This window comes from Chelon labrosus (genome assembly GCF_963514085.1).
Source record: "Chelon labrosus genome assembly, chromosome: 15".
In the NCBI taxonomy this organism is placed as follows: Eukaryota; Metazoa; Chordata; class Actinopteri; order Mugiliformes; family Mugilidae; genus Chelon; species Chelon labrosus.
In genome coordinates, this window is record NC_140348.1 from 10,208,723 (window position 1) to 10,497,080 (window position 288,358).

Below are 288,358 nucleotides of genomic sequence, written 5' to 3' on the forward strand. Positions count from 1 at the left end.
GCTGGACCCGAGTTTTTTAATGATTGTTTTAGGTGCCTCTGCTGATTGTTCACCAGCCGATTGATCAATCTTCTGATTGATCACCTGTCCCTGAAAGCTGTATGGGTCACCCTAAGTGCCTCTTTAACCGAGTCTTGCTTTCGTGTCCTTTTTCGGAAATCGTTGTGGGGTGCGGTTAGTATCAATACTGGAAAGAGAGCAGGGCTGTCTCGTTGTTTATTTAGGTTAAAAATGTAATGTAGTGACAATGTTATGTTGTCAACTTGTAGACTAATACACTGTTTGCTCAAGCTCTCCAGAAGGACACAAAGACATATTTTTTCTCTAGTATTTATCTGTTCTTTCATAAACTGAAACTTATCAGTGTTGAAAAATAGATGTTGATGTGTTAAAGTGTTAAGTTTTGTTGAGCCATCAATCCACCCTGCTCTTCCTAAGATCTCTTTTTACACAAGCCAGCTTTGTCAGTCCTGATAACCAAAACTGAATCAACTGAAAAGCTGGATAGATGCAGAGAGGGCTTTTTATTTTAGCTTTCAGTATCAGTGAACTCTTCACAGAGTTACATCAGTCAGCCACAAAATTGAAACCACTTACAGTAGATATAAGTAGATGACATTGACCATCTTGTGACAATACAATGTTCTGCTGGGAAACCTTTGGACCTGGCACTCATGTGGATGTTACTTAGACATTTACCACAAACTCTATCCTTGTTGAATCATGCACCGAGAAAATATATAGTGTTCAAAGTGTACTACATGGAAGCATAGTGAGAGAGCTTTCTAAAATGAAACAAGCTGTTGGTCTTTTGTTACTTCAGGCCTTTTCTAAACAGTGAGTACACACTCAGGGTGTGAAGAAGTGCTATACCTCAGTCGCAGCCATTGACAACCTGTGCGCATGCAATATTTACAGCAGTGCCAGCAGCATCTAACAGTTTCCATGTATAGAAATGAGTTAAAGTAAAAAAAAATAATAATAAGGTTAATGCTTTTACTTTTGGCTTACCGTAGCTACAGCACTCTCAGAGGCTTCCATACACATGCGTGATAAGTAAAAAATCATCTTACCATTTTCACATCTACACATGCTTTATGGTTTGGAAGATGAATTATTCCATGTCAGAGTTTTGCAATCAAGAGTTGTAATGGGTTCTGTAAAGCATTTTATTACATCAAGTGTCTTAGGGACCATAAAATAGTTGGTGATTAATGATGTACCTTACAAATCATTTTTATATACACTTCAAATTAAACTCTCAATCCTTGACAAGAGTCAAGAGCTATAATCAGCTTAGATTCACCCTGTTCAATCCCACAAAAAACCCTTAAAAAAAGATTTTAAAACACTTTCACCAGTGTCCATGTACACTTGGTATTTTAATAAGGTATGTAAATGTGCAGCTTGCATTACATCATAATTTAGCCATCCATCAATCTATTTGCATCCACTTACCTGAGGTTGGGTTGCGGAGGCAACAGGCTAGAAGTGGTATTCCAGACATACGTCTTCCTAGCAATGCTCTCTCGTATTTCATGAGAAACAGCAAGGCATTCCCAGGCCACTTGAGATATTTAAATCCCTTCAGCAAATTCTGGGTTTCCCCTGGGACTCCTCTCTACTTGATATGGAGCCCAAAGGGCATCCTCACCAGATGCTCAGAAGCACCAGCTCTAGTCCAGCGTCCCTCCGGGTGTCCAAGATCCTCACCCTATCTCTGAGACTTACTCCAGCCACCCCTCATCTTGTTCACATGTGTCTGTTATCCTTTCTGTCGCTATCCAAAGTTCATGACCATTTGTAAGGGTTGTAATGTAGAGCAAATGTTTCAACTCAAAGCTTTGCCTTGCTCCCTGCTTGGCTCCCTCTTCACTGCGATGGTTTGATACAGCGCCCACATTACTGCTGCTAACTGAGCCAATAGACATTTGTGAAATACCCAGCTATACACTTTTCACACACAAGATTGTACTAAAGGCTACAAGCATTGAACTGGTAAAGGATCATTTGGCATGATGATACTGTACTACAATCATGCAAACTCCTTTGTATGCATTGGACCCTTTTACTTAATGTCCACATTGTTGTTAGCGTTATTAGTTAGGCCATTACAAGGTCTCATGCTGCCTAACATGAGTTTTGAACATCAGGGCAATGAAGAGTAGAATCTTTATTGAATCAGTTTTTACATCTCAGATATTTGCACTCGGCATCGAAGTCAAACATTCATATACACAGTACAAAGCACGCTTGGAGTAGTGAGCTGCCCTTTAGCCATGGATGTCAAGGCGAAGGTGCTTTGGGCCTCATGGATTGGACATCTCTTAAATCTCCCATTAAATTGTCCATTGTCACTTTATGTGTGAGAGAGTAGGGAATACGAGGTAGACAAAGCAGCACATATCCAGCTAGGTAACGCGAGCTCCCTGCAGCTTTCCAAAATACATGATTTTTACATGAATCATTTTGTTTTTGAACTGGAATAATAGTAAAAAAAAATTCCAGGAGAATAAATTCAGTTGAGAATATCTGGTCAGCTATAGCTCCCTGGTCACGAACTATTACATTCTAAATGCTGAGCATGCATCTGTTACACACAAACAATAAAACACAAAACATTCCACTGAAAAAAAAAAAAAAGTGGCCACTCATCAAAAACAAGGCATGAATATACAGGTAGCCAAAACAAGAATTATGTTACCTGCATATTCATCCGTACATGTCGGTGTGTTCACATAACACAGCAAATTGAAATAAACTCCACTTAGCTGAATCAGCCAAGAAAACTGTATTAACATATTGAAATAAATTTCGATATAGAATGACAGTTGTACTCCTAACGTATTGTATATTCGAAACACATTCAATAAAACACAGACAAATCTCAGCATCCCATCACTGCTCACCACAGGAAGACATGCCCAGCAGTCAGACACGTACACAGTCACACCCTGTGCACCCTCATCCATCATGTTCCTCACAGCCCACATGGACAATGTTACCCGTTGAGCCAGAGGCAGACAGATGTCTGTTCACACGAGAAGCCTCTGTTTCTGCAACCAGGACTTAATGGTTTATCTTTACCCCGCAGTTGCCCATGAATCATACGCAAGGCGGCAAACACGCTAGCCAGCTAATGATGAATAGTGTTTAGGTTGCTAGGTTGTAACAAAAGCCATAAAAGTATCCGGTGTCAGTTCCAAACGTTTGACCAAGGGTGTGTGTGGGTTTCCTTTTGACATTTGCTGGAATATGGCCACATGACTGTTGATTCACTCTAAACTTGTTCCCAATCCAGGCTCACTGGTAATTACAGTACAGCTTTAAGTATCTGTCATATTGTTAGTCTATACATTGAGTCCGTTTGTCATATCAAACACCAAACGTGACATGTTAAATGTGAAGACAATGAGCAGTGCATTAGCACTGAACTACAGGAAATCCAGTCATTTCAACATAAATAATGGAAAAAATTTCAATTTTAGTCTTTCATATTTTTCTACCACTAAAAATTAATTGCCACCTCTATTTTCCCATTCATTGATTCTATATGCTATTACTGTACCATTTACTAAATTAAACTAAACTGAGGTTGTTTTTACATGTAAAGCTTAACTTTATGTGAAGAGACAACGGTAATATTTACTGGCTGATGTTGAACCCATCAGAAAGCATCAGCTAATGAGAATGAATAGAAACAGATTAACACAGAAATACTCAAAACGAAACCTTCAAAACAGCAGCACCGACTGCTTTCTAGCAATTTTCAGCCTGAAAGAAATAAAAGCTTTCTCTCATCACTGCCTCATTACGTTATCCATTTTCCAAACGGATGCGTTAAAGTCAAGGAATGTGTTATACGTTCCCATTGTGTCATTATTTTCACGTCTCCTACAAGATTCTCCTCTGCCCAGTCACAGCTGTTGCCATGGTGCGAAGCAACCCTCACATGTCAAAACACAAGGCTATCACCAAATTAGCATTCATGAACGTTTGCACCGTTTTCAAGGACTGGGGACATGCTGGGAGGGCAGAATGTGTTTCCCCACGTCTTTTCGTCCTACTCGTATTCACGTCCATGATTGAGCCACACAGATGTTATTGGAAGCCAGAAATTGTGCACACAGCACCTGAAACAGTGAGCTGTGCCAGTGGAGGGCATGTTGTTCAAACACATGTGGGATTAAGTCTATTGACTGCAGTTCAATTGTGAGAGTGTGTCCGCTCATAAACTAACACACACAACATTTATTTTCATCCATGCTTCACGGCTTGTCAAGCTTTTCCCCTTCCTTTTCCACGTGTGTTGTGTGGGTTGCCATGACACGTGGACAAACACCACAGACACATTGCAAAAGTGTTGCTGGGGAAGTCTCCTCAAAATCATTAGAGTGTCAAACAGGAAAAAGAAATCAAATTCACATGAATAATAGATGTTTTCTACAGTTACAGCTTTAGCAACAAATGAGGCTCATTAAGGAGTGAGGCCAGTGGTTGCTCTAATTTTCTTTTTAATAATTTATCAATTTACAGTAATAACAATTAATTATGACCTAGGATCTTCAGTCACAGTAGAAGTAAAAATCTAGATACGTTATTGCGATGAGCTTTTTCCCATAAAAAGGCCACATTAAGCTCTGTAGAATTAGTGTTTATTAAAACAACCAATTCTCGACTGTCACCCTTTGAAGAGCCTTTTCATGGAAGATTATTCAAACAAGGAAAATTAACACGGTTTTACTGACACGGTCAAATATCTACATATTTGTCAAATGATCTGAAAAATGAACCCTGTACAACAGCATGTTTCTCTCTCTCTCTCTCTCTCCCTCTTTATGACTTCAAGCAGGTGTGATGAGTCAGAATTGACTCGGATAATTTGCCGCCATTATAAAATCTTTTTTTCCCCATTTAAGGAGAAGTAAAGATAGACAAGAAACAGAAAGAGCGAGAAAGCGTCTCACCCCTCCAGGAGGGAATAACAGCTATTGGACTGATGAAAAGCTATGAATTATACATTATTCTGTGAACAGGCTACTTTGGATGGTTTTAAGCTCCATTAGTGCTGGTCTGTCTGCTGCCTCTGTAGTTTAGTGGTTGAAAACGATACCATGGTAGTTAAGAGTTAGATGGAACAATTTGTTGTTGCCGATTACTGTTTATTCACAGATGCGGTGTGATGATGGTTTACTATTTGCAGGTGATTACTTCTGTCCAGGTTCACCGTGGCTCCACAGTCACTTTCTCTTCCTGTTAACAAAAGGCATTTTTTTTTTTTTACTGAAAACATTTCTATTTGTTTGTGGTCTGGCTGACATACTGAGATAATGTTCTTATCTTGTTTAAATTTTCTGAGAAACCTTCTCCGGGAAGAAAACTAAACTTTAAAAAGTAATTTGATTTCCTACATTACCAGTAATTATAACACTGAAGTCATTCATACAATGGTGATATCCTAGGAAACATCATCTCTGCCTTTCTGTAATGAAGAATGAAAAATATGCGAGTGATGAGCCTGGGATCTGATCTGGAAAGGATGGACGTCTCCCATTGGTGTGTAGACTACCATTCTGAAGCCTTGAGTATGGCGTTTGACCGTCGCCAACTTGATTTGTTTGTTAGATTTTATGGTCAGAAGGGACCATAAGATGAAAGCAAGGATCTGGGGGAGGAGCGAGGGGTTGATCTAACTTGGAACCATAGGACGATCATGCCCATAAACGTACCTGGGTGTTTGAGGCCTATCACCTCAATGTGGAATTATTTTCAAAAGGCCTACCAAAACAAGTGCATTTAGCTAATGACAATACATGACAATATATATGACTTTAAATTTAACTTATTGATTTAGTATTTCACGACAGGAAGTGATGATTTTTAAATGTCTATTGGAGCTAGACGTTTTTTAGAGACCTGGGACTGTTAGTGGTGTGCCACTCGAAACCACTTCCACGTTGGCTCCACTTTTCGGAACCGTAGTAAGTCTAACTTTGATATACTGCTTATGATGACAATGCGACAGCATGTGTGTCAAGATCTGAGACAAACATTGACTAACAGGATCAGTAGGATGTATAATGCCAACGCTGAGGGCACTATTGCCATGGAAGGCTCAAAAAAGCTGGAGGACTTATCTCCACCAGGCACCGAGTCCATGAAGGTCCAGATAGGACAGAAGATGTCAAGGAAATGAACAAAGCAAACATTAGCTTAGGTGATAATGCAGTAATAGGTGTGGTCAGTAGATCAAAATAAAATACATACTCAATTTTATTAAATTAAATATTAAACTCAAGCTCCTTAAACTAGCAAAACATCACATTCAGTTCATTTTAATGGACTTTTAAAAGGGCATTGTGTTGGTGTTAGCTAATGACTGTCATTATGCTTTCAGTGGGAGACAATATCGACCTGTGTTCTGCTTTTTTGGTCATTGGAATAAAAATACCTTTGTTTTTTGTCACAATTTATTTTAATAATATATCTAAGTGACATACATTTATTGCACTCTTGCAGTTAGTTATGCAATACTGTAAACAATTGTTGACAATAAATGGGTGATCAGTGTGACAAACCTCAAAGGCAAGAAATAAATTAGAGCTGAAACCTAATTAATAAAACTTCTCTTTCCGTTAATGCAGCTGTGATGAGGCCATTCAACCCCCAACACCATATAACCTCAGACATACAACACACAGGAGAAACATGAGCTAGCCTCAGCCGCCGTGTTCACTAGAGCCTCAGAGTCAATAAGGCGAAGTTGGAAATTACGCAAAGCTCCAGCACACTACTCAATGTAGGATGACGGCTTTTACAGCATCACGAGGTGTCCCAGCGCAAATAAAGTCTGGAATAACAAACACACTGAGCTGTCAGTGTTAAAGTTAATCAGAATTTAATGAACTAACTGTCATCTCTGGTTGTTAAGAGGATTTGGGATTATTGAGAAGAGTGCTACAACAAAACAGATGTAAATTACCTCGGCAGTGGAGCGACAGTTGGGATTTAATAAGAGAAGGCCTTCGGGTATTCAGATTAATTCAATAACGTCTCAGCAGGGATGTATCTAAGTAGTCTTTACATGAAGTTGTGCAGCAACAGTGCACTCCCTGTTGTGCTTTGGATATTATGTTAAAGGAATAGCTGGACATTTTTTTGTGGCATGCTTAGGCCACAGTTGTACTCCATTGAGGGTCATCTACAGAGCTCACAGATATGTAGTTGACCTTATTATACTACTTTTTTACTTTCTAGTCCATTTAAAAGGACACGTGTGTACTTCAATTGTAGAAAACAGGACGATCCATGTGGAGTAAACAAACTGGACTAGTATGAAGCACCACATAGTAATAGATACAGATAGTATTACACTAACTTTAGGTATTACATTTAGAATCCAAGGGAGATGTTGCTTCACGTTGTCTGTGTCAAAAAGTTGAACACATTGCACAAACTACAGCCAATGACCAGCTGGCACATACATGCTGTGCCTGGGTGAATGGAAATACCTCTTCATACCAGCAGGTGGTCATAGTCTGTATTTGGCATTTAAAAAGGAAACCCAGAATAGCTCCTTTTAAGTGGGGTGCTAGGAAGCTAGGATGAGCTACAAACAGTTGTGTAGAGCTGGCCTCTGAATCATGCTTATCAGCTGGTTTATTCATCTGTTTATTCATTCTGGATGATCATATTATTCACATGAAGCTGAAAAGCATTTGTTATTTATAGGGGTGGGACTTTAACGCGCTAATTCCGATTAATTAATTACAAAAATATTAACGCATTTAACCGCAGTTTGCATCCCAAACAACGCGGAACATGCATGATTTCCTGGTACACTGATTACACTGATGCACACATCGGAGCTCGGCTAATGGCTACCAAAATGGAGGAATCGGATGAAAGCACGTTGCTAGGACTGATGGAAGGCAAATTTTATTTTAAAAAACTACCTGATGGAAGCCTTGATAAAAGCGGGGTTTCACTTCAACCCTACGGCACCATCTTTTTAATCGAGTCCCACCCCTAGTTATTTACTATCGTCACTTCTGTTCTTCCTCCTTGTCCACCGGTTCCTTAAGCTAAAAGACAATCAGAGTGACTTATCACCGACTCTGTTTGTCGTCAGTGCAGCATGCCGAATCCGATGAAAAGACGCCAGTAGTTGGCAGGAGTTGGACCTGTGGCAATGGTGCTGGGCACACCACAAAAACTAGGGCCACAGATGCTCATCCTCAGCGAAATCACCAGCAAATGGCTGACCGTTGGAGCCACCACAGACCACAGACTGTCCTTGAGCAAAACACCCCAAATTGCTCCCAGTGCTTGGCACTGGTGTGTTGGCACGCTTGAGTTAAGACCATAAGACCATATAAGACCACATGTCGTGGTCTTAATGCAGCTGTTCAGAGCCAAGAAACACCATCCATCCCACTACTGTATAGCAAGTCTATAACCCTGTCTCCCTCTCTCCATCTCCCTCGCCTTCCTCTTACGTATAAATTGCCCTTCATTGAGATTAAATAGTGCGAAATAACACTCAAATGAAACTAAATGTGTGCTGATGGTATCAGGCAGTTTAAAACAGACAGGCCATCTGCTCCCTGTTTTCTGTCAGACTAAGTCACCCAGATGTTTGTTTAGCTAATGTGAATACTAGTAAACTTTATTTATATAGCGTCTTTCACGTCAATGTCACAGAGAAGAACAGTCAAAATAATAATAATAATAATAATAATTCTAGTGCCATTAAAAAAGGATCCATCATAAGTATCATCTAAATGGAAAAGATTAAAATGTTAATAGCTAAATTGATCGGTGAGAAGAGAATTAAAGTGCATTACAGAGCCAGAATCTTCTTCTTTCCTGATAGCTTCATTATAGCTTCATTATTTGGGTTGATTAGCTCTTTACTGCTTAATGCCACTCTGTGGAGCTCTGTATTTGCTCGCAGGCACATGGACCTCACCAGGGAACCCAGCAGTAGAAATCCCAGGGCAGGGCAAGGCTGAACGTTTCACACTGTGTTCATCCACAAATGTATATTTTATCAATTTTAACTTATATGTTTTGTTTTTTTTCCTATGAACAATGAATGTCTCCTGGAAAAGTTTTCATCATAAGTATGACAGTTGTTTTTTTCAATATTTCAGTTGGGTGTTGTACGTGCAGGATGTGAAGTACAAGATAAATGTTTTTTCTTTGTTTTTGATGGTATCCAGCTTCACCCTTTCCTTATTTCAAGGACAGCAAAGGCTAAACATAGTATATGTCTTTGCTGACGAGAGCTCTAAACAGTCGAGCCATTTCAGTTATCTGCGTTCCATCCTCTTCTCTCCGCGCTAATGGATCCATGCGCTTTCCTCTGTTTTCTATAAACACTCCACTTTCCTCCATTCTCTTTCAACTGGCTCTCTCCTCTTCCAATTTTCCACCGTATACATTTAAGGGACCTTTTTGTGAAATGCTGTAAAAGAGACTGTCCTCGAAGTGCTTTGATCACTCTTCATTCAGAAGACAAAAAGAAGTCGTAGAATGAGGAACGTGCTACCTTTAGCGTCTTCGTCCTTGTCCTCTCTGTCAGCATAAGTGGATTTGACCTTTATTTACCCTTTTAATTTAGTCTTGTTAGTAACCCTCAAAAAATATCTTGTATGGTTACTATTACTTTTTCAGAAGCGTTGCCAGGTATATGATAATTTCTAATAATATAAATAATATAAAATACACAAAACCTCAATTTATTGTGTATTCAAGGAATTTCTGAAATGGTTTGCATGTCTTCAAACACTTGAAAATAAGTGCAAATAAATGTTACAGACAATCCCCTGTAAACAGTCTGAGGGAAGCAATTTCTTTGTGATATCTCTTCATACCCTTAAGGAATGTGGCTGAGCCATTAAAACTGATTAAACAAGAATTCACTATTGCAGAATGAGGTTGAAGCTCACGCTGGGGAACTGAATTATTTACATAACATTACAGGATATTCTGCCCAGATCATACAGTACCTTCCTCCTGCTGCGATTGCATCCTACCTGGAGTCACAATGAAGCACTTGTTTACATGGACACCAGTATTCCTCTGATAATCTTAATAACATCTCAGTCAGAACAAAAATACCTGATGTAACCACTTCAATCAAAACAGAAAGTTGGAAGGAGTTCTCAAATGGATTGAATAGGAACATATTAGAGCCTAATGAGCGTGAAAAAGTACTCTTTTTAATCAGAGTATAGCAGCAAGTCAGTTAAACTTCTGGGATATCGATCTGCTCAGTTAAGGAGCAGAGGGTTAATCAGTTTAAGCTGCTTTGGTGTTAGTGAAATTAACATCAGATGATATTTTCTCCTCATCTTTTTGATTGTTTTTCACTAGTTTTGCATTTAACTAGGGTCAGTGTCACTACTGGTAGCATGGGGTGATACCTGGGCCCTGCAGAAGTTGCACAGGCTGTCCAACTCCTCCAGGATGGCACATCAATATGCGCTATTGCCAGAAGGTGTCTCCCAGCAGTCTCAAGATCATGGAGGAGAGTCCATCTAGGAGAACTGGACAGGGCCCGAAAAGTTTCTCAACCCATCAGCAGGACGGGTATCTAACCTTTGTGCAAGGAGGAACAGGATAAGGCAGAGCCCAATAAAATGAGGCAGCAAGCCAGTGGTGTGAATGTCTCCGACCAAACAATCAGAAACAGACTTTATGAGGTTGGTGATGGTCTGGGGAGGGATATTCATGGAGGGATGCACAGACCTCTACAGGCTAGACAACGGCACCCTGACTGCCATTAGGTATTGGGATGAAATCCTTGGATCCACTATCAGACCCTACGCTGGTGCGGTGGATCCTGGGTTTGTCCTGGTGCACGACAATGCTGTGCCTCATGTGGTGAATGGAGTATGCAGGCAATTCCTAGAGGATGAAGGAATTGATACCATTGACTGACCCCTATGCTCGCCTGACCTAAATACAATAGAACACCTCTGGGTAATTATGTTTCAGTCCATTCGACGCCCCCAGGTTGCACCTCAGACTGTCCAGGAACTCCAGATCAGTTTTCAGGCATGCATACAAGTACATGGCAGCCATACAAACTACTGAATACCATTTTGAGCTTCTGCAGTGACGTTCCAGCAAGAGATTCAGCAGGTCCTACACGAAGCCTGTTGTCTTATAGTCAGTCTGTGCTCTATGTGCAGGTACACTAAAATGAAGACGGCCACCAACATCTACATCTTCAACCTCGCTCTGGCCGACTCCTTGGTCACCAGCACGCTACCGTTCCAGAGCGTCAACTACCTGATGGGGACCTGGCCGTTCGGGGACATGCTGTGCAAGATGGTGATGTCCATCGACTACTACAACATGTTCACCTCTATCTTCACGCTCACCACCATGAGCATCGACCGCTACGTTGCTGTGTGCCACCCCGTCAAAGCGCTGGACTTCAGGACGCCTCGCAACGCCAAGATCGTCAATGTCTGCAACTGGATTCTCTCCTCGGCCATTGGGCTGCCTGTCATGTTCATGGCCTCCACCACCGTCACTCGTAAGCAAGAGCACACAAACACACCATTAATCCTTCGCTTCTGAATGTAACACTCCAGTGATTTATCTTTAAATAGAGATGTGCTTATTTAGAGTAGTGCAGTTGACCGATGACCTCTATACACGCCATTTTCGATGTACTTACACATACTGGCGACCACAAAACACAGACAAATTGAGCTCGCCTGGATATATCCTTGATGGCCCTTTTATTTTGAGGTGTGTCAACATTCAGCAGAATAAAAACCTTAGAAAGCCCCACTTAGCCCTCGAGTCACAGCCATGCACAGAAAACACAAGGTTTCCTCCTTAGCCCTTGAAGAGTTCAACAATGGCCTCAGAAAAAAACATTCAGATCGTTCTCTTCATTCAAGCATGTAAGCACTCCAACAGGTTCCAAAGGAGGAGACATGTCAGGAGATGTTTTTTTTTTTTTCCAGTGTAACTACACATAGTACTTAAACACTTTAATACAATACTTTTTATCACATACTGATATAAAGGTCAAATACCTACATGGAAAAAGTGGAGCTGCAATTCTGAAAAGACATTGACACAGTTACATATTTTTAACAAGGATGTACACCGATCAGGCATAACATTATGACCTTCCTAATATTGTGTAGGTCTCCCTGGTGCCTCCAAAACAGTTGTGACTCATCAGAGAATTGACCTGGGCCTTCTGAGGGTGTCCTGTGGTGTCTGGCAACAGAATATTGTTAGTTTGGGGTCTTTGGGTCCTATGGGTTGAGGGGAGGGGCCTCTGTGGATCAGACTTGTTCTAGTTTCTAGTTTTTTAGTTGTGACTGCATTATACTGATGTCATTGTTATGGGGTGGGAGTGCCTGGTCTGGTCTAGGTGGGTGGTACATGTAACATCCACAGGAATGCCAGGTCTAAAAGTTTCCCAGCAGAACTGAATTGTCACAAAATGGTTCTAACATTATTTATTTCTCCTGTCAGTGGTTTTAATGTCGCGGCTGATCGGTGCTTAAACCTGCCTTGTGCTGCTTGGCGATAAAGCGGTGAATTCATGAATTAATTATGAGTTTTTTACTTGATACTCATTACATTTGCACAGCAAGGCCTCATGAATGGCAAATGATATTCACAAATATTTCAAGTGATAGAGTTCAAATAGACGCCACTGTGAATTAGGTAAACATAATACAAGAGACCTTTGGTTGCTCCGTATCTGTATCTGCTGTTTGTATTGAAAAAAAAATGTGATTTTAGTTTGTCAGACTTTAAAAACTGAATAATTATTGTGCACTGTGTACATCTGAACAAGCATCTCACAGATGTCACTGAATAAATATATAATGAATCTGAAGAAACTAGATAAAACCAGATCTGCATTTGCCAGTGTGCATGTGAAGAATGTTTATTTGCACATGTGAACCCGCAGCATATGTATAACGTGTGCATGTGTGTCTCCTCACCCTGCACAGCCTCCAGCATTGTCGACTGCAAGCTGATTTTCCCCCACCCCTCCTGGTACTGGGACACCCTGCTGAAGATCTGCGTGTTCATCTTTGCCTTCATCATGCCCGTCCTCATCATCACTGTCTGCTACGGACTCATGATCCTGCGGCTCAAGAGCGTGCGCATGCTGTCAGGCTCCCAGGTTGAGATCATTTCTTGTTCTTTTACACAAACGCGATGGAATAAATGCATACTGTGAGACATTAATACATCCGTGCCAAAGGCTTTGTTTAGATGCAAATGGAGCATTCTGTACAAAACAAAAAGGAAAAAAAAAAAAAGAGCTTTCTCATTGCTTTTACTGTTTACCAAATAACTAATTGGTTTAATATTTCAGAATAATGGAGTGTAATGGAAGTTTGCCCAGAGCATGCTTGCAAATACGTTGTGATCATTTATTTCAAGACAATGCAATTAGGGAAAATCAACTTAAGCCTGAGGTGGTGCTACAGTTTTAATTAAACATGTTTTCCTTTACTGACCTCTATAATGTTGCCTGTGACCTGTGATGCTGACATGTGACTTATTGGAGGTGAGTATGCCGCAAATTACCTGCCCTCGCTGGGATCAATAAACTGAATCTGAAACAGTTACTGGACTGAATATAGGCCGTGAAAATTCTGCTGCTGTACTTCAGATGCCATCGGTCCATTATGAATCAGACTCTCCTCCTTGCGTCGTTATTATCTTCCCTGTCCCGCCTTCTCTTTGTTTTCTCATCTGGTGCTCAATACTCAATCACCTGCCTCTCTCACACACACACAGGAGAAGGACAGGAACCTGCGTCGAATCACCCGCATGGTCCTGGTGGTGGTTGCCGTCTTCATCGTCTGCTGGACCCCAATCCACATCTTTGTCATCATCACAGCTCTGATCAACATCCCTAGCTCCACGCTGCAAACGATCACCTGGCATTTCTGCATCGCCCTGGGCTACACCAACAGGTACACACCCAGCGTAGAGAAGTTTACTGTAGTAAATTGTATATTGATCCTATAAATTCTGGTAATTAATAATATTAATAATATTAATGTTTTTTTTTTTCTTTGACTGATTAAATGAAGGCAACAGGATATCATAAAAGAAACGTGTGTCATTTACAGATAAGAACATGTAGATTTCTAGCTTTTACACTTTGCTTAACAGTGTCAACAATGTTGGTGAGTCAAGCTGATTTATAGCTGTTCCTGTGTTAAACTGTGCCGTTGTTTTTTCCCCCTGCAGTAGTCTGAACCCAGTTCTTTACGGCTACCTGGATGAGAACTTCAAGCGCTGTTTCCGTGAATTTTGCACCCCGAGCCCCTCGGTGCTGGAGATACAGAACTCGTCGAGGACTGGTGCCACTATCCGCAAGGTCCCACAGCGTGAAACCCACAGTGCAAACACAGGAGAAAGGTCTAATCAACAGGTAGTTGGTATCATTGTGTGCCCAAATGATAAAGTGTGTTAAAGTAATAGCTGGATACGTGGGGAAATGCATGCCCCGAACGTCATTGGCTTTTGTCCAACAGTTTCATGAGAAGATCAATAAACCCCTGTCCACATATAAAGGGATTCACTCGTCGCCCATTGCTTTGTTTCTGATGGATGGTTGCTAGTGGACGTTTCAGGCCATGGTTCACTAGGTAACCCTCACGTATGCTTCCCACCCCAAAGGTTTCAGGGTGAAAGAAGCAGAACATAAAAAATATTGCCAGAGTATGGATGGAGCAAGCTCTTCTTGCCATCACGACTCACTTTCTGTGTTTGCATTATGTGGCCATTAACTGTTTCAGCTGCACTCAATGGCTGCCGCCTCAATCATGTCCCTCAATTAGAACAAATTTGATCACTACAACTTGATGAATTTTATGATTTTGTCGCCACATTGCTACCAGTCTCTTTCTGAGTTTACACAGTTGTGGAAAATGCCGTAAGATATAGTGTGACAGGTCAAAAGGTACTTGAACTGTGCTTTTATAACCAAAAAAAGGTTTAAAAAAAGATCCTTCACAGACATGTGCTTTTATAACATGTTTAACCTACATCATTATGAGAATGTGTGAAACTTTAGAAATAACGTTTTTTAAAAAAAAGAATATAATCTGAAATCTCCTTGACATACTGAGGCTGGAGGATTCATACAAATGTTGCAGTGGAGTTCATGGTCACTACTGGTCCTTATCTGAGTAATTTCTATCCATCAACACTCAAATACCTGTGGAGTAAATGCGTAGCTCCAATCAAGAGCTGGTTTGCTTTGCTTAGCAACAGTCGGCCATGTAGCTACGAGCCTGATCTAAAAAAAATCTGTCACAATGCCTCCCAACATAACCAAACCAACATACCTTCTCCACTTTCTGCAGGTATGACTAGCCTTGGAGGGGTCGTCGGTGGACTCTCGCTGTGGCGGCGCGGCCAGCGACGATCTCAACTCAGAGGTCACGCAGGTCACCACAGGGCTCTGACTAAACACACAAAGCACACATAAACACAACAGATACAACAGCACAGACCCCTTTGAGAACGCATTGAAAGGCTTAACTGCAGTGCTCTGTCAAGTTGTACTAGCGCAGCTCACTGCAAGGCTGTTTTTTCTTTACTCTCAGTTAAATGGAAACAGAAACGAGACAAGTTAAACAGAAAGTCAAGCTTCGTTTTGTAACTATGGCATCCTAAATAAGGAGGAAAAAGTTGTGACTAGTCTCATTATTAACACAATCTAGACAAAACAGACTGGATTTGTATAGTGAACGCAGAAAGATGTATAGACAGATCTATAAATTCCCCTTTCTTTCGGCTTTGTACAGAGCTGCCTCGCTGATCTTAACCCTCATCTTAACACTTGTTTTTTGTGTTGTAAAAACACATCAGTAAATAGTGATTGTTTGAGTCTATATGAGTTCACGTCAGTCTGTCACTTTTCCTCCAGATGAATTTGGAATTGTACACTTGTTGTTGGAAGCAGGTGTAAATACAGATTTATAGGGGTTACTGCACAGCATAGAATCTGAACCAAGCTTGTCACTGGATTCTCAAAGGCTTCTTGGCCATCTAACAGCAGGAAGGTATCACTGGACTTTTACAGCACCAACTGTGTCTCTGCTTCTCATTCTTCTCCCGTATGAATGCAGCAGGTGTTGCCCACTGTCAGTCCTCACACCTTGTTATCGCCATTCACTATTCACTATTCTATACAGCACCACGCTGCCCTGCGCCACTTCAGCATTATGGACAGTGTCGCAGTGCGGATGGACTCTTTTCAGCACTGATCCTTTCCGTTTCCTTGTAAAGACATGTAGTATAGCGTCTCTCTCTGCAAAGTCTCACTAAACACCTGAATGTACAGAAGGAAAAACCACGTGTGTTCATCACAGTGAATCATTGGGCAAAATGGTGAATGCTCCATAACCAGCAAAGACGATGCATTTTTCCTGTTTGCGCAGCGCACACGGCGTTCTGTTGCAGCCTACAGTGTAAACATACGGCTGTAACTGCAGCTCAACAGCCATTACATGACGCTCGGGCTAAAATGGAGTCACCTTTCTCCAGAAAAAGTTGCTAAGCAGGATTGTACATCAGCTGTAATCTTTAAAATTGCTTGTGCTTGTGTGTTGTGGTGTATGCTACACGTTTCTCCGTAGCTCTTCACGATATTCCGCGTACCAGTATTTTTTTCTAAGGATCTGTAAAGATGAATGATTGTATTGATCTCCTGTGTAAAATGTTGTAGAGTAATTTGATGTTTTGTGGGTTTTTTTTGTTTTTTTTTATAAATGCTATAAGTGCTCCTAAACATGCAGTTTGTCATCGGGTATTTGCCTCACGCATTGAAGATGTGTGTGTCAGAAAACAATATGAATTCAAACATGCACACAGACTGCAGAATTCATCAGGCACTTCTGCATAAATTGACAGTAGACTATTGTTCTTTTCTTTTCTTTACCGCCAGCTTCAAATAAATGCCTTCAGAAATAGGAGAAAAACAGATGAGTGTACATCATGAGCTGTCACATGTTGAATTTCATGCACAATGTGTGGGTGTTTTTTTTTTTTTTTTTTGCAGCAAAGTATAGTGTGTTTCATGTCACAAACCACACAGCATGTCAGCAAATAATTGATGGAGAGCCAAATGTCCCCTTTCATGTTGCAGGATGTATTAAAGGCCAAATTGAAAAGAGAAGGAATGAAACGCTGCAGCACCATAAAGTGTCTCCTCACGAGAGAAAGAGGCTGGATTTGAATGAGATGTGCCAGTTTAAGTAATCAGACGCTTGGACGTGCCCTCAGCTGTGTAGGAAGGTGTTGTTGTCTATAATAACAACTGATCGCTCCCAGGAAACAGATTTAGCCACACACTGAAGCCGTGCTGATTGCCTCTGTGCTAAGATTTTTGTGGTGTGGTGTCTAATTTGAATTCTTTTAAAAACTCACGAGTAAAAGAAGAAAGCTTTGTTTGCATGTCTGGCTACTATAGGGGAAGTTTGAATTCCAGCAACACCAGCCTTTCATGTTACATGAAATAGCCTTGCAATCAGTCCTCATCTTAAAGACCTTTTCAGTTTTAGGTTTGACACTATAAGAAAGTCTCTATACCTGAAGTAGTAATTAGCGTTAGAAAGAAATAAGAGTCAGATCCCAGCGGGGAAATAATGCTAGTAGCTAATCAGTCTGCGAAACCATCATTTTTTGTCTGATGATCTAAGCTTGGTTTATACTTTAAGACTTAGTGAGCATCTACACTTGTGCGCTGATTTGTCGGCATCGTTCTCAGCTATGTTGAGTTTCTCTTCTCTTCAAACAATGGTGTTTGCAATTGAGCTGTCATTTTTACTGAAATCACCGCTATACACACTAGAGAAAGAAGACATGAGTAGGTGGTGTGTAGGAGAAAGAGGGGGCTGGAAGTTCTGTGCTTGCTTGGTTGTAGTCTGTGTTGCCAGGACACGTAGTTACATTTCAGGGGCGGTGCACTTCAGGCTACGACCTAAGGTCCGGAGCGACGCTGTACCTAGAGCATACCTAAGGTGTAGGTCTGATGCAGACATTTGGGTTCTAGCTGAAGCCAGATTATGGATGTCCAGGCCAAAACTGGTCCATGCTCTGGTCATCTTTTATGTGAAAATGGGGGTTGAACTTTAGGGACAATGTCCATGACCATACAGTTTTCATTTAATTTTAAATACATTATACCACTACAGTGACTTTGTTTAAGGTATTTGCTCATCAAACATGACGCTTTAGGTTACAACAGGAAACTGCCCCTGCCCATACATCATCCGTCAGTGAAAACCTGAAAGCCCTTGCCGATGGACCTCATGCACAGTCATGTGCAAATATCTGTTTATAGACGTTAGGGGTTAATTAGTCTTGGAACAATGAACAATGTTCCAAGACTAATTGGAACAATTATGTTTTCCATGGATTGCGCCTGGGGGGGATGCTGATTTTGTTCCAAGGAGATGTGAAGCTTTAGCCTCAGTCTATGAACATGAGCAAGTTCACAAGATTCTCATTTCAAAAAAACAAACCAGCTGGAAACAAAAGGTCACCCCTGCTTTTGGGCTGACAAGATTAGCGTAATTTGCAAGCTGCATTTAAGATCTGCCAGACCCAGCTGTGGTTTCAGCCTACAAAACTGTAAATTTGTCACCTTTAGCATTATATGCTGCTTAATATGTGTAATTACCGAGAGCTTCACAGGCATAGCAACAAAACCTAATGGAAGGGGGGACTTAGAGGATCATTTTGGTAATAAAATGTCATTTAAGCTTATTTAGAATGTAAATGATCTGTAAATTAACTCTGATTAATGTCAGAATCAATCAATTGCTTGTTTACATTACTTGTGACTTAAACCATGTGTTTTAGTCTTGAAGTAGCTTTTATTGTAATCTGTTGTACACTAATTTCTCATTTTTGTCTGACGTGTTGTAACACAGTTTATCTAATATTACAGTTAATCAGTGCATTGTCTATGGAATAAAATGTAATTCTAATCTCACTGAATGCCTTTTCCCTTGCATCTGAATAAAGTGTCTGCATTGTGGCCTGTCTTTTATTTAAATGTTAATGTTTTCCCATTCTCAGACTTGCAGCTTTTTTCTCTGCCCACTCACAGATTATATGTACGAATAAGGAACAAGTATGAGGAGAAGTGTACTCTAAAATTTATGGTGTAAGTTCGAGGAGGGCACACTTCGACACTCCGGCACGCATCAGTCAGTCACTCGTTACCTCCTGGAATTATCTCTTATCAGATATGATGTAAAGACTTACTGCTCTGACATTTGGTGAGCTCCGTATTTCAGCTGTGAGTTGCTGCATCAGCACAATGCGTGTGTGTGGATTACGATGCCTCAGCAGATATTTTCACTTGTCACTGCGACCTCAGCACAGGCGTAACAAATAACTTTAATGATGACTCTGTTTCAGTGGACACCTACACCAGAGGCTGTCTGTCATGGGTGCTTAGACAAGGGCTTGTTGAGTTATTTTCTTGGTATTTTCTTTCATGGGAAATCCCAGGAAATATGGTCTGAAAACTTGAGTGGACCGTAAGGTTGACAGTTATTATCCCAAGTTTCAGTTATCACTATTTTCTTTTCAATGAGAATAATAAGCTGTCTCTCAGTTGCATTCTTTTGAACCCTTTCACTCAGCATGGAGCCACTTACTTGAAGTATCACCAAGTGTGAAGCAGTGATAGAGGGGATTGAAAACTAGCTGAAACCTGTTCATTTCATTTTTACACCCTGTGGTCGCAACTGCCTTAATTGCTGTGAAAGTAAGGGAGAGCAGGGGAAGTTAACCCACCCCCTGTATCTAGGCAAGTGTGTTGTCACTTGAGCCTAACTTCTTCAATCATCATTATTTCTCTTTGGCTGTGAAGGAGGGAAGTTTGTGGAGCTGTGATATGTATGTTGTTGTTTTTTTCCCCACAAAAACATGATTTTTGCTTGTCAAAGTATTTTTTTTTTTACATATCAACTATAAAAGCTGTTTTGTCATAGTAATTTTATCCAGGTCTAAGAACATGTATCACACAAGTTGATGAGTTATTAATTTATAAAACCATGCAAATCATTAAGCTAAAGATTAGCTTGAATTGCTAAAATAATATTTTTTTTCCAAGATGGTGGTTGTGGTTGAAAGTGAGCCAAATACCTTGGGACAAAGTGAGCCAGGGGAACAACTTACCCCCACACCTAGGCATACATTAATTTAAACAAATCTAAAATTGTTTTAAATATATTATTTCGTTGCATTCTAAACATCATGGGACAGCTATCATTCCGAGAAAGTACAGCAGAAAGACAGACTGGGGCTCAATACCTCTGGAGGAGATGGAGAGATAAAGACTGACAGGTCAACCCTGTGTAGATTCACGAAAGAGAAAGAGGAAATGGAAGTAAAAACGGTTTGGTACAGCGGGACAGCACAGGAAAAGAGATGGAGATGGAGCAAGAGCTTGTAGACCACGTCAGAAAACTCGCCGATCAGTTCCATGTCCGTACACTAAAAAAAAAATGCAGTAAACTGGTATTCCAGTTGCCCTTACATCCCATGTGATGAAGGTAATGGAGAGGTTGGTGTTGGCCCACCTAAAGCCACAGGTGAGATCTTCTTTAGACCCCCTACAGTTTGCCTACCAGCCGTGTCTGGGGGTGGATGACGCTGTCATCTATCTTCTGCAGCGAGCTCACTCACACCTGGATGGTGGTGGAGGCTCAGTGAGAATCACATTCTTTGATTTCTCCAGTGCCTTCAACACCATCCAGCCTTTGTTGCTGGGTGAGAAGCTGCGGTCGATGGGTGTTGGTGCGTCCACTGTCTCCTGGATCACTGACTACCTGACAGACAGGCCACAGTTCGTGCGTCTGGGTCATGTCCTGTCTGATGTGGTGGTGAGTGGTGTGGGAGCCCCACAGGGCACTGTGCTTTCTCCCTTCCTGTTCACCTTATACACCACTGACTTCCAGCACAACTCAGAGTCATGTCATGTACAGAAATTTTCTGATGACTCTGCAGTTGTAGGGTGTGTAAGCGGTGGACGGGATGAGGAGGAGTATAGAAGGTTGGTGGACGGATTTGTGGGGTGGGCTGGAAGGAATCACCTGCTGCTTAAAGTGGACAAGACCAAAGAGATGGTGATCGACTTCAGGTGGGTAGGGGTAGGGATGTGGAGATGGTGGAGGATTACAAATACCTGGGAGTGACCATCAATAACAGACTGAACTGGAGGACCAACAGTACAGCTGTGTACAAGAAGGGTTGCAGCAGATTGGAGATTTTCTACCAGTCTGTTGTGGCCAGCACACTTTTCTCTGCTGTGGTCTGCTGGGGGAACAGCATTACAGCCAGTGACGCCAACAGACTGAACAAACTGATCAGGAAGGCTGGATCTATCATTGGCTGCAGACAGGACACTTTTGAATCAGTGGTGGAGAAGAGGACTCCGAACAAACTGTTATCAATCATAGATAACCCTGACCACCCTCTCCACCACACAATAGACAGACAACGGAGCACCTTCTCCAGAAGGCTCAGACAACTTGGTTGCCCCAAGCCATCAGTTTGTACAACTCGTCATCTGTGTGTGACAGATGGCACTCTGGAATTTTTTTTTTTGTTTTTTTTCTTGCACATTTGCACATGGTTGTTTGGTATTGGTTGTAAATTTTTAATCTTACCTAATTCAGTACACCTCATTGCATTCTAATTTAACTTTTTTTAATATTCACTTATTCACTTATTCACTTATCTTATAATTTTTGTAAATATTGTGTATACTTTTTGTTCTTTTTTTAGTTCTCTATACTTTTTATTGTCAATTTTTTTAGCTTTTGTTATATTTATGTATGGTTGAATGCCCGTACACTGCTGCTGCAACAGAGAAATTTCCCAGTTTGGGATTAATAAAGAAACTATCTATCTATCTATCTATCTATCTATCTATCTATCTATCTATCTATCTATCTGTTTGAATTTGCCAAAAGAAACAACATCCATGTTCCTGTTGCTCTTGATGGGTGGTTGAGATCTAACCCTGGTCAAACAGCCACCATATACCACATCACTGGATGTGTGAGTGAAGCTTTTCTCTCTGCAATGACACCACGGAATGTCATTTCAGGTTTAAACTGGAAAAAGTGCACAGGTCAGTTTACCCCCAGGTGTCTCCATTTGTCCACTGCATTGGATCAATTTACACCTAAGCCAGGGCAAACTGAGGCATTACACCATTTTTTTTTCAAGAAGTCATATCTACCTTTCTCATAGATGCATTCTTATGATTTCCATCAAGAAGAGACGCCCTAAAATACAGGAAGATGTTTTCATTATACTTCTATATAATTTTTCCTTCCCTAGAGGACAGCACGAGTAAAAAACGGCTCAGTTTACCCCCTTTTCCCCTAAGCCTTGAGCCTTCCACTAAAGTGCTTTGCAGAAAAGGAATATATCAACCTGGATTTCATTCAGTGTGTCTACACACTGAATCTGTGTCTGTGTGCGCAAACGTCACCGGCGTGGTTTATGTCTGCACACATTCCTGCAGCTTTATCTTGTCATGCACGAGGCTGCCGAGGAGCCAGGCGTCATCTTATTGGAGTTGGCAGCGTGATTAGTCCTGTCACAGTGATTATGATCAAGTGCCATTGACTGTCTCCTCTCACTGCAGAGACGGAGCTCTCACAGAGACCTGATTTTGTGAAGATGCTCTCCAATCCAAAGCTAATTCAACAAATGTAAGTTTAATGAGTTCATATTTTCAGTAAAGGTTAAGTCTTGAGAGGAAAAATTAAGATCTGTGTGAGAAAATTATACAGAGATGCAGTGGCATTGCCCATTTCTTTCTCCTGTGCGGAAACTGTAATAAATAATAATATGAGCTAATAACAAATCTGCACTTTACGTTAATGTTTCCTACAAAGTGGTCATATTAAACAAAATGATGGTTTGATGATGTAAATACATTTACAACAGCCTGTACAGGTTCATATATTTTTGGATTTTTTTTATCATTTTATCTGTTTACCAAAACATATTCAACTTTTATAGTAGTTTTATAATGAAAATGGGCTTAAAGGTTTTCCATTCTTGTGGATTATGAAAGGCTTGCACCTCGTGATGACCCCTCTCTCTTATTTTTATGGTAGACTTGAATAATCATATGCTGAGTGTTCTTTAACATGGAAATTATCCTATTCTTCTGTGAATGTCCCGGCCTTTCTATGTAGTCGCTAGGGCATTCTTTTATTCAGAACATACCAAACTGATCTGGCCACTTAAAATGTTCTCCTGATGTACTTGTTCTCTCTAAGGATGGCCTGCTTCACGGCATTAAGACCTCCTTTCAATGTGCAGAATGGTTTGGCTTCACAGCAACAGTTTCTAAATGCAAATAGCACACTTGGACCCAACTCTGGATGTGTTACCACCTAATTTGTAAAAGAAATAATGAAGGGACCTCCTACACCACACCTGTCCATAAAACACATTTGAATCAAGTGTCCAATTACATTGCATATTAAATGGCATCAATTCCTTACTGCAAGTTGAATGTGAATGACTTCAAATTTAACCTGCCTTTCCTGTATGTGTATTTATATTTGAATGACAAAAATTGCGTCCGCATCCTAAAAATATATAGACCTAGCTGTATTTATGGTGTCACTTTGTATTTATGGGAAACACTATGTACATCCAGGAATCATGTTTAAAATGTTTGAGCAATGAATCATTTGTAAAACATTGTAAATATCGCAACCATCATTCATTCATTCATTCATCTTCTGTAACTGCGTGTCCTGTGAAGGGTTGCAGGGGGGTGCTGGAGCCTATCCCAGCTGTCATTGGGCGAGAGGCGGATTGCAACTATCATGCCCTAAATAATGGGATTCAGCTCTTTAGCTGTAAACTTAGGCAATATGGCTCCAGTTTATTTGAGGGAACCCTGCAGTTGCTTCTTATCTGCTTCATACTGTGCATTGCTGCTTTGCTCTGAGGACTCAAGGGAGAAAACCAAAAGCCAGAGCCTGAGTTTATCTGAGCCACTGCTACAAGTGGCTTGGCTCAGGTCATAACCAAAGCCTCACGTAATGAGCTCTGAACTGATCGAAGCGTGTAAGAAATGGAAAAAATAATGATTTTTTTTTTTTTTTTTTTTTTTTTTTTTTTCAGCAAATCAACCCTTTTACTAGACCCCAAACAGCAGGGTTCAAGTAGATTGTGTTTCAGAGCTGAGCCAAATCCGATTTAAGTCCTCTGAGGCTCGATGCCCCAGCCACTCAGTTCTGTCACTGAGCTGTAGTTTCCTAGGGCTATTTCACACTTAGATGAATGGCCAGCAGCCGGCTCTCATCATCTATCCGAAACGAACATTGCATTTTGCTGGCGTGGTTTACAGCTCATCGCGGCTCAGAAGTGGATGCACAATCTCAGGTGTGGAGGGAAAATGAAAGCAGTGCTGTCCTGAGAAAGGAGAAACCATCCATCTGCTCTAGCTTATGTATCGGTAAGTAAATGGCTGGGACGAACCACTGAGCCCTGCAAAACTGCCCACCCCCTAATTAGTTCGACTGTCAATGACCCAGCCATAGCGCAAAAGCCGGCTGTTTGTCAGCTGCCCAATAAGCTGCATCGTTTTGTCAGTCGGCCAAGCAGCCATTGGTGTAACAACCCAACAGGGTGTAGTTAGTTTTTTTACTTCTTCTCTCCATCTACCTAGAGTGCCTGGTGGTTTCGGAAAGGGCTTCGTGTTCGGCACTTGGTTTAAATCAAGGGAAATATTGCTGAGTCCATTTTTTACTAGGCTATCATTCAGTAAGACTGTGGGGCAAAGAAGCCATCCAGTCAGGTAATACTCCCATCCATCCACCTGATTTCATTACCCTGGCCTCCCGCTAGTGCTGTGCTTTGCAGTTCCTCAGGTCTGCTCGCTAAAAGATAAGCTATCAAAGTTTGATTATCATGCCTCTGTGACCGTTATATTACCATAGATTTAACTCTGCAAAGTGAGATCAAACTGCAACTGTTTTGTCTCTGGAAACAACAAAACACTAGAGAAAAGTTATGAATGGTGAATCTACTCTCTTTCTCTGTTTTTCACATAATAATGCACATATAATACAAAGACATTCTGTTAAGACCTGAGGGACCATTCAGTGCACAACACAAACCCATAACATCCACAGATTCTGAGGCTGTTATATAAGCAAGGACCAAAGTGAAGTCTCCTCATAAGGTGTTATTGTAGATGAAGAAACCCTTCACAATACTCTGTTTGGCTTTACAGGCTTTCTGATGTCCAGATTTTTGTTTGGTGTACTGAAACATTCTTTGAGTGGAACTACACTCATACACATTGTGGTTGTATCCATAAAGAGAAATAATTTCTGCAATAGAATTCTACAGAAAGGCAGAAAGCCTTAGATGTTAAATGCTGACCAAATGTACATATAGATAGATGCTCTGGTTTCCAAGACCAGGTGTTTGATATCTTGATAGTTGTATTATAAACTGATTAAAATAGTTTAAAACCTGAGAAAGGAAAGCTCAAAAAGCAAATTAATGCACCGTGTTTTGGGGCTTCAATTTGGAGTTGACTTGTTAACTACTGTGGAAAAATAATGCTTTGAAATGCATTCATCTGCCTGTATCTGCAATTTCCTGGAAATGTCCTTAAATATTCATGAACACTTCAAAACTTGTGGCTTGGATTTTATGCTTGAATGCAAGTTTCACATTTTCCACTATAATCTGACTTGCACAACACTCACTAAACCATAATGAATATGAATAATATGAACCAAACTCCTTCTCCATTGTCCAAATAATAATAAGCATCCCATGACATTAGCTGGAATTGTGGCATGAATTTAGTTCATCACTCTTCTGTTTTAGAAAATGACACTAAAGGTCCCATTAAATTTTTGACCTTGCACGTCACTGCACGTCAGCTTCTTAAAATGCAATGCCTGCTACCCAAACAGGCAATGGTCGTGGTATGGAGTATTGCACATTCAAATCTGTAATGGAAATTCTACTCCTTTAATAGTAGTCGTGATCAAAATCAAAAGCTGTAGCAGCATATAACAATCTGCATTATCAGCAGCTATTATTTCATCCCCTCTTTCGTCTCATTTCTCAGTCCACGAGTGGACAATGGCATAATTGTATCTTTTTTCTCATTCTGATGCAAATGCAAGATCTCTTCAACTGCCTGCTTCCCTTCATTCAGCTCATTTCAAGGGACGAGAGACACAATGCAGTTTTGTCCTTCAAACTACACAAAACTCTGCTTTACCGAGGCACAAGTAAAGGAAACTAATGAAGGCTCATGCAGTCCGCTGAGAGCTCTCGCTTCGTTCCCTTCATTGAAATAAGAACAACGTCCCATCTCCAGCACGGTTTGACCTCACTGCTTGCGGTTTCTGCCGGGACGTGCTATCATGAATATAATCTCTATCCCTGTTGTTCGCAGTGGTGCAGGTGGATAAATTGACTTTCTGGTTTTAATACTGTTTTCTTCCACCCCAAATTATCAGACATTTTTCCACAGAGAGTGAGCTATACAAGCAACGAATTGTCTTGAACAGCTGTCCTCATAGGACCTAACTGGGACGGGTATGCTGTCTGCTGTAGTTTAATCACACACAAGATAAGATAAGATAAGATAAGAAAAACCTTTATTTGTCCCACAATGGGGAAATTGCAGTTTGCAACAGCATGCAGAAATGACAGAGATATAATAAATAATAAATAATAGATATATTGCACATATTAGGAGTGCTCGTAAAGTGCACAACGGTATTCCACTATACTTCCAAACATGACAGTATGGCTATGGTAAATGCAAACCGAACATTACAGCTTTAAAATCAGGCTGTCTTCCATGTGGATTTGTCGCTACATACATTTATGCAGATCATAAAAGACCTGGACATCAATGGGTTTTTAGACGCTTGCAAAGATCGCAACACCAAACTTTCCAGAGGTTATGGAGGATTTTTTTTATCATTGTATAAAACTTCTTTGTAGTTAATTTGGTTTATCACAGAAACATTATCATCTTCATCTATAGACAATTCAGCTTCTTTCCCACATGTACCATAACGTACAAATGCGGCAGCAATTTAATTATCTCCTTGTGTGTCTTGTGGGAACAGCCCATGTTAATTTTTAGTACTTTGTGCAACTTACCAGAGCAGGATCTTGAAAAAAAAACCCAAAATAGCTGTATATTTCCCGCCACGGCTCTGTTGGGAACAAAAAAGGCTACATTATTCTGAGAAGTTTATGTTGCCACCCAGATGACCACAGCAGTGGTTCTGATGGGAAACGACATTAATACAGAAATGCATCAACCTTTGAAATATAACAGATAATTATCCAAAGTGCAAAGTGTTCCAACTAATGTCACGCTTGCCCTGCTTCCATTCTCGCCATCCTTCCTGTTCCTGCTCCATCTGTAGCTGGCACACCTTAGGTTCATCGGCCCCTGCGGTAAACCGTGGTTTCTCCATCATTCTGCTCCGCCTGCCTGCCCCCTCATCATTGCTATACCAGATTCAGCTCACAGCTTCTGCACCAAACTGATTCTCATGCTTTCTGTAAACTGTGCAGCAATACTTCTTTTTATTACCCTGATCTTGCGTCTGTGAAAAGGGCGTCCTCAGTCTGAAGCCCAGCTCAACAATAAAGGGACTGGAGAAAATTTATATGTCACACATGGGACTCAGCAAGATTTCAGGTTTTTCTTCGGATGAGCTAAATAAAATGGTTACACCTCACTTCTTAGAGATGAACACACTCTCTAAGTTAGATGAACAAAACCAAACATTTAAAGGAGGCATTTAAACATCAGTTTTCCACAGATCATTTTGTAATTTTCATCAAGACATTCATGGTGTCTTTAAACAGTCGTCATTAGGTCAAATTAATTTATTCGATGAGCAAACGTGAACATGAGCCTCAGCTGTACAGCAAGTGTTTAGTGTTAACTAGCAAACACTAACATACTAGCACAGTATACATACTTAAATTGTCAGCCTGCAAGTGTTTAGTGTTGAAATACTGCCACTAGCATGACTGTGCACTCATTCTGAACTTGCTCAAACTCCTCACCACACTCAGCCAAAAGACTTATAGGCCCATAAAAAATGTTCAACTAATGAAATACACCCATCAGGCATAACCTTGTGACCACCTTCCAAATATTGTGTAGGTCTCCTTTGTGCCTCTAAAACAGCTGTGACTCATCAGAGAATGGACATGGGTCTTCTGAGGGTGTCCTGTGGTGTCTGGTAACACAATGTTTTTAGTGGAGGGCCTTTGGGGATAGGTGCCTCTGTAGATCAGGCTTGTTCCAGTTCATCCCACAGATGTCATGTTTTTAGTGTTTTCTGTGACCCTGTTTGGTTTCCTTGTGTTTCCTGTTTTCATAATGTAAAGTTCTTCCTTGGCGTTTCTTGTCTTGTTTTAATTCATGTGTTTTCCCCACTTTGTTGGATTGGTTTCTCCTTGTGTGCTCCGGCCTCATTCATTTCACCTGTGTCTTGTTACCCCCTCTGCCCACGTGTGTGTATACAGTATATAGCCCTGCCTTTCCCTTTGTTCACTCTCAAGTCTTTTGAGATGTTCTCCTGTCGAGCTTTTCTACTACCCTGTTTAGTCCTTTGTGATGTTACCCCTGTTCTGCTACCCCTGTCAAGTTGTTGTTGGATTTTCTTCTGTGCTGTTTTACCCTGTGCTGTGAATTCACCCTAGGCTGTGTTCCTGTTCAGTTCCTTGTGTTCTTGCTTTTTGGATTTCATTCAATTTTACTTTGACTTCCAACTCCTGCCTCTCTTTACTGTGTGTCTTACATTTTAGAACTACTTCACTTGTTACTAGTCTGTGCTCCAGGGAATTTGGAGGCCTGGTCAATACGAATAACGGCATCCAAAATCAAGTCCTTGAGCAACTCTTCACAAACGACTCAACAATGTGACTGTGTTGGTTGATGTGCGAATTCATCATAAGACAAGACGTGTTAATGGATAACTTTTTCAGCTTTTAACAGAAAAAAAAAAATCTGATTTAATGACCAGTAACAGAAATGAGTGCTAAAGGAAATGGTCCAGTCAAAGCCATTTAAACAGCAGATAAATCCAGCTTCTGGACACATTTCTGAGACAGTGGTAGAAGCTGTCAGTTAAACTGTCACTGCTGTTGTCAGTCATGGTTGCCAGTAGCAACAGTGCGTTTGACTGAAACCAACGACTGATGCCAGAATAATGAGACTCGGCTCCTCTGACAGCACGTAGTCTCGGCAGTGCTCTCACAATATGGACCAACCAAATTAGCAAAAAGAGGGGAAAACAAAAACATGCACTGCAAGACATCTGCTATGAATCTCTAATAAATGCTGCTTTAGATTGAAGAGACAACATTATCTGGGCACTATGGGCAACCTGCAAGACATTGATACTGAGTGTCATATGACAGATGAGACTGGTGGACACAATGTGTATTATTAGGAAACATGGCATAAACTTGCATTGCTATGCAGATGACACCAAACTATATTTATCCATGAAACCAGATGAAACAAATCAGCTGGTTAAGCTCCAAGCATGCATTAAAGACACAAAGGCTTGGCTGACCTGTAATTTTCTACTTCTAACCTCAGACAAAACAGAAGTCATTGTATTTGGCCCTAAACATCTCAGAGGTTCATTATCTAATCACCTGGTTTCTTTGGATGATGCTACCCTGGCCTCCAGTACTACTGTGAAAAACATTGGTGTTATATTTAAATCACCTGCTGAAAAACTAGGTCATGTATTGTGTGATATGTGTCTTCCAGGCTGGATTACTGTAATTCATTACTGTCTGGCTATCCAAATAGCTCTTTAAAAAGCCTCCAATTGATTCAAAATGCAGCAGCAAGAGCACTGACAGGAATTAGCAGGAGATCCTCACATCCCCCTCTTTACATACAAGGCCCTTAAAGGCCTAGCTCCATCATATCTTAAAGACCTAATTTTATCCCAACAGATCGCTTCAATCTCAATGTGCAGTGGTTCCTAGAATTTCAAAAAGTTGAATGGGAGGTAAGAGCCTTCAGCTATCATGCTCCTCTCCTGTGGAACCAGCTCCCAATTTGGGTTCGGGAGGCAGACACCCTCTCTACTTTCGAGGTCAGGCTTAAGACTTTCCTTTTTGATCAATAGTTGGGGCTGGCCTGAACCATCCCTTAGTTATGCTGCAATAGGCCTAGGCTGCTGGGGGACGATGCACTGAGCACATGTCCTCTACTCCCTTCTCTCTCGCACCAAGCTCCTATCCTCTAATTTATTTTCTCTGGCACTAAGCTCCTGTCCCTTATTTTCTTATCTAATTTCTTCTCTGTCACTAGTTATGCAATTCTTTGCAACTACTGTATAGCATGTTAACTGCTCTGTCTCTATCCGGCTGGCCATGGGCAGATGGGTCCCTCCATATGAGCTGGATTCTGCTTAAGGTTTCTTCCTGTTAAAAGGGAGTTTTTCCTTGCCTCTGTTGCTTCAGGTTTACTTTGGGGGTTTCAGACCAGATTTTGTAAAGCTTCTTGAGACAATTTGTGTTATTATTGATGCTATATAAATAAAATCTAATTGAACTGAATTGAAAGAGACAAAAAACAGAAGACGGGCTATTGGCAAAAAACAGTAAATATACATATACACGAGTAGACTGGAAATAGATTCAGTCTGCCTGTTTTGCTTATTAAAGTGAAAGCCCGCCTCAGTACCATGAGGAGCAGAGCCTTCAGTTGCTCTGCTCCCCAACTCTGGAACTCACTCCCACCGGACATCCGAAACATTGACTCTTTCCCTCTCTTTAAATCCAGACTCAAAACCCACCTGTTCCAGAAAGCTTATCCACCGTAATTGCACTGTTCCATTTGTTTATTCTGTCTTGTTTTGTGTCTTTATGTTTTTGTACAGTGTCCTTGTGAGTCTTGAAATGCGCTTATAAATAAAATGTATTATTATTATTATTAAAGATTTGAAACATGATCAGATAGACTTTCTTGTGTGTCGAGTGCACTCCGTCAAATTTGGACTCCTCTTCTGTTATTTGTGTTATTTGTTTTACAGTAACTTTGTTCTCCTCTCAAACAATGTTTTCATTATAGCAATAGCATAGCGATGACTGAGAATAGAAACTGTTTATACTATTTATTAAAGCGATTCTACCACACTATAATCATGACTATAGACAGTCTATGGTTAATGAAGCCGATTGAAAGCGTGAACCATACCTTCCAGGCTTTGTTTCCACCCGCTCCCTTTTAGAGGGGGGACACACCGGAAGCGACCGCTCTATCGTGTTGCGTCGAAGTCTGAGCAATCTCTTTTGTGTTTACAACTTCGAGCCTCATTTTTGAACTATTTGCTCTTTGTGTGAGTATGTTGTGTTTTCAAAAATCTATATTATTACTGGGACATAGACATTTAGCTTAAACAACCGCGTTTATGTTTCATTTCAAGGCTTGTAGGCATTAGGCTAACACCGGCTAGCTAACCTACTGTAAGCAACGTTAGCATGCAGGCAACGAAATCGCTCCGAGGAGCCGCTTAAGTTGACTTTTAAGTCATAGTGAATATGTTACCGATTCAAATGCGGAGAATGTGGCTTCGCAATAACTTACATGTGGATTTGTTTAGATTAGATAGCAATATGGTCACTTCCATAACGTAAGGTCGGATCATTTGGTCATCCATCTTCTTTCATGTCTCCAGCTGCTCTCTGTATTTATATGATGTTCTGACTATTTTATTCCTCTTTCTGTAGCCTTGGGGGCTCATCTCCGCAAGAATGACGGATCGATACAATATCCACAGTCAACTGGAGCATCTTCAGTCTAAATACATCGGCACGGGACACGCTGACACCAGCAAATGGGAATGGCTGGTCAACCAGCACCGAGACTCTTACTGCTCCTACATGGGGCACTTTGACCTGCTCAACTACTTCTCTGTAGCCGAGAACGAGAGCAAAGCGCGTGTCCGCTTCAACCTGATGGAGAAGATGCTTCAACCATGTGGACCACCAGCAGACAAACCTGAGGATGCCTAGATTGCTCTGGATTGAGCTGTGGGTGTTTCTTCACAGATGAGTTTTTGTTTTTTTCCTACAAGAAGTAAAGTCCACCAGTGAACCTGCCAACACTGACTGCATTATCCACGTACACAATATGCTGAAAGCACAGACCAGTACAGCATTCAGAGAAATTACCTTCAAACCTCTGAGAAAGCCGGACATTCGACCAAAAAGAGAATAGAAACTTGTACTAAGTGGTGCACTATCATCTGTTTTTTATTAACTCATGGAGATTTATGATTCAAAGTTCTGTCATGTTTTAAATAAAATTTGCTTTTTCTATTTTGACCCGAGTACGTCGTGACTGTATTTATAGGCTTTTAAATGTAATGACATACTGACCAGAGACTTGCTGCTTAGTCATTCACGTGCTTCTGTTTAAAATATAACTTGTCAAGGTATATTTTGTAGCCAGACCACAAGCAGGATGGTGACAAATGGAAGTCAAAGAAAGGTCATAGGGCCTTTGATACCACAGGAGGAGTGGTCAACATTTGGTGGAGAGCACAGTCAGTTGCGGATTTCCAGTGGGTGTTCAGTTGGTTTGAAATGTCAAAGTCGAATCTAATGCATATCTATCAAATCAGGCATTGATGTTAAATGGAAGTATTTGAAATGGGTTTCAGTTAAGAATTTATTAGTGTGCCAAAACAGAAGACTGCTAGAAAAATTCTGCAGTATGCGTGCACAGATCTGTAATATAACTTAATAATAAAATTGGATCTATAATGGGGATGTTATGAGAATTTTCAAATTAAATGTATAGACACTTTTACTTCAGTCTGAGTAAAAAAAGAAATGATGCATAATAAAAAACCCAGAAAATATTAGAAACAGCATGCATGGGCACCACAGTGTCAACACAAGTGAGCTTGTGACTAAATGTTAAAACTATTGAAAGAAGAAATGTTTGGTTACTGTCAAAACTAGAAGAAGGTACAGTGTATCAAATGCACTTACTATATGCAATGAAAAATGAATCATTGAACCCACCGGTAACACACAGTTGAATTGGGTTTATCCAACTTACATCAACCCTTCCATTTTAAGTCAGATGTAATTAAACTGATTTCTTTCAAATTAACTATTGCGTTGCTGCAACTCAATTTTTAAGGATGTTAAACTTAAATTCTCCAGTTTTTCCAACTTAACTATTTGCTTTACCCGTAAGTAAAATACTAGTTACTTACAAAATAAAATCACAATTTTAAAGAGAGTAATTAATGATCCAAATGAAATGTGTCATTATAGTTTGTAAAATATTTTTGAAAATACTTTAATGATGATTAGAAACTTTAAGACACAATCTAACTTTTTTTTTACACTTTAATAATAATAATAATAATAATGCATACATTTAAATATTACATTGATTGACAGTAAGTCAAATCTGAATCATGAATTAATTTTATCATTTAAAAACAATCAACTCCTGTACAGGATGCATGCACATGTATTGTTGTAAATTGGGGCATTTTCTGGCTTTACTTACTAAATTTCGTTTACATCAATTGTCTTATTCAAGCAATAGCTCAATATTACTAATAGTATCAACCTTTTATTATCTCGGCCAATCTGAGTCCTGATCCAATCTTAAATAAATTTCCTCCCCTCATGGTTCATAAAGGCTTTTCTCCTGTTACTTGTACTTCAGATCACGTGTGCACTGGGCAAGTATGTATTGTATTACGTATTTAGTCTAATGAACAGGCCTGTCAGACTTAATGTAATATTAATATCAATTAACGCCTCAAAGAATCCTGAACACAAGAGAGGATATATTAAAGCTAATCAAATGTAAATCATTATCACATTTTTATTAAGCGCATTATATTTGAAATATAATATCAGACACGGCCTTAGCGCCAAATCTCAGCTTTGTGTGGGTTTGTTTTAATGTTGAATAAACTGAGACAGTTGTTTAAGGGCTTTGGACACTTGGCTGCTGCATGTTTCTCAGGTGGCTGTGTGTCTTTCCAGCACAGCGTGAAGAATTTAGAGTTGCCATTTAGACTGAGGGGGAGTCGTCTGTCAGTACGAAAAATAAAGAGACCACTGTGCAAATGAAGAAGATAATGTGTCTCAAAGGAAAGCAAAGACACACCAGAGTCAAATGAGATGTCAAATGTCGTTTGTTACTCAAAACAGTTGGGTACAAGATTACAAATGGACAAGGTGGAATATTTATGGCTTGAATGTGGAGGGTAGGTTTCAGGTGAATGCATATAAGAGGCCTCTGTGTCCTCAGTGTCAGCCAAATGAATCAGAGCTAATTGCTTTGCATTTCATCGTTCAGCAGAGCAACGGTCCCAAACATCCGCCAAAGCAACCAGAGGGTGTTCCAGGTTGAAGAGGCAGGCAGACTTTACGACAAGTCAGATCAATACAACTAAAACCAAGGAGATGGTAGTGGATTTCTGGAGGTCCAGGCCCCATCTGCAGCCTGCAACCATCAATGTGGAGTGTGTAGAGGTGGTTCAGACTTTTAAGTACCTGGGTCTACATCAGGATCACAAACTGAACTGGTCGGCTAGCATAGACTCAGTACACAAAAAAGGTCAGAAATGTAAAAAGCACGAAAAATGGACAAGGGCCAAACTGTGATGTCTAGACAACTGGGTCAGAGCATCTATTACACTGCAGCTGTTCCTGCTCTGCAGTGGTCAGTACTTATCAAAAGTGGTCTAAAGAAGGAAAAGCTGTGAACTGGCAACAGACTCACTGATGCAGGTGGGGAGAAGAGGATTTCCTGTGTCGTCCGATCCAACAAGACAAGCTACTGTCAGTCAGATCGATGAAAGAATGAATGCTGGTTCTGACAGAGAGGTGTTAGATCACACCGTGCATCACAGTTTGTTTTGTGTGGGGATGTACAGCTGTGGACCAGTCAGGGTGTCCATGCTGATTCCCGACCACTGCTGTATGTATGTACTGAACAAAGGACATGTGAGCATCAGAACTGGATCTGAGAGATTTGGAAGAATTTGGCCTTGTCTGATGAATCACATTAGAGCGTGTGCGTCACTTATCTGGGGAACATATGGCTCCCGGATGCAAGGAACACCTCCTTGCCGTTGTCCTGTGGGTGCGCTTGTTTGGCAACAATGTTCAGGTGGGGGTAGGTATCAAAGCAACATCCGCATAAATGCCAGGATGCAGTAGTGAGATCATCAGTGTGATTCACTTCACATTTTGGTGGCTCATTAGTATTTGGCAAATGTAATCTGCCTGCTTAGGTATCAACAGCCTCCAGGATCTATTGTTTGCATGTGTTTTCTGCACACACTGTATTTCAGCATTTGTTTGGCCTTGCAGATTAAACAAATTGTCGTCCACCTACACAGTCTTGCACACATGCATCAAGCACGCACTTGTACTCAATTGTCCGCCCACGCGCGTTTGAGTACGCCGAGATCTGCACGTCTTGGCCTTCATTTGCTGTGTCTGATTTTGAAGAGATGCCATGTTTTTTGTGCCCGAAAACCATGTAACAGGAATTGAATTTCAGAGTGCAAATTAACTTCAGCTGCGGTGTCGCATGTTTCAAGACTGACATGGAGCGCGCAGCTTACGGTAGACATTTAATAAGTCTCTAACCACAAGCTGATATTTTTATAAATCAAATTTCCTCGGGCTGGTTAAAGTCAAGCAGACGCCGAGATAAAAGGCTCTTGTGTGGAATGAAAGGGGCAGCAGGCACGGTGACACTGAGAAAGAGCAGCGGGCGATGCGCTTTGACTTGCTGACTTAAGGTGATTTATCAAAAGCATACTGCCGCCGAAATTCACACACAAACACAGACACTCGGTGGGACGTGATGCTGCCGGTGACTCATCGTTGGGCTGAGAGGCGAGTCGGTGGGTGCCAAGGAAGTTCTTGCGTTGTGCAGCATGGACTGTCGCGTGTGTGCGTGTGTGCGTGCGTGCGCGTCAGAGGCTTTCTTGGTGGGGTAAGTCCTCGCCATCTGTCCTCACTGCGAGGGAGACGGCGCTGCCAAGTCAGGCGTGAAAGCAGCACGAGGCCTGTCATTCTGCCGTCACACATGCACACAAACACATAAAGCGCTCGTGTAAAATGCTTGACTCGTTCGCTCTGAGACACAAGTCCATAAATAGACGTCTGCTCGTCAGAGGAGACTGACCCACCTTTTTCTAATGTCAATGAGGCCTGTTGTTGGTAGTTACATGATTATGGGCTCTCGATAACAACCGGTGAAGCACTTGGAGAGTAACCTCTTCTGCACAGGGTTTTTCCTTTTCCGTGATAATATTGAAACCTCGAGTGAATGAGAAATGCCAGGACATCTCTTCTCTCCCGCTTCTTCACCTTGAGGAGGTTTTGATAATAACAAGGCATATTCTCAGCTGAAAGAAATATTGTTAGCTTTTCCACGAATAGGTAAAGCTGCAAATACGGTTCTGTGTAAGAGTTTGGGTTTTTATGTATATTTTTAAAGCACAAATGATGAAGATTGTTCATACTGCGGAGAGGAAAGAGCTTGTTCCGTGCTGTTTATTCCTTCTAGTCTCCTTCACAATACCTATAAAAATGGTGGCCTTCCTGCCAACGGACAAATACACACTATAAAGACTGCTCTACTGCAGGGCCATAAAAACAGCATTACACACTCGTGTTATACGCCCTGTTTTTGCAGTAAAACTGTTTTTAATAAGCGCTGGAAATGAATGATCACATATAAAAATGAGGTAAATAAAGATACTGAATAAAACCCCAAACCCTTGGCTAAAGGTTGGAGCCTAATATTTCCGGAATAAAATGTCTTCGGTCTTTTATAGATGTATAAAACGCGTTTCGTTGTGTAGGTGTCGATGCTTTAGGCGAAAATATAGAGCAGGAAAAAAGGAAATTCTGAAATACAATTTGGTTCAACTATCAAAAATACTTTGTGCTTTTGGTGTAGTAAACCAAACACAGACTTGAGTTTGATAATGAATCCCCTTCTGCACACGTTTTTTTTTTTTTTTTTTTTTCATTTAAATGTGTGCATGGCATCAATTCAGACTTACATGTGGTAGCAAATAGTGAAGGACTTGCTATAACATCCTGTTAAGGTATTCATTGTCCCCAGAAGATGAATCCTAGCGATTCTGATTGTGCTCCTAGTTTTCATTCAGCATGACGTCCACATTCTGATTGGATGGGTTGTTATAAAGTTGTTACTTTGGTTTATCACTAAACAAACTATATTCACTTAATTTCAAAAAGGTTATTTGTCTGATAGTCTGATCTGTCTAAGACACTAAACAAAGAAAGATAGCATACTTTATATATACTCAACATCCACATGAAATTGTATTATAATGTGGAGACTCTGGTTGTTTACAGTTTGTGCTGCCCGATAAGGATAAAGATAAAGATAAAGATATCTATATTGATTTCCCAAGGGAAAATTAAAAAAACCTGACACAGCAGCACAAGGGAGTAAAAACAAGAAAGAATCGTAGAGTACAAAGTAAGACAAACTTGGAACAACAGAAATACAATATGCAGACTAGATCGATAGAAAAAAGCAAAAAAACAAATCTGTGGACGCGCTACCATATAATCTGAGCAACAGCTGCAGCATTTGCATACAATATAAATGAAGGTATAACTTACGTTCAGAAAACAGACCACACCTCATGTTATTCTATTTCCTGTGCATATCTATAAAGGTGTGTCTATCCTCAGACCCCTGTTCTCTGCTTCCTCTTGACTCTTTCATGTAAAAAAAAAACAACAAAATTAACATCCTGAACATTTTGACATCTGAAGATCGCCTTCCATTTCACTCATCCATTCACTTCAATCTTTCTCATCCCTCTATGAATTTCCCTTGGGCTCTGTTAGGTGTGGTCTTCGTTGGTGAAATGCAATTCTGTGCAAAATCTGTGATAAGACAAGTGGGCCGTGTAACCGTCCATGCTGACTTTTAGCTTCCCCTCAAACTTTTCTCCTTGAACTGCTAAATATTGTGCAGGGTGATGCAGTCAGCTTGTTGTTCTAATTAGGAAACAAGGCACACAACGGCTTTTGTTTGCTCCATTTACAAGATGTGAGGTTTCGAGAAAAATCAGACTCGGATATGCGGAACAGTTTCAGAGATTCACACTGAAAGCAGTGGAGGTACTGTCATATATATTTACATATATATTGCTCACAACCTCTGTCTGTGAGCAGGCGTTTCAGCAGTCTTAAAAGTTAAAGCAGTTTCTTTCTCTGCCGCTGTCAGATGTAATGTCAGTACCGATCGATGACCAGTCCTCACCTCCAGTTTTCACCTGGAGCGGCTTCCTTCTATTCAGCTCTGCAATAGTCGTGTCCACACCGTCACATATACAGTACCTGTCCAGGTCCTGCTCTACCTCCACAGTGTCTAAAACCCAAAGACCTCTGACGTTTCTCTGCAACCATTCCTCAGTGCGCACCGTGTCAAATCACTCAGTTCAGCTCAATTTGATGCCCTGTGAACTCTCTCTTGATGGTCAGTAGCCATGTCTCCGCTCTCACTGAGTCAATCTAACCTAACGCGACCATTCAGGCTCCTGCGACGTCTTGATAGTTGAGTCAATTAACTCTGTGTCTTTGTGCGACACAGACTGTAATTAAACTGCTTTGGCAGCGGCGTGTGTTTGCATTTATAACTGGCACCACTTGGCCTTTCTGTGTTCATGCTGATGTGAGCTCTTCGTTTGGCCGCTGGTCCACATCTCTGCTCTGATTACGCAGGAGCTCAGCCAAACGGCGCAAAGGTCCTGGAAGCACATTCACCCATGTCAAATGTAAAAGCCAGATTCAATTATCTTAGCTCACGGCCACCAGTTTCATCCGTCTGCTCATCTCCTCCATTGTTCCACTCCACTAAATTCTGCACTATCCTTTTCTTCTCACACCCCTCACCACCTCCTCTTTTTTTCTGCTCCTTCTCTCCTCCTCCATCTCTGCTGCGCTGATAAACTATCAGCAAAGTGGGAATATCAGCAATAAAACCCAACACACAACGACTCTGAGAAAAATGCAGGAGTCTTCGCAGGGGAATAGAGGCACTCTGAAGATGAAAGCGCACAAATGCTGGGCCTTGTTCGTCTAAACGGTTTCATGATCTGTTTTATGCAATAAAATGTCCCTCTTTGTTAATAAAAATGCATTTTAACAGGATGGGAAACCAAACAATTACCGTTTAACAAAACATCTGTGCACGACATTGAAAGCTGACTTGGTTTTGGAATTTTTCTTCTTTCTTGCATTGTTAATATTTTATAACCTTACATTCTTTTTCCAATAGAGTCTAAATAATTTGAGAAGTGGAATGACTATAATTTGAAAAGCACGACAAGGTAGGAAAAAACCTCTAATCACACTTTTTGTAGCCTGAGGGAAAGGTTAGACTGATGATTGATATCCGCCCTTTTCCAACTGAGCAGAAGAGGGCCTGAAATACAAGTGAGATCTCCGGGCAGTGTGCCAGGGGCAAAACTGCCTTCCTATCCTGCCTGGGAAACTTCATTAAATCAGAAGTGTATGCGCCTGTGTGTTTTACAGCTGGCACGATGGAAAAGTGGAAACTTTTTTAACACTTCAGATTTATGTATCAGGTTTAAAGTTCAAGCTGGAAACATACGGCCGCAGTGAATGGTGAAGGAAAGTTCAAGATAAAGGTGAGGATTTAAGGGAGGAGTGTTGGTTCTTACGAGTGAAAGAATTGTATGTGTGTGGGGTTTATGATCACTGTGCTCCAGAGGGGCAAACTTCGAATATGAGCACCAGCTGCCAGAGTCAAATTGCTGTCCTCCCTCGCTCTGTAAAATCGATGATCGTCTCACCTCTGACAGGGGTCATAATGGCGACCTGTCGCCAAGGCCAGGCTGTAGCACCGAATGTTGTCACCACATCAGTCTCAAAGCCAGCAAGTAAGAACATCTATTTCCATCCCTTCTCTCTTTCACTTTAGTTCGCATTTCCTTGTCCTCTTCTTCACAGACAACTCCATCATTCTCTTTCGAATCTTTAGAGCTCTGAATAGGACTGAAACTTGTCTTCAGTGGTCATTCACATAGAAAACTAGGATCGTGCTATGGACATCAGCATCAGTAAAGAACCCCTGACTGTATATTGTATAAAGCGAAGGAACCCTCTGTGAGGTCACCTATAGGCAGAGCCGGCTCTAGCCATTTTGGTGCCTTGGGCGAAATTATGGTTTGGCTTGTTGACATCTGTCAATAAGAAAAGTGGCAGCGGACTATCTAAGATGCACTCCAATAGGTCGCCCCACCCCCCTCTTCCACAGTGCACGGTGTAGTACAGGTTCAGCATCAGGTCGTTGTTGTCTATTTTTTTGTTTTATTTTTAAGACAGAGAACAAAGAAAGGGCACCAGTCAGACTGCAAATTATTACTATTATTAATTTTTATGTTATTTCTGTTTGAGTTTATTTTATATTATTTATTTATTTATTTTTCGAGAGCTTGCAGCAGTGAACCCCCATAGCAGGTTGCGCCCTAGGCCCTATGCCTAGAGCCGGCCCTGCCTATAGGATATCTGAAGAGTGGTTTTGTAGCTCAGTGAGCGTTTGTCCGACGCCATCTTGCCTGTGCCTGAGTCCGACCAGGTAACTGAAAAACAAGCAAAGAGTTAGAATGATACTGAAGGTGTGACGCAGTAGCTGGCGGTTATTAACCTGAAAAAAGTACTGACATGCCACTCAAAGCCACCACAGAAATAAGCTTTAGTGACCAAAATGTTTTTGTGCCAAGCTGTAAAAGTTCAACTTTCAACTTTTTTTCCCAAGACTTTTCTGTCAAGCCCCCTTTGATGATATAGAATATTGCTGTCCTCCCTCACCATATAAAATCAATGACTGTCTTACCTCTGACGGTGATGATAATAGCAACCTGTCACCAAGGCCAGGCTGTAGCTTGATTCGCTTTCTCCGAATCAGCCTCAAAGCCGACAAGTTAGAACAGACCTGTGAGTTGGAAACCTAATTGGTTTACGTCTCATTTCCCATCATGTTTCTCAGCAGTCTATTTCTAGCTCTCTTCAACCCTTGTCTCTTTCACATTAGTTCACATTTCCTTATCCTCTTCTTCCCAGACAACTTCATCAGACCCACATTCTCTTTTAAATCTTTAAAGCTATGAATAGTACTGAAATTAGGATCAGTCGCAGGAGCAGGCAAGCAGGATCCTGCTATGGCTATCAGGATCAGTAAAGAACCCCTGACTGTGTATAAAGCAAAGGAACCGTCTGTGGTCTGGTCACACATAGGATAACTGAAGAGTGGTTTTGAAGCTCAGTGGCGCCTTTGGCCGTCGCAATCTTAGCTGTGCCTGACTCCTCTGATCGCTTCCTACCTATCTCTTATCCTTTTCTCTTTCTCTCTCTGTGGGGACTAACTCGCCACTTGAAGCCTGAAGCCTGAAGTGGCCATTTGAGGAACTGCAGTTTTTGGCTCCATCATGCTGGGCTGTCGTAGAGAATCTCCTCTGACTGTGTTCTTTTGATACCCTCTTTATGACGAAGCTCTCTGCTTAAATAAATCCTCCTGGGATGGCTCTGGATGTCAACATATTTTCAGCCTATTGATCAGAATATTAGATTCAGTGCCTTTGTTGCATCAATATGTATTCAGAAGGACTATTATTCTGAAGGACTTCTGTATGTCTTTTTTCTAATATCGTTAAATTTCTTAATGTCCACTAATTGCTATTCTTTTGAGTTTCCAGATAGGCCGTAAAAAAAATGTTGGCACAGTTAAAAACATTAAAATTAGCTCCTAACTTTTTGCTCTTTTTCTTTTGCCTCTGAAAAGTAAAGTGTAGGAAACAGAGACCTCAAGATCAGTTATTGTTTTTCCTGTATGCCAGTTGGTAATTAAATCCATTATAAAAAGGAAAAGAAAAAAAAAAACAAGCGACCAAACATGATTTTCCATAGTTCTTTATGTACAAAAAAAAAAAACATTATACACAGTTTGGACATAACAGTAGCTCTTTTTTTGGGATATATAAGATCATCATATAGATTTAAGATGAATTCCTCATGTCAGACATACAGTAAAGACGTTTGGAGTCCATAAAATATCCAGTCCCGGGGACTGTCACCTCCAACGAAGTGACAGTGGAGGCCTCAAGCAGATGTTCTCAAAAGTAAACATTTTCATGAACTGGTGGAAGTTGACAGCATTATAAATGAGTATTTGCAGCAGAATAAGTATGGCGTGTGTGTTTTACTCTGACTCAAGTCATGGTGATTAATACTGCCAGGTTTAGGACTAAACACCATTATATTTTATCAAGGACCAAAATAATGACTCACTTGTCCGTGCCTTCAGTATAAATATGGTTATAGTTCAGACCAGGACTCAGATGGAAGTAGTTTCAGTATTAGGGAGTCATCTGTTTTTAAAGCAACATTATGGAACTAATTTACCTAAAAAAAACTGCTTTTAAATCTTTCTGATGGAACACGGATGTGAAATAGAGTGAATGGCTCCTCTTCCACATCACCCACCACTAAGTACAGGTTTGGCTGATTTAACACCTGTTGTTGTTGAATCAGAATCAGAATCAGCTTTAATGACCAAGTATGTGCACATACAGGGAATTGAATCCACAGCCTCCACTAGTGATTGAAACCTAACATGGTAATGGCGACGGCAACTGCGGTCCGACTACCTCCTGCAGCTGATGTGTTGTTTTTGCCGTGCCGTTCTCCTAAGTCAGTAAGCCTCGTCTCCACTGCAGTGAAAAGACAGCGGCAGGGGAACTTGAAATCTGACACGCTGAGTAGGGGAAAGAAGGAGATGCAGGGGCAGAAATTGAAGCCTCTGCTAACTGCTAAGCCAGGAGTCAGGTGCTTAGAGCAAGAGTCTGGTAAAATGTAAATTAGCTGAGAAAAATGGCAAATTTAGACTTCCACAAAAGTGAATATCACTACACGTTGCTTTGGAGAGTTTGTATTGAGATGATAATTTAGTGTTTGTTGCGAGAGGAAATGAGAGGTTGTGTTCCTGCACCCTTCAGCCCTGAGACTTAAAGCTAAGCAGAATTTAGAAACATGTAACAGCTCAACAGAAGTTATATAGTGTTGCTTTAAAAGAGATGGCGCTTCAGCCAAGAAACAAGATTAACTAAAGCTTTAGGTAACACTTAATTTCACCCTTTCAATTTAGCACTGATATGCACTATATAAAAACTCCAGAAACAGCTTTAAACAAATCTAAATACATTTTGATTGTTTATTAATTCGTCACCAATTACAACTTCTCCTTTGACGCATTAACAACCGCTTTCTATTAAATGACTGCAAACAGAACAAGTGCAGCCAGAATGTGATATTTATTATCAAAATCAAAGGGTAGAATTTGTTTATAACTTGTGCAACATAAAACTATGCATTATGTCACACAGCATTCACAACTAAAGCAGTTGTGGATGCACTTAATATGTTTTTTTGGCTGCTCTGCTTACTGCATAATTTATTTATTGACTGTATTTACAATACCCTGCTAATACACTGAGTTAAAGTGTTACCAGTTAGGCTTCCTCTGGATTATATTACTGTCCTATTAAAAGTGTACCACCAGGTAAGGCGTATCAATTTGTAAATGTAGGCTTTCTGGTCTTTTATTAGAATTTGCTGCTGGAGTCTGTGCACCATATTCCCTTGTACAGGAGCTAGGAAATCTGCAGGCGATGATGCGTCGTATTATCTAGTTTGTGCAGAGTGAACTATGGTTATCTGAGAAAATGAATCAAATACATTTGCTAAAGTTGGGGTCCAGACACGATTATGAATTTATTTTCAAAAATGACCAGAGAAAGTTATCACTACCTACGGTATGTGATGTTTTGTTCACGGGCTGCTTTGGAAACAGTGCTGGATATGCTGCCTAGAAACAACACTTACACTGAATGTGAACTGCACTGTCTTATTTCTTTATGTGGGGGTGAATAAAAAAAAAAAAGACAACTATAGTTCGAGCTTAAAACATTCACATCAAAGTTGTATTGTATCATATTGGTAGTAAAACTGATTTCAACGTATGCACATGCTTGATATACATTCTGTACAAAATAATCAATATATAACAACATAGACATCGACATGAATGAATACTGTTGGTTCTCTTCCACCGCTGTACATTATTTTGTTTTACAACCCCTGCACGCTCGGAAAGGAGAAAGGAAGGGGGGGAAAAAACAACGACTGTACTTTACGGCTACTATTTGTAACAGTGAAGAGTGTTTGTGGAGGCTGAGGCTCTATTATGAGATTGGAGGCTTTTTGAGGTCAGCAAGGTCTATCTGTCAATAGCTTTTCAGTTAACATCTCGCGTTGGGATGGAAATATGTTCTAAAGGTCAGCTGGCTTTTACAGAGACAGGAAATTCATTTCTTTGTTTGCGCATCTCAGAGATTTGCAGTATATCTTGACACAGAAAACTGGCAGCAATATATGAATAGACCAAAGATGAATAGTGACCGAACCACTGCATCTGCGCATTTAAATATGAAAACCAAAAAAGAGCAATGTAAAATTGTTTTTTGGTTGCTAAAAACTGATCCAAGGTGCATGTCAGGGCAAGGTGTAAAAGGGAGGACTACTCACAGACTGACAGCTCAAAGCACTTTGGTCAACACTTGTTTTTAAATGTGCCCTAAATAAACTGACTCGACTAAATGCAAAAAAAAAACATTGTCCTAGGAAATGGAAACTGAAGTACTTCTCCAATTATTCAAGAGGCCAGTTGATTGCCTCGGTGGCGTCTGTTCTCTATTCATAAAACCTTCATATTAAATCCAGCCAACAAAATCAGACCTGTGAGCTCTCAGCGAAGCTCTTTCTTTGGTCACTTTCTTTGTGAGAAGAGCCCCAACCACAGGCCTGAAAGAACAAACTGTAGTTTAAAAAAAATAATAATGTTATCCTTTGGGATCAAAGGTTTACACTTAATAACTCATATATGAGGATATATGATGGTACACGATCATCATGTATAATTAGAGGAGTGTGCTGAGGGATTAGAATTGGCTAGAATGGGGGGTTGCAGTTCACTAATAAAGCCTCAGGTGTCCGTCGTCGCCTCGGGGTCAGCGCTTATAAATATAACACTGGCAGGTTATTCTTCATCTGCATACACCTCATCATCCCCCTCGATAACTCTTATGATATAATGCCCTCTTGTGGCAATATGCTTTAGGTATGTCTGAAAATGAACTGCAGTATTTCTGATTCAACACCGAGAGGCACATCGGAGCAGAACAAACCGCCTCTCCTCCCCTCTTATCCGTGACATCACCAGTGACATCAGCAGGAAGCCATCCAATCAAATCCATTTCCTGTTCTGGGAGGATGCCCATATATGGCCATTTGTCAGTTTATGACAAGGCATACCTTGGCAAGTACACAATCTCTACATTGTACACATTCACTGTTACAGGGGTAATCATATATTTCCTCCCTGTAAACTCTCAATAGGCCTGAAGCTAACTTTGATAAAAAATAAAAAAAATGAACAAAAACATCTATACCAGCTCATTCTGATAGTCTATAATAAATAACTGGTTCTAATCAGAGAGCTATAAACACCACTGTTCTGACTATAGATATGTGCAAATGTTTCATTGGTGCCTTAGGATGGCCAAGGCCTTAAGACACACATGTAGCTGTCCTTATAGATATAATAAGTAAATAAATCAGGGGCAATAGATGAAATTAATCCTTCAGGTTGGACAACAGAACAATGGCTCAGTCCATTCTGTGACAGCGAGCCAGCATGCACTATACCAAGGTCCTAGAACTGGCTCACCAGAAGGGATTGCAGCCGTGTTTGATGTTATCAATTACACCTGCACATTTCCTGCTATGACAAACACCAAAAATGGTGGACTGGAATCCAAAGCAAAGTGGCCAGAGGGTCTGGAGGGCCGGGAGATGACATCCAAGATGGCACTTAGGGCCGATGGAATCTGCAAACACAAGTTTAAAAAAGAAATAAAAATTACATACCAGATATAAGAGAAAATCATTTTTTAGATCATGACAAATTTCTTGAGACGAATTTCTACATGTGGTATGTTACTAAAACATTTTAAAGTTACTGTCACTGTCACATTTGGGCTGCCAAATTTTATTTTGGAATTCAAACTAGAGGAAAAAGAAAAAGAATTAATTAGAAATGACCAAATTCAAAACTCTAATAGGACATGTCTTCTATTCCAGCTAAAGTGCTTTGACCATCTGACCAGTTGACCCCTTGCTGGTGTTTTGATTGGTCTGCTGACCACCAAACAGAGAATTCCTACCCTTTGTCAAATCTACACTGCCTTGAAACATTTGTGATTATTCAAAAATATATCAAATGTAGAGTGTAGCTACAGCAGAGAAAATAAGCGTACAAAAAGACCTGTAATTGTTCCATTGTCTCCCAACTCCTAACATTAGTACAGATGCTAATGTTAACTGTCTCGCTTTGAATTACCTTTAGATTGCATTATTACAGGGTTTCAATATTTTTCTATGGAAATAGACCCCAACATGGATATTGTTTATCTAACCACAGTAACATAGGAAGTTGGGACTTGACAAAGGCTGGGAGTCCTCTGGTTGGTGGTCAGCAGACCAATCAGAGGGTTGAATGTGGAATCATAAATCAAGAATCTGAGACAAAATTAAAAAAAAGATGGTTATTTGCTGACCTTTACAAGGCAGTTGCCTCGTAGCGTTATCGTTTCACATGATGAGGAAAAATTAATCAAATCCTCTTTGATCACATGATACAAGCCACAGGGGTTGCATTAAGGTGCTGTTGGAGCTGAATGCAACCCCTGTTGTTTTGAGCATCAGCTGCTGCTACTTTTTGATCTCACAGCAACTCGACCACTTTGAGCTGCATTGGCTTTAGAGAAGGAAAATGGTGCTGGTACAATAATTGTCTAAATGCTGGAGCGACCGATAAAGGTGCTATTAGATACTTTTGTCAAAATTACAACACTTATACACACACGCAGCCGGCCCGCAAATTAAATAATTTGTGCCCTTTTGAAATGAAAAGAAAGAAATAAAAGCTTTGTAGCGAACAGAAATGAAAGGATGAGCCTTCCATAGCTCCTCTTAAGTGCCACTTCTTAATATATGGAGTCCATTTAAGACAGTGGAAATTACCAACTGGAAGCACTTGGATATCTTTTTATAGGCTTCCTCTCTTTGTAGGTATCCATCACTTATATTCAGATCCTGTGTCAGGTGCTTAGAGGAGCCCATGGTTGTTTGACTTAAGTCTGATTTATTACAACTATTTTGACATTAATGATAAAGATAAATCCAACTTTTTGCTGATATCGGTGAACCATCATGTAGCTGTTTTGAAATATATTTATAATAACTGTATTACATGAGGTAATAACAGCGAGCCTGCGCTTTATTGGCAACCAGTGGCTGAGGCTAATGAACTGCAGTTCACCCAGGAGTATGTCATGACTTTAATGTGGAGAGTGGAACAGCTTCAGGGGACCAGAATAATATAAATATTGATCAATGTGAGTTAATAAACAGCATTTACTGTGATAAATTACTAATGAGAGTCAGGTTAAATGGTGGAGGCCATCGACCGCTTGAGTACCTGGTGAAATGTTTGCTGTCTTCATGAACCTCCATCTCTCGGCTCTTAAACTCATTCAGCTCCTTACGGATAGCAGCCTGGTGGGGGGATTGGGGGGGGCAGAGAACACACACAAATTGTTAATAACATCTCAAAACCTGGATGTATGAGGCAACCTGTGCCCTCTGAACACACACAGAGCATAGCTAGGACTCAGCTGGGTTTTACTCTCTAATCACATCCAGTCTGCAGGCCAAGTGACCGTGTCCACCATGCTGGTTTCCCAATAAGATTAAAGGGTCTCCAGGCTATTCCTTTGTGAAATCTAAAGGCGTCTGAGGGCTCCTATCTGGACATTTGGAGCTGTCTGTGAATAACATCCACGCTGCTGACTTCGTTTCAGGGAACCAGCCACAGCCGCCACACATGCAGAATTTAATATATTAAGAGCAGCGCAGGGTACACATCAGTATCAGTGTAACTTATTATTTTTGATTAGATCAGATTTGATTTGATGTGCTATCAAACAACATTATTAATGCTTTACTGAATTATTGTAATGCTAGCAACATACTGTGATTAAACTATCTAGGAAAAAAAACAGTCCAGTCGCCTTTGAAATAAGATGAGTGGACTTCATAGACCTAGAAAAGATATTCTTAAGTCTTTGAGGCTTCGGTGCTCAGGTTTTAAAGGAGAAACTGTGACTAAAGTCTGTGATTTCTATGTTGTGTTGTTAAAGAACAGCACGGGGCAGGCTCGACGTAGAAACTGCCCTAAAGCACATCCCTGGGGATTTTTCCTCTTTTACGAGGAGGTTTTATTAAGAAACAGGCAACATTTACAGTTTTCACTGTTTCAGCATGGCAGCCTGCGCGCAGCCCTGACCTCAATCTTAACCAACACCTTTGGGATGAACTGGAACGCTGACTGTGAGCCAGGCTACACTGGTAAAGCTCTTATTGCTCAATGGGGTCAAATTCATGCGGTCAGGTTCCAAAATATTTCGTTAAGCCTTCCCACAGGAAAATAGAGGCAGTTATACGAGCTGTTTGTTACCATTGTTGCGGAATTAAATATTCAGCAGCCACATATGAATACACTGTTAATTTTCCGTTTGCTTTCCTTGGGTGTCCACATACATTTGGCAGCACGCCGCTTCAGTGTCTTTTGCCTTACTGCTCACTTTCAAATCCTCACAGAATGCGCAATAGTGACTGGAAAAAGGGTGGAAGGTAACAAAGGAGGAAATTAGATGAAACTAATAAGAGTTTACACTGCATTAAGAGCAGTACCTTGTCAGCAGGGGTAAGCCGTGTCCAGGGTTTGTCTGCCCGTCGGTCATAATCCTTGGCATCTGTTACCTCCACATACTCATTAAAACGCAGGATCCTCCGAGCGACGAGCTCTGCCACTGTAGGCCTCACGCTCAGCTACCGCACACAAAGAGAAAAGGGAAGAGACACTCATTCAATGTAAAAGTTTCAAGTAAAAACAACATCCAACTCCTCTGCAGAAGTCTCACTTCCTGCTGCGTCCACTAGATGGGCTGATCTCTCTGCAAAAGCATCTTTTCTGCCTCCCGCCATGACTCATAAGGTGGAGCAAAACATATTAGCAGCTAAATATAGATTCGCCGTGTCCTGTCTGCTCTCTCATCTCCCTGTGTACGTGTGTGGTCGGTGTTTACTGTACCTTTCTAGAGAGCCTCCTTTTAATCTCTTGCTTGGCTTCTTGCTCCTCGGCTTCGTCCTTTCCTGCGTGTGGAAAGGCAGAAAAGTCATTTCACACCCACCGTTTAAGCGTCTTCTTCTAATTAGGACTGCAAGATGAGATTTGTCAAAACCGAAGTGGGTCCAATGGATATGAATCAGAGTGATGGATTTTACACAGAACCAAAGGGGAAAAACGAATATATATCATGTGATTTAAATGTGTTTTGCAAACATTCTTGTGGGGTCTTTATGACTGTGCAGTACAGAAACAGATGTAAAGAACTTGTGGGGGACTAGGCCTGAGGCACCCGTAAATTCCCTGATCTCTATCCCACCAGAGAGAAATACAAGAGGTCTCAGACCAGTGGCAAAGAAACCAGTCGTCTTAACTCTCCTGTCCCATGACAAGAACAGAGCTACCTTAACAGAGCCACACAATAAATGGCAGTTGTCTTGGTGTCATGAAGAGACTGAGGCTGAATATTACTCTGTAAACCTAAGCATTGGACGTTTACAGACATCTTTAAGTCAGTGGATATTATCTGACATATTAAAATTTCAAGCAAGCATCTATTAATATACAAGTTGTGGCCAGAAAGGGTTAAACTTTAGAAATAATGTCCAAGGAAGCTGTAGCCATGTTATATCTAGGTACATAGGTACCATGGATATACCCTCTATGTATTGAATGATATGTGATAATGTTATTTTCCACTTACAATACAGAAACAGATATTGTACAGCTACTACTAGTCATAGGCTGAGTAAAAATAAAGGTTAAATTAGTTCAGTCAGGCCGACAGCAAATGTTTGAAATAATATCACCCTGTTCTTAAAGGCCTGTAAATGTCCGTGTGAAGTAGGAAGATGCCACAAACCCTCCTCCGGCATGATTTAAATCCTGCCCGGTAGCCTGACAAACAAATGATACATACTGCTTGAAAGAGTGGATTTATATATTTTTTATTATGCAACGTGAACGTAAAACTAACTGGTTTTATTTATCACTACAGAATACTGCTAAGGTACTGATAAGATCATTTTGAAGTTGCCAAGCTATTTAGAGAAATAGTCATACCTCAGTGTGATTGAACACACTACTCCAATGTGAGAGACACAGAGCTTCCAATAAATATAACTTAGACGGATGTATCGGTCTCGTCCATCTGATTAATAACACACAGTCATATCTGACGATCTGAATGTGGCGGCAACAGACTCCCACTGTGCAGCTGGAGCACCACAAGCACCACTTTCTATGTGTCGTATGAAGTATTATGATACGAAAAACCGGTGCGCCACATCCCACCTCAGCTTCAGACTGTGTTTCAGACACTTACGCTTGAGGATGTTTCTCTGCTCCAGTTCTTCTGTGGTGGGTCTTTGGCTCAGGCGCCTATAAAAGAAAAAAAAAAAAAAAAAGGAGGGGGGACCATGTTCAAACACAGCGACACTTTTTGATTTTTACACCTTTCATTTGCCACCAGCCTTCCTGCCTCATCTGGTAGAAAAGGCCAAACTTCAGCACAGATTTTTTACTGTGCATCATTTGTCCCAGCACACCACCCACAGCTACACCAAATAATAATTAGCAATCTCTCACACCAAAGCCAAATCTGTGATGAAAAGTAACACCTACCTACATCTTCACAGCGTGATTTGTGTGTCTGCGTGTGCGTACCTGACTAGTTTGCTGCCTATCTGCTGGCGTAGCTCGTGTCTCTCTGTCTCGGAGCTCCGCGGCAGAATGTTTTTCTCCTCCAGCTCTTTCTTGCTGGGTCGGTTGCCCAGCTTGATGTTCAGGGTGTCTCGTCGGCGGATCTTGCTGGCCAAAGAGCCTGGAACAGCCACAGGAGTTAGCGTTCGTATTAGTGCAGATAATAATGAACCAGCTAAAACATCAACATGGATACAACCAAACTGCTGTAAGGTTCTGGAACTGCCAAATGAATGTAAGGACATTCTGCAAGTCCTAAACATCTAAAGGGAGATTCTGTAAGTCCCAACATCTGCAGGGAAAACTAACAAACAATTATGAGGATATTCTAGAGCTTCCACAAAAAGAAAGAGAGATCCTAGAACTATCAATCAATCTGCTATAAGGTTCGAGAACCCCCAGATGGACTAAAACAAATCTAGCGTGAATTTCCTAGAACAAACAAACATCTACAGGGAGACTGTAGAACTACTACTTGTATCTTTCACATTTATCCAGCATTTGAAACCATACACATGTGCTAACCGTAGGTCTCCACTTGCGTGTGATATATCACAAAACCAATGCCATACTGTTTGTGTACTCGTCGTCCTCCTCCTCTTCTTCGTCCTCATCCCTGTAGAGGATTGGTCCGTCAGAGTCAGAGTCGCTGGTTTGGCAGTCCCTCGGCCTGTCAGGGATCACTGTCACTTCAGCGTGCTCCGTTTTTACACTGAGCCCCTTCTGCTTTTCCGCTTGGCCTTCTGCTGACCTGCAGGATACCAGACAGTATGAGCTGAAAGAGAACATATCCTGAGATTTGCAAAGCTTTAGCCACCAAATATTTGATACTCTTGCGCAATAATGGAACTATTGTCAATTAACTAATGCCATACATGACTAATCATTTGAGGATTTATTATGTGACTCCAGTAAGGCTGGTATAATGCATAAAGCTCAGATATAGAGGACATGAATATAAGGAATGCAAGGGATCTAACTTGCATGTCGTAACGAGATATTTACCTTGGGCTGTTCTCTACACCACACCCTGTTTCTTCTTTCTTCTTTCCATCTCCTCCTCCCCCCTCTCCTTCCGTCCTTTTCTGTTCCTCCCCCTGTGGGCTGCTGTCTGTGTCACCCTCTGTGAACGATGTGTCCTCTGTAGCAGCGTTAACATGGGAAGACTGGATCGTGGTCTCTGGGGCCATACCTTTGCGCGCCTCCTCACCTGCAGCTGGGGCACCGGGAACGGATTTAGGCTCTAGACCAGGTTTATAAACAGCCTGAGTTCCCTCTGTATCATTGTCTTTTAACTCCACAGGCTTGCTAGGAGTCTCTGCAGAGGCTTTTTGAGGTACAGAGGTGGGAGTGTCCGATTTCCGGTTGGTCTTTGCATCTGTCCCATTAGTCGGTTGTGCAGCGCCGGCGTCCTTCGACAAACGAGAACGAGGTGTGGTGGCGGAGGTGGTTTTTGCTGTGCATCCAGTCTTCTTTGGATGAGAGGATTTGGCTGAGGAGAGGCAAGAACAAGCAAACGATAAAAAGGGAAGGATAGAAAGTTTGGTTTCGCCTATGTGATGCGCGTTCTGAGAACACGAACAAAACCTCAACTGTCTGAAGGCGTAAAACTGGTTTCATAAACGGATCTCTGAATAATAGAAATGGTTTTCTGCACATTCACAATCTGCATGCGAGTATTTGATCTCTCAGACGGAGCCCTGGATATACGGGGGAATGCACTCACAAACTTTGGGTAATCAGATTTTAAGTGCAGTCATTTTGGTGGCGAGGTTAGACAGCACAATAGATGATGAAGAAGAATAAGGAAAATGTGGACACACTTCAATATTGTTTATGTATCGGCAGCATAAAATCAAAGGATGTTATTGCACTCAAGATTTTACTGTGCAGGGTTAGAACCATTTATAAAAAATGCTATATATTACACAGACCAACAGAAATTACATATATGCACCTCTTTTTGCAGTCCAATTTTTTTCAATGTGTTTTAAACATATATTATTATGTTTGTATTATTAAAAGCAAGAACCTGGAGAGACACAATAGCATGCTGGTTCAGGTTAAGACAAACAGATATAGTAATACATTTGCACTATAGCTAGAGTGGATAGAAAATATGTTCACAGCAGTGGCATTAGAAGAGAGACATTGGCTGTATGTTTACATGCGGTTAGATGCACTAGAGATATCCAGTTAACTCACTTGCTAACGCTGCAAACCGATTTCAGCACCAATGTTTGGGTGCCTGCTCAACATGCCATCGTGGGACTAATGTTTGTCTCATGTTTGAACACTAGATAAGAAGGAGACTTGTGGGTTGGATCTTACGTAGCAGGCTGCTGTATGAATGTTAGTCTAGTCAGTGTTTCCGTCTTCCTATCACTGATCACTGACGTTCCTCCCCTGACCGACCACACTTTAAATGAAGCATTTCGACTGACTGTATGGAAAAACTGACGCTAACTTAGGGAATCCCATCACAAAAATCAAACCACAGGGAATATAGATTTCCCCCTATTGGTTTCAGTCAAAGGGAAAACACAGACATGTGATTTACAGAGTAGTATGTACAGTGCACCATATGACTGTTTCATGACTTGTTAAATATTATTACTGATATTTGTTCAAATGAATCTTTAGATTGTCCCACGTATAGTCTAGTCCAGTTCATAGTCCAGTTTCTTTTTTCTGTCCAACTAACAGTCCACAACTGAAAACAGCATACAGTCAACAATCATATTTTAGTGACCACTCCTGAACACATCTCCAAAACTGTGACAGACTGCCTGAGGTGACACTGACTGAAGCAGCTTTTCAAGTGTGCAGTGTCCTTGTGTGCTAGTGAAAGCAGCCCGAGGAAAGGGATGAACTTCTAATGTTGTTCGAACAAATAATGAAACAACCCAATAACTCCACAATACACACACAGAGAGGTCTCCAGAAAAGACTGCATGGACATCACATGCAGTATTGCCGCTTCGCTTAACCATGCCGTGTGTTGAACAAGGACGCACACTGCCTCTCAATCATGCCATTAAAACCACACAAGCTTGTCAGAGACCGTGTTTTTTTTTTTTTTTCGAGTAAAGTCATGCACTCCCTGTCTCTCGCTCTCACACACAAACACACACAGTTGTACTGTAGAGGCACTTTCAGAGGTACGCAAATAAATCTTCACTTCTGCTTTCTCAGAAAACAGACCATAAATGAAACACCTCTACAGTTACTCACTTGACTGGAGAGCCATTCTAATGGGGAAAGGACGAGAAGGACAAACAGGGAAACATATTTTGTAGCCACTTAACTCGACAAACACTTGAAATACATGAAGGTGTGCGAATGGAGCCATGGATTACAGGTGCTTCATAGTGAGTCCTGTTTCCCTTCAAACACTGATACATGCTGTTTTCCATGCAGGGAGGCAGGCAGGCAAGAACGTGGACTGGCTTCAGACACAACTAGCTGAACTTACCAGTCCCGCGACTAGTGTTGTTAGTACTCCGTGGATTAGTTTTAGCTTGTGTGGCTGAGCCAGTCTTGACTGTGGTCTTAGCTGTCTTTTTACCCCCTGAGGAAACATCTTTGTGCCTTGCCATGGCTCCGGTGCTACCAGCAGGTTTGGAGGAGGCAGGCAGAGTGGCGCCTTGCTGTTTTTTAGCCTGAGGTCGACCCTGGTTTGCGCGGGCGATGGTTTTAGTATCACTCTTCTCTGAGCAGACCAGAGGAAGCAGGGAGGAAAAGTGTAATATTTACAGGTTAAAACAGAGGCAGAAAGAAAGATGAAAGATCTGGACATGCAGACAGGCAAATAGAGGTAAAAGATAAACTCAAGGAAGGAGTCAGATGAAGCCTTTCTTGACAGCTAAACTTTAACCTCTCCGACCTCCAGCATAATGGTACGTGTGTTCCGTTGCGATGAGATGAGGGTTGAGGTGAAAACAACACAAACACTTAAGCAGCATCAGACACAAGAAGAGCGGTCTGTCTCCTGAGGGAGATGGAGGCATTAGAGGAAGGAGATGCGGCTCTGTCCAGAATGCCTACTGCAGCCCGATATAATGGGAATATCTATTTGAACACATTAGTCCCGCTCATAGGTCCCACAGAGAATTCAATGTTAACCAGAGAACTGCTGCACATAGTGTACAGACGCATTCCACGGCCAAGGGGAAAGGATTTCATGGCATCTAAAAAAAGCCTCGATAATTATTTTAAGCAAATAAAAATGGATCTACTAAAGGGCTCGAAAGTCCCACATTCTTGAGTAACCCCGTGTTTCAGCCAGCTGTTGCTTGGAAGAGTGGAGCCATATTGATTGACAATTACAATCCAACATTTAGTAGCGGACTAGATGGCTACAGCACAGTTTCTAGTTTGTGCACATTAGCCGGATAATAATTGCATGACAAGCCACAAAAAATGTTTGTTTCTCTCTTCGGTAAATGAGAAAATTGTCCATTACAAAAATAAAGACCCCACAACATTGTGAAAAACATGACCACGAATAAGCAATTAAGACCGGGGGAACATATCTTTGTTGATAATGTGCATAGTAATGTCACTGTGGATCTAAAATATTTACACATTTTAGAGACAAAACTCTGCAGCTCGGCCCAAAGCTAGAGAAAAAGCTTCTTTGTAACAAAGGTTTAAATTTTTATTTTACCTTTTTTTTCACTATCACAACAAAGCAAACCCCTAAACAAAATTTAATGGTTGCTTTACGCCAGAGGATGAATGTTAATCAGTTCTGAAGTCTCAACTAGAGCAGAAGTCTGAAGGTTACGCATGACTCTATTAGCCATGGATTACAGGTCACTATATCCCAAAGATTACTGAATCAGTAACAGATGCAAAAATTACCTGTTTTGTCCTCCGCGCTGACTGACCCAGCAGCTTGCTCCTCCAGAGGAGTTTCTGGAGACTCAATGTCGACTTTGACCTCCTCCGATGTCAAACTGGATGTGGCATGTCCGTTGAGATTTTCACTGCTGATCGGTTCATCTAGAAGAGAAGAAACACACGCTGTAGTGTTCTGCTCTTAAAGGCAGTATCACTGGCAAGTGTAATTACATTTGACAAAGCTAAAAAAGATTTTAAGTGTAAAAGGAGAGATAATAATAAATTCTTATGGAAGCACTTTTACATGTAAATGAACATCTGCTACATTCAAGCCATTGCCAGGCGAGGTCACACAATGAGGTCAGAAGGAGTCTTAAATCTAGTGTCTGTGGTACTATTCCAGCTCTGGTACACCGTCAGCTATGAGAATTATGTCAGCCAGCAATGATTGGTTTGCCAGGATTGAAGAGGGGAGGAAGTGTAGTGATGGAGACGGAGTAATAAAGCCTATGGTAGAAAAACCTAGAAAGCATTAAAGAAAAGTTTTTGGTGCTCCAGATAGTAGATTCAGAATAAGAATTACAGTATAAAAAAGATGAAAAAGGACTAGGGACAGACCTGGACGGAACCTTCTTGCTCTTGGATGGGTTGGTATTTGTAAAATATTTGGCGAAGGTGATGTAGCTACTACATTTACTCGGCCTAAATAATAAATGATTGCATCCAAACTGTGGACATTTCTGTGTATTTTTGTATTTTTGTAACCATTTCCGATCACAAGCCTGTGACTTTCCAGAACACAAGTAGGCATAAGTAATTTATCAACTGTTAATTATGGTGTAATTACTCTGTCTGCCAAAAGGGGGAGACGAAACAACCCCACTGCAGCTTTAAAATGTCATAAATCACAAATTACATCGTTCCCATCTGGACCTAAACATAAAATACTTTGCGGAGTAATAACAACGCCATCAAACAGAGAAACCTTTATTTTGAATGCTGGACATTAACTTTTCTTTTAATTCTTATATCAATATATTAACAAAGGAAATAGTAAATAAAAAACAAACCTTGCTCAGGGATGAGAACTCCTTTCTTGATGAGTTCCTCCCTTGTTTGTCTGGTAGAGATTTTTCTCTCTAGAACTGACAGGATAAATGAGATCATGTATGATTCAGTATGAGGACTTAGATTACAGCCGTTAATTCACAAAGGAGTCTCCAAAAGTTTTGCACAACGGGCTTGTTTCTATTGCGTAAACACAAATGAAATCCCCACCCCATCCTGCACACATCAATTCCACAAATAGAGACACAAAAGAGGAACTAAGCTATTTCCCTCATCTTACTATAAATAATTGGTTATTTTTCTCTGATAACTTGCATATCAATGTTCCTCGCTGACAGTGAGATCTGAAAAGATTTGTTAATCAGAGAAAATGTATCTCTTACAAAAAAACACCTAAAACGTTTCTGAGCATAGGTTCTTAAAATTAGTATTGTTGGTGGAAAAACAAGAAGATAATTTGAAAGAGAAACTTGATAGAATAACCACTCGTCTGTGGGTGGTCTACTTCCCAATTTACAACTCCCAGTACTTTCTCTTTTCTTAACAGTCCTAGACACAAACCTGAAACCACCTAGAAGAACACGAAGGTACAAAACATACAGACACACAATAAGCAAAAGATAACACCTGCCAGACATGAAGAAAAAGAGTCTCTGGTCTTTGTATTTATTTCTGTCCCTTTTTACTTTCAAGCCAACAATCCAGGAATGAATCAGCGAGAGCTGCAAACAAACCGCTCACTCTTTTCCTTTTAAAGCTCTTCTGGGCCTCCTGTTAACACCCAATGTCCCACACAAATCCTAAAATTCAAGAGCTGATGCTGTCCAGGCACTTTGATTGAGGAGAGCGAGTCAGTGGCCACTCGTCAACCCGTCCATACAGCGTACGCGCAGCCACACACGCAACACGCCCTACCTTTGGAAAGATCCTGGAACTTGTCACTCGTCTTCTTCTTCCCCCACTTCCAGGGTTTGAACAGCTTTCCCAGGGACGACAGCTTGCCTCGCTGGTGCCGCGATGCATGGGCATTCTGGGTGTTGGTGGCGCTGTCCACCGCCACGTCGCAGCTGGCCAGAGATGACGATTTCTCCAACCCATCAACTGGAAGACACACATGCACGAATCCATAAATATAAACAGGAAAATCGTGAGCGGCATCGTGATGTAAATGAAAGCATGAGCAGCCGTTATAGTTCTGTTTATGCAACAGGAGGAACGACTTTGTCTCGTAATACATGGGCGTTATGGCAGATATCACATCTATTCACAGACTCTGTTATATAAGTGGACAAAATAATGAAACATAATGTAATGTTCAATGGGATGGCAATACTATGACAGAAAATTTAGGTGCACCAAAATGTACATATAACACATAAAGATTCAACTTTCAGTATTAAAGATGTTTAACTACATATTATTTTTCCTAGCATTAGTGGTAGGTGGGGTACTTTTTTGTGAAATGCTGCAGATTTTTATGATTTATGTCTTTAGTCACCGACAATTTAGTCAAATGAAACAAGCTGAGAAGGTGAAAACCCCTCTTTAACTGAGCTGCTCTCAGACGTGTGCCGTCGTCTGACCTCCTTCATTCAGGCTGCTGCAGCAAGACGCTCCAAACAGAGACACAGCACTTCAGACTTTCCTGCAGCCATTTAAAGACTTGCTCACCTAACGTAATGGAGGCTTGCACGCCTTCACTTTTTTTCTGTGGCATTATTTGAGTTGGGATTCTCTGGCTTAATCTGCAGGTTTTGCAGGTACATTTTTATGTAACACTTCAATATACTCTTTCATTTATTATATTATGTCATGCACATAACTCAAGCCGGTCGCCTGCAAACTAAATCGGCATCAGTTTATTAATAAAACCAAAGCTCAATCAACATATGTCAAGCCGAGGCTGCAAAAAAAAAAAAAGCTGTGAAGTTTTGTGGTGAACTACATAGTACAGTATAGCAAAGTTGCAATGCATGGGCTTGTGCTTGTGTGTGTGTGTCTTGGCGAGATCCCTGTCCTCTATGAGCTCCTCCTCTTCCTGTTGAAAGATTAGCAGTGCTGTGAACCTTCTGGAACAGGGTTGTGGATGGGGTGTGCATTTACGTGCGTGTTTGCGGAAAGCTTACAGAGGAAAGAACGGTGCCGTTTGATTCCCTCAGCAGTTCAAGCAGAGGAAGATTTTTTTTTTCGCAGATTTTCGCAGCTGAAAGTCCAGACGTTTTTTCATGTAATTCAGTCATTCAGTTAAGTAACTGTGGCTGCAGCTGAGCAACTTTAACTGAACACAATATCAAAACTAATACAGAAAGGATATTCTTGGTCACTTTGGTATGCACACACGCACCATTTTAGCAGAGATGAGGAGCTAGTTTCAGAAGTCTATTGGGGTCACTTCCTCTTAAACCTGCAGCCTTCAACCTCATCGGACACAAAGTAACAGGTTTGTATTTAGTACGATTTTCTAAGACTGATATACATCCATCAGGCATAACATTATGACCACTGACAGAAGAAGTAAATAACACTGACCATCTTGTGATAATACAATGTTCTGCTGGGAAACTTTTAGACTTGGCATTCATGTGGATGTTACTTGGCAAGTACCACCCAGCTAGACCAGACCAGGCACCCCCACCCCATAGCAATGACACTCCTTGACAAGGATGCAGCCTGAGCACACACACAAAAACGGTTTAGAAACGACACCTTGAACAAAACAGTTCAAGGTGTTGTTCAAGGTGCTGTTGTGTTGTTGTTGACCTGGCCTCCAAATTCATTAGATCCCAAACTGATCAAGTATCTGTGAGATGATCCACAGAGGCCCCAGACACCACAGGACACCTTCAGAAGGCCCATGTCCATTCTCTGAAGAGTCACCACAAGAGAGACCTACACAATATTAGGAAGCTGGTCATAATGTTGTTTTTGTGCTGTTGTTCATAATAGTGTGTATTTTACAGTGACTGATTTACTTGTTTTGCTGCAAGCAAATGACCAGTTATTAATTATTTTATACTTGATATCTGCATACTGTACTGGCCACTGAGACTGAGGACCTGTGCTGCTCATTTGGATGTGTAAAAAGTTTTCCAATTGCATCTGCATTAAGCAAACATTCAAATCAAGATTTAAAAAAGGGCATCTCTTATTGTACACAATATTTACAACATTTATCTATTTTTTATTTTATTTTATTTCTACAGATCAAACTACCAGAAGGTTCTCATTTCTACCACTGAGCGGACTGGCTGTGCATGTTCCTGTTATTGTAGTACTAGAGATTTCAATGACATAATGCAAAATAAGATCAAATCGTTGCTCCTTCACACAACTGTGTGTAATGTCACAGTCTTGAGATAAGACAAGCTGACCAAGCTGATGTCACTACAAACACACACACATTCAACTGTACGAGAGACAGAAAATGGATCAGTCATGCAGTTACAACACACGTGCAGACATTCAGGCAACTTTCATGCCGATTACAGCAAAATCATCATCATTTCAGCTTTGGTCATTTACACCAAAGCTGAAGTGATGATTCAACTCATTTGACAATCAAGGAGTTTTACGTTGGACAACCATTTGCACAACAGCACCTAAGCCAGTGTTTTAAACGTGAAAGTGCAGTTGAACTTCAGGAAACCACACTTCAGACTCATCTACAATTTTTTCTCATCAAGCACATCTGTTGGGGCAAATCCATATTCTAGCCTTAAGGTCAACAGAAAACAATCAATACCCCTGCTGATTGGCTGGCTTTCACCAGCACTGACAGATTGTTGATGCCAATACTAGACGTTGGAGGCCATCTGCTGCTCAGTATGCACTGATGGACATGAGCTGAAACTAATGAGCATAAACTGCCTCTGACGGATGCTTACTGGTGACAATGGATTGATGGGCTGTTTGTTTATTTTCTCAATCGCTGTTAGGAATAAGAGTCTACATTTCCGCCAGTTATATCACACCTTTCTTTGTCGTCAGCACCCTTTAACTGGTCAACATTTGTTAGATCATTGCCAATCAAATCTGAGCAAATTCAATTCCCACAGTTTGTGATTGATAAAGTCTCAAGAGGTAATTATCTCCCATCTTCTCCCCCTCTCCTTTGTATGATTGTTTCCAGTCTGGATCTGCATGTTTCTGATCTGTGGTTCATTGCTTACAGCTATCCATTCGAACCTAAATATTATGAGTTATTTAATTTATCTGCTTGCTGGTTTGCCAACCTCAGACAGATGGGTCCCCCCAAATATGAGCTGCTCAAGGGGTCTTCCTGTTAAAAGGGAGTTTTTCATTGCCACCTTTCTCACCTCAGTGCTTACTTTTGGGTGTTTCAGGGCTCTGGGTTCTGTAAAGCCTTCAGACAATCTGGATTGTTGTTGACGCCAGTGTTTCACACAGGATTTTTCTGAGACTGTGACGCTTGGGGCTCAGGTCTGACGTGCAGAACTCCTTCCCGTTTGTTATGAGACTATGGCGGCCTGCCATAATCTAATTTGCTGCCATGGTCTAGGCAATTAATGGGAGACACTGACCACTGAAACTAAACTGAATACCTAAAGTGAGTGAAGACTATTATGACAACAGACAGACAGACAAGAGAGATGCCTGATGTCCCTAAACACGCCTTATGACCATGACTGCACAAGGATACAGCCAAAAAACAGCATGTACATTCACATTCACATGTCAATTAAGGGCACAAAAACCTAGAGCGAAGTCATGGAAAAGTGCGGTGCAGAGCTCCATACATAATCTCCCCAGACACCAATTTATCCCTCTCTCGCCCTCGCGCACACACACACAGTACAGCCACACACACACACTCATTTCCTGTTCCTGTGTTGATATCAAATCACAACAATAGGTGCATTTCTGCAGCTGCTTTGTGCCACTAATGATGGGAAAATCAGTAACAGTGATTATCATCGCCATTAGGCCAACTATCAAAGCTGTGGTTGGGAACCAAACATGGACAATGGACGGTTTTATAGTGAAAACTGAGAAAGAAACGAAAGAAAGAGGAACAGCGGAGAAGAAAGGGAACACACTGTTGAGTTGAGACCAACCAGATGAACAAAAAAGGGAAGATGTGACACATGTGTCATGTAGCAAGACAGGAAATCTAAAGGCTAAAGTCCAATCACACATACATTTACACAATTTAACACTACATCAGTTTTTCAGAGTCAGTAAATGTGTAGAGCCAATTTATTGTCCCAGTCCTATTCTACAGTGTCCTTAACAGCAAAAATTAGGCATGTAAATTTTTCATCAGTGAATATTCGATAATTCAGTCTTCTGGATCATTGCTTCCCAAACTCAAAGCCTTAAGGATTGAAAAGTTGTTTTTCAAATGAATATTCTTATAACTCTTCACCACATTAAAGAATGATATGATATGAACATTTAAAACTGCCTGCTACATTTTTGTGAATATCCAAACAAAAAAATAAACAATTAACACTGATGTGTCGGCTAATTTTACTTGGGAGGTAAATTAAAAGCAACCCGTAAACCAATTGACCTTTGGCTAAGCCCCGCCCCCCTTAGTTACTGTTGCTACGTCCGACATTCTCTTCTGGGCTGTGGTTTTCTGGTTATCTATAAGGCTCTGGTATCAATATCAAGGAGCAACACTGTTCATGCAAAGCTGGGTACGTCTCTATTCACTTCTATAATCGTTATTACGAAGCAAACGGACTAACGTTACGCACGTATAACGTTGTATTTCTTCAGCGTGTGTTGGCGTATCAACAACTATGCAACTTAAGCTGTAACGGTGATGTTTTGGTTAGCTCCACAGGGTTTTGCGCGCACATCATTGGGCTTATCCATACCCAGGCTATATACAGTAGCCTGCCGAGACCGAAAATATGAGACGCCTGCGTTAAAGTCAATGGAGCGCTGTGGAAAAAGTGTCGGACCCTGTGGGAGCTCTCTTGGCTGTGATTGGTCAATCTACATTCTAGGGCGGGGCTTAGCCAAAGGTCAATTAGCAATCCTAATTATCTGCAAATTTGCACAACACAGTTTTGAACAGTTTTGAATGGTCAGATAGGCCAGTGTGTGCAGTATTTTAATACAGCATTCTGTATAATCGTCTTAATTATCCGTATCAGCACTGTATTTTCGTTGAAGCCTACATATCCACCAAGGGACCTTGCCACTAGAGGCCGCTATATCTGACACAGTGGTTCTTTAATTTTGATGCCACAGAGGTGTGGTGTAATTTAAATATCTTGGGGAACCTCTGCTTTATGTAGACTGTCCTCCCAGAATCTGTGAGAATTTGTAGCAATTATGAACCATGGTGGAAGGCATGGTGAACGATGATTTCATTGTCATGATCAACCAACAGTCAACACTGGATGTTTCCCCAACCTTTGCCTAAATCATGGCCATGTGTCTAAACTGATCCAGAGCCATAGCTTTGCCAGTTCATTTTTCAGCAGTGATGCGTAATGAGTTTGGGTAGGCCTGGACAAACAGTCCCATCCTGTTTATAGGGGTGTCACATCAGAAAACAGTTCTATGAAGTCTGTTCACCTGCTGCCCCCATCATCTGAATACAGAAATCAGCTGTCAGCAACAAAGGAAGTGACAACAAGAACCAGTTTCATTAACCAAACAGCAAAATAATAAAGAAAGCTTGACAATAAACTTGCACTCTAAAATATGACTAATGAAATCAGACAGACTGTTAACGCTCTTCCTCTTTTATGGGGCTCCAACAATCAGTGATATGAGGGCAGATTTTGGCTCTGCTGAGTACAATGGTAAGTATCATATGAGTCAGTTAAAACTAATAATACTGACTGCTGCTTTTCAAATTTCAAGAATGTGGTTCAGATCAACATTACAGCTGCTGACACAGCGACATGATTCCACACTGGATTTCACACTGTGGCGTTATGTTTTGAAACAGATTACTTGCAATGCCACGCACATGACGGGTGAATCAGGATTTGGACATTTAACAGCTGTAGAAATGAGTGGGATAATCAGAAACACAGCTTGAAACACAACAGACATCTCAGTGAAGTTATACTACACTGGATATATTCAGTACTACAACCATCAAGCCAAGACACACAGCCGTGTTAGTTATATCAAAATGTGTCCAAAACTGTAGGGTTTCAGCCAACAAATAGCTGTCTTTCATCACTACATGGCATACATTTTTTAACTAGAGGGTTACAGGGTAAATGAGGTGTACTGTGACAACGCCAGCAAGTTTTTGTTTTTTTCAGACGTTATAGCAGGAACATGTGTTGAGGAGGAGGGGAAAGGGAGAGGCTTCCTTCCTTCACTGCAAGTCACCGCGGAGGGAAGAAGCAGACGTCACAAACAGAGGAAGAGAGATGGAGGGGGAGAAAGAGGCAAAAAGAGACAAAACGGGGGGAAGAAAATCGGAGAAAGAAGGGCAAAAGTGAACACTGATGTTGCACAAAATAAAGTGTGGGAAAGAGGAAGGCAGGAAACGGGGAAGGAAATATGAAGGCAACGAGAGGTGTTGGCCGAGAGTGGAGGGAGGGGCGACGCTGGGCATTAGCTGAGGTTTTAACACTTGGGTCATTTCTTCCAACTCGGTCTCCAGTTGGGGCTGGAGAAGCAGGGTACAGAGTAACCCATGATACTCACAGGACCTAGCAGCTCAGACTAACAGACCAAAAGAAAATCAAACAGGAAACTGCAGCTTGAACGTGTTTTAGCGCACAGTCATAATTTTCTTCAGTGGGGATTCCAGTTTTATGCTAATGATCTTTCAATAACACCCGAACAGATACACTTTCCCTCCTGCTCTCAGTACTGTGGATTCAGCATTTTAAGGCACGCCACAATATCATTATGTAACCTGTAATGCAATCATGCAGAGCATAAAGATCATTACAATGCTCTGGGGTTCCTATGCATGTTGGCCTAAGTGCGCCACAAAACACTCTGTGCCTTACTTTAAATGCTGACGGCGTCATAAAAAAGTCCAGGTTTGTTTTTATCCTGAGTCATGTGTCCCTTCCTGTGCCTTACTGCCTTAAAGCATTCCCATAAAAACATGCGTATGATCGGGAAGGTTTCACTTTTGTGGCTTACAAAAACACCAAGTACTACAGATGACTAGACAAAGGGGTTTAAATTGTATGTTTTTGTTTATTAGTGAACTATCTCTGACTACATCTCGTTTCCACGCAGCGCTGTGTGCATGTCTGCCAGAAGTCCATTCATTCAAAAGGGAATCTCTGCGATTTCAGAAGAGTTTGCATAACTCCTCTTCCAGTATTTTCTAGACCAAACTTATTCTCAAGTACAGTGAGAAATGTGTGCCAGTATTCAGGAGTAACTACGCTGCATGCCAGGCGGCTGATAGGCTTGACCATTTTGACAGTCATATTCTATAACAGATAATAAAACACAGTGCTGCAACACACAACAAAGCATATTACGTCCCCAAAATGTTTGAAATTGGTTAAAGCAGCTAGTACATATTTCAATTTATCAAACCGAAAACACAATCACCAGCTTGTTTCTGGTCTTTACTTCTTCTAAACAGTGGTTTCCTGTAGCTACAGAAAGGCACAAGGCCAGCCAGTTTCCATCTATTCATTAAGACATACACGTCCTTCCACTGAACACTAGGAGATACATGTTATACTGATTCACCATTGACTGTGTATAGAGATGGACAATTTCTCCACGATATCGTGCATAGGATTTCTGAATAAATCCAATGTGGGTGGCACCGGTATCACCATCTTTGCAGTGCTTGAGTCTTCCTAGCTCCTGGCTGATTCAAATACTGGCAAAGTGGTTAAGGGTCAGCGGAACTGAGGTGGTTGTGTAAAGCTTAGGCACACAGCTAGAAACTAATCTGTCACTCAATGTGGCCACACCCACATTTAACGCACGGCTTTAAGTTATATCACTGCAAATAAAACTGGCGAGTTATATAAAAATATCACCCAAAATGCCCAACTTTGACACAAATAAAAATTTACTGCCTGGCACAAAAAACTATTTTGGTCACTATACTCACAACAACCGTACAGGGCTGATGTTTTATATAACTCAACATTTTAAATTATACCAAAGCTTAAAGTTATTCATAATTTAGGGTGTGGTGAGGTTGAGTGACATCTGTCTGCCTCAGCGCCACCCGTTCGCCTCAGCTCCAACAACTGTCAGTCACTTCCAGGAGTCACGAGGAGTCACCGGCAAGATGGCGACGGCCTGGATGGCACACACTGAGCTTCAAAACCGTTCTTCAGAAAACCTCTGGGTGATGTAACAGAGGGGGCTCCCCAACTTTATATACAGTCAATTAAAAAAAAAAAAGAAAGAAAGAAAAACAGCAGCTTAGGCTTCTTAACGCTGTAATAGGCACTTTAATGTTTTTGATGCTCTATGGGCCAAATAATAAAATTAAATCAATAAGTTATTATTCTTTTACGTGTTTGGGGCTTTGGGAAGCTTTAATAACCAACAAAAAAGTCACCAAATGAATTCATAATGACAATAATCAATAATTTAAACCACAACAAGCACTCCAATAGCTGTCTTTTATTAAAATAAAATCTATTCATATCTACTACAAGTGAGGAAATGCATAATGAGGTCAAGGATGAGCAGACATGATGAAGTTCTTTACTGTAAACTAAATGCAAATAAAATCTGGGGTGTCATGGAAAAACAAACGGGTTAGGAAGAAAAAAAAACTAATCAGCTCATCTGGACTCAAACTAGTTGCTAAATACATAAACTCTTAAACACACAGAGGCAACAATGCAGCCTTTGGTTATACAACTACACTACTTAAAACTGTGACTAGTTTCACAACAGCTGGGTAACACAGCCCGCGATATATTTAGAAACCCCGAACATAATGATGCAAGAATTAATTTAACACACACTTAGTTAGCATTAGCACAACCCAACTCAGCACGGGGCTTTGTGTGAACCGAGTTATCCGACAGAAATGTTCAAGAAAGAAAGCAGAAAGCAAAAACGAGCAGACTTCCTGAATAAAGATAGCGGATTGTGTGTGTGAGAGAGAGACAAGAAGAAGGGAGAGTACACACACACACACACACACGCATGCATGCGTGCGCACATACACACTCACACTTACCGCTCGCAGTCTGAGACACGGCAGACAAGGCGGTCTGACCCATATTCAGATTGAGCACCGAGCCGGACCGGGCCCTCGAACCCGCGATCACGGCCTTCTATCCCCGCATAAATCCCGTCCGCGGCCGCTGAGGAGGGAGTTCATTTCAGAGAAAAAAAAGTTTCGCAGCGTGATGGCTGAGTAGCTGGAAACTTGGTTCACTCTGTCTGACTGACTGACGGAGTCGCTACTACGTCGTAACTTCCCCTCCCTCCTCTTCTACCTCCTCCTCCTCCTCCTGTGAGCAGCTGAAAAATGGCTCTCATTCCTCTATGCAGATTAGGGGCTGCAGGGGTCAAAGGGCGGAGGGCTCTGACACCTTCTGCCACTAGTTTACATTGGCTCAGAGACAACAGACTGATGGCAGCGGCTAAAACGTGACACTTAAATGAGAAAGTAACTATAGTGGCACACCGAAACGTGTTTAAACTGTTTTGTTTTTGCAGCCTAATAATGGCTAGTTTCACTTTCTCTAAGAGTACTTTGAACAAAGTCACAGTTTCCACATTGAAATGTCACACTTAATTTCAAACCAATTGAACCAGTATCAAAACTTTTACCAGCCTCGTTGATTAAGAAAAAATTAAACTAAGCCTGATTTTGAGTCAACTTTTGAGTTCATTTTGAGCTACAGAGAATAGGAGTTTAAAAATGGTTGTAATTCCTACACATTTACACTAGCTTGGATGTGAACACATTCTAATTTAAACTCCTTCAGGTCATTATTTGGACTATTTTTTTCCTTTTTCTGTCATTGTACATACTGATATCTGGGTACATACTTAATTATCCAGCTCAAATTAACACACAGGCCTTGTCTTGAACCGTACCTACCGATCAGTCATAACATTATGACCTCCCTAATATTGTGTAGGTCTCCCCTGTGCCTCCAAAACAGTTCTGATTCATCAGAGAATGGACATGGGTCTTCTGAGGGTGTCCTGTAGTGTCTGGCAACAGGATGTTGTTAGTGGGGGCCTTTGGGTCCTATGGGTTGAGGGGAGGGTCCTCTGTGGATCACTCTACAGATACTTGGTCAGTTTGGGATCTAGTGAATTTGGAGGCCACATCAACACCTTGTGCTGTTCCTCGTGTTTTTTTGAGTTGGTCTAGGTGGATGGTACATGTCTAAGTAACATCCATACGAATGCCAGGTCCAAAAGTTTGACATTGTATTGTCACAAGACGGTCAGTGTTATTCACTTCTCCTGTCAGTGGTCATAATGTTGTGGCTGATGGGTGTATAACAATCCTGTCCACATTACCAGTATGTAACTCCCTCCAATCTGTTCACCTGTATTATACATATACCCTATTAAATACACACAGAGTCAGATTCATAGAATAAAGTTAATTCTGATTCTGATGCTCTTATCTTTAACACTCACTATATAATTAGCATCAGAACATATAATATAATTTTCCTCTGTGCTATAATATTTATTTTTCTCTAAGTGCGATATTCCTATTAGAGTATTGGTCCATATTGTATATTCATTCATTCATTCATCTTCTGTAACCGCTTATTCCTGTTAAGGGTTGTGGGGTCTGCTGGAGCCTATCCCAGCTATATTGTATATTCATCCTTCATCATTTCTATCTTGTGTGTTCTTTCACTCAACATTTTGTTTGGTACAACAACTGTAAAATGTTATTTGTACCTTTAATATGTATATATATTTTTTCTAGTTGTATTTCGTTTTTTTTTTGTTGTTTTTTTTAAATCTGACATACACTGTCTTGTCCTGCCACTGTAACATCCACACACACCACAAGTCTGACACAACTGTATTCAAATTGCTCTAGTCAACTCCAGTCAGGTCTAGTTGTTAAGTCTAATCCATGCCCGAGACTGGTTACCATATCTTAAATCCCTCAACATTTTCATGAAGCTCATGGATCAGTTTTTCCAGAGTGAATATTCTGCTTATGTTTTATATTTATGGATGTAGAAAGGATACCAGCGGTCCAGTGCAGGGATGTCCTTAGAATTATGTAAAAATATCTTATCTGTTATCTGATTGTTACCTCCACCCTCTTTAGCATTAGCTGCCAAAACACAGTGACGATAGTCATGGTCAGTCAAGGTAATCACCTAAATGGTTGTTTCTATGCACATTTCTAAAACATGTGTGCATATGTGCCAATTTCATAGTTGCATGTAATGAATTTCAGAGAGCCTAGCCTAGAGTATTTTCCTTTTGCTGTAGTACTTTCTCTAAAGTAATGGGTCTTCTTCCACCACTGTGAATTAAAGTACAGAGCAACAATAAGATAGCTTGTGGTCAGACTACAGAGCCTGCAGTGCAGACATGCAGATATCTGGATATCTCAGAGATCCAGAAATAGACTTAATCATTATCACACGAAGAAGGAAGTGATAGGAATGGATAGTAAGATGATGGCTGTTTAAGTGAAATTGTTGGTATACACTGATGCAGCTAAAATCAGAGTTAATTATTTTATGTCTTGGTATAAAAAAAGTTAATCACTGTTGTTTCTAAAGCCTAAGTTGATATAATTGATGTTACATTCAAAGTTTCTGAACGTATAAAACCAAAATAATCCATAACACTGAGGCTGACATTTGCCTGTAATGTTTGACATTTTACAGTAGCAGGTAAACCCGTGTGAAACCTTTTGAAAACATTGCTCTTGTCCCCATTGAATATTCCAGTCAGACATTCAATGTGTGGGCTGGAAAAAGTACGCGAACCTCAGAGTTAAGGCTAACGACATTAACAAAGGGAAATCTGAGTCATGAGTTAGCAAATCTGGAGTCTGATCAATCGATGAAGCGAGACTGGAGGCTGGGTTTAAGGTACTTTTGATGTCAAATCAGAATAAGAATCAGAATAGTCATCATTGCCAGTTATGTTACACACACCTTTGTGAAATTGATGAATAGTAGATCCTATTTTATGACCACAAGAAAAACCAGGGTCACATACTTTTTCTTCTTACTCAACAGTCACAACACGTCTTGAGAACAGGTGACGGACATTTGTTGTTTTGTGTTTTCATTAATAAATGAAAAATGGCAATAATCCATTGTCTGCATTGAAATGAAGCATTTAGAGGTAGCTGCTGGACCAGGATTGAATTTGACAAAATGTATTTAGCTTACAGCCATAACAATATAAATGAGCTCAGGGTCTGCATAGTGTCTGGGGCTCCAGATGAGTGTCAGTGCAGTAAGCTCTGTCCTGGAGGGAATTTATTATGAGAAAAAAAAAAAAATTAGATGACAGTGAAACCTGAACACGACTGCGAGTTGCTCAAAATCAGCCGAGGTTTGTCAGAATGACCATTCCATCTTCTGAGGTAGTAGAAGTAGTATGAGTTTAATATTACACTCATACGCTACTATCCACTGACAAATGTGGCAAACTAAGCCAAATACCCGTGCCCCAGACTCTTAACACAGGAGTCAACTGGTGTGTGAGTGAAGGAGAGAGAGGGAGAGAGAGAGGGAGCTTTAGTCATGTAAGTTGAGACTCTGCAGAGCACAACTTGACAGAACTGAGTCGACATACACACTCATTCACATAGCGTAACATGAGCAAATCAAACTGGCCTGATGTAGGTGGTCATTAAGGCAGAGACTGCCATCTAGTGTCAACTACACACAGTGTGTCAAATGACCCCAGGTTGACTGGGACTGGAAAGTAGTCTGTGGTACATTTGTCATGAAATTATTCATTCTTAATGCAATGCTTTTGTTTCTGTTCTCGTTGTCAGTGCTGTCCATCCCTCTTGTCCCTTCCTAAGTCATTAAAGAATAAGAAGCCACAGAGAGTTTATGTAATCACAAAATGCAGCACATTCTTGCTACGGAGTGCTGCAGGAGAATTAAAACCAACAGTGAAATTTGAACAAATCTAATGTGGCATGGAAAAAAAGAATTGAACAGTTAAAACGAAGCAGCGTGCATTGGCTTCCTGCAGAAGAAAGTAAAAAAAATGGAGTTGTTAAAACTTACTCACCACTTATAAATACTTTCACTGACTCATCTGCAGTTAGGGAAAAAAGCTGATTGGCTGCATTTTTGTTTTGTTTTTACACTTGCACTCTTATCGACTGATTTAAATCTCTCAAACCTTGCGTCGGTGCTCTTATGGATGTTGTGAAAATTAAAGATTTTAAATGCACTACATTGGCTTGAACCACCATGTTTGATATCGCAGTCTTTTCGAAGCCACCAAATCCATTTTTTTTAGTAAACAATAATGCCATTCAATACACATTAAAGTGGGAGCTGCTAAGACAACCGCAGTCTTACGGGACTGTTATTAGTGGATACGATGGAAGCAGATAATTGAACAGGAAGGAAGTCAGTGAAGAAGTGGGAGGATAAAGACAGAGCAGTAGGATGGAAGTACTTAGAGAGGTTAACAGAGAGATATGACTGCGTTAGCATTGACTGGGAGGTAGTGTCGTTTACTCAACGTACCAGCAGTGCACACTGAATTTTTTTGGAGCCCATATGTGTTGAAGGGCAGAGGGAAATACGATTGTGATGAACGGATAAAGGTCATCAGGTGTACTGACGCAGCACACTGATGCTCACCACAGAAAACAAAGAAGTCACATGCAGACTGGGATTGCTGCTGCACTCATGTTGGAGGGTTTCTGTTCAATTCAAGATTGAAGCGTGGCTAATTTTCAAAATGGAAGAAAAACAATGCAATGCCTCAGTAGTAGGGTGACAGTACTGGGGCTAAGTGGTGCTTTGTCCTACACAGTTGGAGAACTATGAAAAGTTGTGTTATGTACTGACTGTACAGGGTTATCTGACTGTTTAGATTAGATTAAACTTTATTGTCATTGCATATAGTATATATAAGATAAGACCAAGTGTAACAGAGTGACTGTTGTATTTTAAAGGGGAACTACTGTTTTTTACAACCTGGACCTTATTTCTGGCATAAAATATGGTCGTTTATTCACCCATATAACTTTTGTGTAATTTGTATTCCTTCGGGAGATATTTAGATCAGCGTATATCCATGGATGTTGTAGTGGGAGTGACCGGGGCACCGAAACACAGCCTCTAAACAACGCATTATCTGCCATGAAACTCGTTCATTTCACCAATATTTTGTTATGATACGCTAGTGCTATTCCCCGTTGAGTCTGGAGTTACCTGTTATCATCATCTGGGGTCTGTAGATTGACCTACAGACCCCGGATGATGTCTTCTGACCTGGTTGATGTCGTCTCTGAGCGCCACGCACACCCGCGACGGTCGGCTTGTTTACCTGTAATTTGCTACTGCTATGGTTCGTCCAGAACCTCAGAATCGGAAAAAATATTCAGCCATGTTGCCAAAAAACTAGCAGTAGCAAATTACATTACATTTCATTATTCTTTACACTCAAGTTGGTATTTTAGTCAAACATATTAGAGGTTTTGACTCACGTAATGTAATTTTCCCATGCACTTTAAACTTCACCCTCGGTGCCTTTAAAACCACAGTTTTCTGCTGTAATGCGATCAGACATTCACTCGGGCATGACACAAACTGACACCTGGCTCCTACATGACCCAGCCCAGGCACAAATATGACAACCCGATGACACAATTGACGTGATATTTTTGGCCAGCAGATGCTTTGTAATCTGTCTGGTGATGCTCACAGTCCTTCTTTTAGCCACCTTGGGGTTTGTCAGCATCTCTGGGCTACCTCTGTTTTTATTCTGGTCTTCAGCAAGTCAGACTCAGATCAGTTTACTGGCATCGTCAGTTGACCATATTTGACTCTAAAAATGTCTTGCCTTGGCCTTGAAATGTTGTCCAATATGTTTTAATTCATTACACCGAATCTCATATATGCCTCTGTATCCATCCTGTTGTCAGTCAGGACTGGACTGTTCCACTGGCAACCATTCATGCCCAAGCCACAACAGCAGCAACACCAGGTTTGACAGATAGGGCTGATTTAAGATCAACCCACTCGTCATAGTTTTAAACTGGACCTCATTATCGATGAGATTGCTGTGCAGTCATCAAGTCAACTTTCAGCTCAACTTTCTGCAGTATGCACAGGGTTACCACTGCTCCAGAGCTCTCCCACTGCCGTGGACTTTTGTGTCATTTACTGGTCAAATGTAGGGAAAAGGTTCCTCTGCATTTAGCTCAGATCAATTGGATGCGTTTACTGTAAATCTGTTCTATATCCAAAATGGAGATCTTTGAGAATGTATTCAAGGTCAGGAGGACAATTTGTATAGGTCAAGGTACACATCTCGGGAAATGGGCGCTATTTGTCCTGCCACTTAATAACAGAGATCAACCAAGGAAGCCTGACCTTTCTATTGACCGGATCAGCAAAAGGAGGGACAGCAGAGGTGAAGGAGGAGAGGGGCCAAAAGAAAGGAAGAGAGTCATCAAATATTAAGTAGTAGCCTCAGCAGAACAAGGATAATAATTGTTTAAGTGCTACTTTTCGGAGTCTTTCTCTCCTCCCCTTGATTTATTTATTAAACTCCTCCAGGGTACAGGCTCGTGCTATTCTCATAGCTGAGAATGATTTGTGCTTTCATGACCGAGATTGTCCACAAAGAAAAAAATGCACTTTCTCACCTCCATTACATGGATAAACGGTTTCAGAGTGGGAAGTTACAACCTTCGCTGTTCCATGCGATGGACTAACTAACCTTTTCAAGAGCCAGGGACCGGACATCTCTGTGCGAGGATCATGATTCAGACTGCAAACTGTCATAACAGTCAAGTGTGACTCAGCAAGTAACAGTCTCTGTTATAAAAGCAAACCAGGCTGAGCCAAGAGGAGCTGTAGTTAAATGGTGTCAGTGAGATCTCACTGTGGTTCAGCAGGTTTCACAGGCCCATATAAGACTTTATTGAATACATACTGTATGATTAGCAAACTTTAAAGTATATTGCATGTCACTGTTGGGATAACTAATGGACTGTATAATTCACTGACCATTAGGGGTTCCTGTCACATAGATATCGCCCTAAGATTAAGTAGCACCCGCTGCAATTATAAGTATTAGGAGCCAGGGGGTAGTAATTAATCATTAAACCATTGCCGAATCAGACAGCATAATAAGAGTTTCATCTTATTGCTAGTTCCAAAAGCTTCCATCAAGCCTCAGTAAAACAACTCTGAATAAATGGTGAACAAAACTTAAACTGGAACTTGTTTCTTGTCTTAATATGAGATATACGCTCGACCTCTTCAGTGCAACGGAAGCTTGGGTGGAAGTCATGTGATTCATGTATGTCAGGCATTATCAGCTAAATCTCTTTCCATTACACATTTTCCCTCCATGAACACAACCAGTTTTCCATTTCTGGCCAGCGCTCCTCAAATTTATTTTGCAGTTTTAACTTTGACGTTTATGTTATCATGAATATTTAATGCCGTACAGAGACATTAAAGGTGTTTGAGGTGTTCAGGGACCATGAAGTGAAACTTCAGTCCAGGGCTACCTCTGCTTGGTGGTTTTCCAGCGTAGCCACCATATACAAATCACTGACTGACATTTATTGCTCATCTGTGTGGACCTGAGATTGCACTGAGAATGATGCTTACATGTAATGTTTGACAATTTTGTTCCTGCACAACTCCCACAAAGGAAGTCTCTGTACAGCACCTGAATCAAATAAATGTTACAAACACAAGTTTGTTCCTCCGCGCTCTCCCCAATTTCAATCATTTTTACCTGACTGCATTAATTGCACAGACTTACTGTATGGCCTAACAGCACAGATAGTGGTTACTGTCATTTCTCTTCCTCTTCTCATCTGCCAGCCAGCTTTTCTGAAACCTGATCTCCTGTTTGTTGTATTCTGGCACAACCCATAAGCCGCCATCACTGCTAAAATGTTGCCTGTATAAATCAATAATTGACATCCTGCCAGACGGGCGGCCGGAGAGCTTAAGAGAAGGCAAGCTGGAAAAAGACAGAAAGTGAGAGAGACAGGGACAGAGATGGGGACAAAAAAAAAGAGCTGGAGGCGTGACGTATACCGTCCTGCAGGGTCTTAAATAATTACCTTAGGATAAATAAAGACAATACATATTGTTTGAGAAACGTGCGATTGGAGGTCGTAAGAGGACACCGAATGGGGGAAAGTAAACAGTCAGCAGCGAGCATTTACTTATTCATATTCTCACTATATAAGGCCATATCTGCACAGAAATGACCGCAGAGCCACTGTCCATTTTGAAAACAGCTGTCCGGAGCGAATCGCGTTGGCTTAGCTGTGTTGTGCGGCTGTTAGTCGAGACATTACAACTCTTTTAGAGGCCCAAAGTGGTTTGTTTAAAAGTAGATGGCCACTGGTTGATGATGGTTGCTTTGGCCACTGTCCAGCTAGCTTTCACTGACACGCAGAGGGCTGTTTTACCAAAGCCTCAAAAGGTCTGGGTCTAGGCTCATTTGTGCTTAGCTGACACATTAAGTCCAGGCTCACGGATACCATAAAAGTCAATCGTTAGAGTAGTGCGAAGATAGTTCTCTTTAAAAAACATCCTGATTGAAATACCTTGCTATTTGTTAAACAGGTTTCACTAATATATTACATGCTAATGCATCAGAGGGGTAAACAATCATATCCCACTAACACAGCAACATTCGTGGCATAACTGAAGGTAGGTGTGGCTTTGTTTTTTAAACGTATTTGCACTGCGTAGCGAGGTGGATATTCTGTCAAAAATTTTAAGGAGCCTGACTTTTCTCCATATAGCCTAGCCTGGAAGCGACGACGAAATATCTTAGTCAAACAGGCAAATTTGCATGGCTTCACCTTACACGTTCTCCATCAAATGAGGCAGAAAATGCACTCAATACCGAGTCCACCGCATGGCCTTCGCATATACATATATGCGTGTGTACTCTCACAGATGCTGCTTTGCCTTGCAAAACACTCAAACTCGCAGCAGCAATCTTTTGTTGCGTTTCAATTCACCTTGAGTCTCTGTCAACACGGGCAGAAACACAAGAGCGGGCGAATGTGGATTTATTGCCGTCGAGCTCAACCTGAGACAATAATAGAGTCTAAAGATCGCTTGTGATCTGAATTTCTGCCTTTCTCTGTGGACACATGGCAGCAGGGGCCTTGCCCATTAAACACAGTGATATGTTGTGACAGGCTCTACAAACAGTAATTAAACTATATTAGATAACACGGTCCTGATTTAGCCTCGCCTGCCTCCTCTGGCTGGAGAGTGACACCGACCAATGAACTGACATACCACTGTCATTGGGTCTGGCGCACACCCATTTTGGCTAACAACAAGTTCTATTTCCTCTCCAGAAATGTGATAACAAAGTCACTGCTACTGAATGTTGGTTAGTATTTGTCATATGAGAAACTCTATTGCTATGGTGTGGGCAGACATACAAAAGCGATAAATCATTTCAAAGGGAAACTCACAATCATTGTCGCTCCACAAGCCAAAGATTTTGTTGATATTAGTGTCACCAGTAAATCTGGCCTCAGCAGCACAGAAGTCTGATTAAGGGAAGATGTAGCAAATGTTATTGTTATGAGGTGCTGCGGCATTAGCATCTTATTAATGTTGCACTGTAGTTTGTCTTTTTAAATTGTTTTCATAATCCACATATTTGTGTCATGAAACAAGACAAGGGAGCACTAGAAAAACCTGCTGCAGCCGCCCGATGACTGAAACCCAGCCAGAGGATCTCTGACACCACTTGTGAGACGCTCCTTCAATAGCTCATGTTGCTAAACAATCGAAGGCACCAAATTTGAGTCAAGTGCACGTCTACGTGCATCCAACCCCATTTTTGATTTGCAAACAGAGTGGTTCTCAACGAGGTTGTCATCAGCGCTGTATGCAGGCTGCTTCATAACTCATAACTCTACATGGGCACAGGGTTTACAGCCTCTGCCTTCACTTTGCACGTACAGCAATGCCTGGCTAACAGGTGACAGCCAAAGCTAAGGACAGCGTGTGAAAAGAAGTAAAGAATCTCTCTCTCTCTCTCTCTCTCTGTGCCACTGCCTTCTGTTACACTAACACAGAAAGACAATAAGACACGTTCACCATAGACAGAAGGAAGTGCAGCTTATTATAGAAGGAGGAAACTCACCATCATGTTCCATGACTTGACCCAGGGAATATTATCAGCACTGTGAGTTGATCCTTGCCTCTTCCCGATACACAGTCTCTCTGCCTCCCTCCCTCCCTCCCCCTGCTAACTCCCCCTACTTCTTTCTCACCGTCTCATTTCTTCTCCTATTCTCTCTCTGCCCTCCCTTACTCTCTCTCTACTTCCCTCCTCCATCGCTCATCCCTCCCTCCATGCCTCTCTGTCTCTCTCTCTCTCTCTCTCTCTTCGCTGTCTCCTATTCTCACTCGCCCCTCCTCCCTCCTCTCTGCATCCCCTCGCTCCAGTAAAGAGCATTAAAAGTTAATGTTTGTTTCCATCTCAGGCCCTCGCCCTCCCCTCCCAATCTGCGTCTCGTCCTGCGTTTATCTCCATCTCCCTGTCCATCAAAGTTTTTTCTCCTTCACCCTGGCCACCGAGTCTGGCTCCGGTCTCATCCATTTGTTTGGCTCTGCCCCATGTGCTGAAGCCCCGCGGTGACGTAGAAAATAAGGAGAGAAGTGCAGAGCAGAGGAGACGTACTGTTAAGGATGAAGGCGTGGAGAGATGGAGCACTAAGGAAGCTGTGTGACCGTGTTTACATTTCCTTGTCGCTCTCCTCTTTGTCGTCAGCCTCAGGCAGATGTGAACAGATTTCACTGCATCAGTTTGATGAAAAGGGAAGCTGCAGCGGTAATGTGATAGCTCTGTGGCTACAGCGGTGATTAGCAACATGTCATAGTCTTATAAAGCAGTTTTGTCAACTTAACCAACATCATAAAATTGACTTTATTATTTAATTTCAACCAGGGGATCCACCAGCAATTATTTCAATCAATTTGTCAATAAGATAATTATAAGAGTAACAGAAATGTGGGGTCACTTGTTTGGACTGACAGGAAGAATAGAAGAGAATAAGCTGGGCATACCATCTATATGTATGGCTGACGTGCCCTTGAGCAAGCACCTAAGCACCTTCTTTGGATTCGGATAGGTTAAATAAAATTTTCACGGTCTCAAATAATGATAATAATAATGGTAATAATAAAGCGTGGTTCATTTCCCTGCGGCATATAGATAGCCGTAACCGTAACCTACGTATGTAGCCTACGCCATTGCGAGCCATTTATACTTGTGCCTCGTCAGTCTGGCTCGCTCTGTAACAACGCCACCCAAGCACTAGTCGGCAGTGTGTCTTTTTTGCCAGTCGGGTTAATTTTGTTTCTACTTCCTGCTTCAATTTCAACTATGCCGACTGAAACTTTCGCAAAATTTCGCCGAAGACGACTTCTACAAATGTTTGTATCTCCGAACCTCCTCAGTTAACCTTTCCTCGATGTGTTCCATCATTATTGATCCAAAAAAATCACTTTGAAAATTGCGGAGCAGGAGAAGCCGCCGGAAATAGTAAAGTGGAAACACGATACTATCAAGCGGACCAATCACAGCTCTTGCGGTCTGCATTGCCGTGACATGTAGCTAGATTTCTGGGGAGATACACGTCAGGCTGCGACGTTAAGGTCTCCGTAGGGTCTGGGCTGATGCCGTAGCTACGTATATGTATATGAAGTATAAACCGCACATATTAGTAATAACAACTGAAAAAGCAGCACAATCTTTTTGAGAAAGAAGAAATGAAAACTCACAGTTAAGTTTCAGTCCTTAATATGTGTACATCATGAAACTATTTCAGAAACTACTTGTAGTTTGTTTCATTCATTCATTCATTCATTCATCTTCTATACCCGCTTAGTTGCGGGGTTCTGCTGGTCATCGGGCAAGAGGCGGGGGTACACCCTGGACAGGTCGCCAGTCCATCGCAGGGCTAACACAGAGACAGACAACCATTCACACTCACACTCACACCTACGGCCAATTTAGAATCACCAGTAAACCTAATGAGCATGTCTTTGGATGGTGGGAGGAAGCCGGAGTACCCGGAGAGAACCCACGCAGACACAGGGAGAACATGCAAAGTCCACACAGAAAGGCCCAGCCGGCCCATGGATTTGTAGTTTGTTTCATCACTGTCAATTAGATTTGATTTAAAGCACAAGCACTGTCTTGATGATGCATATCAGTTAAACTCTTAATAAACAAAATATCCTTTGTAATTTTTATTGATTAATAATTAAGATCTTATCTTAAAACCATGGCACCACAGTGACTGTACCATGATAACAAAGATGCAGATATTAAATCCACAAACCATAAAACAGCCATAGTAACAACTGCAGCGCTTAACAAATCAATAAACTCAACTCTGAGAGTCAAAGCAGAAACAAGGATCGAAGCAGCAATCACAGAGTGCAGGACGGTCGAGGAGGCCGACAGATGGTCGTTTTCTGTCTTTACTTCTGTCACACACACTCCCTCGAGTGTTGTGAAGAGCCAATGAGCACAGCAAATATGTCATCTATATGCCTGTGAAGGTTTGATGCTAGGTCTCAATGCAGAGCAATACACAAATTCTTTTTGGCATTGTGTGTCCTTTTTAGACACATGCTGCTATGGCCTGTTTCAGTGTATGTGTGTTTGTGTGTCCAGATATCAAGCGCAGTTGATTTTTTTAATTTCCTGTTCTTTATAGATACACATCAAAGTTCAACATGTGGACAGAAATAGAGGAGAAGGACATTAAAAAATACACTCATGGACTGAAAGTAGTGCCGTGTATAGGCATTTGTTTTTATGAAGCAGTGGGCCGAACTCTTGCAGAATACTAAAGTTCTGGGGCCATTTTGCTGGGCCCCAAAACTTTTTGTGGGTTGAAACCACTTATGAATTGGTTTTAGGGTAAAGGTTACAATTAGGTTTGAGTTAGGGTTAGGGTTAGGGGTTGAGATGGTTAGAGTAAGGGCAAGGAGTTACAAAGTGCTTTATGTCAATGGAAAGTCATTAAGACGATAGAAACATCTCTTCCTGTGTGGGTGTGTGGGTGTGTGGGTATGTGTGTGTGTGTGGGTGTGGGTGCGTGTGTGAGAGAGAGAGAGGGAGAGAGAGAGAGAGAGAGAGAGAGAGAGAGAGAGAGAGAGAGAGAGAGACGATGTACACAATGGACTGAGAACAGACATAATGTCCACACTACCATTAGGTTATTGACTACATAAAAGCAGCTATGTGCCATACGGTATAGTTTCTTCTTCTTTCTGTCTTCTTCTGTGTACTGTGAACTGTACTGTGTACGATCAGCCACAACATCAAAACCACTGACAGAAGTGAATAACATTGACCATCTTGTGACAATTTAACATTCTGCTGGGAAACTTTTGGACCTCGCATTCATTCATGTGAATGTTACTCAGACATGTACCACCCACCTAGACCAGACCAGGCACCCCCACCCCATAGCAATGACACTCCTTGATGGCAACAGCCATCCCCAGCAGGATGCAGCCTGACACAGACACACACAAGAACGCTTTAGGAACAACTCAAAAAACATGAAGAACAGCAGAAGGTGTTGACCTGGCCTCCAGATTAACTAAATCCCAAACTGGCCCCTCCCCTCAACTCCTGAAGTCCCCCACTAACAACTCAACTATTTTGGATGCACAAGGAAGACCTACACAGTTTTAGGAAGGCGGTCATAATGTTGATTGGTGTATATTTTAGTTTTTCTGAGTTATTCCTTTGCATTAAAATTTCCTCCATTTCTGCTTCCATGTTTGTCTAATTGAATCCCTTCCCTCACTGTCTAATATGTGAAAAATCAATTGAACATTTTTTTTTTTTGTTCTGGCCTGCTGTGCTGTTATTTACCTAGACTGTATTGGTGTGGTTGGTTGCAGAGTTTTCTGCCCTTTCTTAGATGTAATATTAAGTGACACTCAGATAGTGCTGCTCAAAGTGTCAAAGAAAAAAAAAGATGAATAAAAATGCAAAATTTGAAAAGCTGTTTACAGAGATCATGACACAATTACATGCGAAAATCCAAAGAAATTGTTTCTCTTTCTACTGAACTACAGAGAACACTGACAGGTCGTCACTTAAAGTGTTACATCGCTGTCTGTCTCTGAGTCACCTCCCCAGTTTAGCTCCACCTCTGCGTCCATTTTGAATTAGCCGAGAGTCAGGCAATTTCAAGATGGTGACAACCAGATCCACCACATTGAGCTTCAACACAGTTCTTCGGGAACTCTATGGATGACATTGCAGATAATTTGATCTTCTCCTCATATGTCTGTGCTCATAACATATTGTTGAATTTCTTAAGTCAGTTAGTAGTCATGATTTATGGACGAATATCTTTGGGTGACTTTTCAATAACTCAGGAACTCACATCAGCACAATCTAAACAGATAAAGAGGTTAAGGAATGACTGTGGTTGTTGTTAAAAAAAAAAAAAAAACATTTTCTCAGTTGAAACAAGAAAAAAAACTGTCTCTTGTGTTAAAGTGCCATGTTTTGTGGACCCGACCATCCACCCTGACCACCTGCTACTGCACACTTGGCTGAAGTCATGTCACAACAGGCTTCTGTAACTTAGATGTACCTCACATTTAACATTAACGTTTGTGATAAAAACGTATGTGTCTTGAGGCCAGAGGAACTAAATGTACCGTATATTTGCAGCTGTTGTTTTTGTCACAACCATTTCTCTGGTCGACTGGCTTTTTTTATTTAACCCACACAGAGATTGTTCAACTTCCATTGCGCACAAACATACACTCAGTATATGTACCCATAGTTATTAGAGGCTGTGCAAAGTAATGTTAACATCCTGTTCATTTTGCTTCTGAGGTGGTTCATTGAATATTAATAGAGTTAAAGGCTTAGCAAGTAACCACAGTGAGTTACTGATAGACAGATGGAGGGGGAGAGAAACAGAGCGAGTGAGACTTTGACTTTTGATGCAGTCCAATGAAACGGCTCGCAACAGGCGAGAAGAATAACAACTGGCTCATCAGCTCCAACAACACCCGCCCACACGAGCGCACACATGATCACACACAAAAGAAACTATTAGACGAAAAAACACGAGAGAGTGCCAACATCGCACGAGGTCAGCTGATATTTAGAGACATGCAGTTTTACCCTCTATTCTCACCATTAAATGTGAGAGCAACACGTATCCAAAAAGGCAGAGAGTAAGTGTGATTATAAGAAAGAGAAAGTCAGCCTTCAAAAGCATTAATATGGATGAACATTGAAGGGTATCCAGAGAACAAAACCATTTTTTGAACAGCTGTGTGTGCGAGACAGAGTAATTATAAGTAATAAGTATAAAGTGATCACCTATTGTGTGTCTGCCAGTATAATTATAACATGACGTAACAGCAGACCAACAAGCCCCCAAGCTAAACATCAAAATGAAAACACAAAGGAGAATTTTCTGAACCTCCCTAAACATTATACGTCATTGTTGAAAACTAAATATGCTGATGATCACTGGTTGTGCTGACATACAAACTAGGGCGACTTGACTAGGGAAGCTTTGTGGAGGGGTTTTCAATAATTCATGAGGTTTAGGCAATCGATTGTGTATTTTGTTAAAAGAAACTAACATTCACTCTCAGTTCAAACAAGAAAAGAAAAGCAGTGTTCCATGTTGAAGTGTCACGTTTTATGGACCCATCCATCCTCCTGACCTCCTGCTCCTCCTGCATTACATCCAGCGTCTGTTCCATTAGCTTCTGTAATCCCAAAATGTAATTTTCCAACTTTCTAAGGTTTCTACATGGACTTCTACAGAATTCAGTCCCGCCTGAGGCTACACAAATGATTAAATACTGTAAATACGACACATCAACTCACTGATGCATGCACCTCTTGTGTCTGGTTTAGGTTTGCTTCTCCAGTGCCCTGTGCTTGTGGCAAATAGTTTCGATTAAAAATTCTAAACACAACATGATGAAGATGTGAGATTGCTTTTCAAAAACGTGCCATCGGAACACACGAAGCAAATCGGACGTCGAGAACTGGTGTCATTACTGTTTCAGTTTTGAAACTTCTGGCTCGTTTCACTTTGGCTCCGTATGATAACGTCACCTGACTCCTTCCTTTGATTCAGATAGACGTAACAGTTACAAATATATTGTAAAGGCATGACCTCTTTACTTTTCATCTTGTACAACCAACAAGTCAACATTTTTGACCAACTCCACTCTAATGGCATTCCCTGCCAGCCGTCAGCCTTGACTGTACTTTGTATTCACATCTAGTTAGCGAGTGTTGGGACACTAAATTATGATGACAAGCATGGAAAACATGGTGCAACCAATTAAAAAATGACAATGCTGTTGCCATTCTGAGCGTGTTAGCACACTGACATCAGCATTTAGCTCAAGGACCCAATGTGTCCACCTACAGATTTCAGTCTTATTTATACAGTCTGTGCCTGGTACAGAAGCCACAGTAGTGACTGAGGATAGACTGTGTGTGGGCAGTGAAGGGGGAGGGTAATGCTCTCTGCATTACAGTACATTTTAACGGGCGGTTATTGCAGACTAAAAGGGTCTGTAATCAATGTTATTTCGAGGAGAGAACCCGCAAGGAGCAGAGCATCCCTGCGAGCTGACACCCCTTTGTTGTCTTCGTTTCTTCAGTCCTCTCCTCCTCCTTAATTATCTCGTCCTCGCATCCCTTTTTGTCTCCTCTCTTCACTGTTTTTCATAATTTCCCCTTGTCTCAATCCTCACTCAGTTTCCGCCCTTTGACTCCTCCCACTCCCTTTTTTTGTCTATTATTGTTCTTTCTTGTCTTAATATACTTATCTCGTCCTCTTACTTCTCGGCCTTCCTTTCCGTCTCTCATTTTCCCCTTCTTTTTGCTCTTTTATCTCTTCCTCCCTTTTATAACCCTCTAATTACAACAGCAATACTGGTCCATCTGGAGGACAGCATGCCATTTGCAGAGGACAGCAGAGACCATCTCAGCCTACATATGATCCTAAATAGATTATTTTCCACAACACATACACCGATCAGGCATAACATTATGACCACCTTCCTAACATTGTGTAGGTCTCCCTTGTGCCTCCAAAACAGTTGTGACTCTTCAGAGAATGGACATTCTGAGGGTGTCCTGTGGTGTCTGGCAACAGAATGTTGTTTGTGGGGACCTGGGTCCTATGGGTTGTGGATCATCCCACAGATACTTGATCAGTTTGGGATCTAGTGAATTTGGAGGCCAGGTCAACACCTTGTGCTGTTCTTCATGTTTTTTGAGTTGTTCCTAAACCGTTTTTGTGTGTGTGTCTGTGTCAGACTGCATCCCGCTGCTGACATCAAGGAGTGTCATTGCTATGGGGTGGGGGTGCCTGGTCTGGTCTAGGTGGGTGGTACATGTCTAAGTAACATCTACATGAATGAATGCCAGGTCCAAAAGTTTCCCAGCAGAACAATGAATTGTCACAAGACGGTCAGTGCTATTTACTTCTCCTGTCAGTGGTTTTAATGTTGTGACTGATCGGTATATGTTTACATGCAGACAGCACTATGTGGGGTAATATTGTTGATGACAGAAAATGTTATTAGAAATTAAATATCATTACTAGTTTTATTAGCTTACAATTAACAATAATGTTCTTTTAACATATTCCAATTGACAAAAAATGTACTACACATTACCTACGGCTGGGATAAGCCCTTTAAACTTAAAACAGGCCAGAGTGGCTTTTAAAATCAACCAAAGGACTCCTTATAGTAGTGTAGAGATGATTTCTGCCACAAGTAGGTTCATTAAGCTTCAGTAGATGCACTGGCTTTCCAGAAGATCAACGTTTCTTCTTTTGATTTTAGTTCAAGTCCTCCATAACCTGGACATGAACAGACATAAAGAATAAATCACTGAAGTGGTGGCGATTTATCATCTAACAGTTCAGTTCATGTTTACCTAAAATGGTTTGCTTTCTGTTTGGGTACACTTCCTGTTGACTTGCATGATCTCAAGTCTGTGGGCAGCATTTTCTTCGAACGATTTTACATGACAAAGACAACCCTCCCTCGAGTCATTAATTCTGGTAATATTCCCCACAGGAATTTATTTTTTTCCCCATGGCCAACCTACGTTTCTCATCAGCTCAATCCCCTCTAGTTTCAATAATGTCAAATCTTAAAATAATTTCAAATAACTCAAAGGACCTGCTTACATATGGGAACCTTTCAGGCTTGACAGAAATGGAAAATGCATTGACGCAGAGTTTGTGTGAGGTCCCATTTTAATGCTCACCGGTTTTAGGGATGCCTGTTTGGAAAGGGGAAACAGCTCCACTTGGTGCTTAATCTGCAGACTGCACAACCGAACATCTTAGCGTGCAGTAAAAGGAAATTTTTAAGTGATTGGAAAAAGCTAAATTCATGCCCTGAATAAATGCTACATCCGGAAATTAAACGGGAAGCAGAAATAACAACAGCTAATGCTTATCTGTCTGTTTTTCATGCTAAGTAATGTTGTTTCCTGTTCAAACCTTAAAGCTCAGAGTCCATCCTAGCAAGTGACATAAATAACTCCAATTTCCTAACTGCTCCACTCCTCAAACATTTCCTGTAATTACAACTTAAACACAGAGCACTTCCTGTGGCGACTTCACTGCAACTGCTGGCACAACTGTTAATTTATAATAGTTAAATCAAATCCCAGAACTGCACAGCTCCCTTGGAAAAGCAGTGTGTTAATAACAGTCATGCCTGCATTTCATGTCAGAGCAGGTGTGAGAGTGTGAATAGGGCAGAGAGCGCTGCTGCAGGCTGAGCTTGCGCCTAATGCGCTGAAGACGGCTGATAGGAAGTGGCTCTAAACCACAGAAACTATGTAAGCCTGCCAGCGCTCTGCAGCCATCGACTTCAGGCAGCAAAAAAGGTGACACTGACATTTAGGCCGAGGATGCATGTGGTGGCTTGACGCTGTGGCTGAAGAGGTCTAACACAGCCTGAGAATTTTTTATCACCCTCACACCGGACACGCTTTTTACTGTTCAACATTTTCAATAAAACTCGATGTTCCTGGAGGTTTTGACGCATATTCTGCCAAAATGAAAGCTCGTTGTCAAAGAGGTTTGCATAACTTGCATCCTCCAGTCGGTGGTTTGTTTGAATCACTCGTCACAGCTCAGTTACTCACAGGTAAACTCCAGTCAGCTTATTGTGTCACATGCTAAAATGATTATGTAGTTGCACTATTGATGTGATAGGTGTGTCATAATAAAGCAGTTAATGTCAATGCATTTACCGTGCTGTCTGATGCACCACAACGTTAAACTGTAAATAGTGTAATGCTTAAACACAGACAAAAAAGAAAGTAATACATTAAGAATGAAAGAAAAAAGAAACATTTGTGTGTTTATGTGAAGTATCCAGAGCAAAAGCTGAAAGAAAAGGTGAAAGTAATTTCATAATGTGTGTGTCTGTGTGTGTGTGTGTGGGAGAACAGGAAGCCACTGTTACTTTTTTAGTCATATGTAGATACTGTCAAACTAGAAGCAACTGGTGCAACTTATAACAACAAAGGCAAAGACAGGCACTTAAAACTATAGACTGCTGCCTATAGTTTTAAGTGCGAATAATTTGTTTATTCTGCCTAAACACCTTTTGGGAGGGATTCTATTGTCAGTGCCCTATACCGGCCTACAGTTTTTGGTCAGGCTGTGCGGTTTCTCCTACCTGATCGGGCTCCCCGGAGCCTGCACAGAACCCTGGCGCGAAATCCTGAGGTGTCGCTGTGAGAGCGCAACCTGGGCATAGGCAACAGCTGAGAGAAAGGCCTCAGCTCCGGGTAGGTGTCCCCCTCCTCTTCCATGGTCACCTCCTCTGTCACAGCGACGAGAGGACAAGAAACTTCGCGCAAACCTGCCCAACATCAGCACCGTGCTCCTCCTCCCCCTTCCTCCTCCTCCTTCTCCTTCCTCCTCCTCTCAAACTCCTGCAGCAGACAGACACAGTGTGTGTTCTGTGTTTGTCAACGCCCATCGCCTCTGAAAGATAGGTTCACTATATAATGACTGTTTGAAATTTGATCTGACGTAGAATTGGGTGAAAGCAACATGCCCATTATCTGACCAACTGCTAAACCTGTTCCTCTCTCTCTTTTTTGAGATTATAAATTGGAGTGTAAGCATGTAGCATGTGCTAATATTTTGCATTTCATGTTTAGCCCAGACTGCACGTATGAATCTGCATCACACCACTGAGGTTTGCATGCAAAATGAATATTTTAACACATCTTAAACACAGACTACTATGTTGCCCAACTGACAAAGCTTTACCTTCAGCAAGATCTTGCGGCTAAAGCCGATCCCTAACAAACACAAAACATTATCGAGGCATCTGGATGCAGGGTGTGTTGCCCATATATTCAGCAAGAATCCTAATCCCTGAAATGAAAAGAATGCACACAAAAAACAAAGTGCAGATGAAGCATGACCACATCAAACTAAAAGCTAGAGTAGCAAACATGAACCTTTGTAATGTTACCATGGATAATCAGCAGCTTTTTAAAGTCTGATCTTATTTAGGCTATGCAGAAAATACGGTATGTTCGTTGGAAAGAAAAAAATGGATTGCCTAAGAAACGTTGCGCAATGACAAAATATCAGTGTAACATGATAGAAAAAATACAGGCCGAAGTGGCTGCAGCCTGTATAACGCTAGATGTCGCTAAATTACCACTCTGCTGTGACTATTCTGCTTTCCATCCATGTTGACACTAGGTTGACACCCAGTGCCGGTTTCGTACTAGCACATAGAAGGGATAAAAAAAACGAGCTCTCACTCTGATATATTATTTATTTATTTATTTATTTTTTACGGCTACCGGAACTTGGCAGATATTTGGCAGATATCTTTTAAGAGCTATTTTTATGTGTATGTTTATTTTAGTATAGTGTAATCGAATATTTGGGTTGTTGATAATAAATAGCAAATACTTGGTTTAGTGGGAAGATACAGTGCTATAGCGGCATATTTTGTTTGATTTAAAATTTTCCTACAATAAAAAGCTTTTGTACATAACTGTTAGATTTGAATGCATACGTTCTCAAAAGCGTACTGCTTCTGCTTAAAGTAATCACGGATAAACCTGCACGTTTTAAAGGCGTACAATAAACCTTTTAAAAAATACATTAATGCACAGTAGTATCATTGTACATTGCATATCTATGGTTTGTTTCATTCTGTTAATTTATTTCTTATTTATTGTATTTTATGTCCATTTTCCAATAAACTACAATAAACCACCTTTTCTAAAACAAAACAAAATAAAAACGCCGGAGTGGTCATCCTCGTCAGAGACGATCTTTGACCCGCACTCGGCACGGCAGTAGCAGTTGGAGCAGTGTCCTGGATCAGGGGGAGATGGGCTGAGGCGCAGAGGACAGACCCAACAACACCGAGACCCACGGACGCTGAGCGAAGCAGTTACCGGAGGGAAGACTCGGGTAAGCTGGACCCGGACCGTTTCACAAAATTAAATTCACTCACCGCAGTAACTAAGTTTGCTGCCTTGTAGCGTTAAAGTTAATATTTCACGAAGCTGGCTAACAGGAGTCGCCAGTATTAGCTGGGTTATGTTAACGTGTATGACAAAACTTCTTAGCTAGCGCGGTCGGATACCAGTTAGTCGCTCCCAACACGTCTTAAAAAAAAAAACAGGAATTGTATTTTATGCGGTTAATTAATATTATGTTAGATGTTCTGGGTATCGGTTTAGGAGTTTACGTTAGGAGCTAACGGCAAGCTAACCTGAGCCGTTTCTCTATTAAGTTGAGGCCAGAGATCCACAGCTGCTGATGCTGCTGCTAACACAAATGTTGTCAGCGTGTTGTTGTGGGAATCTAACGTTAGCTAACTTTAGCTGTTTGTGGTTGTAATTACAGCAATTAGATTTTTTTTTTTTCTGTTTGGACTATGGAAGTTAGTCGGCGAAGTAATTTATATTAGAACTAGCATTCCGTTATCTATACCTAGTGAGCATCTTCCCTTTTGCCATGCTGTGAAACTAAAAAAACTAAAAAAAACTAGCTTACTGCTGTGGTAAATGGGACCTTTTCTCACCGAGAAATTGTGAAGGCCCGAGCCTGTCTAACCTGCTGGTCTTATGTGCTCTATTCAGAGCCAGACCCTGATCAGAAATGACTCTTTTCATCTGAACTGGAATGACCTGTCCTCACCTCTGACCTGCAGAGATCAGTTAAACCTCACACCTTGTCCATAGATTGCTTCTGCACCACTAGCCTCTGTGTTGTGTTGTGTTCTCTCTGTGAATCCAGATGCACGGCTACAGCTGCAGTATCCTTGACACTTAGATCAGTCATTTGCTTTGTAGTTTGTGTGTGGCTAAATAGCAAGCTGCTGACCCCCCCCCCCCCCCAACTCCTTACAGTTGACTTATGGCCTGTCCTGTGTGACCATTTGGTCGCCATGTGATGGTGGACAAAGCCTTCGGGCAAGTGTAAAGAGTGAGTTTACCTGGGGAGTGTTTGACCTAGAAAGAAGTCAGCTAATATCACGCAGCCTTATCTCCAGAGTTCGACCTTTACACTGCGCCATCTTCCGATCCTTGCTTTGCTTTAACTAAAAGTCCTTCTCTTGCTTTCTCTTATCACGGTCTCCTTAGAGTCACATCCATTACACAGGAAGTGGGTTTTTTTTTTTTTTTCTGAGCTCAGACAGAATGAGTGCACTCAGACGTGTGCACCAGTATCCTGGCAATGATCTGTTTTTGAAGTATCCTAGTTATGTGTTTGACCATGTAAACCTCATATCCTGGCTGCAGAAACCCAAATATGTCACGAGGCGTACTCAAATAGAGCCTGGGATACTGTGCCATATAAACACCTTATGGTTGCGGGTCGCTGGCCCAAGTCTATGTTTGCAAAAAAAAAAAAAAAAGGAGCGCGAGAGAGAAGAAAATGATAGGCGATGATCTAAAATAAAGGCAGGTAATTGACATGGTTCCGATAAAATTCTTCGTTCTTCGGTTACAGGCGATAAGACGGAAAACAAATCATGCGCCGTGGTAAATGTAATAATGCCAGTCAGCAAGAAACCAAACTATTCTTATCACCCACGTGAAGGAGGAGTGAAATGACTGTTGATCATAAAAAAGTCCATAAAGCTGTGATTGTGCCTACGGAGAAGTGAAACAAAAGATTTCTCTTCTTCCACATTACCATCATATGACAGTCAAAACTGTCACGCTGGGATGGATGTTTACGTTTTCATCGTTTTCCTTAGCAGTAATTTGTTGCGTGTACATAGAGTTGGCTCTGGATAGATTAATGGGCCTGACCATATGTTCCTGCCAGTATAAGCCAGTTCCATTGGTATCGTTATGAGTATTTTTATTATTATTATTCCGTAGCTCCAGAAGGTTTTAGTTCGCTGTTAACTCTTGTTTGTCTGCATTTTCTTTGCTTCAGCAGAAGACTTCCTGCTGTAGCATAAAATGACGATTTAAGTACTTTCATTTGGGTACTTACCAGTACAGTGTACTGACAAATATCATTACACGGACACATGCACAGCCTTAGGTGAAACGTAGTTGCAATGCAGTTGGGTGGGTTTTTACTGTTTCAGTACTTGATTCTTCGGATGCCATTGTTATCTTGTTAAACTGAGCCAGATCAGCAACATGTTTAACAGACTGACCCAAATGTTCTTAGAGTGTGCTTCCACGTGATGAGAGGCTGAATTGTCATTGCTGTATAACTATGTGCTACCAGCATGTAGTGTATGCCGTTCCAGTGGGTCAGTAACTGTTGCTGAGCCGGAGACCTTTGTTAACAGCCAGCTAACGTGTCTCCTGCTGGCTACCTTACTTACTTTATTTTGTTTATGGATTGTAAACCGGCTTGGAGATGCATTATTGCAGTTGTTTCGTACTTGTTGTTTCGCTGCTAATGTTAGTCAGATATTGTGGCCATATTGTTTTGCGAGTATAGGCTGAGGACATTGACGTAAAGTGGTACCCACTGCAGAGTTGTTTTACAAGTATGTGAGCACTGTATCCAACCGCAGCAAACTAAAATGGTAAAGCTGTGGGCTGGACACCAAACAGTAAGCTCAAACTCTGCTGTGAAATTCAATTACGCTGAAGGGAGCTGCAGAGGTGATAATTCCCTGAGGACTCATCAATATGAGTGACCCCTTTCTTCGGGGTTTATTTGTTCTTTTGAGATGCCTTACTGCCACAGACTGTCACTGCCTACTTGTGCAGCTAATGTTGGTTACATATTGTATGTATATGTATATGGTAAGTATTTATGTAAAAAAAAAAAAAAAAAGTGACTATATATATATATACAATCCATTGTCAGACTTGATATACGCTGATCAGACATAACATTATGACCACTAACAAGAGATTATTTTAAATAAATTTAATAAAACTAGTGACGATGTTTAGTATTTAATGACATTTTCTATCACTAAGAATCTGAATCCTTGTAATGGTGTCTGAATGTATACATACGCTTATCAGCCACAACAGTATGACCACTGACAGGAGAAGTGACATTGACCATCTTGTGACGATACAATGTCCTGTTTGGAAACGTTTGAACCTGGCATTCGTGTGGATGTTACTTAGACGTGTACCACCCACCTAGACCAGACCAGGCACCAGGATGCAGCCTGACACAGGCACATACACAAAAACGGTTTAGGAACAACTCATGAAACACAGCACAAGGTGTTGACCTGGCCTCCAAATTCACTAGATCCCAAACTGATCAAGTATCTGTGGGATGATCCACAGAGGCCCCTCCCCTCAACCCACAGGACCCAAAGGCCCCCACTAACAACATTCTGTTCCCAGACACCACAGGACACCCTCAGAAGGCCCATGTCCGTTCTCTTATGAGTCACAACAGTTTTGGAGGCACAAGGGAGACCTACACAAGGTGGTCACAATGTTGTGGCTGATCGATGTAGTTAGTATGAATGTAAGACCTTTGAAAATAGGCCACCCGTATGTGCCTATGTACTGTACACGGCTGCCTCTTCACCTTGATGGGATGTTGTTTTGCATTATCTCCATTTTGCATCAATGAATGCATGAGCATGCCTGCAGCCGAACTTGTGCACAGTACCTCATTTACAGGATCACTAGACTCTGTAGCGACGTCTCTCACATGACAATCAGTGTTTGTGTAGTGTTGAGATAGTCGCCCCCGACAGCGTTGCTCCTTTCTCATGCCTGTGTGTCAAATGGGATGACTCGGGCAGAAGCAGGAGCTGACTGAGATGCTCTCAGCCCCAGAGTCCGTGCACAACAACTGGGCCTTTTGTCCCTTCTTTGCCCCCATCCACCCACACAGTGCTCATAATGTTGTGGAGAAAGAGCGTCTTTATCTTTGCTTTCCACAGACTCATCTCACTCACATATTTTAGGCCCTGACCAAAAAGACAGCAGCTTAAACAGACTAATGCGACAATATGCCTACAGTGACTCTGTGCCCACCCACACAGGGTTTGACATTGAGACGCGTGCATTCACACACGTAGGACCTAACAGACGTACTCCAATCATTTACTTTTTTTGCTGATAGGTTTCAGGGATGTACTCAGCAGGTTATATATTGCACGTTCTCTCCCACGCAGCTCCTGGGGGGAGTTTTACCTTGTGTTGGAACATGGCTGAGCTCAGTGGTGTTTTTTTTTTTGTTTTTTTGGTAATGCTCAAGCGGGTACTCAGCTGTAGAGGAAGAGAGAGGGAGGGGATTGAAGGGGCTGGCCAGAGGCTTGCCAAATCGGATGAGAGAGCAGTTGGGAGGAGATAGCTCAGAAACTGAGAGAGAAGAGGACTGCAAGGGAGGAGGGATAAAGAAAGAAAGAGAGCAAGCCAGGGTTGGGAGGGGGAGGCAGAAGAGAGAGTGACAGTGTGGAGTATGTGTTACAGGGGGAAAAAAAAAACAGAGAGAAAAAGGGGTAGAGAGAGTGGGTGAGGCTGATATAAAAGGATAAAGGCGGGGCTGTGGTTTGTGTCACATGATCCCTCCTCTGACTGTAGCCTGGTGAGCTCCAGGTGGCAGAGAGACCACAAATACAGTAGAGAGACAGAGGGAGCTCGGCTCACTACAAAGACAACCGAAATCCTCATTTCCACCCTCCCTCTTGACCCATCTCTCTTACCACTCTTTTCTCTGTGTCCTTAAGGAATTTTTCCCAGTCCCACTTGCCCCCCCCCTGCTCTTCTCCCGCTCCTCGCTCTCCACTCCCGGCCTCACCAGGCCAGGGAATGTCCCGGCGGCGAGATGCCTTACGTGGACCGACAGAACCGCATCTGTGGTTTTCTGGACATTGAGGAGAATGAGAGCAGCGGCAAGTTCCTGCGCCGATACTTCATACTGGACACACAGCAGGGAAGCTTGGTGTGGTTCATGGACAACCCACAGGTAATTACACAGGGCTGGGTTAGCTTAGCTCTTAGCTATATTTTGGGAAGAAATGAAAATCTCCCAGGTAATTGCACAGGCAAACGTTTCATTTGTTGAAGGAAAATTGGACAATCTACAGGCAATTGCATGGGATCTAATGTTAGTTACTTATCACTACAGACGATCAGCTTCCATGCACGTGTTTGCTGACTGCATAGCACTTATAGCTAAGCTGTCTCCATTCATTATGAACACAAAATGAAGCACATGCTGAATGTTTCCATTACGAGACAGCCTTGCAAGGCTGGGATAACTTGTAATTATGTAATTCCAGTTGACAGAATTGGGAAGTGCACATTACAGGCACAGGAGTATATCAGGGTTACCAGTGTGTCTGTGTTTTAGCTCTTGGCAGACATTGCTGTAAATCATTTAGAACAAGGATAGAATGACCCCATACTTTAACTCTAAACCTGGGATTAGCTTTTTGTCATCTGGTCGTCTGGATGAGTCCAGGAAGTGACCTCAGTGGTCATTGTAACATTGCCTGCTCAGTGACCCTCTGTGTCACAGTTTTTACAGTCTAAGTCTCCTCTTGGCATGAGCATCACGCTGGCTTGGAGATGCTGTATTTGTAAGTGTGCTGTTACATGAAGTATTCATAAATGATGTAGTGCTGAAGAAATTTTAAATAATTCAGTAAGTCCCTTTCTTTTTATAGATGGAGAAAGGTTAAATTTTAATGATCTTAAATCCATTTGAGAAACACAGCAAGCCACTGAAATTACTCATGGAGTACAGCCAAAAGTATACTGTACGTACTCTATAATATTGACTTGCTTTGGTGAACTTTACTTCACTCCCTCACCAGATCACATTCTGTCTTCCACAACTAAGTCTCTAGCCTTGACAACATTTGTATTTTTGTATTGCACATCAGGAGTTTTAACATCCTTTTCATTCTTTTTGGCGTTCCCCCTCAGAACCTGCCTGTTGGTGCAGACTGTGTTGGCTCCCTCAAGCTCACTTACATTTCTAAGGTAAGCAGGCTTTCCACAGAGGCTTATCTGACACTAACATGATAAGGTTATGTATAAATAGAATCATTTTACAGTGTTTAGTTGAACTCCGTAGCTAACAATTGCGGGCTTTGTACTCCTCCAGGTCAGCGATGCCACTAAGCTGAGGCCTAAAGCAGAATTCTGCTTTGGTAAGAAAACACTGATCATCACAGTCGTGCTATTTCCTATTTATTCCTCAGAATAAAAAATACAAATAGAGAGTATAATGGAAGAATATGGTTGTAGAAAAACATAGGTACAGTATATCCAGGAAAAATTCCCATTCCTATTGTCTTTCAAATATTTTTTCTGTATTTTTCATTCATGGTGTAGCCAAGGGGTATGGAATTAAACAAATTGAACAGGAGTTCAACATGTCAAAGAAGTTATCATGTTTTTAAAGAAAAGAACTTTGCAGAGCTGTGCAGACATCAGCAGTGACGGAGTGCATAATCACATGTTGACTAAGTTTAGTTCCCTTAATAGAAGCTAAGGGAAGACTGTTTGCCGTCCTTGTCTGCCCCCTAAACTTGGTCAAGCATTTCTTTCCATATACTTTCTCCTCCATTGACCAGGCAGCCTTATTCAACATCGTGTGTTTAGTCAACACACAAAGATGCAGGAGGCTCCGGCAGTTAATTTTCTGGGACATGAGTAGGTCTGATTGTTTGTGCCTTTCAGTTGTCCCAGTGTTGTGGTTGGTTTAGTAAGATTTCTCAGATCAGATTTTAATTTCAAAGGCTCTACAATTAGGCAATCATATTTTATAAACGTCCTTGATATTTTTCTGCAGAGTTTTTCATCTTACTTGTCCTTCGTACTAATCTGAATATTGAATATTAAGAGTTTTTATTGCAAAAAAAGTTTTGCCTTCTATACATTTTTTAAAACCTCACATGCCTATTAAATGCTTGTGTGTCCCTGCATGTACCTGTTTCACAAGTCAAATGTATCTTAGCGTACGGTAAACGGTTTGTCAGAACTTTAGGAAAAACACATCTTAAAACATATGTTTCTTAAATATATGACACTCATAAGCTGTTGACAATTGCACACACCAGACTGAGCTAACATATAGGCTATAACATAGCTGGATTGCTTATCAGAGCACAGTGCTATTGCTAGCTAGCATATTATTTGTAGAGCAGGACTGAAAAGTAAAATATTTCAGTGGTAATTTGCTGTCCTCTCCAGATAGGACACCTCTGGCCATTGTGTGTTATTGCACCAGCTTTGTGCTGGGACACTGAAGGGACATGACTAAATATGGATCAAATTAAGCCATGCATCTTGTTTGTCTGGTGGCAGGCAATGTTAGACCTGTATGTACTTGACATAGTGACTTTGGGTCATGTATAACTGAATTTAAATTAGGTGTTTCTTTGATTGGTTTTGATTTCTGTTATTGCTCCAAATTTACGTTCAAGTATTTCAAAGGGACGGTCAACTCATTGAGATGTGAATTGCCGTCAGTTCTATACACCACAGCATTTGTATCGTGTATCATACAATCACTTGAGATAATATAGTGAATGTGTTTGTCCTTGTCTTCTCACACTGTAGTCAAGACGTACAATGAAAAATGCTGCGTATATAAGAACCACCATCAGGTTATTTAGGAGTAAACCACCATCCCTGTTATTGTTTACTAGCCCCTCTCCTCCTCTTCCATCCAATTCAATAGCAGGAAACACTAGTGTGCGACAAGAAGTTGACTACCGTGACCGTGTGGGTCTGGCTGTGTGCACACCAGTTGCCTTGTTGAGGTTTCGACAGGATGCCGGCATCCTAATCGGAACCTGATTCAGAGACGATGAAGTTATTTTTAAACTGCCGTTTGCGCGCCATATGTTTTGCTGATATCTATGAATACTGCTGCTCTCCCTCTTCCTGCACCCAGCAACTCGAGAAGAGGCATAAGATGAACTGTTTAGAACAGTTAGATAATGGCCCTCGCACTTCTTTTGAAAAAGATTGGATTTTGTGATGCTTGTGCCTTGGTTGTGATGGTGAGGGGGATCAAGAGCATTAAAGTGAACTTTGGTTGCATTTCCCAGCAGCATGCATGGTTTTGTAATGTGTAACCATGAGTCAGATCTGATACCCGCTCTCACAGATTTGTCATCCGAGTGTACAAGAGACCACTGCCCTTTGACCACCGCAAATCCTCCCACATACAGAGGAGACGTTTGTAGGTGAATACTGTTGAGTTATTTTATGCTGGTCATCTGAATGAGAGCAGACAGACAGATTTATTTACAGGGAAGTGGGGGGGAAAAAAGGGGAGAGCTGTGTCTAAGAGCTGGACCAAATACCCAGAGCAGGGAAGAATGATCTTCATTGTACCACAGAGTTTTCCTCTAACAGCTCGCCCCCGCCAGATTTACCAGTCCGGCTTTAATGTAATTTATTGCCATGGTGTCCAAAGGAAAAAGAAGAGACACGAGGACGGTTTGAGCAGCAGAACAGAAAGATTTATGGCAGAGGGAGAGAACGAGAGACTTCTTTCAGCTCCTAAATCCTCATCCATGGCTAATCAGCATTTGACCCAAAAATTTCTTTGTGATTGGAAATGGGGTTCGCTCATGTTCACATGAGGGTGAAAATGTGTGAGAATATTTGGCGGCTGGTAGCTGTGGGCTCCTTCTTTTTTTTTCTTTTTTTTTTTTCTTTCTCCGTCATGGTTAGAAGTGCAGACTGAGGCAGCTGAATCTAGCTGGGTCATCATCCACATGGAGACAGAATACTGCTGGTAGTGTGTGGGAGAGTCTCTTGGCTCAGTTGTTTTTTTACTTCCTGAGGAATCTGTGGCAGTGAATGTGCTCTGACACTCATTTCATTTACTGTACAACAAAGGCAAAAGAAAAAAAAAAAAACAGTTCCTCACTTCCTACTAAACCTGCTTGAAGTGTGTATTTTACATGTGATTCATATTATGTACTGAATGAATCAGATGGTGTGGTGTAGAGAATGAAGTCTGACTGTGAAAGAAAAGGCCCGAATATACTTTCACTCTTTCTATTGTTCCCACTCCTGCTTTTTTATGATCTATTAGTCATCAATGCCGGGATGAGGAAGTTCTTCCTGCAGGCCAATGATCAGCAGGACCTTGTGGACTGGGTCAGCGCTCTCAATAAAGCCACCAAGATCACGGTGAGACGAGCGCATGCACAGATAAACACAAGACATACACTCCATCCCTGATTCAGCTGTTCTAATCTGTTCTTTTTGGCACACGTTTTATCACTTGGAAGAACTTTTACTTCTTCCCCTTCTGTGAAAACGAACAAGTGAACTGTCAAGAAACTAGATAGAAGTGAGTCAGAGTATGACTAACAGGATGCTGTTGTATTGTTCCATCGGGTTCTGATATAAAGGACTGTTTCCATTGTTCTCTATGAAGCCTTAGCCATGCAGAGAGGAAATGGGTATAAAATGTGTTAGGCTAGTCAGCTTCTGGATGTATATAGTTACACTACATATTCTACTTCCACAAAGCATCTCTTTCTGCGTAGCTCTATTGTGTTTAAAAATTTGCTTCCAACAGGTGCCAAAGGTGTCCGATGGCCAGCAGAACTCGGAGAACCAGAAGGCTTTGCCCGATGTTGTAGGGCCCAAGAAACAAGTCTCCTACAAGACCGAGATCATTGGAGGAGTGCCCATTGTCACCAAGACACAGGTGATTCATGACCACATGTGAAGACACATCAGTGACAGGTTTATAAATATCTTAAATTTAAAGATTTAAGGACCCCTACGGGGAAGCACAACAGTGACAAACTGTCCTTAATTAGTAAATGATGTGTGAAAGTCGGATGCTCATTTTAAAGTGGATTTTACCCAACAATTTTTTTCATTGTTTTTGAACATTACAGTTCCCATGTGCGTCTAGAGACCTGTAAAATTTGAGAAAAGATGTCATAAGGGGTTAAACGCTGCCAGCCGCTGGCAAACAGATCCACCAGAGTTGTTCCCAGTAATGAAAGGCAGAGAAAGTTAGCATTAACCGCCTAACTACACATCGTGAATCATAGCAAAATCCTCCCACAAACTAGGAAGACGTTTATCCAAATCCTCAGCCAACCATTCAGTAAAGTTCTATTGCCTTATCAAGGAGTTTCTCCTTGTTTATTCTAATACAAACAACCATACTGGAACCATGCAGGCTCATTGGAGCACGGTTAAAAGCATACAGCCATCGTGGAATGAACCATGTGTGCTTTATATTTAGCTCAAACGTCTCAATTCTAAGGACGTGAACAATAAAAAGGATTGAATAATATGTGACCTTTAAGTAATAATACTGCCTTTAATGATCAGAAGTCAAGTCTGTTTTATTTATATAGCATAATATCACAAATTTGCCTCAGGGTCTTTCAGTGTGCAGATCATACAGCACCGTCTGTTATTAGACACAACAAGTAGGCAGAATCTGTTTTTGTGTGAAAACCAAAGCTTTTGATATTATTACTCCCACAGTCTGGGTTTTATGTTTTTATATTTTTTATGTCTTTAAATGATAGAGCATTTAAATCTGTCTGTAGTATAAAGCTTTTTTGTTAACTGATTAGTCAATTGTCAAGAAAAATTCTAAAAGTGAATTGTTTCCAGGTTGTGTCTGCTTTGAATCTTTTACATAATTTAAAACCGAATATAAATGGGTTTTGTACTTTTCGGACAAAATAAAGCAGTTTAAAGATGTGACAGCTAAATAACTATAGGATATATACTCCAATCAGCCACAACATTAAAATGGAAAAACAGCACAAGGTGTTGACCTGGCCTCCAAATTTCCTAGATCGCAATTTGTTCAAGCATCTGTGGGATGCACTGGAACAAGCCTGATCCACAGAGGCCCCTCCCCTCAACCCATAGGACCCAAAGGCCCCCACTAACAACATTCTGTTGCCAGACACCACAGGACACCCTCAGAAGGACCATGTCTGTTCTCTGATGAGTCACAACTGTTTTGGAGGCAACAAGGGAAACCTACACAATATTAGGAAGGTGGTCATAATGTTATTCCTGACTGGTGTATGTTAATATAAGATAAGATAACTGGACAGTGCACACAAGATAAAAAAGTAAACATTAATATACACATCATATCCTGTCAAACTGTTGTTCGAATAAATTTGGCGATGCTTGTTAACACTACAACGTCTGTGTTCCAACATTTCCAACATTAACTTGGCGATTACAATATTTCTTCACCCTCCAGCATGAAGGTGGTGACGGTCCAGACAGAGCAGAGCGGGAGGCCATGCAACGTTCCCACAGCCAGCTGCCTTACTTCCTGGGCAGGCCAGCTCAGGATCACACCGTCATCAAGTCGGGCTACTGTGTCAAACAAGGAGCTGTGGTGAGTACTTGATGTTGTCCTGGTATTTTTGTTGGGTTGGTTTCATTTGGCCCCTTGGTACTGTTCTGAGAGTTTTGGGGGCTGTCTGAGTACTCAGCCACATTAACCATGAACATGCAACCCTGCATGCATCCCTTATGATCAGCGGCAAAGTTACAATTAAAGCTAGATCCTCAGCCCTGACCTTAAATAGCAGTCTCATGACAATAATTGGGTCGCCCAAGTAAATTCAGTTTCTCTAATTTGTGTAATTCTATGAATGAAGAAGGATTATGGACATTTATTATATAGAATCGCTCTCTATCAAGACCGTGTAAAATATGTTGGGAGAATTAAATTGGACAGTTTGTGTTTTTCCTGGAAAGTAGACAAACAATCTACACATCCTTCCCCATGTCTCCCCAGATGAGGAACTGGAAACGTCGATATTTTCTCCTGGAAGAAAACTCGATGAGTTACTTCAAGTCGGATTTGGTAATTAACTGAAGCTTTTGAGGAATGTGTTTTTATTATTTTTTTTAATTGACGATTCATCATGTGGATTTGAATTCCCCCACAGACTGAGGCTGCAGAGTGACAGCAAACACACAATCCCGAGTTCCAACATGTTTTATCCGCAATCTGTGGAATTCATTGCCTTCACCCCACATGTCCTATCATGTCTTGTTCCCCCCTGTTCTTATACACACACACACACATATACATACAGACTGTCCTCAGCATAACACTGCACGTCCCATACCCCGTCCTTGTAAGGGTCTGCCCTTATTTGACAACTTTATCTGTCTATTTGGCTATCAACATTCCCCAAGGACACAGACTCTTTGTCTGCTGTATAATATGACAGGCAAGAAAGTTACAACCATCAGGGTTTTTAGTTTAGCGTTTTCAGTCAGCTGCTTCTATAAAAGTCCATGTTCTCCTCTCCCCGTGACGCAGAAAACAAACTCAGCTATTCAGCCTCATTTTAGCCAACATACGAGAAAAGCATGTACATTCAAACAACAGTACTCAACATGTGTAACAAACTGTTGTTTCCTTGCCTTTAGGAGAAAGAGCCTCTGAGAATGATCCCACTAAAAGAAGTTCACAAAGTCCAGGAGTGCAAACAGAGGTATTCAACATGTCCCAACGTTTTCCCATTGTGCAAAAAAAATGTCCTGTCATAGTGTTGACCTGTCCTGATAAAGACAGATTTAGATAAAGCTATGGATGAGATAATGTGATCCAGCTTGCTTTCTGCTTTGTTGTAGTGACATTATGATGAGAGATAATCTGTTTGAAGTTGTCACCACATCAAGGACATTTTACATACAGGTATGTCTTTTTATCATGAGAAGATTGCGGCTGATTGTCGTACACGCGCTCTCGGATGTCTTTACCGACCGCACCTTCCTAATTCTGATTTCCGCTCCTCGCGGCGTCATTCTCTGCTCTCTTTTCTCACCGTCAGTTTCTTCTTCTCTGTCTTTACCAGGCGGACAGTCCTGAGGAGATGCACAGCTGGATCAAGGCTGTCTCAGGGGCCATTGTGGCTCAGCGGGGGCCTGGGAGGTCAGCTGCTACAGTATGTATCTGCCACTACAGTACAGCACAGATTCATAGAATATAAGTTAAGGACTTGACTTTGTCTTGCATGAGCAGAACCTGAGACTTACTGAGTGACACCTGGTGGTAGGAACTAGTCAAGACTATTCATATACACAAGACTTGATGTTTTGCTCGTGTATTATCAAATTCACGTTATCACAAAAGCTCACATAATTGCAATGAGAAACTTTTTAGACATAATTTCAAATAGATGCAGGAACGCTAATTATTTGCGATGTAGTCGTGTAGTCCTAAAATAAGGTAGATGGACAACCCAGCTCCTGACCTGTGAATTGGTAAATGGCCTTTGCATATGTGCTATCAGACTGCACAGAAAAATAAACTAAATCTTGAACTTGGACTTGAACTTGGCCCAGTCTGTTCCTCATCCCTCCTCATCAGCAGATAGTAGATGCCAGGAAATGAGAGACACAAACTGGAGACATTGTGGTTCATGGCTGCTACTTAGCTCCAGACCCTGTATTCATTTTTAACCAAAGCATCAGAGGCCAGATTACTCGCCCCGTCATCACCAGCTTTCAGCTTTCAAAACTACATGGAACTACCTGAGGTTTAAAAGCTAACTAGATGTGTCAGCATCCTACATGTAGAGAGACATGCAGCTAGACCTGAGGTGAGAAGAGAAGTGAACCACTTCCACAGTCCTGGCAGCAGAGGAAACACGGCCCTCTGCTGCAGTCAGTCCCCTCTGGTTAGACTAGAATCACCCTCTGCGCTGCGTCTGTTTCTCTACAATTCCCTTTCTTGCCTTCTGTGTCCTTCTTTCTCTCTTGCTCGTTTTCCTTGTCTTTCCTCCTCTTCCTGTGCTCTTCTTCCTTCCTTTCTTTGTCACATTCTCTCCACCTTCTCCTCTCCTGGTGGACAGTCCGCCCATCTGCTCTAATCCTGCTTTGCACTGTGTTGTTGCAGATGCGGCAGGCCAGACGGCTGTCGAACCCCTGTATACAGAGGTATACGTCTCGAATCGGGGAGTGCAGCAGCACGTACGTCAGCTCGTCTAAATCCCCCCTTTGAACTATAAGTTTACCTTTTTAATACTTTTTTTTCCCCACTCACTGGCTGGCCCCTTTGGTTGTAGACACTACGAGAGCGGATCAGATCTGACCGCGCATCTGATGCTCTTCTATTTTTTTTTATTTTTGCAAAGAACCAACCACACCCTAAGTATGGCTGTGATAACCCAACAAGCGCTCCTCCCTTCACGCCCTCATCACCGCTGCTTCTCTCATTCACTTCTCTTCCTCCTTTGCTTTTCTTTTGCTGCACTGTCACATAGAGCTCAGCTTAAAGTTAGGCCCCTTGCATTCAGTTTCTAGCTGAACAGGTACAAATCTTACGTGAGACATTTTGTGACTCAGGGTGTGCTTAATTCTCTTGCATGCGAAGGCTGTCGCCACAGGCATGGCAACAAAAATCAAGCATACCTCAAGTCTTTGAAATGCTGAAGAGTTTGAGTTTTGCTCAGCTACAAAATGACTGAAATGACAGCTGGAACACTTGCAGTCACCTCCGTTACAGCTTTCACCTGTCTTCACCATTACTGATGATGTTGCAGCGTAAAAATACAATAATAAATACAATCCATGCACAAACCAACACTGACTGCATGAACTATCTGACTAGCTGTGAAAACCGTAAACCTGTTTCTATCTTTGTCTTTATTTCTGTGTCTTTCACACCTTCTGTTTCTCTTCCCTCCGTGCCCTGTTATCTCTGCAGTCTGCTGCAGCTGTGTACCTGTCTTAGATGTGTGACATCCTGCTTGTCTCTCCTCCTCCCTCCTGTTCGCTGCCTGTATGTTTTTTTTCCTCTCTTTCTCATACACACGATAATAAGATACTTGTTTCCATGTTGACCTCTTCTGCCTTTGTGTGCTAAGTGTTGAACATTTTAACAGCTTTGTAATGAGAGCTCACCGGCGCTGAACCCAGACGTTCAGAGCCACACACTGGGTTTCTTTATAGTACGTGCCTGCATTTTTTGATAATATCAGTTAATCAGTGCTGCAATGAGCTGCAGGCAGTTCTCCAAGTCTTCAGTGTGGTAGATTATCTGATCAGCTGCTTAATGTTCCCTAAAACTGGGCATGAGTTTGATTTTGGACATTTTGATTCAACATAAAGCGTCTCTTAATATAAGCGTGGCTCTCACGCTGGTTTTTAGGCATGTTTGTCTTAAATCTTGTGACGATTAAGTGCTAATTTTAAAGTCACGCTGCCAAAGTTGCATTATGTGGAGGAAGCTACAATCGCAGGCCAAAATATTAGGTACACTCGTGAAAACAAATGCATTATAGTAAATCAGTTTTGCACTAAGTCTCCCTTCTTGATAGTTATGATGTTAAGTTTATGTTGAAACAGTGCACAACCGTCCTGAAGCTAAGATTTAATGCAGGACTATCACATTAGAAAGCCTTTGTTTTCCCGAGTGTGCCTAATAATCTGGCAAGTGACTGTATGTCTCTGAATGTAGAACTTTTTAAAGGGATGCTTCCACTGGAGTCTCTTGGTGTTTTAAAGCCTGGAAGTTGGTGTAAGCAGCTGCTCCGTGGCTACTTCTTTTTGCCTTCACTGCCTCGGCTTTGTTTTTTTCTTCCTTCTCATGCTTCTGTTTTTTTTCCAGAGATTGAAATCTGACAATGAAAAGCTGTGAAATAATGAGCAACAACCAACCACTGCTTCCTTCGGCACTGTTTGAACTTCCACTGCAACCTGTCAAAACTAAAACGTGCTGACACTACTATTCCTGCTACCTTTACTGCTACCACTACTACTACTACTACTACTACTACTACTACCACCATCTCCACTCTTTAGTAACGCAACATTCTTCAGCACCACAACCTTCAAGCTGCATCTGGCCCCCTGTGCTGGTGCTAATTCCACGTCTGTAACTCACTTTAGCTCTTCTCTAATACACACGGAAGGGTTTGACGTCTCTTACCAACGACCCGTCTCCCTCGTTCTTTCTCTTTCTTCTGCAGGAACACGGCAGCCGTTCCACTTTCTACCGCACCCCAGCGGGTCCCCCCGTCCCTCGCTCGCCCATATCTGCCATGCCACCATGCTACCCAGAGTGGGGGTCTGCTGTCACGTGCGGCACACGCTCGCAGCCTGGCGTGGGACAGCGAGCACTTCATGAGCCTGCTGCCGCGCCCCAGTCACAGCCACACGCCAGCACGCCTGTCCCTGCAGGAGACGCGCCTGGCAAAGTGACTTGTGAGCCTCCTGTGACCACCATCGCTCACTCTGAGGAGTCCCCGTGGCGACGGCGGAGCAGCTTCGAGCCCCACATGCCTGAAACACCCCTGGACCTAGATGATGCTGACCTGCCAGTGAGTGAGGTCTAACTGGACATTAAAAACTCACTTCTCTGGATGGAGACACCGTAGATAAAAACGAAACCCTGTGAGCCAGAGGTTTTAAAAAGACATTCTTTGGTTCCCTAATCAAAGCTGATCTCCAGAGCTCCTCCGTCAGCGTGCAAGAGAAAAAAAAGTCGGGTCACATCTGAACTGCACTCGTGCGCCAAAGACGACCCAGTCTTCACCCACACCCCCTCTGCCTGTCTGCAGCTACAATGGCGTAGTTATGTACCGAGAGTTGATGTCTGATTAGAATTCAGAGCTTTATTTTAACCTGTACAGGCACAACGACGCGTTCAGTGGTATTTACAGGCGGAGGATTTTTTGTAAACCACTTTGTGCCAAGTAAATAAGGGAGCTTTTAAGGGTGCAAGCTAATTCCTCTTGTCTGAAAACGGCTTTCAACCTGAGGACTGGCCTCTGTCACCTCTCAAGTGTACTAATACTAAACTGTGTTTTTTTTCTGTTCATACACTCATTATTATAACACTGGATTTGTCTGCTGTTAACGGCCAGTGTTAAGGTTATTGATTCAGCCTGGCCAGAGATCAAATCCTCACAAGTCAAAGATTCTGGGCTACAAAGAGACTGAAAAAGAGATTTGACCCGTTGTGTATAGTTAAGTAAGACCAAATGTATTGCAGCCACATTTACTTCTTTTAATAAGCCATTGAGTTTCTTTCTTTTTAAATATCCAAGAGGTTTGAGGTCAGTTGTTCATTCATGGTGTCCTCGTTGAGGTTTTAGTTGACTGACTGTTAATGGCCACAAGCTACTTATAAATATAAATCTACAGTAAACAGTTTTTAATCCAGCTCTGGTAGGAAAGTGACACTTGTGCATCACTTGACGATCAGATTGAGCCTCTTTGCAAACTACATTTAAGACTTTGTGGACTCCTTGTGACACAGAAAAAGCATTTTAAGTAAACAAAAATACAAGTGATATCCTTGTATGCATTTTGTTACCAACAATAAAGACAGGTTCAGCTATAGGTCAGCCTCAGTCACCATAAGCTGCGGTCCATAGCTGGAACATACTACGATAGGAACACCTTTCAAACATCATGGATCAAACCAATCAAGCTCAGACACTTCAGTTGCATGCTGACATTTAAAAACGTCCTCAGTTCTTGTTTGTGTTTATCTACAGACTCTCTGGTTGTTGTGTGTTTGCAGAATAGAGCGGTGTGAAACAATTTTTTTTATATCTATATATATATGCTTTTAGACGTGTCTTGTTCTCTTGTATCTGTCTTTCCAACCCAGCTGCCTCATGGTGTTATTTAAAAAAAATAATTTCCACTGTAATTCTGCTTAATAGTACACACTAATCTTGTTTTTTTTTGTTTGTTTTTTTTAAGTGCCTGCTTTATTTCAGCTCAGCTAAGCCAAGCTGTTTCACTCCCCTCTTTTTTTTTTTTTTTTGTCTGGTGTAATTGGTTTGAATTGTCTCTATTTATTATGTGGATGACTTGAAAGAAATAAACACTGTAAATGTGCTCAGGTTTCCGGTGTTGTGTGTGAGAGGTTTCCAAGGTCTGGGAACGAGGAAATTCAGCAGAATCCACAGCTTGATTAGAGCCTTAGCAGCGTCTGCTCACAGCTTCCTCTGCCCTCTTGTGGTGAGAGAAAAATCTTCACTCTCAAAGAAAAGAAAAAAAAAACTCCAGTTGCCTTTTTTGAACCTGGATGACTGAGAACCTTCACAGGCATAGTCACTCTGATTCACTTCCATTAGCATCAGCTACGTGCTCTAAGTCACTAGTTATGTATTTGTCAGGGATGGGATGATTTAGTTACCAAATGGAAGGAGGCACAGTATTCCTCAGCGAACATTGTGACTTTTATAATTACCATTAGCATCTTGCCAAGGACAAGGCTGCAGACAGACAAACTGAGCATAGTTTTTTCCATTTTCCATTTCTTGCACAGCTTTGTGGTATGCATTATGAAACAAAAGCCCTAATTCTCTGTTTTTACTAAATGATTAACCCCAGCTAGTGTAAGCAGTGTCCATCAGAATAATTTATTCGTTTCAACGATCATTTGTAACGATCAAAATAAACTCTTGATGGACGATACTAAACACTCGGATGCTGTAAATAACAGCCCAGATTTGGAATATTACTTAAATAATAAAAAAGGTGTCTATTATTCAATTAAAGCATCAAACTTAAGTGTTTATGATATAATTTAGGCTATTTCATACACTGATTTTGTGACGATGCATTTGTTAAATTAAAGTAAACTCTTAATCTGCATGTGGAAGATTAAGAAAGGTAAAGTCCATCAGTGTATTTACAGTAGAGCATTTCCTAATTGGGTCTTCTTACATCTCATTTGTCCTGATAGCTTGTGTGCATGTTAATATTTAAAGCTGCTTTAATCGCCTAACCTATAACAGACAGTTTATTGTGTAGACATTATTTGATAAGGGTGGTGTCAAATGGTTTGCAGAGAGGGGAACGGCAGCGTGTACAGCCCTGAAGCAACAGTTCGGATGTGCGGCTCTTCCATGCACTGGAAGTTCTCAGCTCCCCATTGGCGGGCGCAAGACTTTGGTGTGGCTTCTGACATGGAAATAAAGCCCCACTTTGGTCCTTCCAGGGCCTCACTCTCAGCCGAGACTGGAGAGGAGAGATCACACAGACCTCAGTGGCGTCCATCCTTGGCTACGTTCGCTGCCCTTGGTTGGAGAATGGGTGTTCCTTATAGATGAGGTTGTTTTCATCTGCGGATTTTCCCACCATTTCTCGCCCACGTATCGCCGCATACCGGGGCTGATGGTGCTGTATCAGCCAACAATGTGTGGTGTCATGCATCGAAATTATACAGCGTGCAGTGTTTTCTCACAGATAAATGCACCCTTTCATTTAATGAAAAGAAAAATGAGCCTACCTTGAACTGGGTTACAGTCTGTATAGTACACTCAGTGTTTCCTGTGCTGCATGGGGCAGTCCAGTCTGACTCCCCTCTATGCCTTTATCCCCTTTTCTAATTGCCTTTAGGATACAGAGGCTTGTGTTACCCTGAGCTCCGGCGCACCACGGGGTGCTTGGGTCCCTCCATTCCCAGGCAGCAGCTCGGGGAAGCGCTCTCCTGCGTTCTCCCACCGAGGGCCGTTAAAACAACCCCACAATTGATCGCATTGTGTCGAGTCATTTTATGATGCTGATTTATCGCCCCAAAGTTTACTGGACTCTCACAGCTCGCCACAGACATCTAAATCTAACAGGGGTTTGTTGTAACACTAAAACGTTGCCATTTTATTACTGGAAATGCCATTTCAGTAAACAGCACGAATATTTAATGCTCCGAGGATGTGGAACAAATAATTGACCACTCTTTAACTGGTTTGCACTCTGACCTGTCGGGCGAGGATGGGAGCTTATTTGTATATCCCTGCTAGATGTTGTTTATGTCCCTGCATCATAAATGAGGTCGCCTTGCAATCTTCCAATTAAAACTAATTTGGCTGTTTTTTAAAGGCTATGTGAATGTGCTACATTAACTCCACACATCCTGCAATCCACCCAACCTTTTTTTTTTTTTTTACCCAGCGCTAATTTTTTCAAATAAGGCTTGTGTTGATTCCAGGAGTGACTAATTCATAGGGGAGTAGTTAAACGAAAAGAAAAAACAAATAAACTGTAAGGAAATAGGCCTGCGGCGCATGTGTAACTGTGTAAAACAGCTGGGGTCTTTGGGAAACTTCTGGGTTTAAATTTTTTGTTTGTCCTCTCAACTCATTAAATAAGACATCGCCGGCAAACACTGGATGTCCTTGAACTTTGTTTTTGTCTCCAAGGGTCAGCATGCTCCATAGGTGCAGGGATTTTCTGAACCTGACCTTGACCTTCTCAAAACTCCCTGGAGGGAAGTAAAGGAAAGGAGGATTTACACTTAACCATTTAACTTCCTCTTACATGAAAACACTTTGTGTTTTGTGTCATCTTTCAATAAATTCAGTGTACTTTACATCACTTTCATACCCATGTTCTGCTCTTTCTGTAGGCACATCAACAGCCCGGCGCTCCCGTTCCGTACGTCACGTGAACGCACCAATCGCCGTGCCTGTGATTGCCCAGAAAGTGAGTCGCCTCTATGAAGCTGTGCCAGCAAAAACGTAAAGTCGCGTAATTGGTTGCGCAGAGGAGTTTGTGTTAAATGCCTCTCCAGCTGGAATGACTCCCCCCTCAGCACTGAGCTCTCTCTCATCCCATAACACTGCAAGCAGGGAGTGAACTTTTGGAACTCTTTTAAACTTTCTAGTTTACTTTTTTAAAAGTTCTTTTTTGAAAGTTTTTTATTATTTAAATCATGTTCTGGTCAGTGTCGTTGTGCGTAATCGTGGCCGCTTTTGCGTCCGTGCCGGCGGACGCGCAAGTCTCCAGGTATGTCATCGGATGTCCGGCTCGGTGCGACAAGTCGATGTGTCCCCGGCTTCCAGCGGACTGCAAGGAGGGCCAGACCCTCGATGCCTGCCACTGCTGCCCGGTCTGCGCGTCCGGCGAGGGCGAAGCGTGCGGCGGCAGCGGCAAGCTCGGGGACCCGGTGTGCGGAGAGGGGCTGGAGTGCTCGGTCTCCGGCGGGGTGGCGTACACTGTCACGGTGAGGCGGAGGAGCAAGAGCGGGCTCTGCGTGTGCAAGACCACCGAGCCGGTTTGTGGGAGCGATGGGGTGTCCTACAGGGATATCTGCGAGCTGAAGAGGGTCAGCCGCCGGGCGCAGAAGCTGCAGCAGCCACCTGTTCTTTTCATTCAGCGGGGAGCCTGCGGCAAAGGTAACGCTCAGGTTGTTTTGATCGACACAACAGGATCAATAACACTCCATTACAAACTAGTATACTGATAAGAAATACATATGAAGAGCCATTGCTTTGTATTTTGAACACTTTATGCTGATTTAAACTGTTGTAAAACACAGTGTACTTCTGTCTTTTGTTTTTTTTATTATTTTACATTAATTCTACCAAACTTGAACATGGCAGCCTCACTTGTGGTCTGCAGATCACACAGATGTTGTTGCTTAAAGCTTCATTCACTGGCACACAATCCCCATGTGTCTGGGCCAACAAGAGCCACCATTCAAGTGGGCTTTACTCTCTTGTTCCTGCATTACAATTAGGCTTGATCAGAGAACACACTCTCCCCCCCTTTTCTCTGCTGAAAGGAGTCATGAGTTGTCCCCAGATGTAAAGCTTGATGTGAGCCTTTGGATTATCTTTGGCGTGCATCACCAGCAGTCACATGGCTGTAATCTGCTTGATTGTTCCATGCAAGGCAGTCCAGCGCCAGAGCAGCCTGCATTAGCTGCACTGAAAGGAATTTTCAAACCCCTCATAAGTACGATATAGGCTAAATGGAGCTGAGGCAGTGATTGGTTTTGTGCGATTGTTTTCAGAATGGACCTGTGCTTTGTCAGAATGTCGCGTGACAGGCATTTCACCCTAATCAGCAGAGCTCAATTATAAACATACATCATTCTTCACAGCCCAACTGAGAATTAACAATCCGCACATTTTCACCATTTATCATCATCACTGCTGTATGTGTGTGTATATCTTGAAACATCGTGTGAGACATTCAGATCGGATCGGATTCAAACACTCGCGCACATGTGAGGCCACAGGTGGTAAAGACATTGTGTCATTCTTGAGTTTTGCTGTGCGTGTTTCTTTTTTACGCGTGTACATCCATAGCGAGCGCCACATGTGCACCTGAAAACGTCTGATTGAAGAGCTTCGACACCTGCGGAGGGCTCAGAGACCAACACGTTGACTTCCAGGCTTGGAAACTTGCTGCTTTAAAACCCCAGTTCCTTTCCCCGCTCTTCTCTTTCGTCTCTTTCCTCCTCTGCGTTTCTGTTGTCACTCATAAATCACTCTTAACAGTCACATGAAGGAATTCCTGGCGCTGATTCAAAGCCACAATTCCCCCTCTGCTGAAGACGGTTTTAAAACAGGCAGGAGACACAGAGGAAAACACAAAATTAGCAACCCATATTTTCGGGAAAGGTTTACATGTGCATCAAAAACCATGTGGGCGCGGTGGTAGGGCAGACTGCGTCGCCGCATTTGTTTGCCAGTCATGTTAGCAACTTAAATGGTTAAGTCATTCCCAGGCAGCTAACCATGTCTGAAACAGAGCAAGACTGCGGTGAGGGCTACTGATTTTCCAAAAGGCACCCAGTGAAAATTTCCATAGCTGCAACAAAACGGATCGCATTTCATTCTGTGCATCTGATGCACCTCCGTCCAGACTAAATAATGCTTTGTGTACGGGTGTAACTTTAGCACAACTTGCGACGGAGCCTTCAGCCACTGACGAGAAACTCAACCCCCTCTGAGCGGCCTTTCGCTACCCTGCAGCCTGGCCCCATGTTAAGAAAACATATGCCAGTATAGTTGCATGATGTCATTTCATGTCTGGACGGTAAAGATTATGAAAGTAGTTAGTTCTGGCAAAGGAAATTAGGTCAGAGTATTCCGGTGACCTCGGGTTCACGTTTGTCAAAAATGACCCAATTTTTTGAGAAACATTCGGTTATTGGAAACTTATGGATAATTAAAGTGGGAACTGGTGGGGATAGAGAGGCAGCTAACGCGCAGATCCCTGAAATGAACCGAGAAAATTGCAGTTGGTGATGCAACTGTCAGGACCATCAGATTTGAGCCTCAAGACTGCAAAGACCTATGCATCTGAATACAGTTTGTATCTGCTGAGTGACTGTACTGCCCTTTATTGCGTTATGTTGCAGAATGCACTCTGTGACTCCGCTTAGTGACATTTGCTGAAGCTGCACATTCCTCCTCAACTTGCCTGAGCCGCTCTTAATACTAAAACATCATCTTCATAGGACTTTTTGCGTTGAATGTTGATCTATTAGTCTGTCTCCGCTCCCGTTTCTGTCTGTCTGTTTTCCTCATCTATTTTCCTTCCTGTTCTTGAGGAGGCATAATTCTCTCGCTTCTTTCGTTTCTCTTTCTGCTCAGCCCCTTCCAGACGCAACCTTTCCTCTTAAGCTCTTCTAATTCTGACTGCAACATGGAAACATTATGACTGTGTGTTCTCCTTCCTCAAATTACAAAAATAGGCCAAACAAACGCGATGCAACTTCCCAAATTTCTCTTTGTCTTGTCTGCTTCCGTCCCAGGGTTGGGAAAATTTGAAGAAGATCCTCATGATACATTTTATTAAAATAGAAATGTGGGTCAGCATGTCATTGTGTGCCAGTATAGCTCAGAGAACACTTTAGTGTCCTAACATTCATATCTGTTGAGTCACTAAAAATGTGTACTGAGCCAAAATCATTACAACCTCCTGGAAATTATTTTCATAATAGCATATCAACATTACTGGGCTTGCGTTGATTCTCAGAGCCCGGCCTCTCCTCTCAGGCTAGTGTGAAAAAAAGTACACTGTATTTGTTTAACAATTACCATAGAAAATGCATTGCTTTTTTTTCATAAACCTAGCTGCAGTTTGACTAAATTTGTCCAGCAATAAAAAGGGAGAAGGTCTGAGCTTGAAGCAGAGGTGCTGACTTTACAGTATTCACATTTTTTTTTTGCAAGGAAGAAAAAGCTGCTTCACTCTGCAGGCGCCAATAAAACAACCATTACTATGTATGGGAAAACTAAAAGAAGAAAAGGAGCTGAAATCTTGAACTTGGACCCTTGTGGTGAAAGTCAATGTGTGTAAAGTGGGGAGGGGTGATGGGTATATGGGGAGGTGGAGATAGGGGGGCTTTGAGTGATTGTGAGTGGTTTTATATGTTGTGTTTGAATAGCTTTTCCACATTTGATACTTGATTTGAGTCCAGAAATAATCTTATGGACATCTGATCATCATTAGCGGTGATTAACTTTATTGAGCTCTTTCATTAGGCGTTACCACGCTTCTCAATATATCTTCCATGTGGGTGAAAACTTTATCAGCTCACAGCGCCCTAAAGCACATTCATTTCACGCGATGAGTCAGTATGTCACTCAAACTCTGTCGTGTTGTGTTTGGATCTGCCAAATACTCTTTTTACGCTTTTTACTTAACCTACTTATATCAGAACCTTTACATAACTGCTGGGTATTCATTTGATCATGTCACATATAAGAAACATTTGGGATTTGGTGTAAGAAACATATAACACCACAAGCAGATATGTACCGTATATAAAGTGTAGTTCTCTTGGTTCTAGTTTGACTGCCATCTCCAAAATATTTGAAACTGTGTTATCCAACATCTATGACATGTCTAAGAGACCCACACCACTTAAATAAACACCCATGATTCATACTTTGATGTGTACCGATGCTGGTGAGTACACGATTATTGTTGACAGTGGTGATTGTTTGAGACTCTGTAAGGGATTGACCCGTCTTTCTTACCACATCTTTCAATGAGGCATCCCTCAGGGCTCAATTCTTGGTCCTGTAATATTTCCACTTGGATATTACTTTTGTTTATACACTGGCTGGCAAAAAAAAAAAAAAGGTCACTCACTCTAATATTCAGTTAGACCACCTTTAGCTTTGATGACAGCAAAACATGCACTGTGGCATTGTTTTGATAAGCTTATGCAATGTCATAAGATTTATTTCCATCCAGTGTTTCATTCATTTTTCACCAAGATCTTGTATTGACGATGGGAGAGTCTGACCACTGCACAAAGCCTTCTCCAGCACATCCCAAAGATTTTCACTAGGGTTAAGGTCTGGACTCTGTGGTGGTCAGTCCATGTATGAAAATTATGTCTCATGCTCCCTGAACCACTCTATCATAATTTGAGCCCCATGAATCCTGGCATTGTCATCTTGGAATATGCCCGTGCCATCAGGGAAGAAAAAAATCCATTGATGTTATAACCTGGTCATTCAGTATATTCAGGTAGTCAGCTGACCTCATTCTTTGGGCACATAATGTTGCTGAACCTAGACCTGAGCAACTGCAGCAACCCCAGATCATAGCACTGCCCCCACAGGCTTGTATAGTAGGCACTAGGCATGATGGGTGCATCACTCTGGAAGCTACTCATTGCATCAGTTGGGGTTAAATAACTTGTTGCCAGCTGAAAGATAATCACCTATGCAGTAATTATACAATAGGAGACTCGTACCTATTTGCTTAGTTAAATCCAGGTGGCGACTTTTTTATTTTTTTGGCTAGGCAGCATATTTTCTAGTGTAAGTATGTAAATGATAATATTTCTGTTAAACTGAAACAACTAGACAAACGAGTTGACTTGGAGTTACAATATTGCCAACTTTCGTCCATATAACCGCAAGTTAAAGGAAACACTTAATGCTATTTTCAGTATCTCCACCTCTAGCTGAGAATCAGGTTGATTTTGTGGATATGAAGTGATTCTTTTAACCAACTGCAATATGTCAGTTGTTATTTTACCAAGTTGAAAATAGCCCATAGTGACTTATTCGTGCCGTTGTCTGTAACTTGCAGACATGGTGATGAAACTGCAGTTAATGAAATAGCGTTGGTCATCATCTTCCAAAGTTTCAAGCAGTGTCTGAAAACCTCCCTGTACAGATTGGCTTTCTATGAATGAATGTTTCTTATATGCCCTTTGTTTTAGTTGATTTCTCTTGAAAGGTGCGAGATTATTTTGGAAAAAAGATAACAAGACATTTCTTTATCTGATGTAGTTTTCATATTCAGCTTCAGGTTAAGATGATTATTTGTCAGCATTTGATCTCGACATCAGCTTATAAATCCAAAGCATCATTGCTCATTTATAATATCTAAGTATACATGAAGGGTTAAGATGCCTATGTGTAGCAAACAGTGCGCTACTAGTGACCTGCCTTTTAAAACTACTGTCACAGTGGAAAGTAAATCCTTCGGTTTGCTTTTACTTAGAGCATTTACGGTGTTGAGCAAAAGCTTTTGATTTCAAAGGAGCCACATGCTTTACAGTTTAGTCATTCATTAGAGTTGTAACTTAGCAGTTTTCTTTGTCACAGTCTTCTTCATGTGTTTGCTTTTACATTTCTTAACTGAATACTCAATTTTTCCTGCCCCATTATGTACATGTTTAAATATATTTATCCTCTATACACATCAGTGCTTTTCTGGACACTAGAGTTAAGGATGAATTGCTAACCTTTTTGGCATTTAAGTAGACAGTTGTTGTTCAGTTGGGCTCATAAGTCAACTTAATACTACAGCTGCAAAGTCTTTCTAAGCACAGCTAAGCAGTGAAATAGTCCGTCTCCGTATATAAATCAGGCAACAATGGCTCGGCCACGGTCTTTAATGTAACTGTGCACAACATCTGATTCATGATGTCCCATCTCAACAAATCATCCAGTTTGCTTTGTAGTGGTAGTAGCGCGTCTGTGGTTGTAAATTTCTGCATGTGTGCGAGGAGGCTTCACTCATCATGACATGGGGAAACGGACTGGGATCCCGTGTGGATGCTCCACAAATAACACAGGTTCTGGACACTGGGCCTGCTTTTACAGTAACAGTAACCCTATCATAGCTGACCACCAACTACCCCGGGTGTGAAGGTAGCGTGGAGGAAATTACTCTGGTGTTTCCATTGCTTTTATTTCACGCCAAAAGTGAGAGAGTTGTGCAGCATTTATCAAATTTAATATTTGATTTAAAGTTCAACCAGGAAAATATATGTTGAGGTTTGGAAAATGAGAGGTTCCGTTTGTTTATGAGCCGGTTCTTTTGGCTCTAAGGGTGGCAATCAGGACACCAGTTTGGCCCAAAATACAACCATTAAATGGTCAGACGTTATGTGTAGATCATTTATGCTCTCCAGATGGTGAAACTTAAGGACTGGTGAGAACCCCTAGTTATTTTGTAATATTTTTCTTTAAGTGTTCTGACAACTATTTGATGGATTAACATTAAATTTAGTACAGTACTTTTCTTTAATGTCCCAAAGAGGTCAGTGATTTCAGTTATCTTGTGTAATATCTAATCATCTACTTCATGAAATATGTAAGTGGTTTCATTTTGGCCATAAATAAAGCGTCTCATCAATCAGTAGATGAATATCCAGAAAACATCCACATTTCTGATTATAGTGTGAAATAGTATCTACTAAATGGACAGATTTAAAGTCCAGCAAGAGAAAAAGGTGTTTTGTTTTGTTTAATGCTTGTTCTTAGCTGATGTCTAAACTAAAATATCTCAGCAACAATTGGGGTTAAAGATATTCATCTCTAGATGGATAAACCTAATGACTTTGGTGTTCCCCTTTGTTCCCTACTAATGCGCTGTTTATGCTTCTGCGTCAATTTGACGCCGTAGCTACGGCCCAGACTCTATGCAGACCCTAACGCCGTAGCTGGCGTGCATCTCCCCAGAAATGCAACTGCCCCTCACGGTGATGCAGAGTTGTTTTTTTTTTGTCTGCTTGGTAGTTGCGTATTTCCGCTTTAGTATTTCAGGCTGCTGCTCCATCTCCACAATTTTCAAATTGATTGTTTTATATCAATGAAGATGGAGATGAGATGCATACATTTGTATGACTCGTCTACAGGCGAAATTTCGGTGAAATTTGGCGAAAGTTTTAGTCATCATTGTTGAAACTGAAGCAGGAAGTAAAAGTGAAGCAGGAAGTAGAAACAAAAATTAACCCAACTGGCAAAAAAAAAAAAAAGACAGCGCCGATCAGCGCTAGGGTGGTGTTTTTACAGAGCGAGCCAGACTGGTTAGCGCACAAGTATAAATGGCTTGTATAGGATACGTAGGTTACGTGCGTAGGTTACGGCAGCTACGTCCCGCAGAGGCATAAACCGTGTTTACCTTTTTCCTTTTTTTTGCCTTCTGGAATAACATAAATTCTAGTGCAGATTTCCAGAGGATGAAAATGAATGACATTAGTGATCTGACGTTTCTCAAACACTCAGAAGTTTTCAGATATCTTGCAAAATCTACATGGATTGGCATGGTGACAATAATGTTACCCAGATGGTGTGCATCGTGATGACTTTGGTGTTCTTTTGACTTTTTCTCTTGCTCCAGACCTCACTTTTTTGACTTTGCGTTAAGTGTCCCAACAAATGCTAGGCAGATTGTATCATTAAATTTGATATCTGACATTTGCGAGTGATCTGATGATCGTATAAGATCAGAATTCCTTCCCTGAGGCTTGACAAATGTTTTTATACTGCATAATGTATAGCATGATGGTGCGTGTGTTAGGCTAAAAGCAACTAAAGTGGAACGTTTGTCCTTCCTTACCATTTACTGCCATCAGTGATATTCCAGGGCTTATCGGAGCGTTTGATTTTTGCAAATTCTGCCATCCAGGTGAAAGTAACAGTTCTATTGAAGCAAAATAGGACCAAGTTGCATGGCAAAAGAAGGGCTTACAAATGGAAGGATGAAAAGCTCAGAGGGAAACGTCTGGGGAATCTTGATTCATAGCTTCGGTTTAGCTTTTAATTACCAGGTAAATCTGTCAACATTTCCTAACTTGCCCGATGTTGGTTAGGTGATTCAGTGAATTTGGCAGCCCCCATGTATGCAGTCTCAGACAGTGTGTGTGTGTTCTTGACGAAAGAGCCGTTCATGAAGGTGGAATCCGCGTGTACTCCTTCAACCGTGGGGTAAAATAAGGGTGAAGGTCAAGGTTAAGTATTTATTTGTACGGTCTATGGCGAGAGTTTGTAAATGTGTGTGCAGACCCGACCAAGACAGTCTCAGCCGCAGATGAGCCGTCATGTTTTCTTTTCCCCACTGTGTAATGAAAAAGGTCATTTTTATTTGTCGGTTTTCTGTTCTCACACGGTGCTTACATCATGCAGTATTTCAGTGCATCTTTTGTTTGTTTTTACTAGTCTGACATCCCGTGTGTGTGTGTGTGTGTGTGTTTGTGTGTGTGTCTCTCTCTCTCTCTTTCTCTCTCTGTGTGTGTGTGTTTGTGTGCATGATGTATTTCCAGCTCAGGACAATCCAGACAGCCCAAGGCACAAGTACAACTTCATCGCCGACGTGGTGGAGAAAATTGCTCCGTCTGTAGTTCACATTGAACTTTACCGCAAGTATGAGTCGTGCACCTGTGTGTGTCTGTGTTTGTCTGCGTGTCTGTGTTGGGGGGCTGAAACACACGAAAATTTACAGCCCACCTGTGTGCTTAACCAGACCACAGCAGTCGCAGAGCACCTTACGGCCCACTTGCCTCTTTCAGCATCTTTTCATCGTCTCAACAGCTTTTGTGCTCTTTAATGTCTGCATCTTGTTGCTCTTTGACACCCCAGTTCTTCACCTGTCTCTGTTCTGTCTTTCACTGTTACTTATAAAGAGCATCCTTGCCTCACTCAGATCCCTTTTATGTTAATCTCTCGAGCTTACCTTTGAATGCTTTCTAGCTGTTTCATATATTTGCTTTGTGTTCAAGAAACCCGTGCAAACTCACTTTGACAGTTTTTTTTTTTTTCAGGCCTTACCCTGCTGTTACATCATGCACGCACTGGGCTGTTTTTCTAGAACAGGAGACCTGTTGAAAGAGGAGAATAGCAACACTCTGACCCCCTCTAACCTACCCGCTCTGTCCTCTTCCTTCCCTCCACAGGATGACTTATTCCAAACGGGAGGTGGCTGTGGCCAGTGGTTCTGGGTTTGTTGTGTCAGAAGACGGCCAGATTGTGACCAATGCCCACGTCGTGGCGAATAAACACAGGGTGAAAGTGGAGCTGAAGAGCGGCGCCTCCTATGACGCCAAAATCAAGGACGTGGACGAGAAATCCGACATCGCCCTCATCCAGATCGAAGCACCGGTCAGTCTAACTCATCAACAGGCTTGCAGAGACAGCAGAGCAGAGTCTGTCTTTAGAGTAAAATGTTGATGAAACTAAGTGTTAACTAAATGTTCTGCTTGCTTTTTTTCCCTCTTAATAAATTCATTTACTTTCCTGCCAAGAGTGAGATTAGAAGATCAATACGGCTCTCGTGTCAACAGTTTAAACATGGAGTTACAGCCAGAAATTGGTGAGCTTGGTGGTAGTGTAAAGATTTGAAAGCGGTCACGTTCAAGTTCACAGTAAAGCATGTCATTTTTAAATTGTTGCGCTTGAATATGGATTAAATAAATACGACAGAGCCAGGCTTGCCCTCTCTCCCTCTCTCTCTCTCTGCTTCCAGTCTTAATGCAGATCTAAGCTAATTGCTCCTGGCTTTAACTCCTTAGTCAGCATACAGGCATGAGAGCGGTATTGATCTTCTAACTTCATCTTACTTCTTGGATCGAAAATTATTTTCCAAAATGTCACACTGTTACGGTTGTGATTGGTTTAATTAGAGCAGGCTCACAGGAGGCCACGTTTTCTCCACTTTCCCACAGATCTAACATTTTGTTGGCTTCCACTTTTGTGTTTGGCTCTTGATACAAACAGTTACACTTTCTCATGTCAAGACACAAGGTTAAAACAAACTTCTACAAAACTTCTATAAACTAATAAGCCGCCACATCTACTTTATAGACCACAGACAGAGCTGCTCCGGACACATTTTGGTTTTTACAAATGAACTTGCATGCGGAGTTTTATGAGTCCGACGGAGTGAGAAAATTTCCCAGAGGTGTTCTTGACAAAGTTTTCTGCGTTCTCAGCCAGTGCAACAAGATCAAAACATCATCTCATCATCTCTGCTTTTTGATTCTCCGGTTAAAGCGCAGGTTTTGGGCTTGAAGTCTGGCATGAAAGTGTTCTAAATCTGGCAGATTATAGAGAATTCAAGTGAAGTAATTGAGAATGCAGGTGCGAGGTGGCTCTTTAAAAAAGACAGCTGGCTGGCAGACAGTCCACATCTTCAAAAACAGCTCTTCTCATGAGAGACACTACAATATTACAGGTAAAGGAACCTGTGGCCAGCTTAAAGCCAGCGTGTTTTTAGAGGAAACCACTTTGCTCCGTATGACACACTTTCTTTGTAGCTCTCTGCATGTCCCTGTCTGTCTGCGTGTGTCTGTGTTTATTTGTCCGTCTAGAGGGATCCACGCTGCATGGTAGTCACAGCCAGTCATGTGGAGGAATGTGTGGCAGTGAGCCAGGGCCTATTGACTTGCGAGTCATAGCAGAGCTGAGTGCATTATGGCGCTCGCTCTCATGGCTGGGTGACACCGCTGAAAAGATGTTCATGACCGCAACACAAGGTGCATTACAAAGGCCCCCGTTTCTGAAGAGGCCGAACCAGTCAGGTTTTGTTCAGCCGGCAGTGTGAGCGAAGAGTGCGTAAAAGAGCAGTGACAGATGCTTTGTGTGTGTTCATCCTATGGTAAAAGCTCTTCCGTCTGCTGATGACAAGCTGCTCTTCTTTCGAGGGGCTTTCGCCTGTTTGTTGCACCACATGCTCGGTGTGTAGTATTCAGGAATGGCTGACGACTTTGTGCCCTGTTATCATGGTCAATAATTAAGCATCCTTCATTGTTGGAGAAGGCTTACAATGCATGCAAAAAAAACCCCAAACAAAATAATTCCCAGCCATTAAAATTTATTTGAAGCAATTCTCTACATGACACCTCAATTTTAGCAGTTAGTAAACAGCATGCGATCACAATTAACTAGGTTTGTTGTAATCAAATGACAGCCAGATGTTCCCAGGGTGTCATGCTGCTCAAAAAACACATTCAGCATCATGGGTATACTTGTTTTGGAAAAGAGTCATTGTGTGTGACGCCTGAGCACGTCGTTCAGGTCATGAGTCAGTGGTGACTTTGAAAAGGCCACATGATTTAGATGGGGCTGGCATTTCTGCTGATGCGCAGGAGTTAGCATGCGTGTGTGGAAGAGTTTCTGTTACCTCTCGGGACAATTTCTGGTGTGAACGCAGATCTTGTCAGGACCAGTAGTCCTCATTGGGACCCAAGCCCAATCATAATGAGGCAAAATGTCATTTCTGAGGTGATGGTTATGGTTAGGGGTAATATATGAAATGAGGTTAGGCTAAGGTTAGGTTTTGGGTTTGGCTGTCCGCAATGAATGGAAGTCACTGCAGCAAGGGTAGCTGCGCAAATGTGTGTGTGTGTGTGTGATATCTGGAACGAGTGAGACTTATGAGAGGATGAGTGTGTTATAATGAGAGGGCAGGAGGGCAAGCAAAGTTGTCATTTCGGATTATATTTAACGGGGTAATTATAGCTGTCTGAACCTATTGCTGCAGGGGCTTTTTAATTTCCGTACCTGAAGAGTAATAACTGTGAATTTCAACCTCTTGCTTTATTCAAGCAAAGTTCACATGGCCATCTAAACATTAAACATTTAGTCTTTGCGACCCCAAAAAAGATCCAGTGACACGTCTTCATTAGAGAGCTGCAGTCTCCGAATCGGAATAATACTAAAGCAAGGCAAAAATCTCCTCTTAAAGATGCGTTAGTAATTTAACTTGGCAATATGACCACTCACTTGCTAGCTCCAGAGCTTTGGACAGTATCACGCTGAGTGGTGACTGTTTCAATGATCAAGAAAGCTGGCAAGCTGAACTTTGAGGATGAGATGAGACTCAGTGCTCTGAATAATGGAGAGTTCAAGACAGCTGAGTCAACCTCATTTAAAGGGGAACTACTGTTTTTTACAACCTTATTTCTGGCATAAAATATGGTCGTTTACTCACCCATATAACTTTTGTGTGATCGGGAGATATTTAGATCACAATATATCCATGTAGTTGGAGTGACTGGGGCACCGAAACGCAGCCTCTAAATAATGCATTATCTGCTGCGAAACTCGTTCATTGCTAGTTTTTTTGCACCATGGCTGAATATTTCTCCGACTCTGAGGCTGTGGACGAACCATAGCAGTAGCAAATTACAGGTAAACAAGCCAGCCGTCGCTGGTGCGCACGTTACTCAGAGACGACATTGTCCAGGTCAGAAGACATCATCCGGGGTCTGTAGGTCAATCTACAGACCCTGGGTGATGATAAAAGCTAATTCCGGAGTCAACGGGGAATAGCGCTAGTGTACGATAACAAAATATTGGTGAAATGAACGAGTTTCGCAGCAGATTATGCGTTATTTAGAGGCTGCGTCTCGGTGTCCCAGTCACTCCCACTACATGGACTTATGCTGATCTAATTATCTCCCGAAGGAATACAAATTACAAAAGTTATAAGGGTGAGTAAACGACCATATTTTATGCCAAAAATAAGGTCCAGGTTGTAAAAAACAGTACTTCCCCTTTAAGAGTATGTGTACCTTGACTGTGTTGATAGCACAAAGCTGAACTTGTAAAGTCAGTCGGCCTGGAAAGTGATTCATAGCCATTAATCAGTGATTAAAGTAGCTAATGGAAAATAACTGGCAGATGAATGGATTGTGAATGCAACAGATGAGACCAAAGAAATTTATTTAAAACTTTCAACGTACATCGAATTATCCCAGAAATCCCGCAATAGCAGCTTCGGGCATATTTTGCTATTCTTACCACACATTTTAAGCTTTTTGTATGTCATTGCATTAAACATCAAAATGGTTAGGGTTAGGGCTAAGGGCAAGCTGTAATCATTAGACATTTAGTTTTATGGAGACCTCTAATCTTATGGAAATCTCTGTGTCCACAAGCAGGAAAACAACCTTATCTGGTACTGTGTAAATCTCTATGACTGACTGTGTATCTTCTAGTCTTGTAATATGCCTTCACTCTCTGCTACTAAGTCCCTATACTGTAGTGATCACTCAGTTCAACTAAAGGCTTAAATAAACATTGCTGTCAGCACTTCAAAAGGAGCCAAAGATATCAGTCAAATTATACAATGGTGCAATTGTTTACAAGTGAAAAAGTGAAGTTTCCCGTCGCTGTAATGGCTAGCTTCTCTCCTCTGTCTCTTTTCTTTTCTATGTGAAACTGGAGTTTATTGGTAGCAGGGCCCAGTCCGTTCCTGGGGCTGTGGTCTACCCCTCAACTCTGGGGAATACATTAGTCTGTCTACAGCAGCTGGAACTTCAGAGGGGAAGGAAAGGGGGGAAAAGTGCTCTACTCACTTGTTCCTGTGGGAGAGTATGGGGGGAAAGAGAGAGCAAAGAAAGGGACAAAGAAAGAGAGGACGATGTGGTCAGGGCCTGGAAAATGGATCCATATGTCTGGAGGTCTGTGTGAGCTAATCGGCTAATGAGTGCATTGTGTGATGTGGCAATGGCACAATAGAGATAGAACTCACTCTGCTTTTTCTTTTTTCTTTTTTTTTTAACTTGGCTTAATGTGTCACCTGGAACGTGAAAAGGTATAATAAATCAGATACATTCGGTCTAACCTTTTTTTCTGACTTGAGACCCTTCAGGATTTGAAGGATATGTAATTAATCCTGTTGACTGATTTTGACCCCCACAGGCCTGGAAACAACTGCACTGTCTTGGAATGACTTCTGAACACTGAAGAAGTGCTGTGCAGGGAAAATTTCCATATCGTTCCATCGTTTTATGTCATGGCCTGTGCAGACATTAGCACTGAGTTTGCTGAATGCAGCTGCGTTTGTGCTCTGTAATAGTAGCTGAATGTGTCGCTCGAGACAGCCAAACGCATTGCTTAGTTTCTCTCAAAGCAAGTAAGGGATGTTCTCCCTATCCTTTACATCGTAATGGGTTTTCTATCTGTTAATCCTCCAAACAATCTTATGTTAAGTCCTGTCCACATACAGTTGCTGGTGTACATTCCCTCTTGTGTATTTCCTGCCCCGAATGTTTCAAATGAAACAAACAGAACATGAAACTATTGCTACTGTATGAACGTAGCTAGCTCCTCTTGCAGTCACCACTCTTAATTTGAAAAGAAAAAACTGTCAGACGATGGCGTTGTTCCATCTGGGTTCATCTGACGTCCAAGCCCGCTATCAGCAAGGTGATTTTGGTGGTAGGAACCAAAGTTGGTGTTTCCTTGCGGGTTAAAGGTGGGGGAACTCTGTGTATGCATCACATGTCAGTCAACAGATGCTCCCATTACGTTGTTGCCCCAATCTTTGCACCTTGAAGTTGAAATTAGTTCAATTTGGTGTCCGCACACTTTGCATTGCCAAAGGTTTCCTCTCTCCAACTGGCTTAACTGTTAGAATTTCATGCTCTCTTGTCACCGCATTGTTGTTAGGCTCTTCTTGTGCGTATGCCGCCTTAGATTGACGAGGTATGCCTTTTCCTCATAAATTAAAACTATACTACCGTTTTCTTTAAGAATCTCTTCATCTCGTGAATCTAAAGTTGATTGTTTAGTCGTGTAGCTGCGGATTATGAAATCGGCTCGTCGTTTCAGCTGCTAAACTGACACTTGCAGCCTAGATGTCTACTTAATCCATCTCAGATCAATGAGGCACTCTTTCGAAAACTGCCACCCTTACGACTGTAAACGCAAAGGAAGTGAAGAAGACAGAAATGTCTCAAAAAAGCGTCGTGGCTCCAATAAATGAGTCATTTTCTTGGATTGTTTTGTGAAGGAAATAAAAATCTGCCCTCACATTTTCCCTGTGGTGCCCTTAGACAATGACACTGTTTGTATCACCCATCACCTAGTATTAAGAGTCTTTAACCATCCTCTCTGGGAAATTTGCCTGGTGCTGGTTTTGTCTGGGTTATTATTAGAATATGTACAGTCTGTGTGTGTTTGTGTGCGTGTGTGTGTCTGTCTGTGTTTACGTGCAGAGAGGAAAGAGGAAGAATGTGCCTTCATGCAGCCATGTGTTTATCTGTTTATCAGCAACCCCGGGTAAATGTTTCCGCAGGAGACGTCTACATTTTAGCTGTGGTCCCCAATCCCCCGAAATCAAACTCACGAACAATTATTCAAATCAGAATGCGTATGTTTGCGGGTGTGCACTCGGCTGGGTTTAAGATGGCTCTCAGCGGGGATGAGGAAGACACGTTACACTGCCAGTGGAAAGACGCAGCGTGGCGTCCTTTGGAGACATGCAGAGGGGAAATGAATCACATCCTCCTCCCTTCCTGACCCATCCTTTCTTCTCCATCGCTTGCCCCTGCAACAAAAATGGTTCTCATGCTTAAGGATGGAGTAGGGTGGGAAGAGAGCCAAGAAAAATGGACACACACGTGCACACACAGGGTGCGTAGTCCTGCCGGGTTTTGATACACTTTGTCTTGGCCTACTTTCTGGCTGCGTAATTGTTTTCCAGACTTGCTAGGCAAACAGTGGCCTTGCCCAAAACTGGACTTACCAGTCAGTGACATCACTTGTAAATGTTCTAGATACATATGAGGCATAAAATTAGATCAGCCATAGCAATAGTCAGACGTTGATAACTAACTGCGTATCAGAGGCGGCCCTGACTACAAATGACTTTTTACCCTAAATAGCCTATTATTACCCTAAATGAGACAAGGCTGTAATGCATGTTTGGTTGTGTGATTATGTGACAACTGCTAGCTATTCTGAAGGGAGTTCGGAGCCTAGATTATATCATCAGAGATCGTGTTTGAAGGTTAGGCCACTGAGTTTAATGAAAACAACACATTTTCCCCAGTGAAGGATGAATGGATGGATGAATTTGGTTTGTGACTCACCTCTAGAAACTGCAGGTAAACTGGTGAGAGCGTTTGTCAATTCTAACACTGAAAAGTATCGCCATCAAACATTCTGCGTGTAGATATCATTCTGCATGAAAAGACTCCTTTCAGCAATCTGTACCTTTTATTACCTACTAATGTGTGTATTGCTAGTGTCATACTCCACAATTTCGGGTGTAGGCTTTAGGAAAATGCAACACTTCTACATCCAGGAATATAAGTCTGTGGTTCCGAAATGAGGTGCTCTTAGTTTACTTGTGGAGATTTGAGTGTGCCCCCCCAACCATATAAGGGATAGTCTAGACCACAATTTAACAGCCCAGACATATAAAACCTGTAGGAGTTAGTATTAGTGTCGTATGTAGGTTTGGATCCAAGTTAAAGGGAGGATGTCAGGGTGGATGGTTACAAAATATATACTTCTTGTTTAAAATAGTAGTGATAGTCAGTGTTAGATTATTTGAACTATGACAACACTGGGTATATTAACCATGGCAACAAAGGTCCCGTAATCTCAATAAAGTACTGCCTTTAAACTTAGCTCTTGTGCCTATACCTATCCAGACCTACCTATGGAGTTGTCATGTCATAAAACTGACAATTTATGTGGAACGGTTTAGGGTTACGGACGAATGAAGTCAGACTGATGGTCATGAAGGGCACTATTATGTCATTTGACTTGTTGATCCATTTTCTAAACATCCTATCCTGTTTAGCGTCACATGGGTGTAAGTTTATCCCGGCTGACACCAGGCAAGGGGTTTGGGTCAACCCTGACGAGGTCGCCAGTCCTCGCCGTGCAAACGTTCAGCACTATAAAAATAAAAGCATGACCTAATGCTTTAGGTAGAAGAGAAACTAACCACGTTTACAGTAGGAAGTCTCCCTGAAGCAGACCGACACATTAGACCTCATCATTGTGATTTGCGCGGTTCAAAGTTTTGTGGTGTCTGGCCAGAAAAGAGACGCCCTGGAGTCCTCTTTAACTTTCATGCAAAGCTACAGGGAGTGGAACGTGCACGGAACTCACAGACATATGTTTGCTCTTATGCAGACCAAAAAATCTTTTTCAACAACATATGGAACCCATAGTGGTTTCCGTACCAGTGTCGGCAAGGATATGGTTTTACTCAGAGTGTTTGGGACATGTTAATTTACCTAACAAGTGAGGAGCTCCTCAGCACGAAGACGCACTATAACTTTGATTAACCCATATGGTATATAAACACACATAAATGTTTCCCTGCATGCTATACGAGCACTCAGACTCATACACACACACATTCCCGTTGTCGCCTCTTTCAGACTCCTCAGCAGGGTCTTCTCATCCTCATTCTTGATGTACTGCATGAGCGTGCCGAATCTTGCCCCATTTTTATCTGCATTAGCACAACCCCGAGGGCCCAGCTTCAGACGTCAGCAGTAAAACCCTATACCTTAGTGTTCTTATGAATTTTGTGAGGTGGAAGTATGCTCCCTGCTTTGAAGTCACCTGTTTGAAACAGAAACAGGGGAGCTCAAGTGACTGTAGTTGAGCTTATATACAGTTGAGGCCGCGCGCTGACCCAGCCACAGCTTTTTGTGTCTGAATGTGTGTATTTTGAAGTGGTCTGGTTGTATATCCGAGCCATGCCAGGTGTGTGGGTTTTCATTTACAGACTTAAGGTTGTGAGGGTTCATGCCCAGGTGACCTCCTCCCTCTCTCTGGTTTTCTTCTGCTCTCTCTGTGTCCACATGTGCCTCTATTAAGCCAAAACCCATCCCAGCTTGACCGGAGTTAAAGTTTGCACCTGGTCTGGTCATAAAAAGGTAGTTAGTTTAATGGCTTTTAAATGAGGCTCCAAACAGCCGAGGCTGTAACATTAAACAATGATAAATCTCTACAGCAATTTTCACAGCAATGTTTGTCTGGCGGCTTATCTGCCTTATTGTCCCTTCGACACGGTGCTACAAAATATGTCTGCGGCTGAATCAAAATGCAGCTCGGCTTCTCAGCATGCGCCGCTTTACACTCTCTTCTTTGGTCATGGACAACAAAACTGTTCAGTCCTCCCTTTCGTTTTCTCTTTTCTGAACACTCAAGAACGTGGAAAACCTGGCTTCCTTCGTGACGTGAAAGAGAATAACCTACAAAGTGCTCTCCAGCCTAACAAAACAAAAAAACCTTTCATTTTCAGAAAGAAGACGCTATCCTCCCACACCACGTCGGATCAGACTTTTCCAAAAACTCAGCAGTGGATATTTTTGAAACTGACGACTCCTTTTAGGTCTTAAACCAAAAATATTTCTCGGGCCAGGAGCTGGTTTCTGCCGCCGTACGTTACCGTAATATCAAATGCAACTTTGACTCATTACCTCACATTCTCAGACTCTCCGCCTGTGGTTTGTGGTGTTTGTTGTTCCCCTCGTTCACCTTGCCTCCTTCATTTAAGTGCGGCTATAGTGTCTTTGGGTAAAGGGCCGTTGCGTCGTAACCTTCCTCTGAAATAGCAGGGTGAGTCACTTTGGTGGTCAGCAGAGGCAGACTCGCATTGGCGAGGTGATTTTCCACGAGCCATTCCAGATCGCTGACTAGCAACAATTAGTAAGTGATACGTAGGCTCGGAGGTCTTTCAAAACGTCGGGGAGTCGGCAGGTTCTCTGTTTGTTCTGCCCTCTCACCTGGGTGCAGTTTGCTTGTCAGCCAACTCCTGCATTTTCCTCACTGTGTACATGACTTTTCTGAATGCAGCGTGATTTCGCGTGAGTGTGTGTGAGGCTGTATGAGCCTTAAAAGAGCTTGTGTTTATTAACTGGAGTTCAGCAACCGGTGCCTCAAAGCTGACATTTTAGAGATGCATGGTTTCCACCTGATAGCAACAGTTGCCATGACACCACCAGTATCACTAACTGTTATCATAATTACGGGGACAGGCAGCGGCCGAGTCTTGAATGTCTTGGCAGGGGCTTGCATCCACCTGACGTCCTCTCTCTCTCTCTCTCTCTCAGCTGTGTGTGTTCCTCTTGCTTCCTTTCTCCATCTGTTTATACTCTTATCCCACATTGAGTGTGACGGGGGAAGGGGAGCGGGGGGTTGATTATACAGACTGCTACTCCTGTGTCAGGTGTTAGTTTGTACATGCCAAGTGCACATTTCCAGGTTTACGTACTCACTTCCTCTTACCTTCTGCGTGTGTGTGTCGTATTTGATTTGTAACATGTCCAAAAAGAAGAAGAAATCGGGAACGCGACCTCGGACATTTGTTTTAGTTCTGTTTGGATTTGTGTGTCTGTGTGTGGTTGGAGGTCGAAAAGGTTCTTGGCTATCGCTATCTTTGTCATCGCCTAATAATAACTTCACCTCGAGGGTCAGGTTCGTTTACGGCAAAGTTTAGGACAGTGAATCAAAAGTTCATCTGAGATGTTTTCCCACAATCCAATTTTCTCTTTTAATTTAAACCCGTTTATGAATCACACGTCTGCTTTTTGTTATTGTCTATATCCGCAGACACCCATAAACCCAGGGAAATTGGCATGCACAGGAAGCAAAGTGCTGTGATTTATGACTGAGAATACAGTAATTTGTGATTTTCCCTGCCATGTGTGAGTGTTCAACTGGGTATGCTTATTTCACATTGATCCATTTGTCTGCGTGTGCGAACTTGTGTTGCTGTCTCAGTTAACTTTCAGGCTCCTCTGGTTCCTATTTATAACCCAGCGTAAACAAGATGGATACACAGGAAGTTTTTTTCTTTAAGGTGGTCCTTGCATGGCGTCAGGTCGTCGGGCGCAGTCCGCATACAAGATCGACGTGATTTGAGCTTTGACTGTACCGAGCAGAAATGATTTCATTCACAAAAGGAAACTATCACTGTGGATGGATAAATATACAGTATGCTTCCCCTGTCTGTCTGTAGAGACAAGCTCTCTTTAGCCCGGTTTCCACTGCCCAGTGTAACAAGTCCAACTAGAGCTTAAGGCAGTCATTATTTACTGTGTATTTGTCAGTTTTCCAGCATCTGCGCTGTCTTGGCACTTATTAGCCATTAGGAATGATTTGTTAGCTTGGCTGAAGTATTGGTCCGGCAAAAGCTTTTGATCTTGATTATTAGTATTTTGAGTCGAGTTGTTTGGCCTAAATGTCACTTCTGCCTGCGGTGGCGAAGGAGTAATCATTATTGCGAGGGAGCCCTGGCATGCAGCAGTGAGAGTGGGCAGTGTTTAGAAGACTTGTGGTATAGCTGGGATTATTTTTCTACTGTCCACCCTTAAAACAGATGATCATGAGACGACTTCAAAGCCTGACAACTTCAGTGAACACTGTACTTGCTTGAAAAGTGGAATATACACCGTTTTTCACAGCCGTAAATGAGTAACCACAACACATTAACACTGCATGAATTTCCTAATTAAAAGTAGTAAAACACAAATAGACTGTACCCTTTTCACACCCAGAATATAACCCATATTTGTTCAAATACATTTGCACATCCAGTCATATTGTGCTCAAAATATCGTCCATGGCATGCATCACTTAGCGTTGCATTGGTTGAATTAACAGAAAATACTTGGAGTAGTCTGTTTGTGTTGATTTACATGTGTTTTTTTAATGATATATTTAAGCTCCTAACTTTTATTGGGCACGCAGTGATGTTTGCATTTAAAAGTCTTGTTCTTTGTCACGTCACCATAGCAAGATTTTGATTCTGAAAATATTTGAGACAAACCTAACATGTTCCATTATTCTCTAACAGAAGACTTTATGTACCTTATCATACCACTGTTCTGACCGGCCTAGGGCAAACCAGTACGTGGCATGCTTGACTCCACCACAAGCTGCTCAAGTTCCTCTTTCTTAACATTTACAGTTGCACATCAAAATGACTTGCAATTAGCATCAGGTCTACTTTTCATAACTTTTTTCAAAAAAAGGGAGAGAAACCAACTTATCCACCAAAAAAAAAGAAGACATTTTCAAACCGGACACTAATCAGTTCTCCTCCAATCACTGCACAGGACACCAGGAAGCTGAAAAACAAAAAAGAGATAACAGCACCCCCTACAGGCAGGGAGGGAGCACACACCATATGACTCTCAGTCGTAACACCACAATGACCCCTTTTTGCTTCAACACATGCTTAACGTAATAAAAACCATTACTCACAAAGTTGGTAATAAACATTACTAAACAAAAGTTACATGGTATCTTTATTGATGTTTTCAGGAGAATTGAGGGTGAATAAATATGATTTCTTCTGTCAGGAGACCACCACGTTAGACTGACTTCCATTGAAGCCCCAACCATTAGTGTGCCTAAAATGTCTCATTCTTTTCATGGAGGATCCCAGTAACATGTCCCTCTGTGTTTCTTATCCGTAGACCAAGCTTCCCGTGCTATTGCTGGGCCACTCGTCAGACCTGAGACCAGGAGAGTTTGTGGTCGCTATCGGCAGCCCGTTTTCCCTCCAGAATACAGTTACTACCGGAATCGTCAGCACCACTCAGCGAGGAGGCAGAGAGCTGGGTCTTCGCAATTCAGATATGGACTACATTCAGACTGACGCCATTATCAATGTAAATGAGAAATGAGATGCTTTTTCAGGATGCACTGATCTCATAAATGCAAACAATAACTTATATATCTCCTTGATTCACAGTACGGCAACTCTGGAGGGCCTCTAGTAAATCTGGTAAGGCGTGTTTTGTTTTGAAGTCAAACCCGTCTTTGTGTTCTCATATTAAAAACCACACCACTAAGCTGAAACTTGTTGTGTTAGGATGGTGAGGTGATCGGGATCAATACGCTGAAAGTGACGGCAGGCATCTCCTTTGCCATACCCTCAGACAAGATTCGACAGTTCCTGGCCGAGTCATACGACAGGCAGTCCAGAGGTATGAGCTACAAGACACAACTTATTACGTTTTCATTTTACTGCTTCTCATCAATCACTAAGACAAAGTGTCGAAGGAAAAAAAGAGTTGGACCAACATCCCATTTGGATATACACTAAAAGGGCTATAACTCAGAACACAATTTCTGTGACTGTTTTTCATCTCCGTGTGCTCTCTTGAGATATATTCACTACATTTCCTTCTTTATGAATTCGTGCCCAGTATTGCCTAATAGAATTTTGACACCGCAAATAAACTAGAGAGAAGAAATGCCAGCATACTGTATATTAGGTTTTCACCATTTACCTCCTCATAGTGTTTCAGAACAATATATACACGTGTTTTTTATGTGGCTGCCAGCTCCGTGAATTGATTCGTCTATATGATGAAAAACACGGAGACTGAAATAAACCAGGAGGTGAAAGGATGAATGATTGTGATGTGTCCACCTCTAGGGAGAACAGATGCCAAGAAGAAGTATATTGGCGTGAGGATGATGACGCTGACTCCAGCGTAAGTTGCACTCTACTAAATGCGTTGCCCCAGCGTTGAATCTCATTCATCAAATGAAACTTTTTATTACGCTGAGACAACAATAAATTTCAACATTTAGGATAAAAATGGAGAATGATTACTGAATTCTCTGTCTTTTTTTCAATCCACTAGGCTAGCCAAAGAGCTGAAGACTCGACACCGTGACTTCCCTGACATCACCTCTGGAGCTTATGTTATGGAGGTCATCGCAAAGACGCCGGCTGCAAAGTAAGGAACATATTCTGCTTTCACCGACAGCATTGGTTCATTCCTGATCTTTATAAAGAGACGTGCACAACAACGTTTATAATCTGCACTCAAAGGAACAATGTAAGCACTGGAAACTTTCTGGTTTCCATTTGTAGTCTGAATAGAATTGACTAGTCATTCAATCATTTAGCTGATGTGTGAGTGGGATTTGTTTGTATGCAGTCCATATGCAGAGCAAAAGAGCCAGGGCGCCCCATCATACCCTGTCTGCAAACGAGCTAACATATTCATCAAGCTTTTGTCAAGCAAATATTTTAAACAAAGATGTTTTAACTATCCAATCAGAGACTCCATTCTTGCAGCTCAAGTTATTCAGACTATTCACAATGACCAGCACACAGAACAAGCAACCATAGCCTTAATATATCTGTTATCTGTTACAGAAACACTGCCCACAATGATCTGGTGATACTCTGATAACAGCCAGTAGGATTCCAGATGGCCTCAGTACAAACTAACTTCATCGTAACTTTAACTTTTAAGGAGAGGTCCAAAGGGAAGATCTCTCTGACTGATCGGGTGCTGTGGGAGATTTTTTTTGGCAATTAATCCATGTGCACTTAACTCTCAGAAGAGTCTCAACACTCTCCACGCAGCCCCTGCTCCCCTCTCTGCGCAAACAGACAGTATATTTCATTTCCTGTCTTAATTTCATTTCTCTCGCCTAACTGTCGAGCGTGCACGCACGCACACACGGCTACACAGCTGTCCAACGAGGATGTAAATTCATGGCTCACTCCGGCGTTCCAGGAGTGCCTGGCCCTCTAAAATATCCCCCGTCCTCCCACAATCGCAGCCCACTCCAATCAGCCACCACCACAACTCCAGCGGAGTGGGGCGGGGGAGACGCTGAGGTCAGCTGTTTCCTTCAGACCTCATGGAGGGAGGTTACTAGCTGCGCTGTGGTTTTCCTGCGCCTGCTCACCCAGCCCACTCCAGAGTAGTCACTCCTGCAAGGCCTCATCCGAGTTTGCTCATTGCTTAAATCAGCCAGCTTTTTGAATAATAGCATTTCTGCGGTTGCTTTTATATTCCGTGGTGTTTTCTAGGCTGCACTTTCACGCTTTTGATCTCGCCCTGTGTTGTGTTGGTTTATGGCGTTTGGAAATCTTGACCATGTTGTGGAGAACCTTCCATTTGCCGCGTTGGAGGTGTTAGAGCAGCTGAAGTGTAATGAGGGGAGTTGCAGTTGTGAAGGTGTCGTGGTCTGTGTTTACATGTGGCTGTCATTAAGCAGCTGTGTAGAGAGTCAGCTTTTGATATCACTGCTGGTTATAGCCCCGGTCTGGGTGTGATTTCAGCTTTACAGGTTTGTTTTTGTTTTGTTTCGTCTTTATCAGGGGTGTAAGCCTTTGCCAACATGTTTTTATCTGCTTGGCGCTCAAACCTCACTGTGGTATCACTGGACCGTGATTGCTTCATTATTAAAATACTCACAACTGATGTTACTACGCTTGAGATTGCACACACCGACCTATAAACAAAACTTTCCAAAATACACGTTAATAATTTAAAGCATTACATCTGTTGGCCATTAAATGAAACTGCTGCTTTTTATTCTTCCTATTAAAATCTAAAGAGGAAATTGTTCTAACACTTTATGTAAGGATCAAGACCAAGCATTACACATTCATTTCTGACTCCCCTGACTGCCTGAGGCACTCAGCCCCAAGCACATTCATTTCTGCTCAAGACGTGCATTATTTATATGTTTTCATTTGGTCAAAAAGTTTCCCAAAATGTTGTTGAGACAGGAGTGAATACCATATTTTCTCGTGTCTGTACACTGGTGTGAGTCTTTGATATTCGGTGTTATTTGATTTAAGAATAAGAACAAACTGTTAAGATATATCAGACTCCAAATACAAAATAACACTTGTTCTAGGATCAATTAATAGACATTAGTTGGAACATACATACTGTATACATATTGTATACTTATTGTGAGCCCCTGCTGAGCAGCATTAGCCTTCTGTTGTTGTTGTTATCCTCTCAGGAAATGAGGGTTGAAAGTGATGGGAGGTGTTTAAATCAACAGGATAGAGCTTTTTCAGTGCAAACATTTTGACTTGTTGCAGCAGGGAAACGACAGATGTACTGAAGAGGGCCCCATCCCACTTATGGGAGGTCCAGCTTTTGTGTGTGCTTGTTACTGGGACACTTAATGGGACCAGGCCATCATGAACCGTCATGTGACAAGTGCTACTGTTCAGTACTGATCATTTAAGTCAACAGGATACGTTTTCTTGCTATACACACACAACACATACTCACCATTTCTGAAGCCCTCCATCAGTCATCTCTCCCTTTCTTCTGTCCTCTAGTGCTGGACTCAAAGAGCATGATGTCATCATCTCCATCAACGGCCAGAGGATTTCAACAGCGACTGACGTCAGCGCCGCCATCAAGAGAGACGGCACTTTGAAAGTAGTTGTGCGCCGCGGCAACGAGGACGCCATCCTCACCGTTGTTCCCATGGAGATCGACCCTTGACCCTCCACAAATCACAGCCAAGGAGCTGGAGCTATGTTTTACTTGTCACCAGTGGACCTTTATTTTGAAGAGGGCTTCTGCCGACACACCCTCTCCCCGTGGCTCAAAGGCCAGCGTCGACACACATCCAAGAAAATCCTGGCTTTGCCTTGAAAGCAGCGACTGTACAGATGCCCCTAAAAGCAGTGATGTACTTAGGTTTTCGTGTTTTTTCACTTTTAGTCTTCCGTGCTTTCATCAATGCTAGTACTGTTTGGTCACAAACATAAAAAAGTTGATAATTGGCTTTTCATCTGCTTTCTTGTTTTAGTTTGTCTTTTTTGATATGGACTTTTGCTCAGTCTGGCATTTCACTGCCATTCTACTTAGAGACTCACTGAGCAAATCTAATTTGTATAATTGTTGTTTTTTTAAACTCCTTTTTTAAAAGTACTGTAGAATGTTTTTTGTTGATTATGTGATGTATACTGAGAAGAAAATAAAGGTTTAAAGTTTACATTGGTTTTGAGACTCTGCATTCTGGCTTTCATATTTTCTTTCCATCCATCTTTCACTCAATTTCTTACATAAACAGAGACACACATTTTGAGACGAACTACGCACAGGGTGATATTATAATGTTTTCCTTTAACCTTTGCTTGTACACACGCACACACAGAAAACCATTCTGGATCTGGTTCGAATTTGATTTTATTGCCTTCATATGGGCTTGGTAGCGGTCTGTAGTGATTGTTGGGCCGGGGGCTTGTAGGCTGACCTCAGAGACAGGAGCGTGAGCCAAGAGAGAGATCCGACCCACAACGCAGCAGCGGCCCCAGATGTGGGGCCTCGCTTGAATACGCTTCATGTGTTGGTAGAGATTTTTTTGTTTACCACATAAATTTTGGAAGAAGGTGACGAATTAGATCTCACGAGAACTACACAAACCACAACGGAGTACAGATTCGGCTCAGACCAAAAACTTTCACTAAATGTGAAATCTGCTGTGGAAAAACTAAGACGAAGCCCTTGTTTTTCTTTATTGTAACCCACCATGAGTCAAATGTAACAGTTTTACAAGACGGGAACATATTTTGTCATTCAGTGGTGACTTCCCAGTTTTTACATCTGAACTGCACACCAAGTCCCTAATAACCAGTGGATGTTCATCCTCCCTTCCTCCTATTTTCCATTCACATACACCACATGGAAGCTCTACAACAGAAAAGCGCAATTGGCAATTGAGCCACAGGCATGTATCACAGGGAAACTTTATTTTAAGGCTGCTCTGGACATTTAAACAAATTTGATCTGGTTTAGATACTCTGCTCATATATGTATTTATCTGTTCCATGAGATTTTTAAGTAAAAAAAAAACAAACTGAAGCGTGACAATAAGTGTTGCTGCCATCTCATGGTTCCGTCTCAGTGTTGCAAGTCTTTCATGTTCATTTACTCACCCAAATATGTTCCAAACACTTCAGGCAGATGTTAAGTTGAAAAGTCTATGTTTTCTTTTCACTTGGCCACGGCACAGGTTCCTGACTCATTTATTCCAAGACTGCAAAACATTCAGAGAGATTACGGTATACATATGGAGCACTGGACTCAGCTGTAAAGTTTGTCTGTTAATGAGGTCATGACTGCTAAAACTGCCAAGACCTGAGCTCAAAACCATCAGTCATACAGGGCATGGCCGCATTACCTCGCCACCTCTGGACCTTGACAGACACTGTGTCACAAATACATACAAATGCGAGTCATCTGTGAGTTTAACACTGACTACATATAGTGTTGCCTTTGTCCAAATGTTGCTTAATACTGATAGAAATCGTGATTTTTTTTTTTAATTATCTGGTTAATCTAGTTTGCAGCTAAAATATGCTCAAACACTTACTGATAACAGGGCAACTGTAACTCCATAACTTGATCAGCTGTCCTACTGTATAGGGGCTATGTCATTTTCTGTTGGTCAGACAGGAAAACAAACCCTAAAAAAAACAAACATTTTAAACGGCTCCCATGGGAAATTAGTACCCTTCTCTTTCTGAACTAAAGCCAGTTGTTGCCTCAAAGGACCTCCACACTTTGAAGAAGATGTAAAGTCTGTCTGCGCTGAGTAATGGTCATTTCAGTGTTGATACAGTCAAGCCAACTTTGCCCTGCAGACCCAGACTATTTAAAACATACTTTTCATTCAGTTGACACAAGCTGCGCCCTAGACTACGGTGCCAGTGCTGCTGATTCGTATGCTTTCTGTTTATGGAGATGTTTGAACATTCAGTCCAGAGTGTACACAACAGTCAGATCTGGCTGCATACAGTTACTTTCCAGTTGATTATATAATTTAATTTATTAAGACAACAGGGGAAGCGGAAGACTTGAAATTGTACTGTATGTTATTTGGCCTGCCTAAAATTGGAAACCAAGGTCATAATACTGTGCCAATAGCAATTTGTGAGTAATTTAAAGCTGCAAAACTTCTCCCCACCCCCTTTGTTTGAAGGTTTGTTGCACTCAATTTTGCAAAAACAAACAAAGAAAATGATTGCACTGTATGTGCATATTTTATTGGATTATCCTGGTTTTGAGAGGCTGTGAAAACTAACAAACAAAAGGGCTATTTACCAAACAGTCTATGAAAACTGATTACTATGTGTTATTTAATTTACAGTATAAACGTTATCTGGAAATCCGTCTATTTACAATCTTAAAGTTGTATATAAACTATAATTTAAGAAATGCATCTTTCAGCATTTTAACACGTTTCAGCATTAAGGTCATTTATCTTCATGCTGCGACAATAAGGTGATTTACAGCATACCGATTAAGAAATTATTATATTTGCTATTTTAAATAACAGCCTCGTGAGATATAAGTATGCGACTCTGAAAAAATCTCGTTTCCTGTCGAAGTTGAGTCAAGAGATTCACGGTGAACCATAATGCAGAAGACACCATCATTACCGTTTCTCTTTGGCACGTCTTCGCGTTTAAATCCACTAATGCGGTCCTCCAGCACCCCCTATCGTTTGTTATGGTTTAAGTTTTAAACCAATCAGATTCGCGTTTGCTGAAAGAGTCGCGAGGCGCATGAAACCATCTCTGCTGCTGATTGGTCGTTTCCTTTCTAGCGGCGCACTACATGGGGGTCTTGCCAAGCATCGAGGAGGGAGGGGATATTTTAATGGCCGTCAGCAGCACTACAAAATGCAAAAAGTCCAGATTATCCTCTATATTTAGACTGTTACAGCTAAGGAATCGTTGAGGACGCCTTTCTTTTGTAACGAGCATTGCTCTGGGGACATATTCGGGTTAGATATGTGTTTCTAGCGTTGTTTCTACTGCGCTGAACGGACTTTACCCTTTTGATTTGTGCGCGAGTGTGAGATCAGGCCTAGCCGGCTGGCTAGAAAACAAGCGGACGATTAGCTAGCCGCTGGAGTTTAAAGGTAATAGTGTGCGTGTATTATTATGTACTCATTGTGCCGATTATACGTTCATATCTACATTACAATATATATATGTAATTACCTAATAACATTTAAGACGCAGGGTTTCCGACATTTTGTGCAGTCGTGTAAGAAACGTAAACAGGAGACTTGCGTTAGCATAGTTAGCAGTGTTTAAGCTAACTGCTAATGGCTAACTTTGTAGTAGTTAACTTTACAAGTAGAACCGGTCCAAGCTAGAGCTGACAGGCATAAGTAAGTTACGCGTGCGGCTTAATGAATTATAACCAACTCAAAGTTTTACTAAAGTTTTTCTCAGCCTTTTTAGCTTTCTGTCGCGTTCCCCATACACGACCGAGAATGTTACTAAAAGCTATGTTGCTTGAGCTAGCGTGCTAGCCATGCTAACTTTGTGCACTATCAGCCGATGGTTGATGTAAAACTTCGCAAGAGGAGTTTACCTAGACCCGCTGACGTTATTGTTAACGAAATCGACTTAATTCATTTTTCTAAACTGTGGTTCGGTGTTTCGTTTTGAGTAACTTGCAATATAACAGACATTCGTCAGTTGAGTTCACTTGATGCTGGCATGTGGAATGTTCATTGACGTCTGCCTCTGTTCACAGGGAATATGTAACATAAAGCAACCAACATGACATCAAGATTTGGTAAGACGTACAACCGCAAGGGAGGGGAGGCTAATTCTAAATTTGATGAAGTCTTCTCCAATAAAAAGCCTACTATAACAACCAAATGGGGAGAGACCACCTACAAGGCTCAATTGGGAGCCAAAAGGCCTATGTTGAAACCTGACGTTTCTGATGTCCCAAAGAGGCCCAGGCTTGAGGACAGTGACAGTGAAGAAGACCCATTTGGGTTTGACAGCGATGAAGACTCCAAGACTGTCACCTCTCACAGTGTGTCCCAGACAAAAGTCAATGAAGGGGATGTGAAAAAGACAGCCACAGGGCAAGGCAATTCGTCAGCCCCTGTTGCAACTTCTGCACAGAGCTCTGCAAGCTCAACAGCCACATTCACAAGTGAGTACTCCATCTATAAACCCATCGATCTGGGCGTTAGAGTATTGCACTTGTTGTTTGTGTCACAACATTGCTATGTGTTCAATGCTTAGTGTCTGCTGGCTATTTAGTTGCAACTTTAGATTTTCATGTAACCATGTGTAATTTTTTTCCATTCATAGGCAAGCAAACATCAGTGGAGAAGCCTGTTAATAACCAGTCCAGGTACAAAAGTACATCAGACAGCAACCAAAAATATTCATGTGTGACCTCTTTCTTAAAAACAGTCTCCTCTGACGAGCAGAGCAGCTCAGTTTCCCAGAGGATCATCTCCTCCTCTACTAATATCGATGCCTCCCTTAGATTGTCCACCAATGCACCAGGTGGTAGCAGAGACTTCCAAAACCCTTCTTCTTATGATGGTTCACTGTCAGAAGAGATGGGAAGTGCAGAGCTGGAGCCTCCTACAGAGCCTCCACCAGAACCAGTGGACAACATTCCTCCTTCCCCATTTACCCTAAGGGCCTCAAACTGCAAGAAATACCAGCGGCCCGGGCGGTCTAACAAAACAGAACCTACTGAAAACAACAGCAACAAGCCCACTGATGCAGCGAGTTCCCAAGATAAATCCAACAGTGCCGTTTCTGCTAGTGCAAGTAGTACTGCTGCCAGTGCTAAAACAGCAGCCAAGCCTGCAGGCAGGGGTGGTGGGAGGGTACGGGACTACACGGTTCTGCACCCTTCCTGTCTGTCCGTGTGCAATGTCACCATACAGGACTCAATAGAGCGGAGCATTGATGAACTGGTCACCCCAGCTGCCCCTGCTGACCTTGGAGAAGTAGGCCAGATGAAAAAGAAGACTGATGCACCACCACCAAAAACTACCAGGTAAGTGTGTGATATTTCTCTTGTGGAAAAGATTACTAAGATGTTGTATTTCTATATATGAAAAATAACATGGGGATGGACAATATGTACAGATGTAAACAAAAAAATCTAATTATCGTGCAGTTTATAGTCCACACTTAGTCATATATGAGTCATTGAGGGTTTTCAGCATTTATTAGCATGCATATAAACTATGACGAGCCAGCCGCAGCTGTGGTATTGTGGCATTGTGGTATTTGATATAAATCACTGAATACCACCTTTGAATTGTAGTTCGTTCTGTTGATATGTTGCACATTGATTCATAAACACACTTTCAACAATGCCTACATTACACTCTACATTAAACTTCACTTGATCCACCACTAGGAATAAATAATATAAAAGATCATTTATTCCATTTCTGATGATCAAAATGTAAACTGTATTGTAAGTATGGGCAATCATATTGTTGATATTGTCATACAGTTTGCAGCCATTTAAAATGTTGTCCATGTTGTTGCTGATTTATACAACAGTTTTTGACTTGCTTGACTGTTAAGTCCTAGTCTGTGATGGCTAACGCAAATGTATACTCTGTACATCTAGATGGGTATGGAAATTATGTCATTTAGTTGTATAGCCTCAAGCAGAGCTTTTTTCTTTTCCTGTAATATTTGTTTTTTTTAGTCTTTTTCATAGTGCCAGTAAGACCCAGCAAGACTATAAATAACAAACCCTCTCTTTGTATTTTCGAAGGTTCAGACCCACCCAGACAAAGACAAAGAAAACCAAGACTGAGACCAAGCTAGAATTCTTTGGCTTTGAGGACAAAGAGGAGCATGGTGGCGAGGAGGGTGCAGAAGGTGCCATGGCAGGCAAGAGTAACTACAAGATCAAGTACTTTGGCTTTGATGACCTGAGTGAGAGTGACAGCGACGATGAGAGCTCCCAGGCCAAAGAGAAGAAGGCCAAGAAGGCGGCTGCAGCCTTGGCCGCTCTAAGCTCCAGTGTGGACAGCCCCCATACCAGTGACTCTCAGGACAGTCAGGCCAGCAGCAATACTGGTGAACAATTATAAATATGATAAAGACAAAAACAGTTGTTGAGTGCAATTGCTATCTTTAACATAGGAGAGCTTGGTTGACCCACTGTGGCTAATGTTTAGTCAGTTTATATGCTAATCCGCTTTTCTTGCCATTGACATTTTGTTTTTTCAAACAGATACTTTTGACTTTGCTGATGACTCCAGTCTGGGTGGCACTGAGGGGCAGAAAGGACGCTCAGGGAAAACAAGTGACAAGTCCAAGGAGTTTGGGAGTGGATTCAAGAAGATTTTCAGTGGACCTAAAAAGGTATTCTGTGTTTTCAAATGAGTTGTGTTTTAAAGGTGATTCTTGTCCTTTAACAGGCAATTCCTTGAGCCTGTTGGGCTCATTGTTTTCAATTTCGTGAACTATGAAACCCAGGAGGCACGATCTCTTCACCATTCGCATCTACTTGAGTTCAGCAGTTGAGTTTGCGATCCCCAAGTGGGTCAGTGTGGGCCATCAAACCTATTTCATGATGGTTCCTCAGACCATAGTTTAGTCTGACATTGCTTGGTTTATTGATGCTTAAATGACATTTACGTAACAGAGTACCCAGCTTGTCTAAAAATAGACCCAGAGAGGAGAGCATCACAGAAAAGTAGAGCAAGTGGGTGAAAAAGAAGCCACATTTATTTGGTTGTCATTTTGTGTAATGTGATTGTGTGACTCATACGTAATGTAGGTTAGAACTACAGCTGAAGACCACAGGCTCTGATTGGTGACGCCCAAGGATTAACTTATGAAAACAGTCCCCAAGAACTGGCTAAATGTGTGTTGACTAGCACGCACCCAGTGTGTGTTTCCAGCGTAAAGGGGATATGAATTTTACCTCTTCGCCAAGCCCATATTTTTCTAATGACTCAGTTCTGATTTGTGGTGTTTGGAGCTCACAGTTGCTCCTTTTTGTCTGGATCATATTTTGCAATGGCTTTAGGTTGTTTGTGGGCTGTCTTCCTAATTCTGTGTTTAGTGTTTATACATCATCGAACAAACTCTGTACATTGTCTTTGTAATGTACAACTGAGTCCCACAATATGTCATTTTCAGAAAATGTTTTCTGCTGCTTGGGGACTTTTTTGCTTCACACTGAGCCTGCTGTTGTCTGAGACAATCAACATAAATACATGATGCAGTATTTATGAGTTCAGTTATGCTAATTCTCTCAGTAGTTTACTGCACAACAGTAGTTTATTAACTTTATTTTCTTTGCAATTAACTTGGAGATTCTTTTTCCGTATAGTCTTTTTGGTAATCGGTGAATATATCCAGTTTATGTATTTATGTCAGGCCAGATCTCTGTAAATAATTTTTATATTCTTTCTGCGTTTCAGTCCCCTGCTAAAGCTGTGTATAACGCTCGTCACTGGAACCAACCCGAGCCAGAAGAGGTGCCAGTGCCTCCACTCCCTCGATCTCAGACTGCTCCGGTAAAATATTATATTTTTTAATGTGCTAATCATGGGGCACCTAGTTTAGAGGTAGACCATAAATAGTCAAGTTCTGAAACGTGTGCATATGTTTGTATTTGTTATTTAATATGTATGCATTAATTTTGTGCACAAACAATATAAACACTATTATGTGGTATTATGTAAAGTACATACCAATTACTGGTACCATTTGTTTACATAATTCCCCAGTCTGTACTTTCTACAATTTATCGTATGTTTGCTGGTGGATGTTGTTGCAGTTTCATATTGCATACAGTTGCTGCAATTACTCTAGCTATGTAATTATTTTTTCCAGACAAGTCAACCTGGGTTTACTTGTATATTCTGTGTTGAAATACCCCCATGGAAATAATGTTTGTTTAGAGTCAACCTAATCAGAGTCTGGCAACGGGGATTTAAGTTATCGTTAACTTTGCACTACCGCATCTGACATCTGTTAACAGTACTTATTAAAGACTTGTGTGCTTAACAAACTGTTCAGCTGTAGTAAAACTTGTGGACGTGTCATTAAACAGATTTTGTTGCTTTGGTATGAGCCCCATTTCACCGCATCTTTTCTTCCTTAGGCCATTTTATCGAGCAGCAGCAAGGACAGCAACTCCCATAAAGATGATGGCTTGTTCAAAGCCCCTCCACCACCACCCAAAGTCATTAAGTCAGAGACCATCCCCACACGACTCAACCAGGATATTGTCACTGCACTCAAATGCAGGAAGGAGCACAAGGAGGTGAGTCTAGAGCACACTGAGATGTTGTGATTGCTGAGGAGAGGATCTATTTTGTAGCTAACTCCTCGTTCATGTTCAGTTTTCCCACATTTGTTTGCCTTCTGTTATGAATTAATCTCCCTCTTTCATACTCAGGCAAGCTACTGTTACCTCTTTGACTCAGGTTATGAAATAGAATATGCATGTCATGCTCACTATTGTTTATTTGGACCCCGTCGTGGGTTGGAGGACTGCTGCTGTTAATTTAAACTCCCCGACAGCTTGTGTCATTTACAGATGGGCAGTCTGCCCCTGGATCAGACTGTTAGCCATAGCTCTCCTGAGGTAAAATGGCCTCAGCTCCAGTAAGCGGTCACCACATGCTGACTGTTGATATTGTTGATACTGATAAACATATAGACAACTGCCAATCAGTCTAACGGCACATGCTGAGCTGTTATTGATGGGGGGGTATTAGCACAGTCAGCTGTTGCCGGTAATGGAATCCATTGAAGGATTTACCAATGTGAGCAATTCTCTAGTGTTTGTGTTGTTAGACAGATGCACGGCTTACCAGTGAGCAGTAATTAACCCAATTCCCACTCTGCCAGTTGTACACGGTGGTGCAGCATGTGAAACACTTCAATGACGTGGTGGAGTTTGGAGAGAATCAAGAGTTCACAGATGACTTTGAGTACCTGGAGACGGGGCTGAAGAGCAGTCAGCCTCTCAACACAAGATGCCTTAGGTAAGTGTAAAAGAAAAAGACTGCTTAGAAAGACTGTTAAATGTCCCAAATACCAAGTAGCTCTCCAAGTTGAATGAAAGCTACGAACAAGCAATAGGTAGCAATACAAACTTACAAAAATACTACTGAGACAGCATGTGTACCTGCATTTTCCCTTGCTCTATGCTCTTTCCTGTTCACAACTTTCTGTTTTATTTTCTGCTGGAATAATATGCCAAGATAAAGCATACACCTATTCTGTTGTGATAGAATTCACTCGGGAGAATCAACCTTAATGTTAGAAAACCGCAGCAGAGAGGACAAAAAGAGAGTAGAAATACAAAACCAAACACGTTTCAAATGGTGATATTGATTTGGTAGTAGACTGTACACAATCTGCCTCATTAATTTTCATTTTAACACAAGACTGATCCGCATTCCTTTCCCTTTTTCACCCCCTTCGCCACTTATTGCTCCAGTATAATCAGCCTGGCCACTCGTTGTGCCATGCCCGGCTTCAGGATGCACCTGCGAGCCAGAGGAAAAGTGGCGCAGGTCTTCAAAATGCTCAGCGATGCTCCACAACACCCAGTCAGTGAAACTCTTTTTACAGCTCCTTTTATGTGTTTGTCGTCTCACTCAAAATGATGTTGATACAGATGGTAGAAAGTTACAACAGCTGGTAATGTTTGCCAGTTTTGTATAATTTCTGTTTTTGTTTCTTATTATGTAAATTAACCTTTATATTTCCATCCTGAATCACCCAAACATAATAGTCGTGGTGCAGAGAGACTAAATGGGCACCTGAGGGTCTTCTATTTTTGTAAATAATTATTTTGTTATTGTATACCATGGTCTGAAACTTTGTTGATAGGTTGTTTGTATTTCAGTTGGCCCCAAGTACGACCATCTGACCTTAAAGCAACGGGGCAACCTTAAACTTGAATGCTACATTTCATTTGAAGAGGTTGATGTTGTTTTTAGAGTCTTGATCAATGCCTCTGCAGTATTTGACATTCAACTGGATGTTTAATTTGCTCTTTCATGTAATTTAAAAGTTAATTTATTTATTAATTATTAAAAAACTTTCTTGTTAAAATGGCCCTCCAAGGATATTTTCATAACATAGAGAATTGTTTGTTACTGGTCCAAGCTGCTCAGGCCGTTGTCTCACCTCCTGATGCTTAACACCTCCTACACCATTTTGTAAAAGCTGCCATTCTGTCATTCTGTCAGAACCTTGGTCTGTGCACGGCTGCCCTGATGTACATTCTGAGTCGGGATCGTCTTAACATGGATCTGGACAGGGCATGTCTGGAGCTAATGATCAAGCTGCTGGAACTGGACCAGGACTACTCTGGCCACCAGGATCAGCTCACCGCAAAGGAGGTGGAAAAGGTCAAAGAGAAGATCAGGAAGCTGTGTGAGACTGTGCACAACAAGCATCTCGACTTGGAAAACATCACGGTAGGTTGTCCATAAATAATGAAATAATCATAACAAAAACGCTGAAACTACCAACCCTCTCTCTGACGGCACTAGATTAATTATTAAGTAGCTTCATTAAAGAGGTGTTGACCTCCAAATATGTCTTTCTGGTTTTCCAGTAGTGTTCAATACCAAAAAAAGGTTATTTGTCATTTGGAAAGATGATGCAGATTTTTGTTTATGTGTGTGTAGACGGGCCACCTTGCCATGGAGACATTGCTTTCATTGACCTCCAAGAGAGCTGGCGATTGGTTCAAAGAAGAACTTCGGCTACTGGGAGGCCTGGACCATATTGTTGACAAAGGTTTGTGTGTTTGGTGCTACCATGCTCATATTAACATGTAGGTGGGATGGTTTATATGTCTCCTTTGTACCTGTGCAAAGATCTGCTTTGATGTCAGCTCTAAGGGATATAATAGTCACGTGCCTTATGTGTGTTGCGTTGCCACAGTGAAAGAGTGCGTGCAGAACCTGAGCCAAGAGGACGACAAGGAGAACCTCGTAGCGTCTTTGTGGGGGGCTGAGAGATGTCTGAGAGTGCTTGAAAGTGTAAGTTTAGTTTTATCAAGTTGGGTTTTCTCTTTCTCCAAAGTCATACCAGAGTGACACTAAGGGACAACAGTAATTGAGTACTAAACTTTGAATTGAATGGTCACTTTTATAGCCACCTGAAGAAAGGCTTTGTTTGAAACACTGAATGCCTCTTACCAGAAACAACTCTTAAAATGTAATTGATCGAATGTCTGAGTCAAACATAAGTGTCTCCCTTTATTTTTTTTGTTTCTTGACTCCTCGTGCCTTTCAGTGTACTCTTCACTGTATTGATTTAATTTCTCTTTCATCTTCTGCCAACAGGTGACGGTACAGAACCCAGAAAACCAGGGTTACTTGATTGCCTACAAAGACTCACAACTCATTGTGTCATCTGCCAGGTGAGCCCCAGCTACCATGTGGAGCTGTTATTGACTAGACACAGACACACTGTGGGTCACTGGCTATTGTAACAACTGTTAATTCAGTTTGCCCTTATACTTTTTGTGACATAATTGTACTCATCAGATTAAACAGTTTTCCTAGGGGTATTGAGGATCTTTAGCTCGCATGTCAGTTAAAGCAAAATAATTACTGTGGGATAGACTGTAGATAAAACGCATGAATTACAAAGCCTTGAAAATGGGAATTAGAGGCAAAGTCGCATCATATCTGTAACCTTTGATAAAGATAAAGACCTAATAGATTTTATTGGTGGTCACACAATAGCAGTCAGAGCCGCTTTTAAGATAATCCATGTTGCCTTTTTCCTATTTTCTTTTCATATGTTTATGTCTAAAACTTGTCTTTTAAAATGTCTTCGATTTCACTTTATTGTGATTATATCTCATCAAACTTTTTTTTTTTTTTTTTACACTTACTTACTTTCCTCAGAGCTTTGCGGTACTGTGAGGATATGATCCAGCGTTACAGCAGGGCGCTGAACAACTCCTCTTTGTCATCATCTGGTGCAACGCTGCCCCACTGCAGCTTCAGTAATGTTGGCAAGGCAGTGGAGGACTGCATGAGGGCTGTAATAGGAGTGCTGCTCAACCTTACTCATGACAATGGTATTCTCATTTACAACTTGATATTTATGCCTTTGCTTTTCTTCTGACATTCCTGGATACATAATTAAGCTTACTGTTTATAATTTAGCTCTAATGCATAATGAAGCCTGGTTCACTGCATGCCTCTGGATAGATTTCACCATGAAATGTGAGATTCAGTTGCTTAGCAGGGGATCATGTTGACTAGTGTGTGTGTGCAGAGCTTCATAATGATGATATTTTTGTTTCCAGAGTGGGGAAGCACCAAGACAGGTGAGCAGGAACAGCTAATTGTGACTGCTCTCAATTGTGTCCTTCGGGTCCCGCGTTACATCCCCCAGGAGCAGCGCTTTGACGTGAGAGTATTGGTAAGATTCTCTTTAACGAAACAAAACATCACTCCAACAATTGCGGAAATAAATATTCTATCAACCTGTGTCTGCTCAGAGTTTGTGTGCCTGTATATTTGTGTGTCTGATTTATGTATTCTGTTGTGTACACCAGGGTCTGGGTCTACTAATTAACCTTGTGGAGTACAGCTCCAGAAACCGCCACTGTCTGGTGGACATGGAGTTCACTGTTGACGACACCTGTCTGGAAGACAGCCTAATGCAGCCTGCTGACCCAACACAATCAGACACGGCGACACAGTCAGCTCAGGCAGACAGGTCTGACAAGCCTAAGTCCTCTGGTGCTTTGGCTGCCCTGGTGAAGGTAGGAATTGTGCCAGAATTCAATGATAAATATTTTAGCTGTCACTGTTTGTGGTATTTTTGGCTACAGATGTGCTTTTGTATTAAAGATTAATGATTTGAGCAGAAATGGAAAGTGATGAATAATGGTGAGAAGGTTCACCTGCTAACTTGTTGTTTTTTTCTGTTTTCTGAGGTCAATACTGTATATTGTTCATTGATTATACATTCCCTTTGCTGTACACAACCATAAGCTGAACTCCTCAAAACATTTTAACTTAAACTAGCGTGGTGCCGGCTTAGAACAGTCAAAGTGCAGCTTTTTCTAAAACTGCTCTTTCAAACTGCTTTACAGTCAACCTTGGTCCTCAGCAGTATGACTGCCATGTGGTAGTCGCATCCCCTAGTAATGCTACATTACAAAGCAGCTATCTTGAGCAATGTTTGTTTTTTTTTCTCTCTCTCTTTCTCTGCGACTCACCTTGCTGCAGTATCCTGCTACAGCTCATGAGAGCCATGTCAATCATTGGTTTAAAAAGAGAAACATGATTGTTATAATTTACTTGCTTGGACATAACCACCAAATAAATTATGGGACAGCTGATAGTTAAGACTCCTTTTACATCAGACAGTATATTTGTTTACCGTTTGAAATTAGATTAAGCTGCAGTTTTACTCCTGTCGAGTAAATAGAAGGTTAGGGAGGCTTCCTATTGAGATTTCGTTGCAAATTATGCATTAGTAGTTTAAGGGTAAAGGGGTGTGGCCACTGGAGTTGGAACATTTTTGTGTCAGATGTCAAGGACGCCTTACAGCCTGGCGCTCTGTCCTTTATGTGGTGTCTGACTGTTGTGAATGCTAAACAACTTTTTAAAACAACTTCAGACTTAACACTGCACTTAATGTGTGTCTCCAACAAAACACCCACCAAGTGTAAAATAGATGGGATAAACAGTTGTGGAGAACAGACACAGCCGCACACAAACAGAGAGTCCTTGCTGTATTACTTATCTTAAAGCCTGTGGTTACATACTTTTGATAGCTTGAACACTAAGTGGTATGTAGGTGTAAATTGATGCATGCTCCTCTGACGATTGGAATCTCATTATGGAAATGTTATTTTAATTAATGTCTTGCCTTTTTTATTGATTCACTTCATCCTTGCCTGTTTGAATGGATGAAAAGAACTTTTGGGAATAAATTGGTGATTAACTTCGAAATTACCTTTCATGGTCAAGACTAAAAGGCTTTTTAAAGTGTACTTGGCATACCCAGCTGTTTTCGGATCTTACCATGATGTAATAGGTTACTGTAAGGCTTAATTGCTATTCTTTTGTTCCATTGCAGTTATTAAATTTCTCCTGTGTTACTTGGCTGTAATTTAGGTTTGTGTTTGGAGTTCAAAATACTTTGTTTCTCTAAATTTTTAGCTCTTCCTCGAGAGGGAGCGCGCTGCCATCTTGGCTGAGGCCAAGACCGACGACCTCATCAGTGAGGCCCCCAAGCCGGCGCTGGACCAAAGCGGAGAGTGGCAGGAGACGTCAGGAGAGATCCAGTGGGTGGAAGCTGAAAATAAAGAGACCCAAACTGAGAAGAAAGAGGAGGAGGATGAAGAGTTGGACCTAAATAAAGGTAGAGATTTCTGTGTGTTGTGTCCATGTAAGAGGAGCTGTGTTTGGCTTTGACTAAAACATGAGCTAGATACATTTGCTTATTGCTTCGTATTTTTGGCCCACAAACCTGCAGTTTACCACTGGATTATTAAACCTTTGAATGCAGTGTATATGCAGTCAATTAGTGAAGGACCATTCAATGGTTTAGATTATAGCCATTTTCAAGCAAAATATATCCAGCATTACTTGGTTCTTCATAGTTTTTCAGCATTTGCTGACATTTTACAGACCAAACAATCAATCAGGAAAGTAGCATTCAAATAAATCTATAATGTTAGCTGCTCTGATATCTGCAGTTTCTAGTCTTTGGCAGATAGGCAGGGAGGTAGGTAAGCTGTTGTATGTTGTGTAGGAAATTGTGCAGGCACAAGAACAATCTATTGGAATAACTGATGACGCACAACGTGCACTTTGAGAGGTTAATTACGTGTTTTACATTTAACTCCTTGAATGCTCGTGAGTCAGATGTATAATGGCACTTACATTTGGTGATTTAAATCATCTCTAAAAGTTAATTGGCCATAGATTCAGACAGATGTCGACAGCTTGTGTGTTTCTGCCATAACCTACCCCACTCATGATGGTCATTATGCATTAATCATGTAATCAGGTGCGTTAATTTAAGTCACAGTTGGTTGAACTGCGATTGGTTGAAGTTCGGAAATGCAAACCTCTGTTCTTTGCTCGGTGGCGGATCTTTCAATGTTGCTGCCATAAGCAAAGTAAAACCGTTTAGTCCTAATACAAACTGTTGGGTAGCTGATCAGTGAGCCACAGCTACTAAGTCCTATAGATCTTTTCTAGACACAGTTTCTACCTGTTCAGCAGTCGACCGTGCGAAAGCATACATATATAACTCCAATATGCACTGCATATACATATGTATAGCCATCTGCCATTTTAAGTCCCTTTCTTCATTTCTTTGTCTCTCCCCTTGTGCTGTAGCTCTGCAGCATGCAGGCAAGCATATGGAGGACAGCATTGTTGCCTCCTACACTGCTCTACTGCTGGGCTGCCTCTGCCAGGGCAGCCAGGTGAGAATATCACAGACATACACGGCATAATTGGAAAATCTTTTTGCGCCCAAAGATATTGATGATGTTGATCACCCGCCTTTCTGCCGTCCTCAGATAAATGTGACTACTGTGAGAGAGCATCTACCTAAAGGGGATTTCTCCATCATGACAGAAATGCTGAAGAAGTTCTTGAGTTTCATGAACCTCACTGTGAGTATATAATCACCCATCACTGTTGTGTGAGAATTATTAACACGGATAAGATTAATAAACTACAGACCACAGCAGAAACGCACTGAATATAATGTGGTACAGGGAAAAAAATGACACCAGATGTATTTTTGTAAGCTCCTTCGTGTGTTGGTGGAATCCTTGGCTCTAGGCAAATAAAATTGAAACTACAAAAAGCCATTTAATTGGACGCATTGATCAAAAGCGTATTTTCGCGCAGTGAATTGGATTAGATCAAATAAACGTTTTTGAGGGCCACCGAATCTCTCTGTTAATCACATTTCCCTTTAGTTTAATGTGATTGCAGATTTTTCACACTTTCTGCACCTTTGTTCAGCTCCTTTTGTAAGAAAATACTAGAGAGTGGATGAAGAGGAAAGTCTATTTCTTTCTATATTAATAAAAAGACAGAGGAATGCAAAATGTCTGCACTGACTAATATGAAAGGCTCATCTAAAATTTCTCTAATCACTCTAAAATCACTTCCACAGTTGCTAATAGCGCTTAGCTGTTAAGAAATAATGTCCCATTATAATTAAAGATAATGTGATCAATAGAATGATTATATTGCATCTAAGCTGTATAATTTAAGATGTGAATTCAGTAACGGGCTTTAAAAAATAATTCACAGGTTAATGTAAACTGAACGGTTACAGTTGTTGGTGTGCGTCCTGCAGCAGCTTTGAATTTGACTCATCCTGTCAGAGCTGAAGACTGGAACCATCTGTTTCATAAATATCGCCTCTGAGCAGAAGCTTATACATCCTCACTGCTTGCCTCTAGACCTCACTAACACTCTGTATTTGTTTTGTTTTTTTCCTGTTCTGTTTCCACACAGTGTGCAATGGGCACCACAGGACAGAAGTCCATCTCACGGGTCATCGACTACCTGGAGCACCTTTAACAGACAGCTTACTCGTACTCTGACTGCACATTAAAGGGATCCCGTGCTACTCCGGCCCTCCCTCTACCCAACAGGAGCCGCAAGAGGCCATTGGAGTCCCAGCAGATTTCCCTTGACTTCACCTGATCACTTAATGTTGAGATCCCTTTGAAATCTCACAGATTAAAAGCAAACACTGATGTGTGTTTAAACACACGCACAGAAATACATAAGTTTCACTTCCTTTCTGGAGCACAGCCCGAACCAAAGCCCTGCTAGCTGACAGACATGCAGATTCCAGTTCCACTCAACTAACGCCACATTTAGAGTCACATCCAGATTCACCCTCAGGTGTCAATCAGAGCAGAGGCTAGGCAAAACCCTGCACGCTTCCCTATAATCTGTGGAATGTCAAATGAACTCAAAGCAGGCCTCTTCCTGTATCATCCCGAAAGGTTTGACAGTCAGAGGTCGCTGAGGAGAGGAGTCTCCTGTCCGCTGTTGGGTCTTGATTTCTGGTCGCTGGAGTGTCGAACCTCTTAATCAAATTTTATGGATCGTTACATTTTAATCTCTGCTTATCCACGTCCAAGCCAAGGCTGAAATCATTGATTAGCATGAAAAACAATCATTTTCATGGATGTTAGAACGATGTCTCCATATGTAAACTTGTGTGGAATGATTTTTGAATGCAGGCATCCAGTTACCTACATGTTTGCAGTTGAATGTGTAAGGGAAATGCTTCAATTTTTATGTTTTTATTGTGCCCGTTAATTTTGTGAGCTTTGTTGTAGGCGTTCCTTCATTATATTTTATGGTTTTAATTTTTTCCTTGAGGGCATTTTTTTTTTTTTCCTTCACAATTATGAATTACTGTTAAAGAAGTCAGGACTGCGCGACATGCCGACTCGGATAGGATGTCCTTTTATTGACTGATAATGGCACCTAACATGCTGTTATGCAATTTGGATTTCCCTCTCACCTATTGTCGGTATTTTAGTTTGATTATATTATTTAAATTTCAATTAATTCAACAGTGTGTAATTACAGTAAGCATTTAAATTCACAGGTATAACACCTAATGAATAATTCAAAAAACAGCATGGTTGTGCTTCCTTTTGAATTTGTAATGAAGTTATTTTTTTTTTTTTTAACATATTTAATTTAATGCTTTCTCCTCCTGTGTTAATGTCTTTACTTAGTGAGATGGTCAAAAGTTACATTATAATCTTCACCATGTGACACGGCTCGGTGGCTGGACATAGCACATGTATGTGAGACCGATTTTGCAGAATTATAGTTTGTGCAAAATTCCATTAAACCATATTACATTCATTAAAATAAGGAGAATAATGTTAATCGACGTAGGCAGCGTTCATGTTCCTATATGTCCAGCCTCGTGCAGCTTCATGTTTTTACTCATTATATCATGATGTGTTCGTATTGGACAACATGCATTAAGCTCCAATTTATTTATTCTCTCGTGGTGTCATTTTACCTGTGACGATGCACCTGAACCTTCGAACAGCCTCCGTCTTGTACTGCTCCCATGTACGATCACTGATTTGAATGACAGCCATACCTGTATAAACATTAGTTTTTATCTGGTTTGTAGGGCTGCAGTGAACAGAACTGCAACCGCCTTTACTGTTGATTGCTTCGCAAAATTCTGGTCTGGATTGAATTTTAGAATGTAAATACTCCTGTACATAGCAGTTAATGGACATTTAAAATGCTTAGACTACTTTTTTCCCTGAAACTGATATTTTTATTTTATACAATATTTCTGAGTTGTTTGGAAAAACAAAAGTTGCAGGAAGAGAAAAAAATGTTTGTACCCGTTTCAAGGACATTGTCTTTGGTTACATGTAAATAGTTGTATCTGGAAAAGGAAAAAAAAGTTGCTACTTTCAGTACACTCCCGATGTGTTTTCTTTCTTAAATTGTTTTCTCTTTTGTATGCATTGGGCTCAACAGGAGGTGAACGCTTTACCAAACAGAAGTAATGTTTTGTTTCCTCTTGGTATTCATGTGTATAGCAGCTGCTGGGTGCTTAACGTTGTTTTTCTCTGGGACCCTACAAAGCCGAAAGGTGTGTGTGTGTGTGTGTGTGTGTGTGTGTGTGTGTGTGTGCGCGCATGCATGTGCAACCCCTGTTTCTTTCTCATCCCTGACAAACTGTGCCTGGGACGGAGTGAGAGTCCAAAGCGTGGTCGGTGTACTTAACAGCACTCAGCGGTGACACTCTGTGGACGTGGCCCTTCAGCATGACTGACTGCTGCATAATGGAAACAAAAGATTTCTGTTGCAGTCGCTAGCTGGGAGTCAAACTTACAAATAGCTCGGGGAGCGAGGGGAATGTAGTGAAATACTATCTGGCAACACAGATTCCATGCAGGGAACGGCTGTGCCGGGCTTGGCGCAACACAAAGCGAGCACGCCTTCCAGTCTGGAAGGTTGGGAATTGACAGTGGGGTGCGACATGTAGTCAACAATGTACAGATGACGTGTAATTGTGTCTCTTTGGCCAACATGCAAATACATGATCAGATCTGTGGTTGAGCGGATTTAAATACCAAAGAGCAGAAGCCTCTATACATTAAACTGAACAGTATAGGGTGGGAAGTCAAAGGCATGATCAAAGCAGTGGATGATTAAATACAAAAGAGCGTAAAATGCGTTAATTCCAATAGTTTGACAAGACTGGGAGATTCACATTGTTAGGGAATGTGAAGGAGGGAAGACGGGAGAGGATTCAGAGCAGAGAGGATTAACGTTTCAGACTTGTCAATCAAAAGCCTCCAGGTGATGCTGCATAAGGTGGAGAACTACAGCTGGTCTCTGCAGCATCCATCCTTTCATCTCCCTCCGTCTCTGGCCACGATGCTTTTCCTGGCTTGACTCATTTGTCTTTTCAGCGATTCCTCTCCTCCGTGAACTTTATTTTTTTTTCCCCCCCATAAACCGCTGTCTTCTCGTGTCTGCGGTGTTAATTACCCAGGCAAAAATAATCTTTTTGACTCCAGTGTTTTATCTCGAGCCTTGTGGTGCGTGCTGGGATTGACGGGGTGATTAGCGTACAGGTGTAGTCCTTTCATCTTCCTGGCACAGCTCATACATTAATGCCACTAGGTGGTGTGAGTACTCAGTCTCTGACCACAGCGTCTGAACGGCTCAAGTGGAACCAACACACACACACACACACGTATCTTCTCATCAGTGGTGTTGCCTACTGATTTCCCCTCAAGCTATAAGAACTCTGCTGTCTTTGGAGAGATAAGCGCGCTCGTCTCGCCGTAGCAGGCGCACGCACGCATGCTGGAGACTGGTGAAACATTGATGAAGAGGCTCAATAGTTGCTCCGCTGACCGTTGCCGCCTTTGTTTGCCTAAATCAAGCTATCACATGAAGAAAACATTTCACCAGCTGTGTACCAAAGCACAGAACGTGCGGACTCATTCATATCTGAAATCCATGCAGCTCTGAGTGATTTTCCATGACAGTTGCGTGGGCGAAGGTATAAAAAAAGCCCTCATGCAAGCCGTCTTTTTGCTTTCAGACATGTTATATTTCTATCACAGTGTGTCATTTGTGTGTTTTAATAGATGTCATTCTTCACAGAGATGCACCCACTCACCCTACCTGTATCAGAACTTAAACTGAAGCATTTAGGCACAGGGAAAGTACTGAAAGAAGTAATCTGATACATTTATTTGTACAGGAGAAGTAAATAACATTGACCATCTTGTGACAATTCAATGTTCTGCTGGGAAACTTGGACCTGGCATTCGTGTGGATGTTACTCAGACATGTACCACCCACCTAGACCAGACCAGGCACCCCCACCCCATAGCGATGACAGTCCTTGATGGCAGCAGCCATCCACAGCAGGATGCGGTCTGACACACACGCACAAAAACAGTTTAGGAACAATTCAAAAAAATATCACACTAGCAAAATTGTTACCACAGCAGAATACAATAAAGTACAAAAAATGTATACAAAACAAAAAAGTGAACAACATTGACCATCTTCTGAAAATACAATGTTCTGCTGGGAAACTATTAGACCTGTCATTCATGTGGATACTTAGTTAATCAGACATGTAGCACCCACCTATACCAGACCAGGCACCCCCAAACCATAGCAATGACACGCCTTGATAGCAGCAGGATGCAGCCTGACACAGACACACACACAAAAACGGTTTAGGAACAACTCAAAAAACAGCACAAGCTGTTGACCTGGCCTCTAAATTCACTAGATCCCAAACTGATCAAGTATCTGTGGGATGATCCACAGAGGCCCCTCCCCTCAACCCATAGGACCCAAAGGCCCCCACTAACAAGATTCTGTTACCAGACACCACAGGACACCCTCAGAAGTCCCATGTCCATTTTCTGATGAGTCACAACTGTTTTGGAGGCACAAGGGAGACCTACACAATATTAGGAAGGTGGTCATAATGTTAAGATCAGTGGATAAGCACATTAAAACCACCTGACTTATATTGTGCTTGTCCTGAACCTTTTGTCAAAGCACCTCTGACTTGTCCTTGGTATCAGGCACCAAGACGTTGATCCGTTAAGTACGTTAAGTCCAAGGTGGGGCCTCCAGAGAACCTCAGTCAGCTGAGTCGACACCTCGAGCTTCTTTTCCTCATACCATTCCTGAACGTTTTTCTTTCTCTGTGGCAGGTCCAATTATCCAGCTAAAAGAGGCCCTACTGTTGCCATGAAGAGGTGTCCATGGTCTGTAACAATGTTTCATTAAGAGGTACTGTATGTATTAATAATGTCACATCCACGGGAATGCCAAGGCCCGAGGTTTCCCAGCAGGAAATCGACCCCAGCAACACACTGCCCCCGCTGGGCTGCTTCTTTCACAAAACTTATCCCGTTATGTGCTTTTGTTCCCCAGGTGAATAGCGCACAAGATAGAAATTCATCACATCAGGCAGATCCATTGCTCCAGGTCCATTGTCGGCTCTTTCGCCAGTGGCCGGGTGAGCATGGTATAAAGCAAGCTGAGCTGTACAATGTGTCTGACACCTTTTTTTTTTTTTTTAGCAATGTGTGCTTCAGGAGCTCTTCTATTGGATCTGACCACATATGGGCCAACAGGATGATCAATGTTAATTACTTCAGCTGTCAGGGGGGTTTAACAATGTGGTTAACTGCTGTATGTTTTCTGCATTCACATCATATCGAATGGATGGAAAAGGTCGTACAGGAAGTCAGAAGGGTTGAATTTATTGTGAGAGTTAGACAATGTGTGCACTGTTGATAAAAATCTATATCCGACAGCACATGGTTTAATGACCATGAATTAAATATTTGGCTGACTTGATTTTATCTGCATTTTTGGTTCTTTTCAGGCAATTTTGCAGTTTTAAAGTTTCAATTCAGATGGAGAAATCTGATCGGAAGTTGAAACTCAAAAAGACGTGTGTGTAACACATCAACCCCAGGGCTGATGGTTCCTACTGAGGATGTAAATATTTAAAAACTCTTTCCTTGACAGCCTGGACACCAGGTTTTTGCAGACGTTAATCGGACTGAATGAAACGGAACATAAAAAAACAACTCAGAATTGTTCAGCGTGGATTTTCAGTGTAACGAAAGGACGTGTCTCTGTATAACCGGTGTGATTTTTGTGTGTTCTGACAACACTGGAAGTCTGCGGGACTGTTCTCATCTGATTTAATTATTATAACTCCTGAATAACATGTAAAAAAAACACATTTTAATATTATAGCTGGTAAACAAACTGTGTTCACTTGGGGCATTTAAAATATGTATGTATAATTTTTTAGGAGCTGATCTGTGTATTTATCAAAGCTGCTTGTTGTAGTATGGGCCTGGCTGTCAAACAAAGTTAATAGAATACACTGTTCTGTCGCTGAGAAAAGTGTTTGAGTAAACTTCTGTACTTTCTGTTAACACTACTCTTCTTTCCCCCAACTCTAACTCGTCAATGTACGTCACGACAGATTAAGTCAGAGGCTAAACGGTGAAGCTGAACCGCGTGCATTATCTTTAAAGTGCAGGAGAACCTAGAGGCAACCCTGAGCATAACAGTGTCAACTAAATGAAGAACTTTGCACTTGACCACAAAGCCGAGGCGGCACGCGCTGATTTGTGTACAACCCTCGGTTTATTCCGCTTTTACTACCAAGAATTCATTCAGACAGTTTGTCCACCAGTGCTGCCCCGTTCCGCTTCCACAGCACACTGTGCTCTGCAGCCTAAATGGATGCTCTCACCGGCGTCTTGTTTACTCACACGCACATTCGCAGGTGCACACACAGTCAGGCGGGCAAATGAAAGAATACACACCTCTCAGCGAATGCAGTGAACGCAAGACACAACAGCAGGTACACGTGCACGTCGCCTAATATGTAAACGCGCTGTCACGGTTTCCCACTTTAACAGGACAAAGCACGCATCCATCTCCGCTCTCCGCTTGTACACGTGCAGGTAGCTCTCTTTGTTTAATCTCACCCCTTAAATCACTGAGTGGCAGGGCAGAAAGACTCACCGGCCCATCTGTATTCCTGGGTGTGCGTGACCTGCACTCTAACGGATGGGCTTTGTCCACAGGCGAGCCAGATGTGGAGCAGAGCAGCAGAGTGGTAGTATTACAACCCCACACTGTCTCTACCTTTTGCTATCCTCCACCTCCAGGCTCAGTCAGTCTTCTTTCTGACTGTGACAGCAGGGTGGAGTTTGATGAGTGTTGTGGTGGGTCAGCAGGATTCCTGTTTGTGTGTTTCAGGCTGTCCATCGGTGTGTATGGAGTGCGAATTAAGGCCCGCAGCAGCTTGCGTGCATGTGCATGTGACGCATGGCTGTTCATTTGTTGTGGCCGTCACCGTTACGTTCCTTCACTGATCCTGAGTGGGAAGTTCTTGCATCAGCTGCAAAGAAATTCATTCATTTCAACTCACTGTACACTCTCATTCACGACACGTCTCTGCGTTCTGAAAATACACACGCTGCATGCATTTAAAAGCGGGTAACCACCCTCACATACGCTGATCAGCAGACAGAATATCTATTAATTTTCATTCGATGTTTTGATGCTTTTTTCTTTCTTTTTTTTTACACGACTGATACTGAGGCTGGTTGCTGTGAGAGTGTGTGGGTTTAGTTGTAATAATATTACGAGGCGCTCAGGGGCACTTGACCATTTGATCATCCGTCTGAGTCCTGAGATCATAAGTTCAAGAGCGAGAAGGAGAGGTTTGTAGAACAGAGAAAAATATATATTAATAGGAATCAACTGTTCTGTATGGCAAAGCTGAAGTCAAGTGAGTTATTCATGTTAGTACAGAGTCATCACCCGAGATTTGAGTCAGACAGTTTCTTATTAATTGCTTTAGCTCATCTATTCATTTTCAGGCTGTAGGTAAGAGTGTACAGCACAGTTCCAGGTTGTCGCCTGTGGAAAATTACTTCTGTCAGGTGGGGCGTACTGCAGATATATAATGTTGCACTACTATAAAGTTGTGAGGCTCATGGGAGACACATTTTTAAAAAGACCCTATGCATCAAGCTCCAAAAATTGCTGAATGCTACGTTTAACAAAATATAAATGTTGCAACCGTGTTATATAACTTGCAGTGACTTTATCTCTGCACAGAAACAAGACACATCCTTTTTGGGACTTGCCAGTATGAATATCTCTTTGATGTGTCTGTAATGTTTTCTCTTCTAACTACTTCAGTGTACAACAGCAACATAGACATATGATCTTCCCCTAATGAGTCTGCTTCAAAACTCACTTGATTCAAAGGCACAGCGTGGTGGCACAAGCCATGCAACATCAGTACTGTATGAAATACTCAATTACGAATGGATGGATGGATTGATTCATTTTGAAATCACAGTAGAGTAACCACAAATGTATCAATGATGGCTTGATTCCATTAAGTGTCCAGTAAGCCATGACAGTAATCCTCCCCTATGTAAAATGCAGCCAGCATTGAGACACCTGTGCTTTTCGTCTGTGACAAGTCACTATGTCTTCTGTGAAAGGACCATTAGCCAAATTAATGAGTACAGGAAAAATACACTCATGCTATAGATTGTGAGGTCCGTGAAAACCAGCGCAAAACAGTTAACAGTCTGAGTTGCCTAAAATATTAAACATAAACTCTCTGTTGCAAGAGTTCGCAGCACTGGTATTTTATACTCGCGTACATGCATCTTCGGTTTGGACCTGTGCTAATGGGACAAAGGTCACATGCTTGCTAGAAGGGATGCACAGATCAAGCTTTTTGCTGCACTTGCTCCGATCCCAATCATTTTAGTGAGCCATTCCGACTGATTCAATCACGTGTCGGTCAGGGCAGTATAGGTCTATATGTTGGACAGCTGAACAGCCATGCAATGCATTGAATACAAACAAAAAAAACTTTCTTCCAAGCTGTTCCTTAAAGATTAATCATTTAAACATTTTTATTTTACCACAGTGAAACCATTTCCCAACTAAAAGCATATTGAAAAGGAGTGGGTCGTAATTGACAGCCTCACCACTAGATGGCACAACACCCTTCATACTGGTCCTTTAACTAAAGTATTAAGTGCCAGCAAAACTAGTTTGTGTCTTGTTAACTTGCTCGTTACTAAGGGAGGCTATCTGTATATATGTACCAATAAAACGTAAAATGTTCTTTGAAAAAATGTATAGCACAAAAACAACTATGAGCCCTGCGATGGACTGGCGACCTGTCCAGGGTGTGCCCCTGCCTCTCGCCCGATGTCAGATGGGATAGGCTCCAGCAGACCCCCGCGACCCTTAACAGGAATAACCGGGTATAGAAAATGAATGAATGAAATGAATGAAAAACAACTATGAGGAAAGGCTAGCTGTCTGGAGTAAACATGTTTCACAACATTACTTTACCTTTTTTTCTGCACTTCTTTTCCCTTCTAGACTGCCAGTCTCTCCCTCTTTTTTCTGTCATGTTCTTGCCTCTCTCTTATATATTTCTTTCTCACTCTCCCTGGCTGGTTTTGTTGCTGGAGATCTAAGTGATTAACTGCCAGTGTGAGGCATTTGAGGGCATGCCAGCCCAACTAGCAGAGACCCCTGTGGCTTCAAAAAAGCAAACCAGAACATCAGCTGCGCAAGGCTCTAAACGGAGTTTGAAGACCTCCTTTTTTCCGGTCTAATGGCCCCTGTGATACTTCCCTGGAGGCTGGCGTTCAGCTAGGCAAAACTTTCAATGCAGTGCTGATAAACGACAAGGCAAAAAGGGCTTTCAGAACTGAAGCTGCCTGTGATGGCAAGGTTTTAGTTGTATAATACATTAGTGGAAATATCTCCCTATGCTCCTGCAATTGGCACATCTTTTTTTGTGTGTGTAGGAAGTAAAACAGACCTGAAAGACTCACTATTTGCATTATCTTGCATAATTGAATCTCTGAGTAATTTGAAAGGAATTAATATTAATCCTTTCCTGTGGCAGGGTGCTCTGTAAGGCTGCAGCGCCTGAAGGAGAACACTGAGACACACTGCGGAGAACACGCCAAGATCCTCTTTGAGCACAACAGTCAGCGTCATTGGAAAGGTAGATAAACTCTGCTTTGCAGGGTTTGACTTAAGAGCTCTCGAAAGCCTGGGCTTCAAGGGGAAAGGTAATAAATCAGAACTTCACACCATCCTTCAAATCCAGAGCATTGTTTGGTAACGTTCACACACTGGCCTGCTCTACAACAGCTCAGAGAACTGCTGCAATAGGTGTGAGCTGCCACATGATAGGGAGGCTGGTATTTGTGTGCTGTGAAATGTAGCCTACAGACTTTTTTTTAGTCAACACAGTTTGGTCTGCAGAGGGAATTTGCAAGTGTTGTAAAGGACGCCATTACCACAAACCTGCAGGCTCTGGTACTTACATTCTGTTCACATAAGCATTTCTTTTAACTTGCTAATTAGCATTTTATTGTGTGATACGCTTTGATTTAAAGAGATATAAAGACACGTATTTGTAGATAATGTCTCCTGTTAACTGATAACAGTATGCACGCAGTTCACTTCATGCACTGTATTTACTGTATTTATTTATTACTGTATTTAAACCTCATCAGACATTGGACACAGGAAAGTGATCCCTTTTCATACAGATTATCACAATATTTTGGGTTTAATTTTGCTTTAATTATCTCATTTTTTATGCTTATCTTGTTAAGTTCTAGTTGTCGTCGTCGTCGTCGTCTTCTCCCGCTTATCCGGGTCCGGGTCGCGGGGGCAGCAGCTTCAGCAGGGAAGCCCAGACAGCCCTCTCCCCAGCCACTTCAGCCAGCTCTTCCGGAGGAACCCCCAGGCATTCCCAGGCCAGACGAGAGATATAATCCCTCCATCGTGTTCTGGGTCGGCCCCGAGGTCTCCTTCCGGTGGGACATGCCCGAAACACCTCTCCTGGGAGGCGTCCGGGATAGCCAGCTTCCATAACCGAGGATCAGACCACTAAGGCCCCCGCCTTGGTCTGCTGCCAGATCCTTAATGCACTGGACCCTTCATGCTCCTCCTGCGGGTGGTGGGCCTACAGGGAGGCGAGCCCATGTCTCCTGTTCGGGCTGGGCCTGGCCGGACCCCATGGGCAAAGGCCCGGCCACCAGGCGCTCACCCATGAGCCCCAGCCCCAAGCCTGGCTCCAGGGTGGGGCCCCAGTAACCCTCCGGGCCGGGTACACGGTCTTTTGGTGTGTTTCTTCATAAAGGGTCTTCTGAACCGTTCTTGGTCTGGCCCTTCGCCTAAGACCACTCTGCCTTGGGAGGCCCGACCAGGGGCAAATTGCCCCGGACAGCATAGCTCCTTGGGTCATTAGGACACTCAAACTCCTCCACCACGATAAGGTGACGGTTCAAGGAGGAGCAGTTCTAGTTGTATTCTGCAATTAGTTTTGTTTTATGGCACAAGTTTCTAAGTTTTACTTGTCTAATGATGTGCAGCACTGTGACCAACATTTTGTTGTGCTTTAAAAAAAAAATAAAAGTCACACCTCCGTGTCCTCTTACTGGGGTTCTTCCAGATCTTCATTAGCTCAGTTTTCACAAAGATTGAGCCTATCTCAGCTGTCATCGAGCGAGAGGCAGGGTACACCCTGGACAGGTCTCCAGTCTATCGCAGGGCTAACACAGAGAGACAGACAACCATTCACACTCGCATACACACCTATACGGCCAATTTGCTCACCACCAACTTGATTAACATATATAGAAATGATTAAAATGTGTTATACTGTCTATCAGTCAATATATGTTTATCACAGGCAGTGATAATGTGGAAACAACAGACATATTAAATGTATGAGACAGAAAACATTTTTCTTTTTGCACATTTGGCAGGTACAGAGGAACATTTGCTGTTGTGTTTCTGTCCCTCTGATTTAGGGAAATATCATTTGACACTCTACCATTTCCACTATCTGTTTTCTGGTGATTGACACGTGTGCAGTGATTTATTTTATTTATTGTTTTGTGAGAACAGCTGCCTGCGACATCTGAAAGAAATTGTACTCATCAGAGCAGTCTAAAGTCGGCCCAAAATAGGCTGGAAAACTGCTGAAACGTGACAGAGCTGAAGGGAAGTGCAGGTGACACCTCTTTGTGGGGTTGTGCCATTGTTAGTATAAAAATATTCTGATTTAAATGTCTGCTTAACTGCACAAAACGCTTTGCATTTAAAGTACAATACTTTTTACCACTGAAATACAGTGAATAGCTGCAAAAAAAAAGTGGATGTGGAATGTTTTAACATTGTGAAAAACTAGGTAATCCTCCTTTGGAAATATAGGTAACCATGTTCCCTGTTGTTGGGGGTTATAAAAACTCCTGAGATACATCTTGTCTACAACAAAGGTAGAGGAGGAAGAAAGAAACTGTGGAGCTTTTTCCTAGCTATAAAGTAAAATAAAAACATTATAGCCCCAGAGGGTGAGGAAAAGTTTGCGGTTGTGCTTTTAACAAAGGAACATCTCGTTTGGGGAGTGTTTTGTCTCCAATGTCGCCAAGCGAAATCTGCATATTTTGCATTTTGCCTGAACTGATTTGCTGCCGGACTGCTTAGGATTTACTTAGTACACTGAACTGAACCAACATGCTAATAGCTTTTACTCAGAGAAACTTTCTTTCACAACCCTGTTTTGGATTTAGTTATTATCTATAAGCCGATGACACTTGCACACATGCAGTTAATTCCCCACGAGAGTGTTAACAGTTTGGAGACAAACTTTCAGGCCAGTGTGTCCCGAGTGCGGTGTTTTACTTCTAGCCGCATAACAACACTAGGATGTATTTATGCAGAAGGGCGGTGTTTCTCTTCCAAGTCCTCATTCAAGACCTGTAAGAAAAAAACTTGTGGATATGTGTATTCACCATCAAAATCCAGTCGTCTTTCAGGTGTCTAATAAGGAATCCAGGGAGAAGGTGCAGAAATTTTTATATTAGAGCAGACTCACTTTGTGTATTGCACATTTTCAATGAACAGAAACATGTATTAAGTAAAAGATGTTCACCAGAGACATAATAGAGTGATGAGATGACAAACCCTGTAGACATGTTAAACTACTCTCACCACTATCTTCTGTGTCTTCATGTAACTCATTTTCACGTCTTAGCTGCTAGGTCTGGAGCACATTATGAAGAAATATGAAATTCAACATTTGCTGGAGAGAGCTCCCCCACGCATTAAAATTAAAGCGAGTATTCATTATAAATTAAGAATGGCTCAAGTTTATTGACCTCAGGCAGCTATATTTCAAATTTAAACATGACTGATTTTTTTCAAGGCTACGAATCCAATATTTGAATCTGTGGTGTAATTTACAGTCACCTGGAGTAAAGTATAAAGGTCCTCAGTTCATCAGAAGCTACAAAGGCTGTCCTACGCAGATTTGTGTTTGTAATTTGGATGAAGAAAAAAAAAAAAAGAACTCTTGACTTAATAAAAATCACCGGAAATTGCTGGACACAGCTCATGAGCAGGAAATAGCTAAAAGAGAAAATTGGCTTTTGACTATTTCAATTTTCTGTTTAAACTTAATTTTGAATGTGAAATGTTTAAATTGCATCAATAGCCCTGATGGAAAAGCAGCATGATAATAAGTTGTTGTTGTTTTTTTCAAAACACTGTTTCTTTTTAGACTCAACAGTTTGCACAAACACTCATTTATCAGCATCTATCATAACCACTGACTGTCCATTATGGATCATAACAGAAGCAGAGATGCCAGTTTCTCCTCCAGCGGTAACAGATTTAATAGACCATGATGCAACTGAGAAGACACGCAGCGTTTGAGTAAAACAAGTCCCCCTTTTTTAAAAGGAGAAACAGAACTGTCTACTGTCTTGGACTCATTATACTATTGCTGTACCTGTCAGTGTCTCTGGTTCTCACTCCACAGCTGAATTCTACAATTTCGCACTTTTTTTCCCCCACATGTTGTTGGAAGTCATTCCAGGATATGTGGAAAGCCACTGAAGTACCTGAAGACAAGACATTCTTGGGGGAAAGAGTGAAGAAAGTTAAGTACATCCAGAATATACTGAGCTTCACAAATTGGTGGCATGTCGTATTTTCTGCACGCTGTCATCCTCTGCATTGGGGAAAGATAACTGAAATAATGTTGACACTACACCACTACACATTTTGTTGTTGTTGTTGTTGTTTTAAAGGCAAATATAAACTCTACACATGTTTGAGTTAAATTAAATAATGGAGATAGTTTTGGTCTGAGAAGCACTTCCTTAGCCTGTTTCTTTCTTGCCTCGTGCAACACCACATCCACCCACTAGATGTCGTCAGTCTCTCTTCCTGGTTCCAGTCACATGACTTTCACACCTGTTCCCAACAGACCAATCAGTATCTATGTAACTATGGCTGCCATTTTTCTGTGTTCCTTTGGCAGATAGTCACTTGTGCAAACCAGGTTTTGGATAGCTGTTCCTGTTCTCAACTGCTAGCCTGCCAACCAGCCTGTAAGCATCTACCTTGCATTATTTAACCACCAACTATGTATCTCCTTGCTGGCCTGGTTCGGTCTGCTCTTGGGGCCTTGTTCCTGCTCTTAGGAAGTACAAACCAGGGCAGCTTAGTTTAGCATCATATCTTGCTAACATTAGCTAAACGCAATGTACAGCTAGTATCAGTGTTGTTAGCTTTGCAGGTATTTGTGTACTGTGAACACAGGTTTTCATGGGTGTCCCTTAGAGCTGAACCAAGCGGTAATTGATTTCAATTTATTTAACCTAATGACTTTTATTTACTAAATTACTGATCATTTTCAGAGTAGTCTATATGCGAAAACTGCTTACAAAGAAAAAAAAATGCTTACAACCTGCAAATGCTGTACTAGGCACCGTTATAGTCCAAATACTGTCGCTGCTGTTCTGTTGTCGCATCTTTTTTGTTGAGATGCTTGTTCACAGCGTTTGTGGAGCTGTGGTGGGTCGTTTCATTTTTAGTAAGCGTGCTAATGATTGTTTAAAGAATTCCCACAGTTTTGATGGGCGCGGTTGGGGTATTTCTGTAATTAAACATGCCTGGCAGCAGGGGCCAGCATAATCACTTAAAGATGAAACTTCATTTGACTGAATAATTGTGATATACACTAAATACAATTTTAACCCATCAACTTGGATGCGGGGGCTGCTGTTGTCAAGGTAAAAACCCAAATACAACTGAACTGCCATCAGGAGGTAGTGACCTTGCCCTTTGCAAAACAACACCCCATGAAGCCTACATGTTGACAAGTATGTGCTTGAATTTGGTAATAAAATGATGATGGAACTCCATGATAAGTTCTTCCAATTCAGAGGCTGACATTTCACTTGAAGCCACAATGGCAACCTCACTGTGACATTAGAGGAAAAGTCAAGAGGATCAACAAAGTCATTAAGATTCATCTTCTTGGTACTGTGGCTGTTGGTAGAAAACTGCATGATAATCCATCTAATAGTTGCCACGGAGCCCTGCTTCTATAGTGCTGCTTAAAATTGGCTTTTTTTCTTGGTTCAAACTAATGGTTTAGTAGTGACCTTTATGCTTGTCGGCCTCTCTGCCATCGTGAGCTGATAAATGATCATATTAAACACACATGGCCTGGTCAACTGGAAACATTTGAAAGATGAAGTGTCTGCACTCACAAAACATATTGCGTTGCTTTTTACAATGTACGGCAGCAGGCAAAGAAACAAATGTGTTTTGGAAAAGCTGACAAATGCCTGAAACAAAAGGGCAAAAATGCATTTGTTTCAGGCTGCCGCTGTGAATTTTTACAACAACTGTGATGAACTACCAGCGGAATAAAAAGCAGTGTTACATATGTATATGTAACTTTTCACTGCATTTATGGATTTCTTTTTTAAAAAATTACATAAGTAGCACTTGAGGAATTAATTGTTTTACATGACAAATATTACTTGATCTTCTTACTCCTCCTATGACAGCATATGAGATCATGAACATTTTTTAATGTTTATTTATATGGAAAAATACCTAAAATAAAATTTGAGCCAAAAGTAGTTATTGTGAGAAAAGTAACTACAACTCTCTTTTCACAAACGGAATATGATCTATCCATCTATTTGGAGACAGATGTAGAAGATTTTGTTTCATTATGATCAGCATAGGGCCACATAATCAGTGTTGACACCCCCCTTGCTCTACCTTTTAAAGAGTCTAGGTGAGTCTGCCAGGCATGAAAACATTTTAAACAGAGGTTTCTGGCGTTAAAGTGGCTCCGTTGTTCTTAATCCATGCGTGACTGAAATCATTTGCATGGTGAATCCAGAACAACAATGTGTGGCTCCCTTTGCCTTCCCTAAGCTCCTGCTTGTATTGACTCACCCCGCTAGACTTTGCAAAGTTCACTTAGAGTTTCCACATCTCTGCTCTGATTATCATCACTTGTCCAGGCAGAAATACACCTGAACCAGACTAAAAAAAAATAAAAATCTGTCTAGAAGAACAAATTATGCAGAGGAATACATATAGTTTTTTTTAACCTCATAATCCTCTTCTGACTCTCTACCTCCCTTTGTTGTGTCCTACTTCCTCACATATTCTTATCCATTATCACAATTACACAGTTTGTGGTGTTTCCAGGCTCTCTTCTTGTATTAGGTTCTTCTCTAGATTCTGACAGTACTGTCCACATAAAGAAAAACTATTGCCACAGGCTGTTAAAACAAGAATCCATATCACATATTGTTCAAAAGAAATCCTGCTTGCTTTTGCACATACACATATTTTGGAATGGGGTCTTAAAATCCCAGTCCTATATAGCCAAGCTTAACAAGTAATTAATAACTAATGTATTCTGAAAGAAACGTTTTGGCAACTCAAAATACTTTGAGACTCAACACATTTTAGAAATATGTGCTGTGACAAAACTTTCCCACTCAAAGCAGTTGATCCTGCAGTACAATATCTAGATATTACATACCTTCACAGTATGGTAGACGTCAAAATTGATAACAAAAGTGATACCACAAATTCCCTCATAAGTGTCTATTGTGCATTTTAAACAAAATATCTATTTAGAATGCATAAATGGTCTATTTAACATTATTAAATTGATTATTATTATGATTGATTTGGGTTTTTTGTTTTTGTTTTTTAGATTTACTAATCTACTATCACACAATATTAAGTCCAGCTTTATCTTAGACATTATTATACAACACTGAATAACTATGACAGCCGCCCGTTGTCAGTGACAAGAAGTATCCTGTCTTGTTGGGCCTGGAGTCATTCGAACATCTATTTCTGCTGCCACTGTGCCTACAACAATGAAGTGGAAGTGAGGACTAACTGATATTGTTCTTTGACATATATGACTCCCTTGCTGCCGGCTCCTCTCCGTCATTGATACATCCTCCTCCAAATCACTATCTGCTTCCTCTTCATCTTGGAAGATCAGATTAAGGACCTCTTGCACAGCATGTCTTGCTGTCATAACCACAGTCAATGAAATGGCAGTGACCCCCCAAAATCCCTTCTTTAGATCTTTCTTTTGATCTTAGCTTAGAGTAAATGGATTAAGTTTTATTTTTTCCGATACTTTTGTTACATTGCAGGTGCTCATGTCTGTGTCGAGGCATCCTCTGACTTCTGTCCAACCTTTTCACTATATACTGTATGATCAGACCTATGCTGTTTTTTATGCTCTCACCTTTTCGAGGCAGGTGCCTGTCTCTGCAGGAACCTCATCAAATGTGGTGGGTACACAGATGGTTCTCATGACAGTTTCAATGTGCCAGAAAAATACACCTGAATATGCCATGTACAGTTTTAAGATTCCCCAAAACCTCAATTTTCCTTAATTTGACCCACACTAGTGGATGTAAAAAAAACAATTTCATAGATTTAGGTCAAATATGACCAGAAAGGTGACAATGTACAAATATTTCTACTGTCTATTTATTTATTTATTCATTCATTCATACATCCACATGCTTATTATGTTCATACTTAATTCTGGCTGTATATACACCAATCTGGCATAATATTATGACCACCTTCCTAATATTGTGTAGGTCTCCCTTGTGCAGTTGTGACTCATCAGAGAACGGACATGGTCCTTCTGAGGGTGTCCTGTGGTGTTTTCAACAGAATGTTGTTAGTGGGGGCCTTTGGGTCCTGTTGGTTGTGGGGAGGGGCCTCTGTGGATCATCCCACAGATACTTGATCAGTTTGGGATCTAGTGAATTTAGAGGCCAGGTCAACACCTTGTGATGTTTTTCATGTTTTTTGAGTTGTTCCTAAACCGTTTTTGTGTGTGTGTCTGTGTCAGGCTGCATCCTGCTGCTATCAAGGCGTGTCATTGCTATGGTTTGGGGGTGCCTGGTCTGGTCTAGGTGGGTGCTACATGTCTGAGTAACTAAGTATCCACATGAATGACAGGTCTAATAGTTTCCCAGCAGAACATTGTATTTTCAGAAGATGGTCAATGTTGTTCACTTTTTTTTTTTTTTTTTTTTTTTTTTAAATGTAACTTTTTTGTTTTGTATACATTTTTTGTACTTTGTTGTATTCTGCTGTGGTAACAATTTTGCGAGTGTGATCAAAAAAGTATCTATTAATCTAATCTATCTAAAAATATTAACATTTCTATGTATTTAATGTTAGGAAAAGTCACTAACTTTCAAGCTAAAGGAATGATAGGGTATTTTTACTGCTCTCAAATTCAAAAAAAAAAAAGTCAAATTTGACCCAAACAGTACGCTAAGATTAACTTTCTGTGTAGGGACTGACTGCACTAAATCATGGTCTTAATGCAGAAAAAACCCTATGTGTGACTGGAGACACAATGTGTCTATTTACTTTTAATGGAGACCATTTATGTCTGCTTGCTTTGTTGTTTAAACCAAAACACACACTGAACTAAGGATTGTGCACTTTAGTCACCCTCCATCGACCCCAACAACCTCCTGCTTGCTTCAGTGTGCATCAGTGTGGCGCTTCCTTCATTTAATGAAATTCTTTAGGGCAGAAATACATCCCTGTGAAACAAGCTGGTAGTATGCACATAAGTAAAATAGCATTTATACAGTATAGCGCTTTGCTAGAAAATAAGATAAAAATAGAAAACTGGAGCTAAAAACACTGCAAAACTAAACAAATTCAGCTTAGGAGTGTAATTTCCATGGAGATGACCTATTTCTTCCTCGTCCCACAGCCATATACCCAGATGTCGTTGGGCTCTTTCTTGTCCATTCACCTGACTCCCACACCCACCTGCTTTGCACTAACCTCCTGTGTCCTCATCTTCCCCGCCCACTCACAAACCTGTTCCCAGTTTTCCAAGCCACTTACACTTTCTGTGGTGTTGCTCTTGCTTTAGATTCTCATTCTCACCACCTTGTCAGTAGCCTGTTCCTGCACCTGCTTGCTTGTAACACTTAATGTAATGTTAATACTTAATTGTATCTGCCTGCCCGTTGGTCTGTATTTGAGTCCCCCATGCTGTTGTCTGTACACCCATCATCATAACATTGTAGATTGGTCCCATTGTATATGCATTAACATATGCAGGTCTCTGTATTGATGTGGTCTCTTTTTGCTGTGTGCCTCACCTGTGTTTTTCAATGAATGTAGTCTGACGTCCACACCGTGCATGTCTCTGTGTTGGGCATTGTTTTTTTGCGGTAGCCATGGAAGTGTCGGCAACGGAGGGCTTGCGTCAGATATAACAGCATACGTGCCTGTTCCTCTGGCCGCCGTCTCGTGTTGTCCTCGTGTGGTTTCAGTCAATGTTTGTGTGCTTTCAAAATCTACACAGAAATGTATCCTGTTGAATTTTCTCTCAGTTGTAGTTGGCCATAAAGAACAAACATGCCCCACACGAGACCCAGATCAATGTTACACCCTCCTGCCTTGCTTTCATCCCTCTCTCTTCACACACACATAATGTCTCATGCACTATTAATGCTCTCATCCCTTTTAATTACGCTCTCCATCAGAGCTCAGCAATCATCCAGGGGACCACGTGTCTTTGGGGATAACCGGGCTGCCCCCTAGCTGGGAAGCTGCATCTAATTTCAGGCCTGCCAGGTTGCATAGTTGTTGGGGCATAGCGATGATGCCAGTGCAATGCACAGACTGACACTGTGGTGATGGCTTGGTGACAGCAATAATGACATTAATGATGATGACCAATGGAAGGTGCTGTCAGATTTCAGAGGTTCTCTTGTGGCGTGAAGGGCAAAAACTGATTTGGATTTTAAATATGTAGCTAACACCTGGGGAGGATATGCATGAGTCCTTTGGTTCGGTGCAGCGGTCGAATCATTAGCTTTTTTTAACGAGACAGAAACAGAATGTACACTGCACTGCGTGAAATCACTAATCAAACAGCTAATTTCATTAAGGTCGCCTCAGGAATGTCATAATCATGCCTGTGAATTAAAAAAATAATTAGATCAGATTTACTTAAAAGTGAGTGCCAGAGGACTGATGCTTATAGTAAAGATGACAAGATTTACATAATTGTACAAGGTGTTAAAAACACTTCGGCAAGTTCCAGTTTTATACAAAACCAATGGAGGACAACCTTAATCAATACAATCCATACATTCTTAATGGCGCAGCATACGTAAGCATTCCTCTGAGAGAAACATGTGCTTTAAGGTGGTTTTCAGTTTATTAAAATGGTGAAATATTGGAACTGGGGGCTGGGGTGTTTGAGAAACTGCAAGCATGTGGATCTAATTAGCGTACATTTTGCAAGGACATGCCATTTCGAATGTGCCTACTTCTGCCTTTCTCTGTAGATACTTGAGCCCTTGGGTTACCACAGAAGTATTGCTCTTTGTTGTCTTACTAGACAAGTGTTCAGAAGTACTATAGGTGGGAATAAAACATGGTCTGTTTGCTTGATTTTCTAGGTATGGTTCAGCATCGGGCAGAGTAAAAAAAAAACAAAACAAAAAGAAAACAAGACAGATAGGAATCAATCAACTAGCCAGCAGGCAAAAAAGAGCAGAAGCGCACAATAGACGATGGGCAAGTATTTCTACACCGGTGTATATACAAAAAAAAAATAATTAAAGGAATACTTTGAAAATGCACCAGATCTCAATGGAGAAAAACCATGATGGATATCTTTACTGATATGGACTGGGTAATGTGTTAGGAATGAAAGGATGCCACATCAATTGGAAATAAAAATGATCAACCTACAGACGGCTGAATTCAAACACACCCCAAACATAAAAGTGGGAAAATGATACGGCAGGCTCATAATGGTACTCAGTAGTTTGTATGGCCTCCACATGCTTGATGAGAAATGGTGTTCTGGGGTATCTCCTCCCAGATCTGGACCAGGACATCACTGAACTCCTCGGCCGGTGTGAGGTGCAACCTGGTGGCTTCGGATGGACCGAAACATAATGTTCCAGAGGTCTCTATTGGATTTAGGTCAGGCGAGCATAAGGGCCAATCAATGGTATCAATTCCTTCATCCTCCAGGAACTGCCTGCAAACTGTGGCCACATGAGGCCGGGCATTGTCGTGCATCAGGAAGGAGGAACCCAGGACCCCAGGACCCACTGGACCAGCGTAGGGTCTGACAATGGATCCAAGGATTTCATGCCAATACCTAATGTCAGTCAGGGTGTGGTCTAGCCTGTAGAGGTCTGTGCTTCCCTCCATGGATATCTCTCCCCAGACCAAAAAGAGCCTGTAGATGTGAATGGATTTGTACATAAATGTGTCAGTCCTCTAACAGACTGGTAAAACCCAATATTTCACCCAGTGTTAGCTCAAAGACAGATTTGTGTGATTTCGTGTAAGACTTGGTTTATCTTAAAGCAGCATCAGATTATTTTCTGGTCTCTTGGACAAGAATAACAAGCTGCAGTAGTGACATATTGGCATATAATAAAGTAAATATGATTTTAGCAAATAGTTCCAAGTTTACAGATCCAGCAGACATGGGGAAATATTATCTTTCATTTGCAGATTTGTTTTTGCCCAGCTCTCAAACATTTACTCATCTTTAGTCAGCCCAGTCAGAACAGAGTTGTCTGATCAGAAGGAATGTTTCGAGTATACCTAACAAACCCTGTAAAATATTAATCTGATTGTTTCTCTCTGGTTGGAATAAATGCATAATTTCAGTGATTCTTTGCGTCCCGTGGGGAAAACACCAAGCGACATTTTTGGGAAGGCCAAAAACATGGGTAGCAAACCAGACAAAGCTGGAACGTGTCCATCTTGGCCTATTTTGGTTCTGATAATTGTAAATTCCGTGTTGCCAGTAAAGTTAGGAGGAATCTCTTTCGTCTTATGTTATTTTTCCAGCAGATTCTGCGCTTAACAGCAGGAATAGAACATTTGCACATATTCTCGTCGGTGTCTGTGTTGGAATCGTGAATCTGAATGTTTTCAGTGAAGGGTTCAAACATCGTCCATGTAAATGTTGACCAACTAGTAACTACCTTTCAGTGTTGTTTGGGGTCGAGCATGCATGCATTGAGATTGTAGAGCTTTAAATGCTATAAAGTGGCTGCCTGCTTTTGCTGGAAACGCCACTAGTGAGAGCGATGAGACTGAACCAAAGAACAGAAAACAATGCTAAATGCTAAGGCAGCGTATAATTACACTCTGTAGGTAACAATAAAATAATGGAGAACGGCCTGTTAATGAACCAGTTTCTAATTTCTGAATCTTCATGAATCGGCACATTGACCACTTTCTTAATTAATCATTCCTAATTAGCTCTGAGTCAGCTGCTAAATGGCACATAAGGGCCGATCAATCATGACACCCTTATTACGCAACGATAATTTCTATTTTTGTGCGTCCTCAAATAAATTAATGCATCATGCTGAGTTTTGAAGAAATGCACCATTACTTGACGGCCACCTCACTGTTAATGAACATTTCTGTGTCCTCTCAGTAGTTCATCATCCTAACAAATGGACAAATTACTTTTTGACTGTTTCTTCTCGCTTGTGACTTTTCAGGGTTTTGCCTACTTTATCTTTTTATGATGTTTCGCTAACAAGACTTACAATCAAGATGCATTGTTGGGGTTGTCATTGTTGTTGCTTGCCTTTTTTTCTCCCATGTTTGTGTTTTATTTTAAAACCCCCTCATTCATTTTCTTTCCATTCTGCCTTCTCCCTCCCTTCCCCTGTCTTCTCATGCTTTATTGGTGTTTTGTCATTCAATATGCCATCTCACCGGCACTCAGCGAGACGGGGCTTCACCTGGAGCTCTCCTGTACTCAGACCAAAATAGGATTCTACTTCACAGGGCTTTTGAAATTTATTGTGCTCACAGAAGACAAAAGAATTCAATGGATGTCAGGGATGGGAAAACAACAAAAAAAAAATACTTCCCTGGTGATGCTTCAGATGCATTAATGACAATATCCACCCTCCAGTAAACTGGGATTTGATTGAGGAGAAAGACGGAAAGAAAACACTCCGATTTGTTCACTTTATGTTGGAGCAGAGAATTAGGCTCAAGGATCCACGCAATCATCAAGAAGCTTTACAGTGTTCAATCAAACACACAGCTCTGATGAATCTGTCATGAAATCGACGTGGATATGTGGGATACTTTGATCCTGTGATGGTAGAGAATCATTGTATAATGAAATACAAGCATTGGCCTCGCTGCTATTTGAAGCCTTCTTTTTCCATGTTGCAACAGAACAAAAGAGGTGACCAAAGACCATGAAACTTGGTTGAAAAGAATTGAAATTTTGTGTTTGCGTTTCTGGGTGGATTTTCAGAAAATTCTTTTAAAATTCTTCAAATTAAATTCATAAGCAATCGTTTGCTAATGCTTAATGGTCATACTACTACTGAAGTGAGTACTTATGAGTGAGAGTGAATATGTTATTGGCTGGTTAGTTATTATTTGGAATGAGACAATTAAAATCCGAACAGTTGCCAGAAAAGAGGTTGAATGTGAGAGTAAATCCCTCTACTTGCATTGAAACAAAGGAACACAAAGTTGAAACTTGCTTAATTTAACTTAAATTTAATACTTAATTTAACAATGGAAACACTGTTTTGTGGTTGTCACTGAAACGTGCACCAGCTTTGAAAGTTGTGTAATGGTGTTCAAGGCATTTCTTATCAAAATGGAGGGAGTATCATCTACAGATGTGACAGGTGAAAATGAAACAAGGCAGTAGTTTGGCTTTATATTTATGCTGGACGTGTTGCATGCCAGTGCCCACAGAAATTCATACTATTAAAGTGTTCCACATTTTTATTCGTCACCTGAACGGTGCTGCAAAGTATTATTAGCTCCAAGGAAGCAAGTGTCTTGGCTAAGTTTGCTTTGCAGTGGTTGTCTTAATGGGCTATTCCCGAAAACATTTGTTTTGATTTGGTGCTGTGTGGTCTCTAGATTACCTCCTGACGTCCCTCTGAACCCACTTACCAGCGCTCCCATACATCATTTGCAAGTATGAATTGAAGAAGGCCTTTTCTGCCTGTGTGGATTGCAAATAGGTAGAAACAGAAAAACACTTTTGAAACCTCCTGATTTTAGCTTCATGTTGAAAATGAATTTCTAGCTGTGGCCGACGGGAGAGATGATACAATATGCTGCTCAGATGCTGTGTTGAGTTCCTGCTAATGCTGAATACACATAAGGGGCTAGCAAAGACATAGCCGCAGCCAGACGTTAAAACGTCTGTTTGTTTTACTTCTCATTCCAAGGCTCCGTGGCTTCGCTTCTCCACTCTTACTCTCAGATCTCGAGCTCCCAAAGTGAAAGAGGCACGGCAATCTCTGGGCTCACGGACTGTGGGGCCTGAGGGGCTTTGTAGTAAAAGTCTAGGCACGTATTAGTTCTGCAGTGCTGGCTGACCCAGCCTGGTCCCTGGCCACATCACCGTCGTCTCATGCCTACTCAAAGGGCCTCTGTGTAGGAATGTGCCAGCACGGAGCCTGGCCCCTCTGGAACATGATCCATGGGATATGCAAAGCTGGCAGGTTGACAGTCAGGTATGTAGGCACAAGATGGCTGGAACGTGGCCCCGCTGCTGTCTCGAATCATGTTTAAGAGGAGTGTGGGGCCTTTTTATCCCCCCCCCATCTCTCCCTCAATCTAGTTTCACGGACTGCCTTTTTTATGCGCATCTCTATCAATCTCTTTTGTGCACATCTCCATCCATGTGCAAATCTCCATAGTGTTGACTTCTTTCCGAGCATCTGCCCCACTCTGCTTCCTCTCCTATCACTGTGGCTCTCTCCCTGCGCGCTGCTTCTACGACGGTCTCTAGTTACCGTTGTTATAATTAATTGATAAGTCCCTAGTCTTCCTGTCATCTTGTACCGTTTCCCCCTTCCGTCTTGCCACCTCTCTCCTGTTATTTTCTTCCCCTCTCTTCATTCCCCAATCAGCCTTCTTCTTCACGCTTCCTCTACTATCCTCCCTCTCATGCCATCTTCCTCTCGCAGGGTTGTGCTGTTTCCTTACCTAATTAGAAATCCCCTGTAGGTTTTGGTTACAAAGCAGAATATTTACTGTGAGCAGTTCAGCCATGGGTTTCTGGGTCACATAAGGGGAAACGGAAACTGATCAGCCTGAAGACTGAGGCTTAACATGACTAATTCATTACTAAATGACACAGTAGAGTGGTTAAATTACTATTCTCATTAATACAGAAGTGTACCACATTATCTGAACTAGAGAAAGTGACTTGCTTTTCACCGAAGAACTTTCTATGTCAGTTTAATGTCATTTTGATTCATTGACCGTTTAATATCATTTTGATATGAAACTTAATATGCACAAACAGGCGTTAACTGTTACCTAGCAACAGCTGCTGTAACTGTGTGAAGATAGATGAGTGCCGGGGCGACAGATGCCGGTGTTAGCGAATTTAGGAACTGCAGGCAAGATAAGATTCTTCCAAATCTGGAGAGATATTCATTATTTTTTATTTGACTTCCTAGAAAGAAAATAACGTTAGATGGAAATTGTTCAGTGTCATCATTAGTGACAAGTCAGGAACGTGTGTACTGGTGATTTGTGGTAGTTCTTGATGATGAACTCTGCAGTTATATAAATATTTGACAATTGTATGTTCTGTACATGGACAGACATATATTTAGATACTCTTTATACTATCGACCGTCTTCAGAGCAAATCTATCTACAGGATATACTTTGGACATATTTCATTGGCTGTTCTTCGAACTTTTCTTTACTTTGGAAACAGCAATTGGTGAAATGCTCAAGGAATTTGCACAGTTTTCAAGGGGAAGTAGGTGTAAAAATGTCTTCTGTTGTCTCAGAGCACATTCCATCCAGAAAGACATGCACTGAGTAAAAACTTTTCAATGGATTCGCGTTATGAATTAAATAGTTCCTATTGCTCCAAATTGAGTGTGTGTAGACGTAACAAAACTATTTCTACTATTTAAACTAATTTTATGTGTAAGTTTTGTATCACAGGATGTATTTACACCGATCAGCCACAACATTAGACCCCCCCCACACACACACACAAAAACGGTTTAGGAACAACTCAAAAAACATGGAAAAACAGCACAAGGTGTTGACCTGGCCTCCAAATTCACTAGATCGCAAACTGATCAAGTATCTGTGGGATGATCCACAGAGGCCCCTCCCCTCAACCCATAGGACCCAAAGGCCCCACTAACAATATTCTGTTGCCAGACACCACAGGACACCCTCAGAAGGACCATGTCCATTCTCTAATGAGTCACAACAGTTTTGGAGGCACAAGGGAGACCTACTCAATATTAGGATCAGAATAAAAATGCCTCATTTAACCACTTCAGCCTTAACAGACTGGCCTGATTGTATTGATCGGATTAAGAGGGGTAGTGTAAATGATCTAGTGAAAAGGTAAATATTAGCTCTGGGAGTACACTGTTTGCTTATGTTTGCCCCACGTGTGATTATTGCAAACTAAAGATCTGAATATGCAAAAAAATAGTCATTACATCAGTAATCAGTAAAGATTGTAATTATTTTTACCTGCTAGTTTAAAGATTGATCAGTTATTAATTTATTTTATGGCTTGGCATCTGATATGGTGTTAACATTAGGTGAATGACAAGTTTACAGGAGGGAAAGAAATACGGAGGTAGCAAAACTAGTTGATATAAGGGGTGGAACTGATGTGGGCAGTGCCATTAGGAAAAAAAAAATGCTCTTGGTTATCTCCTTCTTTTGAATGACTGGGTAAAGCATGTCTATATATTTCTGACAGATTCAGTGCTCCATAGCTGGTAGAAACACTTTGCTCACTTTGATGTTTTAGGTCTGTACTGTAAATGTGTGCTATACATCTTATCAGATAATTTTCTTTAGCATCCATGTAAAATGTGAAGTTCGGTTGAAGAAATATTGCCCGTGTAAACATAGCCATACTGACAGTTCAAACTGCTTGACAATTGTATGAAAAGTATGAAAACCCAACGATGAAAGTTCTACACTAATTACATATATTCTGTTTATGTGTGCATGTTTTGAACTGACCAGCATGCCAAAATAAACGATACCAGACTCGCTGCAGTCGCACTGATGAGGATGCAGCAAATAATTAGAAACCCTTCTTTGAAACCTGTTGCTCCCAGCAACAGTTCCCCTGACAGCATTCCTCATTACTTGCAGTGTTTAATCAGATGAGTGACAGGTGACAGAGGTTAAGCGCAGCAAATTTGATTGACACAAATGGAAAGAAACACTCATCTTCTCGAGGGGATCAGAGTGTGTCATGATTGCTGAGTGATGCAATTAAAGAATTCCCAGAGAAGGACTTAACCAGACTTAACTGCTGTGCTGGAGACACTTTCCAGGGACTGCTTCATGAGCAGCACATAGAAAGAAACAGTGGATTAGAAACAGCTCGTTTTCCAAATGATGGATGCTTTGCAGCTTTTCATATGTGCAAATAGACATGTGGATGTTAGAGAGCCCTAAATGTTGGTCATTATGTTTGTCACAGGCGTGAAGAAAAGATATATTCACTGTCCTTACAACAGGCAGATGGTAGGTGCTTACGGTGTAACGTGCTCGCTTCGATCGGTTTGTGCTTACTGAACCGATCTGTATGCTTGACATTGACAAGTGTAATATCTTAATCTCAATCTGGATGTGGGTGTTTCGGGGTCAGCAACGAATGTCAGTCAGATTCCAGTGGGCGTCATTAACAAACATGAGGGTTGACTGAAGATGCAATTTAACATTCAACACCGTTATTGTACCTCAAGTACCTTTTGGCATGTTAATACGAACGGAAAACATGAAGTTAATCATGTACAAGTGACTTGAAATATTCAATAGGAACAGCATTACAGAAATGAGGTTTCTAATTATCCAACAGACTTATTGTGAATCTGGTAATCTATAATTACCAGTTTGTTGTTTATCTGTCAGTTAATTTAATGATTGATCAGTTATTCCTTTTGTTCATGGCTTTTCAAATGATAATTGTGCAGTTTTTTATGTTTTATGTATTAATATTGCGTCTCTTATTAATTAACATACAGGGATGATGGGAGTAATAATAAAATCTAGCTGAGGGCAGAACTTTTTTTCACCGTTACATATAGACAGAGCTCTCTGCAGCATTCATTGCAATCATGCACTGGTTCCATGTAATTATTGAATTACTCCTTCAGCTACAGTATATATAGACCGCACCACTTCCAAGGTAATTGCCACAGCCCATAGTTATATATAATGTAATCGTGCATACAAGCATGCAAAAAAAATCATGTACTCATATAAAAAGGCTTAAAAAAAAACTATTTCATGTTGAAAACTATACCAGATTCTGAGAAAAGTGTCTTCTGACTGCCAGTAAGAAACCCAATTAGCATTTCTATTTCCATCTCTGTTCAGAACCAGGGGATAATGGTAGACAAGAAGATGAGCATTCGAGGTGTATTCTTGTACACGTGAAAAGCAACAGAAGTAGTTGTGTAAATAATAATAATAGAAAAAAAAAAGAACTTGAGAGATGAGTTCAAACTCCACCTAATTTCTCTCCTCCACACCTGGCCATGTAGTGCTGAATTTACACCTCACCTAGGGAAGTCCATGGCAGATTGTCGGTTTCAGAAAGTTTAGAATCTGTCAGATACAGCCTCGTTAATTCCAGTATCAAAGGGAGGGAGATTGAGACGCAGTTTGGCCGTTCGGCCCAGCACTTAACAAGCATATTTGTGCCCTTTTTGCCTCCTCTTCTCCACATGTCCAAGTGTTCTCGGGGACTAGATCTCAGGCCAGCCCCTTGCATGCATTCTCCACCACTGTAGCTTGAGTGTATGTGTATGAATGAGAGGCAGGAACTGTGAAGTGCTTCGTCTGTTAAAGTAGAAAACACTCTCTTTCTCTCTCTCTATATATATATATAATCACAATCATTTTACTATTGTTTCCTGTTGCAGGACATAGAGTTTTTGCTGTTTTGCAAACATGTTGTTCATTCTAAATATATAGTGTACACACCTCTCTACTGAGAGCACCGGCTTTGTGTTTGGGTTAAAGTAGTACAAAGGTCCCCTGCCAGCACACGCTGCCTCTCCTCACGGAACAATAGTTGCTGTATGTCAGTGCACTATAAAAACTGCTGAGCGATATGTAGAGTTCGAAAGATACAGCAATTTTCCTTCTGTTCTCCTGAATGTATTTGATTAAACACAGCATGTTTGTTATCTAAGGGCTTCCATTTCTCAGCACAATGGGTTGTACTGTGTAATACACTGAAAAGCAGGTATTTTATTGATTTCAATATGTGTCTGTTAATGCTGTGGACATTTGTACGAGACTTGCTGCTGGCTGAAAAAAAAAAAAAAAGAATGTGTTTCCTTTATAGAAAGGACAGTCGGAGCTGAGGGAGAGGTGTAGGTGTTGTATCATGTCAGATTTATACCTTGTCTGTAAGAGACGGGAGGGTGTTTTTCATGTGGTTCACAAAAATCCACAGCAGACTATCTTGTGAATAATGCAGAGCCTTAGGTAGAAATACAGCCTTGGGCATTTTCCCCTTGTATGAGTATCCACAGAATTTGCATATCGAGCAGTTTCAAGTGAATTTGTTAGTACACTACAAATCGGAGTACCAGAGTGTGTTTGGTTAGGGGTTTTATAACGGCATTCAGTTTTGTTTTTATACAGATTATTCCGTTTTCCCTCACAATGCTGAATTTATGGCATAGTAAGACCCAGGCAGAAAAACTCTTAGCTCTGTGTGAAATGCATCGGCCCTGTCTAAAAGGGTTCAATCATAAGTCTCACAATGACAGACTGGATGCAAATCAAAAAAAATGGAAGTCTTCTCATCTTTTGTGTACTGGCCAGCTCTTTGGCTCTTTTTTCCCTCCTCCTCTGATGCAGTGAAGAACGCGCCTTTAGCGGTTCCTTGGAATTCAGAGGAGATTTCCGCTGAATAGCTCGACCTCACAGCCTAATCACCAGATCTAAAACTCCAGCAGAGCTCCAGGCCACACTGAGAGGGATAAAGCCGCCTCCTGCTGTTGCTTCCTCCAGCCCCACATGCTAGGACACAATTAATTCATACTGCTGGCAGCCTTGGACCGTCCCTGTAGTACAACTCTCCTCCCTTGCGCTCATTTTCTCTCCTTATTTGCATAATATCAATTTGGTTTGTAATGGCCTATTGGGGAGCACAGTCTGCAAGTTTGCATAAATAAGAGAAAACATGCAAACACCTCATTCAAGTGATGTTTGTGGTCTTAGCACAAATCTACAACTTCTGCTTTTATAAGTGACATGAGGTAAAGTATATACTTAGATTTGGTGGAACTTTCTGTGTGTGTGTGTGTGAAGCTGTATCTTACAGAGAGAGGCCTCTGATGGAAACTCTCCGAGGAGAACAGTGTGTGTGTGTGTGTGTGTGTGTCTGTGTGTGTCTGTGTGTGTCTGTGTGTGTCTGTGTGTGTGTGTGTGTGTGTGTGTGTGTGTGTGTGCAAGAAGGGGAGGGTGTTGATGAATTTAATCACAGATAGACAAACTGGCCGTGGGTTGAGTGAGTGAGTAAGTGAGTAGAAAAAGCTGTCTGCCTCTCCCTGGATGAATAATCATACAGTCCTGCTTCACTCCTTCTTTGCTGGCTCTCTGCTTCTGAGGAACTCACACACCCAATAAGAGAGAGAGAGAGAGAGAGAGAGGAAGTCACATTCGGAAACGGAAAGACAGACAGACAGGAATAGAGTGATGAAGAGAAATAGAGCGGGAATGATGAGATGGGAAGAAACGGTGCAACAGCGTAGAGGAGAAGATTAGGTGAGGGCCAAACTAAATCTAGAAAGCAATCCCCAGGCATGCAGGCATTTGCAGCGCGGCCAGAATTTGTTTTAACACAGCTTGTAGGGATGAGTTCAGATAGGATCATAGTACACAGCACGACTAAATAGAAATCATCCCCTCTGTTCAAATGTCATTCGTAGCAATTGTGGACAGAGAAGGGGAAACGGGACAAAGGGAGTTTTGTTTGATCCTCTCCATGAATCTTTTCCTCCTCAAGCCCAGAACTCGGGCATCTGTGTGCTAAGTCAAGTGAGTGGAGGTGGGGATGGTGTGTGTGTGTTTGTGTGGATTGTGATGAAACTGATCCCCCTGGGGACTCTCCCTGCAGGCAGAAAAAATGAAGTGAGCGGTGTGTGACTGATGTGTTCTCCTATGCAGAGCACATTTGCTGAAAGGGTGTGTTTTCTGCGAATGTGTGTTGATGCCCAGTAGGGAGATTCCTCTTTCCACTCCTTTCTCCTCCGTGTTGGGGAGGGGCGGGGATCAGAGGATCTTCACTTGAGCTGGGAGTTTGCTCACGAAGACTTGAACTCCTTGTTGCTTTGTAGCCCCTTTGCTGCCAAAAATAAACACCACCACGCTAAGAGCACTATCCGCTATCACCTGGCTACCTTCCAGAGATTTAAATCCCGTATCAATACTTCTTGTCACTTTCAACTTCTCTGCTCGCTTGCTATTTTCCAAGAACCCTGTCTCTGCAATACTTTGTTCATATCTTGCTTAAGTTTCCCTATTATGTTGTATTGTGGTGAAGGACAGTTGAACAGCGCTGTTCTGAGAGTTTCAGTCCTGTTTCTTGTTACATTTAATAGCTTCTACTGGTCTGTTATGCCCGATGATTACATTCCTCCTCAGAGCTCTCTGATGGCTATAAAGGCCAGTCCTTTATCTTGGAACTTCACCGCATGTTGTGCATGTGAACTTCATGTGAACTTCATGTCGCTTGCTGATATAAGCTGCTCTGCACCTGTGTGGCAGAGCATCCAACAGATGTTATAGTTGATGTCAGCTTCTTTTGAGTTACCAAGGCCTGATTTGCCATCTTCTTAGTGCCGGTTTTAGCTGATTTTTTACCACTCTTATTGAGCCCCCCCCCCCTTGAGGCATCCTGACAACTTACCCATCCCAGCCCAGTGGGTGTTCAGTGACCATAGCCTCCTCTCTATAATGGTTTAGTCCTAGAACTCTTTGGAATACGCTCACAGTCACGCCATGTGACCCCCAGGATTTACTGTAGGTGTCTTGTATAAAGTGCTCCAGCTCAGGGGTTGGCTGTGTTCTGGAGGTCGGCGATGCACACAACTTTATAGATGGATACTTTAACCGACTGTAAGTGTGCAGTTGGAGGCACTTGTTTGGGAAGACCTTTTGTCAAAGTTTGCAAAGGGTTGTTTTATCCGGTTGTGGACTTTCTGGCTGAGGTTGCAGCCCAGGTGTTCAGAAGAAGAAATGTTAAAAAACAGTGTAAGTGGTGTGGTGCCGAATTTCCTTCGGCATGTCACCTCAGCCTTGGTGGTGTTGTCAGATAAATCCAGTCTGCAGACTATGCAAATATACTATTCCTAGACTTTGTCCCCCTAGTGCGTATTCATCTACCTATTGCAGCTTGAAGACCTGTACTGCTGAGAGCTCTGTGATTGCCTGGATTCTTCTGGTCTGAAAGCACTTTGGTTTAGCTTAAGGAAAGATCAAGGATTTGATTACTTGCTAAAAGACATGTTGTGTCTCGTCATTCAGATGCCTTGAAGTGTTTTGCTATATTAAAAATATCTCCTAAGATTAGATCTTAAAATTGCCATGTGCTGTTTCCTGAGTGTTTGCTGTAAAAACAGAGATAGGGAGTGTGGCTTCCTCCCCGAAAGGCTTAGTATCCTCTCATACCACCCACCCATACATATTAGAACCTAAACAAAACTGCTGGTGGTGCTGCTGGTGAAGGAGAACCACGGGGAGCATGAAGGATGCGAAAATATGAGAAAGAATTCCATTGGATGCAAAATTGATATACGCCCCGGAGTGCAGGATGAGTCATCAACATTTTAAGATTTATAGTTTTTCCAAGAAATTGCAAACTCTTTAATAGCAGTAAGAGCACTACATCTACAAAATGGGCCAGATACTTACTGTATGTATAGGCAACAAACACTATAGGGCAATTTAAAGCATATTAAAAACACAAATTTGACTTTATGTGGACTTTAACCATGTGCTGTCAGTGCGTGAAAATAAACACTGAAAGGTTTGTAATGCTGTAGTGACTACAGATACTGTTAGATCAGATATTGCCTCATTATGTAACTTTGGTATCGTTCACTTCTCGAGGTCACCTTGCGATCAACCTTGCCTGTCATTCTAAAACATTGTTGCAGATGTTTGACCTCAGCGTGGAGTGTGTATTTACAACTTTTGTTTTGAGCTGTTGGATAATCTCCCTCAAATCCCTCCTGTATATTTCATAGTGGACTCCAATATCCTAACCAAACATTTGTAGCAGCTTACTAACACAGTTACAGAAAGATCAGATCAAGGCAATGCTTGCATATTCTAATTATGTAAATAAGCATGGTATGGTGGTGCATTTTAATATGAGAATTCACCCGCCCTAATTGGATTACACTTGTGCTTGCAGCAGGAATGCATGATGGCTTAATGAAGCCGGGACATTCATTAACTTTAATAGAAAAAACTTACGCAGACTTTTATTTTTCAAGTTCTAAAAAGTTTTGAACATGTTCTCTCAGAAGAATTTTGCTCAAAGAACACAAACTTTAAAAAGGCTACAGAATGTTTTGTCCCCCGCAGCTTTGTAGACCTTAGTTTAGCAGCCATAGATTAATATTTGTGTTGCTTCAGTGTCGTTTCACCACTTTGGTGTACACAGTAAATTCTAACATGGTATTTAATCAAATAAATTTAGTAGCTCTAACTTAGTCTTTGTCAACTTGTTGTGCACACTTACTAAGAATAAGTTTGCAGAGATTTGGGATTGAAAAATTGGACCAACTCATTGTTTTTAAGTTCAGTCCCTTCAGCAAAGAGCTTTTTTTTTTTTTTTTCAATATTTGGATGTGCACAGATAAGTCCACTTCTGTTTGCCACCTTTTTGCTTGTTTCATTTAAGCTTTGAGGAGAAAATGACAAATGTATTAAGTCAGTGGTGATAATCCACACTTGTCAGACTTTTTATGTATTTCGTGCATTTTAAATAAAAATTGCTCTATGCACATTTTTTAGACTCTTGACTAAAAAATTAATTAATGGATGCACATAAGACAAAGACCAAGATCAAGATGCAGAAAAGTCTACTTAGACTATTTGAATGGATATAATTACAAACGTAGACTGGATCAAGAGTACATCTGATGAAACATTTAGAACATGTTCATATTTGGCCTCAGTCAAGGCCGTGAAGACACAGGGTGCATCTGTGCTTTGCGATCTTCAGGATCTTGTCCAGAAAGCATTTGTCCTCCTCAGGGACAATCTTTGTCCTCAGGTTCAGGAAGTCATTGTGTAAAGCTGCTGTTCCTTGAGAACCATCTGCCCATGGTGTCTGTGGAGCATTACATTTTTCATTCAGAGTACATGATTAGTTAATGCAGCTGTATACGTTGATATGTCAGTCTATAGAACTCAATGGCCCACCACCACTTCAGGTGCAGCATCCACAGACAGTGAATTGTTCAGTGTAGCTCCTTGTCTAATAGGACCTCAAGTGTTTCCACTAAAGGCAGTAATCATCATTCAACAGTATGCCTTCAGAAGAACCAACCTTTTCAGTCTCTTTTCAGTTTCAGTCTTTTCAGGAACTGCTTGAGGAAGAGATGGCAGAATGGGTGAAAACTCAACAGTGCTTTCCAAAGCACAGTTGCCCCTCAGCTCAGTGGGTGTGTGGGACTTCACAGAGCTAAGGCTGCACTCTGAGCTGAAGAAGGCCTTGAGGTCTCATGTCTGTCACCTGCCATTATCCTGCAAGAAAGGGCAGCCACTTGACTGCCAAGAAAGGCTTGTACTCAGAGAACTTTTGAGTACCTTCTATGTACGTTACATAAGTGCAGTGTAAATGTAACTGATGTCTCTGTAGTAAAAATATGTTTTATTGTTTAAAGTCTAGAGTTACAAGGAAGCAATTCCACCCTTTATCTACAGAGCAGAGTCAGTGTCATTGTCCTTGTCTATGTGTTCTCCATCGAGGAGAGGGCTGATCCTCCATCCTTATGAGAACAGTTTCTATATTTTGTGAAGGGCTGGTAGTTGAGGTGAAGACACTGTGATAGGCTGTATATCCAGTATCCTGGACTCTCCAGTGACACCACAAGGGTTTTCCTGTTTGCAATGGCTTCCAGTGTGCTCTGGAACATTCATTCATTCATTTTCTATACCCGGTTATTCCTGTTAAGGGTCGCGGGGGTCTGCTGGAGCCTATCCCGGCTGTCATCGGGCGAGAGGCAGGGGTACACCCTGGACAGGTCGCCAGTCCATCGCAGGGCTAACACAGAGACAGACAACCATTCACACTCACACCTACGGCCAATGAGCATGTCTTTGGATGGTGGGAGGAAGCCGGAGTACCCGGAGAGAACCCACGCAGACACAGGGAGAACATGCAAACTCCACACAGAAAGGCCAGCTGGCCCATTGATTCGAACCGGTGACCTTCTTGCTACCGCGCCGCTCCGCTCTGGAACATAGTATTGTAGTATAGTATTATTACTGTGAAAAAGTGTTTCTGTTATTCAAGTGTTTTTGAGCATTTAAGCACTTTGAATCAAAACCTTCAGTAGATCATTAGTGTCACTACTTTGATGATTTGATATTTGATGATTATTATTATTATTTTTTTCCCCCATCTTTGGCAGAAAAATCACTGTAGAATAGTTTACAAGCAAAAACAACTTTGAGTACTTTCGCTCAGTGAGATCAGTGTGTGACTGTCAGGTTCAGGTCCAGTAGTCTCTAAAGCAGGATATGGTATCCAGGAGCATCCTGTTTTTGTTTGATTCAGTCATAAACATTTTCAAAACAAAATACTCAAATTTTGAACATAAACACGTATATATCATCTCTGTTACTGATTGGAATGAACGAATGAAATGACATCAACCACAGTTTAATAGTTTAAATCACATGTGTTGCCACATAAGCTCTCTCACAAACAATCCTGCCATGGTTGCCCATGTTGTATAGTATCTGTACAACAATAGGAGCTACTGTACAACCATTTTACAGGTTAAAGAACACGTCATTTTGAAACGACAACCGATGTAGCTGATGTCTCAGTAGTAAATGTTTTAAACATATGTTTTATCATCTAAAGTTACAAGGAAACAATTCCATGACGAATAAGAGTAATGACAGACCAGGGTCAGTGTCACTGGGCTTGTCTGTGTTTTACTTCGAGGGCAGGCTGATCCTCCATCCTCATGAGAACAGTTTCTATATTTTGTGAAGGGCTGAGGTGAAGACAGCGTGATAGGCTGAACAGAGAGTCTCTCCAGAACAGCATCTTTTTGTGCTTTCTGCATGTCGCATTAAGCATCTCTCGGTTTTGTCAGCCTTTTGTACATCCAGTATCCTGGACTCTCCAGTGACACCACAAGGGTTTTCCTGTTTGCAATGGCTTCCAGTGTGCTGTGCAATTTCCCCATTGTGGGACGAATAAAGGTTTTTCTTATCTTCTTTCTTATCTTATAAAAGTATTATTACTGTGCAAAAGTTTTTCTGTTATTCAAGTGTTTTTGAACATTTAAGTGCTTTGAATCAAAACCTTCAGTAGATCATTAGTGTTGCTACTTACATCACCGCTGTTGCATTTCCTTTGAAAAGTGATGGAAGATGTTTGATGATTTGTTTTTTTTTTCCATCTTTTGCAGAAAAAGATGAAATAGTTCACAAGCAAAAACAACTTTGAGTACATTCCTTCAGTGAGATCTGATCTTCAGTGAGTGACTGACTGAAATGACATCAACCACAGTTTAATGGTTTAAATCACACATGTGTTGCCACATAAGCTCTCTGTTAAATGACCAAGTAAGCAAATGCTGCTTTAGTGGTTTTTTATTGTTGGGGGAATACCCTGATTAAAATATTCTAGTGAGTGGAGACATTGCTACTTATGTCACCATTGTTGCATTTTCTGTGGGTTCACTTTGAAAAGCAATGGAAGATGTTTGATGATTATTTTTTTTCCATCTTTTGCAGAAAAAAAATCACTGGAATAGTTCACAAGCAAAAACCCTCAGTGAGATCAGTGTGTGACTGTCAGGTTCAGGTCCAGTAGTCACTAAAGCAGGACACGGTATCCAGGAGCATTCTGTTTTTGTTTGATTCAATCAAAAACATTTTCAAAACAAAATACTGAAATTTTGAACATAAACTCTTGTATATCATCTCTGCTACTGATTGGAATGACTGAATGAAATGACCTCAACCACAGTTTAATAGTTTAAATCACACATGTGTTGCCACATAAGCTCCCTGAAACAATCCTGCCATGTTGTACAGTATCTGTACAACAATAGGAGCTACCATACAACCATTTTACTGGTTAAGAGAGCTGAGTGACAAGCAAGTGTGTTTTTAATACCTCAATTTACATGTTAAATGACCAAGTAAGCAAATGCTAGTCTTCAGTGGTTTTCTATTGTCAGGGGAATACCCTGATTAAAATATTGTAGTGAGTAGAGACATTGCTACTTACGTCACCATTGTTGCATTTCCTGTGGGTCCACTTTGAAAAATGATGGAAGTTTACAAGCAAAAACAACTTTGAGTACATTCCCTCAGTGAGATCAGTGTGTGACTGTCAGGTTCAGGTCCAGTAGTTACTAAACCAGGACATGGTATCCAGGAGCATTCTGTTTTTGTTCGATTCAATCATGAACATTTTCAAAACAAAATGCAGAAATTTTGAACATAAACACTTGTATATCATCTCTGCTACTGACTGGAATGGCGTTAGTGGTACAATAAGATTAAATGGATTTCTCTCCTCTGTCGCACTGAAAGTTCTGACTGTATTCACAAAAGATGCTCCTCACTGGGGTAAATACTCATTCACTACACGTCCAGCCTATCACCACTGCTATAATATTGGAATGATGTATAAAAATAAAATGTGTTTGATTTAAATATGGTTAATTGTACTCAAATAGTAAGTAAGTAGTACTTAAACTAAACAACTTAGCTATAGTTATCTTTTTACAGTGTACTTATTGCCTTTGTTGTTGTTTTTTGCATCCATCATCCTTCTGAAACATGTTACAATTCTGTTTATTCAGACAATTCACAAGAGGAGACCCAATGAAGCCATCAAGCAGTGTGAAGGATTTTTGTTTTTAGTCCTCTCACTTCTTTAAATTGGAAAAAGAAAATATTGGCTCCGTCAATCCTGAAAATACACCAAGAACATGCTGCGGATTTATCCAGATCGTTTCTGGGTCTATTGCAGGATGTAAGTGCTCCAGTCTGATATACTGAGAGCGATACTGGAACCCAACATTAAAAAGAAAAAAAACAAAACAAAACAACAACACCATTTTCCACCATTAAATGATCCTGGACAGCAGCTGGCTGCAAGCACAGGGATACGCAGTTTATCAGAGGCCATTTTGCTTCACCAGCGTGTGCACGTTCTGTGGCTCTGAGTGCACTCAGGATGCTAAAAACACAGAAAACTGAACCTGACTGGCGAAACCTTAGAATAGAAAATGGTTTCAGGGTTTATTGACACAGCACAAGGTTATTTCAAACATTTTTGGATAATAAATGCAGAGTTGGTGTGCAAACTCCTCTTATTAGGTTTTCTATTTCCACTAAGATTAGATTTCTAGCCAAACAAAACACATTCCCATCTGTAATTTGTGTTTACTACAAATAAAGTGTTACACTTGGCGAACATCAGCATGTCAGCACTGTCATTGAGCATGTTGGCATCCTGATGTCCGTGAGGCTACACTATGCCAGAGTGTACAGCCTCACGGAGTTGCTAGCACGACAGTAAATATTTAATCTTGTTATAGTACACCAACAATAAAATGTGAGTGAATGGACAAGAGGGCCAATGTGAAAGCCTAGTGATCACATTCAAGGTCACAACAAAAGTGTTTGCATTGCTCATGCACCTGTGCTACCACTGCACCAACAGGCCAAACAGTGCTACACTTTTCCCAAGTTGCTTGCAGAGCTTCTGTATGTGCAGTGCAGACTGTCTGGAAGTGAGGTAACAGATGCCCACAAAATCTCCTACACACAGAGACATATGAACATTTTACTACACCTCCGCTGTTTTATTCAGTGTGGCTCTTTGTCCGCTGGCGCCTCTTATATCAAATCCTCTTGTCGTGGTGTTGCGTTTGAAGATCTCATTTCTGACCAGGAGTTATGATGATGTTAATAATAACCCCGTGTAGTGTTATCACAACGCTGAATAGAATACTTGAGGCCACAGACTCCCCGTTTCCTCCTGTCCTATTTCTTTGGTGTTTTTGAGCAATTTGCTGCCGGGACTCGGCGAGGCAGCGCACGAGAGAACGCACGAGAGAAGACAGGCGACAAAATGGGCATAATGACCGGCCTTAGGGGAGAGAGGGAGACAAAGAGCGCAGAAACTGTTAAGGCAGTTTTAACCTCATCAACAGCAAGGCCACATCTGAGGGCAGCGAGGTGACATGCAGATTGATTAAAAGATAAAGGTTACTAAACAACTAAAGTCCCATCTGACACTGGACTGTTCAGAAAAAAAATTAAAATGTGGCTCAATTGAGAAAAGGTGGTGAGGGGGTCTGAAATACAACAGCTATCATATACATTCCCATAGCCCCTGGAGTATTGCACCGCCCTGCCCTTTTCCATAAACTACTAACAGTGTTTTATTCCTCTGACATGTTGAGGCATTTCATATGCAGCGCACTATATGAATCTCCCACATGCTGCATTATGCATAAACGTAAATACCACGAGGCTGCCAAACACATAAGATTATATGGATTGAAGATGTTTAAGATCGCTGAAACACGTACTTGCCCACTCAAACAACCCACTCCTCTTGTAGTAACATGTTTTTTCTATCCACATGGGGACTTGGGCAAACCCAGACCTTTAAATAACCACTGACCCTATAGCTTAGCGTAAGTTTAATACATCACCATTCACTTTTCTTTCATTTTAAACCAAAATTTTAAATATAATATCTGTTAATTCTCTCACCTCAACAATCATTCTCATATTATCCATATGTTATTTTTTCTGGTCCTCACACAGATAGACACCCAGACAATGCAGGCACGCGGATGAGCATCTATACATGGACTCCTACAAGTCAAGGTAAATCTATTTTATTGTGCCATTAATCTGTTCTTGCATATGCACCTCCCGGCTCATTTGGGAAATCTTGATCTAAGATATATACAATAAAATCCTGATGGCATTTACATTCTTTCGGAATCAGGATGTCATTCGCAGATAAAGGACCTCAGTAAAAAAAACAAACAGTACAAATGTGTTGAAGTAATGCTGATGGAAATAGTTTTCTGTGTAAACACAAAGGGAGGCAATTTCTACAATCTTCCTTGATCTCAGAATAAAGCTGAAGGTACACCAGGTGAATTACTTATTACATTTCGCTTTGGGTGAAGTTTTCAACACAGCAGAGCAAATGGTTACATCCAGCAGGTATACATTCTAGAAGATGCACCGGGTGTGCTCCTTTATTCATGAATACATATCAATAAATAAATATACACCAGGTCAGCTTTTCACATGAACACATGCATACCAACAGACTCGAACCACACGAGCACACACTCTGCGTTGTGGATTCATTAATGCAAGTGCAACATGTTTTCATTTACATATGCACACAGCCAGTTTCTGCAAACAAAACACATCTTGAAGGGGAGATAAGCTGGGACAGTATGGATTTAAAGCAGCAGCTTAAATGGCCCACAGTGGCAGTGTGCCGTCACATTGAGGGGGGAACAAGGCATCATGTTTCCCCTTTTAATTCCCAGCTATCTGCACCCACTTGTTCAAGCTTTAATAAACCGGGCAGTGGTACAGGGTTATTCTCACATGATACGGAGAAATGTGTATGCTGTTATCTAGTTTTCTTCAGAGATCTCGCTCACTGTCTTTTCCCACCACAGATATTTAATGTGCCGAATCGCTGAAACCCTGACAACAGGGGTCAGACTTGTGGCAATGGTGTGGGAAAAACTGTATAAACTTGGGTCACAGAAGCTCGCTGACGCCCTGATGCTGACTGATTGTCTGCTTGGTATACCTAGGCCTTTAGTGCATTCCTGGCACAGGGTCTAAAAGGGATAGGTGGTGACAGAATGGAAGATACTAGTGTCTTACATTACATAAACAGTACGGCCCAGGGTTCTGATAAAAGTCTTTCAAAGTGAAGAATTAAATATTGCCTGACTCCTTTCAGCCTCCTGCAAAACAACATTGTGACTTCATCCTGCACTAGGGAAATAATCAACCAATCAGGCATAACATTATGACCACCTTCCTAATATTGTGTAGGTCTCCCTTGTGCCTCCAAAGCAGTTGTGACTTATCAGATAATGGACATGGGCCTTCTGAGGGTGTCCTGTGGTGTTTGGCATTAGGATGTGGTTAGTGGGGACCTTTGGGTCCTATGGGTTGAGGGGAGGGGCCTCTGTGGATCATGGGGAACTGTGCTGTTCTTCATGTTTGTTTGAGTTGTTCCTTCACCGTTCTTGTGTGTGTGCCTGTGTCAGGCTGCATCCTGCTGGGGATGGCTGCTGCCATCAAGGATTCTGCTGATATTGGTATGGAGTCGAGGTGCCTGGTTTGGTTTAGGTGGGAGGGTGGTACAGGTCCAAATGTTTCCCAGCAGAACACTGAATTGTTACAAGATGATCAATGTTATTTACTTCTGCTGTCAGTGGCTTTTAATGTTATACCTGATCGGTGTGTATTCTTGGCACAACAATCAGTTTCAACATATGCAAAAATGTAACCATGGAAGTATGTTAACATGCAAGGCCCGTAATTATGTATTTTGGGGCAATAGCACAAGGAAATTAAAATCCTGCACAGAACAGTTTGGAGAAACATTCCCCAGCAGAAAAGAGTTCAGTTATTTCTGGACTGCAAGCCACACTTTCCAATAACCTCTTTTATTTTGCCCTGAAGAACTCATAGACACCGAGTTAATAGCAATTTATATCACTTCAAGATTGCTGTTCGCAATAATGTGACCAAATGAACTAACTGGCAATGGAACACTGTGGCCCAGACCAGCAAAATGTACTGCAAGCACGGTCCAGGAGGACTAGCTAATGGATTTCCTTGGTTGGATAAAGAGGAGGGGTGATAGTGAAGGTTATTGGCTCTGGCTCGCTTCTTTAGTTATAGTTGTAATAAATACAACCTAAAAAGATAAGTGTATATGAGTAGCTCAATAACTCTGGCAAACCACTGGGGAGGCACCGTCTCTGCCAGGTCTTGCGTTAGGCTTTATATCTGGCATTGAAACGGGGAAATATATGCGTACTCTGGCTCTCATCATTGGAATCCTCCACACGGCTTGCCCTTTGGCAATGTGGATCTGACTGAGATGGATGATTTCTGGAATATTATGCACAGACCGGAGATCAGTTATTACAACAAACATTGCTGGCTCATCAAATAGATTTTGCAAATTACAATTTTACTTGTTTAGCACCATTGAATGAATATTAGCACTAAATCATGATTTTGTATCGAACTGAAAAGGAGCTATGGCATTAATTACTAATTTTTTTCATTACAGAACTTTCTACCATCAGAGCGTTTCAGCTCATTTTGAGGTAAAATCGACTGTATGCTGCCAAACCAAGCACCAAATAGCAGTTAGTGTCCAGCTGGTGATCATTGTGGAGCATTTAGCTGCTGTACGGTCAAATATTTCCCTCTGGAGATGGTACAGGAGAAAAAAAAAAAAAAAAAAAAAAAAAAAAAACGAGCTAAAAGAGTGTCCGTAATCGCCAGGTGGTCAGAATCACGACTCCGAACAAAAGATGATGTGCCTCTGTACCTCCCAGATGTGTAAATAGCATCAGATCTAAACAAAGTATTTGTCTCCAGTCTTTAATGGGTATGGAACTCAGCCTCTCGGTTCACCATGTTAATTTATTTCTTTCAAACCTTGCAAAACAAAGCAGCTGCGTAAATGAATTACATGTAGAGCTGTCAATGCAGTCTTTGACAAGTAAAAATAGAGTGTTGAGGGTGCTGAGCTTGAACCTGTTGACATTTCATGCTCGCAGAGTGCTTTTCAACTTCAGTTGTATCAATAAGTGTCTGTGACAGTAACATGTACGGCTGTCACAGCAATCACGCCATATTCATCCTCCCCCATTTATACAGAGAGATGTGACTCTCAGCTCACACAGATGTCACCTTTGCAGTAAGATTCTCTTTTTGGGTAAGAGTGCTGACAAGATGTACTGAAACACAATTCCCAGAGGTCTACAAATAGTACGCTGAGTATATCAGTCATGTGCCACCGTAGCTATTTTTATATGTTTTTTTGAATTGTCAAGTGGAGCAGAGATTATATTTGGCATACTTGGATGAGTTTAAGTTCACAGGAAATAGATCTGATCTTGCTTGAAGTTTAGTCTTTTTAGGAAAATGAAGTGCATTTTCCTGAAAATCTCTATCAGCTCTGTGCAGGCGCCACAGATCGTGGCTTGTATAGATTGTGCAGATTTTTGGGACGGGGTGCACTGGGATCCTCTGAACATCCTGTGTCTCCACAGCTTTTACAATATTATATCGTTTACAAAGCCACCATAATACCTTGAGTTCAAGCAATCAGTTTGGTGGACTTTTTATTCGAGACGGTCTCTGTTTTTAATGGATTTTAAAGACGATGAACATCTCCTCTCTGCTGGTGTTTTATCTGAGTGTTTTTACAGTATGGACTCCGGTGAAGAGGCAGAGACAGAAATAGACTGACTATCTGTACCGGCTGTTAAATGAGCCTGTATTGTTTGGAGGACGTTTGGATGCTCCTGGCTGGGCTCAACCAACTCTGTCCAAATTGTTCTGCATTGCCAGGATTTCGACTCTGAGGCAGGTGGTGGATCTGACTGGAGCCCAGCTGGACAATCTTACAGGTCTGGCTGCTCGTTTGGGAGTCAAATCCACAGGGATCATTAATCAGTAACTGAAACACTGAAAACATGAGCTGAAAGGACACAAATGTTCTGTTAACTGCGTATCATGATTGCTCTTCGCTGTTAGACGTTACTGACTCATATATCTGCTGCTATCAGACCCTTTCCCGGCTTTAAACACTGCTCTGACCCTTCAGTTGATTCCATCAACTCGCCTCAGGCTGATGGTAAAGACTTTGAACTTAAAGACACACTCCATGGAGGACTTATCTGGGCTTAAGTCCTGGCCTCAAACCAGGGTGGACTTATAGAAATGTGCTCTTACAAAGAAGCATGCACGTAGAGAATCCTACATGGCGCTGTAGCAATGAACTCAGCCATAAGTGCGCTCATCAGAAAGCCTTGTTTCTTTTGTTGGACAAGATTTTTTTGAGGATTTGAAGAGGTCTTTCCGAATGTTGAATTTCCTTGGATGTGGATTAAAACCCATCGGTGTGGAAAATGAACAAATCCAGACGTGGTGGATTTTTTTTACCCAGCCAGTCCAGACCGAGATGCTTTTGCCTTTTGACATCAGACTTGCGAGGTGTGTGAACATTTTTAAAATCGGCTTAGAGATGTAAACACATTAAACCTGCCGCTTGATCTGTTTCCAGGTCACACAGTAAAGATTAAGACTAATCCTTAGTTTCATTATTTTTGAAGAAATCATTCACTTTGTGTTTTATATTCAGAAGAAACAGACACGTCAATGTGTGTTATTTCGATTACATACTGCACAAGAATTCACTGTGTCAATGAAAAGCTTTTTTATTAGGGCCACAGATCAAGTCTGACAGATAGTCAATAGGATATTAGTCTTTATGCAGTGGAGCTGTGTAATAATCTAAAATATTTAACTGTGCACTTATACCTTTGTGTGATGGCCTTTTAAATGCAGAGCCCGTCCTAGATCTAGAAAGCTCACTCACTTGAATGTTGACCTGTAGCCAATTTGGCTTCGGTTTGAATTGGCTCTCCTAATGGCTTTTCTTTGTTTTTTTCCGTCCATCATATGAGTGTCAATCAGATTAGAGATAGAGGCCTTAAAACACATTGTGTCCATCTGGTCTGAATATGAAACAGGACCAGGGAGTAACAGTAAGCATTTGTGGCTCTAATTAATTCCAACCTTCTCAGATTGTGCTAGCTCTGCTTAAATGCACGTTTCAGTAATTTGGCTCACTCTGCTTTCTACATCACTACTGAGGCTGTTGCAGAGAAAAGTCATGGCAGTTCAACTATTCCGCAGACCCTAATTACACCCAATTAGAAAAAAAAAAAAGAAGTAAACTGAAGGTCAGAGTGGCCTTTTATTGTTGGACCTGCGTGTGCTTCGTGATTGAGACGCTCATCGCCATTTACGTCTGCTAATGGGAGGATCCAGCAGCTTCTTGGCCTGAGCCGGGATCTATTGTACAAGACAACAACACAACCTTCTGCTGATAGCCAGATAAAAAATATCTGCGCAGTATAAACCACTGTAATAAGTGGTTGAAATACAGGTTAAAAATCCTGATGTAGAATAGAACAGATAGATTCAAGGTTGAAAAGTACTCCATGAATCAGCCGAATTAAATAAAGCTGAAGTTTACAGGCGTGGGTGATGAGTTTTTAGCTAGATAGCTCCGGCCTCATGTTAGCAAAAATAGAAGGAGTCAGGTGTAAATAAAGTTTTAGTGAATGGAAGCGGAGCTGTAAATCAGGAAGAAGTTTGTGATGAGGAGATAAAACTGAACCTACTCTGAATCTTTGAATATAAGCTAAGTTATCCACGTTATCAACGAAGCTGAAACGAAGATAGCTGGAGTTGTTTGAGTTTTCAAGAAGATGTTTCAAAGAAGTAAAGAAAGCAGCTGTACACTGGAGAACCCCACTCTAAGCAAGGTAGGGGAACTCAGACACTGCTTATCACTTACAACCTAGTCTTAACATCTTTCTCCAAAATGTTTATTGCCCATTCACACCTTGAGCCTGGGGAATTTCTTAATATCTCAGAGTTGCAGGTGAGAATTGGGTTGTCAGTCATTTAGCACTGGAGAAGCCACTTGGATGGGTGGTGAAGCGTCTTCAAGAAAGCTCAAACAACTCCAGTTGCCTTTGTTTTAGCTTGTCTTGGATATTTAGACTTTCCACCATGCAAATGGAAGTCCAGCATTCACTGCTTTTTAGCCATAATTGGATCTCTACCAGCCTCTGAGGGGAATATCTGGAACTGTATCCGCTAAACGGTGGACTGCTTTCACCAAGTTGCTGCTACTGTTTCGGCATGATGATGAGATGCAACAACGGGCCAGAAATCCAAAATAAGGATCCAACATTTTCAAAAAATCTTTGCAGAGCTGAGTGGCACTGCTTAGCTGGGGAGTATTTATTTTTTTTTTTTTATACTTTCCCAGAACATGAGGACACTTCAGTGAAATAAGCTTTGGTAAATAGGCCAGATGTTGATTGGTTTGACACACTTACTTTTTTTTAAAAAAACAACAGGTCTTAACTTCAGCCTTAAAAGAATATGTGACATTGTTTTCACGTTGCTATACCAACTGCCTACTGGTCAATTCATCAATTCAGGGTTCAGTCAACCAATGTGCACTATTGGTAGTGCACACTGGTAACAGGAATCGAAGTATGCAAAGGCGTATGTAGTTCTCAGGGGAGCTCCACAGTGGGTAGTTCACTTCAGGGAGTTCCCAGAACTCTGGCCAAATTGCCCTTGGAGATATAGGTGAGCATGGAAAAACTGTAAATATGTGGACTGGACATCTAATCAATTAGCTGAGACTTGCCATAAAGCTCAATGCAGCCCTGAGGAGATGCAGAATCAGGTTATAATTCTCTTGAGGCTCACCACTACCACAAAGATCCGGTTAGCCCTTTGTGACGCATTGTTGTTATATAATATAAATGGAAGATATCAAGCCATGAATGCCCAGACAATACTTGTTAGTTGTGTATTTTTCGTGGAATTTGTTGACAACAGCAACAAGACTCTCGGAGTTGGAGTTTGGAGTAAGTCTTTCTTATCCAGAACACTCTGAAATTTGTTCTCTCCCATTTGAGATTTTCTCCATCTCTTTGCTTCTTTTTTTAACCTCCTTTCAGATTTCAGTTCATCTGAATCCCTAGAAGCGTTCTTTTTCATGTTAGAGTCGTTTGCGTGAAACACAGCAAACCTCTTTTTTTATGAGAAATGTAATGCCTTTTGATGTCCTTTGTGTGTGCTGCAGCTGCTTTGCTTTCGTAAGTTGCCCACGGTGTCTCTGTTGCCTCCTGGGACGAGACTTTCAGGCTATGTCCACGCCGAACAAATTGAAAAAGCAATTCTCGTCTAAAATCTGACACGTCCATTAATCTGTTTCTGAATTCTTTCTCAAAGCTCGAGCAACAAGAGAAACCTTGAAGCTGCACTAATTAATACTTTAATAAATTAGAATCATATGACTGCATAATGTGTCAGGTGTTACTTGTAGTTACAAATACAGAAAAGACATATTACCCAGTTTAGCAGTTCCCCACAGCGTTCTGGGATATTTTGCTTTTTCAGCCGCAGCCAGCAGCTGTTTTCAGCTAAAACGCTCTGATAACGCCACTGTATACCTGCCCTACACCAAACAGCAGACACATTTTGGCGACTAGCTGTCGAATATAGTGAAACATCAAGCATTTAAAGAGCCTGATATTTCCATCAGCAGAGGTAAATATTGGCCAAAAATGTGACTGCATATGAATGCTGATGTTACGCCGTGTTTGCTCGAGGTGCAAATGTTTGCAAATACATAACAGCTTAGGGTGATGATAAGTCAGCGCTGTGTTTCCAGCTTAGTGTCCCCAAGGGGTCCAAAAAAAAAAGACCCCAAGAAATTCAGGTCATGTCTGCGTGTTAAACCAAAACAGCTCAACATCTTTGGTGCCAACAGTTTTTTTTTTTTAAATCTGTTTTCTTGCAGGGTGGATTTGAAGAACAGAGGGTAGAAGTCAAGATTCTCAAAAACTGTTCAAGTAGGCCTACTGAGGATTTCAAAAGGCTCTGCCATCGCTGTCGACAGTACAAGAGAACAGTTTGGTAAACACATTTGTTTTGAGTACAGGCTTAATGCGGTTGTTAGGGAAATATTTTTAAAAATCTCTTTCAAATATTCGCCCCCGGGACCAAGCCATGTGAGGTTTCTGACAAGTAATTAGGATTTTCAGTCATAGGGGTTTTTATTATCAACAAAGTCAAGCGTGTTGCTTATTTCTAATTATGTTTATGTTTAAGGCATATAGGAAATGCTCAAAAGGTCTGCATAAACATAGTGTAGCTTTTTATCTCTTGCGTGGGTGTTGTATGCACGATTCTTCCAACTGATGAAGACGTAACCCATCATACCGGATCTGAGGATAGACTTTGTGGCATAAAAAAGCCCCGGGCAACACTTTTAAGAAGAACCGCTCTTCTCCTTCTTTCCATATCTGCCTTGCACACACACACACACGCACACACATATATATATATATTCTTGAAGGACCTTTCTTCAAAAGTTCATAGTATATTGCACTGTTTGATCACATTTTCATCTGCCTCGTGAAAATGAGATAAAGGAATACTTTTCACTTCACTTGCTTTGACTGGAAAACGTTAAGTCAACCAGTCAACAGGAGACAAAAGAGGTTTTTCATATTTCTGCCATATAGCGTCAACACAGCCTGTTTATTTAATTAGGTTTAAGGTTTTTAAAAGAAAATCCAATCGGTCAGTATTTTTACTGTATATACAGAAGATCTCGAGACATTTCTAATCTTTAATCTGAGGCAACCTGTAATTTAACACTCAACAGTATGAGTCAGCTCCACAGCACTGCCACTGTACCAGTAATAGCATTATTACTCTCACTACCAATCCACAGCACAAACAGCTCCATCACATGCCTTATCACATCCTGCGCCCATGAACAGTCTTCTTTATGCTGCAATATTTGCCTCTTTGATGCAGTGGCACAAATTCTAAAACAGTGTCTATGCAACCCTTTTTACGCATATTAGAGCTAGCAGTGTGGAGTCCAAAGATTGATGACTTTAGACTTAACTCGACAAAATCAAGAAGGACTTGCAACTCAACTTGGACTTTAAACACCAAGGTCTTGTGACTTGGTGTTTAAAGTCAAGAAAGTATCTCTTGTGCATACAATACTCTAAACTGCTAAAATCCGTATGCAGCAATCCATTGCATCTGCCGCAGAGGTCCCCTGGTTTTTCTGGTACCACAGGCTCCATTTGATCCATCGTACAACAATGATCTGTTTGAGCGGATAGGAGTGATTCAGGGTGTCTCTGCATCTTTTTTCCATCTTTAATGTGACATTACAGCAGTGTAACCTTGACACTGCTCCCTTCATTGAAAATCAATGATTTCCACCTCATGCATTTGAGCTGCCGTGAGTCTGAACAGTAAACACAGTCAGTGCACTCAGATTATTATTTTATTTTTTTTTTTGACTGATTTTGTGCTTTGTAAAAGATCTCAATTTCACAGAGCCAATAGTGAAACCTTCACAATGCTTGTTTTGTCCAAACAACAACATGTAATACATTTGTGAAGCTGGAACTAAACTATTTTTACGTGAAAAATGATTTAAATGATTTGCTAAATAGCTGCGAGTTAATGGTATCACCCAGTGATGAATTTTCAGCCGGACTAAGAGGAGTGGTGTAAGCCTTTGATAATTTTATTATAATCATTCGTTTAGTCTTTCTGCTGACAGTAAAAGCATTTAAAGGGGAACTATTGTTTTTTACAACCTGGACCTTATTTCTAGCAAAAAAATACGATCGTTTACTCACCCATATAACTTTTATGCCATGTATGGTTTGTCCACAACCTCAGAATCGGAAACATATTAAGCCATGTTGCAAAAACTCTAGCAGTAGCAAATTACAGGTAAACAAACCGACCGTTGCGGGTGCACGCGGCACTCACAGATGACATCATCCAGGTCAGAGGACATCATCCGGGGTCTGTAGGTCAATCTACAGACCCCGGGTGATGATAACGGGTAACTACAGACTCAACGGGGAATAGCATTAGCGTATCATAACAAAATATATTGGTGAAATTAACGAGTTTCGCGGCAGATAATGTGTTATTTAGAGGTTGCGTCTCGGTGCCCCAGTCACTCCCACTATATGGATATACGCAGATCTAATTATCTCCTGACCAAGTGCAAATGACACAAAAGTTATATGGGTGAGTAAACGATCGTATTTTATGCTAGAAATAAGGTCCAGGTTGTAAAAAACATTAGTTCCCCTTTAAGTCAAAATGCAAGACAGTTAACATCACAAGAAGAATCAGGAATAAAATATGCCAGATAGTATAAGATAATAATCACAGAGGGCCCCATGCTGCCCCCATTCCTCCTGCTATTAATTCTGACCTTGCACTAGTGTAAAAACTAAAACATAGTTACATGGAGCAGAGCAAATATGACCTCTTTCTCTCTTGCACCATCAAATGAAGCATTACAAAGTAAGTAGTTTATTATGAGCCCTTAATGAGGATGAAATAATTAATACATCATCTTCTTTTACCACTTCTGTTTTGCAGCTTTTGCAGCAAGTTTGAAATCTAAAACTACACTGTGCAAGTTTGAGTAGGAGGCTTTTCATATTTACAGTGATTGAAGGTGGAAAGGGAGCACCTCTGGGTAAAATGGTGGCGCCAAAGTATAAATACAAAGCTTATATTGATAACATCTAATAACAATACAAACAGTGTGAAAATAGTTTGAGGAATACTAGGGGCTTCGGTGTTTAGCTGAACAAAATGAATGAATTAAATATCACCAGGGTTGTTAAAGACCAGAGGTATATTTTTAAAGTTTAATATGGTAAGCCTGTCAGTTGGCTCACTCTGCATGACCGAGGGTGATGCAACCTTAACAGACTCCACATGTTATTGTGTGTAATTAAGTGTTGTGGTTTACCACAGAGTCTCTTCACAGCAGTGACTGAATGGCAGCCAATAATGACTGGCAGAATAGGAGAGAGTGAGAAATTTGTGGGGGTGGTGAAGAATATTTTCTCACTTACAGACATTATAAATTTATGCAGTAGTTGATAATTCATGTGCAGTAGTATACGGGTTCATGCAAACATTAAAACTAGATAACTAGCCCACTGGGCAATGCCTTGGAGAAAGCCCTAGAGTCATTCTTCAAGATGATGATGAAAATAAATACTCAAGGCCAGCACGTCCCTTCACCACTCCCTGCTGCAGGTTCACTCCCCTGTGTTTTGCTAAACACACTGGAATACATCAGAATGCAAATCCACAATCAGGAGTCTTCCTATATATAGACAAGGGCATGTGAAAATGAAAGTTTCACAAATCAAAGGAACGTCAAGTATTGTTGTTAAGCTTCTAAAATAGTCAGTATGATCTTTGCACTAATGTGTTGTTTGGTTAAGTAATAGTTTGATAGATGTTTAAGGGCAGTGACACACCAAGCCCATGGTTTCAGCTTACCGGTGTTGGGCTGTTGGTATGACACACCAAGACGATGGACAGCTGCTTTTACCAGAGCTGGGCTTTTGGTAAGCGATTATGGTTATCATTTTGTATTGCACCTTTGGCTCCAGACAGTCCCCTGTCAGTGGCTTTTCAGCTTATCCAACATGTGGACTCGGTCAGGGAGTGCTTTGTGTTTAATAATGCAGTGGCCTGGAAGACAAAGGTCTGCCAGGCCTAGAAGACAGGCCACTGATTCGTTAAATTTTTGCAAATTATTGCAGTGAAAATTTGGTCTGGGGTCAGTCTGAGCTGATTGTTTTCCAGCATGTAATATTTTGGGCAGGCTCTATGTTGGTATGGACTAAAGAGTAACAGCGATGTAGGCATACATGTCATCTGAGCACCGTGGAGTTGAATTAGTTTACAACAGGATGGCTTCAATTCATTGGGGGACTATCCAATTGTGAGCAGAGCTTTTTTTTTTCCCTCTGTATTAGTTGAAACACGCCCCATGATGAAAACCCAAGAACTGAGTTTGGCTACACCTTGTATATACAGTCAATGGGCTATACAAGGCTAGTGAACCAGTGCACGAGAAGAGAAAGAGAAGTGAGAAAAGTGAAGAAATGATCTCTGTTCAGTTCAAAGGGCCACATAGAAGGATACAGTTTGACATCTTTACCTAACATGAATGTTCAAATAAACAAATATTTTGAATGAATAAACTATAGACCAACCGATCATCTGTTTCAGGAGAGGCCAGCTCTGTATGACGGTTTGAAGCTCTTCCTATCTTCTTGGCTTCCCAGCTAACAGTGGCTCTTCTGGTCTCCCCATTTTAACAAATCCATACTACTACCATCCTCTGGTATGAAAACTTATTTCCTCTCATGCAGGCGCAGAACATATGTTCTTAGTTGGCTGTTGGCTCTAATATTTGCAGTGTGTTCAAGTGCAACATTTTGGTCCGCACGCAAGTGTGATGAGGCAACATCACTGTCAGCCTTTGTAACTGTCAGTTCAGTGTGTGTGAGCTGTTAACATAATCATGTTAACATGATTATGTGTAAAAAAAATGAATTATTGAAAACATTCATCCAATATCCAACACCTCAGCTCTGCGCCCAGATGTTTTTTTTACCATTATGATTAAAGCATTTCAGGAATCCAGTTACATGACTGCAAGGTTTTAACCTATTTCAACCTATCATTGATCAACATACACTTACTGCTGCCTTGAGCTGGCTGCAGATATTTAATGAATAGACGGAGAAGACCTTTATTTAGTAGAAAGCAGCTGTGGAGAACAGGTACTGTAACAATCACTTATATTCCCACCCACCATGCTGATCTTTACTCCCTCTCTTCCCACCTTGGTGCATAAAGAGCACACTACTTCCCACACTGACACTGAAAAATGACGTTTGTTTCAGCTGATTAATATCAGCTACTTTATTTATCCTTCACCATAGGCCATTTTCACACAAGAACATTTTGTAGCGAAAAGAGAAGGGCCTGTGTGGATACTAAAGTGAATGATGGCTGAATTCCATTTAGCTGCTTCAGTGTCAGGGTGCTGGTATTGTACACACTGACTCATGGCTTACTGAGGCAGACACAATGTCACAAGTCTGCTTTTCGAATAAGCTGCCAGCTGACTTGTAAAACCCAGTGTCGTGCCGTTTGCTGCTGCATCTTCTTTGGCCTGCGTAACTTTCTCTTTATGTGCAATGCTGATTAATTTAGCATTCCTGCATGTTCTCTGCAAGTCTCTGTTTATACTACAGATATCAAAGAGTGCCGCTACATAATAGAAAAAGCTGCATTTTTTGGCTCCAGAGCAAGGTGCACAAAGGTGAATACATTTCCTTGAACATTCTCTCTTTAAGTCTGAGTGGGTTTCTGCTTGAGGCTCCAGGCAAGTAGCCACTCCATAGTCTCCCACCAGTGGTCACTTTTTAATCCTGTAATCTCTGATTCCTAGTCTACAAAGTGGGATTCAAAGGTTAGAGAGGTAACTTCTGGTTTAACCCTGGACTTCCTGTGTCACGAAGGTGGCACACATTTTACTTGGGTACACTGCAACGTATGCTGCACAGCTAACCTGATACAGAGAAAGTTATGCTCAAAATAACTGCCTACTGACTGAACACTTTGGCTGTCCCTGGCAAGCATCCGTGTGAGAGATAAACCGCGTCCTCCACCGAGAATCTTTATCTTTCTCAGCTTTTTGAGCCATATTTTCCAACTATGGTCTCATGTTATACCGTCTCCCACCCCTTCTATCATTTGATGATCCTGATTACTTCAGAAGGCCAGCCCCTCAGCAGGAGTGTACTCTTGTGTAGGAGGGCACCCTCCTATTCTCTTTGTTGGCAATGTCATGTCATCTAATTGTTATGTATCCCTGGACTATTTATGCTGGAATTGTCATTGTAGTTTTTTAAGCAACACTTAAATAAACATTTAATGGAATACACACGTAATCATAGTCAGATCTACTGGTTCCCTGATTATAATGCGGTGATATTATACACCTTTTAACTTCCACATTCATATGCAATTGTTTGCCAGCTTACCTTCCCAGTATCTCCTGCAGATTTTTTATTGTTATCTTTTTAATTTGTTATAGTTTGTTCTTCTGGTTAGACATATCTGGGTCTAGACCGGTTCATGTTTGATTAGTCATCTGGTGCCAACTCCGTCCAGGAGTTTTTGTCCAATTCACCCCTCCCAACAATCAGGTGAGCAATCCGGTCCCAACCAGTCACAGACCCATAGTAACTGGCCTGATCAATATCAAACATGATTCATTTTAATTTAATTTAAGAGTTAAAACCTGGATGATCATGCCGATACTTTGATAATAGCCAGCCCGATCTGGCACGATCCTTTAAACAATACCCTCTAAGGTGTGTTGCACAGGGGTTTTCAAATCTGGTGAAAGTGTGAGATTAGAGAGATTAGAAAATTTTGTTAGTGTCCTACTTTTAGGCTTCAGGGTGTTTTCATCTGTATTCCTGTTAGTATTATTACCTGACTTGGCAATGCTACCAGCAACACAGAGAACTCTTTTTTTATTTTGTCTTGAACATGTTAGCTCTGTTACTTTAGCCTCATTTCAAAAAGATGGAATAAAGAAAATACTCATCAATTAAGGTGAAATGTGAGGGTAAAAGTTTATCTGTCTCTATGTTTGAAGTCTGAGTTACACTCCTATTAGTCCTATTAGATGAAGAACTTTTAAACTGAGGCTACTTTAGCCCAGGCACACAAGGCTCCATTTCTTCTACTGTACGTAAGCCTGTCGGTGGGCGTTGTGTTGCTGCTAATGCGTTAAAAAGATCCACTCTTATCACCACGATTCCCTGTTTAGTAGACCAAGCGTTATAACATTTGTTACTGCAAATCATGCGAAGCATATCGAGTAATTGTCACATTTTCACCTATAGCTCTTCTTTGCTACACATATGCATACGCACATACGTCCGCACAGGCACACATTTCTTGCAAAGATACGCAACCACTACAGCCAAGAGGGGTCGTTCTTTTGGGTGGCATCCGAACGGGTGGCTGCCGGAGCCCAGGGTGCAGAGCTGCACAGCAGAGATAGCGGTGCTCAAACACACACGCACACACACATAAATGCATACTTACAAATCCCACAGCGTAGTTGACCTCTGTTGAATTTCTGAACTTGAGTGAGGTTGATTGACGAGAAGGGGAGGCATTTTTAATGGGCCTCTCTGGGCAACTCTTTCTGTGGACTGAGGTTAGAGTTTTTTTCCTCCCCCTCAGAAAATACTCCAAGTTACAGCAATTCAGCAGTGAAATAAATTGTGGCAGCAGATAAAACTTCCTGGTTTGAATGCCCTCCTCATTATTTGTGTCCAAAAGGAGTTCATTCTACTTCACCTTTGCTCCACATTTTTGATGTCAGTCATGTGTATGTTCCTGCGATGCAAGCCCACAGTCTTGGTTTCCTGGTTTGGAAAAGGATAAGGCTAATGATAGTCTATATTTATATTATTGGCAGCAAATGCCAGAAATACACTAAAACCAGCAATGCATGAGTCCCTGATGTCCTTAAATATGTTCTCACTCACCCAGGAGGCTCTCAATGCTGACCTGCTGGTCTTAGCCATGCATCACAAATACATATAATTGTTGGTAGTAAACGTTCCTCAAGCAGAAGTTAAAAGTGCATTTGTTGGGAACTATTTTCTGCAGTGGATTAACACACATGTGGTGCACTTTGGATTATTTATAACATCTGAATGGTGTATGTGGGATTGGGTATTATGATCATAAATTAAACAAAACGCTTAAATACTGCAGGCTAGATGTTATACTGTATGTGTAATATTATATTGATCCCTGCAAGGACATGTTCTTTTGCTTTAACTCTCCTGGCAGGTCAGGGTTACCTACAGCACAGCTGAGGTGTGAAGAGATTCACAGCTTGGCTCAAGGACGCCGGAGCACAGTGAATATTTACCAGCGTTCTGAGAGAAACTTTAACATTAAATCAACCCTGCACGATTCTGCAATACAAGTTACTAGAGTATGTATGTGCTGCTTGTCTGTACTGCAGGGATCGATTTTTATTTTATTGTTTTATACATCAAGGTTATATATTTGTTGAGATCTCAAAGGAAGGGAGAGTTAGCTCAAACTCAGCTCGGCTATGATAATTTCCCCCAAGTGAAAGTCTGATCTTATTTCTCCCCTATGATTCACTGACAGGTTTCCTGATGCATTCGGTTCATAGTCTTTAATCTCCACTCCCAAGTCGCATATCAAGCCACAGATGGTAAAAGCGAAATGAAAATGCCACACATTTCATCCAATGACTGTGCTTCGCATTCTGTCTGATATCCAAGCAAGCATGTCACGGACAGCACAGGATCTGCTGTTCTCTGCAGAGACTTTTTGGAAACAGTGAGGCTCTGAGGGGCTTGTGTGAAGCTTGTACAGTATTTCCAGCGTGTTCAAAGGTTATCGTCTATCACTCACGCAAGCAGACGTGGCTTTTTCCACATGCATTTTCAGAACTTCTGTGGCGTCTGAGGAGATGTTCCACACAACTATCACCATAAACGCTTCATCTTTACTCGTGCATGACTTCTCTGTAGAATCCGCTCTTTTTTGTTGCTTCTGCATGCCATGCCCTCCGGAGTTGCGTCTCTGGTGCGAGGGTGATTGAACGATTGATGCGCAGACGTAGACTCAGAGGCTAGTGCACAGCCTCCTCTCCTCTCACCCCAGTGGGGCGTGTTGCTTTGACCTCGACGCTGTTATGTGATGTTACTTGATCGATTTTTATTCCCCAGTCTCATGTTTATTTTAAGAGCTTCAGTGGTTTGTTGGTGTACAACAAGCACGGCAAACACAGCTCCACACACACGGACACCGGTGCTCATTAAGGCTGATACTGGCACACTTTTATGCTTCTGTTCTCCTGTTTCGCTCTTTATTCCCCCTTTTGGTTTAAATCACTTCCATCTTGGTTCCACCGCAAAACTTATCTTGAAGGGTTTGTTAGATGTCCGCTTGCATGAAAAATAGAAAATGATCTCTTCTTTTTATTACTGCAGATTATCTGAAGGGAAAGTTTACTTTAACAGAATGACTTTATCATAGTATTTAACACAGCTGTGACTGATAAGGCAGTCGAGATCGCAACTGAATATTAGCACAGTTTATTTCTAGTCGCGGTTTCGATATATACGCTAATGACGTGTGGCAGGAAAGAGATCCAATGGACGTGATATAACTGCCTGCTGACATTTCATCTTGATATCTGGCATTTCTAATATATTTAGTATGTATTTAGTCATGCAGAGCTCGATGAATTGGTGATAAAAAATAAATTACGTAAGTCAATTATATTTTCTGGAATCAACTGACAGAGCAATAGAAACATTCAGAAACACAGATTAGAAATTACATTACGGTAATTGTTTTCAATATTGTTAGTTTCGTTTCAGTCAGTTCAGTATATATATATATATATATATATATATATATATATATATATATATATACATATAGATATATGATCTTCATCACGTATACTATCTGCTCTTGTGAGGCATAGGTCATCACTAAATATTGATATGAAACACATTCGCCTGTATCGATTGTTTTGATTGCTGCTGGATGAACAAGGCTGCGTCCAGCCGATAGTTTGCTCCATTACGCAGGTCATGAAGCAGCAGTTATTGACACTACGGCAGACCCTTGCTTATTTAAGCCGTTCTAACTCACTTAGGATGAAAAGGTTAACAACGTAATATCGAATTTGCTGTGAGAAAGTCACATCGCATGAGCAGTGGAAGATGATGAGAGAGAGCGAGAGAGTGTGTGTGTGTGTGTGTGTGTGTGGTGGGGTGATTTTGTTTGCAGTCTTTGGGTGCTGTCTAAAACATAAAACAAGCACTGAGTTCAAAACACCTAATGCATATTTCTATTTACTATTTTCTCAAATTAGAGTAGTCTCAGTCAGCCAACCACAGACTGAAATAGCTCAGCATCTATTGGTGTTGCCGTTAACAGCAACCAGAGGAAGACTTTGGTGATGCCATGACTTATCCTCTGACCTCCAACTGTGGTAACTGTGACGGTCCCACGGGGTTTTCACATCAAACCATCCTCCGACCTTTCTGCAAAACTACTGACATTCCCATTATCCTCTGCTTGAACTTTAGCACGCTAACGCACATGCTAGTTTTATATTTGGTAAATATTAAATATTGTGATCATGTTGGCAAGCTAACACTACCCTTTAGGTCAGAATACAACAGAATATAGCGTCACAGTGCTGCTAGCACGGTAGTAGACTGTTTTATTTCCTGGACAGCATATGTTTAGATCAGATTTGCTGTTATTCTTGCCATTCTACATCAAATGATTATATCAGACTCCTGAATTATCGATCTGAGTGCTACGTTCAGAATTCAATGTCACTGCAGGTGCCAGTGCCTCATCATTATAATCTTTCTTTTGTTCTGGTGACAACAAATACAGTGTTTTTCTGACTGTGTTAAACTACTCAGACTATTGGTGTTCGGACTTTTGTAAAATCCAGTTTTATGAGAGAAAAGCAGGAATACCTCATGGTTTGCTTATTTAAAAATTTTACTCACCTCACAGACCTTAACCTTTGCTAGTCCATGATCACACTGGCGTGATCAGATCATGTGAAGTTTTCAAAGCGCTGTAACAAAAAATATTAAGTCACCTGGAGCGCTGCTGTCAACTTCACCGGAAAGTGCAGTGAAAACTGTCAAACTCTCAGACTTTCTCTGTTTGATGTAAAACCGGAGATATGATGGTTTTAATTTCATAGTACAAAAACATTTATCCAGATGTAAAAGTGGGATTGGGAAGGCAGGGGTTGCATTTCTTCCAGTATACATGTTTGTCATTTTTTGTCATTGTACTAAATGGGAAAAAGTGGTCAAATCAGCAGATAGTATGTGTGATGAATATCAGAGAGGTCTGATGTTCAGGCAACCAAGTCAGCTGAAGTGAAAAAAAAAAATAAAATAAAAAATTCAGATCATTTAGGTGAGGTTGTGCTGAAATAAAAGATGCCAAACATGGGTATGGTAAATATTTTTTTTCATGTGGTATAAGTATAAGGGTTAAATGTGCAATATTTATTCAGAAAAGTCATCTAAGGGTTAACAGTGTAACATTAATGTTATTTACTGAAGTGTATAAAGTCCTTCGGTTTCAAAAGAAATTTTTGTAAGTGTAATTAAAGAAGGATTAAAACTGGTTAATGTTGTGGAAATGGCGCGCCAGTAGTAGTATTTCCTCGGTTATGCGTAAGACATGTGTGCAGACAGGCATGATAATCAGGGTATGGATATTCTACACGGTTATTTGTGTGTGTATTCATTTATCTGCGCATGAGTAGATGCATGTGCATGACGGGTTGACACTACCAGAGCAATTACTAGACCTCTGCGTAACCCCTAAAGCCATGAAATCATATTTTACGACTACTTGTGGGGAGGTTGTGGGGTGTTATTGATGGTGGTTGGATGTGTTACGGCCTGGGGTCTTTTTCAGAAAGTCCGCACAGTACAGTAGCTGTCTCCTCTTGGGATGGAGACAGAATATGAGAATATGCATGAGTTCTTTTATAATCTGTCGTGTCCTTTGGCAGGAAGGCAAGGCCGCGCTTATCTCTTCTATGTTCTGTCGGCTGCCCACAAGACACCTGGTACCTAATTTGTTACTGCCAGAGCGGCCGTGACAAGGGGAGCCTGGTTTTAAATGGGTGTGGAGTTAATCATATGGTCTGACAACGCCTTATGTTGAAGACATTTGTATAGTTTTTTTTTTCTAATTAGCCACACAAAGCAAAATCTCCCTCTGGGAAATTACAAACTTGGACTGTATCTATCTGAAGTGATGGAGCTTATCGTAATGTGCTATATGTCTGGCAAAACGTAGATTTTAAATGCCTGTAAGACTTTCTCATAGCGGCATTATCTACTCAGCGAGCTCCTTCCCGTCGTGCCTCAACATAAAGCTTAAAGTCAGAATGATCTTGGGGTTTAATGTCTTAAGCAATAGAATGACCTCCTCCATAATCTCTGCAATTTCTTAAGGTTTATGAAGGAGGGAATATTCCATGTAATGATTTAATGTATCTAAATAAATAGAGATCATAAAATGCCAAACTGGCTTATAAATGGTTATTGGCCGGCTTCGGGGGCGTTGTAAAGAAAGCATCTGTCACGGGTAATATGTTGCAATTTGGCCTCTCCGTGTTGTCACAGAGTAATGCAGCTTGTAATTGATATGAAAACTGTCACTTAAAAAAAAAAAAGAAGAAAAGCAAAGATAAATAGCCTTGCTTAGCCTATATATGTCACAGGAAATATTCTGTGCATAATTTACTTAAGAGCTGGTCTGTTAGGCACCTGACCTCTTCAGTCTTTGCTCCATTGTCCCGTTCATTCAAGAGCTCTAAAAACACCAAATACGCTCCACTGCACTGAATGATCACCTCTAACGGAAAAATCAATGAGCTTTGTCGTTTGTCACTTCTTCTTCTCCTCCTCCTCCTCCTCTTTCCCCCTTCCACTCTCCCCATTTGCCTCGCTCTCCCCTCGTCTAATGGACTGATGTTTTGGAGAGCATTATGAGGCTCAAAATCGGCTCAGCGAGCTGCACACAGCTGCATGGCCAGCTCTATGATGGATATCCCTGCTCTGATTGCCTGAGCTCAGTGCCATATGAGGAATCTCTTAACTGTGGCCCTTACTATTCTGAGAGACCGACGCTGAGATCAGGCTATCTGGCTACTGTAGGGGATCGGCAACTGGATAATGAAACTCTCCTGCAGACAAGCACACAGACGTGCATGTTCATGAGATAGCTCGGGCCACCAACAAGACACACACACACGCACTCTCGCGCAACTGTTCCATGACTGATCAGCTTCTCGCTCTCAATTGCCAGGTCTGGAGGTGGCGGCGGTAAGTTGCGTTGCGCTGTGCTGGAGGAGGGAGTGGAATAGGAGAGGGTGAAAGAGTAATTTCACTGCTGGTTTGTCAAACACCTCCACAGTCAGTCTCTTGCTCTCACAAGCCCCATCACCGCATGAAGAAGCCCCTCTCTGCCGCTTTCCTTTTTATCTCCTTTCTAATCGGCTGCTGGCTTGCATAGCGTCGTGACTGCTATTTTGCACAACATGTGTTATCTTCATGGTGCTATTAGAAATGCATCCGGGCAGTAGGAGATCTAAAAGTCAAGGCAGAGAGGGATCTTTTGAGAAAATAATCTTTATCACACATTTGCCTAAAATGAGTCTCATTTGGGGTAATGGCACAAGGGGCATCGTTTGTGTCGGATTGATGTGTTTGAAACTGATCACACAAAAATGTACACAAGAAAAGCGACGTTTTGTCATATAATCATAGCTCATTTCGGTCAGTAGGCACTGGAGCTAGAGACGTCGCACTATGATTTTCTCTTTATTAGATGGTCTTTACTTTAATGCACTTGCAAATATGCAGTGTCAGTGGTTGACATTCTAACTGCTCTAGCGCCGTTCGCTCGTCAAGGTCACGGCCACTTCAGTTCTAGAGGAGTACAATGTCTTTTAAGAAGTTTCCCTGTTTGCATTATGTCTCCGGTGATTTATTGGAGTAAGAAAACCAATGAAGCGCAGCAGATCTTAAAAAAATAAATAAATAAATAAAAAAACTGGCTGAGAGAAAGGACTCCCACCCACACAAACCACGCCACACCTGCTTCCACAACAGATCTAACAATTGCAGAAAATGAACTGGCAGTCTTAGCTAGTTATCTGTAATGGTGACAGACAGCAGTTGGTCCTTTCTGCTCGCTGTTGAGGTAGCTCGGTTGGTGATTTTCTTTGTCTTCAGAAAGCAGGCAAACAACTGTAATCAGTGTTCGATCTGGCTGTAAATCGTTTGGTGCACTGACGTACGGCGACGTTCTACTTGAAGATGGATCAGGCCACAAAGAAAGGCTCCTTCAGATGTAGTCTTTAAAGTGTTTTCTTATTTGTTCTAGATTTCAGCTGCTAATCATTTTAGTTTGCAGTTTGGTAACTTCTTATTTGCTTTTACTCTTAACACTTTCTCCAGTACACAATATTTTATTCACCCGATGCTTCCATTGCATCATACCTTTTGTAGGGTGTTTTTGTTCACAAACCTTGAGTATGAATGCTACATAATCAATAAGAGAAAATAAGAAGCTGAAATGTCAGTAATGATTATTACACTCTGACCTGTATACTCAGGTAGAATCAATCAAAAATGCCCTTAAGAAAAGTGCATATCATTCCTGATGCCATAACAACCAAAATCAGCGGTTGATTTGTCGCTAGAGTTTACCTTCTGAATAAGACCCCGAGGTATTTTAAATCTTGGGACCATTACTCATTCACAACTTGGAAGGGGGAATCCACCATTTTTTCTGGCGGTGAAGTGTGGCCTCAGATTTAGAGGTGCTGACTCTAAATCCCAGCAGCTTCACACTCTGCTGCCACCCGCCCCAGTGCATCCTGGATGTCACGATGCGATGAAGCCAACACAGCTATATCATCACATAGCAGAGAGGCAATTCTAACAGCCCCAGCATCGTCACTCTCCGCTTCTCTGCTGCACCTTGAGATCTTTTCGATGACGATCACAAACGGGATCAGGGAGACAGTGGCACCCAGTAGTATGGGCGCCCCCTGCTATCGGAGTCAAAAGCCTTTCTCCAGCTCCACATAACAAAAATATACCGTTAGGTATAGATTACCTGTCATTTTTTGTGTGTTTGCTTTAAATGTTTGCCCGAAGCATTAAGTGTAAATATTACAGCTTTGATTCTGTGCCTTGACATTCATTATTGAGTTTTACTAATGGGATTTGTAAGACTTTGATTCATTTTATGCGCTGTTCCGTTTTCATTGTTTAATAACCCCCCCTCCCACCCACTGAGGAGTCAGCGGTTATATTTTCTTTCAACCGCAGCATGAGAAATATCTAAAATCCATTAGAAGTCAGGAGATTTTCTTATTTTTCTCGTGCATCTGTAATAAGAAACTTATCTACATGCAGCAGTCATCAAACCACCTTTATACCTCAGTGTACCAATTAAATAGAACAAGGTGTGTCTGTCAAGATTCTGCCAGTGATTCACCTGTTTGTATCATCGGCCTCAGCAGACTGTAGTTGGGATTCAGATGCAGGGAGACGATTGCTGTGAGTGTGTGTGTCTGTGTGTGCTCTTGTACAGCTATCTTTCTGAGGACCAGTTCGCTTTTTACACCATCGGAGTGAGGACATTTGTGCAAAACGAGGACATTTTGGCCGGTCCTCAATACATTACAAGGACGTTTGAGGGTTAAGACTTGGTTTTAGGGTTAAGATTACAATTAAGTTATGGTAAGGATTAGGGTAAGGGTAAGGTTTAGGCATTCAGTCCAGATGGTTAGGGTTAGGGTAAGGGGCTAGGGAATGCATTATGTCAGTGTATGTCCTCACAAAGATAGCCATACAAATATAAGCTTAGGGTTTCTTTTTAAAAGTTTAAAGCTTGCTAAGGCTTGCTTTTGGGGTAAATGGGTTACGCAGATGGTTAGGGTAAGGGTGTGCATTATGTCAATGGAAGGTCTTTACAAAGATAGCAAGATGAGTGCATGTTTGTGTGTGTGTGCTCAAACAGACACATGTCGAAAAATGTTTTCCCATCCATTTCCTGAAAACTTACCATGACCTCAGAAATTCTATAATTTAGATTTTTGGGGGGTTTGATTTTTGTCCTCAGAAAAAGATTCCCCACAATATGACCGTGTCAACAGATTTATGTCCCCACAACATGAGCAATAAAAATGGACACACACAGAGAGAGAGCAAAAGCAGTTCATCACTTCTAAAGAATAAGTTCAACAGTGTTGAAGCACTAGAGTGTGACAGTGGCTCAGTACTGAGCTGGTTAAAGATGCTGCCTCCCTGCACACACTCAAATACACACACACGTGCACAAACACACAAGGAATACATTACCATCCCAAACAGAAATAGTTCTCACGCGGCTATGATTAGGGTTATAATTCGGAAAGGTGGACACTTTGGGGACCAATTCTAAAAATATTTTCGTCACGCTCTCCCCAGGGACTTTGGTGTTAGGCTTAGGTTGATTTGACCATTTTAAAGCCGATTGAAAACCCATTTCGACCATTGATTATGTGCCACCGCGTGGCTTGAACTGAACGCTCAGACTGGACCGAAACATTTCCTCAAAACGCCGATCTAATGGTTGTCACAGCATTCCAGTTAAAGCAGGATTTAAACAAATACAAACAGCAACACAGAAGCCTTCTACAATCAAATATTCCCCCGGGCAAAAGTATAAATGGAAAACGCACAAGCCTGCGCACACACTTAAACAATTTCTCCGACCCGTGATACTAACAATTTCTCTGTCACAGTCATTGTTAATAAATGCTGTTATCATCTGTCAGCAAAAGGTATGTTGCCTGCAGCTAAGGTAGACATGAAGACAAAATAAAATGTTATTCCCAAACGAAAAGCCCGAGGCAGGCAAAATAGACAGGACACACGTGGCGATAAACAATTTTAAAATATGTTTAATTAACAGCAATACGTCTTCAATCAACACAATCATACCCACGTCTCTATTGTACGACACACATTCATTACCTATGTCTCGTAACAACATCATAGCTAAGGGATAAGATGAAGATTTTATCTGCCATGACTAATGTTATGAGCAATAATGGCAGTTATGTTGTGTTTACACTTTTTGCCAAGCAGGTGGTTTAGTTTTCATGTCTTATCTTTAACCTCAAGTCTATTTAAGTGAACTAAGGTATAAACAAAAGCTGCAATCAGTCCTGAGCTTTGTGTTTCTGCTGGAATTTTTGTGAGCTAGCACAGCTCAGGACATGATCAGATACATGATGTTGTGCAATGTCATCCAACTAAAGTGTGTGTATGTGGAGGGTTTATTATTATTTGTTTTTTTTGTGAGTAAGGACTTTCAAACTGATGATCTGACAGTGACTCTGCTCTACTGATGTCAGCGAGGAGCTGATTTAATCAATGCCGAGTCAGAAGAAATTTAACTGCGGACTGAAATGATTAAATACAAAAATTGAAAGTGCAGTCATTCGCCCTGTGTTTAATGGTTCTAGTCATGTCTTGAAGCTCGAGGCTTTCTTCACAGCCCCGTAGGCCAGCACTGGAGTCTTCAACTGGATGCATGCTGCAACAACTCATTACCGCATACGGGAGGAATTTACAGGTTCAAGCTGCTCCTGCCAGCTCAGCCTTGTCCAGGTTCATCATGACATCAGTGTTGAAAATCCTATGTTACAGACGAGCGGTGTGAAATCTAAAAGAAAATGGTCAAAGGCGCGACTGGGAAAGTCTAATGCTTTCCAGTTTCATTGTGAGAAGAGAAGTGTAGAATCTTGCATTGCAGCAGAAATTCAAGAAGACTCTATTATAGTACGCCTCTACATCCAAATGATAAATCTCTCTAGCTGTCTTAGTTATTATGTTTTTATGTCTTTCGGGACTAAAGGCGAAGGTAGTGTGATATTGTTATGTTGCCACCGAGTCCACAGAGGGAGCATGTCAGAGTGGATGGATCGGTAGGTCAACAGACTGCTGTTAGTCAGCGTTGGTGTCTTTAAAATTTTTATATTCATGACAACAAAAGTCCTAACCTTAACAAACCCAAACCGAGAAGCCTTTTTTTATTTTCAACCACTGTGCTGAAGCCTGAATCCCTGCCACTGACAAATCAGAAAATTCTTGTATTTGTCATTTTAACATACTGTATATTATTATTTAATTTAAAGTACTAGTGGGGGCTGAGATTTGTTGGATGTCTTTTTGCTTCATGGAGGTGCAACGTTAAATTCCTAGAAAGCACCTTTAAGTTTGGCCATAAACAGAGGCTGTAGATTGTAGCCCTTACCGCAGTGGTGCACGTTCGATTCCAGCCTGCGCCCTTTGCTGCGTGTCGTACCCTGTCTCTCACCCCATTACTTTTGATCTCTCTCCACCGACAGCTATCTAATAAAGGCAACAAAGGCCAAAAAAAGAAAAATCAAAAAATTGTCATGGTCACATTTTATTTAATTTTTTTGTCTCATTCTCCTGTTCTCTGATGCTCAGGGGAGTGTGAGTGCCGGGTTACTGTAGTGCAACCCTCTGCTCCGGCGGTCACTCCTCTCTATAGGGGAGCCCCTTTCGTTTTAACTGACGGCTGCGTCAAGGAAAGTACTTTTATTGAACTAATCACTACTTTGTCATTACTGTTAAGTCTTTGCAGTGTGTATTCAAAATGATCTAAGACCTTCTTCAGCCAGATAATATCCTACCCCAATCATGTTTGTGTCACTGAATGGCTCGCTTGGCACCTCGTCATCAAATGCAGTGTGACAGTTAACGTAATAGGCCCGCAACACTAGACTATATCATCTGCCAATTAATTCATCCGATAGAGCCAAGCTAGGGACATTAAATCCCATTCTAATTAATCAGATGCCACCAGGATACTCTGTTACTTGCCTCAAATTTGAAGGATAATTACCCAAATGGATGCCAGTAATTTTTTTTTATTTAAACCTATCTCCTTTTAAATAAGGAAATGAGGCATATTCCAGCACATTTTCAATATGGATGTGACGGATTTACGAGGGCGCTGATAAATCTGGGCCGAGTGGTAACTGGCTGCAAGTGGACATATCTGCATCGGAGTTCTGGTGACCGAGAGGATGAGCTTCACAAGTAGTGGTGTGGAAAGCATACATTTGGAGGCGCTGCCGGGAAATGCAGCTCGGTTTCATATGGGTAGAGCTTATTGTGTTAGATTTTTGTCATTTGGCCTAAGCCTTTAAAAGTAGTCTTGTGGGTCAGGGGGAAGGGAGGAACCCCCATTGAGTTAAAAGAAGACCAGGGACTGAGCTGAATACTAAGGCTCTTGTCATCTCTGGCTCTTACACGCAGAATGAAAGAGGGAGAAGGAGCTTTCAAGTGCATGTGTGAAGGCTGCACTGAGGGAAAAGAAAGGAAAGGAGTGATATTGGGGCAGCGTCAAAGAAAGTGAAAAGGGAGAGAAGGAAATAGTATTTAGACGGACTCTTGTTCGTCTGGTACTCCAGGGCGGCTTTCTGAGCGCTCAAATCTGGCCTTGACTTCATTATAAATAGATCAAAGCTTGTTGCAGGCTGTGCCGTGACTGAATTTTCTCTGCAATATTTGTGCAGTAATTTATTTTTATTGTGCACGATGATAATGACTACAAGCCAGGGCTGTTGAATCAACTTGTGCAGCGCCTTTAGATTCGTTTGCTTTGCCACAGAAACTGAGAATTTTCACGAGCCCGAGCTGCAGCGAGCTAAAAAGCGGATAATTGGAATAATTGATGTTTGCCACGCAGTAGCAAAGCTTTTAAACTTTTGACATGGCCCCACTGTGTCTCACCACTATGCGCGTTCTCCAGCCGCCATCAATACAGACTTTAATAATGAATCAGCTCGACCTGCTCGTGAATCATAAACTACTTTAAGGATTTTGTGGCGAACCTCTTTCCAGGTGGATTTTTAAGTGTGTTCCTGCTAATTGGCTCCCCTTTAAACAACCCCGTCCACTAATGACTGTCTTGCAGGCACAGCTGGAGTGAAATGTAGCTGACACAGGCACAGGGTTCAATAGCGCAGCTCAGGGCGCACACAACAAAAGACTGAACAGTCGCTATTAGATGTGTAAATGGTAAACATCGCTGCAGGCGAAATTAGTGTTTTGCAAATCTTGCTAATGCTGGATAATAAGGAGGCTGCGGTGGCAACAATAACAGCACTTTATTTCATTTTAAATTCATGAGGAGATCTTCTAGATGAATACCATTATTTAAGCAAACAGGAACTCTCAGTTTGGGAAAGAAATATGTTTTGGCACACTCAGTTTTCCTTTTATTTTTGTGAGATAGTTCCGAATACATAGACAGACAGACGGGTGATTGTCCATTTATATTGGGCCACCACAGACCAGCAAAAATACTGAACTGAAGACAGCAAAAATAGAAAACACAGACCACGTCTCTTACATTTGCTCTTTTATTTTTAATAGGAGTAGCCGCAATCGACTCACGGTTGTGCACCACCGACATGATGCTGAGGCTTGTGGTTAGGGAACAGGGGGAAAAAAACAAAAAACGAGAAAAGACGAGAAGAGCGGTTATTTTCCTTTCCCTGGTCATGAGCTGCTTTCTTCACATAAAATACATCCTGATACAAACATATTTTGCATTTATCAAACCACAATTCAATGGTTCATACATCCAGAGTATTATGTGAACTGTTTATGTTTTTTTGGGAATTGAATGAGACATGAATAGAAAATACATCAACCATTTGGCACAATCTGTAGATGTATAGGTGGGCTTCTGAAAAACATGCCATTGGTGATTTATGTAACCCATTCAGGATATCCAAAGCAGGCCTAGAGCTTGCATGGGTCTGCCGCGTTAAAGGTCCAGCGTTACACCATTACTGGCCTCACATGCATGAGCGAGACCTCGTCTGAAGGCAGCACACCTGACTAAAACTGAATCCAGAGTTATTTTCGAGGTTGGAAAATTACAGCACCTCTGCTGTGACAGCTGTCAAAGTTCTTGACTCGAAACTGAACGGGGAAAGACTTTCATTTCCTACCATTTCAGAGCTTCTGTCCACTCTTACATCTTCCCATATAATTATTTATATATTTATTACCTAGTGCATACTTCATGAAGACTCGCTCTGGTGAATTGTTGAAATATATAACGTTGCGGATCGTCAACAATTCACTCATTGAAATTCTGAGTCGGTGATGGAGGTTGTGCTTATTCCCCCATAACATGATTAATCTATAATGTTACCTTGGGCTGTGTATTTGGAAGAGGGAGAGACATGCTTATTCACCTCTAGTGCTGCAGACACTTATTGCTATTCCCTGCACATTTCTTTCTTGACATGAATGGATTTTCGACTTGTCTCAGATTTAGCCCTCCTCCAAATTGGTGCAGGGGCTTCGTACAACTACATCCAGGATCACGACGGGATGGACAGAGCCAGGTGCACTATGACAGACCCTTCGGTCAGCTCGTAATGCTAAAGCGCGATGTCTAGCTATTCAACAATAAATGAAGCAAACCAGTTTTAAAGCACTGCATTCCCTAGCACTAAGGATATTAGTTTACTATATGCTAGCTGCTGCATTAAGTGGTCTAATTATGTTGACTTACAGTGCATTTGATTGCATGCAACTATCTCTGCCCAGTTCCTTCAGTAGACCTTAGATATATTAGGCTAGGGGCTAATGAAGTGATTAAACTCTGCAGCACATCCTCAGATTGGGGCTCCGTGTGCTGTAGTACTTTATGTACAAGGATAAAGGTGAACACAACAGCTAATCACAGTTAAATAGACTTCTATTCTTGGACTCAAAAGTGCCGAATGTATAATAGCGCTACCTGAACAATAAGTCAGGGTCCATGAAGACAGAGACTATCTAAACAGGAGCAAAGTACGTGTAAAACAGTGATCATTTTACAAGGAGCAATATGCACTGCCTCAAGCCATGCAAACAAAAATAATTTAGGATTAAACCTAGTGATGGAAGTCTTCAGGTGGAGCAGAGGACCCAGGATGCCAAGTCACTGTTCTGTCGAAACAATTGATCACATGAGAGTCGTGCTGTTGGATATTGTTTAGAAAAGACAAGTTACCCAGAGAAGAAAGGCACATGTAAGAGGTCAGCGTGGAACAGTGGCACTTAACTATTCATGACTGACAGCAGGGTTTGGCTCTGATAATTCTGAACGTGACAGCTTCTCTTCTTTTGCAATCACAATTTGGCCTTGTTCCCAAAAAGGAGGAGGAGTGAAAGTCTGTCTTCCCTTTTCACTCCATTGCTCACGGCCATAAACATTAATGACTCCGGTCTGTGCGACAATGAAATACCACCTTTGTTGCTGAGAGCAGGCGTGACCTAGCCACCAATGTCTCGGTGACTGTTTGCAGCACTTTTGAGACTAAGCTATGTTGACACCCGTGGAGGTGCGTGGGGGGCACTCTAGAACTGAACCCGAAGGGACAAAAGACTGACGGACGAGGATTTTTAAGTATTTGGACGTAGTGGTTAGAGGGTGTTTTTGGACCAAAATACAAAGGCAGTTTGAATCAAAGGCATAATGAACTTCAGAACAGGACTGAGTATCTATTGTATGGCCTACTTTCCATGAAAAGGGTATTCTGCATATATATCAAATCTACTTACTAATGCATGGAGCTCACCTACCAAGGCCGCATAACACACTTTGCCATTCATTCACATATCACATAAATACCGCTCTATATGCAGGGAATAAATATAAGAGGACACACACAATGTGCTTTCTGTTTTATAGCATATGGTGATGGCTAACCGATGTACATGTCCTCACCAGCTTTGGCTTGTTTCATGGCAGCTCCCCTGCAAACAAGAAAGAAAACACTTGATACAACAATTTTGCTGAACCATAGATAATCTTATTTGATAATGTTGTTTTTATTTTGTTTGGTTTTATGAATTTAGCAAGTGTTAATCTTTCTTTTTTTTTAATTACTCATCATCTTATCTGTATAAAACATTTGGCTGATTTATTGCACCTTACAGATGATGCGATGCCCATTCTTCAACCCAGACAAACGAAGAGAAAGAAAGAAAGAAAGAAAGAAAGAAAGAAAGAAAGAAACTGATTGGCATCACAAGCAGTCGCAATAAACACCAGGCAATACAATGCACAAATCCTTTTTGAGAATGAAATGCCGGTTAAGCGTCAAGTTAAAATGAATAATTTATTGACACAGCAACATATTGCTTCATACATCAGTGAAATTAAGAGATTTAGTCCTCGGCTGGGACTGTGATGAATTTTTTATGGTGTTTTACATGTCAGTCAGCTTTAAATCCAAATCTCAAGGTTAATCTTTCTGTTTTGATCTCTCTCAAATGAGTCCAGATTGATATACTGTGTATATAGGACTGTAACTGGCATCAAGGGGCAATAAATAAAGCTTAGGGTATGTTGCTTTCCTTGTTGCCAAAGCTATTGCTTCACATAAACTCTAATGTATGTCAGTAATAAATGGGTTAGCATTTACCAAATATTATATCTGCTGATTTCCCCTCTTGAGACACTCGAGTGTTATTGGCACAGTTTGTTATCAAGAGCAATGCGTTGTTAAAAACCCTCCATTTTTTTATGTAAATGAGACAGAAAATGATGGAGCAATTAAGGCTCAACATTACGCATGCATGAGTCGTTTGGAAAAGATGGAGATGTTTTGATCTACCACAGCTGCACTATCCGAAAGTGGCCAGCGGGGGCGGTGTGGGGTTTTACAAAAACTTTGAAGGCGTGTAAGTTTATTCTTTGGCTGCAGTGAAAATCCAGACGGTGATACTGAACTTTTAAATTCAATCGGTTGCAGGGTGTGTCCAGGGTTGTTTTCCTAATCATCAACTGTTACGTCTCCTGGAAAGAAATAAACATCTTTAGTTGGCTCTACGGTTTTCATGTGCGGTTTGGTGAAAGGAGCTGTCCGCTGGAGGTGGTGCTGAAAGTTTGCTCTGTGCGCCTCTGACAGACTTAACCAAACAATTAAGAGATATTTCCGTTTTTATTACAGTCACGAGAAATATCCTTTAATTGTAAGATTATGCCTATCTAGAAACACCGTCTCTGCCAAGATTTCTTCTCCTTCTTTTCAGCTCTTCTCACGCCGGGTGTTTCTCAAGCACTGTGAGGCGTTTAACCGCAAGAATTACTGGCACACTGTAGACTGTAGACAAGCGTGTCCTTAACATTATCCACAATCCTGCTATTAAAAACAACACCCACGGCGTCAGTTTTGCAGAAGCGATGATCAATTAAACGACCAAGGGAAGCGGCTTTAAGGAAACAGGGATATAGGCTATTTCGCGTTTGCTCCTCTACAAAACGCTCCTGCGTTAACTCGGTCCAGCTGTTCTCCCGGTTCAGTCCGGCGTTGTTGCTTTGAGTCACGTCTGTCCCTCACCCGTCAGCCCTCTCCGAGGATCACGGCGTGTAAATCCCTTTCTCTGCCACATCGGCTGCGCTCCGTCGCCGCTGAAGTACGGTGAAATGTGGCTCCGCCGCTTTGCTCCCTCACATCTCCCACGAAAAAACGCCAAGTTCTCCAAAAGTAAACCGCGTCCTCAAAGCGAGCCAAATCTGTAGGCTGAGCTTGCGCGTTTGTCGCGTTCGTTTTTCTTGCCGCCAACCGGCGCAGTGGCTCTTTGGAGTTTTTGCTTTGCCCGTTGGAACCTCCAGTCATGTGTTTTAATTATCGGCTCTCCACGCGTCTTTCTCCAGCTAGTCCAAATCATTTCTAGCCGGCTTGTCGGGACAGCAGCCGAGTCGTGAAGTCTCTGCAGTCACGTGATTGAGACGGGACTGGAGAGTGTTTTTTTTTTTTTTTTTTCTCCCCAAGAGTGTGTATGTGAGCGTCTCTCCGTGTGTAGTTAGAGGGGTGTCCCTCCTCCGCATTTTTGCTGCTTGCCATGCTTTAGACGCCGGAGCGCAGGGAGAGAGGCGAGAGTGAGAGAGGTAACGCCGGTTTCTCTCACCGGGCTACCTGTCTTTTCAGTCTCACCTCGGGTCCACGTCGGTTCTTACTCGCATTTTTGCACCCACCTTCCTGTGGTCTGCTTGTTTTTGTTGGTTAAAAAAAAAAAAAAAAAAAGAGAGAGAAAAAAACTGTGGTCATTTGTGTTGGGTTTGACGCGGTCTGGTCTGCTATAGGAGGAGGATCGCTTCTGTTTGGCATTGGGTTTTGATCGTCTTTTTTTTTTTCCTTTCCCCTTTTTTTCTTTGGTTGCTCCATTTGGACAGTATAGGACAGTCGAGCAGAGCTTGGATGAGCCGCCTCACTGAAATCCCGAGATGGAGTTGCTGCTGATCTGCCTTTCCCTGTGGATACTGCAATGCAATTCGGCCAAAGCGGACTCAATCATTCATATCGGTAAGCGTCCGATAAAACCACACTGTTTGGGTTAGATGGGTTTAGACAGAGTGCGGGAATAAAGCTCAGCCAGCTCATACTGCGTTGATCACAGGATTTTGGTGAGAGGGCGGGATAAATAGTCTATTCAGCTTGCATCCTGTGTTTAAGGAACACTTTGGCTCTCAAACGAGTTGAAAAGTTGGTGTTTTGTAAACGTCCATGCCTCTCACCTTTGCTGCCACGTCTGTTTTGTTATCATGTGTTGATATTATTTATTTATTTGCACGTTTTTGCAGATATTGGTCTCACTTTTGCAGACCACTGCAATCGTGTTGGCTTCAGATCTAAACCTCATTACTGCCGGCCTTTATATTGCAGTCCTGTGTTCAAAACACGGATTACATTACGCAGAAAGGCCTGTTTCGTTTACGCTTTGAAAAAAATGAATTTGGTAAATGCCCAGTACCCAAATAGCTGTGGCTTTTTTAGACCAAGCTACCTCTTGTGTACCCGACAAGCCTCAACTTTCACCGGAACGTGACTGCAATGTCAATAGCGAGACAGAGGGAATGTCAGTGGAGTTTCGTTTTACAGATGCAAAACGCATAGAGCCTCTTTGTACCCAAACTTCAAACCAGAGCTGCAGAAACGGGGGGGGGGGATGCTCTAAAGTCTCCACGGTGTTAAAAAGGGTCTAATGTTAAACATCGCGTTCTAGTTTTTCAGTTTTGAAATACACGCATGCTCGGATCCAGCGCACTTGGCTGAATAGCTGCCTTGATTTGTGAGCTATTTTTTTTTTTCTCCAGTCACACAGTCACGTACACACTCATAATGACTGGCATTTTAATCTCAGATAAAAATGTCAATGTCACTGTGAGCAAATTTCGTCTCGGTTCTCCTCCGCTTCAGCTTCTACTGCTGCTGCTGCTGCTGCTGCTCACAGTTTACTGCAACAGTCTGGCAAGCAGCAGGTGCTCTGTCACTGGCTTAATACAGCGGTGGGACTCTATCCAGATAATATTGGCTGATACCCGTATAACGTCAGGGTACCCCAATTATATTTCCCCTTTCCTGAAACCCTTTTCAGTGATATATGCGCACTCTCCATAGCAGCTGATGGCATTTTGATAAACAGGGAAAGGGAGGGAGGGAGGGAGGGAGGGGGGAGACGCTTCAGTATGCCTCATATGAGGCCCAGCGTGCTTAGTGGGTAGGGTGTAATTGATCCGTTGGACATTATGGACACTTCGAAGTTTGGTTTAAGGTTATTTGTCATGTATGAGATGAGACTGTTCGCTCTCCATGGTACTGAAATCTCTCCGTAGCGCAAGAGAGACGCGCATGCAGCATAACTTCAGGCGTAAAAAGTATAAAAATTCAATTCCACTGCAGTTTTTCAGTTACGCATCACATTCACAGTCTCCGGAAAACAAAAGTATTACACAGTTATTATTGTTTGCATTGGTGATGCTTTAACAATAATGACGTAATTTGCGTCTTCCAATTACGGTGTGCAATCATGGTTTATCTCTTTGGTCTTTTGTCGCTCTTCGAATGACATATTATTCTGTTCAACAGGTGCCATATTTGAGGAAAATGCTGTGAGAGATGACGAGATTTTCCAACTTGCCATATCAGATTTGAGTCTGAACGACGACATTCTGCAGAGCGAGAAAATCACCCACTCTGTGAAACTTATAGAGCCTAACAACCCCTTCCAGGCTGTGCAGGAAGGTAAGCGCATAAAACCCCCCTGTATAATTTTGGCACTATGTGCTTCCGCCGGGCACGTTAGGAAGGAGGTCTTCTTCACGTGTTCGTGATTGTGTTAAGATCATGCAATAAGTCCGATATTTCCTACGTGGAAGCCTCGGCTGTCCTGATCCTTTAAGAGAGTGTTCATTCACATGTTGATGAGATGGCTAATAGAGCAGGCAATGATGATGATTTATGTGCCTCTGTGAGTGAGGGAAATGGCTGTGTGTGTGCGCGCGCGCGCATGCGTGTGTGTGTGTGTGTGTGTGTGTCGCCACCTGCAAAGCGCTGTGCCAATGTACCAAAGCAAGGTGTCTTCTGTGGTTGAAAAGCTAGGTGGAAGCATTGAGTTAGAGCACAGCAGCTGAAGACAATATGTGAAATGAAGAATCATTTCAGGATGATCGACTGCTGCACCAATTGTCAACTTATGTAATCGAAATTTTCTGGCTTTTAATGTCTCTCTGAATGAGCGCCACAGTCATCGTTCATGCACATTTGTCGTCTTCCAGCTTTTTCCTTGCAGTGTTTTGCCTGCCACAATCGGGTACCGTAAGTGCCCAGAAGGCAAAAGCCTCCACACATCAGACAGGAAATTAGCAATAAAACTATTTTAGCCAAGGTTATCTCTCGTAGACATTGAAAGCTGGTTCCATATACTACTGACTGCAAAAGGTGATTAAAAATTCTTCTGCTCAAATGAATCATTAAGATTTTAATAGGTTCCTAGGGACCTTCAAAAGCTGTTTATGTCCCCTGCACTTAGTTACCAGCCTGTACTTTTGTCCCCAATTGCACAGAGGCCCCGGTGACTCATTGCTATTCATAGTGCCCCTGACAGGCACAGAAAGATGATAATATGTCTTGCCTTTTGCTATAATTATCCCGTGTCATTTAGCTCTGGTCCTTAACAATGTCACAGATATCTTGTATTCCATTTCGCGTAGCCTTTGTAAGCTTAAATCCTGATGAGGCTGACATGAAGCAGACTGTCATTTGGGCTCTTTAAATAAATGAGAAGTATACAGATATTCTTTTTTTTTCAGCTTGTTGCTGCATAAATAAGATGAAACTCAGATGTGTGACCTTTGTAATTCGTCATTTGCGGTTTCTTGAGACACAAAAGTGTACTAATGTATATAAATTAAACTAACTGGCTAGTAAATCATCTGGCAGTTGTGCTGTACTCTAATTACACTGCCTGGCCAAAAAAAAAAAGTCGCCACCTGGATTTAACTAAGCAAGTAGGTGCCTCCTATTGGTTAATTACTGCATGGGCGATTATCTTTCAGCTGGCAACAAGTTATTTAACCCCAACTGATGCAATGAGTAGCTTCTCATTTCTTGAACAACCATGTTGAAAGACACATCCTGTGGTTGTGGAAAAGATGTTAGTCTGTTTGAGAAGGGTCAAATCATTGTCATGCATCAAGCAGAGAAAACATCTAAGGAGATTGTAGAAACTACTAAAACTGGGTTAAGAACTGTCTAACGTATTATTAAAAACTGGAAGGACAGCGGGGAACCATCGTCTCTGAGGAAGAAATGTGGTCGAAAAACATCCTGATTGATAGTGAACGGCCATCACTTAAGCGTTTGGTCCACACGTACAATGAAGGGAACTCAAGGGATTGGGACTGAACAGCTGTGTAGCCTTAAGAAAACCACTAATCAGTGAGGCTAACCAGAAAAAAGGCTTCAGTTTGCTAGGGATCATAAAGATTGGACTCTGGAGCAATGGAAGAAGGTCATGTGGTCTGATGAGTCCAGATTTACCCTGTTCCGGAGTGATGGGGGCATCAGGGTAAGAAGAGAGGCAGATGAAGTGATGCACCCATCATGCCTAGTGTCTACTATACAAGCCTGTGGGGGCAGTGCTATGATCTGGGGTTGCTGCAGTTGCTCAGGTCTAGGTTCAGCAACATTATGTGCCCAAAGATTGAGGTCAGCTGACTACCTGAATATACTGAATGACCAGGTTATTCCATCAATGGATTTATTCTTCCCTGATGGCCCTCAAACTGTGAAAGAGTGGTTCAGGGAGCATGAGACATTATTTTCACACATGGATTGGCCACCACAGAGTCCAGACCTTAACCCCATTGAGAATCTTTGCGATGTGCTGGAGAAGGCTTTGCACAGTGGTCAGACTCTCCCATCATCAATACAAGATCTTGGTGAAAAATGAATGCAACACTGGATGGAAATAAATCTGGCGACATTGCAGAAGTTTATTGAAACAATGCCACAGAGAATGCGCTTAGAGTGTGTGACCTTTTTTTGTGGCGACATTTTTTCAGCAATACAGTCATAGACAGAGTTTTACACCTTCTCTTGGCGAAGAATGTAAATGCTGGCATCGCACTAATTGTCTTAAGAGTAGTTTCATTTGACTGTGCCCTAGACAGTATTTTAACACAGTGTGTGAAAGCTTAATGACACAAAGAAGCTGTTGATGATGCTTTCTGTCACCGTGGAGCTTGTTATTTCCCTATTGAAAATGATTCAGCGTTCATTTCCTCTGATTGAACTGCCTTTCGTTAGCCTTGATTGGGTATCATTTAACATCCTTAATTATTGTTTACAGCCAGGCTACCGATAATCAAATATTCACAGAAGTGGGTGATTAGGGGGCATTCAGTTTCTCCAAAGAGATTGGGGAATAATGTGCAGTCGATGACGTGAGGATCAATGGGTGGCCTCAGATTATTGCGCTAGACACCAGGCAGGGTGAAGAGACAACCGGGATAAGCTAACCTTTTGCTCTGCTCTTTTGTCTGCTGCCATCCCACAGTGAGTGGCAGTCAGGACCTTGCCATGGCATGACAAAGAGGGACGGAATAAAGAAGGGAGGGGACGGGAGGGTGAGTGAGGTTGAGACGATAGAGGAGACGAAGGATACAGTGGAAGCAGGCGGCTAAATTAAGGGTGGGGAGAGCAATGAGGAAAAGAATAACCATGAGTCGCAGCAACAGTGGTGGAAAAATTGAAAAGAGAATTGTGATAAAGACCTGAATAAACATGAGCAGAGGGGACCTAAGCTGGCAGGGAGGTGATGAGGAATATAAGCCAGCGCAGAGAGGAGTAGTTGCAGCGTCATGTTTGTCCTTATTTGGCTTCCTTTGTCCTTGCGCCGGTGGAACGTATATTAACAAGGATGTCACACAGACACCATGCACACTCAACTATTCAGTCCTCCCACGCTCTTATCATTTAAAGATGACAGCTCAAGGCTGGCTGGATATACTGCCTGACCACACAACTGGCAGATGCTGTCCTATTTATGGGCAGGAGAGCCTGAACAGGGTGATATCAATAGCGGGAGCCAAAACTGTGAGGAATATGCAGCTCATAAGTATTGATGCCTGTCAAGGAAATTATGGTTTGGACACCCCATCGTCTTGTGATACTGTCACAGGAGAAAACAGTTATAATTGCAAGTTGTAAACCAAAGCAAAGTGGACGAAATTATGTACTTTAGATTATACCTAATCAAGTTTTAAATATAGTTAGGTAAGTGTCAGAGCATGGCTACAGCACATATAGTATGTTCACATATCTTGAGATCTGTGACCCCGGTTTTTCCACCATCTTTTAAAACCTTGTCCTCTTGGGCAAATAAGTATAGGCCTAAATAAAAAAAAAAAAAAAACGCCTCTAACTTCTTCCTATCATGCATTTTATTCAGAGGAAGTGGCAGAAAGAGAGCTTGCTTGCTGTGCCATTATGTAAATCTGAACATATGCATATTTCAAGAAACGTTTAGCCTCTTTAGGCGGATCCTCCTTTTTCCTCGTAGCTGCCGTGTGACCATTTGTTGGACGCGCAAGATAATGTTAACATCTCACACAAAAGAGCACAATGCACCGTAACACAAATAAGATCGCTCAAATCACCACTCCCGCAGGTGTGTAGTCGGAACAGCAAGTTATAACAGGAGTCTAGGTCGTGACAGCAGCTCTGTGAGGCGCAGCTTGGGCAGTATGAGACAATGTCAGCACGCCGGAATGTGCCAACAAAGGCAACGCTAACATCCTTACATTTAGCAAGTACACTGTGCTGTCAGTTCATCATATTAGCTTACAGCGTGTTGAAACCAAATCTGACAAGTGACAGCATGACAGCTTGGATGCTTGCATGCTAATAACGGTAAAGCTTAGGTTTAGTAGATGTAATATTTATCATATGTGGCTGTGGTTAAATTTGCACCAACAAAACAAAGAAGGTCATCCTGCCAGTCAATAAGGTTCATCGTCAATGAATGGCACCGTGAATACTAATCTGGACCAAAGGGGTTTTATGGCAACATTATAAGGGTAATTACTCTGTCTAAACATAGGGCTAGAGTCTACAAATTCATTATAACCTCAGCTTCTTGCTTTCAAACCATTATGCGCCGCCTTTGTAGCAGTGCTTTTAAAATGCATTTTTATGACGTGTTCATATTGTTCTATGAAGCCCCTGCAGGTTCTGTTTCATTTTAAAGATTGCATTTAGAACAAAGCAGGCAGAAAACATAACCATCTGGCCACAGTAGAGGGAAGTAGTAGTAGCAGAAGCAGCTCCTCTAATGTGCAGTAATTTGTTGAGTGTTCTGTCCCACTGAGTCCTTTTCGCACACCACACCACCAGTGACCCTCTATTTTCATCTAACCCCTGCCAAGGTAACGTCAAGGAGGATTTAATTCTTTGCCCTTTATGTCCCTGTAAGCCAATAGTCTTTGAAGAACTTGCGGTGCAGTCCTGTTTTCTTTTTCCTTTTTTTCTCCTTTTTCTTTCCTCAATCTGTAACAACAAAATAATTGTTCCCTTGGAAGTGCTGGCATGGCTAATGCAATATTCTCCATCTGATTTTCTGGTCCTGATAACTCATTACTCGCTGCGCTCTGATCGTGATGCAATGCTGCCCTTTCACTATTGTTGCCCCGTCGAATTTAATAATGCTGCATAAATCTTGGTAATAGATTTGTTTGTGTTTTTGTGTCTTTTCATCGGCTCGGCACAGAGGGACGATGATCAGGCCATTTCACCAGCCCCGGTTAATTACCCAACAGCTATTTTAATCCGTCATAAGCCCTTCATTGGGCCGTGGAAAGGCTGCTGCTAGCTTAATCAGCTAAGTGATGTTTCAGAAGTGGTTTACCTTTCATTTAATCCCTTCTCAATATAAGGGCCACTGCCCAGCATCTACGTGGGGTTAACCTTAGGATGGTTTGAAAGCACAGATGCGAGCTTGACCAAATCATCTGCAGAATCACTATGGCCGTCCTTATTTACATTATCGTCCACAATTTATTTGACTGTCCAGTGTGTAAAAGCATTAAAAAATGTCCCAATCAATCACAACTCATAGTGCCCAATGTATCTGCACTACTTTCTACTAATAGCCACAGAATGCTATATTTCTCTGTTCATTGAAGCGAAAATTACAGTTGTGTCATTCAACAGCTGTCGGTGAAGATACAAAATGACGCTGATAAATAAGTGTCTGAAATCTCAATTTGCTGTTTGCCTAATGAGTGAACTAATGAGTGAGCGTGTATTGCGCAGCAGCGATGAATAAGTGAACAAGGGTGCAATTTTGGGCAGCTTGTTCTGCCACCAGCATAGCAACCGTTACTGGCAGAGGTCCACAGCAGATTAACTGGCATTGTTGCCGCAGCGTCGTGAAGGCTTCAAATGATGACAAAATGGATATTGCTCAAGCGGAGCGTTTAATAAACTTCTGCTGCCATTTACACAGACGAAAGAAAACAGCGGCTAAAAAAATGTGACCTTTCTGTTGCATTGCCTAAATCATTGTCAAGTTGTCGGAGGAACACACAGATCAATTCATGCATTTCAAAATAAAGCATTTCCTGCTAATACCTTTCAAAATAAAGTTATTTCTAGGCATTATGACCAAACAGAAAGAACTACATTAATGTAGCTAGTGAATTTAAAACAAATAATTCACAACATCCTCCTGCCCGATGAAATACTGTTCATTACATTATCATTTCAGTACAGTAGGTCATGCAGCTGCACTTGTAGATTTTTTTGAGAAGACATTTCACCACTCATCCGAGTAGCTTCTTCAGTTCTGAACTGAAATAAACTGAACAGGACTGAAGAAGCTACTCGGATGAGTGGTGAAACGTCTTCTCGAAAAACTCTTTTGGAAAAAACTTTTTTGGGTACATTACTTAACCGATGATATATCAACTGACCAGGTCTCTTCAACAGACTGCCCATTGCAGTACAGGATCGAATGAGTCCATCTCTTCCTGGAAAGAACTCCTAGCCATTTTCCAGGTCTCCCCTGGCACGTTGTCCTCTCTGAATAGGATGACATCCCTCGCCATCATCCAGCATTTTGTCAGATTTGAGACCGTGCAAATATTGACAGGCTTCTTTTATCTACTCCCCCAAATACATTTGTTGGAGCGTCATCTGTTGGTGTGCTTTAGTAGAGTTTAGTTTTTCTATAATCAGCTTAATGCTCATCAGGTCGGTCTCCGTAGTAACCGTCTGCTGTAGTAAATAAATGCTGGACTAAGCTACCGAGTAGATGAATTACTGTTGTGTTTCCTTGAACTGCTGGCTTGCCTATACTTGGTTTCTCCTTGAGTCCAACTAATTTGACAGTCTCAGTTTCCTTGCTAATATACAAAGATTCATGAACCAACTGTTGTTCCTGTAATGTCACTGTTTTCCAGTTTTTAATCTTTTTTTTTTTTTGTCAAATGCAGTTTCAGTTTTTCTGTCCTCCAACTTTAATGAAAGCATGTCAGCACGTTGAGATGTGCACCGTTCGCACAAGAAGATCACAGAGGATCTTGCATTCCAGATATACACAATGATTGGCATTTTACTGCTGGTCTCGTCTACCATATAAGAAAAGCAGATTTCTTTATCCTTCGGATTTTGGATGGGGCGAATGAACGCCGTGAAAAAAGAACACACACTTAAAATGGATGCCCTGCCTCCAGATTCTGTTACGGCTAGTTTTATCTTGAATCTGTGCCATCCTGCTCGGTTCGAGCTGCTGATCACACGGAGAGAGAGAGATGCCTACAGTGCGTTGCTGCTGGGTCTCTGCATTTGTTATGCAACCGTGCAATAAAGAACGTGTGATTAACAGTATATCAGGGGGCTTGGATGTGTTGATTTTTACCGGATGTGTCTATTCAAGTGCCCTGTTTTGTGTGTTATGGAGCAGTGTGCTGAGCTCTGTGATAGCCCTCCCTGCTAGCTGTGTACTGCACATTTCAGTATAGTCATTCTTTAGTCTGTCTGCTTCTTCATGACTCAAAATATCATTTTTTTTTGTTGCCCAGGTCATCTTCTAGTCAGTTTGCACCTGCTATGTGACTGACAATGCAGTTCTGTGGATTATACACAACAGTAGTTCTACAGTACACTTGCATCATTCACACCATACAATGTGGAGGTCACAAGGGATTTTCTATAGGGCCTGGTGTCTGACAGACACACTAAAGAATATTCCTGAAGCTTTCTTTAAAATGGCCCGTGTCAGCAATGTCTAGCAACCGCTGAGCAGCACCTGCTAGAGAGAGAGCAGAATACAGAAAGGTAGAGACACAGAGAGGTCAAGACTGTTAAATACTGGAGCTGCTTAGTAGGCCCGCAGGTTTTGTCCTCTGTGCCGCACAGGAACAGCTGGTCAGCGCCGATCTCCTGTGGTGGGGTACTTCTGTGTCACATAGCCTCGACATCTGCACCATATATCTCATTTGGCAGTTCCCAGACTCTACTTGAAGGAGCTCTGAGACATTTATGAGGATCCAGTTGTTTAGGGAAAAAAAAAAAAAAACTCTTAAGTCTTTGAAAGTGATTCTCGCTTTGCAGTCAGAACGTCTGTCTGTTGATTAACGTCTGGAAAACGCGTCAAATCACTGAAATGCCACATCTGATCTGTATTCAAAGAAACAATCTACAGCATGCTAAATGTCACCATGCGCAGATTTTAGTAATCTTTTAGTTTACGGTAAACAGGGCCGACCTTGTTTTGATGTGTGGAAACAAGCTTTTGCAAAGTTCCACAAATGCATAAATTAACTTGCTGAGTGAGAGAGAGCGGGGAAGAGCGAGAGAGACTCACTGCGTTTTTGGGTTATCAGGAAATGTGGAAGTTATGTTTGGTGTGCATGCAAAGCAATCAGAATTACTGTTTTGCTCTAATTAGAGAGAGTGGCAGTCATGTTGGGTCTTTGTTCGCGTTGGCATTCATCACACTCCCCGTTTGTGCCTCAGTGGCAGACAGCTGAGGGCTGACTTCAAAGTATTTTGATCACTTTTCACACTGGCATGTTTGATTGAGGATGTTCTGCAGGGTCATTGTGCATAAGGCTGACTGATGGCTTCTGGGTGGTATGATTGCTGTCAGTCTTTGAAGGACAAATGCGGGAAAAACACATTTAAAATGCGGATGCATCTGGTAATTGTATGTAAAAAGTGCATGCAAGTCTTCATAGAGGTTTGACAGTTTTGATTTCTAGTTTTGGCAACAGAGGATTTTATTTGTGTCATTTCATACTGTCAGACGGTGACATAAAACTAGCAAGCAATCCTGTGATCGTTGTTTAAAAGACATTTAGCACCTGTATTGATTTTCCAATTTGACAGCACCATATGACAAATGGCTGAAAGCGCAAAAAAAAAAAAAAAATACATCTATCAGTGCGCCTGCACACATGCCACATATAATTCTACAAGCAGCCTGTTATACATGCTGATGAACACACAACACATGTATTCCCTGTCGTAAGTCTCAGCTACATGTCTTATTCATGTTCCTACCGTCTCTGGTCTGACAGATTTATAACGAGCTGCAGAGAACACTGTGACAGATGTTAGTGTTTTGCCACAACCCCAAAACACCCCCAGGTGCCACTGGGGATTGGCCATCAATACTGCTCTACCTGTTAGAGCGCGAGACAGACAGAGTGAGGGTTAGACATGGAGAGAGAGAGCGGGACGGGTGGTGGCCCAGAGGAGATGTCCTGTCCAATCAGACTGATGCTGATGAGGCCCTTGGCCTCTGTCCGTTGTGATACATCGCAGTCCCACGTGTTACTAGTATCATTTCTCTATGTACACACTGTTACGCTTCGATGTTATTGAGCTGCCTAAAGTGTGCTGAGATGACAGAGATGGGGAGGTGGTGCGGGCCGAGTGGGTGTATTAAAAGCTGGGAGAGGATTTGTTTGTTTGTGCGTCGTGGTATGAATATGTGCCTTTATGTGTGCGGATGTATGCTGTCATGTGTGGTGGGTTTGTAGATGCAGGTTTGTGGATGTGTTTGAAAAAGGGTTTTGCGGCGTTGGTCGTGAAAACCGCTTGGTGTTGGGAGCTTGTAACTCCCTCTTTCACTCACTTCTGATGCTGACTGGCTCAGGGGGATGTGTGTATAATTTACTACCCACCACCTGCACCATTGGCTGCGAGAAGACTTCATTCCAGGACAGAAGACAAAGAGCAGAAAATCAGCCCCAGAGTAAATCCCATTAGAGGCTAAACAGGAGTCAGCCAAAGAAATGCTCTGCGGCTATCTCCGACGTCACACTCTTTGCAGACATTGGGAGGTGCGAGATAGGGAACTGGGGGGATGGGTGGAATGGGAATGTGAGTCTTGGTGAACGAAGAGGGGTGAAGCAGAGTGAACTGGTGAGCAAGCGTGACGAAGAGGGAGAAAGCAGGGTGATGGAGATGGCTGAAGGCAGAGGGAAAGATAATGCAGGAAAAATAGGAGCAGAGGCTGTGAAATCTCAGGCCGTATGGAAGACAAGAGGGGCAAAGTCATTTGAAACTGTGGACTCGCTTCAGTTGCCTCATTGATGAAGAGATGCCAAAATGTATTTGGGAGCCATTGTTTGCATTACTGCCCAAAGACACAAATACCGAGTGGGACCATCTGTCACAAGAATCCCTCCTCAGTCTTCCTCTGTGACTCTCTCTCACATTGCCACGGGTCTTCTGCCGTGCCCAGGCAACATGGATTTTATCCAAAGATGAGGCTAAGCTAGTGTGTAAGCGCTCTCTGAGTGAAATCAGAACCCGGCTTAAACCTCATGAGCGAAAGCCTGAGAAGAGCGGAGAGGGCAAAACATGCAGGCATCGCTCAAAAGTGGGTCAAATGTGCATCTCAGTGTAAATATACATCAATCAGTTTGGCAGTCGAAGTCACTGCATGATTACCCAGCTATTTTGAAATCAGACTGATACACACACTTTGCCTCGACTCAGTCTTTTTTTGTGCTCATTCACAGCTGAGAGCATGCCGTTACCCTCTTTTACATGACGGTTAACATGTCGCCTGTGAGTGGAGAAATGAACTTGTTTGGCTAATTGCAATGAAACGGAAGAGCACACCAAAGCGCTTTGAGATCAATCCGTTTTACTTACAGGTTGTCTCAGATGAAGATAAGAGATAAAACAGAGTAAGTAATTCATTACTGTTTCTAAAGTGATTCGGGTATGGGTACCAGTATTATGTAATCCACCATTTGCCATGTTATCTAATCCATTGCATTAACACATCCAGGCAAATCTTTCTGGTAGCACTCATGGGATGTGTGGGCCTAATTCCTGTTGTGCTATCCCATTCATTAGCAAGCCCTGACATCGGTTCCCTGTAAGAGGAATCAAAGCAAGTTTTCATTGTTAAGTTTTAATCAGGGCTCGAACAAGCTCGTGGAACCCCGTGCCACATAATTTACTCCCGTCTTTCCTTTAATTATCTCAACATAAAGCACATCTAATGACATGGATTCCTTGCACAGGTTTGCAGATTTTCCAACATGACCAAAGCCAGGGATGAGAAGGAGTTTGTTGTTATTTGTAAAGCTCTCAAGCTGCAGTAGCAAGGTGCCAAATTTCTGCATACGTCAATAGAAGTGGTTCCCACATAAACCGTGGTACCCCTTCAAAGGGGTGTCTTCCATATAAAGTATGAACAGACATAATCATATATTGTCATTCACAGGGTTGCATTTCTAAAATTATAGCATCAGCTGTAACTACAAGATTTTAAAGTTCTTTCTCCACTCTGTCACTCTGAGTCAGTCTTTGTGTGAATCAGACTGATTGGTAGTACTACAATCTGTGATTATACTTTGTGGAAAGGAAAGTCTGTCCCTAACTTAACATCTGATGTTGTTTTAGCAAAGCTGGGTGTCACAGATGAATGGGTTTTAAGCAGCAACAAAGGCTTCTGTCATCACCTGTGTGATGGTTTTAATAGGTTCGCGAGGATTACTTTGCTCAGCGAAAGAGGTGATGAAGAGAGCGGAGTTAATGTGCTGTTTGCATCTTTAAGCCTTTTCAAACCCAAGGCAATATGAATGATTCATTCTTTCACTTGATCGACACGGAGCGGGTTCATCATCTCGCATTATCATGTCACTCTGAGGCACGCGCTCGTTTTGTTTTCAAAGCGTTCTGCAGCTACAGTTTTTCCACTGTCGCTTCAGTCAAGTTCACATCTCCCACGGAGGAGGGAAGAGCACATTAGGACCTTAAATAATTGCAGTGTAATTGATCTAGCATTTACAGCTTGGAGAGTTTCTGTTTGTCATGCACATTTAATGCATCTTTGTGTGCTATACCTTGAATCTTAGTGTATTTGTGCGTTAACCCGCAACACCAGTGATCTAGGTTCAGCTCAGGATAGTCATTCCTCCAGACAGTGACACTGAAATAAACTGAAATGACTGTTAGAATAACTGTAACACAAGCGCCATGGCTCTAGGGACAGCAACATCTGTCCATCCAACCACTGGTCTAGACTTAAATAATGGCAGCAGACATTTTATACAGATGTTTGTGGTCCCTACAGAATAAATCACAATGATTAGCATGGTCTATTTGTGATTTAAAGATGTCACCAGGAGCTCAGATAAATCAGAAATTTTATCTGTACTAGCTTTTATGACATCACCCTCACAGACTTTAAACCAGTCCTTATGTCCTCCAGATAACTGCAAGCATTTAATACAGGACGTGAAGAAATATGACAAGTGGCTTTAAATATTTTAAACACATGCCTAGACTCCCACATAATGGGATTGCATAATGTATTTTCTCATCCATCATATGGGATCTGTCTATATATTGAAACTTTTTTTTTTGGTCTTTTTTTTTGTAATATGGAAAGACCTGCAGGCCAAGCATCTGAGACCATGAGATGGAGGATTTAGTTTTAAAAATCAGCCCTTGAGCAACCAGATTGGTTCGTGCCTTAGAGTTCATTCCATACATGTGGACACAGTCATTTTGCAGAAGGGAGAGAAGCACAAGAACATTTTCACACCGGCAGATGCAACACCCACCCACTAACTCCCGAATCATGATGCGGTATGTTGGACTCAGGATGTCTGAAATTTTATCTAGGTAGAAATTGGATGACGGTGCACGCACACACATACACACACACACAAGCAGCAACACACAAAAACTCACCCGCAGGCAAAATTAAGATTGGTGCGAGTGATTTTAGAGCCCTAGTTTTCAGTGCCTTCATTCCAAACAGTGTCCCGGGCAACAACAGGCAACTGCAATGAAATGCTTAGAAGAGCTGCATTTTCAAGAGGTCAAATGAGACGAACATGACAAAAACTTTCAGTATGCACAGGCTCATCTTTCCCGTATGATAACTGCATCGCAGTCAGAAAAAAGTTGCCTTAAAGGCACAACGAAAATATACAAAAGATGAGTAGGAAGAGAAGAGAAGCAGATCGCCTCAAGGGAAGAAGGAGAGGAAGAGTAATGGAGGAGGAGGTGGCAGCAATTCAGATCATGTCTCTATCTTTTGCTTTTCTCTTGGACAGCAGGGGGATGTCTATCAAGGCAATGTCAAAATTTCTGGCAGCGCTAACTTCCTCCTAGCAACGCCCTGGCACTCTGTGCAACCAGGAAGAGGGGCTAGAAAAATGAGGCATCTCCCGATTGAATAGTTGTCCCTCACTGACACACCGCATGCCCACTCACTGCCCGTCACAAAGCCTCCTTTTAATTGCACAAAACTGGAAAGTCTTGGCAGCAGTCACATTTATATCCGGCACAAACAGTGTGTGCGCTTTTGTCTCAGACTTGTATGTGTTTGGTTACCATGTGTGTGAGTGTGCAGGATGTAGATGCTTGTCTGTTTTTCTTCCTGCACAGGCACATTAATAAATTGCAAAAAAAACCAAAAAACATTACAATATGTCAAGATACCAGTATGACGCATGGTTCATAATGAACCATAATACTTCTGTATTGTTCATATATCATATTTCAGATTGCACTTACTGTGTAATTTAATACCATGATCCACTGTATTGGTTGATATGGCAACTGCCCCTGCTTGAGAAAACAATTTTTGTCCCTGTCCACCTGTTGACAGGAAAAAAACAGACAAGTGCAGGCGGCATAAAGATAAAGGCACGAGCAGCAACACCAGAGTGCCTTTTAAAGCTTCTGTCACAAGAGCAATGAATTTCTCCTTCTCAATAACTCAATAACCACGATACAAACAGCCACTTAAGAGGAACGTTTAGTGCATTGTTTTTAAGTGCTGATGCTGATGCACAAGTCATTCATATCATCTTTCAAATTTGCCACTTACAAAAGCTTGATGTAGTGGAGCCTAATGTGATTGTATGTGCTATGTTTGACAGAGGGATTAGCGACTGAACGGTTTAAATCACGTAAAAAAAAAAAAAAAAAGAGCGAGCCGTAATGACCACACGTAGTTCTTCTTCCTATTTGGAGAAAACGCAGCGTGAAAATCAACGTTGCTGCACGATCGCTGCTGTGGAGATTTTCTTTTTTCTTGTTGGTTTCCCCGAGGATGAATGGTGTGGAATCACTGCAGCGCGGGTTTATGTGTTCCAATATTTAAAGAGCTCGTTTCTGCGTCGGCCCTGTTTTCCATTCATTTTGAATTTGCGCCAAACATCTCTCGAGACCATGCATCTGTTTTAGTTTTCTGGTTAGTTAAGTGGAATTAAACACTTAAATTAAACAACTAAATTAGTTTTTAATGCTCGCAGGCTCTTTTTTGGATTTGATATGAACAATATTAACGTAATTTAACCGGGATCAGAGTTGACCTTAGCCCAAGCAACCAAATCCCCCTCACTCAGTTTTCAAATGCAGCACGTTATCCATGTTTAATAGTTCTCGGGGCAGATTGTAGTACTTTATTGTTTGGCTCTGTTTGGTTTACGTACAGAGGCAAGCTGCTCTTGCTGGTTTAAGAACATTTGCAGGGGATTTTGCTTTATTTATTTGTAGATTGAAAATCCCTGCCCGTCATCAAGTCAATTGTTGAGGTCTAAAAGCAACTTTGGGCCAAATCAGGATCATGCTACTTCTTTGTATTCATTAAAATGTTCACAAATGTTAATACATTTGTGTGTTGGCGCGTGTGCGTGTACTGTAGGCTTCGCAGAGGCTCAGTGTCATCCCCTCAGTGAGGAACAGGCTCACGGCTTTTAGGATTTCGCTTTAAACTGTGTAAATCTCTGATTAAGTGTTCCCCAATCGGAGCACAAGGTCTCAATAGGAAAGGCTTTTGAAACGTGTCGCCAATAATCTCGATAGCCCTGTAATGCTTTCAATCCTCAATTTTCGATGCCATCAGTGCCAATTCAGGTTTTGCTATCCATATAAAGTCACCTGCGCCACCATAGCCGCCTGTTACCCCGCTCTTATTCAACACATCTCGGCTCCTTTTATTGCATCTTAATGTCAGCTCTTCGCAGTATTCCTGACTGTATGTGCGGTGTGAATGGAGTTTATCCCACCGCCGAGTTGCTGAAGAAGAAAGGCTTTAAAACGAATGGCTTACACCTAGTGCCGGTTCTGGTGAAGATCAATGCTTGGCTTAAAACAGAGCGCGGGACTGCAACGCAGAGGTGCGCAGGCTTACATGGAAGGCGTCCTGACCCTGGATAAGCTGGCCGGTGTTCATTATTGATCAGGTGTGACTATAACTATAACTGCAGAGCTTGATTTTAACGGGGGCATTGGGTATTAAGTCTTAATAAAGGCCTCAATAAACGTTGTGCCCCTGGAAAAGTATTGATCAATAAATCATGTAGAATATTTGATTTGGATGCAGGCCACAGTTTTACATAAACGTTTGTTTTTGGAGCTTATTAGTTTCTATTAAGGCTGGGCAATAATTTATTTTTATCATTTTTTTAGTAGAATCATATTGTGATGACCTGAGCTTCTTATCTTTTCATGTTATTGTTCCAGATATTTCTGTTGTCCAGATGAATAATTCAAAGTGTTTCTACCCCTATGATAATATACAGTAACATGTTTTCTGAATCTGAATCTGATATATATTTAGCTACTTTAGTTATTCCTGTCCTTTCACAATAATAGTGTTGGCCATTGTTACGGCATCACTATAAAAGGCATAAAGCCAAGTCTGGTCTTTTGGATTTTTTTTCCCCTTCTGGCCTGTGAGTAAAGCTGCACCACTGCCGAGGGGAAAGTCTCTCTTCATTTGTGGTTAATGTTCATCACATTGTTGTTTAAGCTGCAAACTTAAATTAGCTTCATTGTAGGTGTTGCGACAAACAAAGCTGATTTGGTTCATTTGTGCTATCCAAGGACTCTTCCAGTCTCTCAGCAGTCAAAGGCTGGTTCAAGGGGTGACTGACTGCACATTTATTTTTTATTTCCCTAATAGCTGCAACAAAAGAAAAAAGAAAAACAGAAAAAACTCCCGCTCAAAGAATTGCAGCCGTATACATTCATTTACGCTGTTGGCAAGAAAATAAATCTTTTTTTTTTAAACAGTACAGCAAAGTTTACACCTATTTCTGCAAGGCGCTGGTAATCCTGCAGACAATTCAGACCCAAGAGTTATTTAAAAATGTCTTCTTTACAAAATGTTCGCTTTCCAGACCTCAGTGCTAAGAGTCAAATGAGTGAGAGAAATCCTCTTTCATCTCCTCTCTCTGCCTGAGGATTTCATCTCATGAGCTCACTTCTTGAACCTTAAGGCCACCGCTGACTATCTAATGATGTGTGCATTTGCTCTTTGTACACAGACTAGGTTGAGGCACACGGGTCTCGGTTCACAGGACCTCTGGAGGAGTCGGCGCCTATAAGGGATGAAGTTCTGAATGTGGTGTCAACTCTGGACTCGTTCGGAGACTCATCACGGGTTCACAGTGTAACAGTCCTGTAATTAAGTCTGATCAGCAGTGTTTGAGCTAAAGGATTTGGCCATGCTGTCTGAATTGATGATTCCCCCGTTTAGTTTCCCATAGGGATCCAGCTTCTAAATGACCTCACCTCCCTCCTCTGAAAGCTGTAATGATCAAAGCAAGGGATGTCTTTCTATCCACTCAGCAGAAATCACTGGAGTCCAGAGTTCAGGCCACACAATTAATAAAGATCCCTTTGAAGTTCCCTTTTATTGAATGCGGGGTATTTCAGGATCCGATTATAAGCATCCATGTGCATGAATTAGTGAGTATAGGACATGCCAGGCAGAAAACATTAACACTGGATTTCAATATCCATGCAAATGTTTTTATTTTAGCAATAGTAATTACCGGAACGTTTGTTTTTAGCAAAAAGCTCATTCTTGTTCCATCCTTAAACCACACTTCCTTCTCAATAGCTCCATAACCAATAGAAGAAAAAGGATTATAGATACCAGGATTATAGATATAGATTGTAGATACCATAGACAGTAAACGGATGGATGTGACCGCACCAGTGTCACCCGTTGCTTTGAGGACTGCCATTTTAAAGCCTCTTTTTTGAGCCAGAGCTCGCCATATATGGACGAGAGGGAGGAGCTGGGGTGGAGCGAGGGTTGTACGTGACCAAGAACCCACTCCAGTCACCATAGACCAGACATGTCAGTCAAACCAGGCCTATTATGTACTTAATTATGGTATTAATCACTGATCAGACTAAGATGAAATTAGCTAATGCCATCATAATGACTGGTGAAAAAAAAAAAAACTTGTTCACTTAGTATTTCATGATAAAAGTTGACAGCCTGCACTTAGTGACCATTACTGGTATTGTACTTTAAGCCACTTTTGTATTTCAAACCTGGTGGCTACGTCTGTCTTTTATATCCACTCTTCTGTGTGTGTGTGTGTGTGTGTGTGTGTGTGTGCTACTTATACCAAATTTAAATTAATTTATGTTATGCTGGACAACGTTACTGAACAGCAACTTATATATACATACATTATACACTGTTCTGTATGGACCTGCTTGTATGAAGACGTTGTCGCTTATCTCTGCTTAGATTTGTTGTCTCACATCTTAAATTTAGCCAAACATATTGGATGAGTCATGCTTAAGTAAAGTTGATTTAGTTGTTAAAGAAAGTTTACACGCTGTAGCACAGTGTCGCATCTTTGTCACTCCATCCAACATTCATATTCAGCCAATGGAGATACGGCGCCTTTGGTATTTACCTTACATGCTTCATTACAAAGGACAAGATATAACCTGATGAGTGTGACCTTTTCATCACACATGGTAATTGCGCTAAAAAAAGGGATGATGACTTCGCCTTTCATCGCCAGGAAAGTGGATTAGTTGCCTGGCAGCGCCGTCTGCTCTTCACGTGTACGGCACAAAGTTGGGGACAGCAACCTACTGTGAACCCCCCAATTTGCAGTTTTCCATCTTTGTTCTTGAACACTGATGTCCCTGTCAAGAGCACAGAATGTCAGCGCTGGACTTTTATGTTTAGCTTGCCATTTTCTTCCTCTTTGTCCGCGGTCCCAGTCAAGATGCGATCTCATCACGGGCTAAATGCTAAGATACCGTTTCTCTTATTTTCTCATTACTTTTTTTTTATCTCGCTCTCCCTCGTTGTGTGAGTTACTCCGTTTATTTTGCCTGATAGTGTGCTTGGTTTCTGCATTTTCTCTCATCACGCACCTCCCTGCTCGTATGGATTAGTTCTGGGGGTCGATTTCCCTGAGGGTTGTTGGTAATGCTAAAGCCCATCAGAGGTCTTACTTGGATGCCAGCTCTGCCGGTATCACACATATCACAAAATGAGTTGATGCTAATTAATTTAACCGTGTTTTACTATGCCTCTGATTCATTGCACGGTGCCAGTTTTCACTCTGCCTGGTGCAGATATACAGCCTGCGTGAATACCTAAAGCCCTTTCTGCTTACAAGGGAAAATAAAGTACTGGTGTTGTGCCATAAGCTTTTCCGATGTGATTAGGCCTTCATTAAGGGATATACACACCCGGAATTATATGGTTTATGTCCAACAAATCTGTTCACTTTCCCACACCCATCTTGTGTGCTGGGCACACAGACAAACACACTTACATTGATTTAAATACCCATGCTTTTACACACATTTACAGTGCTATACACATTATAAGGGGGTTTCATAAAACGTTGTTTTTTTTGTTTTTTTTTTTACACCGTCTCACCACTCGACTCAGCCCATCCCATGCAGTCATTATTGTGTTTTTGAAGCTGAGCTAATATTTGCCCCTGGTTGTTAACCTCACTGTAACATTCATGAGGTCTCGACCTTACCTTGATCCACTTTGAAGCCTTTCAGGTGACTTTGAAGGCGCACAGGATAAAATGAGTGCGTATGCACAGAAAACACAATAAAACATTTTTAACACTTGAGCCTGATTCATTGTAAGCGTTTTGTATTCCTTTAAATTTGCAGCGGGATAATCGAATCCAGGTCACAGAGCGGTTAAAAAAAAAATAAAAAATCTGATTGTTCTAGTGTAAATCCAGCCAAAGGGTGAAACCACTTCCTTTATGGTGGAAAATGGGTTGTGATTTATGTACAGATCATGCAGCCATTTGGTATGGGCTATTATCCTGCATATGATTATCATTATTCTCTTTTGCCTGTTAATCATGGCAGTCTTCCAGGGTATGTTGGCAAGGTGATCACATTTAATCTGGCTGTGTAAAGACCACTCCATAGAGGTTGTTTTATCACTTAGAAGAGGATGCTTGCATTATCCAAATGAAAAACAAGCTGGAGAAGAGGCTGATTTGTCAGAGGCTGATTAGACCTCTCTCTGGCACCCCTCTTTGCTCCGGCTGGAGCTCTTCAAGGGCATGGTGAGACACATAGCGAGGGACCCCATTTGCACAACGCCACTGTTTGTTTCCACATTTAAACAAACAAAGCCGGAAAATTTCCCCCACCCACTGATGGCTTTAAGTCCTCTATTGTCACACATTCACCGTCGGAAAAACAGACACAATTTCTCTTCCTGCAATATGCATCTTTGCTTTTCTTCCGAGTAAACAAAATTGTCCTTTGAAATGATTATTTTGTTACCATCAACCAAGGTATTCATTTTTAGGTGAATAATGCCTTTGTTGATGCTTTTAAACAAAGAGCTCGAGGCAGCAGACAGAAAGCTATCAAATAAACAGCACAGTGGGTGTCAGGCTTCAAAATTCAAAACAATAGTCAAGGAACAAATGCCAAACATGAGCGTGAGGAAACATCCATTCTTATTCACTTATTTATGAATTGTACAGATCTGTCAACGGGCTCGTGTTCCGCACCCCGTCTTTCTTAGATGCCGTGTTGTGAACGAATCAAGCGCTTGCTACGGCGCAAACTTTTATGTAAGTTTTATAGAAACACAACCCCGAAGAGCTCTTTTGTTTTATAATAGATAGGAAGGAATGTGGCGGTGTATGACTCACCACTGCTGTTCATATGTGTGCATGTTTTCAGATCAGCTCAGGAAAAATGCAGTAAAGCGCACGGTAAAACAGGACAAATGGTCAGGTTTCATACAGCACGAGAAAGGGCGTCTTTCTCCTCTTTCCTTGGGGGCCAGGCGCTTGCATAATGCGTAAATTTTATCATGTTGGCAGAGGTCATTTCTTCTCCCTGGAGCATTCGCAAACTCCACCTCCCTAATTACTCCTCACACTTCTCGCACACCAATGGCCAACAGGTAGCAGAGGTGAACTTGCTTCTGTCCCTATTCTTCCCAGTCTCTTCTCCAGAGTGGCTCACTGGAGGCTGAGGATACCGAGCGTACTCCTCATCTGTGTTTTTTTGCCCTTGCGATAGCAAACATCTAAGCATCCTTGAACTTGACCCCAGGCTTCTGCAAGTTGCAGGTGTGTTAGACTGCAGCTGACGAGCAAACAAACGCTCCAGGTTGAAGGATTTATTAAGTATTCATTCAGGTATCCTGTTCATATAACCAGTTGCCATCCGCCTGTAACGTGAGATAAGAAAAATACGTCAAAACCCTCTCGGTATCTGTGAATGCTTTGGCTGTAAACAAGAATGTAGTGAAACAGCACAATATTGAAATTCAGATACAAGGAAAAATACTGTCAATCATCTGGTGTGAAGAGGATTTTATTGCGTGAACACTTGCTCATGATGCCACTCCTATCATATCATTGCAAGTCAAACACAATTCTTTTTTGCTTTTGAACTCAAAAACTGAGCAAATGGAAATTGCCATAGTTGTTTTTTCACAGGTCGCACTAAAGGCAAAACAATTATTCAATTAATGGGAAGAACAGAGATGAATCAATAATGGAAATAATTGTTTAGCGGTTTGCAATCCAAATATCTAGTCTCTGACCTTGTCGCCCCCCCATAACCATACATCGACCTCCACGGAGGATGGCGAGGAATGATAATAACTCGCCTCCAGGGAAACTTGGACTCAGAGGATACGGGTCGATGGTGGCTGGGTGTGGGCGCTTATGAAACTCCTCATGCAGCAGCTCCAGCGGTGCTCTCATGCAGCAGCAGGCACAGCAGAGCTATAGGACTACGGAGCGCTACACAGAACGGCCTATTGCAATGGGGGTGTTATGTATTATGTTGCAGAGAGTAGAAGGAAATGTAAGTGATCTGTTATCAGCTTTTAGCACCATTTGATTAAACTGAAGTTAAATAAAGACCATGATTCATGATTCCATGACCATGACCATTTATTTAACTCATCTATACTTTCTGGTCTCCACTAACGTACAATTCTGAGGCATGTGTACATTATTATGTTAATGGTTCCAATTTCTTAGCTTGCGAACGATTTAAATGAAAAAAAACAAAAACAGCACCCTTGTAGTTGTAGCAACATTTAAAAACCCATCAGGCGTGTCAAGGCCTCAGGTTAGGAACCACCAAACTCTAAATAAAGATCCAAGATTCGAGACTGAAGCCGTGTTTATTGAGACTTATGGTAATTCAAACATACTGAGCTGTGAAATACTGTTAGAGCCACTGTGCTACGCGTGTGTGTGTGTGTTTATATATATATCTCTCTCTATATATATATATATATATATATATATATATACATATGCAGATAACTACTTATACTTGCACTACCACTACTACTACAATGCTAATATAACAGCTTCTACAATATTAAAGTATTTTGATACATAGAAGAGTATATAAACAGGAGAAATATAAATGTATAATACACTGAATGTGAAAGAAGTAAAGAAGTAAAGAAGAAGGATAATTAATATATCTGCTCACAGAATAACTGATCACAGCTGTCATCTCTCTACAGAACAGGCACCTTTAAGATGTTATAATGAATTATGTGAAGTATTTGTACTTTATCATAACTAAAAGATCCAAATTAAATCCAGGAGCGTCAGTTTAGTAATAATAATACTGAGGTGAAAGTATGATTGCACAAGTGTGACCGCACGGTAAAATAAAACAAAATGAAGTGGAGTGAAACGTGCGAAAATAGCACCGCATACACAAGTCTCACCGTGTTTCATGCGGCGAGGAAGGCAGGGCTGCTGCTTCGCTCCCCGGTGTGATGTGCACTCAGGCGAGTTTTATGTGGTGGGCTGGTGGTAGGTGGTCAGGGAGGGAGCTGACCTGAGGGTCTCTGTGCAAGAAAACAATGTTTTTAACTCATTTTCTAAGTCCTTATTCCTCCCTTACTGTTTCCTTCCCACTCCCCAAGGCATGCTGCTTTTTTCTGCAGTTTGTCTTCAGCTCTCTCCCGGTAGGTGTTCTTTTCAGTGTTAATTTCACCACTGAGCTTCCTCGCCTTTCCCTAGAAGCTCACTTTTTCCTATTGAGACGATGAGTGCCTCTATTTGTGATGCAGGGTTAGTTGTTCAGTAAACATTTTCTTTTGCACATTTCAAAATAAATGGACTCTTTACACAGACACTGACATTCTCTATTTTGCCACTCCCATGAGGCCATCATAGACTTGCAATTTTAGCAGCAATGTGTTGGTTTTGTAGCCTGGAAACCAGCCTGAACTTCCCTTGATTACAAAATTAGTGTGGAGGAAAGTTGGTTTCGAGTCGCTCCGATGGGAATCAAATCAAATTGTTTGGGTCGGCTTTATGTGGTTTCCTGCAGAAGTAATTTATTTTTTTCTGTATCAGTTGAAACACAAACCCAAATGCTGTGTTATCAGACTCATATTCAGATGACGGCAAGTTGGGCCTAACTTTAAGACACTTGATCCAAAAGTAATTCACAAAGCTGTTTAGTGCTAAAAGATGTTCTAAGGTGTGAGACAAGTTAAAAGAGTCCCAAGTCCATGTTCACACTTGGGTTATCCGATCTCAAGTGGATGGCTCTACAGACAAGTGCTAATGCCTCTAAAATGCATTGAGAGTGGTCTCAGCACTCTTGGTGCAAACTTCAATGTGTCTGTGGTGACAGTGAAGACTGCCTAAAGCCCTAAAGCTACATTACTTTGTAGCTGTCAGTTGGACATACCATGCTCTGGTTGCCTAGGTAACTCCCTTATATAGTCCCACCTCAAATAATATAAGATAAGGACAGTGCACACAAGAGATTAAAAAAAGTAAAACACCAAATAATAGACAAAAATAGACAAAAAATAGAAAATCAAACACAACTGTAGTTATATATATGTAGTCTACAGGAATTGGCTTGGTTGTACAGCCTCACAGCAGTAGGGAGGGAGGACCGGAGTTAACACTCCTTCTCACAGCACGCTTGAAGCAGTCGGCTGCTGAAGGTGCTGCACAGTGCTGTTCTAGCACCATGAAGGGGGTGGGACTGGTTTTCCATCAGGGATGACATTTCTGCTATCATCCTCTGATAACCCACCACCTCCACAGACTCAAGAGGGCAGCCTAGAACAAAGCCAGCCTTCTTCAACAGTCTGTTCAGTCTTTTTTTTTGTCTTCTGCGGAGATGCTGCCACTCCAGCAGACCACTCAGTAGAAGATGGCTGATGTGACCACAGAGTCATAAAATGACCTCAGTAATGATCCCTGCACTCCAAAGGACCTAAGTGTCCTTAGCATGTAGACGAGTCTGCTCTGGCCTTTCTTATAAAGTGCACTAGCAAGGTCTGGTCTAGTGCAGTTTTTTGTTCAGGTGAACACCCAGGTACTTATAAGAATCCATTATCTCTATATTCATTCCCTGGATGTTCAACGGCGTGTTTGGTGTGTGTTTGTGCCTGCGGAAATCCACCAGCAGCTCCTTGGTTTTGCCTTTATTCAGCTGGAGGCAGTTTTCCAGGCACCAGACTTCAAAGTCATGGATGAGTCCTCTGTGTTCTCCATCTTCCCCATCCTGGATGAGGCCAGCGACTGCAGCCATCTGAGAATTTCTGCAGATGACAGCTGGTTGAAAGGTGTCTAAAGTCAGCAGTGTAGAAGGAGAAGAGCCAGGGCAGTTCCCTGAGGGGCTCCAGTGCTACAGACGACCACATCAGACACACAGTCCTGTGTCCTTACATACTGTCTATTGTTCAGGTAGTCCAATATCAAGGATGTGAGTTGGTGCTCCATTACTAGCTCTTCTTGCTGTCATAGCTCTCTATCGGAAAAGAACATAATCTGTTTTTTTTTGTTGTTGTTGTTATTTTGTGGTAGGAACCAAAGTTTTGGATGTTGTTTCCTTGTGGTAAACATTTGTGAAGCTCACGTTGCCTTAAGGTTCAGATTAGTTAAACTTGGTACCCTGCCACTTTGGTTCGCCAGCGGTTTCTTTTGCCCATCTTTGCTGAATTTCATTAAAATCCCATGGTCCTTCGTACAATGTACGTCATAGCACCAGCATATTAGAAAAACACAACTTTATGGCTCACCAACATTTTGAAAATATCCAATAAACGCTGGAGAATATCGTCTGCACAGCTCTCCACTATTGTGCTGATGGGAATTATTAATCAAACCAAAATTATCTCTTCAAAGGCCTGTTTCTCAGTGTATAGTCACACCAAATGAATTAAATAAAGTAACCATTAATGGATTTCCACATAAAATGTGTACTAGGTCAGTTAATGGATTAAGGTTTGTGCGGTCAATCTTTTGCACTCCTGTGTATTAGTAAATTTAACACAGCCTTCACTTGTCAAGACTCTCTGTAGACAAGTCCAATAATGAAACATGTATCATCCACTTGATGGGGCGCATTCTTGTGAAATTTGTCAGGTTTTATTAAAGTGTCTCTCAGTAGGTTTGTGAAAAGCTCTAATGGAAAATCTCTTAGAAAGATTTTTTTTTTTCCTTTTTTCTGCCATTTAATCAAATTTCTAGTGGTAAGATAAGATCTGTTGTAAATATGGTCCAGGAAAATTTTGAACTGTCACTCTAGTACTATTTAATCCAGAGGGGTTTATGCACAAGGGGCCAGTGGGTCAGAGGCCCTATAAAGATTAGAGTTGGTAGCACAGGGACAACAGCTGTGTGTCCATGAGTGCCAAAGCCATTAGCCTGCTTATCGCCTCTGCTCTCCTGTGATTAGCCCGGTCATTTTGCCACCATCTTTTTCTGCAGACCTTCAAAAGCCCTTGCAGCCCTGCACTACTCTCGTGTTTCCCCTTTTTCTCTGAGTTCTTCCCTGAGAGTGCTCTAAGAATGAGAGTTGCAAAACGTTTTTGGATAGCCGGTGGGAGTTGTTTGGCACCGTTTCGTCTGGAAAAGTGACTCGCAGCAAATCTTAGAACAAATTGTATCTGAAGACATGTTGGCACGTAGGCTGGAGGTAATCTGACTCCATTTATTGATGCTGTGGCTCTAATTATCAAAGGTGTGGTCAAATTTCTGTCTCCTTTGGGTTTGCTTTGATGCTTCATGTAGACTGTGTGTGAATGTAAATATGCATTTGTACATTATTCATGCACATATAAACACCTTAGCCTTACATAAATAAAAAAGCTTACACTATGCACAGGCCTTATCAGCTGATAGTGCCAACTACTCACATGTCAGTATTGAGCTTAAAGTTACACGAGCAGGTGAAAACAGGCTATGTATAGAAGTCATATAATACAATTACATAGATGCTGTTGTTGCACCAGTGTTTCTGTTATTTTTGATTGGTTGCATCTCATATAAAAATAAAAAATACAAGGCAGATATTATAAGGCTGATGTTATAATGAATATTCAGTTCATGAATAAGAGGGAGGAATTATGATGAGAAGTACATGCATCTGCACCATTTTGAGCATATGTTGCAGTGCAGAAGAGATAATCAACAATAATGAGTGATTGCGTATTGTAAGCATTTCTATGCATGCTATGGGGTTTTAATCTATTGTGCAATCATATGCGTATATGTGTGTAGCGTTCCTAAATAGGAAACTGACCACTTTAAAGCTCATGACATCAACTCACCAGTTGGCTTTCTGTTGATGCAATGATAAGGCAGGCTGTTCAGAAATTAAAAATGCTGCAGTCCCCTACGCCCACGTCTCCTTCAGCCCCCCTCTACCCCCGATCATTCACTGGAGTCCATTCTGACGTAGCTAAAAGCAACGAGATCTAAAGAGCTGGCCGCCTATGGCTCATCCCTTCCTCTATCGCTGTATTGATCACTTTGCTGCATGAGACCCCTAATCATTTAGATGGCTGGATTTATTGGGATTAAACTGTCAACAGCCAATCCCCGTGGAACGCGGGCGAGAATGGACATGTGCACACGGACAGATGCACCTTTCTGCACGCGCACACGGGGAATCACGTGCAGTAGGCACAGAAGACTGGAATGTACATGTCTATAGGTCTGTATGTCCACACAGAGGGGCTAACATTTGACTAGGAAGTAGCTATTTAATGCGATGCAGGCAGGGTAACTGTCTGATGTGAACAGGAGAATCTAATGCTAAAATTACACCACACATATGTTTGTCTTTTGAAATGACTGGTTTGTCATATATGATCACAAAGACGATCATCCTCTCTTTGAGTACCTGTAGTGCTAAACGAGAGAATGCCAGGGAGCAAATTTACTCTTCCACCTGGCAGTAGAAAGGCTGTAATCTAGGCCTGGAAAAACAAATCAAAAGCAAAGAACAATCATTAGGTGTCCCGGCTGCTGCGTCAGTTGTCTTCCACTGTGATGTACTACACAAGATAAAGCAGTACGCCAGATGCTCATTTTCACCCCACTTATGGCGAGACTGTCCTCTCATAAAAATCAACCCCGTAGGTCGTCTGTGCAAGCAGCTTAATATGACCCCGTATTAATGTTTTATTGTTAAGCGACCCCTAATGGTCTTGTGAGACAGCATCAGTCATGTCAGTAAATGCTGAACGCCAGCCCAACCTGCCGTAGTTTCATCACATCAACCTCAGTTTTTATGTTCCTGACGGTTGTATCAGAAGGACAAACGAGCAACACGGTTGTCTAGGTTGGAGGACATGACGCAGCAGACACCTCATGTCTGTCCAGTTGGGGCATTATTGTGCAGCCATCATGTAGTCTGACCGCAGCATAAATATAAAAGATTTATTATACAGGGCGGCACGGTGGAGAGGTGGTTAGCACTGATGCCTCACAGCAAGAAGCTCCCAGGTTCGAATCCAAGGGCCTTTCTGTGTGGAGTTTGCATGTTCTCCCTGTGTCTGCGTCCAAAGACATGCTCATTAGGTTAATTGGTGATTCGAAATTGGCCGTAGATGTGCATGTGAGTGTGAATGGTTGTCTGTCTCTCTATGATAGACTGGTGACCTGTCCAGGGTGTACCCCGCCTCTCGCCCGATGACACCTGGGGTAGGCTCCAGCCCCCTCGCGACCCCTCACAGGAACAAGCGGTTACAGAAGAAGAAGATGATATATTGTATTAAGCCAGTTTCGTGTTCTCGCTCTTTCCTTTCTTACTAAATGTGATTTTTGGTCATGCATTTGATAGCAGAAGCATGGGCATAAATACATTTATATATATTTAATGTTTTAAAAAGTCAAAATCTCTGATGTGAAAATTAAGTTATACATGCAAAATGTTTCAATGTCAGTAACAGCCACCTAGGTGTTTTCTCTCGTTATGGCTGATCAAAGCTTTGTTTGGGCTGAGGGCAGGTGGACATACAGTACAATGAGAGTTATGTGAGGAACTGTAGGTATGACTAGAGTGAGAAAGAGTGAGAAGGATGACAGTCATTCACAGTCTGTACATACTCATACTGTCTCTGATCTGAGTGTGCAAGGCCTTTAAATACATTTTTTACATATCTTGTCATTTCATTAGGTACACTATTGAAAAGGAATGTATCAGTAACACTTTGTCCTGCACTAAAGCTTCATGAAGGTTGTGGCATTATTTAAAGAGACCTGTATATTCAATTGTGTTTTCATTTTAGAGCCTGTGGTTTGTAGTACTATTCAATTGTGTTGTGTTGTACTGACACATGTTTCTATTATTCTGACAACCCCCTTTTAGTCAATGGGCTAGGCTAAATAACAGAAACACGTTTAATCCAGTTCAACAGCACCACAAACTACGTCCTCCAATATTATCCTGCAGCTGACTTACGCAGTTTCAACATAAACTGAACATTCATGATGGGAGATTAAGTGCAGGACATATAAGCTTATATAATGGAATGCATTCGTTTTCTATGGTGTACCTAATGATTTGTCAAGTTAGTGCATATTTAATCAGCTGTAACACTGCTGCTCTAAAATATGATACCCCATAGTGGGAAACAACATAAACAACACATGGTTTTTTTAATCGTTCTCTTGCAGCTGCTCAGACTGAATCTCAGCTTTGTTTGTTTGTTTTCTTACAGACCACTAGTTTCTCACATCTTTAGGCCAGTCTGTCCACACCACATGTGGTTAGATCGGATTTATGTGTCCAGACGTCATCAATCTATTTGCATGAGTTGCTGTGGTGATAATTAATGCATATGCATGCTGATGACACAGCTTCCAGCTGTCTTGTGCCAGTATAACCCTTCCAGTTTTGCCTGAAGAGAAGCCTGAAGCCCAGTGAGACAGTTTATTCCATTGTCTGTTTGTCTTCTGTTATCCTCCACATTGTCCTCCATAGCACTAGCAGCATGCATTCTTCTCAGTACTTCAATCACTCTGGATTTGTGAGCCTGCCATGTTGTGAGTGACACAAAAGACACTTTGTAATCTGATTTGAGTGTCCAGACTGGGATGTAGATGTCAAAATCTGATTTGTTTGCATGTCAAAGCATCACAAATGTGGATCTGATTTGCAAAATTTACATTTCATGTCATTTTTGCTGCCCCGGGTATCAATTTAGACACAGTCTGGGTATGCCAAAAATCAGATCTGGTCTGAACAAGTGTGCCGTGTTCAAACCATGCGTTTTTATTGGTGATATATTAAAAAGTTTGGTAACCATATTTTAGAGTCCAAGTCAAACAGGCCTACATGAATTATTTATCTGGTAGAAAATGCGCAAGCAGTTGTGTCATGCTGATAAAAATCTCTGAGGGAGAGTGAGACAATGGAATTAAAGAATGCCCCCATGCAGAACAGCAGAGGCAGAATCACATCCTCTTTGTGCCTCACACACCAACGAACACAGAGGAGACCTCAGTTTGTTTTTCTGATATTTCCCAAATTTGAGAGAGTGGATGAGGATGGTCTTGGTCATGATATGATCTTGATGATGATGATATTCAAATGATTTAAACTGTCATTGAGAATCATAGCTTTAAGGTTATCATACTGTGGACATTCCTACTGTCTGGAAACTGCACGGATCTCCGCTATTACACTGTGTATTGCCTTGTGGCTTTGTTTATTGTTTTATATTGCAATGCTTGCGCTTCTTTCTGTGCAATACTCGTGTGCACTTTTGTCCCAATAAAACACAATTTTGTGACAAATAAAGCTGGAACAACGCTTCACTTAACGGGCGCTCCAGCGAAAATGTTATTGACCACTACAGAGGGAGAACGATCCATCAAAGGAATCCTTGTTCACTTACAATATTAGTCACTGCACAACTTTTATAACACAGTGGGGAGGGAAAAAAATGTGTAAAAAGCACCCAGCAAAACACAAAACCACCATTTAAAATGAATTAGCGTTACGTGAAATAATATTATTTACCTTTTTTTCCTTTTTTAAAAAAAAAAAGCCTTTCTGCCTGTGCTTTCTTTTATCCCTATCATCTATTCTTCTTTTGAGTCGTCTCCTTCTCCCTGGCACAAAGTCAAGCCTCTAGGTGCTGCATCACCCACTGTCAGTGTGGGTGGGGGGCCGAGATCAATCACTGTGCTTCTAATGCAGTGCTTTAGCATACAAAGAGTGCTTTAAGGCTGATGCTATCCATAGGGAAATCATGGGATGCACTATTTATAGTGTAGGTACCTGTAGCTGGCGTTCTATGCTATTCTTTTATTTACCATATCTCTTCTGATTTCTTTCGAGGCCAATATAGTATGATTTTCATTACACATTATGCACTCAACTCAGCCAGAGGCATAAAAGTTAACCTTTTCAATGTCTTTATTATTACCTGTCAATGGGCGATGGATCTGGAGCAACAGGGGGCGGACCTAACATGCAGCGAGTCGATACCTGTCTTGTGTTTATTTCTGAAGCCTTAGCGTCTCCCCTGGATTCACCAGTGCTGACATTTATCTTAGTTCTGACCTTTATCATGGTGGCCAGTGAATCAGATCATTACATCTCAAATCTCCAGCGACGCCGTGCTGATAAATTACTAGCCAAAAATGAAATTCTCCGTAACACCGCTGCCTTTCCCTTCGAGGAGGTGACTGCTCCTCAAGGATTGTCACCGTAAGAGAGATAAGGAAGTCTAACCAAGAACTGTGAGTGCCTATATCCTGGAGAGGAAGGACATTATGTTGCCGCAGAGAGATTCACATTTGAGATGGGTATATTTGATGTTTACGTCTTATGTATGCCAACTTTACGTTACATTTAAACCTGCAGGGTGAACTTCCAACCTGCCAATTATAAAACAGCTTGGACACAAAGCTGTCAGTATAGATTTCCTGCTGCTGTGTTGGGCTTGGATTGATCACGTCCAGCAGTTACTTGGAAACAGGAGCAGCAGCAGGGATGCTGACAGGCAGAGTCCATTTAACAAACATGCATGCATATACGAAAACACTGTTTTTTTTTTTTTTTTTTTAAAATATGTTTTTGGGGCTTTTGTTGCCTTTATGATAGGGATAGCTGAAGGTAGACAGGAAAGGGGGGCAGAGAGAGAGAGGGGATGACACGCAGCAAAGAGCCACAGGTCGGACTCGAACCTGGGCTGCTGCAGCAAGGACTCAGCCTCGGCACATGGGTCGCCAGCTCTACCCACCGAGCTATCCCGGCGACCCGACGAAAACACTGTTTGCACACACGTTGCACTGCCTGTTAATCGGTTTTCACTTGGATTTGAAAGGTTACGTTTCTATAAGAGACATCATGTGTATTGACGTCCACTTCTGCTCACATAGCCATACAAATAAGCCCTTCCCTAACTTTACAACAAATGTTTGTTTTTTTCCTACTATCCCTCAGGCGTTTTCTCAAATGGCAGCTGCAACCTTGCCATGCTAGGCAGACATCTGCAACATGGCTACATGTGTACTAAAAATCCTAACTGTAATTACACAGTCATGCACAAGAAAGTCAGGGCATCCAGATTATTTTGCATCTATGGCATGGTTATTAATAACAGAATTAATGAGTCGTTTTGTTTTATTGGCACATTTTCTTAGACTAGAGTCTGCAGTCCGTCCAGCTATCTATCCATATCTATTCCTGCTCATCTTTGGAGGGTCGCAGGTGCCACTGGGCCGGACACTCTGGACAGATCGCCAGTCTATTACACTGCTAACATACAGAGAGCACAACATCACATGCACACCAATGGCAAATTTTTAATCGCCAAAAACGACGTGCTTGTTACTGGACTTTGTGGAAGCCGAAGCAACTGGAGAAAAACCATGCTGGCCTGCAGATTTGAATCCAGAGCCTTCTTGCTTAGAGTCCTAATCACTGCACCGCCATGCTACCCAAGCTGAAGTCCACTGGATTAAACTGCATGAATGCATACAATGACTATTATGAGTATAAAGGCTTTATGATGAGTACTGAAGTACTTTTTCTAAAAAAAATAAATAAATAAATAAATAAAAAACCTGCTCTTTAGCCTCAATTAGTTTTATAGGAAAGTGAAAATCAACATCTCCGTCAATGCCAAGCTGTGATTTCTGAAACCACGACATGATCATCACCAGGGAGCATCACGCTTAATATCCCTCGATTTCTGAAAGTTTAATTTAGCATTAGTGGCATTTTGTAAAGGTTGAAAATTCATCATCAGCATGTTTACTCGTGTGTTCATCTGCGCTCGCGTCATGATCGCTATGTTGAGACTCACCTACACACACATCCTGTCTGGAGGTGGCTTTGCATGCAAAGCGGTTGCCACCCAGTTTGGCAGTGTGTTAGCCTTTGAAGTCAGTTGAGCGTCTAGTTATCCTCCCCCTTAGACCAACATGGCTTCTCCCCGCGTTCACCTGCATGAAAAAAAAAAAGCTACGGCGTAGTGGGTAATGGCACAGCTGGCTGCAGCTGAGCTCCGTCAGAGAAAGAGAGAGGAGACAGAGGGAGATGTTTAATCACCTCCTCAAACGTCACTTCTCTTTTAGTCGTTCCCGTAGGACTGGTGTGGGAAGCAAGTGGGCGAATGTGCTGAGTCACATCTACATGTTAGAAAACAACAAACAAAAACCCTAACAATAGATTAGTTTAAAATGTTGTGAAGTGGGAAACGCTAACTGAGCAAACAACTCAGATGTTTCATGCACTAAATACAAAGCAGGCATAATTAAAAAAAGAAAGTGTAACTGTGAACACTAGTCATGCAGACTTAACTGAACAGTTTACTCATTTTCAAGCAGATGCAGGTTTGCTTTAAAGGTTAATGAAAGAAAAACAAGCATGTAATTCCTAGAAAGACACTGGTGACTTTGCTCCCAGAAATAAAACGTTTCTGTGTTTCTGTTCCTTCCAGTAATTTGATACTTTGACTTCCAGATCAATAAAGCCAATCAACCAACAGGCAAGGTTTTAATGACATTAGCAAACTGATCGGTAACAAACTCTCATCTGAATTCAACGGGCCCTGTCTTTAGTCAATTTGAGGGCAAAGTCTCACAAAATGATAGATTATGCTTCTTGGTATTTGAAGTTGGGTAAATGGACAATTCCACAACATTTGCATGTTTTCTCCCAGTGATATTCATCTCTTTTTATTTTATGTTTTGACTGAATGAGGAAGAAAAAGATATTAATACACTGTCAAACGTCCTGCAGGAATTCATTGAATCAGCTAATTATCTCAGAATTAAATAATCTAACTATAGATGTGTATTAATGTATTATTTTTTGTTTTATTCATTTAAATTTATTACAACCGTATAGTTTATGGCAGTGGGGATTTGTAGATTTTGCTGTCATGTCACCTTAAGACTTATTATGCAAACATTAGCCTTTCAAACTTAAATTTATTTAATTATAGACACATGCGTGGCTGTGTGCTGTGTGTAATACGTCCTGGAGAAATGCAGCAATGTAAACCACAGTGAAGTTAATATTCCATGCAGTCCTCTATATAAATTAACAAACTCGCACCAGGGTTTTTGGGCTAGAACAGAGAATTATCTCCAAAAACTTCAATTGATAAATGACTTTAACAAACAAACAAACAAAAAAACAGCTTTTGAGAAACTTAACAAAAAAAAAAGAAAAAAAGTCCAGTTGCCTTTCTTTAACGTTATTGGATATGCCATGACCTGGATGACTGAGAACCTTCATGGACACGTAGTTCCTCCAGTTTCCCCAGACCGCCTTCATTGGCTTATAAAAGAGTGAAGGAAAAATTCCTTTTATGCACTGTACTGGAGATATAGACAGACTTAATCATTGAAAATTGGGCTATTTGTTATTGGAGCTGGGTGATCTTGAAGTGCATTTTCAGAATTAGTTCACATTGGTAAGACAGCAAAAAGAGTCATGGTTTTAAAAGCAGAGCTTGTTGAGAAAATTCCAGTGCATGGTACCTTTTAGTTTATCTTTTACTATATATACAGACCATCACTTCTTTGTTTACCCGTAACTGTTCATTTCAGTTATGATAACAAATATTTGAGTGCATGAAAAAGGTATTTTTGTAATTGCTTTCAGGGCTCATCTGTTGAAGACTGCATATTTTTTTTTATGTGTGTGCACTACAGAACAAGAAACTGGAGGTCAAGTAAATGACAAATTTATATATTAAAAATATCAAATGATACAGTCTACCAAAAGCAATATCCTGATGAATTTCAGTTTATGGTTTTGCCGTGGTTCCTACAGTGAATCTATGCAGCTCTGGTTCAAGGTGGTCTTCGGCTCTGTCGGCTGGGGTCGGCACTGATTTGCTGAGCAGTAAGAACTGGGTGTGTTGCAGCTGCCTCTGTTTTTCATTGACCTATGCCTCTAATTACAGTGTGAAAATATCAGCTGTCCTCTCACGTAAATGTCGTCCCAGAGCGAGCAAAGTTTAATCGAAACAGAAGCCCTTCCCTGATCTGACACAGAGGTTATGAATGCTGATTGCAATGATGGGCTGGGTGGGGAATGTATCCACATATTTTTGTCCTCCCACACCATAGACGGAAAAAAATCCATCTGCATTAAAGTGCTATCTGTGAAGTGTACCTATTATCTAGGAATATCAGTCACCCTTTCATCTGACTTCAAGACATTGTATTTATGTCGCTCCACACTCACATATACGCGTATTTCAGTTGCACTATGCTATATATTGACATTAAATAAAAGCCCTCCATGTTGCTACATGCGGCCAAGCTTTCAAGCAGGAGCCATGGAACACAGATTGCATGCCAAAATTGTATAGGAAAGCTCAATGTAAGACGTCAAACAGGATGTCATATCAAAATTTACATTTAGAAAGATTTCCAGCATGTGGTTATGCATCACTTGAAGATATTTTTCACTGACATTAAATAAATAAATAAATAAAGCAGTTGGTTCTTCCTCAATAGCATTTTACCACTGCACACTGCATGACAGTGTAGTCATCCTAATAACAACAAATAAAGGTCTCTTGACATTTGACAGCCCCCAAATCAGCTCGGGGCATACTGCATTAAGATTTATTATGACGTTTAGTCTTTTGACTTGATATATTGAGTTGGAGGAATGCAGCATCGAAACGCCACGAGCTTATTTTTGTTGTCTGAAGAAAGCAGACATTATAGACACATGCGCGGCTGTGTGTTTTAATACGTCCTGGAGAAATGCAGCAATGCACACCACGATGAGGTTAATATTCCTTGCAGTCCTCCATATAAATGAACAAACTCAATGGGAGCAGCTTTATATGCTGGCTCTGAACCGATCCTTGGAGAAAGTAGCTCTAAAGGCCATGACACGCCGAGGGGACAGTCGCCTGTTTCCTGGTGACGGGACAGTCTTGACTTTCGAGTATGTAACTATTTAATGACATGATTCTTGTAGACCAACTGATCAGCATAACTCATAAGAGGTCAGCACTGCACAACAGTGTCAGGTGCTTTTTAGCTTCCAAGCCTCCCAGCTAGTAGCAGCTCTTCCAGTTTCCCCAGTCTGCTTTCATTCGCTGAAATAAAGATGTATTTTCTTTTATGCAATTGCAGAATGTATGTTCCAGGTGGCCTTTCGCTTTCTGTGGTTCAACGACGTGAGGTCACGTCTCAGTCAGTGTTTAGTCGTGTATTAGTTCTGTGGTGTCGACTTTATGTGTCCACACCTTAATGAGAAAATACATCAACTGCGAACAAGAGGCCAAACAAGCCCTCTGTTATTAAAGGCTTTCATTTCACACGTAAAAAGCAGTTGTTTTTCTGTTTATTTTCAGTACATGAATAGTGTCCGTTAATGTTACTGCTGCCGTAAATAGATTTAAGGTTGAGTGCGCCTGAAAACATTTCCCCACCTACACAATGTACTGTAATCAACATTAGGCTGGACACCCAGACAACACGTTAATGGTCCGATCAAGATTTTGTGTTTTTGTCACAAGCTATAGAGATAAATCACAGTGGAGTAAATCTGTTTTGTAGTTTCTGGGATTCTGGGATGCATATCAATGATATGACCAGCTGAAATGGTGGATCGATGAGAGGGACCGTCATTGTTTGAATATGCTTAAACAAATGTCACCTACCTTAGTGTGCATCCCTGCGCAAAGAGCACAAGGCTTAGTCATGGAATAGTTGGAGCTCGACATTTTTCTCCTTTGTGTGTGAGTGAGTCCTGGACGATCTGCTGAATATGCTGAAATGCATCATATAACTGAATTTCTGATGCACTTTGAGAAGAAGGTGCTGAATCTAAAATGAGAAAGAAAAAAAAAAAATCTGCCTTACTGGAATCATCACAGGAGCTTAAATACAGAACTATTAGTGACAGCGGCAGTTGTGCTCAAAGTGTGATGGAAAATCGTCATCCCTCATACAGCAGTTTGTTATTGATAATGTACAATCATGCTTCAGCGGGTCCAACAGAAACACCCAATTATTTCCTCAAACCGGCTCCATGGCATATTGAATATATTTCCTCCATATGTTATGATTGGTGATGTAACTGGTTGTCTGATTACTTCGGAGTGAATTATTCCATGCATGGATGCCGGTAATACCAGCTATTTACTTTGCATACAAAATTACATGGCAACTCTGACTCTATTTTTATCTCACTACATCCAAATCTCACTTCCATTATCTGTTTATTCTTTCATCTCTTTGTCCTCTTTTCTCTATCTTTCTCCCTCCACCACTCTCTTATCAGTCTCTTGCTCCTTCTTTCCTTCCAGGGAGGCATGGCCTCACCTGAGGGGCTATGATAACGCAAGGCAGACTCATAAATGGCTGCGGAGTGAGGAGGGGAAATCGGTAATGGTCGACAGTTTTGCTGGAGAATATGCAGTGGTGTGTGGACTGCCACGGGGGCCGTGGAGGTCTTATTGGCTGATTCCATTGGAGCTTGACCTTTCTCACAAGGGAGCAGGGACAACAGAGGGTCTGCCAACCAACGAACATAGCTAATCCCCAAGATCCACAAACACCACCCTGAGAAGGAGAGAATCAGTCATATAAGAAGTGTCTCACACTGAGCTGACTCATGCACTTCCACGCAACAGTGCACAGGCACTGTATGTACCGGTTGCTTATAAAAACACTGTGCACAAAATATTAAGTTGAAGCTTCTTTTTGCCCATACTACTAAGCTCAGTGTTATGGCTTGAGGCAGGCTGCAGACTGACATGTGCTGCCTCAGTGACACGTGATGCTTCCAGCTGCTTCTTTTCACCTGTGAGTGATGAGCTTCCCTGGAAAGATGCCTCAACCTACTAGTGGGAGTCACTAGTGCAGTGACAAGGACAAGAACCCTTGATGTTTTCCAGGAAGGAGCCCCTGGTTTTGGCAGTAGTCAGCAGGAGCCTCACCCCAGTGCCACTCGTAATTTGCTCAAAGCCAATTCCAACTCATCTGCCTCAGCTGAACTTCATGTTCAGTGCCAGCCTCTGTGCACATAGTGGCTCCAGTGTGTCTTCCTAAATAACAAAATACTATGGCTTGTTTGTCAGTGTTTTCCTAAACTGCCTAAAAAACTAAAATATCTTTTATGAGCTGCCACTCCTATGGTTAGGACTACGTTGTCTGGTGGAGGCAGATTCTCTGCATGAGTAACAGAAGCCATTCTTAAATTCAAAAATAGTTCGATATGAAAAAAAAAAGGGATTAATTGGCTTGGATAATATGGTTGAACAGATGATAGGACAAGAGTAGAGATGCTAAGATTGAGAATGAAATAATATGAAATTGTTGACCACTAGCGGCTCAGTGGTGACTCTTGGTGCATATGGTTGCCTGTTCTGTTTGTACTGAGCACACACAGAAGGACACATGTGTTATGCATATGGTGCCATTCATACTGTTTTGACAATAAAAGAGAAAGCTAAAGCACCAGCAAAGGCAGGGAAAGGGACGGCTGCTAATGTGTAAATATGGAAGTGGAAGAGTAAATGGCAACATTTAAAAAAAGAAACATTCTGTAAATATTTTATGGGCAGAGAAATGGTAACCTCACGTACGCACACAATATGTCTGGTTGAGAAATGAGTGAATGCAAGACTCCACATGGCATTAATGAGCAATATGTTCAGACTCGATGCAAAGCAAGTCGTTATTTGCTCAAATGAAATCAGCGGATTACTTTTAAAATGGCGAAACCGCTTGAATGAATCTCATGAGTCTCATTCATTTGCTGCCTTACAGATGTGAGCAGCGGCGAGCACGTACCCCACACTTATCTACATCTCTTGCATGTATATTGAATGACGTTTCAGTGGCACCGCAATGTCCTACACCACCACATGTAGGACATTCACTGTAGATCAAAGTCTCAGTGATGTTATGTGAAGTGAGACGGTGAGATCTACAGAGAAAGGAAAGAGAAGGCAAAAGAGACATTACAAATACAGTATTCATTTCAGGCACCACACTCCACTGGACTTTTAGGAAGAGGAGAACGCATGTATCTGTTTTGAAGTGGCTTGTGTTCCGATAACAGGAACTTATTCCATATAAACCTACTGACGGAGATGCATCACTGTGGCTGCTCCTCCTCTCCTCTCCTCTCCTCTCCTCCCCTCTCCTCTTTTCGCATTCTGTCACAGCGTTGGCTCCTGCTGAAGACAGATAACGGGAACTGGAGGTTTATATTTGCTTTATTGAGCGTTAGATTCACAAGTGTGTATTCGCGACTGATGGATGTTCCTTATGAGTCGTTCCCAGTGTGTTTCTATACAAGAGCCGGTGCGTGCATGTGTCTGTCATAATGTGTGTAGGTGATCTGCATGGAGTGTTGAAAGAAAATAATGGCGACTGGGTATATGTTATGAGTATATGTTTGAGCTTTACATAGGCAAATGGCTTCACACAAATATATATATATATATATATACACACATATATATATATATATATATATATACACAAGTATGACAGGAACCTGGCTCGACTGAGAGGGTTGTGCAACACTAAGATAACAATGAGAGCATGCAACACAATTCAAATTGCTCTTTTATCCCTTTTAACTCTTTTCACAAAAGAATGGTTTTCATTTTCATCTCATATTTCCTCAACTCTGAGGTTAGATAATAGATAATCTTCCATCTCATTTCTCTTCACAGCATTTTAGCACTTGGTGTCTGTTACCAGATATGTCTTCTTTCTGATTTCACTCCATCAATGAATTATCATCATATTAGAGGGAATTGTTCACTGATTTCAATCTTTCGCTTTGACCCCTTTTCTTTTAAAAAGCAAGTATCTTCCCAGATTATCTGTTACCAAACCGAGGCCTTGATAAACATCTACTCCACATTTATTTTCTCTTACCACTGCGGCTGATCTGACGTTGTAAGACAGGTGCGCTCGGCCATACCACACATGACTGCCATCTGCTTAGACGTGGCTGCTTGTTATAGCAGCTCTCCAGAGAGTGTCCTCTCCCTCTGCTTGGAACTGGTCCTAGGTGGTGGAGTGTGAGGGCCTATATGGTAATAAAATATGCAGCATTTATTCAACAACACAACAAGTAAGGCCCATAAGGGAGTCTGTTTAGACCCATGCATCATTTACACTCTTTATGTAACGCTAAGAAATTGGCTAAATCTGCCTAATAATGAGCCATAAAGACCAGCAGTGTGAAGTGTAGTCATACTGCAATCTACAAATACTCCATTTCAAGCCTTGCATTTAAAATACTTAAATAGTATTTCTGCAGAAACCATGTCCCTCTGATTGATAGCTTGGATTACAATCAGATTGCAACCAAAGCCTTTCATGAACATCTCAGGATCGACTCCCGAGCCACAACCTGGTGAAGATTTGTCACCCATCTGAGACATGTTGACAAGCTTGGATTGCACTACAATGCTGAAATGAATGTTATAATCTTTAACTTAATGTTTTACATTTGTGTGTCTTAAAAAGTTCCTTAAAATATGTACATGTACTTAAGCAATTAGGAAGTTCGGACAGGAAATCCAATTTTGGATACGTCTCACTGACATCTGGGGGTGTAGTCTCAAAGTGTCTCAGCCTAAAATTAGTTCCCACCCGGTTAAGTGAGGAGAAGTGCTCATAATTAAAGGGAACGTCACTCCTAATTGTAAGACTACGTTTTAGATCTGTGAATAGTGCACAAAACATTGTAGCACTAATATTAGCTTCTATGACTGACAGAAGTTAGAGACAGTCCAGAGGACTCCTGACTCACTACCACCTGCTCACAGCCAGTTAAATTCAAGGGATTTGCATTTGGGAAATCGGAAAGCAGCATAATTGGACGGTGGCGAGTTCATGAAGTTTCAGTTTTTCTTGTCAACCAGTCAAAATAATCGCATGATGCAGGATGGCTTGCACTGCTTGACAGTTTGCATCACTAAAATTAATTTGCAACAGTGGTGAACATCTCAGCCATCTGTCAGAATTATTGATTAAACCAAAATGTGCTCTGCAGAGTCCGGTTTGTCTGACTATTAAGTGAACAGCAACTGACTGTCGGTTCCCTGTACTGATGACAGTGAACAACAGTGAGATGAGGATGAGAACAAAATGAGCTGAGATGAGATGAGATGAGATGAGATGGCGAGTGACAAACAGTCCTCTTACTTGCCCCATTGGCAAAATGTCCCAAGCCAAGACTCTAACGGCATCTATATTTCATCAGCAGTCCCTTTTGTGCTTTTAGGTCTTCGTAGCACTGAACTCCGGGGGGGGGGCTGCCCGCTCAGTTTGGATGAGACTGTGCAACCGTGAAAAGACGGAGATAAACACTGCGCTGGGGAAAACATACTAGAAGAGAAAAGCACTCAAACACTTCCTGATTGGAGCTGACATACACTTTGTGTCACTCCTCTACTCTGTGTCACCGCAAATTGTGCATATCCAGTGGGTAGACCTAATAATGTTTTATTTTTTTTTGTGAGCATGCTTGTTTGTGTGTTTTTAAGGGTGTTGCGCGTTGATGTTCAGTGGCGCTGGCAGGAAGAGAGAGAAATAAAAAGACAAAGGATCAAAAGATGTAGAGGCCACCGTAATCCAACTGTGCGGATCTGTTTCCTATCTCTGGTGATCTTCTCTGGGCTAATCCTTTAATAATTATTGCGACACAAAGGCTGAGATCTCAAAGGACCCCACACGGACACGCGCACCGACACACGCTCGACACTAACATATGCATGTGCGCACACAATCACCGCCATAAATGTCTACCCTCCAGAGTGTTAAGAGTTTCCCGGTTTCAACTTTAAATCCTTTGCATTTCCTTCTCGTCTCAGCTGTTTCCGTCAGAGTGCGGCGACTCTGCAGAAAGGTTGAAGGTCAATTTCTACTGGCAACACCCCTCCAGCGTTATTGATCCAGGTTAAGGACATCCCTTCGTTTTAATAAAGCAGCACCCACCGCTAATTATTTTGCTAAGCATATAATACCATTATGTTTCTTAAAGTATTACTGAAAGCTTGAAATTACTCCCTCCCTTACCCCCTAGCCATTACACTGATAGCCTGATGAGATTTTATTATGCATATATAATATATAATATAAATGAGCAACATTTTATGCATTATTTATTCTATAGACCACCATTCAAACTCTTACTGCAAGGCAACTTTTACTTGTGACGGATTACAGCTTGTTCACTGCTTTGTCCGATTTCTGCTCCGCTGCTTTCCACCGGTAATCAATTGTTAGAGCCCAGCCCTCTTGCTGGCAGGCTAAGCATAACCTCTGTGTTTGTTTTCTTTAATCCGGATGCAAAACTCATTATCTTAAAAATACACTGAAGTGGATCATTCATTGGCTTCCTTTGTCTCGGTGGAGAAGTTTGTTTTTCCCTTTTTGCCATACAGTTTATGTTTTTATCGCATTGTAATTTTATAAAATTGCAATCATTGCTGGTTACTTAAATGAAGAAGAATATATAATGTTCATGAGCTGCACTAAAATTAAAGCTAAGCTCTGTAGCCAGGACAAAAAAAAAAGAAAAGCAAAAGCAAAAAAAAAAAAACCCAAAAAACAGGACAAACTAAAAAAGAGCCATCTGGAGACAAAAGAGGAGCAATTCAAGACACACATCTGCATCGCTCCCCAGGCTTTTCTTATCTCCGAGTGTCTTTTCATCTTGGAAAGTCAATGCGGATGTTTGGCTCACAGGCGGTCGCTTTCCATTTTAAGCTCACAGCTCTCTTTTTCCACGAATTTTGTGCGGATGCTGTTAGATTTTCCGATCGTCTCACCTCCTCTAGCTCTTTGTTCTCTGGCATTTCTTCGCTAGTTTTTGTTCCATTAATTACTAATGACAAAACCACCGAGGTCTTCTAGTTACACCAAACTCGACACTCTGGTTTCACTGAATACAAAACATTTAACGGAGCATAATACGAATTATTGTTACTGCATGTAATGCACTGTTGTCTACTTCAGTTGGCATATTTTAGCGTATCATTTACTGCACATCATGTTTGGATTTTAGCAGAGCATTTTAACATTGTTCCAAACTTAGTGCACCAAAATAAGTTCATAACATGCAATGGATGTACCATTGGTACACTTTGTACCAATCACTAAAGGTTGTCACATTGGTTTTCAGTGTCACTGTCATTGTTAAACCTAGAATACTTCAGATATGTTTTTCGATAATAAGGCTGCATCGATTTGTATAAAAAGAAGTGAGAAGTTAAAATTAAAGTTTCTTAGCAAGAAAACGCAACGGCCCAGAGCCAGAATCTAAAGAAACTTAATTGTGGACTGCAAAACAGCCTGTACTCAGCCACACGAGATGTTGCCTTGGTTGCACTGCGGGGAATTGCCGCCCACTGATGCTGTCTAAATGTTGTTGTTTTTTTTCTTTTTTGGCTTAAGTGCCACCTTGTGCGCTCTGATCCTTTAAGTATAAATAAGTGCACACCAGAGCAGTTTCCAGCCTATACCCGGTTTTTGAGCTGGGTTGGCGCTTTAACAAAGCGTCATTTGGCCGTGGCAGTGCCCTTTTCCCCGCTTTCCATGGGACAGGCTCTCCAAATCGTACAGCCCACTCCACGTCCACCCAAGCCGGATTTAAGTGGGCACAGGTGGAGTTTGTCATTGTAGCACACACACACACACACTGACGTTGGCACACAGCCCATCTCGCCTGATAATGGATCAAAGAGGTTGCAATAATCCTCTTTTCTTAGCCAAATGAAGTCCAACAATAATCTCTTTAATAATTCACGCACACTTTTACTTTCTGAGGTTTACCTCTCCATCTCCATGCCTGTCACTTAAATGATATGAGTGTTTGGACACCCTTCTGAACTTTAATAAAGGTTAATTAACCTCATATCTTCACCAACTCTCTCTGCTGGATGTAGCTATGCAGAGCCACTTCAACACAGACGTGCAGCATGTGTTGAGATTGCTATCTTCCAAAAACTTCAGTCAATCCCACATTTAATTTGTTCTCTTTTATCGGATTAATTTACAGAATCTTGTTATGAAAACACAATTCCTGCTTGTAAAGATATCAGTTGAGTCAAATTGACTGTTGGTTCACTTTTATCTTTCATTGCTAGGATTTTAGTCTGTCTGTAAATGTTTTAAAAGGCCTCATTCTTCATTCTGACATTCAACAATCACTTTGCACTGTTTGTTTGAGAGATAACTTCAGACAGTGGTATGAAAAGTTTGCGGTCATTTCCAATTAGGAAAGGCCAATCAAAACTGGCAAATGGAGCTCAGGTGTATCTGAAAGGGAAAAGATAACTAACCTTTAATTTACAGAAGTCCCTGAACAGAAAAAAAAAAAGTGAGTGCACCACAGTAATATGTAGGAAGCCCCACTAGTTTAATATCTAAATCTAAATAACAGGATAGTAATGCATAACCTAAAACTGAACGTATATTTTAATCGGATCCACCAAATCATTGTAAGCAAAAACAACATTTTTTAGGGGTGTATCTCTGGATCTCTGGATGAACCCGTAAATTCCAGTGTTGGAATTTGGAGCCACGTACGAAAGCAACGTCACACGTTGAAGTCTGGTGGTATAACACACGCTGATAGAACAACAGTCGCAGCCTACGCGCTACAGAACTTTCCCTGACCAGGCCAGAGTTGATGAGATTATGAGGATTAGGATTTGTCAGTCACACAGGTTTTAAATAAAATTACAGCTAGGTGCTGTGCTGCAGTGACCGTACCTTTAGAAAGACATGAGACATGTCAGCAGCATCTGCAACCTCGGCCTGTTCTTCTCTGAATCGTTTCTGCTCTGTCTCATACTGCTGTCTCTCTCACAGTACCACACAAATAACAAAAAAATGTAGAGCCCATATTTCTTTTCTTTAAAAGCCCTAAACTATTGAACGGATGGTGCAAGCAAAATAATGGAGTTTCCAGGTACTAATGGTGAGTAAGATTATATTTTTAATGCAGTCCTGCTGCCTTTACTGTGTACGGTATGTGTACACAAAAATGCAATAATCAACAAATTACACGCTGACTATTTGCTGTGCATAAGGAAATGGAATTCGGTGAATGAGTAAATGAGTAAAGCTGTAGATATTTTGGATCCAATATCAAATTCTGCCCAGGAAATAGGGTACATGCTCAGGTTAAGTGAATTTTATTGATCTAAAAAGGCTTAAGAATCTGTGCAACACAATCTCTGATCTCAGATCCTCTCTGCTGATGTTCAACTGAAGCATTACGGACCTAAAATAACATTATGTTACTCTGTGATAAAGTGCATGATACTGTTACGAGATCACTTGCTTATGGCTGGCATATGGACAGCTCATTATTTTTAATTAGCCCAATCTTTTCTATTATTACCAGCTTTACAGAGTTTGCATTTGTTTCAACTGCTGTTTGTGCTGCCAATGACATTTAACACAAACCACCCACATGGTCTGAATGTGAGTTGTTTTGGCAGCGTCTCCTCTGCAGTTCTGAGAAATGAAAGCTTGAAGTAAAAAAAAAAAAAAAAAACTCACGGACAATAGAGGAGAGTCATCGGTAGTCATGGGAGGACAAAGAGGAGACAGGCATTTTTCTTGGCAATGAAACAAATGAGCAGCCCTTCACAGAGCTGTGGCTGTCCCCTGTGTGATTAGCTTCATAACTACAGGTTTCTTGCATCTGTTGCTATTCTCGCTGAGTGTTTGTTATCCCTCCAGAGGTGCAACCGGTGTCCGATTTTAGTGCTTCTGCTACATCAGACCATATGAGAACGCCTGATTGATGTGTGTGAATGTGAGTGTTTGGCGTGATTGGCATTAAGCTTCCTTCGCCACAGAAACTCTCCTGTGGTCCATTTGGGTCTGACTGTTGCTGATTGGGTTCAAGTGCACCTCGACTGCAGATGCCATTTGAAGATTGCTTTTATCCTCCCTTGAAACACAAGGACAGATAAGAAACAGACTTTTCTTCTCTGGGGATCTGAAAAGCCCCCTCTCACATAAATAGAAATGCATGTACACAGAACAACTTTTCCTTACCTCTCCCCCCCCCCTCTTTCTTGTGCCTTCTGTCGAGCAGCTATACTTACACACATCTGCACCCAAAAAGAAAATACGACAAATCGTATTTGCTTGCTCCGAGGCAATTCCCTTCAAAAAAGAAAAAGATGTTGAGAATGATTGGTCTTGGAAACACTTTTAACTCCCCAGTCACCCACCACTCTTCCATGCCATCTTATCTTTCCTATACAGCATGCTAATCAAAGGCGGTCGCACCCGGCTATCTCCTGGTGGGATCGGCAGCTTTGTCTAAGCCCTTGCCATGAATGTCTTAAAAGCTACACCTTATAAATTAATGGCTTTAAGGTTTTTGTTGCACAGCAAAAGATGAGCAAAGGGTTAGTAAAATCAAGAAAGTGACAAATCTAATAGTTATTTCCAAGATGGGGTTATGGTGACAGTTATGCCGGGGCTGCTTTCTATCATGTTCTCCATGAGCGTTGTGCATCTGCTAAGTTTGTCATCACATTGTATGAGCCTGGGGGATGCCTCGAATCAAGGCTTATAGCTCACAATCGGTTTATAAAAAAGTCATCAGACTGAGTCGAGTTAGGTTTCAGAGGTGGATGTTTGCAACTTTTAAGCGCAGTTCTAAGAAATGATCCGTTCTGTGAATTAACACCCATGTTTAAAATTCAAAATTCAACATGACTCAAGTATCAACCGTAACCAGCTAATGCGTGTTAGATCGAGATAACACGACAATTAAGACTGAAGTTGTCATGCTAATTTCTGTGAACAAGTGACACGAGCCATATTTAAACACCATTCAGATTTCACCCTGTGCTGCAGATTTAGGTCAGTCTTATGGTTAAGTTCTATTAATCAAGCCTTACACAAATATTTCCTTCAAAGAGACACGTAAATATACACACGTCTTTTGTTTTAAAAAGGAGATGATGCATCACTTTAACATGGGCAATACATGATTACAATAACACCAGACGTACAGAGAAACAGAGTATAGTTTATCGTGTAATTTCTCTTTACTTAAGGGAAAATTTGTCTTTTAGTAAAGCCAATAATAAGATACTTCTATGATCACACTGGTCAGACAAATCAGTCTTGTTCCACCTTAAATCTGTTTCCATCCCTATGTGGCTTTTTTCTGATTTCATACCTGGCATGCAGTGATGTGTCATTCACAAACGAACTGGCTCGAAGAGACTTTGTAGCAAACAAGAAGAGTCGATTCCCGTCGGGTACAGCCGAAGCTTCAGCCACTCCTGAGAATCCATACAGGCAGGGGCGGACACTTTATTTTGATGGACATGACATTCAAGATTCTTTATTGTCAAGCACTCTGTAACAATGCAACATCATTACCAGTACTGAAATTATCGATGCATGGGGCCCAGTTGACTTCACAAAAGCAAAATACAATAAATAAAATAAAGTAGAATAAAATAGAATAAAAAAAGATGGAAAAGATAAAAGAGATATGTGGCAAAATTAGATAAATATATAGAATGAAGTGAAATTGTGCATGTGTGGCAGTTCAGCTGCTCGGTAGCCTGATGGCTTGTGGGTAAACACTGTTCGTGTGCTGGTTCGTGTGCGACATTCAGCTAATCGCACGCGAGGACATGCTACGATCACACCATTGTGTTAAAAAAAGAGTGTAGTGGTACAGGCCAGGTACACACAGAGTAAGGGGTGAGCCGGATTTAAATGGCAGCACGTCGAGGAAAAAGTGAAGAAATGAGCAAAAACTGGACACCCATTTCTGAATGCCAACCCCAAGACTTTTATGTAAAGTGTCATAATGTTAAGTTTTTATTGAATTTGTTCGCTGTGGTTCAGTTGTTCATTTAAAGCTTTGATTCAAATGTTAAACAATAGTACCTGTATTTTTTTGTAAATGCTTAAAAGTAAGGCTTTTATGAAAACAGCGAATGAAAAATTGCTTACCAACGCTAAGCTAAATAAAGAGCCATTTGGGAGCTGTTTTGGAGCCATAAGAGCTGGCTCTCCTAAGTGAGCCGAAGCTTTGAAAAGAGCCAGACTTCCCATCACCACTGGCGCGCTGCACTGCCGTGTTTTGACAAAGCACCTCTTCCCTCCCTTTGCAGTAGACTCTAGCAGAAAACTTTTCACCCTTCGCAACTTTGAAACCCCTCAGAGTACCGAGAGTGGATGCTCGTCAAAGGGAAGCGGACCACCCATGATGCTCCTGGGATTTGTGGATGAACATGCTACGAGCTGCCGGCAGCCGCTGGAGCACAGTGTGTACGTCACACCATTGTAATATTAACACAACCTGAAGTGCTTTTCGGATATACTCTCACCATTTCTCCCACACTGAAAACTCACAGCAAAAAAAAAAAACAACAAAAAACAGTCAACAGGTAGCTTGGGAGGTGGTTTGGTGGGAAAATGATATCTTGAAACTGTGCGACTTGAATTGTCTCACTATTCGAGGGGATTTGAAAGCAGACCATATCAGCTCCTTTTTTTTTTTTTTTTTCCCAAGAGCAGCTTGTTGTGTTGTATGCGTTTGAGATAATGTAGTTTCTGTTATTATTTTTTTATTTTCACTTTGTGGCTTCACAGGCAGCGAACCCAGTTTCATGGTTGACACGAGGACTCGGATATTTAGGATGAATATATTTCACATGAGCCCCGCTCATTTTTCCTCCTCACTCTCCGTATACTTCTATCTCGTCTCTGTTTACTGTCTTGTTCTCGCTTTCATTGTTGTTAATACGCATATCCAAAATTTCCATCTATTTTTTTCCCCATCCCCTTTGTATGCCTCTGTTCTACAAATCTCCAGCTTTCATCCCTGTGTCTCCTTTTCTCTTGTTACCGTCATAACCAGTTATTTATACCTCATACTCTTTCACTCCATTATCCCATCATTTCTCTTTACCGGTCTGTCACACCCTTTCCCGCCTCTTTTATCTTCCCTTTCTCTTTTTAATAGCCCCCTAGATGTCAACTGCCTCTTATGGCTATCGTTTTCCATTTCTCCCTGCAGCTTTTTTTTTTTTTTTTTGTTCCCTGCCCATTCCCTATATTCCTCCATCAATGAAAATTCATGCTACTGCTGGGAGCAAGCAAGAGGAGGGCAGTGGAGATAACTAGTAAGGGGAGCGAACGCAAGAGGAGAGATCAGAGTGACCATCGGATGAAGTGCAAGAATGCGAGGATGAATAGTAAACAAGAGAGAGCTCCCACGGCTGGACTAATTGAATTCCGCTCTCTCTTCTGAGTCGCGTTAGCAGCAACCGCAGTCGTAAGGAAATTCCGTTTGGAGATACGGCGAAAAATACGAAAGGGGCAAGGGGGAAAAAAAGATAAAGAGAATGAGGAAGATAGGAAAAGAGCAAGTTAGAGAAGAGCCAAGAGATTGGATTACAAATATAAGAAGGAGAGAGAGAGAGAGAGATAGCTCCTCTGGCCAGACTAATTGAATTCCGATTTTCCCTCTGAGATTGGTTACGAGCAGCAGGCAGGCAGGCAGACGGGCTGCCCCCAGCATGGATCAACTCCATCCAACCAATCACACTAATACAGTGTTTATGTCCAATCCAGTGCAGCCCGGTCAATAGCTTCTTCGCCAGGGCCAAGCCAAGAGCAGGTTTACGGGAACCGGAGCCAACTTTAAAAATTATACATAATTGAAAAGCCTTACTCTTCAGCTGGAACTACAGTCTAACTTACAAATCATCTCCTCTGAAGACAAAGTGCAAAGGTTTACTCACTTTTATGTGTGAACGCTTCAAATATCAGTTGTAGTGGTAGGCGCGGCAGCGTAAACCACAGCATGAAGGTGAAATATGTTTATGAAGGTCAGTATTGGTGCTGCTTCCTCTCAGGAGGCAGTGGCCAATAGGAATCCAATTTCTGCAAAGAACACACAAAACCAATTTACTTTGTACTTAAAGGATGCGTATGTCAACAAATATTAAGTTGAGCTGACTTGTTAGATAGGAGTCTGTGCTAAAGAGCTCCGTTGTTTGTTAGAATCCATAAAAATCACATCAGCGGCTGACATCTTCCTGACAATGTGCATGGACACGAGTCTGTTTTGTTTTAGTATGCCCTGTCTTAACATTAGGGGATTAAAATAGTGCCCCAAAAGTTCTCTATTTATCCCTGTTTAAGTAAAAATGCAAAGCCCAGCTGTTATATGACATTACTGAGCATTTCTAAATAAAACGATGACTACATTTATGATTAATTTTCTCTTCAGAAAGAGTCAGTTAACCCAGCATAGCACTGGTTAGTCAGACAGTACGGAAAGATGTATTGCTGCCATTTAATAGATTTCTTTGTGCTGATGTGAAATATAAAATCCAGCCTTTAATGTCTAGAAAGTTACTCACGGCGAGACAACGGAGCTAGTTTGCACGCATGTGTGTCCACTTTTGTTTGCCTAACCATTATTGCACATTTATATTCGTGTGTTTTGTCTGCGACTCGACTGCCTCCAGCTGCGTCGTAAAGCATGAGGGTGTCTCTTTCTATGCTCATTATTTGCCTCTCCCTCCTCCGTCTCCTCTATCTCCCCCGCCGCTCTACGTCACTACCCATCACCACTCAGCCTCCATGAATATTTAACCAGTCCACAAGCTCCCCTGCTCTGCGCACTCCTCCTTTTATTCCTTTGCTTTCCCCCCTTATCCTCTGTCACACCTTTTTGTCCCTGCTGCACACATTTGTCCTTTTCTGTCTCGCGCTAAAGACCTTTCTTAACTTCTTTCTCTCCATTTCTCTCCGTCTGTCTGCCTCTATTTCTGTTTCATTTGCTCTTCCTTACATTGCAGGAGGGAGCTGCTGCTGCTGCTGCTGCTGCCGCCGCTGCTGCTACACACCCTGCCCCTTAACGCCCAGTCGTTGTTTCTTATTTAATCTGTTCTGCTTTATTGAATTTAATTATTTCTAAATGATTAACTCAGAGTTCAGGGTGGGGTGGGGTGGGGGTGGGGGGCGGGAGGACATATGTTGTGAGATGGGGTGGAAGGGCCACTGGAAGAAAGATAGTGGGGATCTTGGCTTTTTGTTTTGGAGCCAGGCAGAGTAAATAGCCTGGTATGCACACTCATCAGTCTTTGATTCCATTACTGCAGAGTGACTGCAAATGCATGCACGACTCCCGCCCGCAAGCTGTCCTCGCCCTCCAACTCAACTACAGCGTGTGTTTCCGTGTGTGCGGTCATGACAGGGAATAAAGGATTATTTGCATATTTTCTTAAAATGTAACACCAAAATGTCTAAACGCCTACAGATTCCAAATCAGTCTATTTGTCAGGGCGTCAGTGTGTGTATTTGCTTGTGTGTTTCTGTGTGACAGGTGTAAAGGAGAAGCAGGTACTGTTTACTTTCGCATTGCTATACCTCAAACAGAGGTATTCATTACAGCGCCAGAAGGCAACGGAAGCATAGCTGTAATGATGCTGACAGCTCTTTATATGAAAATGTGACTGGTGGAGAAAAGAAAAGGAAAATAGAATGAGAGGCTTTTACATTACTGCAGCACCTCTCTAATAACAGCAGAAATACTCATACAGGCTTGTATCGGGTATACACAAAAGCTGGGAAAGGAGTTGCATGAGTGCGCAAAGACATGCTCGTGCACACTTATTTATAGGTCACGCCAGTTTCCAGTTCCAGCTATTGGGTTATTGAATGTATCAAAGGTTGTATTGTTGGTTCAAGTTGGTTGGCAGATATTTAAATGACAGATGATCAGCACTGCAATATGTAATGCAGACTGCCTGAATAGTTAATAAGGGACAAATAAGAAACACAAAGGTTGCAAACAATTATATTTGTTGTAGGTTATTGTCATCATTGTGTTGTATTTGGGCTTTTATTTATCCCAAAATTGTGAACTATGCCACAATGAACATGACATTAAATTATTTGCTTTGTGTAATAAACCTTCATGTTCAGATGAAAACATATTGAGTTAGAAATGTTAAACAGTTTTTTTTAGAACAGTATTCATAATGATTTTATTTATAGTATTATAGGATATCGGTTAAACATAGTCACTGGGAACAGTTTACTTGAAGATGGACTTTTAAGTAACTACAACTCCTAAGTAAATTAAGTAGTGTCTAATGCAGGGGTGTCAAACATATGGCCTGTGGGCCAAAACTGGCCCGCCAGAGGGTTCAATACGGCCTGTGGGATGAATTTGCAAAGTGCAAAAGTATAGAAGATATTAACTGCAATTTTTCAATAAAACTGGCACCTAGTTTTTGCACTAGAAAGATTTATGGACATCACACGACACTGAGATCAAGAACTAAACAGCTGATGGCAGCGATGCAATTTTAGGACATCAAATGTTTTGTAAAAGGAAACATTTTCCTAATGTACTTCTTTGCACTAAAACAAAGTTATTATTTCTAGGTTATTGTGTTACTGCTCCAGCCCTGCTTAGGATCAAATTGGGTCGTATGTGGCCCCTGAACTGAACGAATATGACACCCCTGGTCTAATGGTGGATGTTTTTATAGTTAGCTTAATAAGTTAAGTAAAGTTAATAGTTAACTTATTGAACACTCTCTTGACCCATTTGGAAGTTATAATTTACACTTCTGTAAGCTGAAATGAAAACATAGCCTGCACTTTTGATCAAGGAGGACAATTTTAATGATGCTGCTGATCTATATAAAACTCGAGTAGTGCCGATTAGATGTTGATGGGAGCTGCAGGAACTCCACGTGTGCGACAGGTGCCGTTTATTTTGTTAATGAGTGAGGGGAGAGCAGTGCTACTTTTATCTTGCCAGACAGGATGATGAAGCAGAAGCGAGCGTGCGCAACATTTTAAAATTTGCCAAGATCATAGAGGGAAGTGTATTACATGTGTAAAACCAACAGGTGCGGTTTCAAATTAGGTAATGAAGAAATAGTGCAGAGATGACAGTCCCTTTCCCTCTTACTTACCTTGTTGTCCACTGCTTAAGTCTACAGTTTCTTGAGGAAGCCTAGCCTAGACATGGATTTTGCCTCATCTTAAGTAAAAGTCTAATTTATGTTTGATCACTGAGTGCCTTGCCATATTGTGCAACTTTTTGGATATACTTTGTAAATATCAGATCATAGTTAGAATTAATCTTGCCATCAAGTAAAACATAACAAAACATCACCGTACACCGGAGAGCTCACTTGTCTCGGCCAAGTTATGCCAAATGAAAAACTGGGTGAGAAATGCTTTCTTCTTCGCAACAAGCAAGCAAGCTCTGTTGTCCCAATATGTATTTCATAATTTAGTTGTCATAGTTTAGCCTAAATGTATCACAGTGTTTCATGTCCCAGAGTTTCTGTTTGTGCTTGCACAGTCATAAAGTAGTTCCTATATCACATTACTGTGACAGCTCACGTCTCGCTTTCGGTGAATTCTCCTGGAGGTAGAACTTCGCTGTCGTTGTCAATGACATTTAGAAAGGTGTGTTTACAACAAACAGACTGAAGCGTTTACTCCTTTCGTTTGCACTATTTGTTCGGCTAAAGAATAAGTAAAGTCGCGCCGAACTCAGGTCGCGCCGAATAACTGCCTTGAGATGACAGAAATGTCAGTCACGTTTTCCTTCCAGAGTCTTGGAGATGAATTCAAAACGCATTTTATAGCTGGCTAGTCTGTTGACATCTGAAAGCATGTGATTACTCATGCTTGCAGCTCTGCAGCGTGAACCCAAACACAACCAAATACACGTACACACAGAATCATAAAAATAAAAAAAAAATAGATAGTTGCTGTTGTACCCTGGCAGTGAGGATGATTTTTTTAACTTGTTTTGTACATTGATGTACTGTATTTATTTACTCATATGGTAGGCTTAATCAAAATTATAGTTGGGCACCAGACAGGGGATTTACTCCCCTGTCTGGTGCCCAACTATAATTTTTGCCAACCTGTCAATTTCAAAATTAGGGGATTCTTAGTTAATAACGTTAGCTTGGTTAACTCAGTACCTGTTCTACAAAAGGCTTAAACAAAAAGACAACACCACCAGTTTCAATTTAGTTCTTTAAATTAAATTATTTGTATTTAAACCACATCATAAAGATCAACGTAATGTGTCTAATGTCATTAGAACCAAACATTTTCCCAAATGTCATAAATCAAACAGAAATTCTCATAAGTTCAGAATGATGAGGTCAAAATAACAAGCGCTACATTTAACCAGTTACAACAAAAAACAAAATTAGCCTTTTACTTTTCAACGTTCAAAACAAAAGTTCGAAAATGTGGTGTGAATGTGTGAATCGGAGATGTTCAATTTTAGGCAGTCCAGTCCAGTTCACTTCCGAGTGTTAGTGGCTGTAAATGTAGGTGAAAGAGAGTGGGGGGCAAGGAGGCAGGAGTGTGAGAAGCCTGGAGAGTTTGCAAGATAATTTAGCCCGAAGGGAAGGTAAAGTGCTTCCCTGGGAAACAAGTCAGTCCATAAGATCCTCGTCCAATGCATAGGAAAGACACCTGGGATTTCTCCGTTAACTTTCTCCCAAATTAGGAGTATCCAGCTGATGTTGAATATAGTTCTTCTTTGTTTTACTTTTAAACAAGTAAGTGATTATTTTCCTTTTACACACTAGATTTACCCATAGTTATCTTTGTTACTCACACTTCTCTGTCTGTTGTTCTCCATGCTGCTTTGGTTGACTGGTTTGGTTGTCCAATTTATCTCCTCCCTTCCTCCTTCATTTCCTGTCTCAGTGAAAGAGGATTGGTTGGTCTGTGGTCCTATGTCCATACCAACCATACCATGTGTCCTGTTTGATAATGTGAAGCATCCTCCAATGTTTCTTGCAAAGCATGTGACTCAGCATATTTTAGTGCAAGGACCTTGTGAGTGAGATTTTATTTTACAGCACAATGCACATGCAAAAAAAAATAAAAAATGTGTTAAAAAAAGTGTTATAAAGGCTAACACAAGCGTATTCTCTCTTTCGTTTTGTATCGTGAAGTGTACTTAAATGTGGAGAAGCAGTATGTGAGATTTATATACAGGTATTTGCTTTTATAAAGACACAGTCTAAAGGTGAAAGCAGGTCTTTTAATTGCCCTGAAGTAGTATTTGACAGATTTACCTGCGTTCACAGGTTTGGCCCACACACTAAACTTCTGTTAACTGATTAAGATGAATTGAAGGCAGAGGAGAAAGCAGGAGAAAGCAGGTTTATGTTTGTGTGACTGTGAAATCGATCCAGTGAGAAGTTTATATACTTCTTTTTGTTGGTTCCGAAGAGTACTAAGACCTGAAAGAGCTGCAGACAGGTTAAGGGCAGGTGGGAAAATTACAGAGAGGAAATCAGCTGTAGGCACTGATGGAACTATTAAACAAAAAGCAGAGAGGCCAGTGTCTTCCTTTGACCATAAACGGCTCATGACCATGGTATCTTTCTTTGTCAGAGTAAAAGGTTTATCTTCATCTGTTGTTGTGACATTGAGGTTTATAATTTTGCAAAAAGATTACACATCCTTATCAGTACTTGTGAGAGCCAGTGAATTTTCCACCTTGTGATGATAACCCATTGTGAGTGCTCAGTGTCTCCACAAAACCCTATCCATAATAGATTGTTATTGAGCTCAAGATCATTTTTCACCTGGGACGCCACAGTAGGGATTTCTCAAAATGTCAACAGCACAGTGTGATTGCTCAGTGTGACAGGGCTATCTCATTTCATACGAAACCTAGGCTTACAGTTCGCATATCTAGCTTAGAGCCGCAAACAAAGCGAGCCGCTTTGCGGAATGACGAGTCACTTATGATAGTGTTTAATCGAATGGAAACACGTTGGATGTTTGAAATGTTTTTCTGCCAACCCGTTACAGGACCCAGCCATTTATACAGGGAGATTTCCACCAGAGAGCCTGCAGTGAACTTACAAACACTTGTGCACTCTCCGAACCTCTTTAATTCAGCTTCTGCCATGACCGTCACTGCTTTTAATCTCCATGCTTGATCACAAATAAAATTCAGGAACATGTAGTTAATCACCGCAGCGGCGTCCAGCGTGCGCTCCCCTCACCATGTCGGCTTATTGACTGAGGCAGCAGCAACAATCAGCCTACTAAGCTTTTAATCTAAAACACAATTACCACCTATGACTCGATGGTTCCAGGCAATAATGCTTTCTGTTACTCCATGGAAAGGCTGCTCTAGCCCTAATTTGCACACTCCATTGGCCTGTTGGGCCAGTACACTGAAAGGCAGGACAAATATTTACGCCATCATTTATTTGTGCATGTATACATAATAAAACCAATCCTCTATAAGCAGTGCTGTTGAGATAAGACAGACAAAACAACCATTTACAAATAAGCAATAATATTACAGTCCACTGCCAGAGTACACAGGAAAATAATAAGTCTATAGTCCAACACAGAATTGCTTCAGTTTGAAAACTGAACCGTTGTTCACACCCACGATTATCCTGTAATGATCACTAATTACCTTACAGGGTGATACCTCCTTCTAAATGCTGTTTTGAATTGAGATTGATTGGGGTGACTTTGGGATTCTAAAAAAATAAAATATCTTGATTTTGTCTTGTGAGCCATAATGTTGCCTTTTTATCTCTTGGTGTTTTTCGTGCTGCTGCGACGACAGGGGGGTTTGCAGAGTCACGTTTTTATCTGTTAGAGGTTGCAGGGCAGATAGGAAGTTAGATAGTGCCACAGGTACCTCCTACCTCCTCCCCGCTCTCCCCTTGATCCACCTTTCATGCATTTTACCGTCTTATCTTTCTGGAAACTGGCCTCTGCCTCATCCGCCTCTCCGTTTTTATATTCATGGCGAGAGCTCATCGCATAGTATAGCCAAACATTTGCACACTGGCCCTCTAGACACTGAAACTTCAGAGGGCTGTGGAAAATAGCATGCCATTTAAAGTATGTGAATGTGTTTGAACGTGTACGTGTCGTACCTTCTCAGAATGCACATAGCGATTACTGCGGTGGAATTTACATTGCGTTTTATCCACAGCTCCTTTTCTGAATGTTTAGAACTAATTTTCTTTCTTACACTTTGAAATTCATGGAAACCCCCGTATTTGTATTCCTTTGGTCAATTTTGATCTTACGTACATCTTTCACACTTGATGTATGGTAGAACAATCCATAACTAGTCCACAGACTTTGATTTTATTTTATTTAAACACTAAAAATAGTAAAGCAGTCGAGTTCAGAATTCAGGTTAAAAATAGCCCATGATTTTTATTTTTATTTTATTTTAATTTTCACTGTATGGTGAAAGTTTTAAAAAGGACATGAATTAATCAAGAGAACACTTGATAGGTTATTTGAGAATGAAAGTGCTGGCTCAGCTACACGTGATACAGAACATTTCACTTGATCAAAAATTTATGATGAAGTACTGACATCCAATAATTTATGCTTAAGACTCGGATGAAGTTAAATTGTAAGTTCAACCGCAGCCAAATGCTCTTTGATTCTGAAAATCCTGTAAGAGACGGAGAAAGGCTTTCTGTCGAATCAAGACAAGCACACAGTGGAAAATATTTTTGTTTCTAAATGACATAATCTGACCACGGAGCATTAAAAAAGGAACTAATTAAGTACACACTTTCAAGTCTTCCTTTGTTCTGTAATGTTGTTTGGCTAAACAGACGCAAAGTTATCTACCAGAACCACAGACTGGGAAAAAAAACCATGACAGCTCCTCAAGAGGGAAGCAAAAGCAAGTAGAGCTCCCCCTGGTGGCTTGTTGCAGAATAGGTCATAAGCTCCACCCTCTCTATGTTAGTTGATGGGACTTGAGTCAAACTAAAACACTAAAATACACGTTGAATAATTTTTTTTTTCAAGGATGGTTTCTGTCATTTTATGTCGTTTATATAATGTTGACGTATGTTCAAGTGTTTTCCGAGATTAGTTTCATTTTAGTTATTTGCCGCTATGTAAACAGGATGTGACATCATGATGATGACAGCTGTGACCAACACTTGACACTGACAACCCCTCTGTGAAGCTTCCTTGAACGTAAGAGTAGTATGGGGCCATTATTGTAGCAAAAGTATTTGCAAATGTGTAAAAAAAATCCGTGTGTGTAACCAGATTTGCAATAATCTTGTCTATTTGAAACCTACTAAATGAGTAGCTGTGGAGCAAACTTTGCTAACCATTTTGTGAGCTTGTATGTGAATTTATGTAGTTAACTAGCTTGCTAATACGAGTCCAAAGTAAGCTCTGTGGGTAAAAACTCTGTAATCGGCAGTTACCATTTACAAAGTCTGAATTCATCATGGTGCTTAAGCAATATATAATCCAACATTTCTATGTAACTAGTAGAGATACAGTAGAGTGCAGTATTAATGAAACGCAAAAGCAAGTGTTTAGCAAGAATGTGGGCGGGTCATTGATAATGCGGAACCACTCTTGGACAGTACTGCGCAGAATGTGGTTCCGAACTCGCAAGACGGTACCGCCCGTATTCCTGGGATACAAGCCTCAGTTTGACCAATGAGAGAAACTGGAGACGTGTCATCCATTTTTTTGTTTTTCTACAGTCTATAGTGACAAAAGTATAGGGGCATAACAAACTTCTAATGAATACAACATGTCCGGTTGTTACCAGGTAAAGGATGTACGCACCTACAGTATATTCTATGTGTCAAATGAAAACATCTTGGACAGGCTGGTTTTCTTTTCTCGCCGTCTACAAAGGTAGAAAGATAACTCCACAGGTATCAATCCTCGGAAAAAACAACACAAAATATTCTAAAAAGAACAACAGTAAACAAGATAGAGAGTGGAGGTTTTCATTACCCATCTAGTATAAAATGTATTTATAGGAGATGAGAAGACAATAGAGAGGAGAAACAGTCATATATTTACATCGATCTGAGCTACGTTTTTTTATCACTTAAATTTTTATTGAGTTTTCACATGTATATAGGCAAAAAATAATACAGCAAACAAGGTACAAGTTAGAGTAACAATAATAACACTAACATACTGTCTGGAGATACTACTGTTCAGTCCACTGTTTCATTTAGCGTTCGTTCAGTTGGTGTCACGTCCCAGTTTCTTTCAAATACGTTCTCTTTGAGTCTCAACAGGTATGTCAATTTTTCCATAACAAGAATTTCCGGGACAATTTCCAACCACTGCTCCTGGTTTGGAGTGTTCACATTGAGCCAGTTTCTTGTGACCGCTTTCTTGCTTGCCGCAAGTAATACCTAGCTACGTTTATCTTTAATATTTTCATGTACACATTTCTTTCCAATCTGTGAATGATACAGAGCCCTGCATTCTGGTAGTATAAATATGTTAGCTGACCCAGCAGTCTGTCAGTTAGCCTACAAAATAGGCATCTAAGAGCTGCCTGCATTCATCAAAGAAAGCAGGGATGACATTGCTGACTTAATTTTCATCAGTGAATATACTAATCCTAGAAAGAGGCAGCAGGCAGTAGGCGTACACCGCCTTGACCTGCTTTTACAGATACATAAAGGCAACGTACCCCTACTGCATGCTGCTTAGTCTAATCTGAGCACTACATTTGCTACTCTAGCCCAACAAAGATTCCCTACAAAAAAAGAACTGGTCTCACAGATGTATTAAATGGAATTGAAACTTAACAAATGTACTTTCTGAAAGGTCTGATAGTTCATGCTTTTGTATCTACCTTTTGCAAATCCTGTTAAAACCCCCTCTTATTTTGGCATTTAAGACTTTTTAACATAGCTTGGGTATGCAAAAATTATTTTGTGATTCCCATTAAACGCAGAGAATAGTGCTTTTTATTATTAGATTTAAAGCCTTTGCTTTCGAGACTAAATGTTACAATGGATGGTCATAAGGTAATTTATGCCATTTGAGCAGAAGCCTTTTTGCCCATGATGTGTCAGTGAGTTACAGCTTAGCCCCGGAGGGCTGCCGCTTTGAGCCCTAATGAAGAGCAGGATGTCACTGGCCATATGGCAGGAGTCATGGCGTTAGTACAGACGCTCAGTGCCAGATGAGACATGCTAAGGTGGCAACCGTGCATGTCTGTGCATGTGTTTACTCGCATAAATGTGTACAGCACCTACATGCTCCAGCAGAGAAATGCATGTTTGTGTACAGTTTAAGTGTGCTCATGAGTGTACTTTTGTGGGTGGCAGTAGGTTGCAACATGTGCCAACAAGGCTGGCTTGAGAAAGCTAACAGACGGCGTGGTTTTTCATCAGTGCGGGTCAGTGGTCGAAAGCAAGGCCTGAGAGGGCCTACTGGGTAGACAGACTGTCAGCCACATCAAGTAGACAAATGGGGCTGCCCAGGGCCCGGGGCATCCAGCAAGGTCAAGGGTCATTAGCAGCACAAACAGTAGATTGGCACATTGCTCTGATACAGGACCGATTCTTATTGATATGTTTGGATTCCTTTTTGTAGGTACAAGGGCTGCAACATCTGGTTATTTTCATTATTGATTAGTTCGGTCGCATGCTCAGTTTTTCGATTCGTCTAAATACTATTACCTATTTCCTTTACCCTGTATTCATGGGTTTCATCAGGTCCCTTTCCACAGGTGTTTTAATCAAGCACCATGCAGTCTACATTCATAATCTAGGTGCTTGATTTTAAACACCTGTGGAAAGGGACCTGGTGAAACCCATGAATAGTGACTTACTGGTTCTGTCCGACCAAGAGGACAAAGAGAGTTTACCATCAAATAAATCAGATGAAAGAAAATCAAATATAAATGAGAAACTGGAACAAATCTTTTTTTATTTTTTTTATTTTTTTTATTTTGCATTTAGAATGAGTTATTTGGGTTTGTACATGGAGTCAGGAAGCAACAGTTAAGCTTTTGATGTTTCATTTGATCATTTTAGACCACTAACCATACTGCCAAGATATGCAAAATAACTCATCTTCATTCCTTTTTGTGTACACTTGAGGTGATCTGCAGCCAAGAATGGCTCCATAATTTCATGCACAGTCATCAGTCTGAAATGTAAAAGTCAGAAAATGAAATAGAAAGAGAAGCTGTTTGTTATATATTCAAATAATGCAAATTATACTTTAGCTTTTGTGTCATAATCCCAGCACTGCCTCCGTGTATAAAGGACATAACAAATAGACTGTAATGCCCTAAAAGACATTAACAGTAATGACCTTATTCATTTGACACCATTACAATTATCGAGCCCAGAGGCGCAGCGGCTCTAGTCTCTTTCTCTTTTCACTGTCTCTCCCCCTTTCACTCTCCCCGTTTCACTCTCTCTCACTCGGTCTCTCTCTCTCACTCGATCTCTCTCGATGCCGCGATTCAGCTCACAGTTTGATTCACGGTCGCTTATCATGCATACATCAGCCCGGCAAAGACGTGTCTTCATCAGGCGGAACACAGTGACAAGCATAAACACACGCAAATGGACAACAATAGCGCAGACATTCATCTTTAAACACCTTTTCAGATTTCAGGACGAGCACGAAACTGCTGCGGTAAATTAGTACGGAGCTGCGTAGAACTAATTGCAGGCGGTTTTGTTGAGGGAGGATGGAAAGGAGGGAGCATGAAAAACGAGATGTGTTTAACAGATGATCTATACGCAGGGTGCTTCACCGTGATAACCCCTGCTGAGAGAAATTATTGCTGTAAACAGAAGCTCGAGTCTCATAAATGCATCTACATCCATTTGACTTGACGGCAGGCCTCGCGATGCCATCTTTGGCAGTAGGCAATATATCTCCCAGTGAGCACAGGGTTAGCATTGACTGACATCCGTGATGAAACTGAGGAAAATGAGTGAGGGAAGAAAGAAAGGGTTGAGACGGAGCTTACCATCTGGCATGGAGGAAGAAACCAGCAGTAACTCGATGACCTCAGTGTCGGCCTCGGCTTATTTGCTCAAAATGCTGCGTCACCCACAGTATAGCTATAGAGAAACAGAAGGGAAGAAATGGCCGTAAAGTTGATGCCGGGTACGCGGTGATCAAGAGCTGTCCTGTGAGAGCAATTCCTCTGTAATGTTCAAGCCGCTTCATGATAAGGTTGCTAATTAAATGCTGAGGTTTAAAGTAGGTTTTCTTAAAGGTCTGTTTCTGTCATCTTTAAACATTCAGTGAAGGGTTGGGCAATACATTGAACTAGTTTGTTTGCTCTCTGTTGTGTTTCAGCAGCAGTAGTGAGAATAGTTGTGTGGAGTCACAACATTAATTAAAACAGTCACAGTTTCCTTGGAGACGCCGGTATGTGTGAGCTTCGCCAGTCAAACACCTTGGCAAGTGATTACGACTAAATAAGATCGGAGAAAAGCAGTCATTTTACATGAGTGATATGGAAATTTAGACTGTGTTTGATTTGATTACGAAGAAACACTTTACACTCATTCTGTCTGGGAGGCCATTTTCCCTGAGGTACCATTAATTCAAGGAGAAGGGAGTCCTCACCTGTTATCTAAGTAAAACTTGAAACGTAGGGTAAAACGGACATTTGTGCGTGTTTTTTGACACAGTCACTCACAGACAAAAAGGGTCTCCTGTCTGTGTTTTTTTAAAGCAGTTAAAATAAAATAAGAATTCTAGCAGTTAGCAGTTAGCATTTATTACGGTGCTTTTTGAGATTGTCCTCTGTGCGAGCAATAGCTGTTGACAGATCTCCTTTCCTTTGTTCCTTTTTTAAAAAATATGTGGAGATGTTGGTATCTATGGACTATTTATAGGTGCATGTATTTAGAATCTTTACTATATTTAGTTTGTTTTTCCTTTAGCTTGGACCTTATTTCTGCATGAAATACGATCGATTACTCACTGATATAACTTTGGTGTCATTTGGAGTCATTCGGACGACATTTAGATCCAGTGGAGCATCGCGTAAATCCATATAGTGGGAGTGAATGGGGCACCGAAAAACAGCCTTTAAATAACACATTATCTGCCACGAAACTCGTTCATTTCTCCATCATTTTTGTTATGATACTCCCACGATATGGATATACGTGGCCCTCCACTGGATGTAAATATCGCCCGAACGACTCCAAATGACGCCAAAGTTATATGGGTGAATAAACGATCGTATTTTATGCCAGAAATAAGGTCCAGGTTGTAAAAAATGGTAGTTCCCCTTTGACAAAGAATGCACAGTGATGCCTTTACTGACGATACTAGTTTGTTATGTTCTACCTATTGGTGCTCAAAGTGCTGGGGCTTCAGCATCTTGTGGCATGTTTTGGGGA

At 41.5% G+C, this 288,358-nt stretch overlaps 7 protein-coding genes across 13 annotated transcripts in view; 6 read left to right on the top strand and 1 right to left on the bottom strand.

Moving 5' to 3' along the window:
• The window catches only part of oprm1 (opioid receptor, mu 1), a gene marked incomplete at its 5' end in the record, with an annotated part of 25,074 nt that extends 10,352 nt beyond the window's left edge, over positions 1 to 14,722 (top strand). Inside the window, 4 exons of the mRNA XM_084561440.1 lie at positions 11,202 to 11,551; positions 13,002 to 13,177; positions 13,801 to 13,979; positions 14,260 to 14,722. Of these exons, the coding sequence (XP_084417566.1) occupies positions 11,202 to 11,551; positions 13,002 to 13,177; positions 13,801 to 13,979; positions 14,260 to 14,485 (931 nt within the window). The 3' untranslated portion in view covers positions 14,486 to 14,722. The remainder of the gene's footprint in view (positions 1 to 11,201; positions 11,552 to 13,001; positions 13,178 to 13,800; positions 13,980 to 14,259) is intronic.
• A 16,599-nt stretch (positions 14,723 to 31,321) lies between these two features.
• On the top strand, positions 31,322 to 32,436 carry sf3b5 (splicing factor 3b, subunit 5). 2 transcript variants are annotated; one of them, XM_084562468.1, is made up of 2 exons: positions 31,322 to 31,448; positions 31,840 to 32,436. In XM_084562468.1, the coding sequence occupies exon 2, from the start codon at positions 31,864 to 31,866 to the stop codon at positions 32,122 to 32,124; it is 261 nt and encodes an 86-aa protein (XP_084418594.1). In that variant the 5' UTR covers positions 31,322 to 31,448; positions 31,840 to 31,863; the 3' UTR covers positions 32,125 to 32,436. The 2 variants fall into 2 exon arrangements, with proteins under 2 accessions (XP_084418594.1, XP_084418595.1); XM_084562469.1 differs by having other exon boundaries at positions 31,336 to 31,452.
• A 9,653-nt stretch (positions 32,437 to 42,089) lies between these two features.
• On the bottom strand, positions 42,090 to 87,091 carry phactr2 (phosphatase and actin regulator 2; the record flags this gene model as incomplete). 3 transcript variants are annotated; one of them, XM_084561752.1, is made up of 12 exons in its annotated part: positions 42,090 to 46,121; positions 47,774 to 47,850; positions 49,048 to 49,185; positions 49,448 to 49,509; positions 50,808 to 50,863; positions 51,149 to 51,305; positions 51,757 to 51,935; positions 52,190 to 52,676; positions 56,051 to 56,191; positions 57,100 to 57,174; positions 58,013 to 58,198; positions 86,956 to 87,091. In XM_084561752.1, 12 exons carry the CDS (start codon positions 87,089 to 87,091, stop codon positions 46,106 to 46,108), a joined length of 1,710 nt encoding a protein of 569 aa, XP_084417878.1. In that variant the 3' UTR covers positions 42,090 to 46,105. The 3 variants fall into 3 exon arrangements, with proteins under 3 accessions (XP_084417878.1, XP_084417877.1, XP_084417879.1); XM_084561751.1 differs by having other exon boundaries at positions 51,757 to 51,959; XM_084561753.1 differs by lacking the exon at positions 86,956 to 87,091 and adding an exon at positions 67,230 to 67,734 and having other exon boundaries at positions 51,757 to 51,959.
• Positions 87,092 to 88,624: 1,533 nt separating this feature from the next.
• LOC311500098 (pleckstrin homology domain-containing family A member 1-like) lies at positions 88,625 to 106,567 on the top strand. 3 transcript variants are annotated; one of them, XM_084561279.1, is made up of 14 exons: positions 88,625 to 88,727; positions 93,448 to 93,686; positions 94,652 to 94,708; positions 94,833 to 94,878; positions 97,785 to 97,882; positions 98,277 to 98,408; positions 99,951 to 100,091; positions 100,497 to 100,565; positions 101,141 to 101,205; positions 101,345 to 101,408; positions 101,569 to 101,658; positions 102,612 to 102,685; positions 103,422 to 103,496; positions 104,686 to 105,046. In XM_084561279.1, exons 2-14 carry the CDS (start codon positions 93,546 to 93,548, stop codon positions 104,915 to 104,917), a joined length of 1,284 nt encoding a protein of 427 aa, XP_084417405.1. In that variant the 5' UTR covers positions 88,625 to 88,727; positions 93,448 to 93,545; the 3' UTR covers positions 104,918 to 105,046. The 3 variants fall into 3 exon arrangements, with proteins under 3 accessions (XP_084417405.1, XP_084417404.1, XP_084417403.1); XM_084561278.1 differs by lacking the exon at positions 103,422 to 103,496; XM_084561277.1 differs by lacking the exons at positions 102,612 to 102,685; positions 103,422 to 103,496 and having other exon boundaries at positions 104,686 to 106,567.
• A 2,570-nt stretch (positions 106,568 to 109,137) lies between these two features.
• Positions 109,138 to 135,200, top strand: LOC311500311 (serine protease HTRA1A-like). The gene is made up of 9 exons (XM_084561631.1): positions 109,138 to 109,851; positions 117,990 to 118,089; positions 118,620 to 118,824; positions 130,905 to 131,099; positions 131,183 to 131,215; positions 131,303 to 131,417; positions 131,873 to 131,930; positions 132,084 to 132,179; positions 134,546 to 135,200. The coding sequence occupies exons 1-9, from the start codon at positions 109,389 to 109,391 to the stop codon at positions 134,712 to 134,714; spliced, it is 1,434 nt and encodes a 477-aa protein (XP_084417757.1). The 5' UTR covers positions 109,138 to 109,388; the 3' UTR covers positions 134,715 to 135,200.
• Positions 135,201 to 137,880: 2,680 nt separating this feature from the next.
• wapla (WAPL cohesin release factor a) lies at positions 137,881 to 153,487 on the top strand. Of its 2 annotated transcripts, XM_084562319.1 has the most exons (21): positions 137,881 to 138,144; positions 138,771 to 139,184; positions 139,346 to 139,388; positions 139,527 to 140,051; positions 140,790 to 141,097; positions 141,255 to 141,385; positions 142,453 to 142,548; positions 143,139 to 143,300; positions 143,891 to 144,027; positions 144,486 to 144,597; positions 145,243 to 145,473; positions 145,687 to 145,798; positions 145,946 to 146,043; positions 146,350 to 146,426; positions 146,920 to 147,095; positions 147,327 to 147,442; positions 147,579 to 147,788; positions 149,197 to 149,398; positions 150,385 to 150,473; positions 150,570 to 150,665; positions 151,525 to 153,487. In XM_084562319.1, the coding sequence occupies exons 2-21, from the start codon at positions 138,797 to 138,799 to the stop codon at positions 151,588 to 151,590; spliced, it is 3,375 nt and encodes a 1,124-aa protein (XP_084418445.1). In that variant the 5' UTR covers positions 137,881 to 138,144; positions 138,771 to 138,796; the 3' UTR covers positions 151,591 to 153,487. The 2 variants fall into 2 exon arrangements, with proteins under 2 accessions (XP_084418445.1, XP_084418444.1); XM_084562318.1 differs by having other exon boundaries at positions 139,346 to 140,051.
• Positions 153,488 to 224,537: 71,050 nt separating this feature from the next.
• Positions 224,538 to 288,358, top strand: part of grid1a (glutamate receptor, ionotropic, delta 1a) — a gene marked incomplete at its 5' end in the record, with an annotated part of 233,822 nt that continues 170,001 nt past the window's right edge. The window contains 2 exons of the mRNA XM_084562152.1: positions 224,538 to 224,616; positions 226,180 to 226,335. Of these exons, the coding sequence (XP_084418278.1) occupies positions 224,538 to 224,616; positions 226,180 to 226,335 (235 nt within the window). The remainder of the gene's footprint in view (positions 224,617 to 226,179; positions 226,336 to 288,358) is intronic.

Bases quoted from the DNA above. Each gene is read 5' to 3' on its own strand.
- sf3b5 (XM_084562468.1), top strand. From the start codon at position 31,864: ATGACGGATCGATACAATATCCACAGTCAACTGGAGCATCTTCAGTCT.
- LOC311500098 (XM_084561279.1), top strand. From the start codon at position 93,546: ATGCCTTACGTGGACCGACAGAACCGCATCTGTGGTTTTCTGGACATT. The intron at 97,883-98,276 runs GTGAGACGAGCG...TGCTTCCAACAG, and splicing joins ATAAAGCCACCAAGATCACG to GTGCCAAAGGTGTCCGATGG. The intron at 102,686-103,421 runs GTACGTCAGCTC...TTATCTCTGCAG, and splicing joins ATCGGGGAGTGCAGCAGCAC to TCTGCTGCAGCTGTGTACCT.
- LOC311500311 (XM_084561631.1), top strand. From the start codon at position 109,389: ATGTTCTGGTCAGTGTCGTTGTGCGTAATCGTGGCCGCTTTTGCGTCC. The intron at 109,852-117,989 runs GTAACGCTCAGG...ATGTATTTCCAG, and splicing joins GCGGGGAGCCTGCGGCAAAG to CTCAGGACAATCCAGACAGC. The intron at 131,931-132,083 runs GTAAGTTGCACT...TCAATCCACTAG, and splicing joins ATGATGACGCTGACTCCAGC to GCTAGCCAAAGAGCTGAAGA.
- wapla (XM_084562318.1), top strand. From the start codon at position 138,797: ATGACATCAAGATTTGGTAAGACGTACAACCGCAAGGGAGGGGAGGCT. The intron at 139,185-139,345 runs GTGAGTACTCCA...TTCCATTCATAG, and splicing joins CTCAACAGCCACATTCACAA to GCAAGCAAACATCAGTGGAG. The intron at 141,098-141,254 runs GTGAACAATTAT...TTTTTCAAACAG, and splicing joins TCAGGCCAGCAGCAATACTG to ATACTTTTGACTTTGCTGAT.